The sequence below is a fragment of the Juglans regia genome, chromosome 7 (assembly GCF_001411555.2).
Source record: "Juglans regia cultivar Chandler chromosome 7, Walnut 2.0, whole genome shotgun sequence".
Taxonomy (NCBI): Eukaryota; Viridiplantae; Streptophyta; class Magnoliopsida; order Fagales; family Juglandaceae; genus Juglans; species Juglans regia.
Window position 1 is genome coordinate 3714620 of NC_049907.1, and position 245692 is coordinate 3960311.

Sequence of the window (245692 nt, forward strand, 5' to 3'; positions counted from 1 at the left end):
TGTAAATACTGAGTTCTCTGAAAAGGAAAAAAGTTTTTGTAAGAACTCACGCTACATATCAGACCAACTGGAGATAGAATTAGGCCTCAAAGAATTAAACAAAATCTTCGCTTTATCCTTTAAAGAGAAAGAAAATAAACGAAGTCTGATAAATTCATCAGTAGTGGCTTTATTAATAAAAGTTGTGCAAGCCAACTTAAAATCAGTCAGGTGCATCATCAGGTAAAATAATGCATGATGGTGTAGCGGTACGAATGAGCTACAAATAATCTCTAAGAGTGCGTGGTGCAGGTGCAACCATGGTTTGTTCAATTTTAATATCCTCTTCTGTAGAAAAAACAGAAGAACTATCTATTTCTGAGCTGTATATACTACTCTCAGTGATCGATGTAACTCTAAGCAACCTATTTGAATTGTCTCTCACCCATGACATTAAACATTAGTCCAAATAGCATAAGTACTGTTCAAGCGATTGAGTAGTAAGTGACAAGTGAAATGTCTAATCAGATATAAGATATTGAAAAAAATAAAAATAAAGAGTTTAAATTTACGTCAAGCAACTATTCCCCGGCAACGGCGCCAAAAGCTTGACTCACTAAAAAATAAGTAGCACAAAGGATGTCCCAAGTGCAGGAGGATGTCGCGTAATAATTACGAATAAATTCCTAGATCGTATCCTCAGGAAAAGTTACGTAAAATTAAATTCGTTTAAAATGGTAAAAATATTCACAAAAAGAAAATAAAAAATGGTGGCAATGAATGGAAGAATGCAACGGGAATGAAAATGGCATTAGTCATGGACTAGATTCATGTTTTTAGATTTTTTTGAGTGTCGAAATGAAATATAAGAGACTAACAAATTGAAATTAACAATCAATAAATCAACTAAGCTAAACAATCTCAATTAATAAAAAAGTTAATTAAAAATTATTTAATAAAATTGAGATTAAGTAAGTCCTAATTAACATAATATGCAATGGACCTAAAAGATTAACAAAATTAAACTAAGACCTAAGCTAGTTTAGAAAATAAATGCAATATGAGCTTAAAATTGAAAAGCTCCAAAATTAAAATTCTAGAGTTCATCATTGCATTTAAATCATAAATTCTTAAAATCAATCCATAACAATTGTAATGTATATTTAATGGAAACTTAAAGAAGCAAGAAATAACTAAAATCAAGGAAAATAAACAGCAAATAATACCTTTTGGGTCTCAAGAATTTCTATAGATAACTTTTTTTTACAAAGTGATAAAATAAGTACTTTTTAATAATGTTGTAATTTTTTAAAAATGTTTAAAGAGATTAAAAAAATATATGAAAGAAAAGAAAAAAAGTAAAAGTAAAATAGCCTTCTTGGTGGACAGTACCGTGACTCTAGCACTGGTGGTGATAAAAAAGTGGTGATATAAAAGTTTAAAAAAAATTTCTGGTCCTCTAAATGATGCTTGGTAAGATAATTTATTTGAAAATTTTGTTATGGATTTTGTAAATGTTGTAAGGCAATAAATAAATATTTAACTAATAAAGTAATTATTCAATGTAATCCAACTATTTGTTATTGATTTAGAAAAAAAATCTGGACAAAAACATTATTTTTATAATAGAAAAATGCTTGATAACTGATAAATTGGTTAATTCGCAAATAGACGTGTAAGGGGATTTTCCCCTCAAGGCTTAATTAAGTCCAGTCCAAAGCAGAAAGCCATTAACTCGGTCTACTAGGAGGCTCCTCTGTACATGACTTGTAGGACGAATGTTGCTGTAGAGGATGAAACTCGTCGATCTAAGGACCCCTCGGGGAATGTTTAGCTCTCGAGCACCTGCCCGCACAACATGCATGATATACGGGGAACCGTTGATCTACTAACAGAAAAGGTATGAACAAACCAGAGGGAAGACAGATTGGGAGGAGAAGGTTGGAGAACCACGCCACATTAATGGTTTTGTCACCCGGATGACACCCCACATTAATGACGTTGTTGTAGAACCACTCTCCATTTAAAGACTGACAAAATGAATAGTAACAGAGAACACGACTTCAGGAAAGCAAGCACGATCTGCTCCTCAGACTGGTAGTATAAATTGTTGATCCTAGGTACAAGAATACGCTCTTTGATCCTTAGATTCTCTTACTTATTTGCTACACTCCAAGAATATTTACTAACTTTGACATCGGAGGCTACCCGACCCCAGGACTACCCTCTCAAAGCTACAGTCTTTTCTACATTGTGTAGAGCCCATTTTTAAAAACATGAGTTGTTGGGGCTTGGCCAAAAAGTGTGTGAAACACGACGTTAATAGAGGCGTATATGAGATTGTAATAGATCTTGTGTATTATCCTCATGTCTGCGACAATCCGTTCCGAACAATTCAGGAGGAATATGAGAGACGTCATGGAAGCAACATTGAAAACCATGGAGGAGTGGGTGACAAAACTAACTGACGAAGTGGAGACACTCCGCAAAGAGAATACGAAACTCAAAAAACCCCAACGTGAGCAAGATGACGGGATGAGATCCAGCGACATTGAGCACATGGGATCCCAAAACACGAAAGCAGGACCTAACAAGAAAGAGGAGCACAAACACATGCAGGATGAATTCTGCAGCCTCAAAGGGAAGTACGAGGAAATAACACAGAAAGTGGGTACGTTGTCAACGGTGGACCATTTGCTCTCGAGCACGGGTCTACCCAATACTGAATAAGTGATGGTGATTTCTTTGCTACCGAAGTTTGGAATCACTGCTATGGAGATGTATGACGGAGGAAGAGACCCCGTCGAGTACCTGGAAACCTTCATGGCTCACATGAAGTTGCATGACATCCCCAGTGAAATAGCTTGCAGGGCGTTTCTGCTGACCTTGAAAGGGTCTGGACATGTATGGTTTGGGTCACTAGCACCTAAGTTGGTGGACAGCTTTGGCGAGCTAGCCAGGTTGTTCCTAACCCAGTTCATGTCTAGTTGGAGGAGGTGGCATCCGACTGCGTACCTCCTCACTATCAAACAAATAGAGGACGAAAGCCTGAAGTCCTACTTAGTCCTGTTAAGTAAAGAGCTCATGACTACCGATAACCAACACAAGAAGATAACCTTGACGGTGCACCTGTGAAGGGCTTGGCCACGCTCCCAGTTTATGATAGAGCTAGCCAGACAAATTCCCGCGACATTGATGGAATTCATGGACCAGACCGACAACTTCATCAACGCGGAAGACACTCTTCCTGTATTAACAGAGCCACGGAGGAAGGAAGTGGAGCGCATAGAGAGGAAGAAGAAGGCCCCAACCAAGGCCAAGTCCTATGAGAAATGGAAAAATGACTCCCAAGAGAATTAGCGTGAGGAAGTCCTGAAAAAAGGACCTGGACCAGGTTACGATTGACCCACGTTCACCATGCAGAATGAGGACAACCGAGGAGCAATGCGTCGCTACTGCACGTACCATCGGTCCACCTTACACAATATCAAAGACTGCTTTTTCCGGGAGGAATGAAGGAATAAGCAAAACAGCAGAAACGCCGCCGATCCTCGACCAGAAGACAGGAGCAAGAGAGAATGGGTCGAGGGAAAGGAGTTGGGACTTAGGTGACGGGCACAGATGGGCAAAAAACCTTCAATGACTGGCGATAAGGGAGCTACCTCCAAGTCACCCCCATTCGCCACCAAGGCAGCAGCTCCCCCTTGGGGAAATTCGAACCATGGCTGGAGGGTTCGTGGGCAGGGGCATCACTTCATCAAGTAGGAAAAGCACATGCCAGGTGAGCCTGATACTACGAGGTATACTCGGGTGAGTATCATCCCACCAAACAATGAAGGGGTGACCCTACTCTAATAATCTCGTTCACGGAGGCTGATGAAGAAAGAGTTATGTACCCCCACGACAATGCCCTAGTGATCACAATGCTCGTTGCCAACTTCACCACCTGCAGAATCCTTATTGATAATGGGTATTGAAGCATCCCGACTGTTGCCCACCTTCATGCCCTTAAAAGGCTTCTCCAGAAGCATTGTCCAGTTGGTGGAAACCATCACGCTATCCATCCTGGTGGGGAATAGCCCCTGCACAACCCCTGTTATGGTCGACTTTCTGGTGATGAAAACTTTATCGGCATACAACACCATCATTGGTAGGCCCTCCCTTAATAGCTTAAAAGCCGTCACGTCGACCTATCACCTCAAAATGAAGTTCCTAACTCCCTAGGGAGTGGGGGAAGTCCGAGGAGAGCAGGTATTGGCGAGGGAATGCTACATCTAGGAGTTGGAATAGAAAGATGAAAGGCCAGCTTTGGACGACACCAATAGAACATGATAGGCTGGGCACCGTCTACACCTCGCCCTGGCAATTTTGAGGGGGGAAGGGATGGTGCACGCTTTGGAGAGAGGGATGGATGACGACCTCCCCAGACCGGGATTCCATGTTCCTCAATTTTGTAGCATCTCTTCATCTAGCTTGTAAATTCATTTTTATTTAATAAAACACGACTTTTCAGGACAATGCAAAACATTTGCTCCACGCTTTCATATTACCAGTAAGGTGCCAACAATAAAAAGTGCGGTTAAAGAAATTCACGGCAACAAAATCATCAACAGATTACCTCCCCGCTGGACACCATAGGGAAATGTAGAGGTTGCCTTATCCCTCCCACGGCGGAGTGTGGGTCAGTTTTTGATGCCATGAAGATGAAAATTTACCTTCCTTGCAGATGTCAATAGACGGGTGCGGGTACAGTCACAAACTGCCCGAAATCACATTCCCACGGGACACTATAGGGAAAGGTCGGCTCAATGGTGGCCTTAACTTCCCATAGAGGAGAGCGGGATCGACCTCATGGCTCTCTCGAATAAATTATCCTGACCTTTGCAGCAACAAAGAGTGGGATCAACACCAACTTGACCCAACACATACCTTTCATGTGATATCAACGAGATGGAGCGGGACCAGTAACAGACTGCCTGAACAACTTACCTCCCTGCGTGACTCAACAAGGAAAGGTTGGCTTTATCCCTCCCGCAAATCGTAGAGTAGTCAGCCAATTGCTGTTCGAACTTAATTCCCCACGGGATACCATAGGGAAAATGTAGGCCTTAAGATTGCCTTATCCCTTCCGCGACAGAATGCAAGTTAGTCCTCAGCTACCCAAAATCATAAATTGTACATTCCTTGTAAGTGTCAACAGGAGGGAGTGGGTACAGTGACAAAATTGTTCGAATAACTTACCTCCCCGAGGGATACAATGGGAAACGTAGGCTTAAAAGGTTACCTTGTTCCCCCTGCGGAGGAGAGCAGATTTGCCCCTTGCGGCAACTCGAAAAACCTACCTTGACCTCCACTATGAGTGAAGAGTGGGTCTAGCACCAGTCTGGTCCAAAATGTTAAATTTTCCTATAATATCAACGAGTGGGAGCAAATCCAGTAACAGATTACCAGAACGACATACCTCCTTGCAGGACCCAACAGGAAAAGGCTGGCCTAAAGGCAACCTGATCCCTCCCGTAGAGGAGAGCAAGTCATTCCTTTGAGGTAGCCCAAAAAATTTACCCAAACTCCTATCACAACGAAAGAACGGACTGCTCCAATAGCAAACTGAAGAATTTACCTCATTAGGGGAACCAAAAGGTGCTGACTTATTTGAGGTAGCTTGACCTCTCCCTAATGGAGTGCAGGTTTTAGTCTTACGACTGTCCGAAGTAAAAAGAATCTACATAAAGGAAGCAAATTCCCGCAAAAGGCCGCACAAGCGTTAGCCAACAAGAAACAGACCGAGGTTATAAACTCTCTAAATACCAAGACAAAAGATGCAGACAAGAGCAATAACAACACACAACAAAAGGTAATATGCGGCGGGACAAAGTGAAATGAAAGAAAAAGGAAGAAAAAAGACTCGACGGGGTAAAAGAAATAGAAGCGAAAGGAAGACAGTTGAGGCCGACCCAAAAAAAGGGCCACCAACAGATGGGGTTGTCGGCCCAATTAAGTCAGGCTCGGAGTAAAAAACCATTAACTCGACCCACTAGGAGGCTCCTCTGTACATGACCTATAAGAGGGATAGTGCTGTAGAGGATGAGACTTTTCGGTCTAATGACCCCTCTGGGAGTATCTAGTCTTCGAGTGCCCGCCTGCACAATAGACATGATATACGAAGAACCGTTAATCTACCGACAAATAAGGCATGAACAGACTAGAGGGAAGACAGACTGGGAAGAGAATGTTGGAGAACCATGCCACATTAATGGTTCTGGCACCCGGACAACACGCCACATTAATGACATCGTCGCAGAACCATACCTCATTTAAAGATTCTGACAATAGGAACAGTAACGAGAGAACATGGACTTCAGGAAAGCAGGCACGATCTGCTCCTCAGACTGGTGGTATAAATAACTGATTCCAAGTATGAGAATACGCTCTTTGATTCCTAGACTCTCTTATTTATTTGCTACACTCTAAGAATATTTATTAATTTTGACATCGAAGGTTACCCGGCCCCAAGATCGCCCTTTCAAAGTCGTAGTCTTTTTTACGTTGTACAAAACCTATTTTAAAAAACTTGAGATGTTAGAACTTGATCTAAAGGTGTATAAAACATGACGTTAATAAGACGGAAATATGTTTTTTTAATAATTAAAAAATTGAGTATTAATTAATTTATATATAGTTTAAAATATTTAAAATATATATATAAAAAAAAATCAAATTATAGAATCGAGTTTTATCGGTACGGTCGCAGAATTGATTTGTTATTACTTTTTGATCATCTACGTGCTGCCGCTAGATATAAAGTAGGTAGAGCCCTAAAATTTTAGCTCTTGGAAACGTTTCTCCTCTGAATTTCGCAGACCAAATTTCTCAGCAAGCAAAAGCGAAGCAAGACAGCGAGAACACGTTGATAGATCGAGTGAGAGTAATTAGTAGAAGATGTCTGATTACGAAGTAAGATACAACGGGGAGGACGCTGACAATTATGGCGGTGGCTCCTCACCTCCTCAACCTCGCGGTGGTAGCAATGGCGGTCCTGACGATAACAGCGACTCCAAGTCTCAGGTATACTTACACTCTTGGTTCTACTGCTCAGTTATTGGGAAGGCATATGCATGCGACTGAGAGGATGCGTCGGCTGGGCATGGATATTGGGGGTTTTGGTTGAATCTTGTTTTTTCAAGGATATGGTTTGTGTGGATTTGAATTTTAGGGCTTGAAATGAAAGGGATCGGTTTATTTTGTTTTTAGGGTTTTTTTTGTTAATATGTTCCTAGGATTTTGAATTCATTTGAAGTTTTTTTGTTTGTTCAATATCTTAATTTATGCTATGGTATTGATAAGCTGTTAGTTCACTGCTTTGAGTTGTAACTAAGGCATTTCTGGGAAGATGCATCTGCGGTTTCTAGTTAAAATGAACCAAGCAACTTAGATTTTTTAGGGTTTTGAAATTACTTTACCCTTTTTCCTTGCATTCCGAGACTTTTAGGGTTGCCTTTTGGGTGTTGTAAGTGAAGGTAGGTAGGTTCATTTACCGAAAAAAAATGTAGATACATTATGGGGAATAAATATCCGCTATTATGATAAACATGTTCAAGATGTGATAAATTTGAGTTTTACTTATTAAAAAATAGGATGCGATAGATTGGTTTTTGATTAATTTTGGATTTTGCTACTTATTTGATTGTTGTAAAGATCTAATCTGAAATGTAGTATTTCATGGCTCTCGTTGAATTTAATAGTACAATTCTCTGTGGGTCATTTTCTTTATCAATTAGAACAAATAAGGTGTCATTTCATGGTCCGGTCGAAATATTCATCTTTGTTAGTTCCATTCAAAGTTTTGGGTTGTAGGTGATGGCTTGGGGAAATAGCTTTGTTTCTTGTTGATATATCTTTAATCTTATAAGATCTTATAGACTGGAGGATAGAATCCTGCCTGTTCTGTTTATTTATTTTTATTAGTTCTGGATGCAGTGCAGCATGCTTGGCTGCTTATCTAATTTTTCTTTTGGTTCTTCTTTCTGTACAGTGACAATTTGCTCCTTGATGTGTGGTATGATATACTTGTAATTAATTTGAATTTCATAAACTTAATTCGTGATCTTTGCATATTAATTAACTCAAAATATTGGGACTGTAATATTCCTTAGTTTCCCTAGTAATCTACTCTTTTTTGTTCCTCATTATCATTTGTTTGATTAAAATTTCTAATATAACTGAATCATTTGCAGCATGGTTCTCGTGATTATGAAAGAGAACCTTCTAAAAGTAGGGAGAGGGACAGAGAAAAGGGGCGCGATAAGGAGAGGGATAGGGATAGAGATCGGGAGAGAGACAGAGGCAGTGATAAGGAGAGAAGCAAGGAAAGAGACAGGAATAGGGAAAGGGACAGAGACAGGGACCGTCATCATAGAGATCGCCATGGGGATCGAGATCGCAGTGAGAGAAGGGAACGGGGCAGGGATAGAGATGATGATGATTACCATCGAAGTCGGGATCATGACAGGTAGTACATGAACCGATACATTTTGATTTATTTATCGTTTATTCCTTTATCAACTACCATTCATGTCGGGCATTTCGTTGAATTACTTGATATACTGAATCCCGATGAAATAATTGGGTGTTAGTAACTTAATACATGTATGTGCAGTATATTGCCTATTATCATGCATGTCTCCTTAGAAATACTGCTGAAGTTTCTTTTGATTCTTGAGATGATGATATTTTGCTTGATCGATGAACAGACGAAGGGATCAGGACAGAGATATAGAGGATAGGCGCAGGCGCAGGTCTCGATCTCGTTCAGGGGGTAGATCTGAGCAAAAATCGAGGTCACGTTCTCGCTCTCGCTCAAAGAGGTATTTATGCAAGATTAATTAGTATGTCTAGGACAAACCTGGCTTCCATGGAGACAAATTGCTGTGATTTTTTTGTGATTAAGACTTTGTTTGGATTGATTTTATTGTTGAACTATGCCGCAACAAGATTTTTTGTTTTGATATTTGCTGGCTGCAGTTTATGCCTGTAATTTCATGGTTATTTACCTTTTCAGGTCATTTAGAGATCTGTAATAATCATTTTAGTTTCATCTTTCTTTCACATAAGTTGTCAGATTTACTAAGTTTCCTGTAACTGATATCTTATGAATATTTTTTTTAATACCATGTGATCTTCTCGATATTTTATACAGACACATGCATTTTTATATGAAATATTTGTTATGATGAAAAACTAGGTAAGATGGAGATGCTGTATTTTCTTGTACAACACATGCATTTCTCGATATTTTACCGATGTTGTTTCCCTTTTTTATTCAGATGTCTGGTTTTTAAACAAATGTGTCACTTGTATATTTGTTCTGCTCTTGGTATACTAATAATATTTACGTGCAGCAAAAGGATTAGTGGTTTTGATATGGCTCCTCCTGCTTCTGCATTGTTGCCTGGTGCCACTGCCGCAGTTGCTGCAGCAGGTAAATGTACCCTCTTATTTATTTAAGAATGTTATCATTTTCTTAACTGCTTTTTTCCTTTTTTGGATATAGTGTGGAAAGTTCGTATCAAATTGCATGGTGCGATTTGGTAAGCTATATCTTTTGTTCTTTCATTTGCACATACAGCTTTCCAAGCTGTGGTCTCTGGATGACTGTACTTTTTTTTTTTGTTTACTTGGTGAAATAATTCTGGAATCGGAACTGAGAGATGTTTCTGGTTTTTTTTTGTTGTGTTTGGTGTTTGTTTGTTTTGTTTCTATGTCATGTCTTTTGTTGTAAGAAGGCAATGTTGGGCTAGTTGCCCCACTGAGCTGACAATGGGCGTGAGCCGACTTCTGTAGCTTTTATGTACAAGGAGGAAACAATGCACCGGTTTGATGGGTCTTGTTCGTCTTCAACCAGGAACTATTGCCTGTTTTGGTAGTCTTACGAATATTACCTCCATAACTTGTATATAATATATTCCTTTCATCTCATTTGATAAATCTTATTGAAGATGTTAGGATCTGCTTAATTTAATGTGCTTTCATGGAAAATCTATTGATAAGAGTTTAGCTACATTAAAGTAAACTAGGACTTATGCTACTGTTGTATTCTAAATAGTCAAATCTATGTGCAGGTCAGCTTCCTGGGACTAATCCAGCCATTCCTGGGTTGTTTCCAAACATATTTCCTTTAGCAACTGGTCAGGTATGATTTGTGTGTGCGTGCAAATGATTTCCATGAGAATGCTTTAATTGTCAATTATCATATGACTTATTGCGTGCAGCAGTTTGGAGCTCTTCCAGTTATGCCGGTTCAGGCAATGACCCAACAGGTTAGTTAATTTAGCACCTACAATAATTACAGTGTTTATAACTTTAAAATACACTAGTAGAGAGGGTTCTTGGTGCCTCAGTTACTGGCATTGTTGGCCATGATCTATTTAGTTTTTTTTTTTTTTTTTAATCATGTTAACATGTAATATGTAACTTAACAAAAAAAACATGTTATATGTAATATTTGTGGTTTCAGGCAACAAGGCATGCTCGACGGGTGTATGTGGGTGGCCTTCCTCCTACAGCAAATGAACAGGTTCATCCACCCTATTGACTTTGTTGTTACTATTATCTTCAATCTCCCTCCTCACCTAATTATCGTTTGAATAACTTGCTTTACCCAATGATCATAATTATCTCAAATGTTCTACTGCAGTCTGTTGCAACATATTTCAGTCATGTTATGGCTGCAATTGGAGGAAACACTGCTGGTCCAGGTATTCTGGTGCTTGAGTTCAATTTGTCTTCATAAGCTACCAGCCCTTTTAGTTGGATGGTTTCTCTACCAATTCTCTCTTTTTCATCTCTCTCTCTCTCTGGGCAGGAGATGCTGTTGTCAATGTTTACATAAACCATGAAAAGAAGTTTGCTTTCGTGGAGATGAGATCTGTCGAGGAGGCTAGTAATGCAATGGCTTTAGATGGGATTATTTTTGAGGTGTGTATTTTGAATTGATGGACATTTGCATGTCTACCCTTGACAAATTGGGTTAGTACATGACATGGGACTGACCTCTTTCATTCTTTCTACTTTTTCCAGGGTGCCCCTGTTAAGGTGAGGAGACCTAGTGATTACAACCCATCCCTTGCTGCAACACTTGGTCCAAGCCAGCCCAATCCTAATCTGAACCTGGCTGCTGTTGGGTTAACAGCGGGATCTGCAGGTGGGCTTGAGGGGCCTGACCGCATTTTTGTGGGGGGACTTCCCTATTACTTTACAGAGACCCAGATCAGGGAGTTGTTAGAGACTTTTGGGCCACTTCGGGGTTTTGATCTTGTGAAAGACAGAGAAACTGGAAATTCAAAAGGCTATGCCTTTTGTGTTTACCAAGATCTTTCAGTTACAGACATAGCTTGTGCAGCTCTGAATGGAATTAAAATGGGTGATAAAACTCTTACAGTTAGACGTGCTAACCAGGGTGCTAGCCAACCTAAACCCGAGCAAGAGAATGTATTATTGCACGCGCAGCAGCAGATTGCATTGCAGGTGAACCCTAAACTGATTTATTTTTTTGTGGATTTCTTGCTCTCGTCAAAGTATCTCTGCATTTATTTAGCGACTATTTTTGTATGTATGTTTGATATATGCCCTTTGTTTTGCAGAAGCTCATCTTACAACCTGGCTCGGTGGCCACAAAGGTTGTTTGTCTTACTCAGGTGGTTTCTCCTGATGAACTTAAAGATGATGATGATTATCAAGACATTTTGGAAGACATGAGAGAAGAGTGCGGAAAATTTGGTAAAAGCTTGATCTAACTAGTGATTAAGAGTCTTTACTTCCATGTTTTTGTCATTTCCCCTGCTAAGGTTCTTTCGTATGTATTAATCTTTTTCATGTTATATCTTTTTGTTTTACAGCCATTTTGTAGTCCCACATTCTGCTTTAAAGAATCAGGCCTAACATACACAGACAGAAGCCTCCATAACCTTATTTTATGTTTACCTAAGAATGTTTCTTTGTATATTCTTGATAAATCTTATGCAATTTGAGTTGTTGATGTGATTTGCAGGTGCACTGGTAAATCTTGTCATCCCCCGCCCAAAACCAAATGGCGAACCATCACCTGGAGTTGGAAAGGTTGTATGATTTTCCGATTTTTATTTATTTTCCTGCAATTTAATCTTTTGCTCTAACGTGAAATGGTAATTAGAGTATGAGAGTCCTAGTTGTCGAGTGTTCGTCCTTCTAGGCAAATACTTGTCCTTTCTCTTGATCTCCCACATTTTCCCAAATCATTGGTAAATTTGGTTTATAACTCGAGGAGACTTAAAAAGTCAAATGACCCTGTCATGTGAGGGATGAAGTAAATTACTTTTTTAAAGCAATATTTCATTAAAATTAAAATACAAGAGTGGTGAGGAATTTCAACAAAAATCCCATTTCCAGAAGATGTAGTGCAAAAAGACAATATTAACAGGTAATGAATCCGATTACCTATAAAAAAAGGGTAATGAATCCATTTAAGCAGACTTGTGTCCATGTTCCCTGATTTAGCTAAGGAGGGACTGTTAAAGAAGCGGTTTTATAATTCAATTGTGGACTCTTCGAATGTGGTTTTGGGCCACATCTGGGAGAGCAACACTACAGTCAGTTGTTGAGGGGTTGTCGAAGGAATCTCCACATTTTTTCACTGAATCGTCGGTTAGGGACACTACAGTCCATATGTGTGGTAATTAGAGGTCAAAATGCGCATTGGTGTATGAAACTCATTCATTTCCTAGGTGGCGTGCTTTCGTGTGAGTTTTGAAGTCGGCAATGGCAAGTATAATGGTGGGAAAATGCTAACTTGCCCTATGGTTTTGCCTTCTCATTTTGACTGCTCAATGTGTTTTATTTTATTTTTACTTAATGGTTAAGGAAATGATTACTAGCGAATTTGTGATTTTTTTTAAATGTTTAAATATGGTTAAAAAATGATTGAAAGAAAAAGAAAAAAAAAGGTACAATTTGCACTAGGGGCCACGCCCAGCGGTACACACTGGGCGGCCTAGTAGCAGGATCCACAATGGTGTGGTGCGTATGATGTTTTGGTGGTTTAAAGGCGGTAGATTGGACATTCTCCAACCTAGGTTAAAAAAATGTGTGGGAAGGATTGGCGAGGGAGAGGAGGGAGGAATCCTCCCTCCATTCCCCTTCAGGCGGAGGAAATGGGGGAGAGGTTGTTTGGGTAGTTCAGAAAAAAAAAGGCAGAGGGAAGAAACAAATTACTTGGTGAGAAAGGATAACAAACATTTAAAATGAAAATGGTGGGGGCATTGCAAGCAAAACTTCTTGTCAGTTCCTTTCATTTTTTCTTTTTGAACTCATTGCTGAAAACAAATTCTGTGTCTATATCAGGTCTTTCTAGAGTATGCAGACACTGATGGTTCGTCAAAAGCACGTTCTGGGTTGAATGGAAGAAAATTTGGTGGGAATCAAGTCATGGCAGTCTTTTATCCAGAGAACAAGTTTGCCCAGGGGGATTACGAAGGATAGTTATTCTCCAGTCTTCTATTACAGCCTCTGTGTTGATGGATGGAGATATTACAGCCTCGGGATAGGTATTCCCCCATGTTGCGTTGGAGTTGTAACAAATGTGAGATGCTATTGAATTAATTTAGATTGTCTTGTCCTTGCTGATTGGTACAAATAGCAAAATACAGTTTGGGGTGCGACTACTTGTAGTTGTTGGTGCTGTTTGTCTTCATTGGTGAGCTTGGCCCTTTTATTTTAGGGTAGAACATATTTACACTTCATATGATATGGTATTATTAGCTCTATTTGCACCTTTGAAGTTTTCAATATATATTTTTTTGTTTCATTTCTAATGGTATCTGCTTATTTCTTGTTCAAATTATTACTGGAAAGTAAATTTGAGTGTTCGGGGTGATGTATATCCCCCTTGTGATTAGGGGTTTTCCAATGATTTCATGTCATATAATGGTATGAATAGAAGACAACTGAAAGTCTTGCGATCTTAGTAGAATTATATTCAATCAAATGATCGAGATATTAGACGGGCGTTTAGGCTAATAAGATTTAGGTGCCGTTTGGATAGGGATATGAGATGAGATGATTTAGATAAAAGTTAAAAGTTGAATAAAATATTGTTAGAATATTATTTTTTAATATTATTAATGTTTTAAAATTTTAAAAAGTTGAATTATTTATTATATTTTATATGAAAATTTAAAAAAATTATAATGATGAGATAAGATGAAATTATTTTTGTATTCAGACGGTACATTTAATCAAGAATGAAGATCCTTTGGTTAAGGCATAACTTGAAGGTCTTAAATGGGAAAAGGTTGGGCATATAAAGCAAGTATGTCTTACAAATGTTATAGGATTTATTATAAAATTATATATATATTATAGGTTTTGTCTCCCTTTCAGTTGAGCCTTAAGTTTCGACAAAAATTTGGAGCGAAATTCTTTTCTCATAATTACATCTACTTTTACATGATTAATAAAAACCCCTTGCCATGGCCCATGGTCCAATGATCTAACAAAATTTGATGTGGTAAAAAAATATTTTTAGGATAGAGAATTTAGAGATGATGAATTGAATAAAAATATAAGAATTAAAAAATGATTTTTTAGAGAAAGTACAAGTTAAAAACTTAAAAGGAAAATTTTGCTAATTACATCACTATTCACTTTTATCTTATATGAGGAGGTGATATGCCCATTAACTTTTGAAGATAACTACTTTAACTACAAAAAGAATTATATAAAAGTAAATTTATAAAGTAATATAGTTTGATGTGGTATCATAAAATAGATATAATGGATCATATAAAATAATGTCAGTTTATGAGTTTATTTTTGTATAATCTCTTTATATTTATAGTATCTTTTATTTTTAAATATCATTTTTAATGAAATAAGAGATGATTCAAGAGTGATGGAAAGTAGATAATAAGTATGTAACATTATTCAACTTAAAATCTCATGATAATATATATATATATATATTTATATATATAAACAAGTAAAAATAAAGGAGGATAATGACCAATTGGGTGCTCTTCATGGCATTTAGATTGGCAACCAAGGTCTGCTGTAAGGTTTGGATACAAAAAATATTTTATCTTATTTCATCTCATCTTATTATTATAGTTTTTTTAAATTTTCACACAAAATATAATAAACAATTTAATTTTTTCAAATACTAAAATAATAATAATATTAAAAAATAATATTTTAATAATATTTTAATCAACTTTTATTTATCATCATCTCATCTCATCTTATCCCATTATCCAAACTCCACCTGAATCGGCTATCCATGTACAACATGAATTTGCTGCCTAATCGCACCACAACCATCGCTTTTTTTTAACTAGTTTTTATCTCTATATTTTTCTAAAAGGAAATTATAAACCCAATGAATTAAAAAAGAAATAACAATTGTAATCATGAGTATGTAAGTAATGCGTAATTATTTAAAAAATAAATAAATACGAGATTCACATAAAAAGAAATTTCTTTTTTAGTAATAGATTTTACTCTTTTTCAAAATTACTGTACGACCATTATGTGCTTCACGACTGTATTAACCATTACTCATTTAAAAGTGAAAACTCAAAAAATATAAATTGAAAGAGTAATGCTACATACAGTCGTGGAATGTGCAAATATCGTGCAGTCGCTTTGAAAAAGAGTAAAGTCTATAATTAAGAAATTAATTTTTTTTTTATATAGATTTTATATTTATTCATTTTTTTAAAGCGACTGCACGACGCTTACACACTCACAATTGCAAGTATCATTTATCAAAGAGAAGTGCTATACGGCATCCACTATAGTGGTGCACACAATGCACACACTACGTCGATGCCTCTCATCCAATTGTTTTTTTTTCTTCCTTTGGCTTCTCTCTCTCATCTCTCTCTCACCAACGTCTCTCTCATCTCTGCTCTCTCTCTCTCGTCTCTCTCTCTCTCTCATCTCTGCTCTCTCTCTCGTCTCGCTCTCTCTCATCTCCACTCTCTCTCTCATCTCTGCTCTCGGTCTCTTTCTTATCTCTGCTCTCGGTCTCTTTCTTATCTCTGCTCTCTCTCTCGTCTCGCTCTCTCTCTCATCTCTTGCTCGTTCTCTCTCTTATCTCTGCTCTCTCTCTCCTCTCTGCTCTCTCTCTCTCGTTTTTTCTCTCAAACATGTGGTGTATATTTTGACATCTAATATGTGTAAAATTGACTTCAATAAACAGTGACTTCTATATATAATATTTCTTTATCAAAAGATAATGCACGTGTTTCGCAAACTACTCATAAATCCGGAAAATACTTCCCACTGCTTGTGCTGTACAGCCTCCTCCTCTAAAACCCTAAAACACTAATCTTGGAAGCTACTAATCTATTACTTGAAGTTGAACCAGCAAAGCCCTCCACCTCTCTCGTCCCCTTCTTCCCCCAAAAACCCTAGAAAATGTCCTCTTCCATTCCTCTCCGTCATCTTCGCCACCTTAGCACCACCGCCAATTCCTCTTCAATGTCCATTTCCAGAGCAAAATCGAAACTTCGGACCGAGTATGACCCTGACAAAGCCCTGGAAATATACTCCTCCGTTTCGAAAAACTATTCCTCTCCCACCTCCTCCCGCTATGCTCAGGACCTCACCGTCCGCCGCCTCGCGAAGTCTCACCGCTTCTCCGACATAGAGTCCCTCATAGAGTCCCACAAGAAAGACCCCAAGATCAAGGAAGAGCCCTATTTGTCCACTTTGATTCGATCCTACGGCCGAGCTGGTATGTTCGACCACGCCTTGAGAACCTTCGATCAAATGGACGACTTGGGTACTCCGAGATCGGCGGTTTCCTTCAACGCCTTGCTATCTGCGTGCAATCATTCGAAGATGTTCAACAAGGTCCCCCAACTGTTCGAAGAAATTCCCAGGAAATACAATGTCTCACCGGATAAGGTTTCGTATGGGATTTTGGTCAAGTCATACTGCGAAGCTGGTTCGCCCGAGACGGCGGTTGGGATTTTCAAGGAGATGGAGGAGAAGGGGGTGGAGATAACAGCAGTGACGTTTACGACCATACTGGGCGCTTTATACAAGAATGGAAAGAGCGAGGAGGCCGAGAAATATTGGAATGAGATGGTTAAAAAAGGCTGTGAGATCGATGTTGCTGCATATAATGTGAGGATTATGTATGCGCACGGTGGTGAGCCGGAGAATGTGATGGCTTTGATCAATGAGATGAGTAATGCGGGGCTTAAGCCCGATGCAATAAGTTATAACTACTTGATGACTTGTTATCTTAAAAGTGGGATGATGGATGAGGCGAAGGCTGTTTATGAGGGGTTGGAGGGAAATGGGTGTAATCCAAATGCTGCAACTTTTAGGACCTTGATATATTATTTGTGTAGGAATGAGGATTATGAGAAGGGGTACAAGGTTTTTAAGGAGAGTGTGAAGGTGCATAAGATTCCCGATTTTGTCACGATGAGGAATTTGGTGGAAGGGTTGGTGAAGAAGAAGAAGATGAAGGCGGCGAAAGGATTGATCCGGACTATTAAGAAAAAGTTTCCCCCGAATGTTGTTAATGCATGGACAAAGGTTGAGAAAGAACTTGGTTTGTCTTCTGTGGATGCTGATTCTGTTGAGGATCAAGAGGCCGCAGCATAAGGATTTATGGCATGTTTTTTATGTTTTGGTCCTTCGAGCTGGATGTGTTTGTAGCTTGATCTGTAGCTGCAGAGGATTCAATTTTTATTGAATGTTGAGTTTGTGGGACAAGCGATGCAAATTTGATTTGGAGCTTGTTACGCTAAGCTGTTTTGAGCTGCCAAGAAGTGTTGAAGCTTCAATACAGTTAAAAATGTTTAGTGATCGTGTTTCTTCCCCGTAGTTTTAGCAAATAATTCGTAAAACCAAGTTCTTGTTTTCCTTCCTGCTGCTTATTTAAGTTCGGCTATTGTTTTTTTCATGGCAATGAGCTACTCAAGGCATTCTTTTAGATGGTGGCCATAACTTGCTCCTCCTTGCCTGTACCCTTTCTTGTTTTTTCTTGTTACTCTTGCGCATCCTGCTTTTGCATGTCAAAGGTAGGGCCTTTCAACGCAGTATTCTGTCTACAAATCTGGACAAGCTTGTTTCTGTAACAAGATTCCTCAATCATAGCTGGGAAAAGGATGCTAATGTTCATTCTGGTATTCTGTTTGGCATCTTACATTTCGAGCAATTGTACTTTGAATATTTTAGTTTAGAGGTTCTTTCACTCTCTTTTTTTTTTTAATTTTTAATTTTTAATTTAATTATATATATATATATATATATATATATATCCCAAATAGTACGTTCTGTGCTCAGACTGTGCACTTAAGCTTGGAAGACGGGAATTTTGTTGGTGGAGAGCTACTCTTGTGACTTGTGAGATAAATTCGTGGGATGCACGAACAGGTCGGGTAATGGACGGCATTACTAATTTCCCTCGTTGGAAGGCTTTGGAAATTCTTTGTTTTTGTCATTTTTTTGTGCAATTTTCATACTGCATTAATCCAGAAAAAGTAATTTTAAAAGGGATTTACATTAGTTACTATTCACTCTCACATTCTATATCTATAATTTTTTTATAGGATGTGCGAGTGTTTTTTACAAGGTAAAAAGGTATTTTTCATAAAGTGTAAATCTTGAGGGGTAGTTCAGCTGGTCCAATTTTGGGTTTGCTCCTTAATGGTTACTAGTTTGAGTCCCCTTAAGGCTACCGGAGGTTTACTTGGTCGTTAACTTCAGGGTCCTATAGGATTAGTTGAGGTGCACGCAAGCAGGCCCGAACACCCATGGTTATCAAAAAAAGAATGTGAGGTAATGAATAGTAACCGATTTGAAGAATTTTTCATTTAAAAAATATATGAATTAACTGAAAATCACGTCACGCTGTCAACAAACATTTGTAAGTTTGACACCAAAAGTACCTAATGCCCATCATTTTAGGCCTTTGGCCCATAAATGTGGACCGCTTCCACGTCGAAGTCGAAGTAAGATGTAGTACTTAATTTTTGTTTCGTTTCATTTAATGCATCTTGGGTTGACGTATGGGTGGACTGGCCCAGCCCAATATTTCTTCCTGAGCCAGAGTGACTCGTATAAGCCCGTCCATGGAGAAACCCCCGTTTTGTTGAATTATTTTTATGAGAGTCCGACGTGAATTTCCGTCCAAGTAACAGAGACACAGGGTTTTGAGAGACTGAGGAAGCGAAGCTAGCTAGATAGCTAGCAATGACGACTCGAATAGCACCTGGAGTAGGAGCCAATCTTCTCGGCCAACACTCTGCTGAGAGGAATCAGGACGCCACCGCTTACGTCGGCAATCTCGACCCTCAGGTCCTCTTTCCCCTTTTTCTTATTTCTCCTTTGTTTGATAGTTGATGTTTGTCCTTTGCTGCGAAAGAAGGAATTTGGAATAGTTTGGGTTTTTTTCCTCTACGTTTCTGATTTTAATGGAAGGGCTCCAATGCCTTTACTTTCGAGTTGATGATTCTTGAGCTTGATTGATTTCTTCCGCTTCAATGCATGCAGGTGAGCGAAGAGTTACTTTGGGAGTTGTTTGTTCAAGCAGGTCCTGTTGGTATGTCCCGGCCTTCCTTTGTTCACCCATTTATCTGTTCTATTTTCACTTCTTTTTTTTTTTTTTTTAAATGTTTGTTCGGTATAGGAACTCTTTTGGTCTGTAAATTGGGTAGATGCCTGTTCGTTTAATGTTCATAATTGTTTGTTTTAGTTTTTGATATATTTTTTTGCGCGTCCTAGTCTCCATACTATTGTTTTTGGTGAAGCTTATTTCTTTGTTTCTTATCGTTTGAGATATTTTTTTTCTTTCTGTTTTTTGGTTTAATATTCAGAAATATTTTGAACATTCTTCAGGCTTGAATGAAAGATAGTTAAGTTTAAGTCATTGCTTTTCCATGATGCATGAAAAAAAAGTAAGGTTTAAGAGGGGGTTTATTCACAGCATAAATATTTCGGGTTGATTACTTATGCAAAACAAGCCTTTGAAAAAATTATTTTTTGAACTCGCGTAGTTTTAATCTTCTTTTGGAACTAATGTAGTTGTGTACTTGGGTGGTGCCTTTGCACCTATTATTAAAGAATTATTACGTATCAAAAATATCTTCTTCTGGCAGTTTATTTCACCAAATGGAAAGAGAAGAAAGATTACAAATCTTCTTCAGATTCATTCTTATAAAAAGTTTCTGGAAATATTACTAATCCCATTCACAGACTTTATTGTCTTGGTAATTATGTTAATCTCACTGATCAGTAGTTTATCAGCGTTTCATTTATTTTTGTTAGTACGTATAAATTAAAATTATGTGTTAGTTCACTCCTTGAATCTGCTTGTATGACTGCCCATTTATAACGTTTTTCCTTTCTGTTTCAGTGAACGTGTATGTCCCCAAGGATAGAGTGACAAATCTGCATCAAGGATATGGATTCGTGGAGTTCCGGAGTGAAGAAGATGCTGATTATGTAAGTATTCCTCACATACTGCAGTCATGCTATCTATAAAACTTGCAAGTGCATACGAAGATCGTGTCGCTGAACTGCAATGTTTTTTCTTTTAGCTCCCCTTAGTAGTTCTTTACTTTTGATTAATGGTTTTGCTCCCCTTTGGTAACTTATGCAGGCAATCAAAGTGCTGAACATGATTAAACTTTATGGAAAGCCTATACGCGTAAATAAGGTATTCTTTTCTCAACTGTTGTTTGGCTACTGTTTTATGTTTTGCTGCATAAAAGTTCTGAATCATTGTTATGTTTGGAAAATTTCAGCATTCCCTTCTGTCTTGATGTCTATTTGCATCTGCTATACGTGATTCAATGAACTAATGTGGTGTTTACAATTTTTTTCCCTTGTTTTCTTCCCAGGCATCCCAAGATAAAAAAAGCTTGGACGTGGGTGCAAACCTTTTCATTGGGAACCTTGACCCTGTATGTCAACTTCTGTCAGAGTTATGCACTCTAGCACAAGCTAGACTACTGATTTTAACTTTTTCATGCTTAATATTCTTTTCAGGATGTCGATGAGAAGCTTCTATACGATACTTTCAGTGCATTTGGAGTCATTGTCACAAATCCTAAGGTTAAGTTTCTGGCTTTCCTTTTGTTTGCTGTCTGATGTTAAATAATCTTTTCCATTTTGTTTTAATTACCCTAAATTGTAGAAAATTCTATGCCAACTGCCTACTGTATCTAATTGAGCTGTTGGTTTTTCTATTATGAAGTTGAAATATGAAGTCATTAATGATCCTTCTACCCTTGGAGTTTGGAGTTTATATAACACCTTTTTGCATATGGCTACTATGAAAGATTTAGGGGAGATTTGGATAGTGAGTTGAGTTGAGATGAGATGAGATGAGATGAAAGTTGAATATTGTTATAATATAATTTTTTAGTATTATTTTTGTTTTGAGATTTGAAAAAGTTGAATTGTTTATTACATTTAGTTTGAAAGTTTGGGAAAGTTGTAATGATTAGATTAGATAAGATGAGTTAAGAGTGTTTTTGAATCCAAACAAGGTCTACTCATCTGTGGGAAGTGTGGGAAAACTCTTCTATTCTGGTTCATTATCACTACAATTCTGTAATCGGAAATGAGATATTCATTGTCACATCACGAAAAAAAAAAAAAAAAACTGAAGGGGAAACTTCACCCTTTGACAGCCATAGAAATAGGAGTTTGTTTTGCCATTTAATTGGCAAAGAACTGTTTAATATGGCCATCGCTAATAGTTAATCTGCCATCGTCGTATGCCTTTGCATGGAGGGTTTTGGGAAGACTGAAGCCCAAACTACACTTAAATTGTATGGTGAAGGCTACCTTGTCCCCAGCTTTCCATGTTATGGGTTAAGTGGCGTACCTTGTTCTGTTCCTGTTCAGATCACTGAAATGATCCACATTTCTGGGTGAGTTAGACAACCATCCTCGTGAGCTAGATTTAATGGTGCATCGGTTGTGGGAAATCTTAGAGCTACTTTATGAGAACTTTTGCGTGACCATCAACTATCTATGTTGGTTTTCTTATATGAGTTCATTTTTGTTCTAGGGGAACTGGATGTAAACTCTTTTCCTCACCATCTGTGTGGCACAAGTTGTGGGCTCAAACATTTGTGCCGAATGCATAAAAAATGTTTTCTAATGTATGTTTTCTACCTATTAAAATTTTGACGTTTCTGTTATTTTTTTATTTATGAATATGGCGTTTCTGTAATTTGGATTCTAATCCTTGGCACTTCTCTTCTCCAGATAATGAGAGACCCAGAATCAGGAAATTCACGTGGTTTTGGGTTTATTAGCTATGATTCTTTCGAGGCATCTGATGCTGCTATTGAGGTTTGTGCCCTTGGCCAATATTTTAGTGTCAATTTGCTTGAAAATTTTGAGTTTTTTTTTTTTTTTTTGGGGCGGGAGTAAAAAACGTGAGGTTTAATGATACAAGATTTGGGTGAATCATTACTTTGTAATTCAATCTTTGTGGCTTTTGTTTTGTATCTATATCTAAAAATTCTACTTCCACTTGGTCATAGCATGATGCCAAGTCTATTTATATCAAGGAGCCCATCTATTGCGTTGTAAAACTTATTATAGTAACTACTGTTATTTGTACATGAGACTTAAACGATCACGCTAGCATTCTGTTCTGATTATAATATAGTTGATTTGATATTGATCTTCGTATAAATTTTCAGGCAATGACTGGCCAATATCTTTGCAACCGTCAAATTACAGTGTCATATGCATATAAGAAGGATACTAAAGGGGAGCGTCATGGTACTCCAGCAGGTGAGTGCTTTTTTTAAGCCGCTGCTTTTAGTAGGAATTATGGATGCTATAACAGATGATTGCTTTGCTTATATAATGCTGTTATACTGCAGAGAGAGTTTTGGCTGCAAGCAATCCAACTGCCCAAAAGAGCAGGCCTCACACTTTATTTGCCAGTGGACCTCCAACACTTCTGAATGTTCCCCAGGCCAATGGAACTGTGCCTCCACGCCCTTTTGCAAATGGTTCTGTAGCTCCAAGCCCAATTCCTGCACTCCGTCCACCTCAAGGAGCAGCCTTCCATCCCATGCCGATGGGTGGACAGCCAGCTTGGCAGGGTCAACCGCAGCAATTGGGTCAACCAATCCCACCACCTGTCATGCCTCCACAACTTCAGCATTTCAGGCCCCCTCCCCCCAATATGCCACCGCCACTGGCAGCTCCAGGTCCTCCAAGGCCTCTGCCACCACCGATGGGGATGGGAGTCCAACCACCTATGTGGCGTCCACCACCGCCCCCACCCCTTCAGCAACAGCCTAGTCGGCCCCCTATGCCACAGGGATCAATGCCTCCACCTCCCCCTATGCATAATCCCAATAACCCCCCTCTGCCGCCATCTTCAAGTTGAGATCTTGAGAAATCATTCTGAGAGGTTGTGTTACCATATAATGTCCAGGAATCTAAGATGTTCTTTGTTTTTTGGTTGTTTTTACTTTCTAGGGTAATGCAGATTGCAATGTGTACCATATTGGTTAAGCAAACAAGTATCTAGGCCATATTTATTTTCTCAAAATACTTACAAAATTTTGATTTTCAACAAAAACTTTCAACATCAATCCATTCCAAACATCTTTAAATAATAATAATAATAAAAAAGTCTATTTCTAAAAAGAACTTTAATCCAAGTATTTGCCGAGTTTTTCGTATAAAAACTAAATTAACTTCCAACAAATTCCAAAACACATCTTACAAAAATCTTATTTAATCAGGTTTTCAAAGCAACCACAAATCCTAATTAAAATACAAATAAAAAAAAAAATCTGACTGGTGGAATATTCAGTTGCAAACTGCCTATTTTTTCATGATCGTCAGGTTCTGGCAGATCACCAAAATCTTTTCTTCAGCACGCTAACCTGCAGCTTTCTGAATATCCTTTCTGGTTGCTTTGGTAGGGATGGATGAGACCCATTCAAGGAGAGTTTTAGTTCAAAAACTTCCTTTCGTAGTAATCAATTCTAAATTATCCACAAGCAACTATTGTAAATAAAAACTTGCAAGACTTTTCTTCTATCGGTAAGAGGCTTAGGCATCATTTGGATAGTGAAAGTATTTCATCTAATCTTATCATTACTACTATTCCAAATTTTCATATAAAATATAATAAACAATTTAAAATTTTTAAATCCAAAAACAATAATAATATTAAAAAATAATATTCTAACAATATTTTATTCAACTTTCAATTTTCATTTAAATTCATCTCATCATCCAAACCACCAGAGCTAAATGAACACCAAATGTTTTATATTACAAATGCTAGATCCCACCATCTCACAATTAAAATTCAAATGGCTGGATCAGATTCTTAGATTCTTAGAGTGTCGTCATCCCAAACCAATAAAAAGAAGCAAGCAAAGGGTTATCCTCCTGACCAAATATCAGAAGTGGCTCGCCGTTCTGTGTATTGTAGAAATTATTCACTGATTGAGTCAGTGATTGTCTGTCAGTGATGGAAGTAGGGGATGGCAATGATTCCGCTGCAGAATTCAAACGAATACGATTATTTGAAAGCAATGTCTCGGTACATTTTAACTAAAGGAAGTTACTTTTTCATATAAAGATCTCAACAGTAGGTGGAAATATTAAAGCGAAAAGTCCCAGATGCTCTCAGCATTTAGGATCGGCATGTGCAATCCCTTTGCCAACTCAAGTAATGCTGACACCTGAAAGTTAAAAGAAGAAATTAGAACAAGATTCACTCGTACAAAATTGATGCCCACTTGTAAAATTAGCAGTGAAAATAGCAAGAGAACAGTAGAAAACAGAATCAAGTTTACAGAGAACATTTGTGGACACGCAGCTAATAGAGTTCAACGTATCTTGACAAGAGAATAAGTCAGAAGATAAACAACTTCATTGTTACTAGTCGATTATTTCATTACATCGACAAGAAATGGTCCGCATTGGAGCACAAAGAACTAAAGCAACTGGAAAAAATAATACAAGCTGACTTGCTGAGCAAGTTTCCATGACCAATAATGTATCCTTTCTGTGGACAAGGAAAATTCATATTCATTTCCATAAGGAGAAATTATCTTTTCTAGAAGTTGGAAGAAATCTCTGAGTCGAAAATATTAGCTCAAAGCTATCGAGGTCATTGCTACTAGATGGGGAACCTAAGGGTAAAAGGAAGACTTGATCTGACAACCCCTGTCACCCTCATGTATTTTAAACATATTTTCTGACATAATCTTGGCATCATAAAGAATGGATGCAGAAGTGGAAAGGGTGGAAAGGGTTTCCCCATACCTGATTCCAGATGCTCCAAATTGGAACCATGGTATGGGCCGGGTAAAGTGGATGGTTCCAGACATAAAATCACCAGAGTAAACCACGTAAGTCCTAAAAGACCAAACCAACACACCTTCCAGACATCAAGCGTAGTTATGTGGGGGCAGCTAGAAGAAGACTGGGTGAATATCATTTGGCACAATGCAATTGCGCTAAAGCTGGCCTAGGAACGAGAAGCTGAACAACTACCTTGGCTCAAGAGTGCTTAAAAAATCGATGGATTAATCCAAAATTTTCCAGACCATCAGTCTTGATGTTAAGGCCTCGTTTGGTTACACAGATGAGATGAGATGAGATGAGATGAAAGTTGAAAGTTGAATAAAATAGTTAAAATATAATTTTTTAATATAATTTTTATTTTGATATTTGAAAAAGTTGAATTGTTCATTATATTTTGTGTAGGAGTTTGAAAAAGTTATAATGATTAGATGAGATGAGATGATTTGTGTAACCAAACGAGGCCTAATTACTTCAAACTCTTGAAGCTAAGAACAGTAGGAAGATTAAACCTCAACCTATGGTAGTTCTCAGGATTCAGGATACAATATATAGCTTTAGGATACACAAATAATGAAAGTGCTCCTCAGAGACAAAAATGTGTGCTAAAAGGAAAAGCATCATACTGTTGAAACAAGACAGTGGGTGAGATTTTCTTAACATCAGTTGGTTTGGAAGTAATGTACTGCAAAAGCTGATTCCGAATTCAAGTAACCAATATAATGCTGTTAGGTGGACCGTGGACAAGAAATGAGCAAGACGTTGACTTAAACAATTTTTTTTTTATATGCATGGCATTTAAAACAAACAGCATATTAGACACTTGCGTAGACAACCCACACATTCTTGTTCCAGCAAAGCCTTCCCTCGGCCTTTGTTATCAGGTAACCCACACTTTCAATGTCATGCAACTCTTTACTCATCACTATCCAATATTATGCACCTCTAGAACATTATCAGTTCATCTCAAAATGGAATACGCTACTTTGTCACCATAGAAGCCCACATTTTTTACAATTGATATTAGGTTTCCAAATGAATTCACTGCATGTGCCACCAACAAACACACAATTTCCATATACAAATGCACACACAAATACAAAGAAAAAAAATGTGCGTTTCCATATAGAATATATACCTTTATAGATTATCACAAACCATTTTGGCCAGACAGATCAAGTACCAAATACAATAGAACATGTCCACAGAAGCATTGTACTAACAAAAATGTGCCACAAATTTAAGTCAGAAATGAAGACTACTAATGCTCGAACCTAAAAATACAAAAACAAAACAAAAAATGAAGAATATATGAAGTCCTTTTACCTTGAATCTTAAATTTTTGTTGTGCTTGGAATTTGAGGACCACTCCAATCCCAAAGTCTTGCTTGATGTCTTATACGATGCTCCGATCAAATTGCCATCAAGAAACCTCTGAGATGCTGCCAAGTCCAAAGATTTATTTCCAAAATCATAGCATGGCTCCAATGTCGTCCCTCCATGCGCATAGCTATATTTCAACTTGCAGTTCCCAGAATAAAATGCATAATTAGCCGACAGTGTGTTAGCTGAATCAAGCTCAAGTGTTCCATTCAGTAAAGTCCGGTTCTCGCTCATCAAGTGAGTGTAAGTCAAGTTCAACGGTCTCTCTAACATATTTAAATTCTTCGTGAACTGAAACCGAACATCCTGCACAGAATGAATCGCTATAGTGTATGTAGCAATTCCTATATCTCTATCCCTTTTTCCATGTCGGAACTCTAGGAAATGGAAAGGAACAGGAAAAATTGGACCGGATTTTCAAGAATTGTAAATTAGCATTGATCATCTAAATAAAATAACTTGACCACAAACTTCTACTTTTTTCTTCATTTTCTTTTCCACGGCTTTCGGATCAACAAAATGCCCTGTAGTCACTAATTTCCTTCGAAAAAGGAGGAAAAGTAGAAAACAAAAAGAATATAAGCCAAATAATTGTTTTAAAAGTACAAAAGTAGTTCAAAACAAGAGAAACACATACACACACATAAATATACACAATTACAATCTAACATTCAACGTATTGAAAATTACTTTCCTTCCCCACATTTTCTGTGCAACCAACAGAAAGTTGGTTGATTTACATTGGTTAAGCAAATGGTGTACCTTCTTTGGGACATCGTAGTCGATGGAAAAGGAACCGGGTTTCTCAACGGCGAAAGAGAGTATGCCAAACGTGGGCCAACAAGCGGAAGCATCGTCGGACACGGAAGCTCGGAGGTCGACTTCGCCGGCGCTCACGGCGAGAGTGCCGATAAACTCGCCGTTACCGGTGCTGTAATTTCGTCCCAAGGAAGCAGACTTGAGCATCATCTTCAAGTGCAACAAAAGCGGAGATGGGAAGCGCAAGATTTGTACGGAGAAGGGGTTTTGCAAGGGTTTCTAATGGTACCAGAGGGAAAGAGTTACGAGCCGCAGAGTGAAAGTAGTTAACAGATAAATTTGTATATATATTTTTACATTTTAGGGAATGATACGCAACGAAAGGGCCGGGCTTTTAAAAAAATTGGTTTTTCTATAAATTATATTTTAAAATAAAGATATTAAGACAATATTTTTATATATTATTTTTATAAAAATATTCTTTATTTAAATTATAATTATATAAATAATTACAAAAATGATTATATGTCTATTAATTTTTTCATATGGATCAGTTTATGTCTCTTTTTATCAAAGGGACTGTTCTGAACTTATTTATCCTAAAATTATATTTAATATTATCCTTACTTTCAATTATTCTATGAATTAAAAAAAAAAAAAAACACATATCAAAATAAAAGAGTAGTTCTTTTAACCAGCGGAATGGTGGAGGGAGAACCCTACCCAGATCAACTCTGCCCATAGTTCTGGTTCCGGAGCCACCTCTAGGCCGTAACTTGATCCGTATAAGTATATTTTATAGTTTGGGAAAAAGTCCTCTTGATCTATTGAGTGACAAGTACTTTATATCACTGTTCATATAGGTTTCGGCTTGAAATCAATTTTTAAAAATCCGTAACCTAGGTTTTGGGTTGCACTAGTGTTTTTTTTTTTTTTTTTAAATCAAAACCTATATGTTATGAATATTTTTACAAATGAAATGTCTTCTTCAATTATCTTCCCCGTCAATTATAAAAAGTCTGGATTAGCATTGTTCTCAAATTTGTGCTATTTTATATTCTTTTCCCAGTTTAATTTTTCATATTTTCAAAGTTAAAGGATAAAAATATTTGGCATCTTTAATTGATACAAAGAATTTAATCCTATAGGTTACATTCTCTAACTTGGAAGGATTGTATTTGGATGGTCTACCCAAGATAAAGCATGAATGGATTAAATACGCCAAAACAATTCAAATTTCAAAATTTAGAAGAAATATACGCCTCTATGAACAACACTAATCAGAGTCTGAAAAGTTTCTTTCCAACCTTAGTTATAAGTTGTCTTGAGCAATTGAAAATACTTGAGATTGATGATAGTGGGGTGGAAGAAATTGTTGCAGTTGAAGGAGGAGTAGGAGAAGCATAAGCAAGCTGCTTAGTGTTCCTTCGAGTAACTAATTTTGCATCTTAACAAATTATAAAGGAGTGCATGTTTCAAAATGACAGATATTGAAAGAGAGTGAATTGAAGGATGTGAGAAAGTTGTAAACCAAATAGGAAAAAAAAAAAAAAAGTTTCGAGTTTAAAACTTGGTATCCAGACTGGGTGTACACGAATTTCTATGCGGGTATCGGCCAAATTTATTCCCGGCTAGAACCCATAACGGGAACCCATTTATCCGTGTTCTGGACCAGGTCAGGAAAAAATCCTACCCGAATGAACATGGCAAGTCCTTTATGAGTTTCGAGTTGGAAATACAAGCAATGACTTGAACCTTTGATTTGGAGTCTGTTTGGCAACACGTACAACTATTGTCATATATTTTTAGATTATTTTATTACTATTTATAAATTATTTATTATTATTTATAAATTATTTTTTATTATTATTAAATTATTTTATTACTATTTATAGATTATCTGAGATATTATTAATATCAAAAGAGTGCCTAAACAATGATGGTTGTTTAGAGATGGCCATCGCGAGTCACATCCCATTGGTCCGATTTGAACCACCGTGGAAGTGTTTCATGACATAAGCCACCAAGTGTTAGTGAAAGATATTACAAACATAGACCAAAATCAAATCTCTAGCATTAAGGAATAATCCAATGGCCAAGGTACTGCTCCAAGCTTCCACAGTATCACTTAACGGACTGATGGATGATGATGACTGATGAATCAATGACACATGAGAATACGCATGAATGATGAAACAGGCAGCTAATTGGTCAGGGTATACTACAGTGCTACTCATTCATCCAGATAAGTAAGGATCCCAAACACCAATCTCATACACCTTACAAATTAGTAAAATACTTTAACCACAAAGGAATTATATAAAAGTAAACTCACAAATTGATATGGCTTGATATAATACGTTAGATTATAAAAATTTTTTTTATTATAAAATAGATCTAAAAGATTTTATAAAACTATATCAGTTTGTGAATTTACTTTATATAATTTCTTTGTATCTCTACAAATTAAGTACGTCGTTTTAGGGAAACAGATGCACACGCATATAATTTGAGTCAGTTTCATTAGAGCATCCACATTGATCTATGCATCTATATATGCAAAGTCATATTTACATAATATGAGCTTAAATTCCTCTACATTGACTTATGCATCTTCAAATATTTAGCTAGTTATGAACAGCACTTACGTAAATTTGGAGATCCACTATTCATTCCCCAAAATATATTTTATTCATTTTTTTTCTCTCTCCTCCCTCTCTCTCTCTCTCTCTCCAACCCCCCAACGAGATTATTTTCACCTCGATTTGCACTCCCCCCCAAACACTATTTCCTCTTCTCCATCCCTCTCTCGACTTGAACAATCTCGACAAAAGATCAAACCCGTGCACCTCTCTCTCACGACGGTTGTTGACAGAGCTTGTGACGACTCTGGACTCGTCACGGTTGCATTTTCAGATATGAAAGATTTCCTCTGTTTCTTCACAGTTTCGATGATGCATTCCTTCTCGGTTTCTTGGTTTTAGATTAGGGTTTCGAAGCTGTTGGTTTTAGATAAGAGTTTCTTGGTTTTGATGATTCTGGCTTTGCATTTCTCGTGATTTTCTGTTCTTGCTCGCTAGATTCTGATTTTCTATTCTTGCTCGCGTGCAACTGGTTTTGATGATGCATATGGTTTCGATTATTGCCCCAAAACTATGAGATTGAAAACAAATATGTAGTTGTCTGCCGGAAACGTTCATCTTGTTTTGGGTCTTCAGCTTTGTGTTTGACTGAAAACAAAAATAAGGGCTATAATGTTTGCCCATGCCACTGTCATCTTCATAAATCTGTGATCATTTCATCTTTCAATAAATTCTTTTCAAGTTCTTAGTGATTGAAGTTTTTTTTTTTACCTTTTGGTTAAACTTCGAGAAAACTAATTTTTCTTTTTACCTTAATATATATTTATACACAGTTACAAGAACTTGTGGAATAGTTTATTCAAATAGAACTTTCTGATGAATGATGACGCCTACAAAATCTTATAATTTTGCTTATTGATGAATGGAGATACTTCTTGTCCAAATGGCTTGGGATAAGTACTATAGAGGAGACAACTGCATGGCTAGTGAGAAATTTTAGATCTGCTTTTGTGGTGTAGTTAAAAATCCCAAGAAACAAATGCTTGATTTTCTGGCTGGTGCAAATAAAATTGTTGTTTTCATCTTTATTTTACATATGAACGAGGGCTGGTGCATTCCAATGGAGGAATTTCTATCGTAATGATCTTGGAGAAATTTGTATTGTATTAAGTTGACATTACAAACTGTTTTTGAGTATAGAATTATGAAGTTGATATTATTGCATGCTCTTCCGGTCCTCTAATTGCAAAGTCTATAAAAAAAATTAGGCAAAAAATTAATAATAATAAAATAATAATATTTTATTATTATTTTATCTTAAATATGCATATATAAATTAATGTAAAAATTTTACTTAAATGTCAAATTAAATATATAAAAAAAAAATAATTTTATATATACGTATGCATATACACTAATGCTAATATTCTTAGGTTCACGAGGGAATCTCTGATGGCGTGAGCACGGAATACCCGATGAAAACTTGAAAGCATACCACTGGGGGAGTACGATTTCATTCTCTTGGGCCGAGGGCTCCTTATGCTTTTTGTGGACTTTCGGCGTGCCCTTCACGAAACAACACGATTCGTAGCCAGAGGCATTATCCATGCGAAGGCTCGCCCGCCCCCCACCCTCTCTTCCCTTTTTACTGCATGCAGTGCTAGTCCGACGTCAGGCTTTGGAGTTTTGTTACTGCACGGGGACATTGAGCGACTGACAGATATATAACTCGGCAAACATGGAGCACGGGCCTTTGCCTGATGGCCTAGTTGAAGACACAGGAATCGACGTTTCGGGAGCAAGTGCCGGGCGGCGAGTGATGTTGGTAATTCACTGGAAATGTTGGCTCTCCGGTCCCCCTAGTGATCAAAATCACATCAAACATTGAATGATCAAAATCCTAGTAATTGTAAAATATTTTTATTAGAGCTCGGAGGAACTCATAACTGGGACATTAATATAGGATTCTTGTCTTCTAGCCATTTAGAGTAAATTGCGAGGTGTTTGGATTAACATATATATCTTCGAAAGGGCTAAAATGAAAAATAAAATAACCAAACAAATAACCCTTGTTGGACTATAAATAAATGCTTGTGCTCGAAACTATGGCCGAGATTTCTCTTGCATGTTGGCCTTTTTTTCAAAAGTATTACTCGCTTTTGATGGATGAATAACATTAGATACAGTCGTAGAATGTGCAAGCGTCGTGTAATATTTTTTTTTAAAAGAGTAAAGTTTATTTTTAAAAAATTAATTTTTTTCATGTAAATTCTATATTTACTTATTTTTTTTAAAATGATTACACGACTATTACACACTCTATCACTATAAATATTATTTCTCTATTGATTGACAACTTCTTTGCAAGAGAAAATGTCAAACTCATTATAATTTTTACTGCAAAAAACTTACGTGATTGGTGACATAATCATGATCAATACAACAAATATTGATTTGATTACTTTTTATTATGGACACATGCAACATAAAATATGTAGTAATTCTAATCAGATGATCATAGCATGTGTAAGAGTAGTCGGGATGAGAGGAACCATTGTAGCTTTGCAAATGATGATAATTTTCAACAAATTGGGAACATGTGGACCCAAGTTGGAGAAGTCCCATGTGCACCGGAATAATCAGTATGAAAATGGTGGGGATTATTAATTGCAAAGCAAATTCAACCACCATGCAGCTAGCATGCATGCATGCAGCTTTTTATCATAATTGGTCAATACCTGTGCTAGTTTGGTCAATGATGTAGGGGTCCGGTCCCCGACCGACCCCCAATCTACTACTCATGCTAGCTAGCTGCTGCTCATCCACGCATTACTCCGCAGGTGTACTTCCTTTGAAATGACCATGCTTCTCCGCCAAAAGCCCAAACCCGTCAATATTTCAGCTACCTGCTCCGACCACCACCTTCAGAACCTCTAGACCTGATCTTACTGGGTTTTTTTTTTTTTTTTTTTAAATTTTTATAAATGAATTCATTCTGTTTACTATAGGGATTCCATTGGGCAGGCTGCAAGTGATTGTGACGGATCCATTTTTCAGTGCATAAGAGAAAACCACATAGATCTTGTTTATAAATCTTCCTTGAGATATTTTGATTTGTAATGATCTTTTCATCAGTGCCCATTTTTGCAGAGAATATAGGCAGATCAGAGAGCAGTAACTGAAATTAAAAAAAAAAAAAAAAAAGATAAAAAAGAGATATTTTTGTTTTTCTAATATTTTTATTATATATATATATATATACGTACGTACAAACTCATGATTTTTTTTTATTTATTCAAAGAGCCCTAGAAACACGTCGACTAGTTGATCTTCTACAAAACAAAGCCTCCCAAATCTCCGAGAAAGCTTGGACGATAACTCCATGATGTTCCCTAGCGTTCAGAGACAAAAAGCAGTGCAAGAGCTGCTCCAAATCCTTATCATCAAACATCTGCTTCTCCAAGATCATCTCCATCATTGACCTCTTGAAGTCCTCGTATGGATCTTCCGACTTCTTCACCACCGCAAAGCTCTCTCTCACCTTCCCGTCCACCGTGCACGGTATAAGCCTCTGGAACATCGACAGCCTTGCCGGAGACTCGCTCTCCAGAGACGACGGGATCACCTTCCTTGCCTTTCCATCCTTCGAAACGCACCGTTTCACCTTCTTCACGTTTCTCTTCGGCTTCTTCTTTCTCCTCGTGGAGCTTAGTGGAATCTCGCGTATGGTTTCCAAGTGGGGGCTGAACTCAGACGAGGAATCAGTAGAGAAGCTTCTGGAAGAAGAAACTAAGGTCTCGGTCTCCTCGTCGTCCCTCTCGTCACGACCTTCACTGCTGAACAGTCCACTATCAGCTGAAGAGGTGCTGATGCGGAATTTCTGCGCCGTTTTCTTCTTTTTGACCCGTCGTTTCTTCTTTTCCACCGTGGGAGGAGCTGGCGGTGCCCGTGCCGGTGTCCGAGCGACAGACAAAACGTCCTCGTCGGAATCTCCGGAGACCGAGGAGTTGTAGATTTTACGGCGAGGGCTCTCGTCGTAGACCTTGGCGACCACGTGCCACTTCTCTTCTTTTTCCCACTGGAAATCTGGCGAATCGGTGCGGTCATCATCAGAAAGAGTGGGTCTAGATCTGAAACCACAGCCGACGGATATGAAAGCGGATGACACGTGGCGCTTAAGGAAAGAATGATGCGTTTTGGAGGGTTGGAGTACTGGGGCAGTGGCTGGGAAACGTAGGTTAACAAGTTTAGCATTGACCGGAGAAGGTCGAAAGAAGGGACGGACGGGATCAGCTGGGAGATTGGCGGGGTCTTTGGAACGGCAGGATTGGAAGGAGGGGATGACTCGGGAGATACGGAGCTTGAAGCGTTTAGCCATTTGTATGGAAGCGTCAAAGATTATGAATGAACTGTTTGTGTGAGAAAAGTGGGGGTTTATATAGGGAGGAGGAGCCTGGAGTAGAAGCTTATTCATGATCTCACTTTGTTTACACAAAAAAGAATGACATGAAAAAAGGGCTGCTTTTGACAGTGTTTGTTTGGAAAAATGCAATATCGATCGATATAGAGTAGCCTCTGCCTCAGGTTTGGCTACTCATCGTATATTAACCTGAAAAATAAGTACAATTCTATATATAACCATGAAATGTGTAAATGTTACGTAATTATTTAGATAAAAAAGTAGAGTTTATTATTAAAAAATTAATTTTTTTCATATAAATTGTATATTTTATTTACTTTTTTTAAAATACGTAATTACGTGACAGTTGTACAATTCACGATTATAAATATATTTTCTCTTTATATTTTTGTGACATTTTAATTAATAAAGCATTTAATTACCCTTATATCATCACTAATAAAATTAAATATTGTATTTTTAGATCTACATATAATATTCAATAATCGCTACATATTTAGATCTTTCAAACAAAGTACTTAAAATGTGTCTTAAATCATTTTAATTAGATTAATGATTTATACAATTAAATCTTATACGTAGAATTATAAGAAATGTCAATCCGATTGTATTTACAAGGTTGTTTCCCTTTCCCTTTCCACTTGCATATATATATATATATATATAGTACGTACAATTAGCTTTCCTAGATGATCTCTGATCTTGATCTTCACTTTAGTATTTTTATTTTTTGAAATCGTGATCTTTCTTCTTGAATTACTTTTGGAGGGAAGCTAGCTAGCTCGCTAAATATCAAAGAGCTACCTTCCAAGAGAGACCTTCTAAAAATTGAGCGATTATTCATGATAAGGGTTGTTCAGGGTGTATCGGCCATGCAGCCGTACCCTGACGGAGTGATTCTTATAAGGCTGATCAGTAGACTGCATAATATACTGAAAAATTGCTGAAGATGCTAAAGGTTCCAAAGATTGTGATTCTCTTTGTTTCGATGTTTTCAATAACTGAAAAAAAGAGCAACTATTTTTTTCCAACAAAGTAATAATTTTCTACTGTTTGTTCTTTGACATTTTGACAATTTTCTTTTTGTATTCGATTATCTGGACATTTTATTTTTTTTTATATTAATTTTTTTTACCACTATTCGAAATTATTTTGAATTTAAAATAGAAAGCAAATTAATTTGAAAAGGTATATATATATATCCCCAATCGTCGCTTTAACTAAATTTTTCTTTGGCCGGAAATTGTTGCTTTGATTAGGAGATCAATGGAACCAAATGATTTCACAATACCCAAAAAAGACTACAAGAATCTGCACTTTTTACTGTTCCACATAATCTATAACATTAATTTGTAAATTTAGTTGCTAATTTGCTATAGGATTCCCTCTATATATATCGTAGTTACAGTAGTAAGTAGGTAACTACTGTATAATTATTTAAAAAAAAAAGAATAAATATAAAATTTATTTAAAAAATAAATTAATTTTTTAATAATAAATTTTAATTTTTTTCAAAAAGACTATACGATACTTATCACTCCACGATAACATTACTTATATATATATATATAAATAATTTAAATATTTTGAACCATTGCAGACCAGCTACGACCACCCTTGAATAGTAATGTCCTAGGGTTCTATATATAACAGAGTAGTGGGTCGTCAAAAAAGAGAGTAACTTTTGTCCTCTCGATGTGAACAAGCACGTTGAATTGTAACTGATGATCTTCCAAATCAAGCGTGCAAGAAATGATCAAAGGAGAGCCTCTAACTTTTTTGTGGTATAAAGAACAGAAAAATCTTTAGGCAGGATTAACACTCCAAAAGAAAAGTCAGTACTACAAAGAAGCTCTCTTTCATGAACATGCAGGTGGGGATCCAAGGAAACAAAATCATCTTTTGCATGCAAGTGTCTCTACATCTTTTTTCCTCTTAGTTCCTCCATTTTCTTTTCCCTGTACGTCCTTTTGGAACGTGTTCTTTGGCAAAGTTAAGGCTAGCTAGCTAGCGCCTTTTACACTCAAAGTGTCTCCAACAACAAGCAATTAACCGTACGTGGTTCTCAATCTCTCTGCATGAAACATCATCGATCTCTAGCTAGCCTGCAAGCAGTGTCGGTATATGCAGTGCATTTTCTCAATTGAATGTTATTTCCCAGCTATGGCCTTCAACTGGGCCCTGCTTGTCAATAGCTGATTCTTTGCTTAATATTATATTATATATACATATACAGCATCCCCTGCGCTCCCCGAAAGGGTTGACGAAGGTTCAAACATCAAGAGAGATTTAAAAAATGTACGGGAAAAGAGCCTGGCTAGCTCATGTTCTTAATAAGACGTTGCTACGTACTGTTTCAATTGCTTTTAGGCACATGAAGTAATTGCAGCTACTATTTGCAAATTATGTAATTCTCATTATAATCTCAATGCAATGAAGTTGTCTGATATTTGTCAATTACCAGCCTGCTGTACTGCCAAAATGCATGGTAATCCCAATTTAAACTCATTAATGAAATCATTCACTCATGCATGTAATTATATATGAGAATGCATGCAGTCTAATAATTTCCCTCTGTGAACTCTATCCCTTGGACCCTCGCTAGACATTCCGACCCTTTACTAATCATTTATTCAGCCAAAAAAAAAAAACAAAAAATGCTCAATGAAAGAGTTATCCGGAAGTCATGCATGGAAAAATCTCTTATAATCTCACATATATAGCTCAGAAGTACTGTGAGTAAAGATGTTGTCATCATGTTAAGCTGGGAGTGCCATAGATTTTTCTTAGAAAAATAAAGTTTTAAATAATATTTATAATTATAAAGTATGTAAATAATCTTTATAAAAAATAAAAAAATATAAAAAAAATTAAATTTTTAATAATTCTCAAAACAATCGTGCCGGGCTCGACTTGATATCACTCATCCGTCACATATCACAACTTTTTCAGACGCTTCGAATAGAGGGTATATAATATCCTCAGTCCTGCTGGTACTGTGTATTACCTAGCTAGCTGCTAGGGAGCCAGCCCGAGTCAGTACTGCTTCAGCTCCGCCCATTCTGATGTAAGGAAGCGTCCATCAACATATATAGGAAAAGAAATAATAATCGATGATCGCCACATGTCCATTTCCTAAGTTAATGGACGTACGTGACACATGTTGGTATCTATAATATATCACAACATCAGAAACGTGTCTGGCCCTCCCATTTGTAATGACCTCTGCTCGGAACGAATTATTAATTATTAGAAGAAACCAAAGGAGGGGGAATGCTAAATATATAATAATATAAAGTTTCTCGCATGCAGGCATCCTACCAACTTCTAGTCTTAATTTATATACATTCTGTATTGCACGCGGACGACGACGTTGATGATCTTTAGAGAATTCTGTCAAAGTTTTGGGGCTGACTGCATGCATACATGAAATCTCCCTCCAATTATTGTTGTATTTCTAAATATATATTATTGAAAAACTAAATGGATTCAGGAATTATTGAAAAACAACCTCAGATTTTTAACTCAAAAGTCTCGTCACCTTGGATTCAAACTACTTTTATGCGACCATAATAATATTAGATTCGTTTGGATAGTGATATGAGATGAGATGAGATGAGATGAGATGATTGTAGATGAGTTGAATAAAATATTCTTAAAATATTATTTTTTAATATCATTATTATTTTAAAATTTGAAAAGTTGAATTTTTTATTATATTTTATATAAGAATTTAAAAAAATTGTAATAATGAGATGAGAATGTTTCTGTATGGCCTAAAATTTTTCACAAAAAACAAAATAATACTAATAGTAATCTATATCAAAATATCTTCTAAAAAAGGTCCGACGTCTAATTATAAGGAGTTTATAAAAGAAAAAATTTAATTGTAAGTGATTTTGTGTACTAATACGCGTATTCATTCAATATGATTAGTCAGAAAGTAAATTTTATTAAAAATAATATTAATTTAAATTTAAAATATAAAGATAACAACATTAATATACAGATTAATACGCAGATTGCTTGTACATCGTATGATTCAGCAACCTTTTTCTTTTTTCACCCACCATGCGCATGCAATTAGAACCTGAACGTCCGTCTCATTATAAATTAAATGGCCCAAGATTTGGTACAAGTCCAATTAAGCCGATAAAAATGGGTGGGTTTTTTTACGACCAAATTAAGATCTTGAATCCGTGATTCATTCTCTTTCAAGCAAAAATGCTTGAAAGAAGAGATTTCCTTTATTATTATATATGTTTATCACTCTATCTCGATCGATTAGTGGCCGATTGTTTGCACTAAGTGCATGAGTACTGTGGCAACGTCTCCAATTATATAATATACTAATTCATGTTTTTTTTTTTTTCAATATTTCTAATATATATTAAAGATAAATTATTTGTACAAGCTCCAATTGACAAAGGACCTTATGTAAAAAAAAAATAGATTTCACTATGAAAAAGTATAAAAAGAAAAATTTCTGTTTTAGTGAGATCATTTTTTTACAAAAGGGTACGAAAAGTTGTCTATTTGAGATTTGTACCATTACTCTATATTAAATGCCACATGATAGATATGCAGCTGTCTATTTATTGTTTTGAGTTATAATTTCTTTATCAAAATATGAACACAAAATTAACATAAACACATAAGCTGGGATCGAAGCACTCTATATATATTTTTTGTGCTGCTGATCAGTTTTGCTGAAATTCATGAGGTCCAAAGATATGGCTGGTCCTTGTATTTTTGGTCACAGTATGTTGCTGGCCGGCCTGTCCATTAATGGCATATTAGACGGAGGATTCGGATTACACAGGTCATATTGCTTGTTCTCTTCTTATCCAAAATAAAGAAATTATACGAGAAAAGTGACAAGTGGAAGGCCCATGAAAAATGACTTACAGTTAAAATCTCGACAATGTCGACGCATCGAAAACGCATCGTTAATTTACTTATATGGCCTAGCTTTTTCTTCGACTATATATAAATGTTAAATAGATAAAGGTTTAAAAGACTTTTGATTAAGATTGAATGTTCGAAAAAGATAGGAGATATCAAGTGATATAGATAGAAGATTCAAAAAGAAGATATCAAGTAGAAAGAATTTCGAACTATCAAGAAATTATCCATAATAGAAGCTAAACAGAAATTAGTTACTACAGAAAAGAGTTATCGCGACATCTCAGCAATCCGTCAGGAGACGTCTTCACGATAGATTCTATCCGTCAGTAGAATCCTACTGAAACTAGAACTCTTTCCAGATAGTTTATTTAAGAGATTCTACTGGTTAAGATTTTTAGAGATTCAGATCTTTATATTTTCTAGAGCACTTTCCAGTGCATATTTTAGTGAGAAAATTCTTTAGAGAATTTTTATATTGTTTCTCTCAGAGAGTGGTATTTGAGTGTGAGAAAATTCTCTTGAGATTTTTCTAGTGTTTTATCTCTCTTTTTTGAGTGCGTGCATATTCCATGTTGGAGAATTGATTGGTCGAGTTTCAGCCACTGGAGTTTCAGGAGAAAAACTAATGTTTGAAAATCGTCAGTGGTTCTGGCTGCTACTGCGGTAAAAGACAAATGGGTTATTTGTCTGGTTAAGTAAGAGTGTCAATTGACAAAGGTTTTGTAATTGGTTTTCGAATAATAAAATTGATTTTTCTGGGTTTAACTGCCCGTATGGTTTTACCTTTAAAGAGTTCTTTAAAGGGTTTCCATTCGATACCAATCTTGGTGTTACATACTTTGTTTATTTTATGTATTTAATTGTTTATCAAATTAATTGTATGCTTGACGACTAACTAATTTATTGAGTGAATTAGAAGATATTTTCGCTGCATTACAGGAGTACTTAGGTAATTTCAATATATATATATATATAATAAGATATGGTTAGTGACTGAAAGGGATCATACTCACATGGATAAAGAAGAAGCAGGTCGTGATAAAAGCACCCAGAGGTAAACGACATTAGTAGGATTTCGATGGAGGATGGAAGCAATATGTAATCACCACTTATTCTAAAAACTTAAACTGTAGATAAATTTTATTAATTATTTTATATCTTAATACTCTCTTTCATGTGTGGGTCAGATTCTCTCTCAATGAGTAGCTCAACAAGTAGAATATTTAATTAAGTAGGATAAAGTATAGAGTTAGAGTTTGAACTCAAGTTCTCTGCTCTGATACCATATAATCACTACTTATTTTAAAAATTTAAACCGATGAGAAGAGATAAATTTTATTATTTATTTTATATTTTAACAAGAGAGAATAAGAGAAGCTTCAACAAACATGCTTGTGCCTGTGATATAGTAGCCTCCATGATCTCCGTTATATTTGGTTACGGTATATTCCTTCTTTCCATCCATCTTCTCTCCTCACTGGTTAATTTCATATATATTTAAGACCGAAATGGTCATGCTAGCTGCTTGTTAATTTAGAGGATTACGGCACTCTTTTTGTCAAAAGAAATAATCGTACGTGGCTAACACACAAGCTAGAATACTCGTGTGGAGACATATATCATATAGGTCTTTGTTTTCTATGTATGAGCCATATAGTCAAATAGAGTAACCGTAGTTTAATTTTTATTTTGGTATATCATGCATGGATGAAGATACCGGTGTAATGAGTGGAGCCATGATATTCATTAGGGGTGCAGAATCGGGACGGAATTTTGGATCCGGTTCGGAGCTTGAAAATTTATCCGTTCGGATTCGATTACGGATTTAGTTTTTAATCTAGTTTTCCGTAATCTTTTTTCTTTTTTTTTTCTTTTTTTTTCTCTCTCTTAAAGACACTATTTTTTGTGCAAATTTGATAAGACAAGTTATTTAATCAGTACTTGTACATAAAATATTCAACAATAATATTTATTTTGTATTGTTATGTATTAGTTGAATTAATTGTAATGTATTATTATTTATTTTATTTTTTATAAATTTATGTTTTGCATTATTATGTAACAACAATATTATCTATTTTATATTTTTATTTATTTTGCTCTTTAATTTATTTCTTAATTAGTTGGAGTAGTACTGGGCCTAGGAGATATAATATCTGAATTGTTATAATAAGGTATAGGGGTGTGTAAAATTTCGAGAATTCCGACTCCGTCTGACTTCCGCTCCGTCGGAGTCGTCAGAATTCGGAGTCGGAATTCGGAGTAGCTCCGAATAACTATTCGGAGTCGGAGTTGGAGCTACAAGGAGCTCCGACTCCGACTCCGAATTTTTTTTTAAACCCAGTTGTAAAACGACGTCGTTTTACAGCTGGGTTTAAAAAAAAATTATTGAACGACACCGTTCCACTTAATATGGAACGGCGTCGTTTCATATGTAAATAACCTCAAAAACTCAGCCCCAAGTCCCCCGTCCCCCTTTCTTCTTCCTTCTTCAGTTCTTCTTCCTTCTCCCTTCTCTCTTGCGTCTCCCGTCCCAGTGACTGAACCAGTGAACTGTGAAGCCGTCCTCACGTCTTGTGTCTTTCTTGTCAGCGTGCCGTCGTTCGTCGTTGCTCCTCCGTGCCGCCGTTCCTCGTTGCTCCTCTGTTCAGCTTCCACCTACGGTGAGCCCTAAATTTATGAGCTCTAAATTTAATTCAAGCACGCCTCTTATGAATTGGAGCCAGCAGTTGTGATTCTTGTGAATTGGTTGTATTGAATATTCAATATAGTCCCAACACGGCGCTCAAAACCCTAAATTTTACATTGTATTGAAGACTTGCGCTCGAGCGAGGTGTCGAGCGCACGTTGTATTGAACATTGGCTCGAGCGATATGTCGAGCGGAAGTCGAGCGAACCTCTCTGGAAGAGTTCTGCTCGAGCACTACGTCGAGCACTCATCGAGCAAACCTCTCTGGATGGGTTCTGCTCGAGCGCCACGTCGAGCGCACGTCGAGCGAACCTCTCTGGATGGATTCTGCTTGAGCGCCACGTCAAGCGCACGAACCTCTCTGGATGGGTTCTGCTCGAGCGCACGTCGAGCGAACCTCTCTGGATGGATTCTGCTCGAGCGCCACGTCGAGCGCACGTCGGGCGAACCTCTTTGTATGAGTTCTGCTTGAGCGCCACTTCGAGCGCACGTCAAGCGAACCTTTCTGGATGGGTTCTGCTCGAGCGCCACGTCGAGCGCACGTTGAGCGAACCTCTCTGTATGGCTTCTGCTCGAGCGTACGTCGAGCGCACATCGAGCGAACCTCTCTAGATGGTTTCTGCTCGAGCGCATGTCGAGCGAACCTCTCTGGATGGGTTCCGCTGAGTCTAGCGCACGTCAACCGAACCTCGATGTAATAATACATCAATACGATAATATATTATGATACAATAATACATGTCCTATTGTATAATACAATAGCCTAGTTTATTTTTAAATTAATTTTTTGCTTCTAATTTAATTTTTTCAGTTTCATTGATTGTGATATGGATCCTAGACATAGTGGAGATGATCGTCCACAAGGGGATGTGGCGGATGCCAATGCTACAACTCCTACACCGGTGGGTACTTCCACCCCTAGAGCCACATCTAGGGCAGCTACATCTAGAGCAGCTACATCTTGTGCGAGTAGTCGACTCCCACTCCTAGTTGATATAGAGGATGAGAATATATTCAATGAAGAGGAGGAGATGCCCATTGAGCAAGATCAACCACCACGACCTTCTAAAAAGAGGTCGTGGACATGGGAGCATTTCACCAAAATTCCTGGTGAAATTGCGAACCCAGTAGCAAGATGTCATTACTGTGGATCACTTTGTGGATGCCATTCGAAGAAGCAAGGTACCAGTGTATTAATAGCACATCTAAATGGTTGCCAACGATATAAAATAGCGAAGGGATTGCAAGCCACTGATCAGGCCAACCTCAGTTACCAAACTTCTACAGCCACTGATGGTACACAGACTAAGAAATTAGTCATCCCTCAATACAGTGAGAAGATGTTGAGGGACATGCTTGCAGAGAAGATAATTACTGATGAGATGCCATTTACCACAGTCGAGAAAAGAGGCTTTCGAAAGTTTCTAAATTTTGTTGAGTCACGATTTCCCATTCCATCACGGTATACAGTGATGCGAGATTGTATGAAGAGGTATGCGAAGGACAAGGATGAGATAAGGAAGATGTTTATTACCACTGGCCAGAGAGTGTCTTTTACGACTGACACATGGACTTCCATACAGAACGTCTGCTACATGTGTATCACAGCACACTACATTGATAATAAGTGGATTTTGCATTAAAAAATTATTGGTTTTAAAGAAATTGTGGATCATAAAGGTGCATCCATTGGGGCAAAGATGGATGATTGTTTAAAGGACTGGGGAATTTGAAAAGTGCTGTGTATTACAGTTGACAATGCCAATGCCAGTACGAATGAAACAACAATTGATTGGTTTAAGTGGAACACGATGGTGAGAGATGATGTCATTCGGGCCCACGAGTTTATTCACGTTCGATGCTGTGCTCATATCATTAACCTCATAGTTGTTGAGGGATTAAAAGAGGTTCATGATTCCATAACCTGAGTCCGCAACATTGTACGATATGTGAGGGGTTCCCCTCAAAGGCTTGCCAAGTTTAAGGCAATAGCAGAAGATCTGAAGATTGAATGTTCTAGTATGCTATGCTTGGACGTTCTGACTCGATGGAATTCTACATACATGATGTTGGATGTGGCACAGAAGTACCAAAAAGCATTCGAGCGGATGGAGGTTGAGGATGGGGGCCTGAGGTATGTTTTGTTGGAGCCAGCAGGACAGGGGCTCGGTGCGCCGGACGCACATGATTGGACCAGTGTGAGTTATTTTGTTGAATTTTTAAAAACTTTTTATGAGATAACCATGCGGCTATTTAGATCCAAATATACGACTGCGAACTCATTTTTCAGCGAGTTTTCGGAGTTTCACTTCCAGTTGGAAGATAGTTGTACTGACTCTGCTGGATTGTTATCTGCTATGGCTACGAGGATGAAGATCAAATATGATAAATATTGGGGGAATATTGAGAAGATAAATAGATTGCTATTTGTGGCTGTGATCCTTGACCCCCGAGTTAAGTTGGCCGTTCTAGAATTTTGGGTAAATTCCATCCTCGGGGCAGTGAAGGCTGCAGAGTTTATTAGATTGCTAAAAAGTGATGTTGATGACTTATATCATCACTACAGTACTAGTGCTCAGCCTTCATCCGCAGTTGGTAGCTCCTCACATTCGAGGCCGACAGGATCGACAGTTTCCTCAGGTGATACTGACCCATCTGTAGGGGTTAGAGGCAATCGTATTATACGGCAGTATCATCAACTCATGTCAACAAGGAATATTATGCATTGTACATCTGAGGTTGAACGATATTTTATGGAAGCTGTCGAGGCACCTAGTGATGTATTTCAGTTATTAACTTGGTGGAAAGTTAATTCCACCAAGTATCCAGTCCTTTCCCTTGTGACCAGAGATGTGCTAGCCATTCCTGTCACTACAGTTGCCTCAGAGTCGGCATTTAGCACTGAAGGTCGCGTGTTGGATGCTTATCGGAGTTCATTGTCACCGTCAACCGTGGAGGCCCTCGTTTGCACACAAAATTGGATAAGTGAAACGCACATTGGACTAGATATCGTTGGCGTTGATGCCGAGAGCTATAGGCTTGAATCGGGTAAGTTTATATGCTTTTAAATAATGATTTAATTATTTTTAATGTTTCTAACTTCTACTTTTTATGATTTTATAGATCTAATTGTGAACCCTAACATAATTACCGATGATTGAGAGTCTGGAACGGACGCTACTTGAGAGTTGAGATGGAGTTGAGAGAACCTCCTTTCTTGGTAAGAATCAAATTATTCTTTTACCGTATTCAATTTTTTATTATCAATTTTTTTTCATCTATTGATTGCTACTTTCTATCTTCATTTCAGGCATGACCAATGGAACAAAAAGTATTTGAATGAAATCCGTGTTTAATTTTTATGTAGTTATATTTCAAGATTGAGTCATATTGTTATTACGTTATAAATGAGACTGTTATAACTTATGGTTACATCATACATGTTATTTACTTTTTAAACTATTTATATAGTTATATTTATGTAGTTATATCCCGAGCAAAGACGTGAGATAAGTACTCTTTATTCTATAATTTCTATTAGTACTTATCCATCCTCTCTCAAACGTTTATAATTTATTATCCAACTGAAATTAATCGAATTATACAAATTCGTACCATCATTCTTTTCTATAAAATTTTAAATTTGTGTAATTTTCAACTCATGAGTCATGAGCACTTTTAATGCTAAATTTCTGGCGGACATAAAACAAATTAAATATATAATCAAAATTCAGTAACAAAATCAGAACGAATATTTAAATTATTGAAAACTCTTGAATAAACCAAATATTTATAGATGGTTCACTTTTAAAAAAAATATATATGTTGCTCACTATCTGAAACGAAATTGAACAACAAAATTTAAATAATAATAAAAAAAGAACAGAAAACAACAATTAGAAATTTATTTATTTATTGAGTTCGGAAATTTAATTCGGAGTCGGAGCTCCGACCTCCGTTCGCAGTTCCAATAGGAGTTCGGAGCTCCGACCTCCGATTGGAATCGGACTCCGACTAAGTTCGGAGTCGGAGTCAGAGGGAAAATTCGGCTCCAACTTTTGTCGGAGTCGGAGGTCGGAAATGATAACTCCGACTCTGTCGGAGTCGGAGCCCACCCCTAATAAGGTACATACATAACATTAATTATTGAAATTTACTATTTATCATTCTCATATATTACACATCATGTTTTTTTTAAAACTAATTGAATTCTATTTATCATCTATTTTGTTAATTTTTTTAATTTTCGTTCTGAAAGGCAGAAAATTTTAGAACCAACTAGCTCTTTTCTCTATATATGTTTGTTCGTGGCTCTATAACTAGACTAAGAGGAATACTACAAAAAAACCTTACACCATATGCCTCGCTCTATGTAACCAATATGTGATTTGTCATTTTTATCATTTTATTTAAACCCACACATATTTAAGTATTAAGATAGAATGACAAATCACGTACTGTTGATTAAGTGAAGGTGTGTGATGTAAGGCTTTTATATAGAATTTCTCTTAGGGATTGTTTGGATGTTGAGATGGTTTTATCACATCTCATCTCAACATCCAAACATTATTTAAACATACATTTTTCAATTTCAAATTTTTCATTTAATCATTATCTAATTATTATAATTTTTTCAAACTTTCAAACAAAACACAAAAAATAATTCAACTTTTTTAAATCTTAAAATAAAAATTATATTATAAAAATATTTTAATTTTATAATAAATTTATTCAACTTTTTCTCTCTCATTTTTTAAAATCTCATAAAATATCATAACTTAAATAATTTCATTAATCTTCATAAATTTCTCATTTCATCTCATATCATTCCCTAAGCATTCCCTTAGACTAATCACCATCTCCATTTTTTAATCTTGTTGCAATTGCTCCCTTGTCCCCCGGCCATCTGCAAAGAATTGGTTTTTTTTTTTTTGTGAATTTCAATTCTTTATTTGGTGCTGAAAGAGATATCGATCGATGTACGGTATTTTGTTCGACTGGTCTCATGTGAATCAAAATCAAAACTTCGTATGTTCTGGGTGATTTTGATTTTGTTACATGTAACAAATTTCGGGTTGAAAGAACAATCTTACTTCGAGGAGGACCTCGTAATGAAAAAGAAGAAGATAGAAGGAACATTAGAATATTTTTGAACAGTTTGAATAGATTTTCAGAATACAAGTCGTTCAGTACATTTAGCCAACATAATGGGCTTGGACTAAAAATAACATCAAAATAATTAATAAAACAATAATCTGCAAACTAATTAACACTACAAGCCTAAATGCTGAAATGCAAGAATTATAAATAGGTGGTCCCACTGTAATGGCCATCACTAAAGTGTAACCGATCTGATTCAGTCTATTTTGTACATTTTTTAGAATCAAACTGGTATACACTAGTTTTGAAAATTTAAGAATCGATACCAGACCGATTCATTACCAAAATCGAAACTTTCGATTTTTCTAATTTTGAATCGGTCCAGTTTTTCCAGTCTTACAGATTAATCATGTTAGTGATAATGTGAAGTTTATATATACTAAACTATTAGTCTATTTATATTACAGTATAAGTATATTATTTTATAATAATTAACATATATTAGTATAGTATTAAATTTAATTATAGTCTATATAAGTTCTAGACTTTTTATATGAGTATATATGATCAAATGTGTAAAAATATATTTACAAAAACAATATATATATGTATATTATAATTTATTATGCTAAAAATGTATTTATCATTGATATATATCAAAGGTAAGTATATATTAGTAACTTAATATTAATATTTATGTTTAAAATTAAAATTTTATGTTATATTAATTTTATATTATAATATTAAAATTTATATGTTATATTAAAAACTATAAGATTAATTTTATGTTATATCACATGTTATATTAATTTTATGTTATAAGATTAATAGACTTAAATAATAAGATTAGAATTTTATGTTATATTAATTATAATAATATATATTTAAAGTACATTATTATTATATTGTAATTAATATTATAATAATAGAAAATTTTAATGATGAATTTGAGGACAAAAATGTACTTGCCCAAATAAGGGCAAAAACGTAATTGTGCAAATGGGAATAGTGTGAACTTAAAATAAAATCCACTGTTCATGAGGAAGTAATATTAGAATAATAGAAAATTTAATTGTATTTTTAATGATGAATTAGAGGACCAAAAAGGTAATTACGCAAATGAGGGCAAAAACATAATTATGTAATGTGAACTCAAAGAAAGTGTATTTGTGCAAATGAGGGCAAAATAGTAGTCGTTTGATGTGAACTCAAAGATTAGAGGACAAAGATGTAATTAGGTAAATGAGGACAAAAACATATAATTGTGGAAGCTTTTTTTTTTTTTGAAATTGTATCTCTGTATTCATTCATTGAACTATAAAATCATTACATGATTTTTCCTTACAAATAATACTCCTAATACAATTAGGAGTCTCTTCAATCCAAACTAAATCTGTATGTAAAGATAAAGCTTCTTGAGCTAGCACATGAGCTGCCGTATTTGCTTCCCTATAAACAAAATTAACACTCCAGTTCTCTATAGCATTTAACATCTTCTTGGCATCTTCAATTACACCCCCATAAGAGGAGTAGTCTTCATCCCCTTTGTTTACAGCATTCACTATTACTTGAGCATCACCCTCGAATAAAACTCTGTTGAAGTTGAGCTCTCTACACACTTCCATTGCTTTCCATAAAGCAAGACATTCGGCTGTTGCAGAGTCTGTCAAATAAATAATATGTTCTCTTGCAGCAACCAAGATTTCCCCTTCCTCATCTCTAATAACCACCCCTAGCCCCACCTTTCTATCTTTTCTCGACACTGCTGCATCCCAATTAGCTTTAACAAAGGACTCTCTTGGTCTGCTCCACGAAACAGCTCCTCTTTCTACTCTTGGAATTGGATTCTGCTTTGCATTCTGTTGAGCCAGTTGGAAAGCTCTCAATTCATCTCTAGTTGCTTTAATGACTTGGCTTGGACTTTTGAAAACTCCCTCAAAGATGAACTCATTTCTTCTTAACCATATGTTTCTCATAACCATAACAGTCTCCTCTAACACATCTTTGCTTACCTTCTCCACCAAACTGTCCCATAATTTTAATAAATCAGTTTCATACAAGCTCCACTTCTGTATGACAATGTTTGATTCGGACCAAACATCTGCTGCTGCTGGACAGTACCAAATTGCATGCATCACTGATTCATCATCATTTTTGCATATTGGGCAAGATGAGCTATCTGTTATTTTCCTCAAAGACAGATTCATTCTAGTTGCTAATAACTCCTTCATAGCTCTCCACATAAAAATTTTTACCTTCCCTGGAATATTCAATCCCCATACTTCCTGCCATCGAGCATCCCCTTCTCTGCCCCTTGAACTTTCACCCTTCAAAGCTTCTTTCTTGTTCATTTCCATCTGATATGCACTGCTAACAGAAAATTGTCCCTTTTTGGTACCTCCCTAAATTATTTTATCTTCAGAGTTTAGTCTACTAATAGGGATGCTACATATCTGTTCAACTTCTTCTTGAGTGAAAATTCTTTCAATCAGTTGTTTATTCCATTTTCCTTCAGAGATCAGCTCACTAACTTTTGCTTCCTCAGTTAAAATCGAGCAAGGAGATTGCACACAGTAAGATGAGGGTGTTTGAAGCCGTTTCTGCCCCCAAATCCTTATGCTACTCCCATCCCCAACTCTCCACCTTAAACCATCTTTTAACAGCTTCAAAGCCCCCCATACACTCCTCCATATGAATGAGGGTCTATAACCCAACTTAGCTTCAAACAAAGAGACTGTGCTAAAATATTTTTCCTTGAAAATCTTGGCTGCCATACTCTTTGGATTCTGTAAAAACCTCCATCCTTGTTTTGCCAACAAAGCCACATTGAAGCTCTCGAGATCTCTGAAACCCAAGCCTCCCCTCCCTTTTGATTTTCCAAGTTTTTCCCAGCTGCACCAGTGAATATTTTTGCTACTAGACTGGTTGCCCCACCAGAAATTTGCCATAAGAGATTTAATTCCTTACACAGATTTTTTGGAAGTTTAAACACACTCATGGTATATGTTGGAATTGCTTGTAATACTGCCTTGATCAAGATCTCCTTTCCTGCTGAGGACAGAAAAGAGTTCTTCCAATTGCTGATCTTCTTCCACACCCTTTCTTTGATACCTCTAAATGTATTGTACTTGGATTTCCCTACAACAGGAGGCAAACCCAAGTATTTTTCATAGCTACCTTTCATAACTGAGCCTCCTTGCTCCAAAATCTTCCTTTTTTCTTCATTCCTTGAGTTAGAGCTGAAAAAGATTGCTGTTTTCTCCTTGTTCAAGAACTGCCCTGATGCTTTTTCATATTTCAGTAGTAATTCTTGGATTTTAATCCACTCTCCTGCTACAGCTCTTCCAAACAAAATGCAATCATCAGCAAAAAGTAAATGGTTAATTTGAGTTCCACCTCTTGCAATTGTGACTCCTCTTGTGTGACCCCTAGAATCAGAATGATTAAGCAGTGCACTAAGCCCCTCAGCACAAAGAATGAATAGATATGGTGACAAAGGGTCACCTTGTCTCAAACCTCTCAAAGGAAGGAACCTTGATCCAGGGCTACCATTGATTAACACAGAATAGCTCACAGTTGTTACACATTTCATAATAAGTTCAATCCATTTCCTGCAAAAACCCATTTTCCCCATAACAGCCTCTAAATAACACCATTCGATCCTATCATAAGCCTTAGACATATCTAATTTGATAGCCATATTCCCTACTTTGCCTTTTTTCCTAGCTTTCATTGAATGAAGCACCTCATAAGCCACCATTATATTATCTGTAATCAACCTTCCAGGTATAAAGGCACTTTGGTTGGGTGAAATAAGAGCATTCAGAAATATTTTCAACCTATTTGCCAAGACTTTTGACATGATCTTGTAGGCAACATTACAAAGGCTTATAGGCCTAAACTCACTAGCCACTCTTGGTTCTTTAACCTTAGGGATAAGAGCAAGATAAGTGTAATTCAAAGAAGGATTCAGATCATTACCATTAAGCCATGATAAAACAGCTTTGCACACTTCATCACCTACTACATGCCAATGCTTTTGATAAAAGCATGGTCCAAATCCATCTGGGCCTGGTGATTTTAATGGAGCCATTTTTTTAAGAGCTACCTCGACCTCTCCTCTAGTGAAGATTCTGGTTAAACAAATGTTCATATCATCTGTCACACAAGGTACCACCTCCCTTAAGCTGTCTTCAATATCTGCAGAGCTCGGGTTTGTTGAGGTGAACAGGTTCTGAAAATAGTTATTAAAAACCATTTCAATCTTCTCAGGTTTGGTCTGCCTCATGTTATAATCATCATAAATCTGCAAAATCATATTCTTTTTCCTCCTTTGGTTTGCACAACAGTGGAAAAACTTAGTATTTCAATCCCCATGAATGTACCAATCCAACTTGGCCCTTTGCCTCCACTTTAAGTCCTCCATCTCAAGACAGGTCCCTATCTCCTCTTGTATTTTCTTTATCTCCATCATATTGTGACTCCCTTCATCTTCTTGTAATTTTTTAAGCCTTTCTGTTTTTTCCTTTATAAGTCTCCCCTTATCTAGAGTAATCTTCCTGCTCCAGCTTTGAAAGGCTTCTCTACTGTCTTCCAGTAGCAACTGCAGATCCTTTTCTGTGTCCCTACCCATTGTTTTCACTTGCCAAGCTCTTTTTATAACTTCTTCACAATCTTCCTCCAAAGACCATTTGGCCTCATATCTGAACAACCTCTTCCTCTTCCTTTCACTTGAAAATTTCTGGTTCACATAAAGTAAGATAGGTCTATGGTCAGAGCACCTAGCTGCCAGAACTTCTACCCACCCTTCCTTAAACATCCTTTTCCACCTTATATTAGCTACTGCTCTATCAAGCCTCTCTTTTGTGAAAGTCTCATCCCCATGCTTATTACTCCAAGTATATTTATCACCCTTCCACCCTAAATCAAACAAACCTCCCATCTCCAATGCTTCTCTAAACCTACCCATTTGTTTCTCTAATCTTGGATTGCCCCATTTTTTTTCATCATGTGTTAATATTTCATTGAAATCCCCTACCACACACCAACCTACCTCCTCTAATGGTCTCAATGATACCAACAACTGCCAAGCTTCTGCCCTTAGTCTAGTTTCAGGCTGCCCATAAAAACTTGTCAGCAACCACCTCTCATTATTATCTTCATTTTTAATCCAAGCATTAATGTGTCTATTGGAATAGTTCAGAATTTCCACTCTCGTCTACTGGTCCCAAAGTAACATTAATCCCCCTTTCCTACCCTCAGGTTCCACCACAAAATAGCCCTCACTCCTCACTCTTCTTTTTATACTATCACATTTGCCACTCCTTGGCTTTGTTTCCATGAGGAATATCACGTTTGGCCTCTTTTCCTTTACCAGTTGGCAAAGGTCTTGAACTGTCCGAGGGTTGCCAAGCCCTCGGCAGTTCCAACTGAGAGTTTTCATAATGATTGGTGGGGCTGTCCACCAGCCTCCACCAAAAGTTGTGACTCTTCAAGCACCTCACAACTGGTACTTTTTTGCCTCTTCCTCCCCCTTACCTCCTCCTTCCCTTCAACAGTTGGACTAAATAATCTCTTTGAAAGGCTGGAGACACTATGAGAAATAGTTTTGTCACCTTGTTCTCTTGCTCTTCTCTTCCAAGCTCCTATAGTTTTTCCTCTCCCCCTCATCTCCCTTATGCTATTATCAACTTCTTCTCTCAGAGAACTCCTTTCTTCCCTCCCTTCCTCACTTAATGTTTCCTGACTCTCTATAGTAATATCCTTCACACCCTTAAAAGTTGGTGAACTACCCAAATTACTCTCTTCCCTATCACTTCCCTTAGTCTCTTGACCTATCTCTCCCCCTTGCTCAAACCCTGAGTCAGTCTCTACCCCTCCCTTACCAACAGTCTGCTCTTGTGGAACCTCATTCACCTTCATTATAGCAGCTGATTCCCCTCTCTCTATGCTAACTCCATTTCTAGTTGGACTCCATCTACTCTCTCCTTGTTTATGGAACTTAGCTCTCACTCCAGCCCTCATCCAAGCACCAAACTGTATTTCCTCCCCATCCTTTCCCCTGCAACTTACCTCATCGTGGATAATGCACCCACATCTGAAGCAGAAATGAGGAAGTTTCTCGTATTTAACAGGTATCCAGAGAACCTGCCCTTTTATAGTAATAGTTCTTCCCCTAGCTAATGGTTTTTTTAAATCTAACTCTGTTAGGATTCTAAGAAAAGACCCCCATCCACTTCCATCAACCAGAGTCTCCACTTCTAGCACTCTACCAATAGTCTCCCCCATCACCTCTCCTCTATCCTTATTCATACATGCTAAAGGTAAGTTGTGTAACTGAATCCACATCCTTTCTCTACTAAAATCCATCTTCTGTGGAGGGATTGATCCATTCAGCTGCATTATCACAAACATCTGGTTATCAAATAACCATGGCCTTCCTTGAAGAATACGTTGTTTGTCAGCTTGGTTGGCAAAAGTCATAACAAACATATTTGTTCCAACCTCCCAGAACTGAGCTTTTCTACTAATTCTCCATACTTTTGCCATTGTATTTTCTATCACCATCCTACTAATGCTTCTCTCCACCCACACTTTCCCTACCAGACTACAATCTTCCTTGTTCTTCAATTCCTCTGGTATCTCATCGTCTAGATCGATGCATTTGGATTCCTCCTCCGTTAGTTTCATACTTTCCCACCTCTTCTCCAGCTCATTCATGTTTTCCTCTGCCTTCACCACCTTGCTTGCCACTCTCACTTATCAGAAAACAGAGAAGAACCAGCGTCTCCTCCTCTGACCACCCCTTCCCTGCCACCTTCAGTGCTCCCACTCAGCCGTAACGAAACCGTTGTGCACGTCCCTTGCCTCTCTGCCACCTCCAATTCTGTTAGAATATTTTGTGGACCCCACTTCACCTCACTCCCATTCTCGAGAGAGAAAAAGAGCGAGAGAAGACTAACCCCTAAAGAACTTATATAATTGTGGAAGCTGAACTCAAAGAAACAGGACAAAAATGTAATTTTGCAATTGAGGGCAAAAATAGTAATTGCCCAATGTGAAATCAAAGAAAATCCACTATTCAACGTTCATAAAGTATTTTTTATTTCTAATCTCTACACACCATATTTTTTAAAATTTTAATTTTTTTTAAATTATTTTTTAAATTAATTCAATTCTTCTATTCATTATTTATATATTAAATATTTGATAAAAGAAATAAATAATAAAAATTAAAAAAATGTTATGTATAGAGATTGTGTGAATAATAAAAAATTGTGTAGATTTTTTCAATATTTTTAAAGCAACGTGAATCCCACTTGGGCTAGAATTTGGGACAGAGTAATGTAAAGGACAAGTCTAAAATATATAAATTTTATAAAATTTTTGTTAAAAAGTAAATTTTATTAAAAAATAGAGTTTTTCATTTTTTTTTATTAAAAACCCCTATAAATTTGAAGTTTGTATATATCATTATTTTTAAAATATAAAGAATTTTTTATTTTATTTTATTTCTTTTTACCAGGATGACTTTAATCAACGGTTTGGTGTGTACACTTTAATTTAGTCCTTTCTTAGAAAAACATTCAAATGAGACGTGCTGATAATCTTTTGCAAGGAAAAATAGTCCATTTTTAGTGACTTTTTCCTTACAAAATAAGTCCAATCTCTACATCACTGCATTAATTAGTGTATGCTAGTGGTCGACCCTAGAATCTTTGACAAAACAGCTGGTCACATTCAATTTTATTGGTAACTATGTATATATAAATATTTATATGCCGACATGCGTGACACGGTATCAAACCACTTGCGGATATGGGGCCCATCAGCAATTAAAGAAATGTAGGTACTTTTCAAGTACACGCGTCGTTTTGTCTTTTAGTAAACATGTGATTAATGCATGATGTAATTAGAGTCTTATAATTAGAATATTATAAAGACTGAACTTTTTATTTTAAAAAAATATGGAATATTATACATTACGTACTCTATTCTTATATCATTTATAATGACTCAATGGAAGGTACTTTAAAATACATGATTTATATTTTGAAAGAATTAATTAATTATATAATTGGAATCATATTAAAATATTTTAAAAAATAAAAATTTCTTATTTTTAAATAATATGAAATCTCATATATCATCTATTCTTATATATTCATTATCATAATGAGATACACATTAATTAGATGTTGTTTATTAATTTATCGATTCTCTCGATACTTATAATACAAATCATTTTCCTAGCTAAGCTATATATATCCGTAGAGAAATGATATTTACAGTCGTGAGTGTGCAAGCGCCGTGCAGTCATTTTAAAAAAAGTGAATAAATATGAGACCTACATGAAAAGAAATTAATTTTTTATGAATGGAGCCCACTCTTTTTCAAAGCAACTGCATGACGTTTGCGCATTCTATAACTGTATATAGCATTACTTATATCCGTATTCAAACCGTATTATTGACTAATAAAAAATCTACATAACTTCTTACTATTCACACAACCTCCACACACCACACTTTTTTTAATTTTTATTATTATTTTTTATCAAATATTTAATATATAAATAATGAATAGAAAAATTGAATTAGTTTAAAAAGTATAAATTTTAAAAAAAAATTTTAAAAAATATTAAAAATTTTAAAAATTTTAAAAAAATATAATGTGTAAAAGATGAAAAGTTGCGTAACATTCCTTGTTGGCTAATAATGCTAATTAACGTCTAAGATAGAGGATAAATACGAAAGCCTTGCACGTGCTGAGTTGTCAGAATGAAAAGTACTTTCCATTTTTTTAATTAAAAATTATCTATGTTACCCAACTTTTATCGAATGTGCATGTTGCATGGTCATGACTTCATACTTACGTGGCTGGTTTTAAATCAAAATCATATCCATTAATTGGTGTTAAACTAATGAAAAATTCTATTTGTAGTCTTCAAGTGGAGACTGTATGTGCAGACACATTATTAAATGAGAGAAAACATCATTTTAAAAAGGATAATTTTATAATTTTAAAAAATTTTAAAGTTAAAATAGCCTAGACTTGCATTACAGTCTCTAAATAGAGACTGTACCTAGCATTGCTCTAAACTAATCCCCCCAACTTAACTTGTCAAGTACGTACCCGGCCACATGGAATAGACAAAAATGAGAATATCCTCATATATAGAATAAACACAAATGAGAAATATATCCTCATAGAAATTCTCATTTATTTAATTAATTACTAAGTTAGCATTAAAAATGATCAATCATTGTGCATGGATATATAATATCACATCCAAACGAATTAAAAACTATTTTTTATTTCAAGGAATTTGAAAATGTATCTGACTAGAAAATTATTATTCAATTAGATCAGAACGTGATCTGCCGACTGCTAGCTTGATCCTTCTGTACGTCCCTTGCGTTGAACTTATTCAAAGTGAGTAGTAGTAGTAGCAGTAGTAGAACCACTGCAAGTTGTTGGATAAGCTTAGACCAACAACTTGTAGATTGCATATATATATGAAAGCTGCGTGGATGCATGCTTTTTGTAAACCTAGTCAACATATATATAAAAAACTATTTTGAGCCAATCGATCTTACGTAGCTAGTCAGGCAAGAGTAGATAAGATTGAATCATTGAACGGTACAACTCGTTGCATGATGTACCAGCAGGGATATTGGCTAACTCACAAAAATAGAATATGAACACAAGTCAATTATCCATAATTCGGGCACAAGACAGCTACGGGCAATGAGAGCCATAGAAAAATAACCCAAATCAACCTGTACATTTTCCAACTTCAAATCTTATATATTATTATATATAGTGATCATGATCTGTTAATTGCTTTCCATTCAAATTCAAAGACTTTGTAGGAAAGGCGCATACGTCTCAGCCCTTTCACTACTCTGTCTCTCACCCTCTCTCCCCGTTTATCCCTGTTGCCTAGTATCTCTCCGATTACGGCCAATTTCAACCATGGGGGGAGAGATGATGGAGGGAGGCCAGCTGGTGGATGACCGGGCGCCGTTGAACAAATATGCCCTTGGCTGCACTTTAGTTATCTCCATGATCACCATCATATTTGGCTATGGTGAGTACTTCTCTCTCTCTCTCTCTCTCTGATCATGGGAATCCCTCTGTGATGGCCGAACCATAATTATATTTATATCTTTTCTTAATTAAGAGATCTAATCGATTTTCATCGTCAACTTCATACAAAAGTTACAACTTGATCATGCAACATTTACGAAGTTTTTCTATTCGATTCTTGTTCATCCAAGATCTTAATTATTTATTAGATTTTTTATATATAATTAATATATAATAAGTTCTTGTCCTTCTCCAGACACTGGTGTTATGAGTGGCGCCATGATATTCATCGAAGATGATCTCGAGATCAATGACATTCAAGTATCAGTCCTCGCCGGAATCCTTAACCTATGCGCCTTGGTGGGTTCCCTTATTGCAGGGAGAGTTTCAGATTACATTGGTCGTCGTTACACAATTGTTTTGGCCTCCATTATTTTCTTGATCGGCTCAGTTCTAATGGGATATGGCCCGAGCTATGGAGTACTACTCTCCGGAAGGTGTATCGCCGGTATTGGCGTGGGCTTTGCCCTCATGATTGCACCAGTTTACACTGCGGAGATTTCCCCTCCATCGTCCCGAGGCTTTCTGACATCGCTACCGGACATTGCCATCAGCTTTGGCATCTTAGTTGGCTATGTTTCAAATTACCTCTTCTCTAAATTGACTTTGAAACTTGGATGGAGGATGATGCTTGGAGTTGCAGCAATCCCTTCTCTTGCCTTGGCTTTCGGCATCTTATACATGCCAGAGTCACCAAGGTGGCTTGCCATGCAAGGTCGTCTTGGAGAAGCCAAGAGCATGCTGCTGAAAATATCCAGCAGTAAAGAAGATGCAGAAAGAAGGTTCCGAGACATAAAACTGGCCGTTGGGGTCGATGAAAACTGCACAGACAATGTTGTCCAGGTTTCCAAATCTTCTAAGGGCCACGGGGCTTGGAAAGAACTGCTTTTAAGGCCTACCCCTTCTGTCCGCAAGATCTTATTCGTAGCAATCGGACTTCATTTCTTCGATCATGCAACAGGCATTGAGGCAGTTGTGTTATACAGTCCAAGAATCTTCAAGGCAGCTGGAGTCGTTGACAAGAGAAAGCTCTTGCTTGCCACAGTTGGGGTAGGAGTAACAAAGACTTTGTTCATATTTATAGCCACGTTTCTGCTGGACAGAGTTGGGAGAAGGGTACTCTTGCTGATAGGCACAACGGGCATGGTTGCAGCCCTAACAACGTTAGGGTTTGCTCTCACCATGGTTGAGCACTCTGAAGAGAAACTGATGTGGGCGCTGATCCTAAGCATTTGTGCAGTCTATACATTTGTGGCATTCTTTTCAATGGGTATGGGACCGATTGCATGGGTCTATCTCTCTGAGATATTCCCTCTGAGAGTGAGGGCGCTTGGAGTTGGAATTGGCGTGGCTGTGAATCGGGTCATGAACGCCACAGTTTCAATGAGTTTCATTTCAATCTACAAAGCCATAACAATCGGTGGAGCTTTCTTTATGTTTGCTGGTCTTGGTTTGTGTTCTTTGGCGTTCATCTATTTCTGTATGCCAGAGACCAAAGGGAAGTCTTTGGAAGAGGTTGAGGAATTGTTTGGGAAAAAGGAGAGAGATTTAGGTATAGAAACTACTAGAAGCAACGTCCAGCACCCATAGAAATTGTACCCAGCCATTTAATATTGGAGAATATCATCATCGGGCCGGCAGCTTTGTGATCGAGACCTGGTCAACGACACCGTACTTTTGCATGTGCACAACCCTTGGGCAACATGTACATATATATACACGTGTTTGGTTCCATCTACGTTGATCAGTATATTGATCGAAGTTTGAAGCTCATGTTATTTGTGTTCCACAGTAGTACTCTTTTTTGGAAGGAGGGTACTACTTTTCTTCAATATATATTACATTCTTCCTCTTCAAAAACCCATCAATTTAGATGAAAAAGCCAACAAATAGACAGCCACAAATTAAATATAATAAGTGCGCGATAACTTTAAATTACTCGTGTAAATTAAATGATCATCTGACTATATATATATATATATATATATATATATCCTCTCGTGATTGTGCTAGAGGTTATAAATATTATAATAGATTTCATTTATTGTGACAAACGAAACTATCACAAAAAATATGAAAACCGTCATAGAAACTTTTTGGTGACGGCTTTAAACCGTCTCACAACCGTTATCAAAAAGGCATCACAGAAAGTATTTTGTGACAGTTTACTTTACGATCGCCACTAAAAGTTTTTTTTTTTTTTTTTTTTTATCACGGTTGGAAGTCTGCCGTGAGATACAACGTTCGAATATGAAGAAATTTTGTGACAGTCAAATTCCGTCATAGAAAGTACGTTCGAACGTATCAAATAACGTTCGAAAGTTTATCTGACTGATTAACATCCGAACGTTAAATATCTAACATTTGATCTTTTTCATTCGAACTTTTGAGTTTTACGTTCGAACGTACATACGTTCAAATGTTTGTGATGTGACATTTGAATTTTGCATTCACATGTTATTGTGCAATTGCTCAAACGTCAAACAAAGATTAAACGTTTGGATGGTAAATAAATACATTCGAACGTATTCTTTTAATCATTCAAACATTAAGAAATATTTGTTCGATCGTAATAGAATAAGTTTGAAAGTTTGTAGAGTATATACGTTCGAATGTGTATATTGCGCAACCATGTTCGAACGTTCTTTGTTTACATTCAAACATACTAATTAGAATTAATAATTTCATAAAATTAAAAATCATACAAATTGTATTATATTACACCACAAATAGTATCATCTCATGAAAATATTTTAGAGAGTTGCAAAATTAGACGTCAAAATTTTTGAATAATGATTAGGTTTATTTCTTCTTCTTTCCTCGCCCACCACGATCCTACTGTAGTGAGATAACACGTTCCATCTAAACCAGTATCTCCCTCTGTACTTGTTCTTGAACTTCAATGCGTAATCTTTCCTCCTGGTCTCTTTGTCGCTCCTGCAACCACTTCTCTAAATCGGACTATTGCGATAAGAGAGCCTCTAACTCCTGCTGTCTCAACTTCAGCTACACAATTTCTTGGCGTGTGACATCCAAATTCTTGGTAAGATTATTAATTTTTGAAGTCGAGGCCGTGGAGGATGAACCAACATGCGTGAAAGAATGTCTCAAACCTCTTACCAAACCAAACTTGGTCCCGAGGACCTGCGTAAATATGATCATGTCACTAGGAGAAGATTTCTTAGAGGCTGACTGCATCTCAATCATTTTTTTCTATAATTAGGAAGAAAATCGCACAATAAGTAACATATTAAAACAAATAGTAAGAAAACATAATATTCATTCACATGTTGGCATAAATTATTCACACAAAATGACCTCACTTACATAATTATCTTTGGCGGCAGGATCAGTCTACTCGTTGTGCACATCGGTGTGAGTAGTAGTATAGACATGAACGAGGGAGAAATTATCAGGATCATTGCACTTCTAACATAGCCACAGTAGTAATTTTAAAAAATTATGTTAGTACTTAAATAAATAATATGATAAAAATGACTAAATTTTAATAAGTAATTACCATTTTATCGTCAAGGCGTTAGAATGATCTTTAATCGGCACCATGGTAGATTGTCAAAGACGTTTTATTTTGTGCATTGAAAGAAGTTAAGTGCTATAGGAGAAATTAACAATGTTAAATATAATCTATGAAACCAATATAGATGTAAATAAGTTATAGGAAAAAATCTAGAATACCTGATAATCTGGGCTTGCCAAAATATCACAACATTTTCTCCAATCTAGGAGTACTACCCGCATCTCCAATCTGGACCCATTCCCGCACCCTACCCCACACCATGCTAGGAGAGGATTTTCAACTCCGCCCCGGGAAGTGAGGGCGAGGCCCCCCACCCTGGTACTGGGGGGTGGGGTTGAAACTGCACACCGCCTCGCCCCCCGCTCAATCCAATGATCCATTTGGTTAATAAATTATTTTTGGGTCTAAGACTTTTTTTATACCCAAATTATAATATAATTTAAATTTATACATTCAAACAGAATTTAAACTCATTAGAGTTGTATTTTTTATTACCTTGGTCTCTTAGGTCAACATTTATATATGAGGTCAAAGCAGTACAATAGTTATACTTAAACAATGTGAGACTTATTGTATTGATTTGACCTCCTATATAAATGTTGGACTAGGAGTCCAAGGCAATCCATTAACTTGAATTCAACTTCAAATTTTTAACAAATTATATATATATATCTATATACAATATATTTATATAAATATTAAAAATATAATTTTTATATTAAATAAATGACGGGTGCGGAGCGGGGGCCGGGGCAGGACCTCGCTAGGGTCAGCTAGCCCCCCGCCCCTGCTAGGGGTATTCCATGTGGGGAGGGGCGGGGTGGACGGGGGCAGGTTAGTGAAGGGCGGGCCCCCATTGCCCACACCTACAGTCCAATCGTCTAACTTTATGTTTTGAAAGAGTGACTGAGCAACTTCTTCCAACATCTTAAATTTCTTGAAGTGATCATAGCATCGTCTCTTGTGACGTCGAAATAATGTAGGCATCAACTCATTCACAGTTCGTACTTCCTCGCTACTACCAAAATTTAGGTTGAATTCATCATATAAAGTGAATCGCATAAAAAATATTAAATTAAAACATCTCTAAAAAGACTAGGGTATATAAATTCACTAGTACACAACTCCGAATGTTATCTTTAACTTTATTTGGAACATCTCACCATGGTCGTACATAAAATGGCACATAAGTTTGGACTAGTGTTCCGACATTCTTCTTCTTCTCCTCCTTATTTTGATTATTATGATTCGTCAAAATCTTCAATTGAATAATCCATTATTACGGATGGGTCGAAATGTACGGGTGGGATGTCATCTCTACATAAGGGGATTAGTTTGAATACACCAAAGTCAACAAATAAATTGATATCCTGTTCATCTTCCTGATAGACCTCTATAATCGGAGTGTCATCTTCATCTCCACTATAATCGTGATCCACTACCAATTATGCATAATAAATATTCCAAGGAACAAACTTCTGTACAACTCGACAAGTTATCTCTCAACTAGTTTCATCGTCCCCTTTCATTGGATCAATCAAGTAATAGACTTGGGCCGCTTTACAAGCCAATACGAATGGATCATCTTTGTACAATTAATTTACATGCAGTATTGACGCTCGTAAAATGACTATCTCTATGTATCAATACCCGACCACCACCTAGATCCCACCAATCACATTTAAATACATATGTCACATTCTCATTTAGGTATTTCGGTCCGATAATGTCACGTATGACACCATAGTAGTCAATATCCTCTGTTCCATGACTTCTCACGATCATCACATCACAATTTTGCGTTTTTCGATTACTTTCATGGTCCATAGTTTGGAAACTATAACCTCGAACTGTGCATGCAGTATATCGAAATGCTCTGTTTGAAATTTAAATGCATACGATTAAGAAGAAACTGATTCTGGATCATGAGCATGTTGTTCCAAAATCTAACAAGTGAAATAGTAACAAAATTTATAGAAAGTTACTATAAATTAAAATTGTTTAAAAATATTCTACTATACATGACATTTAAATGCATACGCATTGTTCAAACCATCCTGAAAATTCTTCTTTGTGCCTCGCCTCTATATTCTCTACGCATTTTTTCCTAAGTTTGTCCATGTGCTTACTATATACAAGTAAAAAGAATAGAATATTTGAACACCTTCGATATAATATTTCTTTAATAAAATATATATTAATTAGAATTATTCTAATTATGGATTGGCATACTTGAGAGAGTCATCAATCTCACGACAATTATTCAACACGTACCACCGAGTTTTTTCTAACTCTCCACCGATTAAGTCGTATCCCATTTATGCACCCAAGGGCCGTATATTTTGGAAAAACACAGATAGTTAATAAGGGCGAGGGGCAGCAAAATCAGCATTCTGCTCTTCATGATTAAAGCGTGTCTTAATCCCACAGAAATATAAAGAGCAAAATGTCAACCATTCATCGTGTATAAAAGCCTCTGCTATTGATTTATTAGCTCAAGCTTTATTCTCAATAGTGAGCTTTAGTCTATCCAAAAATCTCTCAATTGGGTACATTCAACAAAACTGCACCGGTTCACCTAACAGTGCATCTCAAGGTAAATTCATTACTAAATGAACCATTACATCAAAAAATGATGGTGAAAAGATTGATCGAATTTACATAGTATTATTGCAATGTTGTCTTCCACCTTCCGCAACCACATCTCGATTTGCTACTCGAGAGCACAAATCCTTGAAAATCATGCATAGTTTAGTTATGGCAACACGTACATTAGAAATTAGCTTCGCACGAATTCCTACCGATAACAATTTTTGTAAAACTACGTGGCAATCAGGCCTTTTCAATCCATTTATTTTACATTCATCAAGGCTTACCCATCTATCGAGATTTGAAGCATAACCGTCTGGCAACTTCACAGCTTACAACTATTTACAAAAGTCCTTCATTTCATCCCTTATCATCAACGTAAAACATGCATGCGGCATAACCACCATATTGCCTTCCACCCGCAAATGAAAATTATGTTTAATTCTTATTCTCTCAAGATCTTTCCTCGTCTTAATTATGTCATTCGTCTTTTTATTAATGCTCATCAATGTTTTCAGTATATTATCACAAATATTCTTCTCTTTATGCATTGCATCCAAACTATGTCGCAATATGCATGACCACCAATATGGCAAATAAAAAAAAATACTTCAGTTTGATTTCGTTGCGCCTCGTTTTCTCTTATTCTTTCCCCAACCTTTGCCAAAATTGTTCACTCTAAGTTCCATTAATTATTCCACTATCTCATCCCTAGACAACTCTTTTGGTGCAATTTTGTCCTCCACTCTCTCATCAAATTTAGCACATTGCTTTCGTCATTCATGATTTGCCAACAAATACCGTCGATGGCCCATGAAACACATCTCCTACGAATATTTTAGCCACTCAGTTGTAGTTTTCTTATTATACGTGGAACATGCCAATTTCCTTTTAGTACTCCAACTTGAAAGATTTTCATATGCTGAAAAATCATTTATCATCCATAATACTGCAACATACATCTGAAAAGATGTCAACGTGTATTCATCAAAAGTTCAGATGCCATTTTTTCATATATCTTTCAACTCTTCAATTAGCGATTGCATGAATACGTCAAAATCATTTCTAGGTGATTTTGGACTGAGGATAAGCAAAATTAACAGAAAGTTTGGCGCCTTACACTTCCATGGTAGAAGATTATATGGAATCAATATTACAGGCCACATGCTGTAACTTGTATTCATATTACAAAATAGATTGAATCAATCCGTTGTTAATCTTAGATGCACATTACAAGTTTTGTTGTCAAAATCTGGGTATTTATTATCAAAACATTGCCACTTATCTACGTCAGTTGGGTGCCTCCATATATTTGTCATACTTAACTCGTTTCTCATCATGCAACCTCATATCTTGAGTTGTTTTGTTACACATATATAACCTTTGTAATCTTGGTTTGAGCGGAAAATAACGCAAAATTCTCACCGAAATATTTTTCTTACCCTTCCACCTCAACTCTCCACATATGGGACAAGCCTGTTTTTCCTCATTCTCCTTCCAAAACAACACACAATTATTCCTACATGCATGTATCAACTTGTACTCAAACCCAAACTCTTTTCTCAACTATTTTGCTTCATAAAAATTCTTCGGCAATACAGAACGTTCAATGAGCACTTCATTAAATAAGTCTAATACCATATTGATTGCTTTTGTCGACATCTCACATAATGATTTAATGTGCAGTAGCCACACAATAAACGACATTTTGTTGTGTTTTGTATAGCCATGATAAAACTCATGCTTTGTATCTTCTCACATTCTAGAGAAATTTCCTTTATTTTATTAGTTATTGTTTTAATTTCCTAGCATTTTAAGATTACCATTAATTACATTGATATAGTTATTTATCAATGGAAGATGTTGATTTAAAATAGATATGTAAGTTGTGATTTATATTATGAATTAGTTATTTGTTTTAATCTTAATATATTATTAATTATTTATTTGTTTTAATCTTAGTATATATTATTAATTACTTATTTTTTTTCATCTTAGTATATATTATTCATTATTTTTTTTGTTTTAATCTTAGTATATATTATTAATTAGTTATTTGTTTTAATCTTAGTATAGATTATTAACTAGTTATTTTTTGAATCTTAGTATAGATTATTAATTAGTTATTTGTTTTAATCTTAGTAAAGATTATTAATTAGTTATTTGTTTTAATCTTAGTATATATTATTAATTAGTTATTTGTTTTAATCTTAGTATAGATTATTAATTAGTTATTTTTTTAATCTTAATATACATTATTAATTACTTATTTGTTTTTATCTTAGTATATATTATTAATTACTTATTTTTTTTAATCTTATTATATATTATTAATTAGATTTATTCAAAATCTCTTTATTCAAAAAATTGATTTATGTAATTTAATTATTCCTATAATTTCCTATAAAAAATAAATCACCACATAAACACAATATAATCCCACAAACCACAATATAATCTCAAAAATCACAATATAATCACAAAAATCACACATATGCCACTCACAATATAATCTCACAATTTACGATATAATATAATAAATCACAACAATTATATTAATGCAAACATAGCAAGATGATACATAATATATATCTCCTATGATTGAATATATATATATATATATATTTGTATGTATGTGTGTGTTGAAACCACTCAATGCCTAGCCATAAAAACCCAGACATTAAAAAATAAAACTTAGTAATCTCGCTAGCTTATTTCATATATATATATATATAATTTGTTTTGTGATGATTTTCTAGAGCCAGAATTTATTAGAAATAGAGATTTTTTTTTTTTTTTTTTTATCTTTTTTCCCTTTTACATGACGGTGAATGACAATTTAGGGCAATTATCAATGTAAACTCTAACATTCAAAATTGTGGCCATGTGTGGAACTCTCACTCACAATCACTCTTTCTTACATGTGTTTCTCACAAGTGCGCACACACACACACACTCACAAGCACAGAATGAGGAATAAACAACATTCCTCATTTCTTAAACGCGCCCCAGATTTGTCTGGGGTGTTATAATTTTTTTTCAAAATTTTTAACCTATTGCAGCGACTTTTATTGCTAAAATTTACCTAGGGCCCTTTTGTAGTGACTTTTTAAATGCAAAGTCGTCGCATCAAAGTGTTGTAACGTTTGAACGTTAATAGTTCGTAAAATTTTACAATCTCGCTGAGTGTCCTGCCAAGTCTGTTTACATATTGTAACGTTGGAACGTAATACTATTAACATTCGAACGTAGATAAAATTAGGTCCCCATATATGTCATATAATTGACACGGAAAAGGTTCTACCAATTTAAAAAAACACGTTCGAAACAAACTATTCCACGTTTGAATGTACCAAACTAACATTCAAATGTAACACTGTTGACATGCAAATGTAGTTAAAACTAGGTCCCTGTATATGTCATAGAATTAACGCGGGAAAGTTCCTGCCAATTTTTTAAAAAACGTTCAAACTTAATTATTCCACGTTCGAACGTACCAAAATAACATTTGAACATAATAGTATTGACATGCAAATGTAGATAAAATTAAGTACCTGTACATGACATAGAATTAATGCAGGAAATGTCTTGCCAATTTTTTCAAAAAGTTTGAACTTAACTATTCCACGTTCGAACATACCAAACTAACACTCGAACATAACAATGTTGACATGCAAACGTAGTTGAAATTAGGTCCCCGTATATGCCATAGAATTAAATAATATTCATGCCCATTTTTTCAAAAACGTTCGAACTTAATTATTCCACATTCGAACGTACCAAAATAAAGTTTTAACGTAACAATGTTAATATACGAATGTAAATGAAATTAAATTCCCATATATGCCATGGAATTAACATGGGAAAGGTCCAACCAATTTTTTCAAAAATGTTCGAACTTAATTATTTTACATTCGAACATATCAAACTAACATTCGAACGTGTATTTAATGTTCGAACGTCGTTTATATATTATAGTTATGCAGTACTATATGTAACATAATTATATAGCATAGTAATGTATATAGTATATATTACATGGTTATATAGTATATATAATACAATTATATAGTATAGTAATGTATATATTATAGTAATAGAATTAACATGGAAAATGTCCCCCCGATTTTTTAAAAAACGTTCGAACTTAATTATTTCACGTTCATACGTGTATTTAATGTTCGAGCGTAGTTTATATATTATAGTTATATAGTATATGTAACATAATTATATAGTATACTAGTAGTAATGAAACGTCCAAGGGACGTTTGCCCAGTGGAGAGAAAAAAAAAACATAACTGCATTATAAAAAAATTATATTTTCTTAACTATATATAGATAGTTAAGAAATATAAATAATATAACTGCATAATAAAAAAAAAGTATATTTTCTTACAAATCTTTGAATCATATAGTAAAAAAAAGTTATAACCTAATTGCAAAAAAAAAAAAAAAAAAATCCTAATTGCAAAAAAAAAAAAAAAAATTTGAAATGTTAAAGAAAAAAGAATAGTAAATTACAAAGAAAGAAAACAAATAATATATGCAACAACCATAATAATATATATGCAAAAGAAGTTTGATATAAGTTTACAAAATATAGTTTGATTTAAATTTTAAAGAGGAAGTAAAGTTCATATTACAACCATATTAATTAGCATTTCTTTTTCTTTTGCAGAATTAATTGATAAGATATTAAAATTCTTATAGCGTTGTTGGTTCATCTGGTCTATATTTGCACGAAGTTCGATTATCCATTCTTTTTCTGAGATTTCTTTAGCCATACTTTCCAAGAATGACAAATGCACTTGTAAAAAAATAAAAAAATTTACTATAAAAATTATGTTTTGATTTATAATTATATTATTTCAATTGAAAGAGTTAAAAAAAATGTAATATTATGTTACCTTGCTAGTATGATTCATAAAATGAATTGCTAAACAACCCATTGAATGAATGAAGGAAGCCACACTATACTAAAAAAAAACACTGCAGCATAAGAAAGGAAAAAACAGAACAACTGCAAATGAGACAACAACAAAACATGTTTACAAGAAGAAAGACAACAAAAAATCATATAATAAAAGACAACAAAAAATCATAGAATAAAAAAAACCAACACTACAACAAAAAATATACAAACGAAAAAAAAACTAGATCATGTAACCAATATAATAATAATGAGCAACAAAATGCAAAAAACGTTCTCGTGTCTCAGACATGATGCTCTCATCAGAGCTGACTGCAACAAGTGAGGTGTATCAAAACACTCACTTAAACCAGCCTTAAAAAAAATAGATATGCAGCATCAAAACACCCACTTAAGCTTGTTAAAAAAAAAAAATCAGATCTCTGATCATGTATCACCACCTATAAAAAAAAAAAAAAATCTGTTTTAAAGCTTGAAACAAAATCAAGTGAAATTATCTTTCACGGCATAGCAAAGGAAAAAAACCCATATATTTTCTCCACAAAAAAATAAATAATATTCGTTAAATGGAAAAAAACCACAACCTTTAAACGCAAAAACAAAAAAACAAAAAAATCATATATTTCATCATAAATTTCCCAAAACAATTAAGTCCACAAACATGGCACAGCTGAACAAAAATTCATATATTTCTTTTCGCAAAAACGAAACACATCATCAACCACGGGATGAAAATAAAAAAAAAATACAAAAATGGCCTTTAAAGCAACATAAAAAATGCCGTCCAAAAATCAAATCTAATCAAGTCTTCAAATACGCCACAAAAGATTCTGTTAAGAACCATCATCAACTAATGAAAACCCTCATAATCTAAATTCTATTTTTTGAGAAGAAGCAAAATAATAAACGTTATTTTTTATTTTATCCCACAAAATGAATCAAAGTTAAAAAGAAATTACTTCAAAGAACTAAACCAATCAAGTGCATAAATTCAAGTAGAAACAAAAACCAACGTGATAACATAAAAAAAAAAAAAAAGTGTAAACAACTGAATAAAAAAATAAATGAAACAAAACCTAAAAATGAAGAAGTTAAAAAATGCATGAAACAAAAAAACCAAACACGTAAAATCACAACATGCAAACCCATAACATATACAACCCAAATTCCTTCAAAGAACCAAACAATCAAGCGCATATATTCAAAGAGAAAAAAAAAGTGTGAACAGCTGAATAAAAAAATAAATGAAGTAGAACCCAAAAATGAAGAAGTTAAAAAATGCATGAAAGGAAAAACTAAGCACACAAACTCACAAGATGCAAACCCACAAATAACATAAAATTCGAAAAAACAGAATAAAAAAAATCCCATTAAAAATAGACTCCACAGCAAAAAAAAAGGTCAGAAAAAAATTATTTATTCATAAAATTAAAAATATTAGTAATAACTACGAAATGAAATAGTTGAGAAAGGGAAACCTTAAAGTAAAACTCCAATGTGAATGCTATTGTTAGAAACCTTCTACAAAAAACAAACAAAAAGTTAATGTTGCATAATGAATATATTCACAATTAAAAATAATAAAATAATGCAAAAAAATTACAAAATACAAGTATATAACAATTTATGCAATTACATATTCATACACATTGAGCAAGTTCAGAAATACCAACCTGAAATCAACAAACAAATAAAATGAAAACATATAAGAAATCTTTGCAAATGCTCAAATTAGTTGCAGCTAAATCGAATATTATGGTAAACACAATTATAAAACACAATAATATAATAAATGAGTACAAAATCATATATTGAACAAACAAATATTAAATATTTATGCTCAATGAATACAACCAATGAATATTGAACAAACATATATTGAATAATCAAAGCCCAAATTCAAAAATTTAAGAGATACTAACCTGAAATGGAAAACCCAAACCACTTAGTCATCACAACATGACACGAAAAAAAATAACAATTTACAAGTTTTATCTTCTATACTAAAGCAAAAATAAACAAAATTTATTATAAAATGCTTTTATTTTACGTTTGTTCAATATATATATTACATATCAAATCTTGAAACATACAAAAAAATATACAAAAAAAAAAAAAAAAACCCACATCATGTAACTAATATAATAATAATGAGCAATAAAATACAAAAAAAAAATCTCGTTTCTCAGACGTAACCCTTTTATCAGAGCTGATTGTAACAAGTGAGGTGCATCAATCACTCACTTAAACCGGCTTTAAAAAACAAAATAGATCTGCAGCATCAACACACCCACTTAAACTCGCCAAAAAAAAAAAAAATTTAGATTCCTGATCTTGCATCACCACATCAACACCTTAGAAAAAAAATCAGTTTTAAAATTTGAAACAAAACCAAGTGGAATCATCTTTCGCGGCATAGCAAAGGAAAAGAACCCATATATTTCTTCCACAAACGAATAAATACTATCCGTTAAGTGGCAAAAAATCATAACCTTTAAATGCAAAAACAAAAAATCATATATTTCATCAAAACGTCTCCAAAAAAATTAAGTCCACAAACATGGCACGGCTGAACAAAAATCCATATACTTCTTTTCACAAAAACGAAGCGCATCATCGACCACGGGATGAGAGCAAAAAAAAAATGCAGGCCTTAAAACCACAAAGAAAAACAAAACATACAAAATATTAAAACCAGATTTAATGTCATGAACAAAGAGACTGAACAAGAAAAAGCTAAAAACCACAAAAAAAGAAGAAGAAGAAAGAAACAATGTATCTGCAAATCTAAAGAGAGAATGCGAAGAAACCCATGTAAAAAATCTATTTTTTCACAAAAAAATACAAAAAACTAAGAACGACATCTATGCAAATCTGAAGAGAAAAAGCCAACAACCCCACGAAAACGACGTCTGTGCAAATACAAAAAACCCACAACATGTACAACATATCTGCAAATCCAAAGAGAGAATGAGAAAAAAACTCATGTAAACAATCTATTTTTTTACAAAAAATACAAGAAGCCGAGAACATCAAAAAATCCAGAACATACAAATCCAGAACATAAAAATGAACACTTAACAAACCCACGAAATAATATATTTTTTCACAAAAAATACTAAAAACCCACAACATGCAAATTTGAAGAGAAAAGTTTATTTTTTTGGAAAAAATACCAAACACCCACAGCATGCACCAACCCATGTAAAATCTCCAAACGAACAGCACAAAAAAAAACCCAACAAACCCATGTAAAATCCTCAAACTAACGGCACCCAAAAAAAATACAAGAAGCCAAGAACATAAAAGAACCGAGAACATACAAATCCAGAACATAAAAACGAGCACTCAACAACATAAAAAATAAATTGAACAAATCTATGAAAAAATATATTTTTTTACAAAAAATACAAAAAATCCACAACATGCAAATATGAAGATAAAACTTTATTTTTTTGCAAAAAATACCAAAAACCCACAGCATGTACAAACCCATGTAAAATCTGAAGAAACCCATGTAAAATCTCCAAATGAACAGCACCCCAAAAAAACCCAACAAACCCATGTAAAATCTCCAAACTAACGGTACCACAAAAAACAAACCTAAAGAAATACCCAGAGAACACAAAACACTAATAGAAGAGAGAAGGCGAAGAGAAAAGATGCAGAGAAGATGACACAAATGCAGAGAGAGAGAGAGAAGATGCAAAGATGCAGAGAGAGAGAGAGAAGGCGTCGCTTTCGGAGATAAAAGCCAGATAGAGAAGATGCAAAGACAATAAAAAGAATCTCAGGAAGGAAAAAAATTAAGAGAGCAAAACACCCTCAAAGGCCAAAACATTCTCACTTAAACGGACACAAAAGACTAAAACAAAAGGACAAAAAGGATAAAATACACAAAAAACAAACTACAACACGGAAGACGATAAAAAGTATTGTTCATGCTATCTCCACATATTATATATAGTATAGATATTAATCTATATAGTTACTATAGTAAGTTATATTATACTATATTACTATATATACAAACTCCATATAGTATTTCTCTAGTCGATCTATATTTGAGAAAATATACTATATATAATATTTACATATAAATATACTATATATAAAAAAATTTATTCCTTTTTCGTTCGAACGTTTACAACATACATTCGTACGGTGCAGGAAATAATGTAACATTCAAACATATTAGTTGTAACGTTTGCACGTTACTTTTATATATGTTGTGTGTCCGAACGTTGAATGGCATTTTCACCCACATCCAAAATTTGAACCGTCTCACTCAGCCTTTGAATCCGTCAATCGTCGTCAAAAGGTTAGTGTCCATCTCTCTCCCTTTTATTGTATTTTTTTAACATTTATAGGGGTTTTGGTATGAACTGAAACACATTTGGGGTCAGATTTGTAACTTGATTTTTCGGCCACTATGAGTGGCCAATGGTCAAATAGCCACCATAGATAGTCTAAACATAGTGTATACTTTATTTCTACGGTGACCATTACAAGATTAACATCCTATTTAAGGAAATAAAAAATAGTTGAGTCGACTCAGCCATTTTCAGGTTTAAATGTTTGAATGTCCCACTAGCAACATTCGAACAATCATCTGTACTCCAAATGTATGTTAATCTACGTTTGAATGTACTGTAACATTCGAACCTTTATACACTAAAATGTTCAAATGTAACATTTTCTTGACCGTTAGAATCCTAACGTTCGAACGTAACATTTCTATAGTTTGAACGTTTATGTTTACGTTTGAATTGTATACATCAAATGTTCCAATGTTAGGTCTCGTGGGACTTTTTAGTCCTAACGTTTGAATGTATACCTGCATAAGTTCATGCTATCTCCACATATTATATATAGTATAGATATTAATCTATATAGTTACTATAGTAAGTTATATTATACTATATTACTATATATACAAACTCCATATAGTATTTCTCTAGTCGATCTATATTTGAGAAAATATACTATATATAATATTTACATATAAATATACTATATATAAAAAAATTTATTCCTTTTTCGTTCGAACGTTTACAACATACATTCGTACGGTGCAGGAAATAATGTAACATTCAAACATATTAGTTGTAACGTTTGCACGTTACTTTTATATATGTTGTGTGTCCGAACGTTGAATGGCATTTTCACCTACATCCAAAATTTGAACCGTCTCACTCAGCCTTTGAATCCGTCAATCGTCGTCAAAAGGTTAGTGTCCATCTCTCTCCCTTTTATTGTATTTTTTTAACATTTATAGGGGTTTTGGTATGAACTGAAACACATTTGGGGTCAGATTTGTAACTTGATTTTTCGGCCACTATGAATGGCCAATGGTCAAATAGCCACCATAGATAGTCTAAACATAGTGTATACTTTATTTCTACGGTGACCATTACAAGATTAACATCCTATTTAAGGAAATAAAAAATGGTTGAGTCGACTCAGCCATTTTCAGGTTTAAATGTTTGAATGTCCCACTAGCAACATTCGAACAATCATCTGTACTCCAAATGTATGTTAATCTACGTTTGAATGTACTGTAACATTCGAACCTTTATACACTAAAATGTTCAAATGTAACATTTTCTTGACCGTTAGAATCCTAACGTTCGAACGTAACATTTCTATAGTTTGAACGTTTATGTTTACGTTTGAATTGTATACATCAAATGTTCCAATGTTAGGTCTCGTGGGACTTTTTAGTCCTAACGTTTGAATGTATACCTGCATAAGTTCGAACGTTATTACCTACATGTTTAGAATGTTATCATTTTATGTTTGAACGTATTTCAGAACAAATTTAATTTTAGGCACTTGAAATAGATATTATCATGCCACGCGATCATATTGGGAGGTAAAAGAGAAACTTAGCCAATCAAATCCCTCTATAAATTTTGCCCACACGACACCTACAAACAAGGGGAACCTCAGGCAAAGTCACACCAAACCTCACCCATCTCTTTCCCATATTCCACTCCTAACCCCTCTTTTTTCTGATCCCTCAAGTAGAGGCTAGCTTTTGAGAGAGAGAGAAAGACGTGATTTGTTCAAGTCTTTTTTGTTTACTCTCTAGCTAATTTCTCTCTATGTGAGAGCACTTGTTCATGAGGAGGCTTTGCCCGAATATAGATCGAGAAGATGGCCTTGAGACTGTTCTTGAGGTCCCAATACCCGAAGAAATGTTCACAAGCATGGGGACTAACCTGGGGTTACGGTGTCAGAACATGCTGACGTGGATGAAAGCTCAAACCTCGGACAAATGGTCGTCGCCGGTCATTGCCGGACGTTTTAACGAGCTACGTTTCCTGCTTTACCTTGTCGGCTCCCCACTTATCCCCCTTCAGGTCCAACTCGGCCACTCAATCCACCGCCCTGTCAAAGATTGTTCCATTGTACGTAAGACTTAGTTTATATCTTAATTTATTTATTGGGTTTTCTTATTTTTCTTGCCACATGCATGATATATGTAGTACTATCACTTTCATGTCTTGTTGGTTACTAGTCGATGATTTGCATGGACAACATTCTTAATTATAGCTAAATGATCATCTGCATCTCTCTCTCATCTCTCTCTCTCATCTCAGGAAGCTTCAACGGCCAAATATATTGTGCAACAGTATACAGCAGCAACCGGAGGCCAATTGGCATTAAACTCAGTCCACAGCATGTGTGTGACTGGGCAAGTGAAGTTTAAAACATCGAATTTTCACCGTGGAAACGAGAGGATAGAGTTGAAAAAGTGCACCGAAGAGGCTGGTGGATTTGTGCTTTGGCAAAAGAATCCGGACTTGTGGTGCTTGGAACTTCTTGTTTCGGGCTGCAAAGTGAGTTGCGGAAGCAATGGAAAGATTTCATGGCGCCACTCCTCCAATCAACAAACACCCATTTCTAAAGGTCCTCCCAGACCCTTGCGCCGTTTTCTACAGGTATTATATAATTAATAACTACGTACCTCAAATTTCAATTAACTTCGCCGCTACAAAAATATTTAACCCTTGTTCATTTCTTCGACAATCCATTGCCCATTTGCATATATAAATGGAAACGAGTAAAAAATGGATCATGCTAGTCGGTCGCCCAGCTCTTACCGTTGGACGTGATCGCTAGTTCATTTTTTATTTTTATTTTTAAAATACACAAATTTATTAATAATAACAACTTTGTTAAATATTTAAAAATAAATAAAATGCACTATCAGTCAAATCTAGAGGCAAACTAGCATTTTTCTAAAAGAATTAAGACAGTGGTGATTAATTAATTGAGAATTAGTGAAATGTCATAACAAACAATTATTTTGTATATTTTATTTGTTTATATTTTATTTCCAATATATTTTCTATCCATGTTTTACCCCTTAATAAGAAATTCTAATTTAATCCCCAGCTAGAGATCAGTATGTGGTATGTACGTAGTTCTCTCTAATATATCTGGCCGGCCATAATTGTCATTTATCCGGAAAAAAAAAAAAAAACATTAATAACATTCATGTATATATATGTTTTACAATATTCTTTAAAAGGGACACATGATGACTTGATCTTTAGCACCATTTCTGGTGAACATCTGTTTTTGTTTTTTGGTGTACACATTATCTATATAATTGGGCAGGGTCTTGACCCGAGGGCCACAGCCAACCTATTCATCGATGCAATGTGCATCGGAGAGAGGCTGATAAACGATGAGGACTGCTTCATTCTGAAGCTAGAGACGAGCCCCGCCATCCGTGAGGCTCAAAGTGGCCCAAACTACGATGTCATCCACCACACCATATGGGGTTACTTCAGCCAACGCTCGGGGCTCTTGATTCAGTTTGAGGACTCGAGGTTGCTGCGGATGAAAACCCAAGTAGGGGATGAGGATGTGTTCTGGGAGACGAGCACAGAGTCAGTGATGGAGGATTACAAGTACGTTGATGGTGTAAACATTGCTCACAGCGGCAAGACCAGCGTCACAATTTTTAGATATGGAGAGCAATCAGCTAACCACAAGAGGGAGCTCGAAGAGAGATGGAAGATTGAAGATGTGGATTTCAATTTGTGGGGTTTGACAATGGAAAGCTTTTTGCCTCCTGCAGACCTAGAATAAATTAAGAAATCAAATAGTTGAGAGATCACTACCCTTGTTAGATAAAGTTGGATTTCTTAAATATATATATATATATATGGAGTGTAATTAAGGAGTATTAAGGAGAAGTGAAATGATTTGCACAGTTTAGAATATGTAAGTCTCGCACATTTCATTTTTTAAAAAAATAATAAATTTATGATTTACATGAAAAAATTCATTTTTTAATAATATATTTCATATTTTTTTAAATAAGTGTGCGATATATATATATATATATCTTAAAACTACATCTAATATTTTAAGGAAAATACAAATAAGCATAAATACTAGCCAATTGAAAAGATGCTTTGAGATTTTCTTTTCCAAAGAATTGAAAGAAATGCGAATTGTTTTAGTACTTTGGAGCAATGATAAATTAACATACGATTGCGAGTAGTACTTTTAACGAGTAATTAACGAAAATACAAGAAAATATTTAATTTCGAGTGAATAAAATTAAAATTTAGGCTTTGTTTGAATTAAAAAATTATCTCAATTCATCTCATCTAATCACTATAATTTTCTTAAATTTTTAAACAAAATATGATAAATAATTTTTAACTTTTTCAAATCCTAAAATAAAAATTATATTATAACAATATTTTATTTAACTTTTAACTCTTATTTCATCTTATCTCTATTTAACTCACCATCCAAACCTCCTTCTAATTTTAATTTATGAAATCGTGAAAATCTAAGAATTAACCTAATTGATTTGAAAAAAATTATTTTATCATCAAGTCGATGTATAGATTACATTATCTACGACGTAAATATCTTATAATAATAATGTTCTTTTAAAAAATTATATTTATACGTTGGTATAGATAATATACATATAAAACTGCTTACATAATCTAATTTGATTTAAAAAAAATTTAAATTTTTTATTTTTATAAATTAAACTTTACAATTTAAAAGACCGTATACTCTATACACTATTTGAAAATAAAATAACAATTAATTTATCGTAAAGGGAGTGTTAAAGGGTTGTCGGTGGCGTCGGTGACATGGTATGGGGAATACGCATGCTTAACTACCAACTAGTGTTTAAAAAAATATATAGTAACATATATAATATGTCCGTCCTGTCCTACCATAGCAAGAAGTCAAATGTGTTTAATTATTTGTCACCCTGTAGCGTGACAGCCGCGTCTCCACGTTGTGGCAGGATAGTCGATGTGTTTCTTCCTAAGCCTGACAAAAGGAAAAATATTGAAATAAAAATATATTTATTAAATTTGAAGTTTTTTATTTTGAAACATGGCTTACCATAATAGAAATAGAAATTGGTCAACCTTCGAATCTTAATACGGTATATTTAAATAACGGATCATCTTGAGTTATTTTTTAATGAGAAATGATCTTATAGTCGTGAATGTGTAGGCATCATACAATCATTTTAAAAAAAATAAATAAATATGAGATCTACATTATAAGAAATTAATTTTTAAATTATAGACTCTATTCTTTTTCAAAATAAACAATGCTTACGCATTTTACGATTATATGTAGCATTACTCTTCTTTAATAATATGACATGACTTATTTTAACGTGTTTTATATAAATTGGTTAAACTAGTTGTCCACATAATTCATTAGATACAATTAATATAATTTTACATAAAATTTAAATTTTATATTTATTAATAGTCACAATATATTCAAAAAAATTATAAGACTAAACTACTAATAAAAAATATCAATACTTTTTAGATTTTAATCTATAATAAAACTAATATCACAAATTCAAAAATAATAAATATGAGCATAGGTCCATAATTACAATCCCAACAATAAAAATAAAAATATAGTAAGAAATACTAATATTATAATCTAACAATAATAAAATTATAATTTTAAAATAAAATTTAACCAGATTATTGCAAGTTGATTTCAGGTTAAACAATTTGATTTATTTATTAATTGTGTTTTAATTAGTCAATCCGTTTTAATCTAAATTCATTTATATCAAATTCAAATCTATTAATTTTGTATCGTGTTCATATTAGATTTACAAATTATACCACACATTATTGTCCCTAATATTTTATATCCTTATGCAGCACATAAGTGTCATTAATAACGATTAGATAAATAATTGTTATATATTTTCTTATTTCTACAAAGAGAACTCATCCGTATAAATTAGAAGTAACGACCTTACCACTTTATTGATTATTATCAAAGGAGTACATATCAGTTAAACTAGCTACTTGTCTAACAAATAACAAGTTTTAACTGTAAATTATAGTTTTGATTAAAGCTAATTGTTTACATTTTTAGGATACGTTTGGATTATCAACTCATCTCAATTTATCATTATAATTTTTTTAAATTTTAATATAAAATATAATAATAATTTAATTTTTAAAAATTTTTAAATAATAATAATATTAAAAAATAATATTTTAATAATATTTTATCATCTCAATTTAATTCAACTTAATTTAACATAAAAAAAAAAAAAAAACAACCTTAATGTACATATTTTTTAATGGAAGTGAGATATGGTGGTACAAACGTAATAGAATAATCCTTAACGCGTAGCCCGATCTTGATAAAACGACAGATCCCTTCGTTTCTTTTCCAGAAACGGCAAAATCAATCTGTTTCTCCGTCTCAAATCAAATTATTTTCTCCTGCAAAACCCGAGAGTAAAGTCGGCATCGGACTTTCATCAGAAATAACCAACTCAAATTATCCAAATCGAACCCCAAAAAATAAAAAACTGCACTTTTCATTCTTTTGATCGAAATGAAGGAAGACGATGCCCTTCCAACAACGACAGCTAATGCGAAGAAAGAAAGCTCCGATTCGAGTCTCTTTGGTAAAGGCCGCTACAAGTTTTGGGCCTTGGCCGCCATTTTGTTGCTCGCATTTTGGTCCATGCTAACCGGCACCGTCACTCTCCGTTGGTCCGCCGGTAACCTCAACCGCCTCTCCGACGATCTCGACAACCCCATTCGCGATGATCTAGACGTCCTCGTAAGCTTTTCCCTCTCTCTCTCTCTCTCTCTCTCTCGCTTTGCATTTCTTCTGTCTTGTCGTTGGATCTTGGGTTGGGGTTTCATCTATTTGCTTGCGGTGCAGGAAATGGAGGAGAGGGAGAAGGTGGTGAAGCACATGTGGGACGTGTACACCAATAGCCGTCGGATCAAATTACCGAGGTTCTGGGAGGAGGCCTTCGAGGCTGCCTACGAGGATTTAACAAGTGACGCCCCTGGTGTCCGGGAGGCCGCCATTACTGAGATCGCCAAGATGTCAGTGCGCTCCATTGATTTCGATCCTCCCCCTGTCCAATCAACGGTTCGTAATCTTCTCCGTCTTTCTCTTATCTCGAGAGCTTCATTTTCCAATTGCAGATGATATTACAATTCAACATTGGGCGTGGTTCAAATCTGATGTTATTTCTTTTTAAGTTGTCATCTACTACTGTTATTGTTTCTCTGTTGCCATGCTTATTGTTCGTTCTCATTCAATAGTCAAATCGCTTGGTCAACTCCTCCATAAACTAAGAGGTAGAGAATAGAATGCCAATTTATACATTCCATCACAAGCATAGCTCTTGCCCGCAAAAATTTCATTTTTTGTAATTACATATTGATCAGATTCCATAGTTTGTTTAAAGCCAGTCTTGTTGAGTAAAAAATTTGATATCAAATTCTTCCTTATAGTCAATGTATAGAGCACATATTTGAGTGTCAGTATATGTTAGAGGTGAATTTCAGCTTGGCTTCACCAATTTCAAAAACTTTGGTTTTGCTTGAATCACCAAACATAATAGTTTTCTCTTCTTCAAGGAAGTATAGTTTTTGAAGGTCATGGATGTCGAGGAATGCTAGTGTTTCCGGCAAAGGACAGGGGTGGAAAAATCTGTCCATGGATATGAAGCATATGCTGTCTTGTTTCCCTAAAGGTCCGGCAGTGGGTCAGGATGGGGGGAAGGGGAAAGAGGTGGGTGGGCAAGTCAGGTCCTATGTTGAGGCTGGTGGTCGTGGTAGAGTAGGCAGTAGGGTGGTGGTGCATGGCAGTACATGTCAGAAGATGGTTTCTCAAATTGAAGAAAATGACAAAGAGAAAGGGGGTGCAAGGGGTGCCCTCTGGCAGGGATGGCTGATAGAACCCCCTTACCTGAAGTAGTTGGAGTTGGTTTGTCAAGTCCCTGTGCAGTTGGAAGGGAGGAACAAATGGCCCTTTTAGACATAAAATAGGAATTGAAAGGTGTGAAGGGTGAACTTGGTAATTTGAAGAAGGCCATTGATAGGGGTGCTCATCCGGGTTCCAACCCGGGAACCCGAGTATACCCGGACCGGGACCCGGGTTTCAAACCCAGGCCGAAACCCGGGGTTATACCTTTTTTTTTTTTTTTTTTTTAACACTAAAGGTTCATATTTAATGTTTTTTACTAAAGGTTCATACTAAAAGTATACCCGGATAACTCTTTTTCAAGTAAAAACCTATATTTTATTAATGTTATTTCAAGAAAAATCCGTTTGAAAGCACAATTCTTTTTATGCAAAAGCCTATATTTATTTAAAAAATTTCAAACCATAATTATTTTTTATATAAAAGCCTTTATTTTATTAAAAACAATTCTAAGAAGTCTAATTGGAAAGCATAATATTTGTGTTCTAAATACTAAATGCATAAATTCATCGATGCATGCATCACAATGCAATCTACTACATATTACATTATTTGTTATTTATACATTACATTACAAAATACAAAATTACAATATATGAATTACAAAACCAGTAGGATGTCTATCAATGATTTAATCTCCATACCAAATAACAAACTTCTAGTAATGGGACTGAAAGAGATCCTGCAAAAACAAAAAGTTTTGAACAAGGATTATATATATATTTTTTTGATAAGTAAACAAGGATTATATATACAAGGATTAAGAAAAATTCCACTTACTAAATTAAAGAGTGAGATGAGAACAAAATCAGCTTTGCTCGATGCTTCTATACAAAGATAAAAACTGTGAGTTAATGACAACATACCCTTAAAATGAAAGCTTAATTATGAGAAATCATTGGAAATTTCTTTATTGAAAGCAACAAAACCTGACTGAAGAGCTAATAGTAAAATCTAGGCATTACCTAATTTACCAAATCAGTGAAAAGATCAATCCAAGTCATGTTCATCATGTGATCCAGAATCTCACAAAATAGAATGAAAATGACAAATCTGAAAATGTGGCTACAAATATATTTATTTCTTGTTGTGCTACCACTATGACTTTTAAAACATATATATTTATATATATATATTACTCCATGCTTAAGAAATTGTTAATAAACTTTATATATTAAAACCAAAAGTCAAAGAAATATGTAGATAATCAAAGTTGAGGGGAAGCACATGAAGTGGTAGGAGATCCAGACTTGATCAGTACTCAGTACCATTGAATTACAAGCATAAAGGTCCAACTTTGGCCAACTACAACATGTATGTTCAACTATTACCTAGAATCCAATTTTGTGGATAAAGCATTGCCGAATACGAGACTATTCTTCACTTGGAGCAGCAAGCATTGTTGATTGCCAAGACATTGGAAAGTCAGCATATGGGCACCAAGAAAAGCCATGAAAAGAGTGGAATTCTCATTAGAGGCTGTAATAAGAGAACACCCACTTAAAAAATAGTTAGAGAAATTAATAAACAAGAACCTAAAACAGAGTTTAGATCCACCACAATAGATCAGGTTTGATCATTATATAATTAAGTAAGTTGTCATCATGAGAGCCACCTTGAATAGAAATTTTTTATATCTCTATTTTGGAGGTTTACCATTATCTTGAATTCTCATGTTAGACCTTATGAAGCCCATTGAAAAACAAACAAGTTTAGAAACTTTCAAACAACCATACCCAATGGTCATCTTTATTCCAAACTATATATGTTTTACACTGGACAGAAGCCATACTTCTGAAACATACTCAACATATTTCTGAAGCCAACCCACCTCTCAATGGCCTTAAAACTTCTTGGATTCGATACCCACGGCTCTAGCATTTTGCAGCTGAACAAATCTAAACAGATTTGTTATTTATTTTTCCTTTTATGTACATGGCAACAAACCCAATCTTCAAGTGCGTAGAAAAATGTTTATTTATTTTTCCTTTGTTCAACTAAACAAATCTAACCCATAAAAATACTCCTCAAACATTCTCATAAAAACAAACCCAAAATCAATAAACAGAGAACAAAACATACAGAGAGCAGAAAATATACCCATGGATGAAGACGACAGCATGAGGATCTAACCCATAAAAATACTCCTCAAACATTCAAACATTCTCATCAAAACAAACTCAAAATCAACAAACAGAGAACAAAAACGTAAACCCTTAAAAACTTTAAACCATGTTTAACAAAAGAGAGCAGATCTAGAAAAATAACGGCATATACTCTATACCCACATAAGATTTGTCCAAAGGCATTGCTCATAGATCGAGAGACACAGAGAGAGAGAGACTTACTGAAGTGAGAGAGAGAGAAGAGATACTTACCGAAGTGAGAGAGAGAGAAGAGAGACTTACCGAAGTGAGAGAGAGAGAGTGACAGCGGCAAAACTTGAAGGAGAAGGCTAGGGTTTCATGGCTTGTGGGGGATCGAGAGAGGAGGCAGAGAGTCGAGAGATAACATTCAGCCAAAATTATCACACGGGCTGGGTGGGGGCTTAGATTTAGGCTTAGTTATTTATTTATTTTTATTAAAACCGGGTACAGGGGTTAAAATCTGGTACCCGAGTGTAGTACCGTAACTGGCCCGGGTTGGGCCAGTTAGGAGTGATGCGGGTTCTGGCCCGGATACAATCCGGGCTGGAACCCGTAACCGGATCCCGATAATCCGGGTTCCAGACCAGGCCGGATAAAAATCTGGCCTAGATGAACAGTCTTAGCCATTGAAGCTCTGGTAGGAAATGTGGACCTGGGTCTGGGAGTGGGCTTGGGTCAGCAGGGGTCTGGGTTAAGGCTGAAAGCCAAGATGGGCCTAGGCAAGACACGCCAGGCCCAACCCAAGATGAGGTGGCGTCTCAAAAGGTTTTGGCCTTCTCCTGTGAAGGGCTCAGCAGGCATTGGGCCGTGTGGGCTGCTGGCCCATCAACGACAACAGCCTCTGGGCTGTGTGGGTTGCGTGAGAGGGACCAAGCCGTCGCCGGCCAAGGTTCCTCATCAACGGCAATAGTCCACCATCGACGGCTCAGCGTTGTCATCTTTAGGGACTGTTTCTGACAATATCTGCAACAGAAACCTAGTGCCGGAAGTGTGCTTGCTTACAAAGAAGGGTGCGCATTTGACTGGTACATCATCAGGAGGACCTTCGAAGGGTGCGACGGGGGTTGCCTCCAGCCATCACGACTGTGATAACGACGTCGCCGATGTCTTTGGAAGCTACGATCCCGCAGGAGGCTATAGAGGAGAGGATGGGTGAGCTATTGGGTGGGTCGAATCACTGTGAAGAGTCACAGAACTTGCCGGCGGTGACTTCTGGGCCATCCCTGTTGTCTTCAACTACCCAGATACTGCGTATGATGCCGAAACCATCTTTAGATGTCGTGAAACTCATTTTGGAGGACCATCACAATGCGGGAAGGCTGGGTAACTCATAGGACAATGCATTGAAAGGGGTTTTGGTAGTTTGTGAGTCTACAAGTGGAGTGGAGATGATGATCGAAGAAGGGGAGGATGCAGTGAGGGGCAGGTGCCATGTTGAGGGGATAAAACCCACTCCATTGAACTCTTTTCATCTGAGGGTCTCAGATTGGATAATCCAGAAAGCCATGGAGATCAAACATTTTGTTGGGATTACATGTGTGGATTTTGAAGATGAATTTTTGGTGTTACTCACAGTTGTTGAAGTTGCAACTTCACAAACTAAAGCTGGTCCCTCACAGGCTTTAGACAAAAAAAGAGAGAGAACTCAAGAGGCTTACGTGGGATATGAAAGATGAAGGAGGGGAGCAAAGTTCTTGTTGGGGGCGTGGGAAGGGAAGGGCAACAATGGTTTTGTTATGAAGCCAAAAATTATTTCTTGGAACGTAAGGGGGCTGAACGAGCAGGCCAAACAACTCCAAGTCAAAAACTTACTCCGGCAATGGCAGGATGATATCATTTGCTTGCAAGAGACCAAGCTAAAACTAATTACAAGGCAAATAATTCGTAGTTTATAGAGAGGGCATCATGTTGGGTGGTTGTATCTACCTTCTAAAGGTGCATCGAGTGGTGTTCTTATCATGTTCGATAAAAGAGTGGTGGACAGAGTAAAGGAATGTGTTGGTGAATTCACTGTGGTGTGCTCCTTTGTAAATGTAGAAGATGGGTTCCGATGGGCATTTGCAGGTGTCTACGGTCCTAATATTAACTCAGAAAAAAGCTTATTGTGGGAATAATTGGTCGGAATCCTTAGTTGGTGGGAATTACCAAGTTGTAGAGGGGGAGACTTCAATGTATCTCGCTTCCCAAATGAACGGTCAGGTACATCCCACATTACTCCCGCAATGAGAGAATTCTTTGATTTCATTTTAGAACAGGAGTTCATGGATATTCCACTAACGGGAGGCTCATATACTTGGCCCAACACTCAAGAACTTCATTCTTGGTTGAGAATCGATAGATTTTTGTTAACTTCAGAATGAGAATTACACTTTCCTGATGTAATTCAAAGATGATTACCTAGAGTTTGTTCTGACCACCTATCCTTTTGGATTGTGGAGGCATCCAAGGAGGCAGAAGGTATTTCAAATTCGAAAATATGTGGCTTAAATCTGACAATCTTGTAGACAGGGTCAGGCAATGGTGGTCTTTGTACGAGTTCCAAGGATCTCCAAGCTACATTCTGGCGAGAAAACTAAAAGCGCTGAAATATGACTTGAAGTTATGGAATGAACAAGTGTTTGTCAATATTCTATTACAGCGACGTTCCCTTATGGAGGAGTTACAGGGCCTGGAGGGTGAGGAGGAGGCAAGAATTCTTAATGAAGCCGAAAAAGCTCGCAAGAGACAGGTAGTTACAGATCTTGAACGAGTATTACTAATGGAAGAGACCTCTTGGAGATAGAAGTCTAGGGCTTTATAGCTTAAGGAGGGAGATAGGTGCACAAAGTTCTTTCACAGGGTAGCTAATTCGCTTCAGAGGAACAACGCTATAGGTACTTAATGAGTGATGGTGCAATTCTTTTGGATCAGCCAAGTATTGAGGAGCACATGGTACAATATTATGAACATCTCCTATCCGAACAACAATCTTGGAGACCGTTAATAGATGGGTTGACTTTCTCAGCTTTAGATCAACAATGTGCTAGGTGGTTGGAGAGGCCCTTTGAAGAAGAGGAAGTATGCAAAGTTGTATGTGGCATGGCTAGTGATAAGGCCCCTGGCCCTAATGGAGCAAATCCCGGACATATCCAATCTTTGAGGGCCCTACTTCTTTGTTTCGAAGCCGCTTCGAGTTTGAAAGTTAATCTCTCAAAGTTTGAGATGGTACCAGTGGGGAATGTTCCTGAAGTTGCAGCTCTAGCCTCTCTCTTGGGATGTAAGGTATCTTCTTTACCTCTTTAGTATCTTGGATGATCATTGGGTGCCTCCTTCAAATCAAAGCAGATTTGGAATCCTGTGATTGAAAAGATGGAGCGTAGGCTGGCATTTTGGAAAAGGTTGTATTTATCGAAAGGTGGTAGGCTTACATTGATTAAAGTACTCTCTCTAACTTACCCACCTATTTTTTGTCTTTGTTCCCACTCCCAGCAAAGATTGCCAATCGTATTGAGAAGTTACAACGTGATTTCTTGTGGAGTGGTTTGGGGGCCAATTCAAGTTCCATTTGGTCAATTGGAACAAGGTATGCATTCCAGCCTCTGGGGGTGGATTGGGTATTCATAACTTGACGAAATTCAATCAAGCTTTATTGGGTAAATGGTTGTGGTTGTACCAACAAGAATGGGGGGCTCTGTGGAAGTTTGTCATTGATGCACAGGTTGGGGAAGCATGGGGTGGTTGGTGCTCGAATAAGGTATGTGATTCACATGCAGTAGGGTTGTGGAAAAACATTAGGAAGGGTTGGGAGACTTTCAGGAGACATACACATATTGTTGTAGGCGATGGCTCTCTCATTAGATTTTGGCATGATAAATGGTGTGGTGAATGTTGTCTCAAAGACACATTCCCGCTATATTTGAGTTAGCACGAGTAAAGGATGCAGCGATAGCGGACCTTTTTGTTTTTTCTAATGGCTCCCCTCAATGGAATGTAGACTTCACTAGGGCGGCCCAAGATTGGGAGTTGGAGGTTATTTCAGATTTCTATGCAGCTTTGTTTGTTTGGACAACAGCTTTGGACAAAATTCTCGCCACAAATAATCTAAGGAGACGTCGATTAATGGTATTGAACTGGTGTTATGTGTAAGAAAGATGGCGAATCTGTTGATCATTTGTTTCTACATTGCGAAGTGGCCAGGACCCTGTGGGCTGATTTTTTTATAGGACTTGGTTTATCATGGGTCATGCTTGGTAGATTGGTGGACTTTCTAGCAAGCTGGAGAGGCCTTCGAGGAAATACACAAGTTGTAGCAATATGAAAAATGGTCTCTATATGTATGTGTTGGTGTATTTGGCGGGAGTGAAATGATAGAAGCTTGGAAAACCAAGAGAGAACAATGGAGGAGTTGAAAGTTTTTTTTTTTTAAACATTGTTTTCTTGGGTGGGGGCTATTGTTTGTAATGGACTCAATGTCCATGACTTTCTTCTTTTAGTTGTAAATTATAGATAGGTATTTCTCATGTATATTTCCTGTATACATGGGCTTTGCCTATTATTATGAATAAAACTTATTGATCACTTGTCAAAAAAAAAAAAAAAAAGGTTTTTGAACCAATCTTTATCATAGTAGACATGTCTATTGGCACCAGAATCAGCACCGCCCTTCAACAAATTGAACCATGTTAATGTTTGTAATCATTACTCCAAACAGCACGTCAGTTACATTAACTTGATTTTTTTTTTGCTTTTGAAACTTGCAAATCTGAACAAAGTGCCCACTTTTGCCACAAACAAAACAAGCTTGATTTTGTGAAGGGGATCCTTGGTTCTAATTCTTTTGGCTTGGAAAGCCCTTTTTGTGAGGTCTACTAAATTTTTTGATTTTTTTTTTCTTCACAACTTCAATTGACTATTTCTTGGATTTTGACATTTGGGCAAGCCACCATTTTCTCAAGGAATAATTCTATTTGAATGACTTTACATCACACACCATCCACATGATATAATTTGATTTGGAAGATTAATTTTAAAATTTGAATACTACAAATGAAATTATGCGATGTGGATGGTGTGTGGTGTAAAAGTCTTCAAATAACATTACTCTCTCTTTTCTAAAATTAAATATACCTTTGTCGCGGAATTCTCATTGCCATTTTGAATCATCAAAGCATATTGGCCTCTAGCTTCCTCCTCTACGCGAATACATGTGATTAAGGTTTCTAAGGATGTCTCATTTTGTTTGTGGCGCATCGACTTTTGAAAATCCCTCCACGAAGGTGGTAACTTGTAAATAATGCCACAAACAATTATATTTTCTCCAATCTTGATGCCTTCAAATCTAACCTCTACTACAATCATTTGAAAATATTGTGCTTGCTCTGCAGCGGGCTTTCCATCTACCATCTTATATTGAAATAAACGACTTGCTGCATATTTCTTTGCTCCGGCTTCTTCCGTAGAGGATATATGATATGCAGCAAGTCGCTTCTTTTGATATCAAATGGTAGATGGAACATCCGTTGTAGAGCAAGAACGGATTTGAAGGCGTCAGGATTGGAGAAACTCTAATTGTTTGTGGCATTATTGACAAGCTACCACCTTCGTGGAGGGATTTTCAAAAGTCGATGCGCCACAAACGAGAGGAGACATCCTTGGAGACCTTAATCACACGTATTCGCATAGAGGAGCAAGCTAGAGGCCAATGTGCTTTGATGATTAAAAATAGCAATGAGAATTTCACGACAAAGGTAAATTTAATTTCTGAAAATGGTGACTTGCTCAATGGCCAAAATCCGATAAATAGTCAGTTGAAGCGGCAAAGAAAATTTTCAAACAATTTAGTAGACCTCACAAAAAGGGTTTTCCAAACCAAAAGAATAAGAACCAAGGAATCCTTTCTCAAAATCAAACTTGTTTTGTTTGTGGCAAAAGTGGGCACTTTGCTCGGATTTGTAAGTTTGGAAGTGAGGAAATAATCTTCAAGTTAACGTAACCGAGCAGCTGTTTGTAACAATGATTACAAACATTAACATGGCTCAATTTGTTGAAGGGCGTGGGCAGATTCTGGTGCCAAGAGGAATGTTTGCTATGATAAAGATTGGTTAAAAAATTATACTCCATTTGAAGAAGAGAACTATTATGCTTGTTGATTTAAGTAAAACCAAGTTTCTTGAGAGTAGTAAAGTTGAGCTGAAATTCATCTATGAATGTATACTGGCGCTCAAAGATGTGCTATATACACTGTCTATGAGAAAAAAAAATTGATGTCATATTTTTTGCTCAAGAAGGCTGGCTTCAAACAAACTATGGAATCTAACCAAATATGTAATTGCAAAAAAGGGAATTTTTGTGGGCAAGGGCAATGCTTGTGATGGAGTGTTTAAATTGAATGTTGAGAATAAAGTATCGAATGTTTATGTTTATATGCTTTCTTCATTAAATTCTTGACGTGCATGTTTATGTCATATTTATAGTAAATATGTTGCAATCATGAGTAGTTTAGGATGAATTCCCAAACTGATAAAAGATTTTCAGAATTGTGACATTTGTAGTCAAGAAAAAATTACAAACGGGCCTCTTAAAAGTGTCGAAAAGAATACCGAATTGTTAGATTTAGTTCACACCAATCTTTGTGAATTTGAAGAAATTTTAACTCGTGGAGGAAATGTATATCTTATCACTTTTATTGATGGTTCTTCACGATATACTTATGTTTATTTATTAAAAAAAAGAAAAAGTGGAGGCTTGTGATGTGGACCTGATAGGACTTGGTCACTCCATTGTATTTTATATAGTTTAAAGAAAAAGCTAAAGCCAAGGAATTAAGTGGACCAAGTTAGCTACCTCTTTTGGTAAATCCATTCTGTTAGAGGGACAACACACCTTGTGTTTTGACAGTTCAGAGTCTTCCAAAGTGATGAGCACATTGTAGGACTATAAAGTTCTATCTGGGGTAATATAGGTTGGGGATTGTGGCAGACTGGTATTTTCTTGGGTTGATCTGCATCTCTCTGCACTTACCCTTGGGAGTGCAAAGATCAAGTTTAGCCATTGAGGTGGAGATAGATACATCCCTATGGCGTTATATTTTTCGCTGCTCGGCATATTCCCTGATGCTCTTGTTTGTTTGTCTCTACCTTTCATTTTTCATTACATATTTTTAGGGTATAAAGTTTTCTTCTTTCCCGATAAGCAATAGAAATCTATTTACAGAATTAGAAAATCTAGAATGCAGGAAGTGTACAAGAAATTCCCCTGAAGAGTTAAAATCCACAGATGGTAATGGAGAATGAATGGCAAAGCAAACTACCAGCTTTGTTAAAGCTCCTTGTAGCCCGCTGATCTCGAACACTACGATTTGAAACCGAAAATGTAGGATTAGCCCCCATGGAGTGCTATATATCATAGTTTATCATGATCCTCTATGACTATCTTGGGTAGTTTGTATTTATTTGATTTCAGTACATTTTTGGGGCTGTTGTCTGCATTTGTGTGCCACGTATCTGGAACTCTTGTGATTACAGATGTGCTCTGATGACTGTCTCCAGATCTATTCTCAGATATTGATTATTGACCTTGATAAATGCCAGCTATCTGTGCAAATTTGGTTAGGAGTCATAACTGTATTTAACGGCCATGCAAATCCATGGTACAGAACTCTGTAGAGATTTTTCTACTCTTTCTTATGTCCTTTAAAATATGAGAGTTTATGCAAGGAATTTTGTTGAAATGACATCATTGATGAGGGGTCAAATTCTCATTTTTTTAGCGACAAGTTAGGTTCCTATGTAAATTCTATGCATCTAACGTTTATCCGATTGTTTGAAATAATGTTCCCTGCCCTTTTTGTTTCTTGTGGTTTACGCATTGGAGCCTGATACATATAGATATATTAACAGAAGTTTCTTGGTCCTGTGTTTTCCCCTTTCTACATTGCCAGACTTCACGAGAATTGAGAAAGAGTCTAAAGCAAGCAGAGAAGGGCAGGGAAGTAGTGACCTCGACAGGTGGTCATGGATGAAGTTAAGAATGTGGAGGATTCAAGGATTCAAATCTTCATTACTCTGCACTCAAAATTGCTCATATGCTGCCGAAAGTTTGGTAAAGGTAGTGATGGGCCAAATCATACTCGGTTCTTAGGTGGTTTCATAATGGTTTGATTGGTTTTTTATAACAGGGAGAAATTACCTATTTAATTAGGTTATTGTTCTTCCAGATTTTTGCTGTCACAATCTTTCCATGTGTGTGGTGAACCGAAGCAACCTATCGAGTAGATAAATCAAGTTGACGAATTTTTTTGATTAGATTTATTTATATAAATCAAAGAGAGAGAGTTTCTGGAACTTTTTGTTGAATAGAAGAAGGTCCTTAAGAGTGGACAAGCATGTAGTTTAGCATTTGATGTATTGACTGCATATAATTTCACTTGTCACTGAGAGCTTCAAAAGAATATTTTCCACTTCTGTATCAGCGCAGTTCATTGCCAAAATGATAAATGTTTCATGTTTTTAGTGATGTGTTTGGTTCAGTAGGTGTTGTTTTCTGCTATTTGATGAAATGGAAGGGAAATTATTTGTCTGATTTGTTATCTCGATTGCGCGGTTATAGCTATAATAGCTACTAACCATAGCCTTTTGGCCGTTTTGGAAAATGATAAGACATACAACTCTTTTTACAACGAGATAACCGCGTTAACAATCGTTAGTTACATCGAAAATGCACATACTGGGTTAACACCTTTGGTTGTTTTCTGAAATGCACTGTTGTTCTCTACAAGGAAAATGTTTTGAATGATCATATCAATTTACGTGTTATATTTTATTTTTTATTTAAAATGTTAACTTATGGAGCTACTTAAAATATCACAGCAATCAATTTGATTAAGGATTATAAAATAAAAATAAGAGTAGCATTATTTGTTGTTGAAGCCTTAATTAGAATGAAAAATTCTATTCATAAACTTCACAAATCACATACCATTTTTTTTGTTATTTTTTTTAATTTTTTTCTCTTATCAAATGTATTGTATATAGATGATGAGTAGATGAATTCAATTGTTTTAAGAAAAATAAAATTTAAAAAAGAAAAAAGTTATGATGTATAGTATACGAGGTTTATGAATAGCAAAGTTGAATTAAAATTCATGCTTGTTTGAAAATATGTAATTCACGGTTTTTGTTTTCTGTTTTTGTTTTTACTTTATTTTGGAATCCCGTAACTTCCCAGTTCACTTAAATAGGCGTGTTTCATTTTCTCAAGAATTTTTTAATTTTTTTTTAAAATTCAAAATCAAATCAAGTATTTTTAAATCTAAAAAAAAAAAAATTAACTTTTTATCCAATAATTATTCAATCATTATTGAAAATTTTAACAAAATTCGAAATAATTGTATCTCTTAAAAAATCATATTCAAACTTTTAAACTCTATAATATACTTTTATAGATTCTAATGTAAAATATATTTCAAAGAAAAGTATTCAACATTTTCTTTTTCCCTTCACAAAATTTCATAAATAATTTAAAAAACTTCACAAAAATTATGAAACCAAACATTCGCTTATAACCTCTTTCGGAATATTGCTTTTAGTTTTTTTTTCTTTTTGGGGGCTATTATGAAATTTTGTTGATGACTCCCGAGAAGCGAAGTTGCAACTATTCTTTTGCCAATTCAGCTACTTGATTTGACACTTTATTGTCAAAATCACTGTTCTCCCACTCGGCCAAAAAGCAGCGCATGATCCTTTGGGAGAGAGAGAGGGCTGTGATTGAGTAGCTTATCATTGCTTCTCAAAGCTGTGAAGAGCCGGCCATACACATTACACACACACCAAACACGTTGAATTGATTCTTTTTTGACGAATGACTAGAGATCGCACTATCTCGTACAAAGTTCCATACGTTTGTCCCTTTTTATTGAAACCCACTTTGAAAATATCACAAATTCGATTGTTTTCACATTACAATTTAGGCAAATGAATCATATTGTCTTCTTTGAGTATCACTTTTCTCGTCTCCTTTGGCCGTCCTGATCACCATGCCCACTTCAGCTCAGCTCTACCTTTTGAACTCTCATCTCTGTACTTGGCATATCAATATCAAAAAGCAGTTATTTATATCTTAGAACACAAATTACTGCTTATTATATACTGTTCACATGTATTTTTTCATATCATTGACATTACTGCATGCAACATCAAATGCCACTTCTTCTTCTTTCTTTTTCTTTCCCTTTATACAGGATGACAATTAGAAATGAAGGAAGCTATTCAAACTGGACACACTCTGAATTCCTTAGCCAAAAAAAAAAAAAACTTTGTAATGATAAAAACTTGCATGTCTATCAAATGACATCCTCCGCCATCTCACTTTTATGTGCTCAACTTTGAAGTTCCAGTTGAACCTTTATGCGAGGGGTAAAATATCTAGACTCAATATCAGACCTAGCCTACTAGGCCACCACCAGAGGACAAAGAGAGAAGCAATGAGGCAAGAGAGAAAGGGGTGTCAGAAGGCAAGAAGAGGGTGTCAGGAGAAAGTGAGAAAGGAAGAGATGCTCAGATACGTAAAATGGACCATGTCTCATCACTACAAGGGGGCACACAGAAAGAGATATCAAATAAAGGGGGACGTCCAGATTACTTCACAAGGGGCTTCTCCTTCGACTTCTCCTTCAACCTCTATAGAGAAAGCTCCAGAGAGAACATCTTCTTCAGCATCCTGCTCCCATTGTACAGTGAGAAATGAAAGACTATGAGAGACTGTAAACAAACATATTATAGTAGATTTTTCCTCTCCAAACGCCCATGGATGTAAGCGACATGTGGAACTACGTAAATTTGTGTGTCTCTTTCTCTCTATTTTCTCTGCACTTATTTTCCACTCACCGTCATGGATGTACACACTGACACCATACAGCCGCACCAGACCACTGTCAAGAGCTCCAAATAACACTTATCGAGGCCTGAATTGTCATAACGGGCCAATAATGACTCTTTCTCCCCTTCCGACTTATTGTGCAATTTTTCATGCATTAACTGTGGCGCTGTCTGTGGGATATGATTTACTCTCTACGCCGGAGGTGAGAGAATGATGATTTTCCGACACGCTGAATAATTACAAGACAAGCAGACAACATTCTCCCAGATAAGTGTCCTTCATTTTTCAGCTTTTATATTTATGAAAAATACTGTTGCAAAAAAAAAATTGCTTTTTCTCACCTAGGTAGGAACCAAAGCTCCTCGCCACTGCACTCTGTACACTTCAGATGCACTGTGAAAAAATGGAGTACATTGAGAGCACTATTCACATAAGAGGCACTCTACCCATGCACATATACTTCCCGAGTCGTTAGCACAATGCATTGCGCACACCACGATACTGTACACCTAAGTGCACAGTACCATGCACAGGGGGAATGCACAGTACCATGCATTTACCGGCCATGCATGGCACGATGCAACACAATGGGTGCACGTCCCGTGCACCTGAAACCCACCTCGGGCATATGCCGTGGGCCAGCCGGATTGTCATAACGGGCCGGTCGTGAGCCTCCCCCCCCGCGGCCCCATGCGACCATTCGGCGGCCACCACTTAGGTTGTCAGAGTTTTCTGTTTCCAATCGACCACCTCCCATGCAAGCCGAGTGTGGCATTGTGCCTTGCTTGCCTTGGCACAAAACATAGGGCGCACGGGGAACAACCGCAAGTCTAGTGAACTTGCCGACGACCACCACGTGGTCCACTGACAGTTTTTGTCTCGGACCGACTCATCTCCGCCGCCTGGGACTGAGCACGGTGCACCTAACGAGTGCACGACAACGTGCACTCGAGAGGTGGCTCATTCTGGGCTGTGAGCTTGTTGAACTAGACTTGCCAGTGCGTGGCCAGCCGGCAATTTCTGTCCTTGTCACGATGGTCCATGTCGACGGGTGACATGCACACTGTGCGCTACAGGAGGCAACGGGCGCACGATGCCTTACGCACGACAGCCCCCCTTCCCACGGCACCCACGAGCTAGCGGGATCACCACCTAGAATGCCAAGCCCGCTGACAATTTCTATTATCGACAGGACACTCCACGGGCACCCCAGCTTAACCCAAGTGGTTGTTCGGCAGCCCAGTGGTAGGCGTCCCTCCTTAGCCCAAGACCTTCCTCAGCCACCCAACCACTTCCTATGCACGGGTTTTCCTCTGCTCGGGACTCATCTGCACGGATTCTCACCTGTTCGGGACAGGATATAGAGTTGCATGTGTTCTCACCTGCTCGGGACTGGATATGGTGTTGCACGAGTTCTCGCCTGTTCAAGACAGTACCCAAGGTGCACGAGACTCACTTGCTTGGGGCAATTCCTAGATGTACGGGACACATTTGATTAAGTGCAATACCTCGACTACAAGGGACTCATCAGGCCACACATTGCGCAGTCACCCACATGGCCAAGACTTGTAGTGCGAGAAAGTTATACGGCATTGCAAGGGTTGTAAAAAGAAAAAGAAGAAGAAAGGAGCAAGAGAGAAACAATCAGCCGCGAGCATTTTCAGTCGAGTAAAAATTGACTACAGCAACTAAAACTCTCCAGTTTGTCTCTCTCAAAATTTATGTGAATTTATTTCTACTGACAAAATTGCTTCCTGTGGTGTGGAACACTGGCCACGTAGCCCAGCCAGGGCACTACCCTGACATCCCAATATAACTCCGTCGGGACAAATTGTTTGGCACTAATGTGCATGCAAGCACGATCACCTCACTTGGTGGGTAACTTCCCGACCCCTAACAACCAGTATTTAAGTGTGCACCACGCATGAGCCATGCACGGTACACGTAATGGAGAATAAAGAAAAACCTTGCCCCCATCGCATGCTGTATAAATTGCATGGCATCGCAAACACCCAAATCTTCTTCATCATCGAAACATGACAACCCGTAGGCCTCATCGGCTCATCTCCAACCTTCGTCGCACTCCTATAGAGTAATTCAGGTTTGCCACCTCACATTGTGACTAAGCCATTTACGCTAACCGAGTTGACTTTTTTTTTTAGCAAAGACAAGCACCTCCGTTAGCAAAGTCGAGTCCCTAGACTTGCCACGACACAATGGTCGAACACAAGTCTCTAGACTTGTCGACCCTCACGCCAGCAAAGCCGAATTCCTAAACTCGCCAAGATGCATTGGTCGAGCTAAAAGCCCCAGAGCTCACTTACACGACCAGTTGGAAACAAGTTCTTAGACTTGCCGACCTTCGTGCCATCAAGCCAACAAAGTTTAGGTTGGGAACTAGTACCAGAACTTGCCCAGAAGGCCAATCAAACACAAGTCCCTAGACTTGTAGAACTTCGGCTGATATGAGTCCCTAGACTGGCGCTGAGTGTCACACTTGAGCCATAATCGCTGTCAGTGAGTTACCTCTAGGAACAAGCCTTTAGAGTTAACGGGCCTCTGAGCTCCACAACCGTCTTGTGCGGGTTGCCTTTGGGAACGAGCCGATGGGCTTGACAACCGCCTAAAATGGACCCAGAGGGTCGACGGGCCCTCTGACCGCTTTGCGTGGGTTATTTCATACACACTCCAACATCAACAAAATTGAAAACGAAAACATTAGGCGAACATACACTTTCCAACACAAAAGGCATACATACAAATGCACCGTCGGACTATGCACATTACGCGATCGAGCACACCTCCCGCCACAGTCAAGCTCCACGCTTGCATCTTACGTGGTCGAGTACATCTATCGCCACGTCCAAGCTTCACGCTCTTATCTTACTCGATCAAGTACATCTCACTCCATAATCGAGCTACACGCTCACACTTTACATGGGATGTGTCCATCTCTAGCTTATCTTGCTAAGTCATGCCACACACTCGCACCCCATGAGTATAGTTCATCTCCTGCCATAGACGAACTATATGCTCTTGCTCTACGCAGACAAATCCATCTCTCGCTCATCTCACTAATGACGAGTTTCAAGCTCGCACTTCAAGTGGTCGAGCCCATCTCCCGCCTAATCCTGTGCTAAAAAATATTTACTACTTAATGCGAGAGGAAATAATGAATAGGGACCAGCTCTCAAAATTTATTTCTCTACAAACTGGGGTGGATCAATTAGACTGCATATTTTACCTCTGAAGATTCTCAAGGACTTATTTTTGAAGCAAATTTTCCTAAAAAATCGTGGGCAACTATGATGAGGTAAAATATCTAGGCCCAAGACCATGCCCAGCCTGACCACCACTAGGGGACAAGAGAGGAAGCAGGGAGGCAGGGGAGAATGGGGGTGTCAGAATGTAAGAAGATGGTGTTAGGAAGTAAATGTGTTAGGAAGTAAAGGGACAGTGTCAGGAGAAAGTGAGAAATGGAGAGATGCTCAGACATGCAAAGCGGACCATGCCTCACCACTGTAGGGGCACGCGGAAAGAGATACAAGATAAAAGGGGACGTCCAAATGACTTCACAAGGGGCTTCTTCTTCAACTTCTCCTTCAACCTCTGAAGAAAGAGCTCTATAGAGAACATATTCTCCAGCAAATAGATCTACTGCTTCCATTGTACAGTGAGAAATGAAAAGTTATGAGAAATTATAAACAAGTATATTATAGTGAATCATCCCTCCTTAAACGCCTGTAGACGTAGGTAACATGCCAAACCACATAAATTTGTATGTCATTTTCTCTCTATTTTTTCTGTACTTGTTTTTCATTCATCGTCATAGATGTACGCTCTAACATTGTACAACAGCAGCAGACCACTGCCGAAAGCTCCAAACAACACCGATCGAGCTCATATCGTCATAGCAGACAGAGAATGACTCTTTCCCTCGTTATGATCTATTGTGCAATTTTTCATTCATTAACTCTTCAATTCAACCAGATAATCAAATTTTCATCCCCAATTTAAAAATCAGCCACAATAAAACGTAGAATCATGATTCAAATCAAGACCTATACATATAAAATCATCACTTTTTTCTCAAAATTTAATTTGATAAAAAAATATAAATTTTATTACTTATATTTATCTTTACCATATTAACTTGAGAAGAGCGCCTTAAGTATTTATTGCATGTGGTATTCACACTAATAAATCTATTCCTTAAACTTAACAATGACGCATTTAACAAGAAACAAAGCAAGACCTAGAGATGACTTGGTTGGTAGGGCTAAAATTACTTCCTTAACCCCTTTTTCCCTTTAATTACTCTCCCAAAAATTAACTTGAGCATTGAAAGATATCTCCCCAATAACATATGAGAAATTTTATTTTACAGTTTTTAAATGAAAATTGCGTATGCAGATTTGTTGATGTGTTTCGTTAAATAGAAACAAATATTATTTTAAGAAATATATTATTTTAATTTTAAAATTTTTTTAAAGACAACTGTTTAAATTTACATAAACAGTCCCCATTCTGGGACTAGAGAACTTATTTGGGGTGGCTTCTTCTCTTGTTTTGTAGAGCTCATAATGTTCGTTATTGTCCAAGACCTTTTATCTTGGTTTCTATTATAGTTTAGATATAAGAAATAAAATCTATTTAAAAAAAATCTATTTACAAATTTATTTATTGGCACATAAAATACATAAGGTTGCGACACATTAATTATTATAAAAACTTATATTTTATTACAATGAATAATATCAATATGTTTGCATCCAACTTTAATATAATATTTTTTAATTATTAAATGCTTTCTAAATAAAAATACATGATTTATTAAAAAAAAATTAAAAATACGTGATATATATCGTGGAGAACGTCTTATCAATTAGGTGACGAACAAAATCGGAGAAATGAAGTATAAATCGACCAATCCGTCCTAAAGATGTGCGAGACTGCTATCAGCATCCTGATTGCATTGTTCAAATGAGAAGATCGGTTCAAATTTATATAATTGATATAAAAAATATCTTATATTAAATTAAATAAATTTAAAATAATTTAAATTTTTATTATAATTATTGATTAAAAATAAAGAATTATAATTGATTCATTAAATATTAAAATATTAATTTTATATTCTAAATAAATATTAAAATATTAATTTTTTATTCTAAACAAAAATATTATTTAATTTGTAATTAAGAAATTTAGATAGAAATTTAGATAAATTTAATCCAATATATTTTGTTATAAGCATTAAATGGTTTTTGAAAATATAATTTTTTTAATATTAATTTAATTAGAATATAATTATTATTAAAATTTAATTAATATAATTATAAAATGTGATAAAAATAAATTAAATAAAAAATTATTAAATTAATAATATTTTATTATTATATAGAAAGTTAATTAATAATTAAGATTGAATTTAAATGAAATAGTAAAAATGTGACGTAGACTTATTAGGATTGGTAAATGTAAGCCAATGAGATGCTCTAATACGCCCGTTCCCATGGCACATACGTAATTTAGCCAAACACCAGAGCCTTTTCTCTAACCGTCCCGATATTTAAATTTTAAATTAAACCCCAGGAGACGTGTTAGACTTTCTCTCTGTCTCCATCTTTGTCTCCTCTCATCTACCTGCGTCCTTCTGAAGAACAAACACACTTACTCCCAATCCTCACCGTCCCTTATCCCACGTCATCGATGCGTGCCTTTTCAATCCAACGGTGCATCCAGGCCCCAACAATTTAAAACACATTTCTAACTGACAGACAAGGTAGCCTCGGCCCCCCCAAGCCCCAGGCCCAAAGCTACGCACCCAGAGACTAGAGAGCCCCTTCCGTTCCTCTTGAGGTTTATCCCGACTCGCCCATTTTAACCAATAGCGAGGAGAGAGAGAAAGTATAAGAGAGAGAAAGCGAGAGAGAGAGAGGGAGAGAGTCTGAGAGAGGTCTGTTTTTGCATTTCCAGCTTGCAGAAGGGAGCGACCGTACATCTGGAAAAATTAGGGTTTTAAAGCGGAGCAAACGAATAGGCATAGCTATTGGGTTTCGTATCGACTACTTTCAAGCCCACGGTTTGTATTAGCGCTACAGCTAAGGTTAGAGTTAGAGTTGGGTTTGTTATCAGAAAAACTTCGATTTCGGTTTCTTCTATGCGTGGACAAACCTGTGGATTTGCGCTAAATTTTCACTCTCGATGCTCTGAAACGATTCGTTTTGGAGGTTTTGTGAAACTGGGTGTATGAGATATAGGGTTTCGTATTTGATGGACGAGATCTGGGAGCGGGCCGTGGAGACAGCGCTAGACGGCCAAACCGACCACGCCTCGGCTCGGACCCTGACTCTAGACGGCGCCGTTAAGTGTGTCCAAGGTCGGCTGCCCCCTCCGAGTCTCCTCGAGAGGTTCCTGAACCTCCAGCACCTCTCTATTGCTAACATCGGCGTCTCTTCCCTCGAGCAGTTCCCTCGCCTCCAAAACCTCCAGAAGCTCATCCTTTCCGATAATCGGATCGCCGGAGGTCTTGAATTCCTCGTTGAAGCTGGCCTCGACTCGCTCAGAGACCTCGACCTCTCCAACAACCGGATTCAGTACATCGAGGATCTCGCCCCACTTGCACAGTTGAAGCTGGTCTCGCTGGATCTCTATGAGTGCCCCGTTACGCGACTCAAGGATTATCGATCTAGGGTTTTTGGATTGATAAAATCGTTGAAGTATTTAGATAAGATGGATGCGGAGGAGAATGAGCGGCCCGAGTCTGATGACGAGGAGGAAGACGAAGAGGACGATGACGATGACCCGGGGAGTGGCGAAATCGACGGTGAGGATCGTCCCTTTGGAATGAATAATGGGCATAGTGAGGGGACCGAAGGGGTTGTAGATGTGGACGAGGATGACGAGAGCGATGCCGATGAGGAGGAGACCGAGACTGCTAGGAGAGTTAACAGGCCGGATCATCAGGCTAATGGGTTTCGTGTTGAGCGTGTTGAGGGCGAGGGTGGTGATGAGGATGAAGAGGAGGGCGATGATGACGATGACAATGAATCAGTGGAGGAAATCGATGAAGATGAGGGTGATGATGATGATGTAGTTGAGGTGCACGAGATTGAGGACAGTGATGATGAGGAAGATGGAGTTGAATATGAGGACGAGGATGAGGACGAGGAGGATGACGAGGATGAAGAAGAGGAGGTTGACAATGACGAGGGGGATTTTGCAGAGCTTGAGAGTACGGGGCGGTTGACGAGCACGGAAGGGGAGATTGATGGACACGAACAGGGCGAGGATGATGCCGACGAAGATGATAATGGTGAGACTGGGGAGGAAGAGCAGGGTGTTGAAGAAGACGTAGAGTTTGAAGACGAAGAAGAGGGTGAGGAGGAGGTGAGATTCCTTTTTATTTACTAACCCCTAGCTTTAAATTATGGCCTTTTTTCTCCTTTTAACAGCTGGGTCTATTTCGCTAGTTTATGCCTTTTACTTCTCTCTGCTGTTATATTTTTATAGTTTGGAATCTGGATTAGAACCCTGTTGCTTTTTTAGATTACTGATTGTATACAAAAGCAAAACCATTTCAACTGTTCACAGGTGTGAGTCGTACCTTCATGTCTTCATGCAATCTTCTGCTTCTGCCAGAGGAATTATTTTTCTGCATTCATTTACTCTCATTTGTTGCTTTATATGTCAAAGTACTTTAGGAGATAATTGCCACTTGCATGTCTTATGTAGTTACAGTCTAAACTTATTGGTAGCATACTCATTGTTGAACTGAGTGGTAGATGTACCCGAATGTGGATTTCGATGTAAGCACAAAAGGGTGTTAGGCATACGCTGTCTTGCATTCTTCTTCAGCAGACTCGGCTGAACTAAATTTTTGTAATCGGTAATCTCCTTAAAACGAGTAGTCTCAGGACAAACTGGTCTTGGTTCCAAACACTTATTCAACATTTTTTCTATGTTCTTATATGTAATTCGAAGAGTAGATAATTTATGAGATCCTGTTACCCCTAGGGGTTGGCTCAAGTGGTAAAGGCCTTGATCTTGTTGGTATGCTCCCCTCCGGGTCTAAGATTTAAATTCTCGTGGGTGCAAACAATTTCTAGGGGCCATCAGACTAGGGGAACTTCCCCTTAAATTATCCTAGGTGCACTTGCAGGAAACAGCTTGCCGAGTGCTTGTACACCCCTGGGATTAGTCGAGATTTTGTTCTCGGACACTTAGTGCCAATAAAAAAAGTTTATGGGATCCTGCCGGTTCACTACATTTGCTATTTTGAGCAAGATTCACTGCAACTTGCTTCTTTACCATGACAAGACTTTATAGTTTTTAAAGTTTTCCCTAAACTGCCCTTAAATCTACCCGTTGTATTTTTTATCATGGATTATTTAAGTTCCAATCGTCTTCCTTCATCTTTCTCCCTTGGTTTTCCAGGCCTTTTATGTTTCATTATATATTTGATTGAACATGGTCTGTTCCATATTTGAGGTTTTTAACCGTCCAATGTTATGTATTTTGTTTTGGTAGGATTTGGTGGTTCAAAAACTTATGAATTGTATATAGCTCATTCAGAGTACATTGCTGTAAAGACAATATTGCCAATATAAAACCATATAGAATTCATGGTCGAGTTAGGTTACCAATTGTCTAGATGATGGGGCTGCCTTTGTGCACCATATAGAATTCATGGTTACATAGTTGCTGACGAAATTGATGTACTTGTTGGTGTTGTGCTTTTTCAGATGTGGAGTTTTTAAAAAACAAATCCCGATATCGGAATATATTGTTCATTTAGTGTATTAATTGATTTTGCGTGATATATACTTGTCTGGATATTGGTTTTACTTTTGGTGCACTTGGTTTTCTCCATCTGGCATCCTTAATTATTTGTATTTATAGAAAAAACTGTGTATATTTTGGTTCCATGTTTTGGTTAAAGAGGATGAGTTTTCCTTTTCATTTACAGCCTTTTTGAATTATTTTGATTTTTAGTTTCTTGTTTTGAAGTCTGTTATGCTTTTTGGTGATAGCCTTTTATTTTGTTAATTTGAGTGTCGCACTATTTCTAAGAATATTTCGAATTTTCTGTTATGGATATAAGTTCACACAATCTTTGCTTCAGACATGAATACTACTGATGATTGTATCAAATGCTCTGTTGTTTCATGAACTTTCCTTGGTTGTTGAGATATTTCCCTGGATTTTTGTTACAATCCTATAACAATGTTACAGATTTAGAGTTATGATGATTTACCCCTTTTTTCATTTCTTTTTTAATCTATCAACTGAGATAATTTTGCTTGAATGACAGGAAGAAGACTATGGCGCCGGCTATGTAGTTCAACCAGTGGGGCAGACTGAAGAAGGTGATGCTGGAGGTAGTGTCATGGAACCAGGAAATGAAGTTGATGATGCTGAAGAGAAGGAAGAAGTTGAAGATGACAACGACGATGATGACGACGTTCGGGTGCTGCCGCCCTCCTCTTCTTCTCAACTTAAGAGGAAAAGGAATGGAATTGCAGACAAGGATGACAATGGTGAGAACGATGAAGAGGAAGATGATGTTGTCGATTGCAGCAAGTCAACAAAGAAGCATCGTTAGCACTCACTTTCAAATCTCCTTTTTTAATGTCATGTTAAATTGTCTTTGAAACAAAAGGAAAGAGGTGAACCTCACATTAGATTTAAGATTGGTTGGACAATTAGGGGAATGGGAAAATGTACGTTGGGGTGGTGGCACATCTTTAGTTCAAAAAGCCGTTAGTCTTTGTCCCCGCTGATATAGCCGTTACTCTGTTTTTCAAATGGCAGTTATTAAGGAGACTAGTAGGAGGTGACCGGAAGGGGAAGAAAAAAAAAAGGACATTGGAATTTGTTTTTTCTTTAGTTTGTGACTTTGTCCAAGCAGTTTTTGAAAAAAAAAAAAAAAAAGAAGAGAAGGGGGGGTTTTGTAAAACGCTTGTAGATATAGTTTATCATCCTTTTCTATGTTTTATTCCAGTCAAGTGGGCTTTAAGCGTTATGACGTGTTCATCATTTTTCTATCCCTTTATTTCATTTTTGACCGTTCGTTTAAAATTTAATGTCTTTAGGTTTGTTTTTTATATTTGTTGTCGCAGGGAAGTAGCCCAAGTGACAATAAGATGTTTTTTTATTCGGAAATTTCTGATACTTGATCGTGCGACATGCGTCCTGTAAACTCTGATCCAATGGTTTAGAGCCAACTTTTCTATCGATAATATATAACCTTTATTGAAGCGAGGGGGAGTCACTAAAGCCGAGCTCAAGCTCCAGCTTAACTTTGATGCGGCTTTACCCTTTTCTTATCAAGCCGATGCAAGCTTATTCGTGTATAGATAGGCTAGCACACACTGTTTCGTGTCGTAAACGTGTGAGGACCTTGCGCGGCTTACGACTCAAAAGAGGTATTTCCAACTTCCGGCTGCCAGCTTCACATGAGCTGAAAAACTTTGATTGTCAATACCCGATTGGAATTATAATCCGGTTTCAAATTATCCATTTTTTGTAATGATGTTCATACAACTTTTTCTAACTCTTTAAATTAACTAATTAATATCAGTTCATATATAATGGATTTTTTTTTATTAAAGTTTTATTGCATAATTACAATTGCTAAGAAATTTGTAAAAAGGTTGTAAAAAATTTAAGATTCACGTTAAAAAAAAAAAAAAAAACTTTGGGATTTTTTATGGGGTGGTGTTACCCTAATGGTCGGTTATAAAATAAAATTTAAATTTCATGATTTTCAATATATTAATTATTGACATGTATAGAAGTAAGTTTTTTTTTTTTTTTTAAGTATATTTAACATTTTTTCATTTTATTTTATTGCATCTTTAAGCGCCGATTTTTCACTTGATTTAAAAATTTTGAAATTTTATTATTTTCAACTTTGTTTATGTTCACTCGTGTGACAAACATCCATGTCACTTGATCACTTGGGGCATAATGTTACCTTACACCACGCAAGTGGATAAGGTGCCACGTCTAGTAGCACAATATCTTTTCTTTATGATATGCTAACGAGTTGAAAAGAAACAACAGTGTCATCTCTCTCTTTCCTTTTTTTTTTTTTTCCTCCAAGCTGGAAGACATCTTGTAGTACTCGCCCAAAATTGCGTCATATACATGGAAGCCTCAAGTATGTTGCTATTGTCACCGGCATCAACTTCCCGATCATCACCACGATGTATCTCTTTCAACTCAAGACAATAAAAGTGCAAGATTGTAAGCACCACTCAAACTCTTGGACTTGGCAAAGGAGTTCGGCGATGGCGGCAACGGAGTTGTCCAGAAAGCAGCCATAGCCGGTAGGTGGGTCGCGGCACCAGTTATAGGCTGGTCTCTCTACATTCACAAGACAACAGAACGGGGCCGGGGAGCTTCTTGTTGTGGGAAACGTGGGTTGGAACTTGGTCCTTGTAATGGTCCTTCTAGGTTGTTGAGGTTCTTTTTACTTAGAAAAATTTTATTCATTATTTTTATACACTACACATTATATATTTTTTTTATTAAATATATCGTATATAAATGATGAGTTAACAAATTTAATAAGTTTAAAAATAATAAAACTCAAAAATTAATTTTAAAATTTTTTTTAAAAAATATGGTGTATGGTGTATGAGGATGATGAGTAGTAAAATTCAATTTCCCTTGACATGATCATAGTCTAGGCTTTATTTTGGTGGAATTTTCTGTCTCGTTCCAAGTAGTTGTTGTTGCTGTCATTGCAATCCATCAAGATAATTTGATTGCAAATTATACATCAAGTATCATTGCGGCAATTATAATTCGCTATGACTAAAAAAAGTTTATTGTATTTCTGAATTTTAAATTTGTATGGATCGATGACTAAAAACAAGTAACTTGGACGTGGCTGAGCCACTTGAGTTTGCCTCTAGTTGGGCCCCCATCAATTATTTACTTGGGCTGTGGTCTCAACATTGGTATTTTTTCCAATATTGGGCTCTTTGGGCCACTTTCGAGACCCGGATAAATTGACAGTACATGTGGTCTATCATGGTTTTATAACACGAAAAATGCTTAATGTGGATATTATAGTTTTAAATACAAAACATATTTCTGGAATATTGAGTTACATTTACTTTACATTGAAACTCATTAAAATTGAGATGAGACGAGATGAATTGAGTTGAGTTAAAATTAAAATTTAAATAAAATATTATTAGAATATTATCTTTTAATACTATTATTTTTTTAAAATTTTAAAAAAATTGAATTGTTTATTATATTTTATTTAAAAACTTGAGAAAATTATGATGATTAGATGAAATAAGTTGAGATAATTTTGGTATCCAAACATGGCCAAATGAACTTATAAATTGATGTGAATTTATATGAGACGTTAGATCTATTTTACAATAAAAATAACTATATAATTTAAAGTACTACATCAAATTACTTTAATTTGTGAGTGTACTTTTATAAAAATCCTTTATAATTACAACATTTCTTTATTGAAAAACATATTCTATGTGCATTGTACGGTATATGTATGCAAATCTCATTTGATAAAAAGAGTCCATACTTCAACTAAACATATTTCAACTCGAATTTAATGAAAATTCAAATATATATATTTTTAGAAAAATATCATTTGTAGTCAATTTTTTATCATATTAATTAAGATTAAAATTACAATAAAAATATTAAATTAAATTTCGTAAATTTCAATTAATTATACTCATTGAAAACTGTACTAATTCATCTGGGTTCTAAACAAAGTGTCTTGTATTAATTTACTTAAAAACGTTTTCCTCACGAATTGTTATCCTGAGCTAGACGAGGATGGTGCTACCCATGACTAGCGTATTAGAATCCGGCACCCAAACAGTCTCCCAACTGCAACCAAGTCAAGCTGCGGTCATCTGCCATTATTTCCTTTTGGCCTTTCCATGGTTAAGAGAGGAGCCCGTACTAAGTAAATCTCTCTTTCTCTGGGAGGCAGTCTCGATCAAAAGCTCTCGACGACTCAAATTTGAGGTAAATCGCTCACTCCCTATGTAGTTTAGAATACCATCTTAAATTTTTGTTGTCCATTTCATCTTTTAGATCAAAGTCGGGTTTTTTCTCTTCTTCACTCTCCTTCGCGAGTGAGAGAGATTTTTTAATTCTTCGCTCTGATCGTGTAAAAGTGATCTTTTTATACGCCTGGTCGCTACCACGGACGTTTTGGTTGCCGGAGAACACGAAGGATAAGTTAACAAAAACTTTTGGAATTACAATCTTAAGTGAAGAAAACTAAAATTAGACTGTGGAAAGAGGTTGAATTGGAATCCTGCTCGGTGATTTCTTTTTTAGTTGTGTTTTTGGGTAATTTAAAGTTTGATAAGATATATGTGCAATAAGCTATATCTATGGCGATTATATATATGGTTTCCACCCCTTATAGCCTTATAGGCGTAGCTTGCTTTCGACTTGGGTTTTATTTTGGGAGCTCTTATATCTCTTATTAAAGGGTAGCAATCGGAGTGTGGTTATTTCTTAACTCGTAAATCTTTTTATTGCAACTGTTTAATGGGAAATGATGTTTCTATTCTCTGGACGATTGCTTACACACCACCCTCTTTCAGAGTGGTTTGCTTCCACACCACTACTCCTTAGTGCAATCTCTTTTCCAATAGAAAAATTCTTAGGAAATTGATAGTTTTGTAGGTTTTTTTTTTTTTTTTTTTAAACTTTTTGGTGTGAATCAATATCGCGGTTCTTACTGGCTCAAAATGTGCATAGTCATTCGGTGACATTATTTGGATGAATAGGGGAGGTTATTAACATACTGATAAATAAATAAGAACAGAATCCAACAATTTGTAATTCTGAATGTTAAGAAATCACAAATTATATAGAATTTTGTACCTGAAGAGGTCTCAATTTGGGTAATTTAGTATGCATCATGTGTTTCACTACTTGGGAATAAAGATGACTGATTTTGTTTTCTAAGAAAGGCAAATGCAGAATGATTTGTTCAATTCTTGAATATGACTGTTACTTATAAAGAAAAAGATCTTGAATATGACTGGCATTAAGGAGTTCTTCCATGGAAGAAAAAATATTTTATAGAGAATTTCTTGAGTGTGGCTCATCCACGCCATTACAAAGTCGTCAGTTTGGAAATTGTACCAAGAAGGGTGACAAGATCAAGCGAATAAAGATTAACGCATAAAGTTTTTTTATTTACCATTTTTTTCTCAAAATGCATGCTGTTACAAAGCCCTACCTAAAGCCACCTATGGTTTACCTGTTACATAGCATACTATGTTATGAACCCACTAGGTAGAACTCACCCTTGAAAACTAGCTTACAAGGGAAGGGTGCTTAGGGGCTTATAAACCATCAACCAATCCCATACTTAGTCAATGTGGGATCGTAACAACTACCACGCTCCGCAACCGACGTCCACGGCGGTCCCGCGCTCACACGGGCTGGCTATGCGCTAGGTCTTTTCCTAGCTCCGGGCGAACACTGTCATGCTGGCATCACCCCCCGTGCCGCACGATTGCAACCGTCGCAACATGGCCTTAGATGTGGGGTGGCTCTGATACTATTTGTTATGAACCTACTAGGTAGAACTCACCCTTGAAAACTAGCTTACAAGGGAAGGGTGTCTAGGGACTTATAAACCATCAACCAATCCCATACTTAGTTGATGTGGGATCGTAACATACTAGTATTACTGGAAGGAGGTAAAAATTGATGCAATTGAGAATGTGTATTGACTTAGCTGTTACATATTTTTGATTTTTGTTTTACCTTTTATGTCTCCTATCTCCATTTCTTTTCTTTCCTATATATATGTACTCTCAATTCTGCTTACACAGATGTTGTTGCCGTGTTAGTTGTTACATTTCAAAGAACGAAAAAAGAAATTATTCAGAAATTTAATGGATCAAGGAAGGAGACCAAATGCGGTTGTTGCGAATGATAACAGCAAGATATACATGGACCTCAAGAGCATAATAAAGGAGCACACCCTCCCTTTTCTTCCTGCCAAATCCCTTTTCAGGTTCAAGGGGGTTTGCAGGGACTGGAAGCTCCAGATCTCAACTCCTTTCTTTGCCCACAATCAATCAAATAGTTTCCACAGTGTCTCAGGCTTCTTTTGCCAGTCTTGTTCAAACCCACCTACATTTATCTCCCTTGACCCAAATTCATATGGTGTTCCAGACCCATCTTTGCAATTTTTGCCTGAACCAGTTGACATCAGGAGTTCTTCCAATGGCCTACTGTGTTGCCAGGGTCGCACTGGCGACAATGCCTATTACATCTGCAATCCTGCCACCAAGCAGTGGAAGAAACTCCCTAAACCCAATGCTGATCATGGGTCTAACCCTGCCATTGTACTCATATTTGAACCATCTTTACTCAACTTTGTTGCTGAGTACAAGCTCATTTGTGCTTTTTCATCTGCGGATTTTGACAATGCATTGGAATTCGAGATTTATTCCTCTGCAGAAAATTGTTGGAGAATTTCTGGTGAGATATACTTTGGTGCTACAAAGATCAAGCCCAACTCTGGCGTCCATGTGAACGGAATTATTTACTGGCTTTCGAAAACTGGTGGGATTGTTGTCTTTGATCTCACCATGGAGCGGTCGCAACGCCTTTATGGTCACAAGAATGGCTTTTATAGTCATAATCATGGCTGCTTGGGAGTTATGAACGAGAAGCTTGCTTCAGTAATCAGTTCTTATAATCAGACACTAACTGTGAGTGTGCTGTCCAATTCCTACACAAACACAATGGCTATGAACAGCAAAGTCAAGGCTTGGGATACAAAACTCAGTGTCAATGTCGGTGAAAGTCCCGAGTACCAGGGACCTGTGCTCTATGCTTGTGAGGATGTAATAGTGATTCAGAGTGACAGAGGACTTTATTCATTTGACATGAAGACTCGAGAATTCGGACGCTTAACGAGTGAAGCTGATCATGATATCAGAGTGGTTGGATATATGAATAGCCTTGTTGAAATCTAGTTGGGTTTTTTTCTGTTCCACCTTTTCTTAATTTACAAGTGCTTGGACTCTCTTTCTATGTCTTTTGCTTTCTAGCCAAGAGATGACACGCTGGACAGTCATGTTAGGTGGCATGATTAGGAACATAGTCACGTGGTAGTCAGTGCAATAATTTAGAGATTCTGTGTTTGTATGTTGGCGTGTATTGTACAGTGAGGTATGCACATTTTATTTACTGAAAAAAAAATCTGAGTTTCAGGGAAATTCAATCACTTCAACTCGGAAAGGAAAAGCCAATGAATAGTGTTATTGATATAATTATTTTGTAACTCATTATAATCGGTCAATTAGTTTGAGTCCTTTACCTATGTTCAGAAAAAGATGGAAAAATAACCTAGGCCTCGAATGTTATGCAATTGTAATTTAGATGAGATATTTTGTTGAAAGTTAAATAAAATATTGTTATAATATAATTTTTTAATATAATTTTTATTTTGAGATTTGAAAAAGTTGAATTGTTTATTATATTTTATTTTGTAGTTTAGAAAAATTGTAATGATTATATGAGATAAGGTGAGATAGTTTGATTTTTTGTAACTAAACTAGTCCCTACTTTCTTAAGAGAAGAGAGTGTAAAGGCCTATTTGAAACAGTTCAGTCTAATTTTAAACTGAGTTTGACGTCCAAACACATAACTTCCAAATCATTAAAATATCACTTAACTCGAAATTTCTTTATACGTGAGATTTATAACATTTTTTAACTTAACATCTCTTTAAACATGAAACTAACAAATTTTTTTAAATTTTCATAAATATATTTAAATTTATTTTAACATCTAAACTCATTTTAGATGAGTCTCACAAAACTTATTTCATCATCTCAACTCATTATTATTTATAAAAAATTCATCTTAACTCAATTCCACGTCCAAACGGCTAAGTCAATTTATGCCTCAAGGAATTTATTTTCTGTTCACTAATTATTATATTATCCTTTAACCAATACTTTTAAAGCCCCACCTAAACATGTAAATTGACGAAATTATACTGTCAAAAAAGTATTTTCATCCCAAAGAAACGCAAAGCAGCCTTTGAGTAATTAAGTTGGATTCTAAAGAAGGTGTTCTAAAGTTTTCCTCAATAATTCCTACGGTGATCAAGGCAAAAATGTTGAAAAAAAAAAGTAGTGTAATTTCACAAAAAGAATTTATAAACTTACATTATTTTATATGATATATTGTATTTACTTTAAAATAAAATTAACTGTATCAGATCAAAGTGTATAATTTAATGTTGCAAAACTTTTTTTTGGCAAGAACATTCCTCCTTAGAAAAATAATAAATGAATTCCTATCCTAAGTTGGACTAGGATAGCGCTACGCTTGACTATAATGCTTATCCTGGCGTCCAAGCAGTCTTCTTAAGTGTAACCAAGTCAAGTCCAAGAGAGGACCCCATAGTACTCAAACCTCTCTCTCTCTCTCACTCTCTCTCAACCAAAAGCTCCGAACGATCCAAATTGAGGTATAATCGCTTACTCATTACGCAATTTAGAATCTCGTTTTCAAATTCTTGCAATAGTATTTTGTCCATTATCATCAAGTTAATCACGATTAGCACGCTTCTGTAACCTGTTGTTTCGTTTATATCAAAGTTGCGTTCTTGCTCTTGTTCACTCTCCTTCATAGGAAATATTGGAATTATCTGCTTTATCTATGTTTAAACTATTCGATCCTATAAAAGTGATATGTTTACGTGTGTCGTCGCTACCTGCGCTTGTTTGGTTGCCGGAGAATGCGATGGAGAAGATAACAAGAATTTCTATTCTTATCTGTTTCTTTTGAATTGCAAATATAGATTTGGAAAACTTAAATTAGACTGTGCTAACCGGTTTCATTGCTACTCTGCTCAGTGAATCTTTTTCTTTTTTCATTTTTGTGCAATTTTTAGTTTGCCCGTTACGCGTGTGCGCGCGCGCATTTCTCTTATAGGCTAGCTTGCTTTCTAGTTGGGTTTATTAGCACCTGGATGTTTATTAACTAGTAAGTTTGTTGCTTGCAATTGTTTGACGGAAAATGATATTTCTGTTCCTGGTTTCTTCCACACCACTCCTTAGTGAATTCTTTCTATTAGTATAAGGAAAACAAGATGCAATTAGAATGATAATTGGTCTGGTGGTATGATTCTTGCTCTGGGTGCAAAGGCCCCGGCTTCTTTTAATGCCTGCCCTAAATAATGACTTCCGTCAACATGCATCCTAATAGTCAAAGGGTGGGCTCGGGATGATCTGTAGACTTAGACATCTTGGATTCAATTCCGCACTAGGAGTCTCCCTAAATTACATGATGCATGATTCTAGCGAGTGAGGTTGTGTAACCGGGATTTACTCCCAAGAAGTGGATCTGAAGGGTTTTTTCTTGGTGAGTCTCCGTGTCAAAATATGTCCAATTTTAATGAGAACCAAAGACTAACTCAAGAAGGCTAGGTTTAGGATAGAATAGAAAAATTCTTAGCAATTTTATAGTTTCTTGTAATTTTATACTTTTGGTATGAATCAATCATTGTGATTCGTAGCAACCCATGACATTGCTTGGACAAATATCGGGGACGAGACATTTTGCATACTGATAACTAAACGCGAGCATAATCTGTCTTATTTGTAATTTGAGTATTAAGAAATTGATAATTATATATAATTTCTTTTATCTGAAGAATTTAATACGTATAACTTAGTTTATAGGCCAATGCCTTTCAATACTTGGTTAAGAAGATTATTGGATTAGTAAGTACATTGTTTTATTTAAAACTGGTTTTGAATATTGCATGCTGTTAGGTTGCTGTTAAATAGAATACTAGCATTGCTGAAAGGAGGTAGAAATTGATGTAATTAAGAGTTTGTGTATTGGCTTAACTAACTTAGGAGACATTAAAGTTAAGCATTTGGAAACAAATGAAAAAACTAAAACCAAATCTGTATAGTGAGACTTGATTTTTATGTTTACTTTTATATCTACTCTCTAACAAAGATATTGACGTGTTGCTACAGTTCGATAACTGTGAAAGAAACTTAATCAGAAGTATAATGGATCGAGGAAGGGGACTGAATAAGATCACTGCAAACAAAAACAGCAAGATATATATGGACCTCGAAGACATAATGAGGGAGCACACCCTTCCCTTTCTTCCTGCTAAATCACTTTTCAGGTTCAAAGGGGTTTGCAGGGACTGGAAGCTCCAGATCTCAACTCCTTTCTTTGCCCACAATCAGTCAAATAGTTTCCACAATTGCTCAGGCTTCTTTTGCCAATCTTTTTCAAATCCGCCTTCATTTATTTCCCTTGACCAGAATTCATATGGTGTTCCAGACCCTTCTTTATTGTTTTTGCCTGAACCGGTTTACATCAGGAGTTCTTGCAATGGCCTCCTGTGCTGCCAGGGTCGCACTCATGACAAAGCCTACTACATCTGCAATCCTGTCACCAAGCAGTGGAAGAAACTCCCAAAACCCAATGCTGATCATGGGTCTAACCCTGCCCTTGTACTCATATTTGAACCTTCTATACTCAACTTTGTTGCTGAGTACAAGCTCATTTGTGCCTTTTCATCTGCTGATTTTGAAGGTGCTTATGAATTCGAGATTTATAACTCTACAGAAGGATCTTGGAGAATTTTTGGTGAGATATACTTTGGTGCTGAAGAGCATAAGCCTAAATCTGGCGTCCATGTGAATGGAATTATTTACTGGCTTTTCGACAGTGGTGGGATTGTTCTTTTTGATCTCACCATGCAGCGGTCACAACGCTTTCATCATGGTGATATTAATGGTTGCTTGGGTGTAATGAACGGGAAGCTTAGTTTGGTTACTGTTTGTAACGAGACTCTAACTGTGAGTGTGTTGTCCAATACCTACACAAACACAATGGCGATGAACAGCAGAGTTAAGGCTTGGGATACAAAACTTAGTGTCAATATCAATAACAGATTGGAGCTAAGTGGTTTTGGTCCCGCATACGATCGGAGACCTGTGCTCTATGCCAGTGGGGATTTGATTGTAATTCGAGGTGAGAGAGGACTTTATTCATTTAACACGAAGACTCAAGAATTTGGAGGGTTAAGGGGAAAAGCTGATCATGATGATCGTTATGTAGTATTCATTGGTTATGTGAATAGTCTTGTTGATATCTAGTAGGGCTCTCTTCTTATACGTGCCTACCTCATTTACAATGCTTTCTAGCCATGCGATACACAATGGGCAATTATATCAGGTGGTACTGATTCGGAACTTACTCAATGAAATGAACTAGGGTTTTTGTTACTGATAGACATCTTGCTTTCCCTTTTTCTGCACAAAATGCAAAATGCAGTTGATTTTGGGTTTAGATTCTGATATGAAATGTATGAAATATATAGTTCAATAAAATTGTTTACGATTGGAAATTAGCTAGATAGGAAGTGGATGAAAGATATCTGGCTTTTGATTTGCTATCTCAGTTAAAATATGTAAACCTGCTAGAACATCCACACACCTTTGACCAAGTGAGAAAGTTGGGCTACATTCATATAGCAACATTAATTAGCAGCTTGCAGGTAGTATTACATCTTCAACTGCATAATCATATATAATTGCCTATATATATATATATGCTGAATCCTTAATCACAGGATTTCCTACTAATTTTCACTTTTGTACTTTTGTTACCGGCCTTTCTTTTTCGACTAGTCTTTCATTTAATTTCTATGATCCTGATCTCCTCCGATGCACTGTCTGATCTGCAATTAATGTCGATTCCCGTCAATAAAACATGTTAACAAAGCTCATATATATTGAATTTACTACTTTTTAGATAGTACTGATTACTTGCTTCCTTTCAATAACCATCGTACGTCTTTCTCAGGACTATAAAGAACACTGCCCTTTCTTATTCTTATCTTTTAATTTGGTTTTGCTAAAATTGATATATGTAATCCAATTTCTACGGGAGTTTTGTTTTGTTTTTTTTTAATTATTGTTATTTATTAATTTTTTAATTAATGGTGGATCATCCACCGTGGATGGGGCATACTGAAACATTTTATAATTTAGTTGTAAGCAGCAAAACAATTAAACAAGAAGCCTTATAAAGAGACAAGTACTCCTCATCCGAACAGGAAACAATTAATAATTAGTTGGAATCAAGCGTTTTCTTGTAAATGGGGACCGGAATGTTGCAAATTCCGGCTGCAATAGCGCCGTAACAGGCCGACGGACTCTTACTTTGCACGCACTACATAGCTAGAAGCCTCCAAAAATGTTGAATTCTACCTTCAGATCAACAGATCACTCCCAGGAAGCAATCATTCTGGTCCTTGTTTCCAAGCATTTGCATTCCTGATCTTCTTTCTGAGGCTGTTTTAGTTGCAAGGGTGAGGACAAGCGTGCAATGTGGAGAGGGTTTATCTTTTGAGTTAATATTAGTTAATTGATAGAAAATCATAGGTCGACATGATAAGATTAATGTGAACTAATTAGCAAAACTGCAGCCAGGAATGGAAAAAAGGCATAACCAACTCAAACTAAGTTATTAGGGGTGGCAAAATAAAATTAAAAAAACAAAGATCAGTAATCTTAGAATTTAGAGAGAGAGAGAGAGAGATCCTCCATTCCTCCTTTGTAGGAGGACATTGAGAAGGACATGAGGATCTCCTTTCTATTATGGAAATTCCAACATGCAACAGATTTTCTCTTTCTTTGAGTTTGAGAACCTTCGTCCTATCTGCGATCAGGTACCCTTCAAGAAAAGAATATACGTTCTTTTCTTAAGATCCTCTATAATTCTCCATTGTTAATGTAATAGAAAACAGTATGATCATGGAAAGGCTAAAATCTTAGTAATTTATCATGGTACGCCCCATATTTAAGAAAAGAAACACTAGTACTGTACGTACGTACATATATTCATTTGATCAGTTTGAGGTTTATTTCCTACCTTTTCATAGAATTTAGTTTGTTTTGATTGGTGTTTTTTGGATTATTCAGGGGGCCTCCCATCTCAGCTAGAGCCGAGCAGTTGCAGCTCCGGAAAGGTGTAGTAACTGGGTTGATTTCCTGCATAAACTTTTGACGTAAATCTTTGTCTGAAGTTCATGACCTAATAATGCCTTCCACTTCTGCAACTGCTCCGTCGTCGAAATCTCCACCTTCACCGGCCTCTCCACCGCCGTCGAACGCGTCGTCAAATTCCACACCGCCTCCATCATCATCACCATCACCACCCACACAATCGTCGCCTGAAGAATCCCCCCAGGCACCACCTCCATCAAAAGGTTCATCTTCACCACCTCCGCCATCTTCCTCTGATAGTACCTCTCCTCCGCCGCCCCCTGCAAAAAACGGTTCAGGTTCCCCACCAACCAATGTCGTACCTCCACCACCCCCACCCCAATCCCATTCTTCATCAGGCGGATCACATCCGCCACCTCCACCCAAAGTCTCATCGTCTACGCCTTCGTCTGGTTCTAATAACTCCTTATCCAGTTCATCAATATCTACCAATCTACCTGTAATACTAGGAGTTACAATTGCACTAGGCTTGTTTCTACTTGTCGTGATTATTGTCTGTGCCTGCTCAAGGAAGAAGAAGAGAAAGAATTATGATCATAATATGCAAATGCATTATTACTATGGAGATCCTTCACAAAAAGGTACCAAACCCATAACCTTGTTTTTTGCTTCCAACACATGAACTTGTCATAGTCGTTGAATATGGAATATATTTTAGCAAGCCTAATTTTCCTCATCAAACATGGAATTGTTTGCTTGGTACTTTTTTTGCATTTGCTTTGGGCGTGAGTAACTATATTTTCTAATTAAGTTGCATTCTTATGAGAAATATGAACTTGGTACAATTTGCATACAACCCAGTACTGACTTCTCATACGTCTATGCATGCTAATTAAGCAATAAGCGCAGATCGAACTGCTTCGTCATGTTGTGGTCATTACCATATTCCTATAGTCTATATTATTTTACTGTGCAGGCCGTAATAGTACTCATGAATACTACAACAATTCAACTCAACCCAACTGGCACAGTAGTCCCCAAGGGGGCCATGTTGTCAGGCTGCCGACACCAACAGGCATAGCGGGATCAACTGCAGGGGCCTGGCCAGCTGCGACCCCTCCACCCCCGCACATGATGATGTCAGGTAGCGGCGACATGAGCACGAATTTCTCAGGCCCATACAAACCCCCCTTGCCACCTCCCTCACCAAATATTTCTCTTGGATTCAACAAGAGCACCTTCAGTTATGAGGAGCTAGCGGCTGCTACCGATGGTTTTTCGCAGGCCAATTTGTTGGGTCAGGGAGGATTTGGTTATGTGCACAAGGGTGTAATGCCTAATGGACAGGAAGTTGCGGTGAAGAGTTTGAAGTCGGGAAGCGGGCAAGGAGAAAGAGAGTTCCAGGCTGAGGTTGAGATCATTAGTCGCGTTCACCATCGACATCTTGTGTCACTTGTTGGATATTGTATTGCCGGTGGGCAGAGGATGTTGGTTTACGAATTTGTTCCAAATAATACCTTGGAATATCACCTTCATGGTAATTAGTCTCTTTAGAATGCAAATTAATTGGTCAAATTTATTTATTTTCGTCAGCTTAAAGTTTCTGGTGTAACTGGTATTTTAGAACAAAACTTAAAATAAATTGATGTAATTTAATTATTGTAATAAGTCATATCTACTTGATTGTATTTTCCCAAAAGAACATACATTTTATGATAATTTAACTAAGATCCGTTTGAATAGTAAGATGAGATGAGATGAGATGGTTTTAGATAAAAATTAAAAGTTAAATAAAATATTGTTAGAATATTATTTTTAATATTATTATTATTTTTTATATTTAAAAATTTTGAATTATTTATTATATTTTGTGTGAAAATTTAGAAAAATTATAATGATAAAATGAAAAGAGATGAAACAATTTATGCATACAAGCGGAGCTAGGGTCTTAAGATTGAATCTTATCTCCTTTTTTTTTATTAATAAAATTTATGGAATAAATGATAATTTACGAAGTTTTACGCTTTTATATTAGTCCTTACGAAGTTACTATTTATTTCTTATTTGAAAAAGTAATCATTTTAACTATTTAAGTATTTGGTTGTGGCAGCTTCGTCATATTTTTGCTAAGAAAGTATATGTTTTATTGGTTGCAGGAAAGAATCTCCCGACCATGGATTGGCCAACTAGGCTTCGCATTGCAGTAGGATCTGCAAAAGGACTCGCATACCTTCATGAAGATTGTAAGAAATTCACTCTCTCTCTCTCTCTCTCCCTCTCTCTCTCTCTCTGATAGTTGTCTCATTTGTCGTTGAAATCATGTGAATATGCAGGCCATCCTCGGATCATTCATCGTGATATCAAAGCAGCTAACATTCTCCTTGATTACAACTTTGAAGCCATGGTATTGTCCTTCGTCCAGTTCTGCTACACATAAACATGTCTACTTGATAAAATGTGTAGAGTGACAGAATTTCCCATCACTTTATCTGCTATGATGCTTATGCTGCTGAAGCCTCACTCATTTCCCAATGTTCATTGTTCAGGTGGCTGATTTCGGACTGGCTAAGCTGTCTTCTGACAATTACACTCATGTATCTACTCGTGTCATGGGAACATTCGGGTATGTTGCATCTCTGATTATCTTTGATTAAAGGTATGCCATGAAGCATATTCAAGATGACCATTGCCATTTTTTTTTCATGTTAAAACGATCAAGGTCTGTACTCGTCAATAGGTAACAAATTATATATGATGAAAGAGTTTTGCTTATGAAAGATGTGAAAAGATGTTGTTAATTGTTAATAATTGCCTAAAAACTATACAAGAAATTAGAAGAAGCCAACTTGCAGGCTTAGGAATGATCACCTTTCTCAAGAATAAACCTGAAGTTAATGTGCATACTTTTACAACACCGTTGTGTTTTGATATCTTAAACTAGATTGGATTAGGGTAGTCAGCAAAGAAGGGGAGAAAGTATCAATAGTAAGATGTGTTTGGCGAGGAGGAAATTAATTGAGAGAGGGATGGTAGAAAGATAGTCTAAATCACAATTTTTCTTAGATATCTCCATCTGCAATGCAGAGTAAAATTTGGAAGTGAATTTACCAATAAGGAAAACTTCTTGATGTGCCTTTAATGCAGGTATTTGGCTCCAGAGTATGCAGCGAGTGGCAAGTTGACTGAGAAATCAGATGTTTTTTCATATGGTGTCATGCTCTTGGAATTAATAACAGGGCGGCGACCTGTGGATCCTTCAAGTGCAATGGATGATAGCTTAGTGGATTGGGTATGTACTTCCTCTACTTGTCAAGTTTTGAGTATTTGCAGTTTAGAATGTATTGCTAGTTAAAAGAAAACACATCTTTATTCCCCTCTTTGTACTGTAACCTCAAAGATTTTCTGCAAATTTGTGACAAATTGCAGGCTCGGCCACTTATGTCTCTTGCTTTGGAAGATGGAGAATATGATGAGCTGGTTGATCCATTCTTGGAGAAGAATTACAACCTCAACGAGATGGCACGTATGGTAGCCTGTGCTTCTGCCAGCATTCGTCATTCTGCTAGAAAGCGCCCGAGAATGAGCCAGGTATGAATATCTAAATTTTGTTAGAATATAATTGAACGAATTAAATTAAGTTTTTGTAGACAATAACCGATTTTAACATGGTATCAAAGTCACTTTCAAGTTCATATCCTGAACTTGAATCTCTGTAATGAATGGTTCATTAATGCGAACAATAAACACTCCTTTAACTCAATGGTAATATCTTCATGGAAAATAGATTGCACGTGCGTTGGAGGGTGATGCATCATTGCTAGATGACTTGAAAAATGAGGGAGTGAAGCCTGGCCACAGCTCCGTTTACAGCTCAGCCGGGAGCTCAGACTTAGATACCAATACATTTAATGCTGACATGAAGAAGTTCAGAAAGACGGCACAGGCTAGCCCTGAATTTGCAAGCGGAGAGTATGGCACATCCAGTACTGAGTCCCGCGAGATGGGCATTGAAGAGAACCAAAAGTGATGAAAGTATTAACTTCTGAGTTCTGCCAGTAATCCAGTTGTTTCCAAGTAAATTTGGGGTTTCTTGAGGTGACTCTAAAATATCTGTACTTCCATTCATCCTTAATGAACTGATTTATTTCCTTTCCGAACTTGGATATGTACCATTGCATTTATACGCATATACTAAGCAATTGAGGCAGATCTAGCTTACATATACATAGAGAGATACATCTCTCTCTCTCTCTCTCTCTCTCTCTCTCTCATACACACACAGAGAAGAGGATGAAACTCCAATTTTATTAACTAACTCTCTTTTGGCAAATAAGTATCTTTTACAAGGGAAGTCCCAAGCCAAGCTTGGAAAAACTACAACCTGTAAACTATACCAATTACATTTGTACAAAGAAAACAACTTATTAAAGTACCATGTAAAGAAGGAACATAGCCGAGAGCTATGTCAAATACAAGGTAGACTAGCTTTGTCCATTGTAAAAATTACCTGTGTTTAGGTAGCTGAGAAAGAGGGTGGCAGCAAAATGTGTTACCAACAATACCATAACTAGCAAAATTGTCGGCCAAAGCTACCTTTTCTGTATATACATGAACTATGTTGAATGAAAAGGATGCATAATTTTTACATGATGTCATGCCAAAAACTCAAAATATCTTTAAGGAGGCTCAGAGGTGCATTCTTAAACCAATTTATTATGAATAAATAGTCTGATTCAATAACCAGATCGCACAAGTTTTAGTGCTAACAATTCAACAAATGTGTTTGTGCCACTTCCCAAGAAGCAAGAGTAGGATTTGAGCCCCTTCCCCTCCCCCTCCCCCAACAAGTTTTAGGACTAGTTAAATTTCAGTGAAATCTAAAATATAGCTAAATTTTGTATAAATAACCTGCATTGGACTAACTAAAAACGTTTAGCTTCAACTTTGAACTACAGTAACTCTACAAGAAATTCCAAAGTTGGAGAGTCAATTCACTCATCAAACTCATATTTTATTCACAAATAATCGACAAGAGTCTTTTTCCTTCTTATTCACAAATTTTATTCATAAGTTGAAATTATTGACAATGGACAAATTTTAATTAATATATGGAGTGTATTTGTAAAATATAAAAAAATTATTTTAAAAAAATATTATTAAAATATATAATATTATATTATTATTTTAACTTTGAAATTGATAGTCCAATGTGAACTAATTTCTTCAATGACTTTGACTTTTGGTAAAACTTTAACTTTTAGCTAAATTTTGAACTTGACAATGACTAGACCATTAGCCATTGCCAATCTTCTAATCCCAAGTTACTTTTGAAGGACCCGTCAATGTTGAACTTGAGCTTCGCCATGGTAGGCTGGAGCCACTTAAGCAAAGAAAAACTCTCTCACAAGCAAGATTTATTGGTAAAAATAATAATGTACGTTATATTGAAGACTGGTGTATAGGTGGATGTTCTCCCCCATGAAAATTCAATAGGCATGGGGGATTTTGTGTAAGGGACGTTACATACAAGTTTTTGGTCGTTGCCCATTAATGCACAAATCCTTTATGAGTCCCAAATGCTATTTTATAGATCTAGCAACTTATAATATCTGTGAAATTAAGTTGTTTAGATCTGCTAAATAAGATTAATTCAAGTTGCTTCAAGCAAAGCAAAATTCCTATAAGTTCATATTTTTGCTCCTCTTATCGCCCACGTCAAATTGTTGTGATTCCACCTCTATGTCTTAAGAGGTTACTGGAGTCTCTTAAAATAATTTCACACTTCAAAATCAAGAGTTTAAGATAGTTGCTCTAGGAGAGCTTTTATTTTGTACGTTCACTTTTTTCACACTCTTCTAATTAGTGTACGTAAAACTTTTATTTATAAAGTTTTCTAATGGGGTGATTAATTAACTTTTCTGCAGTTAAGTGCTAGTGGTGGTAGTTACTTAACTCTTTGTGGTAGAGAGTTAACTAATTGCTCATAACTTCTCCATCCATGTAGACACTATGGGTCATGGGGTACCCACTACTAACACATCCCACTTGTTCACAATGGGTGTCGTGTCCATTAACAATCTTCTTCTGATCTCTCAATCAATTATCTCTCATACAGAAAATGAAGTGTGCAACCTAACGAGGAGACAAATGGTAGGAATACTATATTTTGTCAAAATTCACGAATCTAATATTACAAAGTGGATTAAAGATGAAGGGTCTAATCCATTTGATTAAATTTATTGGACTATGATTTATTCATATATAACCAATATACACTAATTTTTAATTTTAAAAATGTGCACTTGTAACAATAAACAAACCTCTCTGTTTTGGACGTGTTTCACCGACAACCGATCTCGACTATTAACCTATGACAAGAAAAGATGTGGCCTAGTATGCCTCATGCATCTCTGATGCCTGAGTTAGAGATCTATATGTATTGTTTTGCAATGAGGAATCAGAAAAGTTACCTAGAACTGCTAACACAGGTCCTTTATATAGAGATGGAGTATTGTTGATAAGGATAGTTCAATCCCTTCCTCAGATTCCGGGGTCTTGATTATCAAATTCCCGAGATTTGCTTTAAAAAGGAAATGATTAACATATCGAGTGCCAATATTGCAAATATTTCACTATTCCCCATAGGTGGACAAAAGCTCCGACTATTCCAACTCCATCTGAGTTTCGATGTAGTCGATGTTTTCGGAAGTCGGAGTCGGAGCTAAGGTAGAGGGAACTCCATCCGCCATTCTTTCTTATAAGCCTTACATCATATATTTTGTTTTTAATTATTTGTTAATTGAATGATTTAGGGTTCAGAAATTGTTGAAGTTGCTTGGGAAATTTGTTGTTCTTGTGGTTTTTGTTGTTGATTTATTGTTTGAATGGAGGATTTATATTTTGAGTGGTGCTACTCTATCGTCTCTATGCGCTCACTCTGTGTGCCGCCTAGTGCAAATTGTACTTTTTTTTATTTCAAATATTTAAAAATATATATATATATATATCAATACATTAATAGTCATTTCCTTAATTATTAAAAAAGAAAATTTAAAAAAAATTAAATATATAAACGGTTAAAATGATGGGGCAAAATTAGGAGGTATACTATCATTATTCTTCTATTTTTAAGGTTTTAGTCATGAGATTTGTGAGATTTTGTTTGGAAAAAATTGAATGGTGCCCTTCAAACAAGGTCCGCTTGATGTTCGCTCGAGTGTGGCTCGAGCGAACATCACACAGATTGTTCACTCGAGTGTGGCTAGAGCGAACATTCAGTTTTTGTGTTTTATTTTTTTTAAAACCACAAACACGACTAGACACATATGTTTTTCATTTTCAATATGTTTTCAATGTGTAGATAATTTTCATAATATGTTAAATGATTGTTTGTTTCACATTGATGCTACACCATCTCACGACGATTCTCTACAAGAGGATGACGTACAGCCGTTGGAGTCACCAACATGTACTTCGGGCCGTAGACCCCCATTTAGAACAACTACCTTCTATGCAAGTAATCAAGTCATAATATATCTAAAAGATGTTGATATACTTAATAAGGAGGAAGAATTGATGAATGTTGAGGCCGATCCACCAGCACGACCTAGTAAAACAAGGTCGTAGACATGTGAACATTTTATTAAAGTTCTCGGTGATCGTGAGAACTTGCATGCTTGATGCTACTATTGTGAGAAATTATATTGTTGTCATTCAAAGAAACAAGGCACGCCATTATTAATAGCACATCTTACGAGCTGCCAGTGGTAAAAGATACACAAAGGGTTGGTGGCAATTGATCATACGAAACTAAGTTACAAGACTTCTACGGCCACTGATGGCACAAATATTAAGAAACTTTCAATTCCTCAATACAGTGATAAGATATTGATGGATGTTCTTGTTGAGATGATCATTACTAATGAGATGCCTTTTACAACGAATGACAAGGCAAGCTGCTGCAAATTTGTGCACACTTTAAAGCCGCGATTTCCCATATCTTCATGGTATACGGTGATGCATGATTGTTTGAAAATGTATGCCGAGGAGAAGGCAGTGATTAAGGAAATGTTTGTTGCCACTAACTAGAGAGTGTCATTTACAATTGATACATGGACCTTCATACATAATGTGGGCTACATGTGTATCATAGCCCACTTTATTGACAGTGAGTTGACATTGCAGAAGCGAATTATTGATTTCAAAGAAATTGTTGATCACAAGAGTTCATCCATTGGTAAGGATATTGATGAATGTATAAAGGATTGGGGATCAAAAAAGTGTTTTGTATCACGGTTGATAATGTTAGTGCAAATGACACTACCATTGTTTGATTCAAGCGGAATATGATGATAAATGATGATCTCATTCGTGAGCACCAATTTATTCATGTTCGATATTGTGCTCATATCATCAACCTCAGTTTTTGAGGGGTTAAACTAGGTTGATGATTTCATTACTAAAGCTCCAAACCTTGTGAGATATGTGAGAGCTTCCCTCAATGGCTCTACCAGTTTAAGATAATAGTCGAACAGTTTGAGATTTCATCTTCCAACATGTTGCAATTGGACGTTCTGACTCGATGGAACTCTACATATATGATGTTGAATGTAGTGCAGAAGTATCAACCATCGTTCGAGCGGATGGGGGCATGATGTATGCTTTGTTGGAGTCCATTGGGGAAAAGGGGGCTCAGTGCATTAGACGCAATTGATTGGGGCTTTTTGACCACTTGCAACAGAGTTGTACTGGTAGTGTGAGTTTGTTGAATGCTATGATTATGAGGATGAAATTCAAATATAATAAAAATTGGAGAGATGTTTAGAAGATAAATAGATTATTATTTGTGGCTGCAATCCTTTACCCACGATAGAAGTTGGCGATTCCATAATTTTGAATTAAGGACGACCTTGGTGATGAGAACGCTGATCAATTTATTAGAAAGGTTAAATGTGATATTCATGTTTTATATAGCCATTACAACAGCAGTGGTCAGTCTTCAACCGAAGATGATAGCTTCTCATGCTTGACCGACTCGACATCTTCCTTAGATAACACAGATGCACAGAGTTCAAATTTATATCGGCTACAATGATATCATCAAAACTATGCATTGTAAGTTTGAGCTTGAGCGTTACTTTATAGAAGATGTCGAGACACCTAGTAAAACACTCCAGATATTAACTTGGTGGAAAATGAATTATGATAGGTTTCTAGTCTTTTCCCAAATAGTCAAGGATGTATTAGTAATTCATATCACTACGATTGTCTCTGAGTCGGTATTTAGTACCGAAGGTCGTGTCTTGGATGCTTATCAGAGTTCATTGTTTTCAACCACCGTCGAGACCCTTGTTTGCATACAAAACTAGTTAAGTTCAATGCTCATTGGAGTAAATACCGTTGATGCCGAGAGCTATAGGCTTGAATCGGATAACTTTATGGTTTTAAATGATTATTTACATAATTTTAATGTTTTCATTATTTAATTTATAATTTATATGATTTTGTAAATCTAGCTGTAAACCCCAAACTAATTGTGGATGACTGAGACAGACGCATCTTGGAATGGAGAACCCCCCTGGCCCCTTTATTGGTGAGAAACTCAATACCATGATTACCATCATGCAAAATCCATCAGAGTTAAAAGTAGATGTGAGTTCATAATGTGTCTTATTTTATGTCATATATCACTTAACTATAGTTTAGAAGTCTATAGTTAAATGACTAAAAAATATATAATGCATCTGATCAGTAAAACTTCATGCAGGAAATCATTATCGAGTATTGAGTTGACGAGTCATCGACTCAAATGCATGAATTGTCAGGACTGATGCGGGGGATTGTGGTTATTTGAATAAAATGTATGACATTTTTTATATTTTGGCATTGTGAGTTTAAATTTATTGCGAATTAGTAGTTTTAAATTTAAATTTCTCATTTGCACACATTAAATCACATATTTTTATATTGTACATGATTTAGTCATTGTATCTAAATTTTAACTTTCTAACTTATTTTTACAGTATTTTAGATTTTTTAATTATTTTTTTACATTATTTTTTCTTTTTATTTTTAAAAAAATATTTTTAAACATGAATGGACTAATAATTAGGCCTTGGATATTGGGCTGTGGGCCCATATCCAATCTAAGCAAGGCAAGTCCACATCCACTCCGATTGGAGCTATGAGTTCCAACTCCAAATTCCAATTGGAGTCGAAAATAATTTTTACCTTTGACCCCAGTCAGAGTCAAAGGTCGAAGGTGGGCATTCCGTCTCTGTTAGAGTTGGAGCCCACTACTGTTATTCCCTTAGGAGTAGATATCTTTGAAAGGCGACATTACCATATTAATCTTGTTGAGGGTGCGATCTCACGGTGGCGTACGCCCACGGACATTTTAACTTGTTGAGCCTTACTCCGTATAGTTGACCCGTCTGGTGGAGATAAAATATTCTCTCCAACCTTTCACTAAAAAATAAATGGAAGGCGACGCGGTAAAGATGTTGTTTCCTTTACAGAAAGTCCATAATAATAAATTTTAAAAAGAAATATTCTACTCATAGTCCGGTCCAGCTTCTCATACTCCACACGAACTTCCACCTGGCAAACCGGTTCAAAACATCATCCGGTTTAATGGTCCAATGTGAAATCGCATTCCAGGTCTATTTTCTTCCTGTAAAACCCTCCCCCCCGAGACGACTTCTCTCGCGTCTCCCTCCCTGAAACTCAACTTCTTCCGCTCTCAAGGCAATGCGACAGAGCTCCCCGAAACGAATTTCCCTCTCTCGCTACGTTGGAAACTCATTTCCCTCTCTTGAAATCCCCGAAACTCTTCCCCTCCGCGACACTCCCGCTCTCGCCTCTCCCTCCTTGAAAACTTCTTCGAATCAATTTCTTCCTCCCTTGACTACCACTACCACAAAGGGAGAACAGAGGAGATCGACTCCCAAAGCCGCGACGACGGATTCAGCGTGACCCCCAGAGAAATCACATATCTCGACCCCAAGATAAGCTCCCTGCCACTGTTGGGTAATTGTTTCAAATGTCGTGTAAATTTATTTCTGTGTTTGTATCTCATTGTTATGGTGATTGTAATGTAATCTGGGCTGTGAAAATATGGAGTGATATGGATTGATAATGCCACTAGGAGAAATGAATAGCAAGTGTTTGTTAAAACGACTCAAAGAAAATATTGGCTTGGAATATTGAAGCTCTTTCAGCTGAAGTAATTTGTAAAAATAGTGAGTAGATGGGAAGGGATATGAAGTTGATAGATTGTAAAAACAACTGAAATAATTGGCTTTTAATGCAATTTTGGTTGATCAACTCTGTTACACTTGTTTGGGCCTTGGGAAAATTCTCTATCAGGCTCGACTTGGACCCCATGTAGAAAATTTTCTGGATGGATAAACAATTATAGAACTTTGATGTCGTGGGGGTTTTATGAGATTTTTTTTTTATATATTTGAGAGAGCTATTATATAAATTACGGTGGAAGGAGGTACAGTGAGGATTTGGAGTCCACTCTGATCCATAGTTATTACCTTACTATTATTTATCTATATGGATTAAAGTTTTACTGGAGTAAGTAATTACATTTATGTTCATCAAGCCATGTTAGTTACTGATTGGTGGGATTGATCCTTCTGATTATATGCATACAAATGATCCAAATTTTTTGTTATTTTTATGGCATGTTTTTGTTTCTAAAATTCATATTGCATTCTTCTCATGTTGATATAAAATATTTGTCTGGTGTTCCTAATGGTTTGAGCCAGTTTTTTATATGGTGAGAGCATTAGCTTTTATTATGATTCGCTTACCTCTACCATCATGATGTTTGGCTAGCCAATTTCTTGGTTGAGTTAGTTCTGTGCTTTGATTTTTTTAGATTAGTAACAACTGAATGATGATCAAGTTCAGGTGTATATTTTGATTGGAGTATGAGTATCCCAACGAAACCAAGAAATTGGCTGTACTGTAATGCATGACTGTGTGATGAAACAATTGCATGAAGTGTCTGTGTGTAAGTGTATCATGCACATGCGAGTTGTATACACCACTAGCCAGAAATTTTACCGACAATAGTACCCCACCTACTGCACATTCCTTCATTCTAAATATCTAATAATGGCCGATTTATGGGTATATATATATGTATGTATACATATATATATATATATATGTGTGTGTGTGTGTGTGTATATATATTTACATACCTCATACCTCATACCTCATCCGTTTGTTGCAATTATAAGCTAATTGGTTTATTTTTGGATGATTTGGTAGATAATATTAGAAGTTTTAAATGACTCCATTTTAAGGCAATGACATAAACTGTTATTATTAGGAATTTGTAGTACCAAAGACAATGACATAGGATGTTATTATTGTGTTTGCCTTCAGTACTACAAATTCCAATAATGATAGACCATTATTTGATAATATACTCAGGATACTTCAGACATAAATAAAGTGAAATAACCACAAGTTGCATGCATGCGTGAGCTGCAGTTTGGTAAATAGACTATGTGGTAAATAGAGTTTGGATTCTTGAATTCCTATCTATATTGCACCCAAGGTATCCGTTTACCAATAACACAGCAACCTATGTTTATCTATTTTCCAATGACAATGTTTATCTATTTTTCAGCAAATGACAAGTTCAAGTACCAATACCGGTTCAAGTTCGTGGACTTCAAGAGGAAAAGAGAAACCAAGTTTGGACAAGCCACTTTGCTACTGTGGCATTCCATCGAAACTTCGTATATCTGGGAAGGGTAATAGTTTTGGCAGAAGATTTTACAACTGCCCAAACTATAAGATCAATAAACAATGTGAATATTTTGAATGGATTGATCATGAAAGTCAACAAAATCCATGCTGCAAGATGACGTTAGAGTTAGCTCAACGAAGGAATGAGAGATTATTTCATGAACATGTAACGATCGAAACTGCCAAATATAAAGCGATGGAGAAGAAGTATAACAGTACCTTAAAAATGTTGTTGACATCGTGGTTGTTGTTTATTGCGATTTTTGCTGTAATCGCTATGTATCCCAAAAACATTTATGTATGTCGGGCAGTGCTTCAACTCATGTAAGCTGTTTTAGTTTTGGGCAACTGATTGTAATGAACATGTGATGTAATTAGTCGTGTTTAGTAAATGTAATGAACATGTGATGTAATGAGTAGGCTTTTGTCAATGTTTTAGAATGTTATGGACATGTTTTGACACAGGAGCCTTTTCACTCTCTCTCTCTCTCTCTTGCTAGTGCAGAATGCATCAACAAATTAATATCACTGCAGGCAAGAATATGCCATAGACTTAATTAAGAAGAATCCTGTACAAATTAATGCTACAAGGAGGGATTGTATATACATGCAGCAACCTGTACATCTACCAACCTTATTATTTTTTTTTTTTAAACAAAATAACTAGTTATTTTATGTACCAAAAGGTGGCATATACGAGAAAGACCCATACACAATAATGATCCACAAATACAACCACAATTCAAGTAGAATGTGCACTACATACTTCAAGATTTCTATGATTTATATAATAATGATTTTTATACAAGTATTGCATTCGACTACAAATACATTCTTTACAACCATAACCACCAACAAAAAGGCTCCAGATTTTCACAAAATCTTTCTAATAACCCATCAACTTGGGTTATATAATAACCACCCACAAAAAATACTTCCACAAAAAATACTTCCCGAAACCCATGAACAATGTTTCACAAATTCTCATCATTGCCCGATGGTGCTTGTTGTGTGACAGTACTATATTGGGTTCCAACAACAACATCTTCAACGTTAGCACCAACTTGGGGGGCTGGGACCTCACCAACTCCAACTTGTTCGTCATCAAATATTTTCCTGCAAGTCTAATTTCTAAAATGCCAGAAAATACACATCCATTAGAAAGGAAAAAAAACAATAGTCCAAAATATATAATTAATAGAAACAAAAAAACCAGGTACCTGTTTCTTCTTTCTCTTGATTGTAGCCTTCTCTACAGGTGGAACCTTTCTCTTCGTTGGAGGTCTTCCTTTCCCTCGAACAACGTTAGGGCTTAATATTTTCTTACCCTTATCCACGACGTCGCTCTCATTGACCTTGGTTGAACCAGACTCAAGTGGTAATCCTTTAAAATTATGCTCAAACTCATCCAATATCCGCATGAATGCATTGACATGGTTGTCACTTGGAGATACACGCGTCGCTAATTTCATACATCTTTTAACCACAAGTTCATACCTTCGAACATCCGCATTATGCCTCTCATCTGAAACAGTGCACACGTGCAAATCATCGTAGCTACTTTTGACAAGTGTATATCTTCTCTTTAAGTCTTTCCTCCACTGATCCAAGATGTACTTCTCTGGCAACACATGAATCTTTTTCATTTGACAAACTTTAAACACATGCCTACAAATAATGCCTCTCATCTGAAACAGTGCACACGTGCATTTCATATCACATTCATCATCGTTATAGTAAACTATGTAATAGACGGTCTTAACATGGTCACCCGTGAAAATTTCATCCAACACATCAAAAGTGGAAATACAACCCTGTTTGCTAACAGGTATGCAATTACAATAAATCATCCCCCACACCTCCCCTTGGATTTCTTTAAATTTTGCATTTGTATACACCGCTTTGAACTGCTTCTCAAAGTGGAATGGAGTCACACATGGGATGGTTTGGTTGCACGAATTGAAATCAGCTGTCGTCTCTACTTCCACCTTCTTCCTTAGAGCATTGTCAAATTGATCCACAAATTCCTTTAACGTTGTACCAGAATGAACATATCCATCGAAAAATGCATTCATGCTTTCAGACCGTTGTGTAGTGCTCATGCCAGCCCAAAATACATCCTTCAAGTAAACTGGAACCCAAAATGATCTCTCAGTATACAACCCCTCCAGCCACGTGTTATCACCAAGGTCATATTTCTGAATAAGTTCCCCCCATTTGGCATCAAATTCTTCACAGGTATGCGAATCATATAGGGCAGTCTGAATGTCAGTCTTCAACCCTGCATTGAATTGGGAGTGTGATCCCAATTTCTCAGGTAGTTTCCGCATGATATGCCATAGACAATATCTATGGCGAGTTTCTGGGAATACCATCGCAATGGCACTCTTCATTGCCCGATCTTGGTCTGTTATGATTGCTTTTGGAGCCTGACCATTCATACATTCCAACTATGCTCGGAACAACCACACAAAAGTACTTGTATCCTCACTTGAAATCAATCCAGCCCCTAACAGTATGGACTGTCCGTGATGGTTTACCCCAACAAAAGGAGCAAAAGGCATACCGTATCTATTTGTTAGATACGTCGTATCGAAGATGATTACATCTCCGAAACACTCGTAAGCGGCTCGACTACGTGCATCAGCCCAGAACACATTTTTGAGTCGCAACTCATCATCCACATCAATCACAGAAATAAATCCATCATTCATCTTCATCATCCTCTTAAAGTAATCACTAAGTGCTTCGCCATCTCCTTTACCCAGCCTCAAGTGTCTGGTTTTGTCAATATAATTCCGACAATCTTTCTCTTGAAATTCAAGATTCTCGAACCCGCCCGCATCAACAACAAGTGCTCCAAAATTTTTGTTCATTCGAATACTTGCCCTGTCATTTAGATCGAGCATTCTTTTACTGTATTCATCTAAACACTTGTGACTTCTAAAAAATCTAGACTTCTGTGGGCTGAGAGTACTATGATTGTGAGTATTCTCAGGAGTGGTCAAAACCCATACACCCTTTTTATCCAAGTGAGTGTTTAACTTCGCCTTACAGTCTGTTTTAATTGTTGGTCGCGGCTTCAAAATATTACTGTGACTCGGATGGTACTTGCCTCCACGTGCACACCCAATTGTCACATACTTCGGTTTCCCAGACGCATCTCTTTTCGTCCTCTGCGTGATAACACCAAAACCTTGTTGCTTGGCATATCGCTTATAATATGCAAGAAGCTCTTTATCAGTGGCGAACTCCATACCAGGTTTTGGATCCTCAATTCGTTCATCATCATCAGATATTTCATTAGTTTCCTCGGCCTCTGCCACTTTATTTACGTCGGACGAAGTTTCTGAAAATGAAAATGTATATCATATAACTAGTTATATTATAACATTGTAGGGGTGAGTTCGGTCCTGTCCGGTCTGGTCTTGGGCCATTTTGTGGACCGGACCGGACCTATTCGGTCCAAGAATTGTCCACCCTAGACCGGACCGAGTCACATATAGGATCGGTCCGGTCCGGTCCATTTCGGTCCGGTCCGGTCTAGGGTCGGTCCAGTCGGTCTGGACCGGCCTAAAATGGGCCTTTCAGTCCATCTAAATCTGATTTTTTTTTTGCCCAATTTCAAATTTTTTCGGCCCACTTTAAATTTTGTATATTTTTTTTAGCTAAAACTACTAAAAAAAGCTTGATCTTGAAAAATACAATGATAAAAAAAAAACTATTCTATATAAAAAACTAAAAAAATCCAAAAAAGAAAAAAAAATCCAAAAGTTATTACAAATTACAAATTACAATCTAAAACTTAACAACTTAAGTACTTAACATATAATTTTGTAGCTTTGGCATGCATGCGTGTAAATTGCAGCAACCTTTGATGATCACAGATTGACAACGTTGAAAATTTGAAATATACATCAATCTCATGCATTCGCTCTTTTGCTTTCCTGGCTCGGCACCTGCATGTGGTCACTGGTCACCAACTATATATCATGGACTCATCATAGCTATTTACTTGTTATATGTGGATTCTAAAGTACTCCAAGTTGTTCACATGACTTTTGACGGTCGATTATCAATAGGAATTTAGGAAAACATTTAAATATCTTAATAATGAAATTTATTTCATTTCAGAATAATATATAACCAATCAGTCGAGCTTTTCATAAACAAAGTTTGAAAAAAAAAATCAATTATTAAACTAAAATGTTGCTCTGTACTTCATGTCAAGTTCGAACTCGGTCGAGTACTAGCTAGCTAGCTAGTAGTACTGCTCCTCATATTTGAATATAAATTAAACAGCAAATTTTGAACTAGCTACTTAATTAATTTTGATACTCAATTCAACTTATAAATAACGCGGATTATATATATATATATATATATATATGGTCCTACCTTCATCTATTAATATAAAATAATATAGTTATAACAATTATATTATAAGCATATAAGTAATAATACTAATAATTTACAAGATCAGCTTCAGTACAGATATATCTTATTTGTTGACTCCTTGATGAGTAGATAACATATATAGACCACCTTGTAATATCCCTAGCTAGAAGTTGAGGGGAAAAATATATAGGAAAATGATAGGGATCCCCCAGCGGGGGTCGGATCCCGCTCATTGTTCCGCTCACGTTTTTTTTATTTTTTTTAGTTTTTTTTATTTAATGATTAAGAAAATATTGTTTAATAATACTGTAGATTTTTTTCTTTTTTAAAAATATATAAAAGTATTAAAAAAAATTATGTGAAAAAAAAATAGAAGCTGAACAATGAGCAGGATCCCTAGCATTACCCAAATATATATAATAATCGTGTTAAAATTCAAATTAATTGCACGACTCACTAATTGGAAAATCTTCCTATAATGTGGTGCTCATTAGAAAGCACAAACTAAATATCATGGAATTACCATAAATATTTATATTTCAACTCTGATATATCTATATACTATCTAATTTTCAAAGAATAAAACCTTGCTCTTAAGAGTCCATGTCATCAATTATCCAAATATAATATAATTAAATAAAAAGCATTCTACAAACCACATGAAGATCAGGAAATAATTTAAGAGCATATCTTACCTGACATCTTTAATCAACATTGGGTGTAGAAGTAGGGCCAATAGACATTGAATTTGACACCTCCACAGAATCAGCAATGTTCAAATCCCCAACAAGTTCTATCCATAAAAATTTTAAACAAAACAAGTGAAATAAAGTTACATAACAATAATAACATAGAAGATAAAACAAAATAAATCACAAAAGATATCAAAGGTAATTTTATTACATACCCACATCCAGCTGCTTCTCAAATTCCTCCACTTCATCCATTAAAGTCCTAAGACTTATTGGACTAGAAGAAGAACGAAGCCAGTTTTGTGCACATATGAGACCCTCAACACTCATTGGATTTAAACTACTTCGAAAAGGGTCAAGTACACGACCCGCAGTGCTAAATGTAGATTCAGAGGTCACAGTAGATACCGGTATTGCAAGTACATCGCGTGCAATCTTTGAAAGTACGCGATATCTAGCTGAATTCCCCTTCCACCAAATTAGAAGGTCAAAACTATCATCTTCATCCTCACATTTTTCAGCTAGATATCTATCAACCTCTGACTTACTTTCCAAATTGTCTTCAGATTGCAACTGTTGCTTAAATTCGGCCATCAAATTTGCCTTTCTACTCTCCGCCTTGTCAGCTGAAGGAGCTACATCTTCATTTTGGAAACTTGTGCGCTGAGGAGAATGCCCTTCTTCATTTTCCTTGTATGCCTCATACATACGGATAAATGCATTTTTCACCTTCCAACTGAAATCAATTTTTTTTGTATGATCATGTGCATACATTTTTCCCAACCCAAAGTCAAGATATCGCATCTTGTAACGAGGATCAAGAAGAACACCAACATATAGCAACATATTCTGATTTTCCAAGTTCTCCCAATACTTGTCAAACTTTCTCTTTATATTTATGGCCATTAATCCCACCACGGGGTTTCATTCTTCACATTCCATGTTAATGGCATCTTTAATAATAACCAACTCCGGAAAAAAAATATTACAAGTTACATATTCACCCCCAGAGAATTTTAAAGTTGCATCATGGAATAATTGAAGAAACCTCACAAATAATTGAACCTTCGCCCAATCGGATGCATTGGGAGGCCCTAACTTCTTTGACTTTCTCGTATTCACCACATGGTCCACATTTTCATCAACGACATCGTCATCATCGTCATCTCCAATACTACTAAGGAAGCACGGATCTTCCTCCTCCAACCGATCAAAAGCCCTTTTAAATTTTGAAGCCCTCTCCAACATAAGATAGGTGGAATTCCACCTAGTCGGTACATCCAGGCAAACTAGGCCCTTAGATTGAATATCTTCCAACTCCACACATTTCTTAAATGTACTCCACCTTTGAGGGGAGGATTTAACATACTTCACAACGCCTCTCACCTTCGCAATAGACTCATCATACTCTTTTAACCCCTCACGAACAATTAAGTTCAAAATGTGGGCACAACATCGAACATGCAAGAATTCATGTTCCAAGATCGTTTCTCTCCTATACTTTGTTTTTTTTTCAAATAAGAAACAGCCCCATTATTAGAACTTGCATTATCAAGTGTGAGTGCAAGTATTTTTGGTCGCCCCCAATCATGCAAGCACATCTCTATGCCCTTACCAAGGGTATCGCCCTTGTGATTTTGAACCAAACAAAAGGAAAGAATCTTCTTGTGTAACTTCCAGTCATCATCAATAAAATGTGCTGTGAGACACATATAGTTTAGGTTTTGCACGGATGTCCATGTATCCGTAGTGAGGGAAACTCGCTGCCCTCGAAGAGCATTTTTCAACTTTTGTTTTTCCTTCAAAAACAAATTAAAACAATCCTCGGCAACCGTCATACGAGATGGAATCCCTACCCACTTAGGGCAAACCACAAGCATAAACTTCCTAAAACCCTCCCCTTCAGCATGCCTAAAGGGCAACTCATCAAGAATAATCATCTCTGCTAAGGCTTGTCGGCAAGCCTCAACACTAAATGCAATAGACACAAGTCCCCCACTTCCACTACCACTTCCACTTCCTCCCTCCACCTTCCAACCTAGAGTGGTCTGGGATTTATCCGTCTTCTTAAATGGACATTTCCTACATTGATGCTCAATGTGATACTTCATGTTTTTCGTACCATTGGTCTTCGTATCACATGCATACGAAGCACCACAATAATTACATGCAGCCCTAGGTTTACTTGGATCACATTTTGATATTTTTGTAAAGTGATCCCAAACAAAAGACTTAACTCTACCTCTTTGTGACCCACCAACTGATTGATCACTTACATTGGATGGTGGTGGGTGTGGGCATGGGGGTGGGCATGGGGGTGGATGTATGTTTGGTGTTGACTCTTGCACATCATTTGTAGAAGACTCCATCTATAAAAAGGACAAAATGACAAAATACTTAGAAAACAAATATTAATAGTTAAGGAGGTTCAATAAACAATGGACAGTTTCAAGTTTCAACCAATAAAATAAAATAAACTTAAACATATATTCAATTGAGTTATAACACCCAATATAAAACTTAAACCCAATATTTTATTGTATTTTACTTTCAACTTATTTTTATGATTTAACATTATCCATCAATAATTTATTTTATCACCTCGGTATATAAGATGAGAATATGATGAAATTACAATGCATGGATAGCCTAACGAGTAATGTTTTTTTTTTAGAAGAAATGTTTTATTTGAGAATTGATAGACTAAATTCCATTAATATTTAAATTGTAAATGAAGTAATATTATAAAGTTTTAGTTAATATAGCCCTTCAAAAAGGCTTGTGATTCTAGTTAATACAGCTAATCAAGCTCTATGGGAGAAAAAGGTTGAGCAATTTAAACATGAATATGTTCAAAGAATGTGGATAACAAAAAATTTAAACATGGAAATGTTCAAAGATTTTTTTGGTTGACAGCTCCATGGAACAAAAATTATCTAGCAGGACAAGTGATTTTTTTTTTTTCAGCATGTACGCACTAAATTGATGTCCTGCAGGAAATATTAACATTTTTTCTACAGCAACTACAATTCTATTTAGCATTAAATTGATGTCCTGCAGGCGAAAACAATATTAGCATTTTTTTTTCAGCATGTAGCCAATATGTAACGAATGTACCGTGTAGAGTAGAGCATCAAGTTATCAACTACAATTCTATTTCTAGTTTCTACCAAGTAACCAAGCAAATGTTTCCTAGAGGCTAGAGCAAAACAAAACCATTTTTATCACAAATTTCACAAGGAAATTAATTAGTCCCAGCAGAGATAGAGAGAGAGAGAGAGAGAGAGAGAGAGAGTACCAACTAGTAGGGGCCTGCTGCAGTGCCGAGATAGAGGGTGGATCGCGGTGCTGCGGGAGGGCCCTTACCGTTGGCGGGACGGCGGGGCTGCGGGAGTAAGCTTAGGGTTTGCGGGAGCTGGGCTGCGGGATGCGAGTTGGGGAAAAAGAAATGGACGGGGTTTCTGGGGGAAGAAGAACGTAAGGCTAGAGTTATACTCCCTGAAACGGCGCCGTTTGGGTCCAAATTGGACCGAAACGGCGCCGTTTCAGGGAAGTTAAGTTGAAAAAAAATAACTGGGTTGCGCGAAACGACGCCGTTTCGCGCAACCCAGTTATTGTTTTCGCCTGCAGTGACTAAAACGGCACCGCTTGGGTGCCATTTTGATCAATTTGTGATTCTTTTATCTTTTTAGCACAAAAATTAATTAGAAAAATTATTTAAATTAGTAAAATTAAAATTAAATAAACTACTTAATGTGGATTATTTAATTAACTCTTTAAAAAATAATTAATAATAATTATATTTATGATGTTAAAAGTTAATTGCTATATTATTCTAATAATAATAATAATAAATTCTTTCATCTATTAAACTTTTAAGTTTTTACATTTTGTATATGTAAATTTGTAATGTGATTAACAAATCATTGTATTTTGTATATCATTATATGATGAATAAATCATTGTATTAGGCTATTAGCCTATTAGGTATATATAGTTATAACTTATAACTTATAGTGATATTAATAATATACTATTATACAAATATTATGCTATAATACTATAACTTTTATAATATGCTATTAAATTATTAATACTATTATACTATAACTCTTATATGAGTAAAGTTATTATAACTTATAATAGTTATATAGTTGGTAACTTGGTACTTACTACTTAGTATAATATATTATATAATACTTATATTATACTAAATAACTATTGACTATACCAATACTAAATTACTAATAGTAATAGTAATATATATTATAAATTATAATGATATAGTGATACTAATACTATATATTATATAATAATACATTAATACTATAGACTTATAGTAATTAGTTATTATGAATCATGAATCCATGATTACTTGATTAGTATAAGTTATAACTATATAATATTATTAGTATTAGACTATTAGTAAATAGTAATATACTAATATTAGTTATAGTGATTTAGTAATTAGTACAAGTTATAACTATATTATAATATTTATATTATAATGATATAGTGATACTAATACTAGATATTATATAATAAATAATAATACATTAATACTATAGGCTTATAGTGATACATTAATACTATAGGCTTATAGTGATTAGTTATTATGAATCATGAATCTATGATTAGTATAAGTTATAACTATATTATAATATTAGTATAACTATAACTATAGTCTTAGACTCTTACTCTATATTAGACTATTAGTATTTTTTTTTTATATACCATATTAGAGTATAGAAGACTAGAAGTAAAGTCTAGACTCTAGACTATTAGTATAAATATCAATATTACTATTAGTATAAAATTATAAATATTAGTATTAGTATAAAATTATAAATATTAGTATTAGTATAAAATTATGAATATTAGTATTAGACTATTAGTTAATAATTATTTAATGGTGAGTTAGTGATAGGTTAAATGAGAATTATATAATTAATATATATATATATATTTTTTCAATTTTAATTCGGTCCGGTCCGGTCCGAAAAACCCATAGACCGTGGACCGGACAGAATTAATTCGGTCCTATAAAATTCGGACCGAGACCGACCGGTACCATTCTCGGTCCGGTCCGGTCCGGACCGAATTGGTCGGTCCGGTTGGTTTTTCCGGTCCGGACCGACCGAATATCACCCCTATAACATTGTATGTTTACTAATTGGGTTAAGAGTCTAATACCGTTTGTCAGGTGACAACTCTTATCAGTCGTGTGTGATGTACCTCCAAAATTCTTTTCACTTTCAGCACCCAATGACAATGGCTCGGTTGATGATTCACTTGCTAGTTGGAGAGTCTTTTTAGATCTTGTAGACTCTTCCAGATTACTCGATGGTGGCATCGATGGATGCTGTAATGATGCATGGTGTTCAAATAAATTCAATACATATATTAAAAAAAAAATCAATAAACCTAAAAACCTAAAAACCTAAAAACGATTAAAAAGAGTATACTTGATAGGTATGTTGAACTCGTGTGGACTCCTCCGGATTACTCGACGGAGGGTAGGGCATCATTGGTCCAAAAGATGGCATCAATGAAAGCTGTAGTTAGGCATGGTGTTAGAACATCCGAAATGCATATAAGGAAAAAAAAAAACTTAAAAACGTTTAAAAATAAGTTACCTGACTACCCCAAGTGCATGTATATGGATTTGGATATGTATTTTGAGGCAACATAAATGATAGGTAGTACGGGTTTCTTGAACCATAATATTCCTATAATACACAAATAAAAAATATGTTTAACTATGTATAAACAAAAAATATATTAAACTAAATGATAATATCGGATGCAACAACATTTCCAAATGATCAATATGTTTCATATCTGAGTTGGTAAAATCGATGTAGAAGGCGTAGATGGCGTAGGTACTGTTTTATCTTTCTCTTTATCCATCCCGCTATTTCAACTGAGTTTTTAGGATAAAGTTACTAAACAAAAAAACATAAATCATTCCACAATTGAGTACGCTAAAAAGTATAGTGGTTAAACATAAATCTTCAACTTAAATCTAGAATTTAAATACTTTTATGAATCTTGATAGATTCTACTTTAGTGAATCAATAGACAATCATCATGTAAATTTCCCATTAAAAAAAAAGCAAGTATAAAGGAATCATAGTTTTGAATAATATTTTTTTCTTGTTCATAAATGTAGCTGGAGCAACAACAAAAAAATGATTACTTGTACATTTAAATTACAAACAACATACATTTGAAAACTAATGCTCAAAAAATAATTGGATTTTAATGCAATTTTCTCATACTTCATCAACTTTGTTACATCAAAAATAAAAATAAAAACATCCTGCAATGACACTCATGTGCAATTCCCACTCTTACACAAGGCATATAAAACACAAAATTAACCTACACTAACACCCACCCCAAGTTTCAAGTTCACAAACAGATTGAGAAATGAAACCTAACAAGAGAAATGAAACCTAACAAATATACTGTGATTTTCGGGCAATAGTAGAAAAAAAATAACAAAAGCAAAGAAAAATCCAAACTTTATCTACTGTGATTTTCGGTGCTCTGTTTTCTTTGAGTTGACACGGGTAGACCATCAAATGAGAGCCCCACGCAGAATGGAACAAGCAACTGATCTGTTGGGCAAGCTGAATGTCTGTGTGAGTTAAAATAAAAACATTAAAAACTAGATTTCATAAGAAAGACGAAAATGGCTCAAACATTATAAAACAGGGAAAAAAAAAAAAGAAAAAAATCAAAACCAGATTTTACGTTGAATGTGGAGCTGCAGACTCGTCGATGCAAGCTGAAGTTGGCGGTGGGTCTGTCGTGCTACGTTCTCGTCGGCAGTTTCAGACGGTGTCGAAGATGAAATGGTCACTATCGGAGGAAGAACAGGCTAGGCGCTGCTGGCGGGAGGGAGAACAGAGGAAGAGGAAGAACGTGGGCGTGCGGGGGTGGGGAGGGAAAATAGATTCGAAACTGGGTATAATTTTTGGTTTAACTAAACGCAACGTTTAACAAAAAAAAAAAAAAATGCCAGATCACATTTCGTGTGCCGTATGAGGGAAACGGGTAGTTGTATAGAACGACTCATAATGGTCTGCGTATAATTGTTTTTTTGTTATGTTTTAAATTTAGAGTAATTTTATAAAATGATATTATTTTTATAAGTTATATTATAAAAATACATCTTATTTAAAATAAAATTGTGTAAATAATTGTAAAAAAAGTTGTATGTGTATCATTTTCTTTAATAAAAATGAACTTAACACAATGATATGATTTGATGTAATATGATGCGGTAGATTTACCTTACAATAATAAGTGATTTATAGTCCAACGTATCACATTAAAATATATTAATTTATAAATTTCTTTTTATAAAATCTTTATATAAAACAAACATTTCTTTATACTTTTCATATAACTTTTATTCTAACGAATTGATAAATAATACCGTAGACGTAGATGAAAATTCGATAATATCACGGTCCGTAGTCTAACTCAAAAGAAAATATCTATTTGTAAGTACGTTTCTTGAAACATCCAACACACCCAATACATCAATAAAGTGTGTACCTCAATAATAAAAAAGTTACTAATGTTTTAGGTTTTTCTATATTTATAATAATAAAATTATATTCTCTACCTAAAAATATTTATAAAATATAATTTAATTTTAAAAATAAATTTTAAATTTTATAAATTAAATATTATCATTTAAATGTAAATCATATACTCTATCTCGATAATAGAATACATTTTTATAATAAATACTACAACAAGTGTTTTAACTATCGCGACACACTAAACAAGTAAAAAAACTTTACCGCATGAATAATGGTGAGTTTGAATGTTGAAGTGAGTTGAGTTGAGTTGAATTTAGATAATAAAATATTATTAGAATATTATTTTTTAATATTATTATTATCTTAAGATTTAAAAAAATTGAATTATTTATTATATTTTATATTAAAATTTTAAAAAAATTATAATAATAAATTAAGATGAGTTGAAAATAGTTTATGTTACAAACGCACCTTAAATGAAAACGTTGTAACGGCAGAAGGCAGACAAATCCTCTATCTACTATTCGGATGAGCGCGTACGTGCAATTCAGTCCTCTGTATATATATCAATGTTTTTAATTTCGTACCGTACCGGCCGGTACGGCCGAAATTTTTCGTTTCGGCCGTCCAGCCGGTACAGGTACTAGATATATACCGTACCGGCCAAAATACCGGCCGTAACGGCCGGTACCGGCCGTTTCGGCCTAAATTTTGGCCTGTACCGGTCTATATTTCTGTCGGTACCGGCCGATATTTCGGCCTGTGTTTTTTTTTTTTTTTTTCATTTTTTCAAATTATAAGTTTATTTTTTGACTCCCAATTTTGATTAGACTATTTATAATTTATATGTATGTATGTATTTATATATAATTTATTCATATATAAACTATTATTTTAGAATATAATTGTTATATATATTTATATATATAATTTATTCATATATCGACTATCTCGAAACGGTAAACGAAATAGTACCGGTACCGAAATATTTCGTTCCAATGTCTTGACCAGTACGCCATCCGGTATGGTATTCAAAACATTGATATATATACCCCCTTTAATACTTGCTCTCTTCGCTGCCGCTCTCGGAGGCGACTTCGCAATTGCGACCCGGTTCGCACAAATCGGATCACAACACTCCACTTCCATTCTTGCCGTATCTCGCGTCTGGTAACCAACCTTCGATTCTCTTATAAACCCTAAGTTCAGCTCCGATCGCTTCGCCATGGGAGACTACAGCGATGCCTTCATGCGCAACCAACAAAACGCCGCCGTTCAGGCCCGCCCCAAAGTCCAGAATCGCGCTAATGTCCAACAGCTCAAACTGGTTCAATTCCTTCTACAGACTCCCTATTTTTTGTGAAGTTCTAGGGTTTTTGATGTTTGGTTCGTATGTATTTTTTCCGCAATCTCTTTGTAAACCTAGGTAAATAGCTTGATCTATATTTTGATGATACGGATTATTACTTAGCTGGGTTTTGTTAATCCTAGTTACCTGCTGTGTATTTGGTTCGAATGGCTGTTTATACATCTCATTTTTTACTAGATTTTTATTGGAACAATCTCATCATAACAATTGCTACTTTTCAGCTTGGGCTTTTGAAACATCGCGGTGCAGTTATATTGTCCAATTGATCATTGACTTTGTCTTGTGATGCAGATTGGGCAGAGTCATCCCACTGGTCTAACAGCCAACTTGTTGAAACTCTTTGAGCCTCGACCACCTTTGGAGTTTAAACCACCTCCAGAGAAAAGGAAATGCCCACCATTATCAGGTTTAATTTACCTTCTAGAGCTTGTTTGATCTTTTCAATTGGACGTTAATTTGTGAATCGCAATATGATAATCTTTCTTCGTATGATTATGAAGGGATGGCACAATTTGTGAGTAGGTTTGCAGAGCCTGGAGAACCTGAATATTCTCCACCAATCCAAGAGGCTGAAACTCCTGTAAGATGTTACAGTCCTGCTGGGGTTAATCTATGATGTTCCAGTGCTTTAATATACATATTTGCATCTGTTGCCACAATTTGCTGAATGCAGTGCCAGACAACTAATGTTGTTCATTTAAGGCTTTTGTATATGGGCATGTTATCTCTTCCTAATCATGGTTCCATTTTGTATGGGGGAACCAACTCAGGGAGAATGCATAACATTTGTTATTCAAGTGATTAACACAATGGTCTTCAATTTTATGTTATGATTGTCTTCTATCCATGGTAGTGATACTAACAAAGAGCCCTGTCCATTAAAGTACAAAATTAGCGATACAACTCAACTGCACTGGCCCTAAACCTGAGCCCTGTCCATTTTTTTTTTTCTTATCCTTCCTCTGCAGAGTATATTGGAAATATATTTTCATGGACATATTATATGGCAAAGCATGTCTGTGGAGATTCTTCTGGTGCTTATTTGATTTTCTATTGTTCATTTCATTGCTGCATGTTTGCCTGCTTGTTAGTAAAACAATATCCAACGGATGAGCCACAAGCTAACAATTTCCACCCTCACCCTCAGTCTAAGAGGAAAAGCTTGTCTAAGCAACTAGAGCATAAATTAGGAAATGCTTAAATCCAAGAGGATAAGCTTGTATAACCCTGGTTTTTTTATATATTTTGTGTATCCAGGCACAAAGAAGGGCTAGAGTTCACAAGTTGAGGCTAGAAATGGGTGCAGAAAAGGCTGTTGAGGAGTTACAGAAATGTGAAGACACTCAACTTGTTTAAGTTCAAGAGTTCGATGGCTTCATTATATTTGTTTACGGGCACCAGGTTTTCAAGTTCACCCTTATATTTTTTCTTACATATACTTTTACGCAGATAATCCACAAGAAGACTCAAATATTTCTGGAGATCCCTACAAGACATTGTTCGTGGCTAGACTCGTGAGTAATCTATTTATTTTTGGATTTTCCATCCTGTAGCCAGCATTTGTTTTGTGGATCACTTGTCATATTGTCTGCTTGCAGAGTTATGAGACAACAGAGAGCAGAATCAAAAGGGAGTTTGAGTCTTATGGGCCAATCAAGCGGGTAGGTATTTTGAGTATCTCAAGGATGTTCGGTAAGAGGTTCAGTTTTGTGGTATCTTTATCCCCTTTGTTTATTTTATTAGAAATTTGAATAGGTAGTGGAAAAATTGGCAATTTTAATTTTTCTGCTATTAAATAACATTCTTCAAATATTATCATCTGTTTTTAAAGAAAAATTGAACGTTATGGGCTCTATATTTTATGAGAATGTTAATATAAACTCCAGTTAATTAAAGGTTTTGAAAATCAACTTTAAGCCAACTAGGTGTAATAATTGATCACAGTCGTAAAGTTTTCAATTCTGTCATTAAGTGAAATTGTAGTGGAATTCGGTTGTCTTTATTTAAAGTAAGAAAGAGAGAACCAGTGTTGGTAAAAGCATGCTCAAGTGCAAAGCGCCAAGGCCAACTTGCTTTGCTTATCAAAGTCAAAGTGCATTTACAAAAGCATGCTTTTTGGGTCTTTTTTAGTTAGTTTAAGCTTAAAATGCATTAATTTGGATGAAGTAATTTAGGAAGATGATGAGAATTACAAATAGGGGGGAAAATTTTTCGGTCCGAACCAGAAAAACCGACCGGACCAGACCGAATTCACCCCTACTCGATCTCGGTCCATGTTGTTTCCAAAATTTGGTTTTCAGTCCCATCCCGGGGTGTATTGTTTTGGACCCGACCAAACCAAAACCAACCGAATCACTTACGTATAAATTTTTAAATATCTTTTTTATATATAATATATTATTTATATAGTAGTTGTATAAGTTAATTATGTAATTTTCTCTAATCTATCACTATTGACCATATAAAATGTAAAATAATATATGCTATTAATTAACTAATATATCATACGAACTACGAAGTAATCATATGATAAATACATGTTATTATATGTAGGTACATACTCTACTAAAGTACTAAGTTAGTAACTCTTAACATCATAAATATAATTATAATTAATTATTTTTTTAATTAGTTAGTTACACAATCCATATTAAAGAGCTCATTTAGTTTTGATTTCACTAATTTAATTAATTTTTTGTATTAATTTATCTACCAAAAAAAGAAAAGAGGAAAAAATGTTCCTAGCTCATATGGATCGAATTGGACCGATCAAACCGATAGCTAACTGTCTGGTCCAGAAAAAGGATGGACCGAAATTTTTGGTCCGTGACCCCTGACCAGACTTACATCCCCCTAGTCTTACAAATCTTTTAATGACAATGACAATGATCATTTACTTTAGGACTGCATTTATTGCGTATGTTAAAATGGAAGTCAATACCTACCAATAGTGTGCTTTTTGGCCATTGCATTTGGGTATATTTTGATTCAACCATGTACTTTGTTTTGATTATGGCTATCAAACGTCATGTTGGTGTATATTTGTGAAGCACAAAATAATTATGTAAAATACTATATTTAAATTATGTAATTAATTGATCACCTGATTGTCATGTTGCATAATAGTCTAACAAATTGAGTTAATAGGCTAAATATATTATTATCTTTATTTTTTAAACCTTTTTTTATTGTATTTTATGAATATTTTTTATTATACATTATTTTTTTTAAAAACCGTGCTATACTTCAATTAGGCACGCACTTAGGGCTGTTTTGGATTCAGAGATGAGATGAGATGGTTTTAGATGAAAGATGAAAATTAAAAAAAATATTATTAGAATATTATTTTTTAATATTATTATTGTTTTGAGATTTGAAAAAGTTGAATTGTTTATTATATTTTGTGTGGGAATTTGAGAAAGTTGTAATGATGATATGAGATGAGATGAAACACGTTTTGAATCCAAACGGGGCCTTATACTTTGCACCTAGCCTCAAGGCGTTATTTGTGTTTAAGTGCCTAGGGCCTTAACCAACACCGAGGAGAATAATTAAACATAATTTAATTTAATATGTCAACCTTGGATCGTCTGTGCGAGTTGGTAGTAAGAGTGCTGATATCACTGCCAATTTTCTGGTAATGGCTTACAAATATGTTTCAATAATCCTTTCATCTCTCTTGGTATGGTTGGGTTTAGAGATCGTTTTGGGCATTGGATGTTTCTAGGAAATACTTTAGTTTCAATATATCGAAAAATATCCTTGGTAAGGAGGTGATTGATGCATTCACTGAATGTATTTCTTGATTCCATACTTCTCCACCTACCCGATCCCAAACATGGTGGTTCATCCTGCCCAGCAAATCTGAAAATTAAGTTGATCAGAGCAGTGATGTATTGTGCTTTTTAGCCTATGTTTTCAAGCATCAAAAGAAGACTGACAACATCTGTTCTTTTTCCTGCACTGGGTAAAACGTGTTGGGAGTATTAGCATCTTTCTCCTTTGTTTTAATTTTTAGTACGTGCATTTCCTGTTGCTAAGAGGTTTATTTTTGGCTTTAAAGGCTGTCAAAAACATATCCGCAGTTGAGAAGATTTCCTGGTATTTCTTATACTATTTTTAGCTTTCTAGTTATTTCAAAATAAAAATCCCTGGTAAGGGGAGGGTAGTCTGTTCAACAACTGTTAAGTTGGCCACAAATACATCAGTTTTCTGCAACTCTAGCTGGTGGTGATTCATCTCGCAATGGGAGGCTCTATGATTTGAAGGTGAGCACGGCTAATGAGGCATAGAGCCTGTCTGCCGTGCCATAGGATTTACTTTTTTAACTGATTTTAGTGTTATCCCTTGGGAATAAAAAGCATAGGATCATGTCTTATGACTTCCTGTTCAAGATCTGAATCTTTTTCAAGTAATTAGTGTTTATTTGTTTATTTTCTTTTGTGTTTTTTAGGTTCGAGTGATTGCTGACAAAGAGACAAATAAGCCTAGAGGCTATGCTTTCATTGAGTATGTGCATACACGGGATATGAAAGGTATGCTTCATTTAAGCTGTTTTTCTATGTGATATGCTTCAAGTACGGTCCTCTTAACTCTTTTATACATTATACAGCTGCATATAAGCAAGCTGATGGGAGGAAGATTGATGGCAGAAGGGTGCTGGTGGATGTTGAGCGTGGTAGAACTGTCCCAAATTGGCGTCCTCGGCGACTTGGTGGTGGGCTAGGAACTACCAGAGTTGGAGGGGAAGACGTTAACCAGAGATATTCGGGGAGGTAAAATACCTAATTGCAATATTTGCATGCAATTTCATTTCTGCTGAACAGATTAACGCTCCATTAGAGTTTGGTAGATGACTGAAATTTGAACTTTTTGTGACACCCCTGTACATCTTCACAAGTGTGCGGAGAGAAATGTTCACTTTGGATTAAAGAATTAGTTAAAGCAAAGATATTGAATGGGTTCATAGTATCTTTGATTATGGATTTTGTAAATGCACTTTGATACATTGAGTTGGTCTGTTTGGTTACATTATTCCATCGAGATCTTTTATTGAAGGCTTTTTGATTTTCTGGATTTATGAAAACTGTGCATATTTTATTGCTCAGGGAGCAATTGCAGTCAGGAGGACCATCTCACTCTGAGGAGCCAAGAGCACGAGAAGATCGGCATGCAGACAGGTAAAGACTGTCCCAGCGTTAGCTGGTAACGTATGTCCAACAAAAAAAAAAATTGTTTACATGTTGGGTGCAATCCATCTAGACGTTTCATGTTAAGTTGCCAATAAAATAAAATTAAAAAAAAAAAAAAAATCATGTTTAAGCAGTATTTTTAACTTGCTATTTTAACATGCATCACTAGAACATCACTCCTGGGCGTTGCTCTTGTATATGACCCGTGTACTTGGGCTTTGCCCATTCTTATGATTAATAAAATTTTATTTACAGATAAAAAAAGATGTGCTTGAATGATGGTCTAGTAAAGATCTTATATAATCTTCATGAAGTAATTTATATAACCCCTAGGGTTGGCTCAAGTGGTAAAGGCCTTGGGCTTGGGGGTATGCTTCCCCCAAGGTCTAAGGTTCAAATTTCCTTGAGTGCAAACAATTTATAGGGCCAATTGGATTGGGGGATTTTCCCCTTGAATTACCCTATATGCACTTGCGGGAAACTTCTTGCCGTGTGCTCCCCTGAGATTAGTTGGGATGTTGTTCTTGGACACCCGGTGCCAATAAAAATAAAAAAAAAAGTAATTTATATTTTGTGTAATGTAACAATCATATTGTTGTTAATGTTATGGCATATCCTATGTGAGCTTTTTGGTTTTGTGCATGACAACTGTTGTCTCATAGTCTCGTCGGTGTATTTGATTTTATTTGATTGTTAATTTAATGATTTTAGGGAAAGGGAGAAATCCCGTGAAAGGGGCAGAGAGAGGGAACGGGAGAAATCTCGTGAACAATCCCATGACAGGCATAGGGATCGTGATCAGAGAGAGGATAGGCACCACAAAGATCGCAACAGGGACAAGGAAAGAGAAAGAGACCGGGGTCGTGATCGCGATCGCGATCGAACACGTGATCGCGATAGAGACCGAGGTCGGGATCGTGGTCGTGACTATGAACGTGATCGTCACAGAGATCGTGATCGTGCTCGAGAAAGGGAGAGTGAGAGAGACTTAGAAGTTGAAGACTATGACCGTGGCCGCTCCCGTGATAGGGATATTTATGATCGAGTTGAATCAAAACATGAGAGGGACCGACATAGTGAAAGGGTGCGGGACTATGATCATACTGAACCTGAGGATGATCATGGATGGTATGAACAGCCTGAGCAAGGGCGTAATAAACAGTATGGTCACATGGATATCCAGGATGATGATGATGATGATCGTTATGATCAATATCCTGATCGTGGTCATGATCAGTATGATCGGATGGGGGAGGGTGATTACCATTATGAGCGTGCAACATCTGAGTCCCGTGAAAGGGGGAGAACTCGAGATTTGGAGCGTGAAAATCGACACTCAGAAAGGTCACTTTCTCAGGAGCACGAATACTGAGACTGCCAGCACCTCTCAGCTTGTGATTTTGCTGGTAAGGATTGAAGATCGTTATATACTATCTTTTTATCTGAGTGTTGGATGGAACTGGCCCGAGTTTATTCCTCATTAGCTTTCTGGTCAAGGAATCATTTATTAAAATCTCATATATGGATTTCGGATACTCTTTTTCTTTGACTAAACTCTGTTTATAAGTTTTATGACAGCTGCTTGAGGTTCAGTTCTTTCTTGTGTTTGTTGATATTTGTTTTGTTGATATTTGTTTTTGTTATTTGATAGTAATATATATTGGTGCAAAGGCAATATATATAATATTAGCTGTGTAGCTTGTGTGTCATCACCGGAACTATGATAATTTTTTTTTTTTTACTGAGAAATTATATTTGTAGGATTATAGAGTGCACAAGCGTTGCACACTCACTTTTTGTTAAAAAAAAGTAGAGTTTACTGTTTGGCATGTAACTACACATGCAAATAAAGTTTTTCTTGAATGATGTGTTGGGGTTTCCATGTAGAAGATTGAAGTGCACTTGATGTGCAATCTGCACTTGCCAAAAACCCATAGAAAAATAACGAACAACTTTTCAAAGAAAACATGCAAGTATCAGACACCGGTGGGACCCAAATCATCCGGTTGCTCTGAAACTAGAGTGCAAGTCCTCAACTTCCATAACGTCATGAGTCATAATCTTTTGAAGAATCAAGTTGGGAATTCTGTCACCTGTTTTACTTCAAAATTAATGTTCATATGCCGATAAAAACTTTGATCTATAGGAGCTAGAGTGGAATAGAGATATATACATAAAATAAAATTTCATAACATTCGGAAGAAGTTTATGGAACAAAATTAAATATTCAATAAATACTATGAAGTCCACTTCATATGTTTATCTTTCACTCAGTCTAATCCGGATTTGTTGCAGTCTATTTCTTTTTTTAGAGATAAGGTGAAAACATGCAGTGTGGGCTGTACATTGGGCTGAGGTGATCCGAGCCCAATCATAATCATAATTCTAACTTTCAAACACTAGTCTTTAAGCCCAATACAAAGATCTTTGCTTGGAGTCTAATTTCAGTTAAGAAAAGATATTTGTAATCATGAATTATGCAACCGTCACGTAATTGCTTAGAGAAAAATAAATAAAATAAAGAATTCACATGAAAAAAATTAATTTTTTAATAATGAATCTCACTGTTTTTCAAATTGATTACGTTTACATGTAGAATTACTCATTACAGTTGGTTATGATTTAGAGGAATTCTACTCATCAATAACTATTTACTTGCACACCTTACATCTATAGATTTTTCATAGGGTAGAGTGTTTTTCATAAGGTGTGAGATAATAAATATTAGCTGATGAGAATAATTTTTCAATTATTTATTCAGCAAGTTCTATTACTCATAAGTCGTAGACTTGGTATTTACCAGATTAGAACAGTCATAAAAAAGAAGAGAAATACAAAATTTAACTATTTTTTCTGTTAATTAATATGACACAGTTTTACAACAATAATATATTTAGCACGTCAATAGACACACCGTTACAACTAGAAAGAAATGTAGTTAGGATGAGACAGGCATCGAATCTACGAGGCCACATGGATGTGGGGTCAGGAGTGTGACTGACTGTGGGAGTGAATGTAATGTGCAAAGATTTTGTTGGGGAGTGGAAACGGAAAGTACTCATCAAGAAGTGGCTAATAGCCAACTCATCGAAGCAGCCATGAAGCTTCACGGCTTATGCTTAAGCATTGCAGTCATTTTAACCGGAGACGTTGGCGCCGATCCCAGCTACCTAGGCTCGTACTTCATTGTCTTCAATGCTGTTTAATTTGTGCTGCTTCTGAGAAATTTCCCGGAAACCTCATTGGCTACTTGTGTGTGTGCATGTGTGTTTTTTAAGATTGATCATCATCATACGTTACCTGGTTACTTTGCCTTGTTCAGAATAACAAGCAACATCTTAAATGTTTTATGCAAGCTTTGTTCTTTCATTTCAAGAGATCTTGATATGACGGGGAAAGGTAATTACTTCTATCACATGATGTATGTTCATCATACTAAGTCATGTTGTCTTTGTTAATAGGACATTGTTGAATGAAATAGATTGGACTTCAAAATCCTTTCGAAATCTAGATAAGTTAATTGCACTCCTGATTTCTAATGTAAGTCACAGATAAGATGATAAGATGAGTTGAAATTAAAATTAAAAGTTGAATAAAATATTGTTAGAATATATTTTTAATATTATTTTTATTTTAAAATTTAAAAAAGTTGAATTGTGTGAAAATTTTAAAAAATTATAATGATTAGATGAGATGAATTGAGAGGAATTATGAAAACAAACGAGACCTTAGTGACTATGAGTAAGAGCACATACTGGTTCTGATCCATTAATCATCATCTCATGATCTCATCTGGCGCGAAGCAATAATTTTATTTTAATATAATGTTAAATTATCATTTATGATCATAAACTTAAATCAGTAGAGCATTAGGAACAAATACCGAAACTCAAAATGGTAGGATGAAATATTTTAATAACATGATAATCAATCATGTATAAAGTTCATCCTAGCACGTTAGTTAGGGGAAAATACACGAAGAAGGTCAAAAGGTAGGCGTGCTGGGAGGAATCGTTTTCAAAGTTATTTAAATATTAGCAGCGGTTCATTAGCTTAGGGGCCCTATAAATTTTTGGAAACAACTGATCCCAATTCATTATCGATTGTAGCTGTGGCCAAAAATGGGGAAATAGCTATGAAGCTTCCATTTTAGTGGATGATGATGATGATGCTTCATTGATACTACCATGCACCCTTTTTTTACACTCCACACATTGAGCCGCGCTCAATGCATTATGGGTTTGGGATTAATAAGTAATCATTTACTTTGGTTAGGTAAAAAGGACAAAATCAAGATCAAGATCAACTTCACCAATTTATGCCCTCTCTAGTTTAACCTTTAAAAAAATATATTTTGAAGCAGTATTTTTTAAAAGAAAAATAATTTGTATAGTTATAAGATATGCAAATTACGCGAACTCTTAAAAAAAAAATTACATGAAACAACTTATATTTTAATGATAGGTTTTATTTTTTTTCAAATGGAATGCGTAATGCTTGCTCTCTTTAAGACTGTACTTAACATTTCAAAAATTTTTGAAATTAAGAGATAAATAGTTGTAGAATATACTCTAATAAATAATTAGTATTGAGATAAACATTATTTACAGGCAATATTAAGCATTGTGAGATTCATATTGTATTATTTATCATAATTATATAAAATGTTTAATCAGTCTAGATTTCTCTTAATAGATGTCCCAATAATGGGAATGCTATTATTATAGTTATGATTTGGATCGAGAATTCCAATCACTAATCCTCTCTCAACCCTTTTTGATTAAAACAAAAAGGAACAAGCCCTTTTAAAAATCCTTGATAGCATTGAACATGTCGGATGGGCAATGTTGCTCGTGTTTTTAGATTAATCAAAGTTTTGTGATTTTAATAATTTGTAAATAAATATTGTAATAAAAATGAAAAAAACTAAAGCATTTTCTTCTCCCACAAACTCGGAAGAATGCGGTGAAAAGATGACAAATCTGGTAAATTATTTCTGAATTCTACATGTCCTTCGAATCTACCCTCATGGTTTGAATTCAGAGATAAGTTAACATGGATTGAGATTATTTATGAATAGTAAAAAAAATTAAATTATTTATTATATTTTATGTAAAAATTTAGAAAAATTATTTTAAGATTTAAGAAAGTTAAATTATTTATTATATTTTATTAAAAAATTTAATAAAATTATAATGATGAGATGAAATAAATTAAAATGAATTTTAAATGCAAACGAAGAAGCATTGAAAGGAGATAAAAACAGTTACAAAATAAAAATTAAACTCTCAAAATAAGTCGGAACGCTGTTCTAGACATGATGCCAATAAAAATAGCTACAAAATAAGAACTAATAACAAGACATAATAGTAGTACGAATTCAGAGAACAATCATTTTATTAATCAGCACAACACTGCCCAAATAAATAAAAAAGGACTGAAAAAAAAGTCTGATGGGTCAAAAGGCTTTTTCACATATTTTTATATTCAAATAATAATAAGAAAAAAGGTCCAAATCAGTAGGGGGATGGAAGAAATATAAATGTAGACAATAGGCGGGTACCGAAGAGCACCCCTCAGTTCTTGATTTCTTCGAGTTTCCCCCAAACCCAGTAGAGTGACTGTGCTCTCTCGCAGAAACAAATAAGAAGAGAGACCATTTTAGGCTAAGGAAAAACATACAGCCAGAGTAGTTGTCAGAAACAATACATACATATATATATATATATAAATATATACTATCTTTCTTCTTTCCTCGTTTGCTGGAGTCGCATACTACTGTCTGTCGACATGGCTCGGACTCAGCTGAATCAGAGAGCTTTGGCAATGTCAACTGCGGCGGTTGCGTGGTTTCTGTTCGGGTGCCTAGTAATGATGAGCAACTTCAGTTGCGCAGAGAGAGTCTTGAAAGATAAAGTGCCGGAAATTTTTGTCCCCGAGAAACAAGACAGACCTGGATTTCTGCTTAGAATGGTTCATTTCTTCTGGCAGGGTGGGAAATCTTCTTATGAGCATGTTTGGCCGGTGAGTCTTCAACTGGCATTCCTCTGGGTCTAACTTTCTGTCACAACATCGATGTGCTGCTCTGTTTCATGCTCTGTACTGCTTAAATGCTGATTTCTTCTTCTTCATTTATCTTTCATTTCAGTAATCTTCATGATTTTGATAGATAGTTTACTGGCTGGGCAGGAAATGGAGTTCGGATGGAAAATTGTAGTAGGAACAATAGTTGGATTCTTTGGCGCAGCATTGGGCAGCGTTGGAGGGGTTGGAGGTGGTGGAATTTTCGTCCCAATGCTCACTTTGATCATTGGTTTCGACCCCAAATCTTCCACTGCCATCTCTAAGTGTTAGTACTGCTTCAATTCTCTTTATTTCCACTCTAACATATTGTTTTCAGTGATCTCTTTTAGAGTAAACTAAAGAACGACTTGCAGACATGCATGCATTTTGCATTCCTACATCATCCTCACATACTGAGTTACATATGCAAGAAAATAATGAGCATGCATGCATACATATTCTATTACATAAGATACTTAGATAAATGCATGCATCAAAAGCTAAGTTTAGTTTACTTGACCTTCTACCCTGCCAAACAGGACGCCCTTGTACATATTAGCTATCAGGCCATCTCTTAAGATATGTGGTAAATTAGAACCAGTTTCGGTTATGCCTGCCTTGAATTCAATTATTTAATTTCAAAATGTTGCATCGAACCAACTTATAGTTCTGACAACTGATACATATTGGTATATTAATCAAGTGATACTGCATCATTCTTAATTTGTATCCCTAGTTAGAGATTTAGAAGATTGGGGAGGGACAAAGTGTAAGGTGGTCATGCTGATATGTGCACTCCACAAGTATGCTAATGCCATGTCCATTGGGGAAGAAGATTAAAAAAAAGAGAGATTCATATCATATTCTCATTTAAACTTAGTTTGAAAACATATACTTTATATATGATTTTAGAATGCGTGAATTGTATTTTCTTAATTTTGAAATACCCTATTCAAAATTGTTCACGAATCATCTGATTGAATCAGTGGTTATCCAATTCCATATATGATTTCGATTTTTAGAATCTTTTGCAAGACTAAGGTGCAAAATAGATTAAGATGTGGTATAATTTCATAAGTTCATTCGAATGTTTCCATCCAATCCAAATTGCAAGGAGGCCTAGTATAGTAGTATAGCATTGCTTTTAGAAAAGTCAAGGAGGTATAGCATAATTAGACGTAATCACCTAAAGCGTAATTGTAATGAACCCATAAATCAAAACGTATTTGATTTTGCTGTCAATATTAACAGCTGAAATTTCATGGGCGCAGGTATGATTATGGGTGCCGCGGGATCAACAGTATACTACAATCTGAGACTTAGACACCCAACATTGGACATGCCCCTTATAGATTATGATCTGGCATTGCTCTTCCAGCCTATGCTAATGCTAGGAATTAGCATTGGTGTTGCCTTCAACGTCATGTTTGCTGACTGGATGGTCACTGTTCTACTTATCATCCTTTTTATTGGTAGGATCAATGCTCAAACAATCTGATATCCACCTTTGTTTCTCCTTTGCACTTTTGCCCTTTCATTTTGCACAAAATGCTTTTGAGATCAGAATCATACATCCAATTTTTCATTTTTTGGGTAAGAGCAATGGAGGTATGAATCATTTTTCAAGTTAAAATAATCACACTAATGCAATTACACTAAAATTATTGGTGTCAGGTACATCAACAAAAGCTTTATTCAAAGGTGTAGATACATGGAGGAAAGAGACAATGATGAAGAAGGTGAGGTTTTTCAGTAACAAGGCATTATTAAGCTTGAAACGGATTTCCATATTGTCGACTTACTAATGATGTGGTGCACATGCTGCTTGACTTTCAGGAAGCAGCTAAGCAGTTGGAATCAGAGACAAAACCTGCTGGTGAGTACCCGTGGTCGTCTCCAAGCACATTTTTCCTTTAAAAAATCTGTACTTCTGATATATATCATAATTAAGCTTTGGAAACAAAAAGGACATTGAGATGCAACTATCAGGGAAAACATTGATGATAATACAATCTAATCCGCTAAAAACTAATGAAAGTTGAACATATAGCCTTTCTTCAGTTATAATTTTTACCATTGCTTTCTGCTTTTGAGCATATATCAATCTGGAGAAAAAAATCAATCTCCTCATATCTAAGCTTGCCATATGACCTTTGAAAGGGCAAAAAGCTTGCTAATAGATAGAATCTATATCAAATTCATTAGAAATTGCAAATATGATTGAGGAATCTAATCATCTAATTCATTATTTTCCAGCCACTTGCTCGGGCATCTGACCAAAGTTATTTGGGCAAAGGGATCTATAAAGAAGTTTCAATATATGAAAATGCAAAACAAAAGCTCTTCAATTTTAAAAATCTGAGGTGCAAGTTTTAATGGGAGTGAAGAATTAGTTTCTCCAACCTTTCTGTTTACCTGCCTACTTATAAGATGCATAGGATATTATCTTAAAAAAGGATGAACACTATGATAACAGCTGCACATTACAATGCTGGCATGACAGCCAGAGTCAAACTGACTCACATCACCGTCACACTCACAATGTGATCAGAATTCTGGTCTCACTAGTTATCAGGGAATTGGACTACGCTACACATATAAATAGGCATTCTGTTACACATAATACAGTTCGCTACTCTCTAAATCTCACAAAACAGAAAAATAACAGTGAGAAACATGCTGATATACCCAAGCTGATTTGTTTGCCCACTGTCTACACATGCTCACATAATACTTGTCATGTAAGAATATATTAACCCTGCCATACAAGCTGGTTTGTTTGCCCACTGTATACACTTTTGTGAATTCCTAGAGTGAATATTGGCCCAGCAAATTTCTTGGCAGTGTTGCCACTAGAAGTGATGAGACTGGAAAACTGTGACAGTTCCAACAAAAAATAATAATAATAAACCCTCCTGGAAATAACAAAGCATTAGCATGAAAGGAAATCAAAGCATCAACGGAGAGAAATTTCCCCTGAATAATTATTAGTTGAGTAGCTTGTGCTGAACTCCTGAACTGCAGATGGCTCTGGAGAAGAATACAAAGCACTACCAAGTGGTCCTGCTAATAACCAAGAAGAGGAGGTGAGTGCAAGAATGTCTGATGCAGGAATCTTCTTCCCAGTTTTCTTGATTACTTGTTACTCTTGTTGTTATTGCTGTCAGACTAACTATCACCATATCATCCAGGTTCCCCTAGTACGCAACATATATTGGAAAGAAGTATCAATGCTTGTTTATGTCTGGGTGGCTTTTCTTATTGTTCAGATTGTTAAGGTAAGTTATTGGGCTCTGAAGTTTCATACAAGAAAGTACCCTTTCCAAGTGTTTTATATCTCTTTGCATTTATAGTCAATTAAGTTCACTGTTACAAATTATTTTTTTCATTGTCCTAATTTAATGTATTTAGAGGTAGAGGTCCTTGGCTTCGTAGTACAAGTAGTCTTGCTACTTCATCTGCCAGTTCAGTTGTTTGACTGTCACTACTCTACTCACCCTGAAGTTGCCTTATGTTGCTATATGATCTGTATGCAGACATATACAGAGACCTGCTCCATCAAGTACTGGGTTCTGAACTCCTTGCAGGTAAATTTAGTAACTAAAATAGTCATATTTATTCAAGATACTTCACAGCAAATTAAGATAAACAACGGTAAAAGTAAGATGATTATATTTTTCTAGCTTACATAAGCATCAAATACAACAATGAAACTAATGAAAAGATTAGATAATCCTAGGAAAAAAATTATCTTGTAAAATTACGGACCCTAAATTACTCTTTACATGGATAGAAGAAGCAGTGCCATGTACTCCCTAGAAAGGAAGGACAAAGCAAACTGCTCCACTACTGTAGTGAGCAGATTCTTTTCTGATGGTAGTTTGAGAATCATGAACACGACATGGAAAAAGCATGCTATAATTATATAAATATCACATCTTCCCAGGATAAATCTGCTCAACATAATAGTTTCTCTCTCTATAGGTACCAATTGCTGTATCAGTCACACTTTTTGAAGCCATATGCTTATACAAAGGAACCAGGGTGATTGCATCTAAGGGAAAGGAAATCACAAACTGGAAGTTGCATATGATTTTTCTATACTGTAGCTGTGGTATAATAGCTGGTATGGTCGGTGGACTGCTTGGGTTAGGAGGTGGTTTTATCTTGGGACCCCTTTTTCTTGAACTTGGAATTCCTCCTCAGGTATCTTCAATATTTTTTTATGCATCTACTACTCCTAATCCTCTTAAAGAAAAAATGCTGTGTGATCGTTAAGCATGGTCAGATGGTTAATTATTGGGTAGAGTGGAATTATGGCAGATCTTAGGTATAAAACTCGCCTAGCATAGATACATAAAGGGGGGGTTATGAAACTTGAAAGCAATTTTTACAACTAGGACAATAGCAATGAAGAGAGTTCTTGAGGTGTTACAAATGTTGTCGAAGCCAAATCCAGCTAGAAGTGTGAGACTTCAGCCTTGCTACCTATAATGGTATGGCCCGATAAGAATGTCAAGAATGCAAGGTGGTGCATGAGATCCCACATTAAGGAGTCTGGCCCACACATGATGACAGATTATACATAGACTAGTCCTTAAAAGAGTAAAAGCTAATATGTAGCTTGTACTTCCTTGGGCTTTCTACAAAAACTGAAACCAGCTTATAAGTTTGCACGTTTTGCAGGTAGCAAGCGCCACATCAACCTTTGCAATGGTATTCTCATCCTCCATGTCAGTTGTACAATATTACCTTCTCAACCGTTTCCCAGTTCCATACGGTAAGTAAAATCAGAATTGATTTTTACTAGTAGAAATGGTTTTGTGCACAGAAGGGAAACTAATACTAACTATAGTTATTGCCAATTTAGCAACAGATCTCTTTTCTACTTCAGCTCAACCTCATATTCAGCTTACTCTTTGCTGCAGCCTCATATTTTGTTTTAGTTGCAACAATTGCTGCCTTTGCTGGTCAGCATGTAGTGAGGAAGATAATTGCACTTCTTGGCAGGGCATCAATAATCATCTTCATACTAGCTCTGACAATATTTGTGAGCGCAATCAGCTTAGGTACATGGCTCTCTAGCTTTCCATGACATAAATGAAAGTGTTATAAAACAAGACACAAAGTTTTCCTCCAACCCATCTATAAATATGACAAGTATCTATTAAACATGTGACAACACGTGCTTTTTTCAAAAAATTCCCTTGTGTCCCTTCATTAAAAAAGTATATGCTTCTCACACAATCAAGAGACACGAGCCAATTTTTTAAATGGGTTGGAGAAAACTGTCCTAAAACAACATATATAGGAAGACATTCCAGCTTCTTGTTCCTATTTTATGTTCATACCAAGGTGCTAGCTTTTTCTGCTGCATATTACAGGTGGGGTGGGCATTGCAAATATGGTTGAGAAGATGGCAAATCAAGAATATATGGGCTTTGAAAATCTCTGTCACCATGCTTAACTATGTTGTGCGGCGATATTGCTACCTCTCTACTTCGGCTCTACATGGTCACCTATTTTCCCATTTGGTTTCAAGCAAAAGATCACGGATTGTCTATGCTACTAGATGTTCAATTCATTATATCAGTCTCTCGTGAAACTTCACCACAGTGCCTTTCTATTTTAGCTTATTGAAATTTGTTTTACTGAAAACATTTCCATGATCCAAGAATTCTGTAAGCTCATTACTGAGCACAAATAACACAAAATTTCAAGCTTTAACATCATCCATCCATCCCTATGCTCCTTTTAGATTAGATGGATCTCTTCATTGGATGTCAAATCACAAGTCTATAATTTTGAGAATAAAATAAAAGGTTTTGTTTCAGATCCTTGTATACTTGGCGAATGCTTTAAATTTTCCCAGCAAGAATTTCAGACTGCTAGAGTACAATTTCTTTCATATTTGAAGCCTTGCTCTACAACTACAATTGTGGCTCCTACGTTGAGGAAAAGTTAAAAAAAAAAAAAAAAAAGTGGTGAGGCTGGTGGAGATTGAAAATAAATATGAACTTTTAACTTCTCTAAATAAGAGGGAGAAAAAATTCAAAAAAATTAATAAGACAGGAAATAGTCTCGAATAGAGAAAAAAATTGAGTTTTGCTACTCATCATTCCACACATCACACAATACATTTATTTTTATTTTTTCTGGTTTTATTACTCCTAAATTAATTGAGTTCTTCTACTCATCATCCACATACCACATATTTAGTAAGGAAAAAAAATAAATATAAAAAAAATCACATGCGGTTTGGAGATGATGAGTAGAAATTTTCCACTAAAAATAGAGAAGGAAGAAGGGGCAAGAAGTTTGCATAGAATGAAAAAGAAAGTAGAAGCTTCTTCCTCTCTTAGGTGAGCTACTCCAAGTTGGTGCTTTCGTTTTGGTGATTTGGGGTGAGAAAAAGAGGTATGATATTGTTAAATTACAATCTAAATAGTTAAATTTTTATTTTAATTAATTTAAATTTTTGTGATAAATGTTATTTAACAAACGAGTTATTTTATTTTCAAGTCGATGTATAAAATAAATCATAACATCACTTAAATTGTAAGACTTAATTTGTAAGATTCAAATTTTAAAATTTATCTTTTAAATCAAATTACGTCATATAATCACTTTACAATGAGTATTATACATGCCAACTTGAGAATAAGATTTTTCATAACAGAATTATGGATAAAACTGCAGTATTGATTCAAGAGGAACAAGTACAAATGTCTTGAACACTTGCAATTTGTAGGCTCAAATAGGGGTGACACCCGCGTGGGCGGGGGCAGGGTCGACCCTGCCCTGTACTTCGCCCCCGCGCCCCACCCTCGAGTTGCGAGGGTAGGGTCCCTCGCCCCTGTGCCGGGGGTTGGAACCTTCATTTGCCCCGCCCCTGCCCACTTCAATAATGTATATGGCCCATTAGGCTAAAAAATTATTTTTGAGCTCAAAAGTGATAAAAACAATTTTTTTTACCAAAATTATAAATTTTAACTTATAAATATGATCATAATTTAAAAATTAATAACATAGTTTTTAAATTTGCTAGTGCATATTTTATGCAAGTTGTAGGACCTGTTTGAGATTGCGATAGGAGTATTAAAAAATGATTAAATAATCTTAAAAGTTCTTTAATGAAAAAATTAAGTTATTTGAGTGTTACATATTAAAGTATTTTTAATTTGTTTTCAAATAAACGTAACATATTTGAAAGTATTTTAAACATATAGTTACCAAACAATAAATAACTTTTTAATAGTATAACTTATTACTTAAGTTATAAGCTATAAGTCCTAAAGTTATAAGTTATATTTCTCACAAAAATTTCAAACATGCACGTACTGTAGTAGGTGTGTTCTTTATATAGGAGGTCAATGTAATACATGTGTCTCACTTAAGTAATGTGGAACTTTTGTATTGCCTAGCAAGGCAATTGCCCAACAATACAAGAGTCTCACATTGCTTAAGTGAGACACTTGTACTGCCTTAGTCTCTTATATAAAAACCACACATACTACACTACAATTTACATAAAGTATTTAAGTAAAAACTATACATAATACATATTACTTATTTATATAAAGTAAAACTGCTAACATATATTTATAAATATGTATATATATAATCTAACAAATAAATATGTATATATATATGGGGTGGGGGGCGGGGCGGGTTAAATGCAGGTCAGAGTTGGGAGGGCTAGATGTAGGGCAGGTGGCCCCGCCACCTACATTTGGCGGATGAGGGTTTGCCTCACCAATGCAGGGGCGGGACGGGACGGACAGGTGCAAGATAATGGGGTGCGGGTCCCCACTACCCACTCCTAGGCTTGAACATGGAATGAATTGCACCCAATTTTTTATCCCAAAGTTTTAACCATAAGTACCCAATGGTTCAATGTCAACTCGTGCAAATAAATATCTTCATTTACACCCTTCCTTTCTATCAGAATTTGGTCCATAAGGGAAATTTATGTTGCTCAAAAGTGGACTCAAAAGTGGATTTTAATACTTTTTTGCTTTATGAGTCGTGCTAGATCCATTGACGGTGTAGTCTGACAAATTCTCTCGCGAAGGTTATTTGACTTTTTTATTTTTTTTAATTTTTTTATAAATTTTCTTAGACTCTTAAATAATTTTAAAAAAATTTACAATATTATTAAAGAATAATTCCTTAAACATTAAGTAAAAAAACAAAAACAATCTATCGAGACCCACTGTTGAGACAATCCCTTGGTGGGTTTAGGCATCATTTAGTTACATAGATAAGATGAGATAATATAAGATAAAAATTAAAAGTTGAATAAAATATTATTAAAATATAATTTTTTTAATATAATTTTGTTTGAAATTTAAAAAAATTGAATTATTTATTATATTTTATGTGAAAGTTTTAAAAAGTTGAAATAATTATATGAGATGAGATAATTTATTTTGTGTAACCGTTATGTTATGTTTGGTTACGCAGTAGAGATGAGATGATATGAGATGTTTTGTTAAAAGTTGAATAAAATATTGTTATAATATAATTTTTTAATAATATTTTTAGTTTAAAATTTAAAAAAATTGAATTATTTATTATATTTTATATAAAAATTTTAAAAAATTATAATGATAAAATGAAAAATTTTGTATATTCAGACCGAATTTTAATGTTCTTAAATTAGCAAAATATTTATTTATTTCATCATATAAAAAAAAATCATGTTATTCAAAAGTGGACTGAAAGTGGACAGAACAGAATGGGCCGACAGAACTAAAAAAGCATGCGTCCCTTCTTCTGGGTGGAGTGGGGGAAAGAAAGTTGGAAACCCCATCACATTCGCCGCAATAGGAGTAATATAATAGGCCCAATTAAAAAAAAGTAAAAAAATAAAAAAAATAAAAACGTCGTCGGACAAAATGACCTTCCGATAAGATGGAAATTGGAAAGCAGCGGCGATGAAATAGGGTTTTCTTTGTAATTTTGCTGAAGTTCCAGGGGCAAAAACTAAAACCTCGTTTTCCCGCTCAAGACAGAGCTACCCACAAATAAATAAATAAAATTTCTTTCTCGTTTAATTATGTCTGGCAGCTGCCACTGACTGTTACTCTCCAAAGTCCAAACGCCTTCCATTTTGGTTTTCTCGGTTCCGGTACCTTCAGTGTGCACCATTCCTCTCCGACTTGCTCTCCGGAACTCCATGTACGTACGGTTCGTATTTGCATATTTCATGCTTTTGATGCCTGGTTATCGCATTTCTGGCAAAGGAAGCTATTAAAAACTGAGCGTTTTTATTTTTTGCCTTATGGAAATCGTTGTGAACAGTACTTGTTTTGAATCGAAACCCTAGGGTTAATGATTTGGAGAATATATGTCGTTCTATGGTATTTGTGGTCTCTTTGGTTTCATTTCGTTTTCTGGTTTGTTCATTCTTTTACCGGATGTTAGTCAGTTAGTGTTGGGAATGGACACGAAGAACGAAATGAATGACGAAGGCTCTGCAGAGTCGCCGACTTCGGTGCTTGAAGACGAGGTTTGCTTCCCTTTTCCGTTAATGTCATTTCTTTCTTTTTATTTTTCAGTCTGTTTGGTTCATGTTAGTATGTAGGAATGTGGAGAAAAGGAAAGTAAAATTGTAAATAACCTTTCAAAATTATATGTTTGAGCATTTTCTGTGGTTATGTGTAGTTTATTTAGAACCAAATGGAGGCGAGCGACTGTTATTTTTATATTGTTCTATTCTACTATGATGTAGCAATTTGATGCATTTGTTGGTAGGGTTCGTGTGCCTGACCTTGGCTTCAGAGTTTGTGGTTTTCATAATAGTGCTTGGTCTAACTTTTACTCTGATGGTCTTTTTGAGTTTTAAGAAGCTATGACAGCTTTTATATGCACACTTAATGCCTATGTGTAAGTCTTGAAGTGTGAATGCATGTCTATATATATTTGTATCTATGCATGCATGTAATTTATGTTAACATCTTTTATTTTTATATCATTCATATTATTGCATATTTAGAATGAAGGATATCTGCAGCGAAGCTATTCTTTGTATAAGATATCTAGTTTAATGAAAATGAAGGATATCTGCAAGGTGAAAATGGAAGTCAAGTCAGAGGAAGAAATGTGTCCACATGAAGGAAATGGAGATTCCTCTTTGATATTGAGAGCAATGGCTGAGGAGGAAGAAAAGCTATTGGAAGCTCGGGTTAAGAAAGAAGATGAAGAGCAAAGAAAGGAGCCAGAGGAGGAACCCCAGTTGAATGACAGTCACTTTACCAAATTGGATGAGCTTCTAAGTCAAACCCAGATGTACTCCGAGTTTTTGCTGGAAAAAATGGATGATATTACAACTGTATATTCTCATACACCTTTCTCAGATGAATTTGTGTAGTGGGAAACTTCTTTTTATTGCTGATTGTATTATTGATTTTCTTTGCAAGAATGGAATGGAGCAAGAGAATGCAATTGTTGAAAAAAAGAGAGGCCGTGGATCAAAAAGAAAAGCTGCTGCACAATACAATAATGTGAGCATTTCTGCAATTCTTTTGTTATGTTGAGACAGCAAGTTCATTGTATTCACTCTATATGGATTTCCTACAACATGAAACTGAGTTTGTTGTGTTTTGCAATTGTAAATTGTGAAATTTGATTCTATCTCTCTGTACAATCAAACTTTATCTCCGTACAACCAAAACTCCGATGATGGTTTGTGGGTTTTAACAACAAGACTTTTGACCTGAGTGTTTAGTTTTAAGGTGAGGTTGGTTGCCGAGCCAGTACCTGGGAGATAAGGTTGGTTGCTCCAATGGCATGAGCCTAGACAAAGGCAAGGCTAAGGTTGGGTTGGGTTCTAAATTGACAACCCAAGCCACATGGAGGATAAGAGATGGCGAAGTGGCTTCAAAGCCTTCCGGCCAGGTATCGACAAGTTCACCAGCTGCTGATGATCCTCTTAGTGACTCGCTGGAGTTGGTCCTGACCGATCCCCGACGGATCAAACCATCTCCCGGGTCTTCCTCAAGCCCAAGAGAGGTTTCTCCTCTGGATGACCCAAGCCCCATAAGTTCCATGCTGTCAAGTTCACATTGGGTAGAATCTCAGTTGGGTTGGGTTCTCCAAAAAGTGGACAAAATACGAGAATGCATAGGGATTTCATGTGAGGGCTTTGAAGATCAATTTAAAGCCCTCCTCATTGCTATTGAATCGGGCCAGCCTCTTTTGGCTAGATCTTATACCAAAAAAGAAAGGGAGTTAAGGAGACTAGCCTGCTCTATTAATTATGATGTTCGGGAAGATAGTGCAAGTAGAGGAAGGAGGAAGGTTAGGGAAAATATCAGTGATCAATGAAACCAAAGATTTTATCGTGGAATGTAAGGGGGCTGAATGATCCATGCATACGCCTCCATGTTAAAAATCTATTAAGGAATTGGAAGGCTGATATCATTTGTCTTCAAGAGACCAAGCTGAAGCTCTTAGATAGAAGTATTGTTAGAAGCTTGTGGGGATGTCTTCATATGGGTTGGCCTATTTTGCCTCTAAAGGTGCATCGGGAGGCATTCTTATGCTGTGGGATATGAGAGTCGTCAATCTGGTCTGGAATATTTGGTGACTTGTTCTTTTAAAAATGTGGATGATGGCTACAAGTGGTCTTTCACTGGTGTATATGGTCCTAATGTAGACAACAATAGAAGGTTCCTTTGGGAGGAGATTGTTGGTATGTGTAGTTGGTGGGATTTTAATATAACTCGTTTTTCGAGTGAGAGGTTGGGGGATTCTTGTATTAGTTCGGCTATGGCATAATTTTTTGATCTTATCTTTGAATTGGACTTAGTCGATTAACCTTTGGCAAGGGGGAATTTTACATGGTTCAACAATAGGGTCTGGTCAAGATTGCATAGATTCATTGTATCTTCGTCTTGGGAGGTCCATTTTTCTGATTTATGTCAAAAGAGACTTCCAATGCTATGTTCTGACCATTTCCTCATTTTGCTAGATTGTAGGGGCCTCCATGAGAGATAGATATTTTAAATTTGAAAACATGTAGTTGAAAGCTGATGGTTTTGTTGAGAAGGTGAGAGTGTGGTGGTTCTTTTATTAAATGCCATGGTATGCCTAGCTTTGTGTTGGCTGGAAAGCTTAAAGCTTTGAAAAAAGATCTGAAATTGTGGAATGAGGTAGAATTTAGGAAGATTCTTTTTTAGGAACTTTCATGCTTTGATGAAAAGGAGATTGTCGGGGCTCTCATGAATGAGGAGAAGGCGAGGAAGATGTTGTGGCTAGTATGGAAAAACTTACTCTCATGGAAGAATTCCATGGTGACAAAAATCTCGGGCCCTTTAGCTGAAGGAAGGATAAGTGTACCAGTTTTTTTTCATAGTGGCCAACTCATAGAGGATTTAACGCTATTGAGGTGCTGAACTCAAAAGGAAAGATTCTTTTGGACATATCTAAAATTAAGAATCACATAGTGATGTTTTTTGATAATCTACTCACACGATCAATCGTGTGTTGATTGGTTAGAGAGGATGTTTGAAGAGGAAGGGGTGTTTAAGGTGCAGAAAGAAATGGACAGCGATAAAGCGCTAGTATCAGATGGATTTTTAGTGGTTTTTTTCCAGGTTTGTTGGGATATTATCAAGGAGGATCTTGTGAAGGTTTTTGTTGCATTTTCACTCACGTATGAAATTTGAGAAAAGTCTTAACTTAACCTTCATGGAACTTATTCCGAAGAAGGCCGAGTCTGTGGAGGTGAAAGAATTTCGTCCTATAAGGCTTGTGAGTGGAATGTATAAGATTATATCAAAGGTTCTAGTCAATCATATGAGCACGGTCATGGAAAAGATTGTTTTGAAAACACAATGCATTCGTTAAGGGGAGATAGGTTTTGGATTCGGTCCTTATTACTAATAAATGTTTGGATAGTAGAATTAAAGCCTGCATTCCAAGTATCCTTTGCAAACTAGATATGGATAAAGCTTTTGATCATGTTAATTGGGACTTCTTGGTCTATATTCTTTGCAGATTTGGTTTTGGTGATAGGTGGTGTAATTGGTTGAAGTATCGTATCACTACCACTAGATTCTCGGTGTTGGTTAATGGCACTCCCGAGGGTTTCTTTAACAGCTCTCGTGGATTGAGACAAGGACATCTTTTATCTCTTTTTCTCTGTCTTAGTTATGGATGTATTGAGCAAAATGTTGGAGCTTGCGGCAAATGGGTCTTTTTTGTCTAGATTTTCAGCGGGTGGTACTTCATTAGGGAGCATCAATGTATCACATCTACCCTTCGCTGACAACACCTTAGTTCTTTGTGAGCCAGACCCTAATCGAATTCATTCATTGAGAGCTCTCTTACTCTGTTTTGAAGTTGTTTCCAGTCTCAAGGTGAACTTGTCTAAATCTAAACTGGTATCGGTTGGCTTGGTAGATCATATCAAAGACTTGGCTAAAATCTTAGGTTGTAACGTTTCTTGTTTGCCTTTGAAGTACCTTCATCTTTCCTTGGGGGCCCCTCATAAATCCAAGGTAATATGGGATGGTGTTATCGAAAAAAATTGAGAATAGTTTGGCTGGTTGGAAAATGATGTATCTATCTAAGGGGGAACAATCACCCTTATCAAGAGTATGTCATCTAACCTCCTTACGTACTATCTTTCATTATTCCCGATTTTAGCTAGTGCGGCTAATAAGATGGAAAGAATCTTCCGTGCTTTCTTGTGAGGCGAATTGAGGGATGTGAAAAAGTTCTATTTGATTAACTGGGACAAGATTTGTACCTCCTATCTTGTGGAGGTTTGGGGATGAGAAAATTGAACATTTTCAATAAGGCCTTACTTGGAGAATGGTTGTAGCGGTACCATCAAGAAAGTGATGCTTTATGGAGGACCGTGGTTGATGCTAAGTTTGGAAGCATTTGGGGAGGTTGGATTTCTAATGAAGTGTGTGGATTGTATGGTGTTAGCGTATAGAAATTTATTAGGAAGGGCTAGGAGGAATTCATTCGTAATTTCATATTTGTGGCGGGGCATGGAACAAGGGTCAGATTCTAGGTTGATGTTTGGTGCGGTGATGTTGCTCTCAAGGATGTTTTTTCCTTCTTTTCAGAATTGCATTGCATAAGGAAGCCTCTGTTGCTGATTATATGGACTCTTCGAATGGCCTGCTGTAGTGGAATGTGCCATTTATCAAAGTAGTTCAAGATTGGGAAGTGGGAGTTATTTCTGACTTCTACAACACCTTGTATGGGAGCGTGGTGTGGAGGACAAACTGTTGTAGATACATCTCGGGAACAAGAATTTCTCAATTCGATCTTTATACAATGTTTTGTCTATCTATTCTTTTACTGTTTTCCCTTGGAAGAGCATTTGGAAGGGCAAAGGGCCACTAAAAGTTGCTTTCTTTTGGTTGGTTGGCCTTTCATGGGAAACTTCTGACCATAGGCAAGCTGAGGAAGCGTCGTTTTCTCAAAATGGATTCGTGCTTTATGTGCAAAAGGAATGGTGAATTAACAGACCATCTACTGGTGAAGGTTCTATGGGATGAAATCTTTGTGAGGCTGAACATTGCTTGGGCGATGCCAAAGAGGGTGGTAAATCTTTTGACTTGTTGGTGCGGAATACAAGGAAATCGTCAAGTAGCAGATGTTTGGAAGATGCCCCTATGTCTTATGTGGTGTATTTGGAATGAGAGGAATGAAAGATGTTTTGAAAATAGAGAACGCTCCTTGGGGGGGATTAGAGACTTATTTGAGGACATTCAATAAAGTCCAATTGGGGAAATGGTTATGGAGGCACCACTTGGAGGGGGATTTGCTTTGGAAGTTACTGACCTTAGACATGGAAGTGCTTGGGGGGTTGGTGTTCGAATGTAGGGGGGGAGTTATGGCGTTGGCTTATGAAAATTTGTTAGGAAGGGTTGACTGAGTTTTGAAACTCATCTGTTTAGTGGCCAGTGAGGGTTCTAGAATTAGGCTTTGGAATGACGTTTGGTGTGGCGATCACACTCTCGATAGGGCTTTTCCAGCTCTCTTTCGCATTGTAGTTAACATGGATGCTTCAATGGCGGATTTGGTTGCATTTTCTCATGGTTCTCACTAGTGGAACGTCTTATTTAATAGTGATATTCATGATTGGGAAATGCATATTGTTTCAGAAGTTACAGTGAGGTCGTATTACAAAACATTGGTATCACAAGGAAATGTTACCTTCCCGTGGAAGAGTATTTGGAGGTCTCGCATGCCTTTTCAAAGTAGCTTTTTTCGTATGGACTGCTTCTTTTGGGAATATTTTGACCACGGACAATTTGAGGAAGAGGGGGCTCATTGTGATGGATTTGTGTTATTTGTACAAAAATCATGGAGAATCAGTGGATCACTTATTATTGTATTGTGAGGTGACGAGTGTTGTGGGATGAGATCTTTAGAAGAGTTGGTGTGGCATGGGTAATGCCTTTGAGGGTGGTGGACTTGCTTGTTGGAAGGAGATTCAAGGCTATCCAGAAGTGGCGGCAGTGTGGAAGATGATTCCATTGTGCATTATGTGGTGTATTTGGTTGGAAAGGAATGCGCGGTGCTTTGGAGATAGAGAGTATATAATTAGGGTTGTCAATATGTGACACGACCCGTGAACCCAACACGAACATGATACGAATTTAGCGGGCTTGAGTTTGATGTTAACAGGTTTTGATCAAAACGGGTTGACTCGTTAAGACACGATTTATAGATGGGTCAATAACGGGTTAATCCGTTTAGATTTTATTTCAGAATTATAATTTTATTATTATTGAGTTGTAGTATTAGTATTTCTAAGTACGTTTATGTTTTTATTATTGAGATTGTAATTCTGGACCTATGTTCATATTTGTTATTATAGGATTTGTAATATTGATTTTATTGTATGTTTAGATTTGAAAAATATTGATATTTTTTGTTAGTAGGTAGTCTTTTTTTTTTTTTGTTAAATATTGTGGCTACTAATAAATATAGATTTTAACTATTATGTGAAATTATACTAATCAGGCCAAATAGGTTATACGTGTTAGTTCAACCCATTTATATTAAACGGGTTTAAATGAGTTGTGTCGTGTTGATTTATTTTTAATTAATTATTAAACGGGTCAAAACAAGTGACACAACACGACCCATTATTTAAATAAGTTGAGTTAGAGTTTGAAAGTCTGACACATTTAGGATCGGGTTCGCGTTAACCTATATAGTTGAATGTTCATGATTTGACACGACATGAACATAGCCTAAAAACACGAATTGCCACCCTTATGTACAATGGCGGAACTTCAGAACTTTTTTACACACTTTACTGTTTTGGTTCTCAGCCATTGTGCTTAGTGGAAACAATGTTCATGATTTTCTGCTTTTAATTTCTGGATCCTAGAGTGTATTTAAGTGTTCTCTTCTATACTTCCTGTGTACATGGGCTTTGCCTATTTCATTCTTATCAATAAAATTTACATCTTATCTATCAAAAAGAAAAGTTGTGAAATTTGAGATTTAGCATTTGTGAAATTTTAGAAAGCTGACGGACAAGAGAATTTGATCGCTCAATATTTTCATTTTTTCAACTACATATTGGCATTAAAAAGAGAAATTGCAGATCTAAGTGAGTAAAGGGAGTGACAAGCCTTGTCACAAAGATTTTAGACAGAACAAGGAAGGCAATATAGATTGTACCAAGTAGAATATGAGTTGTTTGAGAAATTGAGCTGGCCAAAACAATATTTCAGGAAGCTTCACTTGGTACATTGAAGGAAGTATATACTTGCTTAGCCAAATATGCTCAAATAGATCACAGCTATATATTCTGCAGAACCCTTGTCTTATCATCTTTATTTATTTATTTTTGCTTTTCTCTTTGCTGTGCTGCCTTTACCTTGACCGAATTAGTAATTCAGTTTACGAGGAGATTGTTGGTTGTCTGGATGCCATCATCTTCCAGCATAAAGTGTACTATTTTTTTCATAGGAAGCTTATTTGCTGGCTCTTATATATCTCTGCAAATTAAATACATTCTTCCAACATTTGGTTGACTTCTTTTTGCAATTAACTCTTTTTTCAACTCAGTCCCTTTGAATCAGGATTTTTTTTAAGTCTGCTCTCATTGTTTTTCTGGCCATATTAATGAGCTTACTTATTCATTTATCTGATACCGTGTTTACGTTGTCTTGATTTTCTACAAATAAATTCTATTAGAAGAAGGCCAAGAGGGCTGTTGCAGCCATGCTTACAAGATCTCATGAAGCCAAGAAAGCTGAAGATGTGAACCTCACTGAGGAAGAAAGAGTTGAGAAAGAACAGCAAGAACTTGTGCCCTTGTTAACTGGCGGAAAATTGAAGCCGTATCAGATCAAGGGAGTGAAGTGGTTGATATCATTATGGCAAAATGGGCTGAACGGGATCCTTGCAGATCAAATGGGGCTTGGAAAGACAATTCAAACCATTGGCTTTCTTGCACATTTAAAAGGAAAGGGATTGGATGGGCCGTATTTAGTAATTGCTCCTCTTTCTACTCTCTCAAATTGGGTGAATGAGATTGCAAGGTAAATATTCATCTTTTGTTTTTGGTGGGCCAGTCCAAATCAAGTCTTTCTCAATTTGTATTTTCTGATTTTTGTTGTTGTTCCGTTCCTTTGTTTTTTAATTTCTTCAAAAAGGTTTGTGCCCTCAATGAATGCTGTTATCTACCATGGCGACAAGAACCAAAGGGATGAGATACGAAGGAAGCACATGACTAAAGCAATTGGCCACGAATTTCCTATAATCGTGACTTCGTATGAGGTGGCCATGAACGATGCAAGAAGATGTTTGAGGCATTATAATTGGAAATATGTTGTAATTGATGAGGTGAATGATCCAACTGATTTTTCCTTGAATGTACTTTTGCATTCAATGACATGTTGAAGTAGGAATTGTCAGGATGAAGATGTGCATTGCTGTTATCTTGACCATATATTTCTTCTTGTAGGGGCACAGGTTAAAAAATGCAAAATGCAAACTTCTGAAGGAATTAAAATACTTACCTGTAGAAAATAAGCTTCTGTTAACTGGGACACCTCTACAGAATAATCTGGCAGAGCTTTGGTCATTGTTAAACTTCCTTTTGCCTGATATTTTCTCGTCTCATAATGAGTTTGAGTCATGGTAAGTATGCTTTGCCCATCTCTTATTTTTTCCTCATTTTATGGGACCATGTCCTTGTATTGCCCAAAGTTGAACTATGTTTTCCTGTACAGTAAACACTGCCACATACTACTTTGTTTCTAATTGCTGATATTTACTGAAAAAGAACAAAAATTCATACCCATATGGTCACCCTAATTATTATTTAAATCCTACAAATAATTGAGTAAGTTTTTAGTATTCATTTTGTAAGATGTGGTTTTAATACCTGCTCTAAATAGAAGTTGGTCATTCATCCTTGATTATGCAGTTTATAAAATTTCAAAATCATGATTCAACTGTCTCCTTTTATAAACACAGCTGCTTTAATGATATTTACTACATGCCTTAATAGTTTAGTTCAGGCAGTTTCTTCTATACTCGTTTTCCTTAGGACCTGGGTGACTTGACCTGGATTGCCTTATGTTCTGATGATGATATCTACTGGATTTGATATTTAGCTTTGAGGCGTTTATTTTCAGGTTTGATCTGTCAGGAAAGTGTAACAGTGAAGCAATGAGGGAGGAAGTGGAAGAGAAGAGAAGGGCTCAAGTATTCATCGTTTCTATTATTTTGTTCATTTACATCTTTAGAACGTGTTACAATGTATATATAATACTTGATGGCTTTTCATCGCCTGCAGGTTGTAGCAAAACTACATGCTATATTGCGCCCCTTCCTTCTTAGAAGAATGAAGGCTGATGTTGAGCAGCTGCTTCCTCGGAAAAAAGAAATAATATTGTATGCTACCATGACTAACCATCAGAAGGATTTCCAAGATCATCTAATTAACAGGACCTTGGAGAACCATTTAATTGAGAAGGCAAACTCTGGTACAGTTCAGTTTTGCTTGTGAAAAAACTTATTTAATTGTGTCATTGCAAAATGAAAGACGAGACTCATTCCATGTGCAATTTCTTTTTCTGGCTTTCCTACAATTCTCACGTGTGTACATACGGCATGATGCTTTTTTCATCCGGTACTTTTTAAGTAAAATCACAGAAAAATAAGAGTTTCGTCTTTCATTGATGATGGGCATACTGGGCATTGCATTGGGTAGTACATAAGGCTGTTGCTACCAATATCATGTGCCAGATCTGCTGAAATATACCTCAGCAAAGAAAAAATAGCTGAACAATGATCCTTCCTTTGGTATTGACTGTTGAATTTGATCACAGATTGGGAAGATTAAAAAAAAAAAAAGTGATCATGTGCTGTGTACTTTATATATTTTTGCTGTAAGTGATATCATAGTAGAGTCCTTTGCATAGGGTATCTACTCTGATGTAGCATCCGGTGTTAATTTCTCCCATATATATAAAAAAAAGCACCGGATAATGATTTTCGATCCTAGGTTCAGATTAGAGGATGGGGGAGGGGGACTGGCTTCTGCTAGTTAATTTTTTGGGGTCCCATGGGCTGTTCTCTGAATATGGTTTAGCCTAAGTTGGTATCATGTTGTATCACATTGGTTGTGTTATTAGCTATATCTGAATTTTGGGTGATCACAAATTATATCAACTTTGATTTGTTCTTGGTACGCTGGTTATCTATCTGCTGGAAGACTTAAATTTGTTAATTACCATTTTAATGTTTATATGTTTTCAGTTGATTATTTTATTGTTCATTCATAATTTGCAGGACGTGGTATGAAAGGGAAACTTAATAATCTGATGGTCCAGCTTCGGAAGAACTGCAACCATCCAGATCTCTTAGAGTCTGCCTTTGATGGCTCATGTCTCTTTTTCGCAACACACTCTGTATATTTGTATCAAATGGGTGCCATATAATTCACCTAACTCTTTAATTTTTTCCTCATCTTTTGTTTACAGATTTCTACCCACCCGTTGAAGAGATAATTGGCCAGTGTGGTAAATTTCGCTTGCTGGACCGGCTATTGGAACGGTTGTTAGCCCACAAACATAAAGTATGTTTAGAATTTCCTAGTTCATGTACTCCCGCATTTGTCATTGAGTTGCCTTTCATCTGCCCATTTCATTTTCCATCAGGTATTGATCTTCAGCCAGTGGACAAAAGTTTTGGACATCATAGATTACTACTTTAGTGAAAAGGGATTTGAAGTTTGTAGAATCGATGGCAGTGTGAAGCTAGATGAAAGGAAAAGACAGGTTTCTGCTTCTCCTAAGTTTCATAGGAATTCGTAGCCATTTATTTTGTGTTTTCTTGGGTTTTGGTAGTTGTCATTTTATATTTTGATCTGTTTATATTACCGTTCCGGTAAAAAAAATTATTTTGATTTGTTTATATAAACACCCAAATCATGTATGACTGCATAACCTAAATATTTAATTTGCACTGTCGCAAATCTAATCATGAATGGGATGTTGGTGATGTCCAGAGTTTAGTAGCCTTTCTGCAATGCTTAATTCCTGATGTGCAGTTTCATTACAGGCTTTGTTCTTCATAAAAAAATCCTGGTTGTTTTGGTGAATGCCAGTCTAGCATCTTGTTACACCAAGGTTACATAGTTATACTACGTTATGTCTTCGTCTTTATTGCCTTTTTTTTCTCTTTTGCGCCTCTTATGATATCTAAGCACCTAAGGTAGCACATACTTGTTCACTGGTAAAAGATATGTTCTTTCGCTCAACCCCCTGACCTTTCAGGCTGAGCAGATTTTTTATTCTTCGGTTGGAAAGTCATGCTTGGGTCAGAAAATAGTCTTTGGAGCAACATTTCTCATTGCTGCCAATGCTGGCCACGTGTGTTAGACTGGTGTTGCTCCTCCTTTAGATCTGGCCACGACTCCCTTCCCTCTTCTGGTCATCATCCCTATGGTGGTCATCGATTGTTTGTCGCCCCTATAGGTAGGATTGCCATGTGTGGTCTTGTAGCTATGGTCACTATCCTCAGTACTGCACTTGAGATTGATGCAGGAAGTGAAGAACATTGATGGTTTGACACACAAAATGGTGTCATTGTGTATGTGTGTGTATATAATGTTGGTCTGTAAGACGGAAGTTGTAACTCACACCTTCTGACCACTGACCTGACATTAGTTGGAAGGAAAAAAAAAGCTTTTGACACCCGAGTTGACACTTGTTGGAATGCCCCACATTGCCTTGGGGGGACTTCTTGCAGTTAATAGTGATTCAAGGGCTCCAATTGTAATTTTGTAACATTGACCAGTCCTTTTAGAATATAAGGTGACATAGGGTTTGGACTTTTCTTGGGTCATTACATCATACAATTACTATGTGAAAGTGAAGATGGTCTATTTTCCCATTCTATGGGGCTGCACCCAACTCATTTATTATCGTGTTAGAAACTTTTTTTCTTGGTTCACCATGTAAATAGAGTGAATGGTAATCAACTCTAGCTTACTGGCAAATCATCCATGTTGCAAACAGATCTCGGATTTCAATGATTTGAACAGCGATTACAGAATATTCCTCCTAAGCACCAGGGCTGGCGGACTGGGGATCAACCTCACTGCAGCTGACACATGTATACTATATGACAGTGATTGGGTATAGTCTAGATACGATCATTTATTACCTTCTTTTTGTTTCCTTATAACGTGTTCAGCAACCATATTATTGGCAAAGGTTAAAAGGTTTTTGTTATATATTTGCATCCCAGAACCCTCAAATGGATTTGCAGGCCATGGATAGATGCCATAGGATTGGTCAAACCAAGCCTGTTCATGTTTACAGGCTGGCAACAGCTCAATCTGTAGAGGTAACTCAGATGGTCATGATTTCTGTTGTCATGGTATGTAACTAAATGCCTCCCCTTGGTACCTGCAAAAATTTGACCGAGTCTTTGTCAACAGGGTCGTGTCTTGAAAAGGGCTTTTAGCAAATTGAAGCTTGAGCATGTGGTGATTGGGAAAGGGCAGTTTCACCAAGAAAGGAAGCCTAGCTCTACTGATATCTTTGAGGTTTACCATATCCTCCTAAATTGTTCCATATATGTTATTTACGACATGTTTGTATCATGTATGCCAATTTAACTGCAAAACCGAGTCATTCTCTTCAAAAATAGAAGTGACATACTGGGGCCGGGGGCTCTGGAGGACTAGTCTTAGATTGAAGTGTGAGCAGGGGGACTGTGAGAATTAGGATTTTGATGCTCTATTTACTGATAAATAAATAAGAATATAAAGTGAAAAATGAGTTTGATGTTTTTCAGTTTAATTGAATTTTCAGCAGGAGGATCTGCTGGCATTGCTCCGAGAGGAAGAAACGGCTGAAGACAAGATGATACAAACAGATATTAGCGATGAAGATTTGGAGAGGGTCTTAGACCGCAGTGATCTGGTTGTTGATGCATCGAACAATGACGAAAAGTCCAATGGTGGTGGTGTTTTTCCCCTCAAAGGTCCTGGATGGGAGGTGGTGATACCAACTGCAACTGGTGGCATGCTCTCTACCCTTAACAGTTGAGGACCTTGTTTTTGTGGGGCATGGAACTTGGGCTGAGCGGTCCTTGTAAATTTTTGGGGTAGTGATATTGTAAACAATAGCAGGGAGCCATTTTTGCCAGTTTGGTGGTAAATGGATGATGTTCCATGCCCAAGACAGGAGTGAGATGAAATTTTTCTTTAGATGCGATGGATTGCAGACATTGACATATTTAATTGAGAACTATTTTCCTGTGTACTGTGTGTACCTATTCTCTGATGGCTGGCTCTTGTAAAAGATGGGCGATAGCTCGACATAAGTGTATCTTAAAAGGTGACATTCCGTTGCCGGGAATCGAACCCGGGTCTCCTGGGTGAAAGCCAGATATCCTAACCGCTGGACGACAACGGATTTGTTGATGAGAATGAGGTACTAAGTAATTTCGTTTACTGTTTTCGGCCCAAGTTTTGTAAAATTGGATGGGCTGAATGCCAGCCCATTACCAATTTAAGGCCCTACCTTTTTAACCAAACTTCTCAGTCTGTAAAGTTGGATAGCTCTCAAGATTGGCTGTTGTGGTTCAAGTTGAAAACAAACGGTTTGAATACAACGGACTCAAAGGGAGCATATGTATTGTTTTGTGAGGTATTCTTCAAGAACTTTCTCCGCATTTTGGTATGTCTCTTCTACGCTAGTTAACGAGAATCCCGACTGTTGTCTAATTTTATACAACGTCTCAAGTTCCAACTATCTCATAGAAATCTTATTGTCATAGGGAATGTTATTGTTACGAAGAAAAATATAAAAAAAAAAATTATGAAGAAAATTGAAATATTTGGTTTACAAAAAAACCATGTAAAATTACACTTGAAAGCTTTTATGGTTTTTTTTTTTTTTTTGAGCAAAAAAGCTTTTATGGTTTGTTGTGGTATAACATATATATTTTATATTTTATGTGAATTAAGTTATTTGTAAAATATTTTTAACAAACTATTAATGTATTCTGTGTATATAAGAAATTGATAACCTTACAACTATTTCACAATTCTACATAAAATGGAGGATAATTTTTTAATATTAAAATTTATTTTTAATGGAGTGGATGATTTCATTAATTGTTTAAAAATTAGTTGTAGATTGTAAAAGATTTGTAGATGTAAGATTACTCTTATTATAATTTAATTAATAGTTCTACATGTATTTATAGTTTTACTTACAAGACTCATTTTGTTAGTTTTATTTTGAAATTCAAATTTTAAATTTTAAATTTCATGATTTTCAGCATATCAATAACTGATACGTAGATAAATAAGTTTTTTGTAAGTTTTTTTAAGTACATTTAGCATTTTTCTAATTTAATATCTTGAAGCTAGTTTGTAAATGAAAAATTCTACTCATTATCCTTGTATCACACATCACACATAATTTTTAATTTTTTTCTTATAAAATGTGTGGTGTATAGATGATAAGTATAATAATTCAATTAGTTTATAAAGAATAAAATTAAAAATAAATAAATAAAAATAATGTGTGATGTGTGTGTGGATGAGTAGTAGGGGTGAAAATCGACGCCGACTAATGTCTGAAAAATTGGGGGAGCAACTGATCGTAACTGGTCCATGAGGAGGAGGAAATCAATCGAGTAGGTTCTTTGGCAGTTCTCGGTCGGCGCCGGTTCCCCTAGCAATGAGATTCTACTGGGAGAGAGAGAGAGAGAGAGTTGTAGAGGAGATCGGGAACTGGAAGAAGGCTGGGGAAGAAGAAGATCCCGTATCAAAACGACGTCGTTCCACTTAAGTTTAAGTGAAATGACGTCGTTTTAGACATTTTTTTTTTCTGACGTTCTTAATAAGACGACGCTGTTTAGTTTAGTTTTTATTATTTGTTATATACTTATAAGTATAAAACGACGTCATTTTGATTGGTATATATTAAAAAAAGAGAAGTTTTATTATATTGGTGGGTTTAGTGGCCCGGTCCAACTTCAAACCGGGACCGAACCGCTGAACGTCGGTTTCTTTAAACTTCCACCGCACGCCGGCCGGTTCTCCATCGGTTCCAACCGATTCCTAACGCGGCCGGTCAGTTCATATCTGTGGCAATCAATTGCGTCGGTTTCTGTACAGCCCTAATGAGTAGGAAAGCTCTTTGTAAGTTAACGGTCGACATCAAATCTTTTAATGGTTGTCGATTTTCATAGCTCAACGCGACACAGGACGCCATGGCATTGAAATGCAGGCGCTGCAACAGTCGAACGAATTTTGCTGTGTGCTCAGTTTCTTGACTCGTCGCCCGAACTCGTCGTTCGATCTAGGAACAAGTGTATTTATACTCAAAACCGCAATTTCCTTCCTGTACATGTGTTTGGTTTGACAACAACTCTCAGACGCCCAGGCCCGGTCCCATCATAGTTGTCCCGCTTCTGAATGTCTTCTCCCCCGAAAACCCATATCGCTTCCTGGTACCCCCATTTTACCCCATTACTGAGAAGAAAATTTTTAGATATAAACTTTACATCTTGCACACTCACTTAAAAACATCTAATTTTACTTTTCTATTCACATAATAGAAATTATTCCAGACATATTTATAAGTAAAATAAAATAAAAAGATAAAATGACATGTTTTTAAATAGGTGTACATGATGTAAGGCTTATGGATAACACCGCTATTATTTAAAAGAACAAAATTTTATTTGAAGTTTCTGAAAAATGTATTATAATACATATGTTTTATCATTTTTCTTATAATTTAGCGACGAGCTAGCAGTTTAAACTTGGTCTTCGTTTGACGCTCATTTTCTTATTTGAATTCATTATTTTTCTATTCGGAGCTGTTATTTCTGCTTTCAGCGAAGAAATCTCTCTCTCTCTCTCTCGCGTCTAGTTGTTCGCTTGTATTTGAATTTGGTTATGCCCGTGAGTGAATTGATATCTTTTATTAATTCTAAACAACTTATTTCGTACATGACATCGTAGTATACGCAAATCAAATCTTGACATTTCGTACAATGCTTTGGTTATCGTTAAGTTGAATGCGCTTGATAGCCAGGTTTCATTTTTGGATTGAGAAATTATTGCTCTTAACAGAAATTGATTTGTGTTTTGGCTTTGTTACATAGACGCTCTCAAACGGTGGATTTTGATTTTGTTGCATGCTGGAGTGGATTTTGACACTTCCTTGGCTTTTATTGTTATCTTAACCATCATCTACTTGGCATTTCTTATTGGAAAATAGCGATTAAAAAAATCATTATAGGAAAATCATACACTTGAAAAAAATATTATTGGAAAATCATACTAGATATTGGTCTCTTGCATTTATCGTTTCCATTTGATCTTCTTGTTGTACACATAAGCAAATATATTTTGTTCCACTTTGCTTCCGTGAGTTGATGGAAACTTGAGAAAAGAAAACTGTTGTGGTAATTTTGAAAGCACTGAGGTCTTGACTTATACTGATTATGAGCAGTTTCTTAAAAAAAATACTTGGGGGGGTTGTCATGTGTGGATTCAGCTTAAATTTGGGACTGAAGGCATTCTTTTTATGTAGAAAGTTTAGGGTTGGTTATGACCTGGTAGGGAGAATTTAAGGAGATGGAATTAAGGATTTTACATGTGAATTCAATTAATCTCACATGCAATTGTTCCGGACAGCAGATAATTCATATTTTAAAGAAAGTTTTAAAGAAGAGGGTAAGAAAAAGAATTTTCCCACATTAGTTGTGGTTGCCTGTACTTGCTAAATTGGAATGTCAAATGATTCCCTCATGAAACTATGAAATTGGGTTTTGCAAAGCCAAGCAGCTTTGAAGTGAAATTTATTGAGACTAGTTTAGGCAAGAAAAGGGCCTTAAAATATGAGCAATCATTGCAGTGGAAATAATTAATGGATACAATTGTATTGCGTCCCTCTGTTGCAGGGAGTTTGTACTTGTACCAACATTTTGGCTTTCGTTGACATTTAAAGTCGGACTCTTTGGGTACGAACACTGGGGTTCCTTGAGCCGGAGAGTCTGATATTCTGTCTTCTGTTATCACTGTTGACACTTTTTTGCTTTGCTGGAAGAATTAGTAAGGTTGCAAAGGCTGTTGACCAATGCATTCATAAATTTCATATAGTAAGCTATGATTTCAACTCACCATAATATTAAGTTTATTACTAATAACTTGCACAACCGTCATCTCTGTGCCACATACCCTGGGAAGATCCCTTGATAATGCCTTTGGGTGATAGTGAGAAGGCATTAATACTTGATACAGAGTTGCATCTGCTTGATCAGGTGTACAACTTTGGATGGTTAAGACAGTTCTGAAAGCATCAGACCCAATGTGGTTTCAGCTAGTTTGACAAGTGGAGGGGTGTAGTAGGCTCAAAGGGAAATGGGGAGCCCCTCAGTTTTTCTTTGCTTGTGGGTCATTGAGTCATTTTCTAACAAATCAGGTCTTTCTCCAATTCATCTGGTGTGAGATATACTTCCCTCGGATTCATCTTTTGCTCAATTCTTCTGTCTAGTATGGAATGAAATTTAATATCACAATGGAACCTTAGTTGATTATCTAGATTAGTGATTCCCATATGATCAGTATATAAAAAGCATTTAATATTTTCATATCCCTATTACCATTCAATGTAAAAGGTTCTGTGAACTTCATGCAGGGTTAATGTTGCATTGGAAATCTTTTGGAGTTCAGTGTTTAGCATGCTTGTCCTGTCATCCTATCTGTCCCTTACTTGAGCCACTTTTGGATTCCTTTTGTACGTTACCCGCATCAGTATCTTTCTTCCTGTACGCCTAAGAATTTCTATGGAGGCACTGGCCAGGAAGGAGAGAAGACTGATGTTACCAATGTCCATGTCAATCTATGGCAGTGAAATTGTCAGTCATTTGGCTTTCACAAGAACGAATTAGGTGCTTGGATACTAATATTGGTGAAAATGAGTGCTACCTGCCTCTTTCCGAGATTAAATGAGTGCTACGAAGGCATGAGAATTTGCCAAACACCATTTCTTCACATGTAAACACCATATATTTTTAGACTTCCAATTAATTTTTTCCTCATGGGCTTGTGCATTCCATTGGGTTTAAGAAAATTTTTTACTTAAAGCATTTTGCAGTTTAAGTCATAGCAGATTTTTCTGTTCAGGTTTGAGACAAAGTAGGTTGTACCAACTTACAAATTAATAGTTGACACTTAGCATATATGGTGAATAAAATAAAAGAGATAAGAATCCAGTAATAAGTGGGTCCTAATGTCCTGCAATATGGGCAGAACTGATCATCATGTCATTTGGTTTTTCTATTTCTTTTTTTTATCATGTGTGATGTATTTCTTCATTTTTGTAAGTAATATAAATTAATTAAAAGTGCATAGGGGCACAATCCAAGTACAAAGTATAAGTACACCCATGACCCAACTAGCAAGATTTTTTTTTTTTTTTTTTAAGCATACTAAACTGAATTCCTAATGCTGCAATAACGAGAGATGATTCTTACACTGATTTGGAGGGGTGTTGCCTAAGGAACTAACAAATATCAAATAATTAATCAAGGTGCCTTATATTTAACATGGTTGATTTTTGGCATTACAATTACCAGTCATTGGTCTCTCCTCTATTTTGCTGATTGGAAAAAAAGATTAGACTGCTCTCTTATGTGGTGTTTTTAAAAGAATCATATACCAGCCAATTCAGCAAGACCAAAAACTTGCATGCTCTGTTTGGTTTCATTATTCTTGGTTTAGTAGTGTTGTCGTGGTCCCCCATGGGACGATTTTGTTCTGTTTCTCTTAAGCATAGTTCAAGCATCATTTATCATGAGCAAGGGAAGGAGAAAAGTAAGAGAATGGAATGAAAAACTGATTGATTGTGATTGGTGGCAAACAAGTTGCATGATTGCTCTAAATTAATGAGTATGTGGCCCTAGAACAAATGCTGCACAGACTTGCTTCTCTTTCTTTGTTGTTAGAATTCAAATTGCATGGATTTATTAGTTTAGCTTTGCACTTGGATAATGGCTTTATCTTTCCAAACGAATATGCGGTCCAGCTTTCTTTTTTCTTGGATAACTGAGATCAGACCCTTTTTTTTTTCACTGGATGATTGAGTTTGGTCTCAAGAAAAGGGAGACCTGTGTCAATGACCTTTGCTTCACAAGCATAATTTACAGCCTATTGTACTTTGTCTAGGTTACCTTCCCACTGTTCATAAACCTTTCTCTCTCTCTCTCTCTCTATCTCTCTCTCTGGCAGTTGGGATGCTAGGAAATACAGTTACTGTTAAAGAAATAGATGCATTGGTACATGCTTATAAAGCATTATGATAAGGATTCATTTGCTGTTTGCTATGCACACAAAATGACGCATGGCAATGTGCATTTGAGTGCAGAAAAAGCTGGAGGTAGTGGCAAAAGAAAGAAAGAAAGCAACTTTATGAAACATTTGATGTCCACGTGAAGCCCAGTTCGAAGAATACAATTTGATGTTGCTCCATCAATACTTGTTTTTATAGGAAATGTAGTGGGACAGACAGTTTTATCTATGGTGGGAACCGTGTCAGTAGGAATTGGGAGTGTTTTTGTAGCTAAAGATTGGCATGCTACAACCGAAAGCGTTTTTGTACTGGTAAAGTGTCATCCCACATATTATCACCAATGAGAATGGTTCTTGTACCGGCCCTCTTAATTTTTCTTTCCTTCTCAAAGTCATTTTTTCTTTTCTCTTCTCCCAAACAAAACTTCATGCTTGTTTCTTTCTGTGTCTGGCAGAGTATAATTTAAAAGATCTAAACTCCATTTTACAAAAAAATGGTTTTGGACGCCTCTAAGGTTAATTTGATAGGATTTCATGATACTATTAATTTCAAAGAAGACATGAATCATCTTGGGATAAGTGGTAATTTCACATGGTATCAGAGCAGAGGTCTTGAGTTCGAACTCTGACTCTACACTCTATCATATTTAATTAAATATTTCACTTGTTAGGCCACCTATTGAGAGAGAGTCTAGCCCACACGCGAGGGGAGTGTTAAGATATAAAATAAATAATAAAATCTACCTATTCCCTTCAGCTTAATCTTTTGGGATAAGTGGTGATTTCACATAGTTTAATAAGAGTTTTTCTATTCTCAAGAAGGTGTATAGAGCACAATATTTACATTATTTGAATAGTAAGATTTGATTTATATAAGCATTTTATTAGATATGCTTTAATCTCTACACATAAGTTTGAGAATATAAATTTTCTCGGTAAGAAAAGGAAGGTGATTTTTGTAGGTGTCGGAATGGAACATCTTAAATATAATATAATAACACCCAGACTGCTTTAACCATCATTCATGTATTGGAGGGCACCTTTCTTTTTTTTGTTTGTGTCGAGTCTTGGATTGTGATTACGTGATAAATTATATACTAACAAAGTATTAAGGACACCTAGGTCTGTAGTTGTCGTTGATATAAGACAAGGCAGGCAATACTCTGTTTCTTAATTCGTACAAAAGGCCAAAATTCTCGGCCAATCAATACTCTCTCCACTAAGTCCAATTGATTAAGATTTTAATCATTCTTGGACTAAGCCTAACTTTAGAGAATAAATAGAATCTCTCTATTTTGAAATGAAGATGATCAATAATTTAGTATAAAATATAGGATATACCGGTAATTATGCTATAAAAAATATTAGATTGTTCGCTCATATTTTATGTTAGAAAAATTCTATTATCAAGCCGGTGTGTAGAGCATACTTAGTAAACTCTTTATGTGACATAATTTGATTTGGAAGAAATTTTTAGATTTGAATTTTATCATTTAAATTATGTGGATTGTGTGCTCTACACACCGATTTAAGAATATAATAACTCTTTACACTATAGTAGCCTCCAGCTTGAATGAAAGTCGGAATCCACGACTCCAAATCCTGATCAAGAAGAATTCGAAATGAAAATTAAAATAAGTCAGAATTAGAAATTTTTGTGCGAACACCCTATTTTGCACTAATGTTGCCATGTCCTATTAATATATTTCGAAAAAAACATTTGATTAGTTAGAAATACTGCATGCAAAGAAAGGTCATGAGTATTCATGAGTACTGAATAATCCATTTGAAGTACTAATCTGAAGAAGAAGAAGAAGAAAGAACCCCAAATTAAAAGCCTGAAGAAAGATCATAATTGGTACAAGTGGCCTACAATCCTCACACAATCCTAAGGCTCTTTGTTCTGTGACACCATGTTGCCTTGATGATGTATTGCAACAGCTTGTAAGAGAAGGCTTCATGCACTACTCAGAAAGTGCTTTTTTTTTTTTTTTTTTAAATAAACCTCATTATTTGGATGAATCTCATGGCGGGAATGGGAATCAATTGGTGCAACTAATGCTATTTTTTGTTCTATCTTCTGGATATTAAATAGGGTTATACCTTTTAATGGGTTTGGTTCTTTTACATTATTACTAAAACACTAACGAAACCATCATTATCCTTTATCTAATCGTATCAAGAACATAATTTAAAAAAAAAAATCATGACCTATATATGGTATATCTTGATTAGAATTAGAACTGCGCAAAAATTCCAAACCAACTAAGAATAATTTTTTGTGCTTTCTCTAATTTACTCGAGAAAATGAGAGGTTTGATTGATTCTTTGTTTGGATTTAAAAAGTATTACAACTTATCTTATCTCATCTAATCATTATAACTTTTACAAACTTTCTAACAAAATACAATAAACATGAATTCAACTTTTTTAAATCGTAAAACAAATATAATATTCTAATAATATTTCATTCAATTTTCATCTCATCTCAATTCACTATCCAAACCTCCAATAAGAAAGAACCATCGAACTATTATGATTTCTCTGTTAGGACTTAGTTTCTAGTTATAATATCATGATGAATCCAATTCTCATTTAGTGCTAACCTGAAAAGGCTAGAAATAAAAAGTAATTGATGCTGCTTCATTGCCTTTTCTATGAGGAATTGGATTGGAGCCAGAGAGATCAGAATCATACTGTTTGTCCTTTATTATATGAAATGCTTCGAAGATTCAAATTATAAACTTATACTTATAAAATGGGTAAATGATGAAAAGATCAAAAGTTACAGAATTATACCACTGTAGAGATATGGCATCAGAGGGTTTTTGAAAATGAAACCATTTTAAAAGATTGTAAGTTGCTTTTATTTGCAGAACCATGAACTTTCTCATTCTGCATATATAATATACACACGTCAGGAATGGAAAATGGGAAGAGAATTGCAAACGTTTTCAGTATTAATGTTGCGAGTCTTGTGACCAATAATGGTACGATCAAAGATTCCAAATGCAACTCAAGAGAACAAAACAACATCAATTACTGCGCATGGAAATCGCCATTATAAAAACACACAAAATGCCATCAAGAAGATTGTGATCAGCTTGCAAAAAAAAAAAGAAAAAAAAGAAGATTGTGATCAGTTATTTTATTTACAAAACCGTGAACTTTCTGCATATGTTGTGTCAAATATGAAAAATAGGAAGATCAGAAATGCAAACGTTAGCATCAATTAATTATTTCATGGAACTCGCCTAATTAAAGAAAATTATGCCTAGGATGTTAAATATTTTAACATGAAATATTAATATTTAGATTTTCGATGATCCATAATATTAAATAATAATAGTTATAAAATGTATATCTCTCAATTAAAATTTGATGAAGAATTTGACCTGATTATGAGAGAATGATCACTCTAATAACTTTACCTTCGAGTGTCTCTAAAGGTACAATTTTATTATATGTGAGAACTCTTAAAGTGTTTAAATAGACTTTGAGAGGTCTTTATGTCTCACTATATCTCATTCATTAAGTGGTATAATTTAAATTAATATAAAGATATGAATGCATGGGACATTGAGTTTTAAACTCTTATATCGGATTCAACCCATCAGTATCTAGATAATTGACATATATCCCAACTATTAGTGCATGGTCGACACAACAGATCATCAAAGTCTCGTAACCATTTGTTTCGAAGCCTTGGCATCACCTTACGTTCTTTTCTCATTCATTAAAATCTGAAAACCGGGACAAGATTTTAGTCACAATCTTGCTTGTGTAAGCAAAACAGAAAACCATCCATTTCTGAAGACCTAATTTTAATTCACCCGTCGATGTTTATGCACTGATTGACCCCTCGAAACAGCATATATATATATATATATATATATATATATATACACACATATATGTGTTGTGTCCCATGATAATATTAAAAGGGCATGAGAAGACAAGAATTATTATTCAGAGAAACACCATCATTTACGTCCAAACATTGCGTTATTCGAAAAAGAGCACAGTAAGACGTAGTCAAAGATTGAGACTCGACAGCAAGAGCCCCAGAATGCTGCCTGCCTGCTATCATTTGGCTGACAAATGGGAGAGGAAGAGGGAGAGGGGGGGGTGAGAATTCTTGGAGCAGCGTGCGGCCACGTTTTCAGCCAAACTCTCGCGCGTGAGCAATGATTGAGGTCCCCCTTGGTTTGAACGATCATAATTTCATGGATCTTTCCTTTCTTCCAACTTTTTCTTTCTTGTGCAGTGTTTTACAAGCTTCAAATCTTTTTATCCTTCTAAAAGCAATCAGATCTCTCTCTTCTTCCATTTTCTTTCAATAAATGTCATGTCCCCAAAAACAAAAGAAAATTAAAACAACATGAGAGAGAGTATTCTTATTCTTTGATTATATTTAGATATTGAAGTGAGTTGAGTTAAATTGAGTTGAGATGATAAAATATTATTAGAATATTATTTTTTAATATTATTATTATTTTAAAATTTAAAAAAATTAAATTATTTATTATATTTTATATTAAGATTTGAAAAAATTATAATGACGAGTTAAAATGAATTGAGAAATGTTTAGAGTTTCAGCCGTGCATTGCACTGTTAATCATAAGAGCATTCACATTTGCTTCTTCAAATAACTTTTTATCTCTAAATTTAGCTAACTTTATCAATAGTTGGCCCACATTGAATTAACCAAACACTTTTCATCCTAAATATTAGCTACAGTAAATTTATCTTTTTCTTCAAATATGAAAAGTACTATTTCATCTTCAAATTAATTGTTTATTAATATTCGTCTCTCTCTCCAGTGTTTCCTTTCTCTCTCTTCTTCTCTCTTCCTCTCCCGCGTCTCCTTTCTCTGTTTTCTTCATCTATTTTTTTTTCTCTTCTTTTCTTCTTCCCTCTCCCGCATCTCTTCGTTCTTTCTCTTTTTCTAGTTTTTTTTTTTTTCTCTTCTTCTCTATTTTTCTTCTTCCTTATATGATTGTTAGACATTATAGGAGGTTATGAAAATAGAATTAATTAAAAAATAAAAATTAATTATAAAAATAAAAAATAATAATATTTTATTATTATAAAGAATATGATAATTAATTTAATGTAAATTTTAAATTTTAAGTGATTAATTAAAAGTAAAAAAGTTATATATTCTGAGTAAAATAATCAATTCAATGCCGATCTCTAAAGTGCAAAAGAGAAAAGATAAAATGAAATGAACAAAAGCTGGAAGACGAGAGGCGAAAATGTAGACATATATAATGATGGGGTCAACCCGGCATGCATGAAGATGAATCGCTCAGTTCGTCCTTTCGAGTCTTTTCGGCTCGATTATCGACGTCTGACACCATTACTCAGTCAGCATCCCATATTTTGTCCGTACGTGGTCTGTCGTCATGGCATGCGTACTCGTCGTTTCCTTTCCTGCAAAACGAATAAAATATGGGTGGGTCTACGCCCTCCGCGGGAACTCCCGCTGAGCTCCCGCTGATGCATTTTTTTTTATTTTATAAATATTTAAAAATAAATAAATTTATAATATTATTAAAAAAAAATTTATTTAATCACGAAATAAAAAAAAAAGTTAAAAAATAAAAAGAAAAAACTAGCAATAGCTCCCAGTCTCCAACGAAAAGCATAGCATTTCCATAAAATATATGTATGTCGATCGTCCAATCGTACTAACTCTGATTTAATTTATAAATTGCTGTTACATGCTTACATTACTTTCCTTTCCTTTCCAACGTATGTTTTTGTCTTTCCTCTTTCTTCCTCTCGTCTCATGATCTCTCTGTTTTCTACAAGAGTGGCTGGCTTCTTATGGTTTGCTTTACACGCACGTTTAGCTCATATCCTTTCACATGTGATACAATATATTCAGGCAGGATAGCAAGCTATAGATCAAAGTAGAACATTACAGTCAATGCACACCCATTACCAAGCTATCCAATTTTTTTTAGCTATCCAATGCAATTGTGTTTATTTATAGATAAAAAAAAGTCTTAAGTAGTACACGAGACATGATTAACATCACTAGCCTGATTACACAAGAAATACATAATTAGTAAGTGCACTTGGGATTATTTACAACTGACATGATAAGAAATCCACTAAGGTGTAATCGGTCTAGTCCAGTTTGATTTGAGGGGCTCAAGGATCGAGAATTTCGGTCCATCATTTTTGCGAGACCGAACTATTAGCTAGCAGTTTGGTTGGTCCATTTAGTCCATAAACATTTTGTCTTATTTTTTTTTTCATAGAAAAATTAATAAAAAAAATTAATTAAATTAGTAAAATTAAAAATAAGTTATATCTTTAACATTTTATATATGATTAATAAATATTAAATAATTTCATTGTATATATAGTCAATAGTGATTATATATACAATGAGAGAGAGTAAGAAATGAGAGAGAGAGACTGAAATGAGAGAGAGACGGTATAAGAGAGATCTGATGAGAGAGAGAGGAAGAGAGAAAAGGGAACTGTGGAAGGTCCGGTGCAAAACGAACGAACGAAAAAAAAAAATTTAAAGGAGCAAAAACAGCCACGTAGTGTGTGCAATGTGTGCACAACTACAGTGGCAGCTGTGTAGCAATACTCTATATTCCTCCATAAAAAGCATTCATGTATGTCTTGGCTGGTAAAGATCTAATAGAATGATTAAATAGTGAGTCTTCCTTTTTTAGAGGGGCTTAAAATGATCTTGTTTACGTTTCAAACTATCATACTGTTAGACTTAAATAAAATTCTCTAATGCGGAATAACACTTTAGAAATGAGAATTAAAGGGTTTAATGCCAAGAAATATTACCTCCAGCCATTGATGCAATTCACTGTAAAAGTTTCGGTTTTCACTGTGTTTGGCTCTTCCAAACTCTTCTCTACTCTATTTAGATGGTGTATTACCGAAGGGAATTGAGTGAGTGAGTTTGGGGACCAAACACATGTATTTATAGTCGAAATCTCCATCAAATTTCGGGTTTACGTGTCCCACGTGATCCTATTTTCATGGGATCAGTTTTTCAATTGATGGAGAAGTGTTTGACCACTTAAAGGACTCTTAAGATGATAGACTCCCACTCACAAACGTCTTCATGAGTAAGAATCGGTCAACATTCTCCCACTTGGTCAACACTCCTGATCTTAAACCCATCAATAATCTTCATTTAAGTAATAAATACATAAATCATGGCGATAGGTCCTCTAATGACGAGTATTACCTTCCATGTATTACTATGTATTCATTCTTTACAATTTATGTGGGAACAATTTCTTAATGAATAAACCCTATGTTTATTCTTGGTCCAATACAGATAAATTTTCTCAAAAATAAATTAAGGTGCACATTAATATGAGAAAAGAACATCAAAATGATTAAGAATTTCATTAAAAATAACATTATTCATACAATGAAAAACTACATAATGGAACCAAGTCACATATTCACTATATGATCCTTGAATTTCAACGGTGGCATGCCCTTAGTCAAAGGATCAGCGATCATTAGTTCAGTGCTTACGTGCTCAATGACCACTTTATTTTCTTTAACACGTTCCCTTATGGCTAAATATTTAATGTCGATGTGTTTACTCCGACTCCCACTTTTGTTATTCTTAGCCATAAAAATAGCAGCTGAATTGTCGCAATACATTCTCAATGGCCTAGAGATTGAATCCATAATTCTAAGCCCAGAAATGAAACTCTTAAGCCATACACCATGTGAAGTAGCCTCAAAACAAGAGACGAACTCGGCTTCCATAGTAGAAGTGGCAGTCAAAGTCTGCTTGGCACTCCTCCATGATATAGCTCCACCGGCCATCAAAAATATGTATCATGAGGTTGATTTGCGTGAATCAACACAGCCAGCAAAGTCAGAATCTGAGTAGCCAATTACTTCCAGATTGTCCGTTTGTCTATACATAAGCATGTATTCTTTGGTCCCTTGAAGGTACTTCATTACTTTCTTTGCAGCTCTCCAGTGGTCTAAACCTGGATTACTCTGATATCGTCCTAACATTCCCACAGCAAATGCAATGTCAGGTCTTGTACAGACCTGAGCATACATTAGGCTTCCGACAGCAGAAGCATATGGAATGTTCTTCATTTGTTCTCTTTCAAGGTCATTCTTTGAGCATTGATTCAAATTGAACCTATCACCCTTCACAATGGGAGCTACACTTGGTGAACAATCCTTCATCCGATATCTTTCCAAAAATTTATTAATATAGGTTTCCTGAGACAGACCCAAGATGCCTCGAAATCTGTCTCTATGGATCTTAATGCCAATGACATAAGATGTCTCACCCATATCCTTCATATCAAAATTTTTAGAGAGGAATTGTTTCACTTCATGCAGCAAGCCCTTATCATTGGTTGCTAGCAAAATGTCATCCACATATAAAACAAGAAAACATATTTTACTCCCACTGACCTTCTGGTATATACATTGATCCATAACGTTTTCTACAAAACCGAATGAAGAAATTACATTATGGAATTTCAAATACCATTAGCGAGATGCTTGTTTTAAACCGTATATGGATTTCTTGAGCTTGCAAACCAATTGCTCACCATCACTAGAGGGGAATCCTTCAGGCTCTTTCATGTAAACCTCCTCCTCTAGATCTCCATTGAGAAATGCTGTTTTCACATCAATTTGTTGTAATTCAAAGTCAAAATGGGCTACTAATGCCAAAATAACACGCAATGAATCTTTCTTAGATACGGGAGAGAAAGTCTCCGTGTAATCGATTCCATCTTTCTAAGTGAATCCCTTAGCAACAAGTCTTGCCTTGTATCTCTCAATATTGCCTAATGAGTCTCTTTTGGTTTTAAAGACCCATTTACATCCAATGGCTTTTACACCATTAGGCAACTCAACAAGATCCCAGACTTCGTTACTCTTCATGGAATTCAACTCTTCCTTCATGGCATTGTACCATAATTCTGATTCTTTGCAACTCATGGCTTGTGAAAATAACTCGGGATCATTTTCGGCTCCAATGTTATAGTCAGATTCTTGCAGATACACAACATAATCACTAGGAATTACTGATTTTCTTGCTCTAACAGATCTTCTTAATGTTGCACCATCATCTTCCTGAGAAGTAGTATGTGGTTCAACTGGTTGTTCAAAAGTTGTTGGCAACTCTTGAACTACCTGATCTACTAGAGTGTCGTCAGCAACTTGTGGAACATCAATGATTGGTAGTTCAACACCAGTTGGTACTTGAGGGGTGTTGTAAACAATAACCAATCTATCACTTGAAATGGAAGGTTGAGATTCTGAATGATCATTCTCAGGAACTATGTTCCTGGTTTGATCGCTCCCACTGATCAAGTCATTCTCAAGAAACTTTGCATTTCTTGATTCCACAATCCTAGTACTGTGAGATGGACAATAAAATCTATAACCTTTAGACCTTTCAGCATATCCAATGAAATACCCACATGGTCCTTGGGTTTAGTTTCTTCTCTTGTGGATTATAAATTCTCACCTCAGACAGGCATCCCCAAACGCACATATGTCGCAAACTCGGTTTCCAACCTTTCCATAATTCAAATGGCGTTTTAGAAACAGCCTTGGTTGGAACTCGGTTTAATATATACACAGCCGTCTTAAGTGTTTCAGCCCACAATGATTTAGGAAGATTGGAGCTGCTAAGCATACTCCGCACCATGTCCAATAATGTTCGGTTTCTTCTTTCTGCTACACCATTCTGGTCCGGTGAACCAGGCATGGTGTATTGGGCAACAATCCCATGCTCTTGAAGAAATTTTGCAAATGGCCCAGGTGCTTGTCCATTCTCAGTGTATCTACCATAATATTCTCCACCTCTATCTGATCTCACGATCTTAATTTGTTTACCGCATTGTTTCTCTACTTCTGCCTTAAAGATTTTAAAGGCATCTAATGCTTCGTTCTTGTTATGAAGCATGTAGAGATACATATATCGTGAGTAATCATCTATAAAAGAGATGAAGTATTTCTGACCATATGAGTCCATGTCTGGACTACATATATCAGTATGTATGATCTCTAATATGTCTGAACTCCTATTGGCACCTTTCTTTGACTTATTGGTCTGCTTTCCCTTTATGCAGTCCACACAAGTCTCAAAATCAGTAAAATCCAGAGTATTAAGTACCCCTTCATTTACTAATCTTTTAATCCTATCTATGGAGATATGGCCTAATCTCCGGTGCCATAATTTAGAGGAATCCTCATTAATAACACATCTTTTAGTGCCAGTGTGAACATGCATTGAATCATAAGTGGTATTGTTTTGTAAATTAATGCAGTAAAGACCATCAGACAAAGTACCATTCCCAACACAATCAGATTTATAAAATAAACTGAATGATGAATTTGAAAAATTAAAGGAATATTCAAAAGGTACTAGTCTTGAAACTGAAATCAAGTTTCTAGAAAAACTTGGAACATAAAAGGTCTTCTCCAACTTTAAAACAAAACCACTAGATAAAATTAAATAGCAAGTTCCAACAGCTTCCACATGCGAGCCCATCTTGTTTCCTGATAAGATGCTTCGCTCACTTCCCACTGGCTTCCTTAGGTTTTGCAAACCCTGCAAGGAATTCGAAATGTGGATTGTTGATCCAGAATCAATCCACCATGTGTTAATATTGACATTAACCATATTAGATTCATAACAAACAAGTGAGGTCGAATTACCTTTGGCTGCAAGCCATTTCTGGAATTTGACGCATTCCTTCTTCATGTGCCCCTTATTTTTACAGAAGAAACACTTGGAATCTTTCTTAATACCACCTTGGGGAGGTATTTTGCCTTTTCCCTTCAGTTTGGCTTGATATTTGCCCTTTCCATGCGTTGCTAGCATTGCACTTTCACCCTGTTCCATCATCAGTCTCCCTTCCTCTTGAACACACATGGTCATAAGTTCATTAATTGACCATTTATCCTTATGTGTGTTGTAAGAGATTTTGAAGGGTCCATATTGATGCGGGAGTGTGTTCAGGATGTAGTGCACTAGGAAGGACTCCGACATTTCAACCTCGAGTTTCTTCAATTGAGCCATATTGTCCCTCATTTGCATGATGTGCTCACGCACACCTTTCACACTGGTGAGTCTTAGGGATGTGAACTTCATAGTTAGGGTGCTTGCTAGAGCCTTGTCTGAAGTGACAAATTGTTCATCAATGGCTTTTAGCAAGTCTCGGACCTTTTCATGCTGATCGACAGAACCACGAATACCAGCTGATATTCTAGTCTTAATGAACATCATGCTTAGGCGATTAGATCGCTCCCATCGCTCATAAAGTGCGATGTCTGCTGCATTACTGGTATCAGTTACAGCTGGTGATTCGTCTTTCCTAATAGCATAATCTATGTCCATCCACCCTAAATGAAGAAGAATTCTCTCCTTCCAGACCTTATAGTTATCTCCCTTAAATTCAGGGATATCATAACGAATATCAGAGAAATTTGTAGGTTGTGAAACTGCATATAGATTACATGTTTATGTTAAAATTGAGGCCTAAATAAATATTCATGTTTTACCAATGTAAATCATGCCTAAAAATTGAATCTAATGACATAAAATTGCCTGTGGGCTAAATTTTTAATACCAGTAGATCCAATTAATCTTTATGATAGAATTTTATCAATATTATTACTTAATTTATAATTCTAAAGGGTATATTATGAATTTCATGTGTATTCTATCTTAGACTTTTATGATAAAACTATCAAATTATTTACTTCATTCATAATTCCTGTGGGTAATTTATGAATAACTTGATATTTTATCCTAATTAATAATAAATATAATAAAAATTCCTGTGGGATAAAATTTATTATATTTATGTATAATTAATTACAATTAATGTCTAATATTCCTTATGTGATCCTAATCAATCATTATAATTTTACTTAATTAAAGATGCTGTGGCTATTCTCTAATTAACATAAAACTATATGGATCACTAGACATTTAAATTGCATAAGACTAGCTTAATATTATGAATTACATAATTTTAACTAATACTCACATGTTATAACTATGCACAAAAGATTCATAATATATAAGCATAAATATTGCACAATCTAGATTATAATATTATGCATAACATTTTAATCTCATGCTCTAAACTATATACTCATCAAAAATTGCATGTAAAAAGTAAAAAAATTAATCAATTCATGCAAACTAAATATGAGCATAATAAACAAATATTCTCATTGCATATAATTAAAAATAAAAAATTATAAGCACAATGGTCCTTAGACCCAAAAACCCACTATTCAAGCCATTTAAAAAGGGAATTTTTTTTTTTTTTTCTGCACCAAGTAAACGACATGTCGTTTTTTCCAGAAGGAAAAAATGACATGTCATTTTTGCCCAATTTCTTAAAACACAGACAGCCTCTAAACGACATGTCGTTTTACAGAAACTCAAAACGACATGTCGTTTATCATCAGGCTTGATAAACGACTACCGAATAAAACGACATGTCGTTTTCATCAATTGAAAAACGACGTGTCGTTTTTGTCATTACACTTGAACGGGCTCCGAAGTAAAACGATATGTCGTTTTCATTAAATTGAAAACGACGTGTCGTTTAGTAGTATACGGGAATAGAGAACCTAATGCTAAACGACATGTCGTTTTCATCAAAGTTGAAAACGACCTGTCGTTTAGCAGAACCGAATGAAACATAAGCTGCTGAAAATGACATGTCGTTTTCAACAAGCCTGAAAACGACATGTCGTTCGCGTCGTCTTCTACCTCCAGACGCAGCGCGATTTTTGCGTTTTACAGTGTTTTTTCACGTCAAAAAACATGTTTTTAATCACAGAAAGCTTAGAAAAAATATTTCATTATGATTTCTAAACTTCTTTCAAATAAAAAACGTCCAAAAATCAAAACCCAAAAAAAATTTTCAATTCACGGCCAAAAACAGAGGAACTCGGGTTTTTTATTTTAAACATCAAGACAGAGGATTTTAATGCTCTGATACCAACTGTTAGACTTAAATAAAATTCTCTAATGCGGAATAACACTTTAGAAATGAAAATTAAAGGGTTTAATGCTAAGAAATATTACCTCCAGCCATTGATGCAATTCACTGTAAAAGTTTCGGTTTTCACTGTGTTTGGCTCTTCCAAACTCTTCTCTACTCTATTTAGATGGTGTATTACCGAAGGGAATTGAGTGAGTGAGTTTGGGGATCAAACACATGTATTTATAGCCGAAATCTCCATCAAATTTCGGGTTTACGTGTCCCACGTGATCCTATTTTCATGGGATCAGTTTTTCAATTGATGGAGAAGTGTTTGACCACTTAAAGGACTCTTAAGATGATAGACTCCCACTCACAAACGTCTTCATGAGTAAGAATCGGTCAACAACTATTACAAAGAACTCGGTAATTGCATCAATTTCTCAGTCTTGTGCTGGTTTAGAAAAATCATCATTTCATCGAGAGATATCAGTAAAGAGTTGATCTAAAAGGTTAGCTATTGAAGCTTTCTTTGCACATACCATCTCAAACCTGTTGGGAATGTGTCTTTGACGCTATGATTTCCACACCATATATCATGTCGAATTTTGATTTGAGAATCATCAACCACGTGTCATTTTGTGAGACTTGTTACACTATTTAACATTATCATATTAATTATCTAATACCATCAATCATGTAATTAGATCAGTTAAATGAGTGATATTCTTTAGGGTACCATTTTTTTTTTATCATTCGAGTTACGTATAAATTAGGTCTTTTAATTTTGTCAGATCTAGAGATACCACGAATCCTCCATTCTGGATTCCAATGTCGTGGCCATCTGCCAAGTCATCGAAACCACTACAAAATAATATTTTTTTTCATTTAAACAAGTCAAAACTAGATTCAATATCACAATATATAGATAATACTAAGATGTTTTTTCACATTAAAAGACTAGATTAATTCCAGTAATTCATATACTGATAATCGAGAGATGTTAAGCTGAGTTGAGATAAATTAAATTTTTTATTAATATTAATGAGTTGAGATGGTAAAATAAGTTGTGTAGAGGCTACTTAAGATAAGTTTTGGTGTGTTTAGATGTTAAGATGAATTTAAATACATTTATGAAAAGTTGAAAAAAGTTGTGAGTATCGTGTGTAAAGATATGTTGAGTTTAAAAAAATTGTGGATCATACGTATAAAGACGTCTTGAATTGAGTGATGTTTAATAATTTGTGAGTTATGTGTTTAGATATTGAATTAGAAAAGATAATATTTGTAACCGTGAATTGTGCAACTGTTTCGTAATTATTTAAAAAAAAAAATGAATAAAAAATGAGACTCATATTAAAAAAATTATTTTTTAATAATAAATTTTATTATTTTTTAAAATAATTATATGATATTTATGTACTTCATAATTATAAAAAAAATTATTTTTAAATTTAAATTCAATTTAAATAAATTGAGAGGAGTCGAAATTTCAAACGACTCGTGAGTAAGTTAATAACCATAATTGGCCTCGTTTGCTTTTAGGAAATATCTCATCTCATCTCATCTCATCTAATAATTATAATTTTTCTAACTTTCAATATAAAATAAAATAAATAATTTAATTTTTTCAAATCTCAAAATAAAAATAATATTAAAAAAATATTCTAATAATATTTTATTTAAATTTTTTAATTTTAATTTCATCTCATTTATAAAAATAAATTAACCTAAAAGACATCTATAAATGATTTAAATATTTTTATAGAAGACGCGTGCTGGCCAAACGCAAATAATCATGAGATGTCACAGAAAGAACAGTATTGTGTTACGCAAAGAAGGATCACCAACAGTGCTAGTTTATAGTTAAGCAAACTCAAACACACTGGGGAGCGGTGTCGTAATGAATTGAAGTTTTTAACTGAAACAGTGTCGAATGTTGCTCCAACAGGGAGACAAAGGTCATTGCATGTGTTACCGTGGACTGTGGTAAAAAATCCTCAACGCTTTTGTCTCATTAAAAGATCTTTTACTTGCCTTAATCAAATTTGGGCTGGAGAGGACGGTTTGGTTCCCAGGCCTACTGACACATTTAAAAATATACAGTTGGTGCGCATTTAATTTTCTTACTCTGCACTACGTCTTTTCAACCACACGTGTTAGTCTTGCCACGTGGAAGATACCCATGGAATGGTTGCAATGATTATCATGTGTGGCCACCCGCACGAGTGCTTAGGTATGGCCTCCTCTCCTCGGTTTGTTTGTTTATTTATTTTTATTAATAAGTACGAGTATCAAATAAAATAAATTTTGTGTATAACTTTTATAAACAAATAATTTTCTAATAATTTTTTTTTAGATTTTTTAAAATAGAATTTACTTTTATATAAAAAATTTATACAAATTTTATCTATTTGAAACTTCAAAAAGTACTATTTAAATTTTTAAAAAATTTACTTCTTCACATGTCAGTTGTTAATATATTAAAAATTATAATTTAAAATTCAAAATTTGATTTTAAAAATAAAAAATAAAATGAATCTTATAAATAAAAAATATAAATATATGTAACACTATTCTTAAGATTTTATTTCAATTATTTAATCGAGACAGATAATTGGACCACGTGGATATCATGGGAGCCCCTCGTTTCTCAAAGAAGGCAAGATCCACGCACTGTAACGGCTTGGATCCACCGGGTATGCTCTTCGATCGGTGTGGGAGACATGTGCCTTTTTTTGTTTTTTTTTATTGATAGGGGGTGACATGTGGATTTGGTTATGGTTGGAAACGATAAAGTTCGGTGGATGAAAAAATGAGAACACACGTGAAAGGCATTAATGTCCGCACGTGGTTTCTTGGTAAAAGCAACCAGGCTTTTCTTTTTTTTTTCCTCTCTCTTGGCCAAAAAGCACCCTATTCCGGTTGGATTGATGACAATAATAAATGTTAATAAACTATTAAATCCAAAAGTTTCGTTGACATTTAGGTTCAAAATCTTTTAAAATATAGGGATTTATAGACATTAATAGGTAAATAAAATAAGCATATAATATTTATGGAAAGGATGTAATTTGAGTTTCAAAAATATTTTACATAATACAATACATCATAAATTTTAGGGCTAACAGTTCAAATCATATAAGATAAAATATTTTGTTAAAAGTTAAATAAAATATTATTATAATATAATTTTTTAATATAATTTTTATTTTAATATTTAAAAAAATTAAATTATTTATTATATTTTATATAAAAGTTTGAAAAAATTATAATAATTATATGAAATGAGATGAGATAAAATAATTTGATTTTATGTAACCAAACTAACCCTTAGAAATCACTTATTCTCTAAACAAAAGAATAACAAATATCATCCATCAAGGAATAATGTATATTTTTAGTCATTAGGACATTTGTTTGGATAATGAGTTGATCTCAACTCATCTTATCTCATTATTACAATTTTTTCAAATTTTTAAATAAAATATAATAAACAATTCAATCTTTTTAAATTTAAAAAATTATTAAAAAACTATATTTTAATAATATTTTATTCAACTTTTAATTTTCATTTCATCTCAACTCAACTCACTATCCAAACTTCCTCAGTATTTAAAATGTCCACTTTTTTTGAGAATATTAATTATAAGTAATGCTAGGTATAACTCTCAAATAAACAAGTCTCATATAAGTCTTTTATAAAAAAGTAGGTCATACTAATAAAAAAATTCTTCTCATCAGTTACTATTCACATCTCACACTCTACGAAAAACACTTCATATCTTATGAAAGACACATTCACATCCTATGAAAAAAAACTATAGGTGTGAGATGTGAAAGTGAATAGTGACTAATGCATAGAATTCATCCACACTAAGAAATAATAGTTATTTTTACAATTTTTTTAGGTGGAGTCTACTTTTTTACAAAGATTTGTATATGACTTATCTATTTAAAGTTAATACAAATCATTTCTCTATAATTTATGAAAACTTCATATGCATGTTTTTTAAAAATAAACGTTAATTTAAAAAAATATGTTACATCCACGAAATAATTGATTTAGCACTTCCCTTTAGAAAGGGGTTCGTCATTTATGGGGAAAAAGGACAATTCTTGGCATGATCACCATTATTCAATCAAAGAAAAACTAAAACATCTTTGGGGAAGGCTAAACAAGAACTTCGAGTTCTATGCCAAAACATATATATATATATATATATATGTATATAGTTTAATCTATATATATTAGTAAGGAGATACAGCAAGAGATAATCCAGACCAAGACAGAAATTACCAACCTGAGAGGCATAATAAAAAAAAAAAAAAATCGAAAAAAAAAAATGGTTTTGTGGTACGAGTTTTCAAATTATTGCAATGATAAATTCCTTAATTTCTCAATTAATAGTTGGGTCTATCTGTTAAGTTTTTTTGGGACGATCATTTGACAGATATTACACCAATATATTATGGAGAATAAATTTAAAAAGCTCTCTCTCTCTCTCTCCCAAAGTGCATCCTAGATTTGTTGATGATTAGTACAGCTCAAAGGAGAATGTTGATCAATCATGGAGGTGATTTGTTGCAATTAGTCATAATCATCAATCAATAAAATGAAAGCTACATTCAAATCTCCAAGTAGTATTGACTAATGTATGTGGTCGTTTAACGTAATATAAGGAACAGTAGTAAGTGTGTTATCAATAATGTCGCTCTCTCTCTCTCTCTCTCTCTCTCTCTCTCTCTCTCTCTCATGCGTGTGTGTGATCTATCTATCTATAGCGACTCGATCCGATGCATTTTTTTTCTCGTTTAACTTGGAATTAGTCCTCGACAGCGACTACAACAATGAGCAAGCATGGCTAATCGCTAACTAGCTATATGAAGTACTTATCTTGCCCCTTACTTGGCTTTAAAACAAACACGTATGGTTTGAGAAAGGATAGCGCTACAATGCCATTCAAGTAATTTGCTCACTTGGTGTGCCTTTAGTGTAAATTATATATATTTTTTTACTTTTTCTTTTAAATATTTTTTAAATATCTTTAAAAAATAAAAATAAAATATCAATATACTGATAGTCACTTCCTTAATCATTAAGTTAAAAATAATTAAAACATAAAATAAAATATATGAACGGTCAAATTGAGAAGATAAACTCAGACGTCATAATATTATTTTCCTTTCGAAAAAAGTCGGTCAGTACTTAATTTCTAACTTGTTCTGTGAGGGAAGTATGCAGCTGCATGTTTCAATAGTGTTAGGTTGTGTTTGGATGTTGAAGTGAGTTGAGTTGAGATGATAAAATATTGTTAAAATATTATTTTTTAATATTATTATTATTTTAAAATTTAAAAAAGTTAAATTGTTTATTATATTTTGTATTGGAATTTAAAAAAATTGTAATGATGAGTTGAGATAAGTTTAGCAACCAAACTCACTCTTAGTCTCCAGCAAATTAGTAAGAGTTATGTTATACCGAGACCTCATACACCGCACACCTCTAAGTGGCTGCCAGCATGTATTTTTATTTTTAAGTTAAGAGCTATTCTGGGCATCAGTCCATATCCACAGCACACCAGTGTTGTGGTTTTTTTTTTTTTTTTTTTTTTCCACCCAATAAACTTAGTGTGCAGCGGATGTTATGTACAGTAGAGTAGAGTGCGATTTATATTTTCTCTTAAGTTAAACACTCCTGCAACGTAAAATCCAACAAAATCCCAAATCTCCTTCGATACGATGAGAGTCCGACGACAAGCCAGGGAGACTACTCTCTCTCTCTCATGCGTGTGTGTGTGATCTATCTATCTATAGCGACTCGATCAGATGCATTTTCTTTGTCGTTTAACTTGGAATTAGTCCTCGACGGCGATTTACAAGAATGAGCAAGCATGGCCAATCGCTAACTAGCTATATGAAGTACTTATCTTATCCCTTACTTGGCTTTAAAGCAAACACGTATGGTTTCAGAAAGGGTATCGCTACTATTAATATATTATTATAAATGAAAGTGTTTCTGTTTTTCAAAAAAAAAAAAAAAAGAAAAAGAAAAGAAAGGGTATCGCTACTATGCCATTCAAGTAATTTGCTCACTTGGTGTGCCTCTAGTATAAATTATATATATATTTTTAACTTTTTGTTTTAAATATTTTTTAAACATTTTTTAAAAATAAAAATAAAATATCAATATACTAATAGTCATTTTTTTAATCATTAAATAAAAAAAATTTTAAAAATAAAACAAAATACATGAATGATCAAATTGAAGAGATTCATCCAAAAAAAAATAAGTCTGTTTTGAAATTCTGAGAACGATACAAACTGATTTATCCAAAAAATTGAAATTTTTAATTTTTTCGATTTCGATCTGGTTCGGTTTGATTTATAGGTGTAAGTCGGTTTTGGATTTTTTTGTTACGTAAGTTGGTTTTTCTGACTCAAAAGGAATTTTTTTTACCCGAAATATAATAGTGCACAAAACATTATTTAAAAAAATACCATGCATATAACTAATTAACCAAATAAACAAAATCTAAAAAAAAATATACTAAAACAATTGTAAATGCAACCACCGAAATAAAAGGTTCCACTCCAAAGTATATAAAAAAAGTTATAGGATAACTGATTACCAACTATTTAGCTGAAGAAAAATTACAATTACATATTTTATATATATAAGGTACTCTTATACTTATACCATACCATATGTGTAAGTATCTAACTTAATATATAAGGACAAATAATAAAATATTAATAACTTAATATTAATATTCATATTTAAGAGTAATTTCATATCAAAGAAGCATAGACATTAAGATTAAAATTTTACATTATATTAATTTATAATATATATAACATAAAAACTAAAAAAATTATAATATATATAACGAAAAAGATTAAATACATATTTCAATTCGATTTGATCAAATTAAATCTAAACAAAAAAATATTTAATCGTTTCGATTTTTAAAAATTGAAGCCGATCAAATCAGACCGAACCGATCTGATTCAGTCCGGTCATTTTTTTTCTTACACCCCATGTGGCTCCATTAAAGGCTTGTTCATTTTGAAAAGGAAGCCCGACAAACTCCAACAAATATCTAATAATGGTTGTTAAAAGGCAATGAAAAATATTCAAGAATTTGAGCCAATAAATTTATCTAGTCGAATAATTCTTTTTATCAACTATTATTCATATTATATAATTTATACTTTATGAAAAAAAATATATCAAATGTGAGATATAGAAATAAATAATAAATGATGTATAACAAAACTCTAACCTAGCTTCATATTTTCTTGACACTATTACTAAGAAAGAAATCGTCATAAAATTTTAACTGCAACATTGGCCTCAACATCAACATGATATTTCAGTCTAGACTCTAGATAGAGGTGGAGATTCTTAGAGCATCCTTATTGACTTGACCAAAGTTCAATGATAATTAAACTTTAGCCAATATGTGTCAAAAATCACATTGAATTGGATATCTCTATAAAATTTTAAACTTCTGCTACAATGATTTTTTAAATTTGTAGGTGAACAGTAGATTAGCCAAATATTAAAATATTCTTTTTTTTTTATATAGAAAGATCATATCATTCATTCATCAGAAATCAAAGTGATTACAGACAATTATCAAGCCAAACGGCTTGAGAAATACAGTCCGGAATACAATTCCACCAAATAGCCATACTATCAACTTGAAATGCAAACCTAGCCAACTTATGGGCTACCATATTACCCTCCCTATAAATATGAGAAAACATACAGGTTGTAAAGCATGGTACCAGCTTCTTAATCTCATAATATAACACACCTAATAAAGAATTAGACATGCTATCATCATTAAGGGCTTCAATACATAATAAACTGTCACTCTCCACCACTAACTGAGAAACACCCATAGAGACACACTGTTGCAAGCCTCTAAATATGGCCAGAAGCTCAGCGCCCTCGGACCCTTCCATTAAACATTCAGCTCTACTCATAGCCATAAGAATACCACCCATTTCATCCCTCAAAACAGCACCTACACCTGCCTTGTCCCGTTCTGAAAAAACAGCAGCATCCACATTTAATTTAAGCCAACCCGTGGGAGGTAATTTCCATTTGTAATGCTTCAAAGCTTGGACTCTTGATTGGCCTTGAACTTGATCAGAGCTTTTCAGCAAAACCAGTGCACTTTCAGCCACCTTAGCAGGACTTAACAACTCCTGAGCATGTACCCACTTATTTCTTCTAAACCAGAATCCCCAAGCCAAAGCAAATAAAATAGGCAGCTTCTCATGCATTTTCCTCTCACACATTTGAAGAGCCAATTCAAATAAAGTAAGTTGCTTATCCAGAAAAAAATCAGGGAGGTAAAGACGCCACACACCTTGGAGAGCTGCACAGTTCACCACGGCATGGGTTGTATCTTCCTTCTCCACAAAACAGAATCTACACAAATCATCTGAGAGGACATGTTTCTTCACCAAGTTCACTGCAGTAGGAAGCCCATCCCTACACGCCCGCCAACCAAAAATCTTTATTTTATGCGGCACTCTCATTTTCCACAAGTGTTTCCAGAATTTTTGATTAGCATGCATATTAGAAGATTCAGCATACTGCATTCCCATATGTGAATAAATGAACCTATAACAGCTTCTCACACTGAATAATCCATTTCTTTCAAGTTCCCAAACTCTCCTATCTTCAACCTCATCTGAGTATAGAGGAATTTTAAGAATTTCTGATACTAAATTTGGATTGAAGAGGGCCCTAAGCTTTTGCACATCCCACATATTTGCATTCTCAACAAACAAAGAATTCACCACAGCAGAATTTATACTCTCATTTCCAGCACGTCCTTCAACTGACAGTGGGAGATGTCCAGGAATCCATTTATCATGCCATATATTAACCAATCTCCCATTTCCGATACGCCACCGACAGCCAGCTTCTACCCATTTTCGAGCCTCCCAAATACCCCTCCAAGTATAGGAGGGACATCTACCAAGACTTGCATTCATGAAGCTAGTGTGAGGGAAATATTTAGCCTTTAATAATCTGTGTAATAAAGACCCTACGTCTTGAGATAATCTCCATCCTTGTTTAGCTAGTAACGCAAGATTAAAACTTCTCAAGTCTTTAAAACCCAATCCTCCATTAGACTTTTGCTGACACAATTTAGACCAACTCAACTAATGAATTTTCCTCTCAGCTCCTTTTTGACCCCACCAAAACTTTGACATCAACCCTTCTAACTCCAAACAAAAGCTGGAAGGGAGGAGGAAACAGCTCATTGTAAAGGTAGGTATAGATAAGGCAACAGCTTTTAAAAGAATCTCCTTCCCCCCTTGTGACAACAGCTTCTCCTTCCAAGCTTGACGCTTTTGCCATACCCTTTGTTTTATAGACTGAAAAGCACTTTTCTTTGATCTCCCTAAGATTGGAGGAAGACCCAGATATTTTTCATATTGTTGGATTTCACAATTACTCCACAGGTTTTTAATCTCAATTTGAGTGACTTCACTTACATTTCCACTAAAAACAATAGCTGTCTTTTCTTTATTAATACGTTGGCCTGAAACTTTTTCATAATGTTCCAACAAAGATTGTACCCTCCTATTTTCAGCCACCTCCGCCCGACAAAAGACTACACTATCATCCGCAAAAAGTAAGTGGTTAATGAGAGGAGCACCACGACAAATTTTGACTCCAGATATTTCATTTCTCAACCCTGCCCTTCTTAATAAAGAGATCAGCCCTTCAGTGCAAATGAGAAATAAATATGGGGATAATGGATCCCCTTGTCTTAATCCCCGAGTAGGAATTATATTGCCTCTCGCTTTCCCATTAATTAAAACAGAAAAGGAGACAGATTTAATGCAAAACATGATCAGCTCAACAAAACTCGGATGAAACCCCATCACTTCCATTACGGACTTAATAAAAACTCACTCTACCCTATCATAGGCCTTGCTCATGTCTAGCTTCAAGGACATAAATCCCTTCTTTCCTTTCTTTTTGTGCTTCAGAAAATTGACCAGCTCATAAGCAATTAAAACATTATCAGAAATAAGACGCCCCGGGACAAAAGCGCTTTGACTCTCACTTATAATACAAGGCAGTACAGCTTTGAGACGATTAGAAAGAGTCTTTGCAATAAGTTTGTAAAGCACGTTACACAAACTAATTGGCCTAAAATCACCCATTTTAACCACACATTTCTTCTTGGGAATCAAGACAAGATGAGTATGGTTTAGAGAAGTAGGGAAAGAACCTGAGTTGAGTGCGTGAAGAACTGCTGCAGTGATATTGCCTCCAACCACATTCCAATATTTTTGGAAAAAAATTGGAGGCATCCCATCCGGACCCGGGGACTTTGTTGGGCTCATTTGATTCAAAGCTGTCTTAACTTCTTCTGCTGTGAACTCCCTCATCAAGTCTGAATTCATTTCGGCTGAAACTCTCCCTGACAGAGAAGCTAAGAACCCCAAAGAATCAGCATCCGTAGCTGGGGATGAACTAGTGAATAAGTCTTTAAAAAAATCAATAATAACCCTATCCCTCTGAACACCCTCTTGCCACACACCAAATTCATCTTGGATCTTAAGAATCTGGTTCTTTCTCTTCCGTTGAGAAGCCTTCATATGGAAATACTTCGTATTACAATCACCCTCCTTAAGCCACAAAGCCTTTGACCTTTGTCTCCACATGATTTCCTTTCTCTCTAACCAAATCTGTACTTGACTCCTTGTGGGAGAAGTGATAAGTTAATTATAATGATAAGTTAATTATAATAATAATTATTATTAATATTTAATGTTAATTTAATATTTAATAAATGTAATAAATATTAATTTAATTTAATTAGAATATAATTATTATTAATATTAAATTGGTAGAATTATAAAATATGATATAGATAAATTAAATAAAAAAATTATTAAATTAATAATATTTTATTATTATATAAAGAGTAAATAATTAATTTAATATAGAGATTAAATTTAAATAAAATAAATAAATATAAAAAAATATAATATTAATTAAAATTTAAAATAAATTTAATCAAGTCAATGACAATACGCATGAAAACGAAATACAAAATGTAATTGGTTTACCAGATTAATTTTACAGATAACGAGGCAGTGAGCCCTGGAGGTGAAGTAGTACTGGGGGCAGGGCCTAAGACGACAAGTAGTAGGTGTAGTATTACTCTTAGGTCAAAGGGCTAGAGCGAGGACTGTAGAATAGACTCTGAAGTTGTACCAGTACTGGATCTATGTCTTTCGGCCGATTGAATTTGAATCCACCACTCTCTAGATTATTGTATAGGTATCTATTACGAGAGTACATGCACGGCAATGGTGGCAAGCTTTTATGAGAACAGCAGTGCTACGTCTCTCGAGAGATAAAACTTCAAAGTCCACCGAATAAGTAAAAAATATTTTTTTATTTCATATATTTTTTAATTATCATAAGAATAATAATAAAAAAGTCATTATAACGGTGTATGTTTTATATTTACTATATAATTACTTCTAATTAATTATTTTCAACATTTATTTAAAAAGATATATAGTTTAAATGATTTTATACATTATGTGTATAAAATAGATATTCTCAATAATAATTTTTATCAATATTTATTCTGTCCAAAATGTACACATCAACTCATTACAACAATCCTAATTTTCTAGAAGGGTGATGCTACAGTCCCGCTGGGGGCTCTCGGGAGTGTAGTATTATTTTATATGTATTTTGTTTAAGTAATTTCTTATATAGATCTTTTAATATTTTAAAAAATTTTAAAAAAATAAAATAAATTTAAAATATCATTAAAAAAATACTTTCTTAATCAGAAAGTAAAAAAAATATATTAAAAAAATACTTTCTTAATTATGAAGTAAAATAAAAAATTATAAAAAATATTTTACAATTTTTTATTTTACTTCATAATTAAGAAAATATTTTTTAATAATATTATGATTTTTTTAAAAAAAATATTTAAAATGATCATGCTATAGCTCCCGTAGGGGACTCCCGTTGGGCTTAACATGTCCTTTTCTACGTGTATTTTTTTAATTTATTTTTTTATAGAGATTTTTTTTACACTTTAAATATTTTTAAAAAATAAAATAAATTTAAAATATCATTAAAAAACATTTCCTTAATCAGAAAGTAAAAAAAAATTATTAAAAAATACTTCTTAATCACGAAGTAGAATAAATATTATTTTTTATTCTACTTCGTGATTAAGAAAGTATTTTTTAATAATATTGTAATTTTTATTTTATTTTTTTAAAATATTTAAAATTATTAAAAATATCTATATAAAAAAAAACACATATAAAAAAATATTAGAGTCCAGCGGGAGCTCCCAGCTGGGCATCTAGCATTTTCCTTTCTGGAAATTGTACAAGTACTTCATTTTCATGTTCTATGCCAATCGTTCGCTTTGGACATTTATGTTGCAGTTTAGATGTCGAATTGAGTTGAAATGATAAAATATAGATAAATTATTATTTTTAATATTATTATTATTTTAAAATTTAAAAAAGTTAAATTATTTATTATATTTTGTATAAGAATTTGAAAAAATTATAATGATGAGTTGAAATACGTTTGATCATCAACTCATCTTAATTTATTTCAACTCATTATTATAATTTTTTTAAATTTTAACATAAAATATAATAAATAATTTAATTTTTTTAAATTCTAAAATAATAATAATATTAAAAAATAATATTTTAATAATATTTTATCATCTCAACTCAATTCAATTCAATTTAATTCGTAAGTTTTTGCCATCTTCAAATCTCAAAATTTAATAAAATATTTTAATTCAAATTATTTTATAATTATTTATAAATATTATAATATATTCTAAGTGTAATTTTAAGTAAAAATCTCACTCCAGGGCCGAAATCATTATCTAGTACTTACCCTCATTTTATGAGATAGAGAGTCTTTTTTGTTTGCCAGAGCAATAATAATCAAAAGAAATAAAAAAACAGTAGGGCATAGCTCCATTACTTCTCCTACTCCTACATGAGCATCTGCTTGCTTTTTGCATGCCACGTTATATCAAACTGTAGGATTAGTTTACCAAAAAGTTAGATGGAAAGTATGTATGGCCATGGAAAAGTCACGCATGAATTATGAGCAAAACAAAATTTTGGAACGTAAAAAAATGTTATTTTATTTGTACAGATTAGCATTTTCCATGTGTAAAGCCAATTTTCATGCTATACTTTCCGCTTATTTCGCTTGAAAACAGAAGAGAAGCTTATAAAAGCAGCCTATTGGCTTCAATGCATTCACTTAAAACTGGTTTCATCGAAACCAAACTGCTTAAAAGTGATTTTTAAATCCTCCTGAAAATGGAAGTACTTCTTTTTCAGCAGACGTAGAACTGCAAAAAGAAGCAGCAGATGATATCTTCTGATTCAAACTGCTTACAACAAGCTAAGCAAATCCCACGCAAAGCACACACAATCACAAATTAAGAGGGAGATAGATCAGTCATGAAGTCAATCTCCATGCCCGACTCAGAGCTAATTCTCTGTTCTCTTCCCTCCATCTTAGCTCTACTTCTGATCTTTATCCTCGTCAAAAGAAAGCGAAGCAGACTCAATCTCCCACCAGGAAACATGGGCTGGCCTTTTCTTGGTGAAACTATCGGCTATCTTAAGCCTTACTCTGCTACTTCAATTGGAGAATTCATGGAGAAACACGTATCAAGGTAAAACCACACTCTACACCCACAAAAAAAAGAAGACCCTAAAACCGAAACTTTATGTTCTACTCATACAGTTACAGCTGTAGTACTTACATGCACTCTTACTCATTCTTCAGATATGGCAAAATTTACAAGTCTAATTTGTTTGGAGAGCCAACAATCGTCTCGGCAGATGCTGGGCTTAATAGATTCATTCTACAGAATGAAGGAAGATTATTTGAATGCAGCTATCCTAGAAGCATAGGTGGAATTCTTGGAAAATGGTCTATGTTGGTATTAGTTGGAGACATGCACAGAGACATGAGGAGTATTTCCCTCAACTTCTTAAGCCATGCCAGGCTTAGGACTCATCTTTTGAGAGAGGTGGAGAAGCATACCGTGCTTGTACTAAGCACCTGGAAGGAGAATTCTATATTTTCAGCTCAAGATGAAGCCAAAAAGGTAAAATAAACTTGAAAGATAACTCGTAATATACATTAAGACATATTTATTGAGCCAGCCTAGCTTAGTAATAAGAATTGCAGTTTACCTTCAATCTGATGGCAAAGCATATCATGAGCATGGATCCCGGGATGCCCGAGACCGAGCAGCTGAAGAAAGAATATATTACTTTCATGAAGGGAGTGGTGTCGGCTCCTCTGAATTTTCCTGGAACTGCATATAGAAAGGCCTTGCAGGTAAGTATTTTTATCCCACTGGACGATGATTCTGTTCTGAACATAAAACATGGATTCTTTGTTTCATCTTGTTTGATGCTCTGCTTCACAGTCTCGAGCGACCATCCTCAAGTTTATTGAGCGAAAAATGGAAGATAGAATACGGAAAACGAAGGAGGAAAGCGAAGATATGGAGGAAGATGATCTTCTTGGATGGGTCTTGCAGCATTCCAATCTTTCAACCGAGCAAATTCTTGACTTGATCTTAAGCTTGCTCTTCGCCGGCCATGAAACTTCATCAGTAGCCATAGCTTTAGCTATATACTTCCTGCCAGGTTGTCCCAGTGCTATTCAACAACTCAGAGTAAGAAACTCCTCGGAATCCTTTTCTTTTTCAAGTCTTTTAGTATCTTTTATGTTGATCGATCGGATTTTTTCACCCACTTGCCGTTTTAATTCAGGAAGAACACCTTCAAATTGCCAGAGCCAAGAAGCAAGCAGGAGAAATGGAATTGAGTTGGGATGACTACAAGAAAATGGATTTCACCCAATGTGTAAGCTAGCGAGTGTTTTAAAAATCGTTTTGTCGTACAATTATGGATCAAACTTGAAATGAGATTATTCCACAAAGCAAATTATTTAAAGTTCTTTATTTTCTGATCATGTGAAGGTTATTAGTGAGACCCTCCGGCTTGGTAATGTGGTAAGGTTTCTCCACAGGAAGGCACTAAAAGATGTTCGGTATAGAGGTATGAGAAATCACTTAAAAATAAATAAATGAGTGTAATTTCGCTGGAAGGTTGCCAGAAACTAACCCACTTTTTTAATTTTAATTTTTATTTTTTTGCATTGTTTATCTTTCTGATTGAAAGGGTATGACATTCCACGTGGATGGAAAGTGCTACCGGTGATTGCAGCCGTGCATTTGGATCCTTTGCTTTTTGACCAGCCTCAACAGTTCAATCCCTGGAGATGGCAGGTGAGTTATGAGAGAGCCAGCTTTGACAGCATGCCTTCCATAATGAATGCTATCTTCTTCTTCTTCCTCTTCTTCCCTTTTCCTTATTAATATTATTCTATTTAGAATAAACTAGAGGGAGTTAGGAAAAGGAAAAAGAGAAAAGGGAAAAGGTTCTGACTAAATTAGCAGAGGTCCCCATGCACTCTCACTGGTTATGGTTGTGGCTCTCACTGGCAAGCAATTGGATAATAGGTCGTGTGCTCCCAATGATTGTTTGGGAATGGTGGATGCATGGTATCAAAATTCATTTGAATTCTCTCTCTTTTTTTTTTTTTTTTTATCTTGTTTTTAGTACATATATATATATATATGTTGATTGCTTAATTGATAATCTTAACCAAATCCAAGATTGCTCCTAAACTGTTCATATAGAAGTCATTGTCTCTGATAAAAAGTTGGGTTAGATACTATCCCCATTTAGAGACGGTTCAAGCAAGTTATGTTTAAAAATATTTTAAAATTATAATAATATTTTTTAAAAATTATGTCTTTTTACTACCATAACTATATACGCAGTCCTCCGTCCAGGACTATAAATAAAATTTATCTTAAAAATAATCATTTAATTTGAGGGTAAAAAATATAGTTATTTTGTCTAATTAATTAGTATCTATTTACGTGGGAGTGAAGTTAGAAATATCACATAGCTAGTGGGACTAGATGCATGGAATAAATAGACTGGATTAAAAAGGATCATTGTTAGAAGCATATCAACTTTGTCCATAAATTTTATTTCAGATCTTTGGGGGACCAAAGGCCCCTTACCCTCTACAGCTACGTCCTTATCTCAAATACCAGAATTAGGCACAACAAAGTTTTTATAATTGACATATGATAATAATATTATTTCGATCGTTTCATATATCAAATTCCTGAGAAGAAGATAATGTGATAGCTGAGCATGTAAACTAATTTTTTTTTTAACCTAAAATCATAAGAAATTAAAATAAAAGGAGAAATTTTATTTTATATTTATTGTAATTTTTTTAATTTTATCGAAGTCTTTGACATCTATCTTCAATTGGGGTACGGCATAAATATTTTAAAAAACATGCTGGGGATCTCTCGGATTTCCTTCGAGATGAACTGTCATGATCAGTGTAGCAATGTTACACAAGGTACGGCCGAGAACCCCACAAGTTTTGGCCATCTCTCTCTCTCTCTCTCTCTTGTTCTTCCCCTGCGTGCGTGTGGGCAGGGCCTCTGGGGTTTGAGATGATTAAAGCCCATGTGGATGGTGGGGACTCTAACATGCACGTGCATGAGTACCTTTCTGGGGTGGACCGTGGGTCATTAACAAAACTGGTCCTCACCAAATTCCCGAGAGAGAGAGAGAGAGAGAGAGATCAGGATCCCACTACTTCAATTGCAGGGGAAAATGAAAGAGAAAACAAACTAATTACTTCCTACGAATAGACAAAGATACTTGTGCGACAAGGTACTGTTGTTATTCGTAGAATGTCCCATTTACTAGTATCATGAATATTATTGGCACGTACATCCATATTTTCTTCAATTTGTATCTACCATATGTATATCGATCAGTATCGCATCTTGTTTTTTACTTCCGACTTGTGACAGTAAGTTTGGCTTCTATAAATTCTATCACTTGTATTTATCCAACTTGAAACCTATCGTCATGAATCAGTCTCACCATCTGCGAGTGTGGATAGTTGTGAAAGTGTACGTTTTGTTTGCGAGCTATTTCAAACATCATGGAATTATTTCACTATTATTTATTATTTTATTATTTATTATTTATTATTATTCATTACTATTTAATATTCTATTATTATTAATTCAGTACTATTAACATAATATCTCAAAATACCTTACTACCCAAACGCAACTAATAGTCCATATATGTCCTTAAAATTGATCATTTGTTACGAGTACATGCATGGAATAAAAAATGAGTACGAGTATTCTAAACCTAATGCTCGAAGTTTTTAACTTGAAGTCTTGTTAAACATATATATCAACAGACCTACGGAGTTCTTTGATGCCTCTGTTTCTCTCTCTCACTCACAACATGATCTTTAATCTTTGTTAGAGATGTTAGACCTATATATAATACGAATATTCTAGACAAAAAACTGAGATATTTTGTTGTTTTTTTCGATCGGCCTCCTTGTAATGGTGGTGATGATTGGAGCAGAACAAAGGAATGGTTGGGTCTTCATCTAGTAGCCCGAGCATGACAGCAAGCAATAACAACTTCATGCCATTTGGTGGAGGACCAAGACTCTGCGCCGGCTCAGAGTTCGCCAAGCTTGAAATGGCTGTCTTCATCCACCATCTAGTCCTCAACTACCACTGGGAGTTAGCCGATACGGATCAAGCTTATGCCTTCCCCTTTGTCGATTTCCCGAAAGGCCTACCAATCAGGGTGCAGCATCACAGCTTCATATAGTTTTTCCAAGAGTACAACAAACAGCTCATAGATGCATGTAAACTTTATGAAAAGAATCCTCAGCCTCAGCCTGATCAGCCTCTCGTCTGGACACAAAACAAAACAAATTGCTCGTTTGTTGGTGATCAAGATCATATTCTTTGGATTTTCCAACGGCTTAGTATAAGATCTCTTTTGGCTTTATCAATAGATCATAGCTCACATGAGCAAAGGGAAGACAAAGAACTGATGATGAAGTACAAAATTAAAGATGCTAGGACCACGTCGCCAAATTGTAAATTTTATTTTCCTGTATAGTCCCTGATCTATCATTTTGGGACTTGGGAGAAATTATTAATATATATATATATATATGTATATTCATTTATATACATGAAGTAGTACGTAGAATTACGCGATTACGCGACGTTTATGCACTTCATAGTTATGGTTGTATGTAAAATTACTCTTTCAATAATGCATGGTAATTTACTTATCTATCATCCAAATATCATTTGTGTCTTTTTGTGATTCATTCAGAGTGAAGAGAGTAGAGTGCATTCTATAAAATCTACAAAAGAAGATATGGCATAGTGATAAGTCTATTCACTACGGAGAAGAAAAGAAAAAAACCATTCATGTTGTCTAACTACCAAGAAATAATGAGCATAGTTAGTGTGCTGTAACTATCTAGGAAAAGTTTGGATACTTTCTCCGAGTCTCGCCAAAGCAAAATGGAAGGAAACCCAGAGGAAAATAAAGGTTAGTTTGTCTTTTCAGGTGGCCATGTCCCAATTCTCTTCTTCCCCCAGCTCGAGAGAAAGTTCAAAGCATTTTGGGCCCTTTCCTGGTTATCGGTACCCTATGTTTGGTTGCTTTTGGGACCCTTTTCCATCTGCTGCTCACCTTCTTCTCCGACTCTACTTTTCATACTCACGTAGCTCTTTTTGTTTTTTGACAAAAAAAAAAAAGAGCAGAAAAGAAAAGCATCTGCAACTTGATTGATCAAGATGAGATTTCCTGCATGGTCTCATGTTCATCTCAATCGATATAAATTCTAGCTTACCGACCGTACTGATTAATCAACCAAGCATTAAATCAATAGGGGACAATTGGGAAAACAGTAGTAGTGGATCGGAACAGCAAGAAGACCAAGAGGAAGGTCTAATTAATTGGAATTCATTATTGTAATGGGTCCGTGAAGGAAGAAGGCAGGCAAGAGGAATTGAATAAGGTGCTGCAGGCAAGGGGCCTCTATTTTGTCTATTGACAACAGGAATGTCGGCCACCCTCAGACCCCTTTTATTTATACATGAATTAGATTGCAGTTTTGAACCTTAATTTTTTCATGCCTCTTTCAATTCCAATCCTCATCACCAGCCCCATGTCTCCTACCACCAAACTATTTTCCCTTTCAAAGACTTCCTATTATGATCTACAATTAATTTCAGTGTTTGGATATGGGGATTATTTTATGCTTTTAATTCTTGACATAATCAGCATTTTCATTTGCATTGTGTGCATGTTGATCATATTTACAACTTCTGTAACTAATCATAAAATAGTTATTTTATTCTCAAGCCTTTACACCACACACTCATGATCACATGACATAATTTAATTTGAAATAAATTTTTAAAATTTAAATTTTGAATTATGCTATGTAAACAGTGTTTAGTATAGAAGTTTTAGAATATCAGTATTCATCATAGAATATAATAATAACGAGGCCATCGACTTGAATATCTATAACTATATAAGTTTCGAGATAATAATGTTTCCCTTTTAAGCCATATATATCATTCAATCATGTATACATTAAATGCTCATGAATTGGATTATAATTTTAAGTCATATCGATAGATAATTTAGAATTTTAAGAATCTAGAACATTGTTTTCTTTCCCACGCTTTGTCTTTTTTTTTTTTTTTTTTTTTCCCTTCTTTTATATATATTTATATCTAATTTTTTACGCGTTAGTAGTCTACAAATTAATGCTACATTTAGAAAATTCCACAATCAAATCATCATGCACGACTAAGTCACGATCAGCTATATATGATAATTTGGAAAGCTCGATTGTGAGAAACTTAATTATTAAAGAACTAAGTCCTCGGCTAAATTAGGAAGTGTTATCTTCTTCTTCCTGTGGTGATGGTAGCCTCCTTGTTAGGTTTTCTTTCGCTTTCACTGTTCTTGATTTGTCATGCTCCTGGCTCCTCTGTGATTTATGAGTTTCTGTTATTGTCATGCTATCATGGATATTGGTCTCCCTCCTCCTTTGTGGTATGGAAAGCTGCACGTTGTACGTACGTACGTAGACAATGATCTACAAACTAACGTTACGATGCATGATTATCATCATGTTCTACAATTAATTACATTTTGTGCCCATATGTTAAGGCTAGGAATTAAGTAGTGTTTGGATGTGAGGATTAGATCATGCTAATGCTATTCGAGACATAATCATTGTTTCATTTGCTTATGTTTATCATATTTACGACAAAAGAAATCCAAGCTCATTAATATTAATGCTGAATACAGAAAAGATCAAGTGCATGCATCTTGTAGTAATGCTTATTTTGTACGTGAGAAAATTATATATCCCTATATATTTATAAGACCATCGTCCCAACAATACAATAAATATGATTATTTATAACGAATTATTTGTGACGAAAATGACTATTTGTGACGAGAGTGGACTTATTTTTTGCAAGAAATAGTCATTTTGATAGAAAATAACTAGCAACAAATAAACAATTTTATTGTAGTGCAAAATTAATAATTTTTTTAGAAGAAGAAAGTATCCAAATTTTATTTAATGGACCCTCAAGTTTGGCTAAAGAATATACAATTTTTAATGGTATCTCACTTTTTTGTAGAAGATCATAACAGTACCATATATCCTGAAAATAATGATAATTTGAAAAGGTCGATCTAGAAAAATTCAAACAAGTGATCCTCAGCTAAAGGAAGTAGCGTTTTCTCCTTAAATTGTTAGGTTTTATTTCGCTTTCGATGTTCTTTTGTCATGCTCGTAGCTCCTCAATGATTCATGAGTTTCTGTTATTGTTGCTATCATGCATGGATAGATGGTCTCCCTCCTCCTATGTGGTATGGGAAGCTGCACGTCGTAGATATAAATCATGTGGGATCTCAAAGAACACCGTTAGAGAGCTATGGACCAAAAAGGATCATGGACGGACAATATAGTTCCCTTTCATTTTCCCTTACTGGTGGTTATCCACAAGCTAAGAAGAGAGGTGGAAGCCATATCTCTTTTCTGAGGTGGGGGTCCCTTTGCATTTCCCAAATAATGAGCATAGATTTGTACTTTTTTTTTTTTTGTGTGTACATATGTTCTTGATATTCAAAAAGAAATGTATCATATACGTACTCTTGGGAGATAAATTTGGTAGGGATTTATAATCACGATAGAGAAATGATATTTATAATTCTAAGGCATGTAAGTTCCGCATACTTCTTTTTTAAAAAAACCTTTATTTTAAAGGGAGTACTGCACAGAGCTTGCATACCTTAATTAAAACTGTATCTAGCATTACTCATTTCAATAAAATTGATTATTTGTAGTCATGATAATCTTTTTATCAAATGGTTTCAAAACATACTCCAACGTCTAGTCACTCTATAAATCCTATATCAATCTCTCAATAGGAAGAAAAAAATCAAATAAAAAAGGAAATTCATATTTATACTAATGGAACTTTAGATTTTCGAATGAGCTTGAAAGAAATTAATGATATATTTTTTAAGGGTAATGATACCCTTACGATCTCCTACCACATCCTACATGTCATTATTTTGTTTTCTTCTCTACGCTTCTCGCTTCTCTCTACTAGAGGTCGTCAAAAGCTTTAGGAGGTGATATGGTTTGCCTATTGCGTGTTAGTCTGCTATACCTCCCTGTGTAAGAACGCATTTTCATTTTGAAATTCAAATCTTAGACCCTAGACTCAGGTATTCATACACCACCTAGTCCTGTCCATGTTCAGTCTGCTATACTCGCCTCCCAGAGTATTCAAATCGAATACTCAATAAGCAACACATCATACAATAAACATACTAAATATAAAGTTTCTTGAAAAATGTGCATATTCACAAATACATATGTAATTAACATAAACATGAACATGGACTTATATTTCACTTATCATAGGCCGCTACCCACTGTTGACCCCCGTGAGTTAAGGTTAGCGAATCTTAATAGATTCCGATTCCGCCTGTGGCCGCGGATTGTGGAATCCATACATAAAGAAGACATACTGGGTGCACTACCAGCATGCACGACCTGACAATGCAATATGCCCATAACATAGGTACCGTCTTCATATCATAACATAGGCCGTTACATATTTTATCAAAATCATACTTGCATTCTTGTCATTTCATAGATTTCAAAAGAAATCACATACATATTTGTCATATCATATCATAGATTTCAAATGAAAATACATTCTTTCATAAATATCAGAGTGGCGCAGCGAAAGCATGGTGGGCCCATAACCCACAGGTCCCAGGATCGAAACCTAGCTCTGATACCATTTGTAACGCCCCAATAGAAGGCCCAAACCACATGGCCTATACTCCAAAAAGACTAGTCAATGATACAATTAGAGCTCCATTGGAACCTTATAAAGAGCAAGAACTTCTCCTTCTCAAGCAATGTGAGATCCCATACACCACATACCCTTATCCATATCATATGGGGTATCACAGAAACTCTCACGTGTCGTCGAAGTGAGAACAAACATCTCCAGGCGTCGTCGAAGGGTGAAGTCAAAGGCACCAGGTAGGTCGAACGAACTCCTCCACTCTCAGCGTGGGAACAACGGCGCCGTTGAAGGTGAGATAAACATCATACCTATTCCTGAAGCCATGGCGTCGCTACCTGGCTGAGCCTCCTCTCCCCATTGAGTCGTGCCTCTTGCAGTGTGGCCACCGTACAACGGCGCCTTCGAAGGTAAGGGTACTTCTCTCTCTCTCTCTCTCTCTCTCTCTCTCTCTCTCTCTCTCTCTCGGGCTTGGATGATTTAGGTGAAATCACACCAGGGTTTGCTGCTGCCACTGCCACGCACATCCGACTGACCCTTTTGAGCTGCTAGGTAACCCCACAAAAATCATTCCCTCACTCTGTGATTTTCTTTTCTATGATGATTAGTTGGATTGTTGTACACTGTGCTTTATCAACAAAGTTTTTGAAAACATCACTTGGTAAGTTTAGGGAAATCCATTATTGTTCATGATAGAAGGAAATGAATGTTGGTGTTGTAACTCCTAACTCGAGAACCCATATATATACCACAATCTGCAATTTGGGTGTTTTATTTTTTGATTATTAATATTTTGGAAAACAAATCATGCAATGTGTAAAAGATGATTAAAAGTCAGTCCAATGTGTATTTTCTTTTAAAACACATTCACTTTGATGTTCATTTGTTAGTCAACATCGAGAATTATAATCACAAACCCTTAATTTTTTTTTCCACTAGCAATTATGAAAAGGCATGAACAAGTTTTGCTTACAACTTTTCCAATCTCCATTTTTGCTAAACGTGCATAATTAATTTTTTTTTTCTTAAATTTAGCTTCAGCCATTGTCCATCCTTTTTTCATAAGCATTTTTGTATTTTAAAGGAGCTGCATGCAGCTTGAATGAATTTGAGTCAAGTGTTTTAGAGAAGCTGCATTTTTTGTATTTCAAAGAAGCTACATGCAGCTTGTATTGTCATAACCTTGAATGAATGAGTCAAGTAAGAGGTTTGGCCTACATATACATGATGATTGAATGAACAAAAAAGATTTGCTCAATCATCTTAATTATGATGTCATAGTACCTAGTAAGCTTAGGGAAACTCATTTTTTGTTAAAACTGCATAATTTATAGTTTTAAGCACACTTGGAGAGCGCAGTGCACCGGAGAGTTGTACGCTGCGTTCGAGAAGGATGAATCGCTCCTAAAAAGGAATCTCCTTATTCTCTCCCAATTGGTTGGACCGTAGGTGCAATGATTTACTTCACAGGCAAGGTCTCTAGTTCAAGTCCAGGATGGCCCAGCTGGGCCAAGTAAAAGAATAGAAAAAGCATCCGACTCCTTCATGCATACTCCATTGGGCTCAGGGGGATATAGCTCAGTTGGTAGAGCTTTGCTCTTACAATTGGATCATTGCAATTACATGTTAGATGTCTAATTGTCCAAATGATAATGATAGTATCTTGTACCTGAACGGTAGCTCACTTTTTTTAGTAATGGAAAAGATGATCAAAACATGCTATTGAAAGACTCTAATAAGACAAAGATGAGCCTTCAAGAACGTAGGGGAGGTAGGATGGGCAGTTGGTTAGATTTAGTATAGATTGTACATGGATAGTAGTTGGAGTCAGCGACTCTCCTAGGGATCCCTCATCTGGGATCCCAAGGGAAGATGATCAACTTGGCCCTTGCGAACAACTTGATGCACTACCTCTTTTCAACCTTTTGATTAAAATGCAGCAAAAGGAATGAGCTTTGACCATTGTCCACCCTTTATGGAGATGTGTGTATCATGAGGCTGTCACACTAGAGCTGTAAATCTCCCCATGAGGTATACCATTATTTCGCATGATCAAGGTCAGCCATAGAGTGAAACCTTAATAAACCTCCGGAACCATAATTGTTATAACCAAATAAATGTTATGGACCATATTAATAATTAAAATATATGAAAAGCGACATGTAACTATAGAATGCAAATTTTTGGTGGGATTATCTCAAGCTTTTCAAAGAAGTGAGAAAAATATGATGGTTTGGATATTGACAGACAATTAAGAACCAAGTATCTCACAAGTTACATGTACTTCAGAAACTTTCTCATTGTCTCCCCCCGTATAACAACCACTAATTATGATTCATCAGAAATTTTTATGCTTTATTTATTTTCCTTTAACACCCCCTCCCCCCAAAAAAAAAAGTACATAACTACAAAAAAAAAAAAATCAAAATATATGAAAAGCGACATATAACTATAGAAAGAGAAACACCATTAAAACTTTGGAAAGATAACAAAGTACATAGCTACAAAACTAGCTCCAACTCTTTTTGGAGTTTTTTTACACCACTGCACTACTCTTATAATTTAGTCTATTCTTCATTTTAGTTTAATTTGGCTTGTGCATTCTTTTTTGTGTGACCCCTTTGTTAGTGTAAAATGTTCACAAATTCTGTGTTAAACTTAGTTTCTAGATCAACATCTGACGATCCAATATGCAATATGTCGGTGTGGTGTGAAAGCAAGCCTAAAGACTTGTTGTAACGGTGAAAATTATGGCAAACAATTTTTTACTCGTAAAAATTGACAAGTAAGATGCCATATTTTAACCATGTCGTTGTGGTTGGAAAGCAAGTCTGACCCACATGGTTGCTATTTTGTTAGGCAGTATGGCCAGTCATATAAGTTTTTCACTTGGGTAGATCTTGAAATTCCTAAATATGGTAGAGCTATAATAAAACATTTCCAAACAATAAACAAGCAATTGGTGGCAAATATTGCTTAGCAAGATTTATCAGTTGACATAACAACATATAAGTGTAGGTCAATGGAAATAGAACCACTACCCAACATCAAGTATAAATTCAAAACGAAATACAGAAAATCAAGATTCTCATGCGTGATATAGGGCCGCATTTATAGTGTTGTTGATGTTTTTCTTATTTGTATTAATATGACTGCTATTTTAATTTAAGTAGTCAGAACCATTTGGGATATTTTGTTGGTTTTTTGTCGAGCATATTATATATGATGTTGGAGTCTGAATACTGATGGTTATTTTACCTGGTTATCCAATTTCTTTACTGATGGTTATATGGTCTTGTTATCTAGGAACATGCATTTTTTTCTTTCATTATTGATGGCTATATGCCTTTGTTATCTAATTTCCTTTACATGCTTAGTTTTAATGCTTATTGTGTTGTATGTCAGGGTCTTACAGGGAGTAGTGACATGTCTAGAAGTAGTGATGTTGAACGATGTGACCAGCCTATACTGGTAGCTCCAGTTGCAGAACCTTTATCCGTATAGTATATTTGCATTCTAAGTGACATCTATAGTCAACTGCATCAAAATATAAGTACATCTCTAAGTCGATAGACCAGTTGATATTTGTAGTGACTTGTTGTTGTTGTTATATAGATTCATGTATTGACATGTCTTGAATGTGGTTAGACCAGTTGACATCCTTTCAGTTATTAAAGACTTGTATTTTTAAGAGGTTTATATAAAAAGATTGCAATATAAACATCAGTAAATTTCAAAGACCGCTTGACTTACTAAACATGCCATTTTGATATATAAGAACTATATATATGTACGATGTTGCTCACAAAAACCATTAAGACTATATAAAAACTATGAAGAGATTTCAATTACCGCCTACTTTGGATATTTTACTAGACATTAGACGATTAATTTTTGCTCAATTGTAAAGTTAACATCTCAAGATACAAAAAGTTTAGAAAACCACTTGGTACAAGTAAATAACATTATGAACAAATATGAATGTTGGTCTTCCCTAATTGCTTTTTTACAAAGTGAATGACAAATTGACAACTCCCTAGCATTTGAGCCACCTGTCCCTCTCATTTGTGCATATATCAAAGAACCGTCAAAATCTCATGATATTTACTAGCAAGAAATGCTCTTCCAAAGCTAGTAACAGTACAATATAACTCATAAGGTATAACTCAACCTTTCACAGTATGTGGTTACTTTAATTTGGTAGCACAAAGTAAAACCCAACCTTTCACAGCACAAGCAACAAAATATTGTTCCAACAGCAACATGAATATGAGCACAAAAATATGACCAAAATGAGCACAAAAATCAGTTGTTGAAAATGAACACAAGACAGAGCACAAAAACTGTCTTCCAGGCTGAGCACAAAACTGCCATAGCACAAACAGTACCACCAACCTTTACAACAAAATCAGCCAAATGAATATAAATAACATAAGCTTTCACGTAGACATCAACAAACTCAGCAATACAATAAACTTTAAGGACTGCTCATCTTAATTAAGCTATCAAACATCTTAATATATATACCTTACATCTTAAACAATGCCAATAGGCTGGCTACTTTAACTTAACAGCTTCCTTGCAAAATAGCGCTAAGAAGGGATTTAAAATCCCAAACTTGCATTATATTGTTATACCAATGATTATACTATTTTGAGTAAAATACAATTTCAGCATAAGTGTTAATCTAATATACATGCAGTTATCGACGTCTACATCTTAATATGTAGGAATAGCACAAGAGTTATGCTTGTCCAAGAGTTGGAAAGACGGTTGTACATATCAAGGGAAGAAAAGATACCCACAATTAATATCCTCAAAGAATCGTATCTTATAAACAATACAAATGAATACTACCACAGTTGATTGAGTAGTAGAAGCTATATGAAAATCACGCTCAGGCAAGCTAGGTGAGCCAACATTTGCGACAACAGTTCTATCTAGGAGTGACCTATTCTTCTGTTTAAAATTTTAAGATGTATAGTTAATGCCAATAGGTTACAAAATATGATTATAAACACAAAATACAAAAACTACTAGACTTACCTGAGCCCTTTGAATCTTTCTTTCTTTCAACTGATTCATTGCCTTCTCAGTAGATGATTGTTTCCTCTTATAAATTGGCATACCTTTACTGCAAGCAACAACAAGACTTTAATTTATTAGACCCATTTGTCACCTCTAATAACTCAATAGAACGGTTATCACACATTATATGCACCTCAACCCACTCTAGCTTCAACTTACCCAATTGAGTTATTAACTTTACGCAACATTTATTTGACATTCCTACAATTAAAAAATGTTCAATTTATGCATTCAATGTATGTTTGGACTACAACTCAAATCAAAGCGTGTAATCTCGTTTCAAGTCTTTTCCCCACCTATAAAAAATGTATTTTGAAGGCAACTTTTCATTTTCATGGACTGTCAACATACTGATGACATGCCTGCACAAAATGTCTTCAAAAGAAAACAACTGACATGTGCAGCTTGCTTCAGACTCTTCATTATTAAAGTTAACAACATAATATGCAGTTTTTCCAAATACATCCATAACTTGGACCTAATGAGCCACATGATATGTAAAAATCTCTCATTCACTCCGAACTATCGATGCACAACAATAAATCAACCCTTTTAACTCTTTTTTAATTTCTTTAAGTTTAGCATTTGTATAAACTGTTTGGAACTATCTCTTAATGTAACGCCCCGACCCCAAGGGTCCAGAGAATTAACTCACATAACCTGAATATCAACTCCAACAATACCAATATATTTCCAAAACTAAGAATATATCCTTCCAAATCTTCAAAACAATGTAAACACTTCAATTAATAAACCATACATACTCACATATCAAATCCTCAATATCACAACCCAAATAAAATATCAATTTTTCTTCATGTCTCAAATAATAAACTAAAATAAACTAAAAATTGACATAAGTCCCATAAACTGTCTAAATCTATTGAAATCAACAATAAACAAATAATATCCAACAGTTGTACTAATATTGCGAGATATCCAAACTATTCACAACTAATCTTGCCCACAGACTCTAATATTGATCCACAGCTGAACCATCAATGTCATCTGAAAATATTATGAAGAGTAAGAGGTGAGTTATCAACAACTCAGTAAGCAGAGAGCATATACTAGCGTGTAAACATGAGCATTTATAATGTTGAAATGTTAAACAAAATATTTTCTTTCAGAATGTAGAAACAACCTATTTTACTTTCTAAGTGCTTAAACCAAAACTTGGTGCAAAACATCATAGCGAAATTTCTAGAAAGACAAACTTATACCCCAAAAAGAAAATCCATTAGCATATCCAAACTGAAACATTATAATCATATCACCTCTTAGCATCACATTGGGAAAAATACCATGTTTAACCCCCGTGGTAGGGTTATAAACCACTATTATACCCGTGGCTGGGCCGTATACCATGTTTCACCTCCATTGTAGGGTTATAAACCACTATTATACCCGCGGCTGGGCCGTATTCCATATTTCACCCCCGTGGCTGGGCCTTAACAGAAATGGATTATACCCGTGGCTGGGCCGTATACCATGTTTCACCCCCATTGTAGGGTTATAAACCACTATTATACCCGCGGCTGGGCCGTATTCCATGTTTCACCCCCGTGGCTGGGCCTTAACAGAAATGGAACAGAATATCATCGAAATCAGATCACATTCAGATACAGAATCAGAACTTCATGTCAAGATTTTCAAATGACACATCACATCAAAACAAAATACTGAATAGTTTCAGATCATTTCACATGTTTAAAATAAATAGAATCCAAAACATCTTCATTTATTCATAGCAAAAACTTTTAGATTTTCATATTCGCTCTTGTTGCATAGTTCAGAAACATAATGCACAAAAATTAGCTCATGTCTACACTAGTCATGACAGAAAATAATTTCTCTTATATAGAATTTATGCATATGCAGAATAAACATCTAAGGTCGTTTTTAGATTTCTTTTCAAAAACAAATATGCTTATTTTCAAAGTCAACCTTATTTTATTTCTTTTATGCAAACCTAGTATATGAACCCCGCTTACCTTACTTTCGTGTACAAAAATATGCCTTGGATATGTCCCCTAACCGTATCACAACCTAAAACAATAAATGTATACCACATGATTAATAATTCAAACAGGTATACCACTAAACTCAATTTTTAAATCTTAAATCAGCCACATGTTTGTCTAAAAATTCTCCACAAGGTAAATCCAGACAAGCTACTTCAAGCCGTCAATATTTTCACTCTAGCACCACTAAGTAATTTCCACCCACAGCCACTTAACCCAACTAGACCATCCTAAAAGTAACCCAAAAATTTACACTAAACAGTCTCAATTGTTAGCCCAAAACAGTCTCACAAAAACGTCCAAATAATCATACTCCTCAATTTCAAAACTTCCAACATAAGCAACCGCACCCCAACAGATGAAACACTTAAACACCATAAATTACATAGGTAATAAATTGTCAAAAGCTTACTGCGGTAGTGCAATTCCAACCAACGTTACAACCATATCAACAACACTTTACAATAATTCACAATCCAACCATAACATCCAAAGCTACTAACAGTTTCGGAAATAACTTACCTAAAATAGTTACCAAAATTCGAACCACTTCGAAAGGGTGTAACCCATTGAAGTTTGCGCCCAAAGTTCACAGAGATCTCTAGTGAAAGAGATAGTGGTCTGCGTAAAGAAGAGTGAAGGGTCAGAGTGTGTGCACGACAAACCAAAATAGAGTGGGTGTGTGCGTGAAAAACAACCAAAGAAAAAAAATATAATGAAAGAGGGTCTGTGTGTGTGCAATTACAGAGGATAGGACAAAAATTTAGAAGTGAGATCAATGGGAGGGATGATTACCGAAAAGAAAAATTTCAGAGAGGGAACTCGATAATGGCACAAGATTTCGAGACCCACGAAGTTGCTGCACTGTGCCAAAAACCCAAAGAAAACTCATGAAAATGCCTGTGAAGCAAAGGGAAAACAGAGAGAGAGAGGGAAAAAGAAAGAGATGGCTCACCGTTGCAGAAATAGCCAACGACGACGAGGCTTTGAGGACCCATGGAGAGGAGGTAGCGCCAGCCAATGATTAGACCAAGAAAATATGTGTAAAGGAAGCGTTGAGTAGTTCAAAAGTGGTGAAGAAAAATTTCCGTGAGAGAAATTGAAATTAACCGTAGAAAACGTGGGAAGAGGAACACGGAATGGAGAAGTTTTCGGGAAAACAAAGTAGCTGGGAAGGAAAGAAGACATCGGGGGGGGAAAAAAAAGGATGGAAGAAGGAGACTCACCAAAACGACGCCATTTGAGTCTCCCTTCAAGTGCTGACAAGTCGTGGGCCGGGTTTCGTGAAATCGGGTTGGGCTTCAACGGAAATTGGGCTTAGAGCCCAAGTGTTACACTTAATGTCCTAAAAAGTTATGCATGGAATTTGTGTGTGGAATGAACTAAAGTTAGCTTCAATTTCATTCATTGCGCCTAAATGCATGATCATATTGATCTACAAACTGCTTTAATGTTTTCTTTGAATTTACATAATTATCAAAGATTGCCTTCCTACCCTCACTTCTCTGAGTAGTTGACATTCATGCTCAAAAGTCATTTTTTACCTACGCTGGCACCCATAAATGACGCTTAGAATGCAACCATTCAAGCCATGAATGGTCACACAGATTAAAACTGTCAAGAAGTTGCAACCAAAACTTGTCGAATTTATCACAACAAAATGTGTCATAAACACACATGTTTGAACACACCAAGATCAGTGGTTGAATTATCCATAATATGCCATAAGAAGATAACTCAACATTCAATAAATAATCAAGGAAAACAAATACCTATGCAGTTGACTTTTGATGTCATCGTATTGAGTGTACACACTAAATTTCTACGGAACTTTTCTCATTATATGCCACAAGAAAAATCGGTGTCGAGATTTCATAAACACCTTTGTAATTGCATTTTGTATAGCTTTATTTTGGTCTATTATTATGGCTTGTGGTGTGCGGTCATTCATGCACTTAAGCCATGACTCAAATAACCATAAGAACGTGTCTGTAACCTCCCCAGAAATCAAGTCACATCCAATCAAAATCAATTAACCATGATGATTAATTCCCACAAAAGGAGTAAATGAGATTTTGTATGCATTGGTCAAGTACGTCATGTCGAAAATTTTAACATCACCAAACGATTCACATGCATCTCTACTACGGGCATTCGCCCAAAACATATTTCACAATCTGGTTTCATCATCAACATCTATGACATAATAAAAACTATTATTTTGCGCTTGTATACGAGTAAAGTAGTTTTTTAATGCTTCGGCACCTCCTAACACAAGCCAAAGTAATCTGACCTCACGTATGTAATTAAGTTCTCTCTCTCTCTCTCAAAATGTGAGATTCTCATACCCTCCTACCTCAGCGCGTAAGAATTGTTGTTCTTGCTTAATTAAATGTAGGCCATATCATTGTATTCTAGTCTTCTCTTGCTTGGCTCATCCAACCTCTTATGACATTTAATGTAGCTTGATTTTCCAGGATATAGAGCAATGAGTGTGCTCAAGAACAACATGGGTCAAGCGAAACTCTCATTTAGAACCTAATATGATATTAATCTTTACCTTGCATTCATTATGTTCTATCTGTCTCGGTTTAAGAATATTTGACAATGTGCTCACAATCACAGACGTGACTTGACGGATACAACAAAGGGTGAAATACCTTATTTTCCCATTGGTTCCAATTTTAGAATTTCGCTTTGTCACTCCAACTTGCTTTGCATACCTCATATAGTACACCCTTACTTCCTCAGAAAATGACATTTCCTCCTTTGGCTCTTCAACAACATCCTCAGCTCTAACATTTAGTTTCATCCCTACATAGACATAACATAGCAAACAAAGACAAAAGAAAATAATAATAAAAATAAAATAATAATAACCTTGCAAAGAAAAAAAATCAATGAAGCATGTCAAAAAAATCAATAATGCATCAAATATGGCATACATAAGCCAAAATACACATCACACATGCAATTCATTTTCGTATATATCATCATTGAACTTCATAAAAGCCAAATTGAATTTGTAAATTTATTATTTACATTAATTTTGTTTAACTTTAATTATGGATAAAAAAGAAAACATTAATTTATGCTTACAATTGGGTTGACAATTAGATTTGTCAACCTAATAATTAGTCTAATAATTAGATTCAGAATTAGACACAATCCATGTAAATCTTACTAAGTTGATACACACATCCAATGCAGCTGATGTTATATATGATTTCAAAAATGCCAGATTTTCAAGAACACACCATGATCAAAGCCACGTCAAATCACATCCAACAAGCATTTAAAATTTCAAAATATTTATAAAAAAAAATCATTCTATGGCAGCATCTCAAGATTTGTAGAATGTCAAATAGTTCAAACTTTATGATAATGATTTGGTAAAAGAGCGTTTTTATCTTGAAAACTATTTCAAATATAATGTATATATTGCATTGATTATCAAATTTTACTTTTTGAACTAAAACTACTAAAAGAAGTTATGCAAATAAACGAAGGGAAAAATGGTTGCCCCGCCTCTATCCTAGCATGATACCAAATGATCAAACGCAAACAAAAATGATAATTTCAATAACAAATTTACTGGTGGCAAATACACCAAAAAGTTTAGTGTGAAAAATATTCAAGTGATTTCTCCATACTGCAAGTCGATATGGAAGGGCAACAGAGGTGAGACAGAAGTTATCCTCACGACAAGAGGCACGTCGCAGAGGTGGGCTCAACATCATCTTGGCTTGAGGGGTGGGCTAGACGTCGTCTGGGCTCGACGTCTTATTGACTTGAGGGGTGGGTTAGACATCACCTAGGCTCGACGGTGGCAACCCACAAAAAACGAACGTCATTCAAAGGTGGCAACCCACAAAAAACGACCATCATTCAAAGGTGGCAACCCACAGAAAACGAACGTGACACAATAGAGAGAGAGAGAGAGAGAGAGAGAGAGAGAGAGGCTCATGTTTGTTTTGGGTGCGAGGTTGAAAATTTCACTTCAGACAATCTGACAAGATTAGTCTGGGAGCAGACAAAAGTCAGAAGTGTCCGATAGTAGAGAAGCGCAAAGAAGAAAAAAATAATAATGACACGTAGGATGCATAGTAAAGAAGTCGTTTAAGGTTGCAAGGTATTATTAATCTTTGAGTTATTATGTTGTATTGGTCACTAAAAACCTTTGGTCTATATAGACCCAATGAAAAATTAGAATCAATAATTATAAACTCAGTTTAAATATTTTAACTTTGTTAATAATGATGCATTTGCAGCATGAGTGATGGAATAACTACCTCGAGCATATGCAGGAAAGCAGAATAACAGAAAGTAGAGAACGTGAAGAGTGAAGTAGTGGAATTCCTCATGCATTCATCTGTCATGTACAGTTGCTATTTATAGCACAGAAAATCAATAACAGAATGGTAAAAAAGTAATTGTATTTTACAGCTCATTAAATAAGAATTAAATCATCATGCCACGTTTAGTCTGGTGGCCTTCCAAGTGTTTGTGAATTGTCATCCTTTAATTCCAATATGCCCCCGCAAGATGGAGAGTAAACATTAATGACTCCCATCTTGAGCAATAATCTTTGAAAGGCTGGCAAGTGCAGTGGTTTAGTAAGCAAATCCGCTAACTGAGCAGAGGAGAACACGTGAGCAGTCTTGACTTGTCCTGCTAAGATTTTGTCACGAACTAGATGGCAATCTAGTTCAATATGCTTGGTGCGTTCGTGAAACACCGGATTCGCAGCGATGTGCATAGCAGCAATATTATCACAGTACAGGGTAGCGGGTGCTTCAATGATAATTTGCAAGTCTGTAAGTAGATAACGAACCCAAGTGAGCTCGCAAGCTACAGCTGCCATAGCTCTGTATTCCGACTCAGCCGATGACCTTGAGATTGTGTTCTGTTTTTTTGACTTCCAAGAAACGAGAGATTTTCCAATGAACACGCAAAACCCGGTAGTGGATCGACGAGTGTCGGGGCATGTTGCCCAGTTGGCGTCGGAGTAAGCAACAAGTTCAGTGTTGGAATTTGCTGGAAGGAAAATTCCTTGTCCCGGAGTTCCTTTAACATATTTAAGGACTTTAAGAACCGCATCATAATGTGGTGCTCTCGGGTTGTCCATGAACTGGCTTAACAAGTTGACACTATAGTTTAAATCAGGCCGTGTGTTGGTTAAGTAGAGTAACTTACCAACTAATTTTCTGTAAAGAGCCGGATCATGAAACAATTCTCCTTCATCCCGTTTGAGCTTGATGTTGGGTTCCATTGGTAAAGAAGATGGTTTAGCCGCCAAGAGTCCAGTTTCAGCAAGGATATCGAGCGCATATTTGCGCTGGCAGAGTTGGATCCCAGCTTGTGTGCGTCCTACTTCCATGCCAAGGAAGTATCGTAGCTTGCCCAGATTTTTTATGCGAAATTTGGTCTTCAAGAATTCCTTAACGTCATTGCTTGAATTGGTGTCCGAACTCATGAGAATAATGTCATCGACATATACGAGTAGTGCAATGAATGAGGTGGCCGTGCTTTTGGTAAAAAGGCTATAATCAGCCTTGGATTGCATAAAACCAAATTCAGCAAGTGAAGAAACCAGTTTGGCATTCCATTGACGGGAAGCTTGTCGCAAGCCATATAAGCTCTTTTGCAGGCAGCAAACTTGAGTGGTCTTGGATGCAAAATGGCCAGGTGGTGGCCTCATATAGAGTTCTTCAGCAAGCTCGCCATACAAGAAGGCGTTATTTACATCAAGCTGTTGTAATTCCCATCCTTTAATTGCAGCAACTGCCAAGAGACAACAGATTGAAGCTATTTTAGCAACGGGTGAGAATGTATCGTGAAAATCAATACCTTCACGTTGGGTAAAACCCTTTGCAACTAATCGTGCTTTGGCTCTTTCAACAATTCCATCAGCATTGAATTTCAGCTTATAAATCCATTTGCAATCAATCGGTCTCTTGCCTGGTGGAAGATCAACAATGGTCCAAGTCTCATTAAGCTCAAGAGCAGCAAGTTCCTGATCCATTGCCTCACGCCAAATTGGATATTTAATGGCTTGTGCGTATGATGTTGGTTCAGAATTTAAGAGAGAGTTTCTAGCTTCAGATTTTGTTTTAAGTAGATATAACCAAGTACATTTTGTGAATTGGTCAACAACGGTAAGAAAATATTTGGCACCATCATATGACTGAGTTTGGTTGGGTCCCCAAATGTCTACTGAAATGACTTCAAAAGCTTGTGAGGCGTGAGATGCCACGGTTGGGAAAGGCAATCTGTGTTGCTTGGCAAGGGGGCAAATGTCACAATGAATTTTGGATTGATCAAAATGTTTGAAACCAGAATCAATATCATTTAATATATGCTGAACCATGGAACTATGTCCAAGGCGAAAATGCCACAATTTAAATTGATCAAACTTGGTAGTAGTAGTGTGATTAACGGAAATTGAAGGAAATAAGGTATGAAAATGCTGTTGCAGTGTGTTTGATTTGGGTCTGGATAGTTGCAAGTGATATAAGCCATCACGTACCACTCCCACTCCAATCGTCATCCATGATGAAAGGTCCTGGATATAGCAAGAATTGGAAAAAAATAAGAGACAGCAATTAGAATGATGTGTTAAGGAATTTGCAGATATGAGATTAAAAGAGAATTCAGGCACACATAACACACAGTGAAGAATCAGATGAGGTGATAAGTGCACATCACCAACGTGTGTAGCAACCGTGGTAGAGCCATTGGGAAGTTTGATCATGCGAGAAACTGAACTGATATTGTGAGTGAAGAATTTTGGGCTACAGATCATATGATCTGTAGCACCTGTGTCTATAATCCAGGATGTGTGTGATTTTGTGTTGAAGGTTGAAATACCAGAAACAGGAGGAGAGCTGGCTCGGGCGTTGTTTGCAGCAGGTGGAATATCGTCACCATGGGAAGGATTGATTAGCTGAGGATTTAAATTTGTTGTTGTTGTTTTTGTGACCAGGAGGAAAGCCATTCAATCGGTAGCATTTATCTTTGACATGTCCAGGTATATGGCAATGTGAGCACACTGGGAGGTGAGGGTTTGCTTTGAAGCAACGCTCCAGGGAGTGGCCCGGTATGTTGCAATGGGAGCAGAAAAGTCGTTCTCTACGGTTTGAGGTGGAGTTGCGATGATCTGGTCCCTTGGCAATCATAGCTAAAGGCGAAGGTACGGAATGCAACTGGCGACGTCGTTCTTCTTGTTGAACGAGGGAGAGGACCCGATTGAGTGCAGGAAGAGGATCATGCAATAAAATCTGCGCACGAACAGAGTCGTAAGAATCGTCAAGGCCAACAAGAAATTGCATTACCTTGTTGCGATGAGTATAGTCCAGCATCGTTTTGATAGCTCCACAAGTGCACGCGGGCAAAGGTTCATAGATCTCGAGTTCATCCCAGAACACTTTGAGTTTATTATAATATTGGCTTACGGAATCAGTGTCCTGTGTTGAAGATGAAATGGATTTTGTGATTTGGAAAATCCGAGGAGCATTTTGGATGGAAAATCTTTCTCGAAGATCATTCCAAACATTCTCGGCAGTGTCTGCATGCGCAATGCTTGATCGATGTTCTGAGCTAACTGAATGTTGGATCCAGGCTATGAGCATGTCATTGCAGCGTTCCCATGGTGCGATGAGAGGATCAGAAGTGTTTGTTGGTTTGGTAAGTGAACCATCAATAAATCCAAGTTTATTTTTGATGTTGAGGGCCCTGCGCATTGTTCTTGCCTAGGTTACGTAATTTTCTGTGGTGAGCAAATCAGGGACTAAGGGAGATGAGGCTCCTTCTCCAGGTTGAATATAGTAAGGGCTAGCGGGATGGTGAGGGTTGTTTTCATTTTTGGAGTGTTTGGAGGATTCTGTGTTTTCTGTCATTGCTCTGATACCATGTTAATAATGATGCATTTGCAGCATGAGTGATGGAATAACTACCTCGAGCATATGCAGGAAAGCAGAATAACAGAAAGTAGAGAACGTGAAGAGTGAAGTAGTGGAATTCCTTATGCATTCATTTGTCATGTACAGTTGCTATTTATAGCACAGAAAATCAATAACAGAATGGTAAAAAAGTAATTGTATTTTACAGCTCATTAAATAAGAATTAAATCATCATGCCACGTTTAGTCTGGTGGCCTTCCAAGTGTTTGTGAATTGTCATCCTTTAATTCCAATAAACTTAGTGGCTCGTACTGTTATTTATTATGAGTCATTTTTCTTGAAAATATTTGTGGGTTTTATTTAAATGATTTCCAATTTCCTACTTTATTAAGAGAGCCATTCGATTAACAGCAATTGCCTTGAGTTGCAGAGAACATAAGATCCATCTTGTTGCTTCGAAGTATGTGCTAGATCTCATGAGCCCTATTCGACGTTTTTTTTTGCCTAGGTAAGCCCAATCAAGATTGCGTTCTATTTAAGCAAATTCCCAAATTCCAAAGCAAATTCCTTAGGTAAAACGTATATTAAATCGTTATATATAAATAAAGCTTTTAGAAAATGTCAATATTTGTACATGTTTTTTAGTCACAAAAAATTTTTATAAAAATAAATTTATAAATTAACATAATTTAATGTGATGCATTAGATTGTAAATTTATTTTTATTATAAAGTAGATATAACGTATCATATGAAATCACATCAATTTATAAGTTTATTTTTATGAAATCTCTTTGTGACTGTAGTATTTCTCTTTTCCAAAATATGATTATGGGCATTGATCTTCCCTCTCTTCATACTCTTTAATTTTTATGCTAGTTTACTATAAACATTACAAAATTCTTTTCTTGAGTGAATAAAGACCAAGATTCTTTTTATAATATGTCGGAATATCTTTAGAAATCGAGAGTCTGTAATTTTCTGACTTTAGCTTTTTCTAAACTCAATACTTGTGAGTTCATTGTTTACAAAATCTTTGAAAATACCGAAAATACGTGAATTGGGAAAGCTAAAGAATTATTAATTAAAATTACTAGTTTTAATTGCACATTTTTCTTCATTAATAGCTTTTATGTTTATACTTTTATGCCCGTTTGGATAGTGTGATGATATGAGATGGTTTTAGATGAAAGTTGAAAATTAAATAAAATATTGTTAGAATATTATTTTTAGTTTGAGATTTGAAAAAATTGAATTATTTATTATATTTTGAGTGAAAAATTAAAAAATTTGTAATGATAAAATAATGCGATGAAACCATTTTTGTATACAAACAATACCTTAATTTGAATCTTTGATGATATAATAGGGAATGGATGGCAAGGCTTCGTATGAGTAAAATCTCACGCTTTTGAAATTATGTATGTGTATAAGAGCGTGTATGTTTTGTTGTTCAAAACACAAAATAAGTTCTTTCGATTCTTCCCTTACATAATATGACCATCATATATAGCCCTCCTCTTCTTCTTCTTTTTGTTACATTATGTTTTTAATGATCAAAGATTAAATGGAAAAATATTATTAACTTATAGAATTCAAAACTTTCACACGTATCTAAACAATAATATTAAGTTTAAGAGAAGCACTTTGGGCCGGTGTCTCCTGCAAAGGCTTATTATCGGAGACAAATAGAAACATGTCACGTAAGGGATTATGAAGACACCGGCCTTCTCAGCGCCGCAGAGGATCCTTTGTGCATACCCCCACCCCCCCTCTCTCTCTCTCCCCTTCCGTCTCCTTCACGAAATCTCCAACCCGAAATCACATCTCTCTCCTTCCCTCTCTCTCCGACAGGACCTCAATATCTGGGTAGTTCACATTGAGGATCCAAGCGGATACTGCAAAGGCTACAACAAACTGAGATTTTTTCCAACTTCTCAGCTTATTTGATGCCTAAAGACAGCAACATCCGAGCCTTTCATTTTTCTATTTAATTAAATTTTGGATCCCCATCACTGATATATGCATCTTTGACTATAGATGCATTCAAATCCCATAAAAAAAAAATGAGAGAAAAAGAAACTCAAAAAAAGAAGAAGAAAAAGAAAAGACCCGTTATAATTTTTTTTCCAGTAAAATCGATGCTTAGTGGATAATTTGCAAGTGAAGCAATAAAAATTGGGCTATCTACCCCTGCTCATTGAAGCAATAAAAGGTCAAGGTCAAGGCCAAAAAAATACTAAAAAACAAATTTATAAAGGTGACAAGCCAAAAGGACAGTACTTGACAGAAGATGCAAGAGTGTTTGTATATTCCTTCAACAATGGAAGAAGAAGAGGAAAAGAAAAGCAAGTCAAAATTCGAGATCAACATCTTCTGTGTTATTCTCCAGCCACAAGCAGTCAATCACGGACGTAAACGTGATGTCGAGCTAAATATTTCAACTTAGTAGGAGTAGACTATTTTACTTTTAGATTTTGGTTAGGATTTTAGTGAAGGAGAGAGAGAGAGAGAGAGAGAGAGAGAGAGAGAGAGAGAGAGAGAGAGAGAGAGAGAGAGAGAGAGAGAGGGTGGGGGTATGAACAAATAATCCCCTACAGCACAGAGAGGTCATTGTCTTCATAAATCCTGTACGTGGCATGTCCCCATTGGTCTCCGATAATAAGCTTTTATAGGAGACACCGATTATAATTTATTCTCTAAGTTTAAACCATCAGCAGCAGTGATTAATTCAAATCACCTATTAACTAGAATGAATAAAGAGAGCCACTCCTAAGTTTCAAATAATCTAGAATTTTTACTCAAACTCTTAGGATTTAAGTTTCGAGAGAAAGACACATAATATGGACCTGAAAGCATTTATAATTATCACAATGAATTTCTTGAACAATATTAAATGTTAAATAAATATGAGAACAATATTAAATGTTAAATAAATATGAGAAATGATATTTGTAGTCGTGAGTGTGCAAGGGCCGCACAATCACTTTAAAAAAAGTGAATAAATATGAGATCCACATGAACATAAATTAATTTTTTAATAATAGATCTCACTTTTTTTCAAAACGACTGCATGGTACTTACACATTCTACGACTATATGTAACATTACTCAATAAATATTGTATGACACATTTAACGCGTCTATCTCTTTCTCTCTCACCTTATCCTTTTGAACTTTGTGGAATCCAAATCTCCCTACTGTTAAAATGTGGTGTAAAACTTAGTTTTGTACTTTTACACCCTTTAATCACAAATTGCTAACTAAAGACTACAAGTTTTTTTAAACAATATACCACAACATTTTTCTAAAATATATAAAATTTTAAAGAAAATGAAAAATTTAGAATTACCCTAAGGGTTGTCTATGATAATAGAACACCGCAATCGGAAAGGATCTTGCTACCTTGGCTCCGCGGTGCCCCCAAACACTCCATTTGGGGTGTATCCCGTCACCCCAAATTCGAGTAGTTGGATCACCCCTTCAAGGTAGACAACCACCAAATTATAGTTTTGTGAATTTAATTTTGTGTGAATCTGTTTTTAATATCCTTAAATAGAATGTTGTATTAAAGGGCATAAGTGTAAACAACATAATCTACACTTAATCTTTATTCTAGATAAATCTGCATGCCTATACTTAAAAGCATCTATAAGTATACTGTTCATCTCAACAGTAATGAACAGTAAATTAGTTTTTTTTTTCGCATATATTATTACTATTTATCAATAATATGATGAACAATAATGAACCGTAAAGAGTTTTTTTTTTTTTTTATCCGTGTAAATGCCAATGTGCGACGTAATACCGCAATCGTGCATAGGAAATGAGAGAGAGGAAGAAAGAAAAAGTGGAAAAAAATGTTGATTTTTGAGTTTTAAATGAACAATAAAGAAGCTGTTTTTTTTTTCTTCACATGTTTTTTTCGCATATCTTATTACTATTTATTATTCATACACTAAAAATCAACTTTAATTTATAAAATACTAATTTTTTATCATTAAATAAATGATGAAATTTTATTATACATTTTTAAGAGAAAAAAACTATCTAATTAATTTAAATTTTTCATATAATTTAAATTTCATAATAAACGATGAACATAAATAAATAATAATTTTATTCTTATACATTAGACTATTTTAATATTCGAAATTACACTTTATTTTTTTCTTCAATTTGACAGATGTGGCAAACGTACTTTTTTTTATCAATTAGAAAATTTTACACCATACAGAATTTTACACAAATACCACTAATTTCAAAATAACCAAGTTTGATCAAATGGTAAAAATTTAAATACTGATTTAAATTAATTTAAAAAAGATAATTAACATATAAATATCATATCATAAATAAATTATCAAATTTAATTTATAAAATACTAATATTTCATCATTAAATAAATAATCAAATTTTGTTAAATATTTTTAAAAAAGTATAACTATATAAATAATTAGAGTTTTAACATAATTTAAATATGATAATATTCTTAATTAACTAAAAAGAACTGCTACAATTAACGAAAAAGTAGTCCGAAAATATGTCTTGAATGTATATTTCATTTTTTTATTTTTATTTTCTTTATTTTCATATATTTTTTTAATCATCATAAATATTTTTTTTAAAAAAAAAAAAGCAAACGTCCCTTGGACGTTGCCAACTGCTAGTTAATAAACAAGTCACTAAGAAAATCTTTTCCATACCATATCATTAACTATGAAAAACTTTTATAAACTGCATTTTTATCCTACTTTTATTCTATTATGATAAGGTGATATTACCTATTAATTTTTGAAAAATGTCATATTTTATAAGAAAAAAAAAATCTATTTATCATTCCTACACCTGCTTTTATTTTTTGTTTTTTATTTTGTTTTTCTTAACTGGTGTAAAAATCATTTTATAAGATTTGATGAAAATATGATATGAACGTAATTTATAAGATTACTCGCTGTGTGTGTGATGGGATAACAGTGTCAAATCTTTATCATTTTCCCCTAACTGCTCCGTATAAGTCCAGTCCAGTAGCCACCAAATGAACCCTGTTGTGGACTAAAACTGATGAACCTTTTGGACGTGTAAACATGGGCTTTGGAGCAAAGTGATTGCGAGAGCCTCACATAGTCCAAAATAAGAACCATTTATTTATTTCTAACTTGGGATGAAGGGAGGAGTACTTATTATGGAGTTAGATCATGGATAAGAGCATTCTAAATATTTAGTAAAAATGTAGGTAAAAGTTCATTTTTTCTATTTTTTGAAGGGAAATTGTCATAATTTATTCATCAAGAAACTTACATTCATGACTGGATAGATTATGAGATGTCTCTATATCAAACATGACATCATAAACCAAAATAATGTATTTGAAGCTCCACTAGTACACTATTTCATTTTGTGACTAGTCTGGTCTTCACTATTGCTGATAGTCTCTACAAACAAACATCCAAGAGACAACACTTTCTGTCTAAACAGAGATTCAATCTCACCTTTCATAGAAGGAGAAGACTTACCCTCTACAGACAAAAGTCCGAGAGACAAACTTTTTTTTATTTTAATTAACAATAAGTAAACCAAAAAAGAAAGCAGTAAGATTGTTATATTTTCAGCCTCTCACAAACAAATACTCAAACAAAAACAAGATTAACGTGTGGTTGTAATATGCAATTTAATATTGAATATTAGCCAACCAAATCCAAGAAAATATATGATTAACGTGATTGGTTTAGTTTTCTTATTTAAATTAAATAGAAAATCCGAAATCACAGTATATACTCATGCAAGATCAAAATAAAAACAAGAATAATAAAATAAATGCAAAATCAACACAAGAAATTACGTGGTTCGACCCTAATGGTCTACATCCACGGTAGGAACAGTCTAGAAGTCTTTATTATTGAAAAATGCATCAAAGAACTTGAGTTTTCAATCACTTACAACCATAGATCACCACACAAAATATGGATTGGCTTTCTCGTATTAACCTCTAACGAAACTATACCATAAAATACACTTGATCATCTCCTCAAAATCCAATTTGATCTTGATAAATCTATGGTTTGAAAAAACCCCTTCGTTTCTCTCCAGGTGCTTGTGGCGTCGAATGAAAGGTAAAGTTATTTCTTTTCTTCTGCTTCATCCCACGTCCAGTAGGCAATAGTCTTTTATATAAACTAAAATATTACAAGTTTGCCATCACTCAATATTACAACTTTACCATCACTCAAATATTACAACTTTGCCATTAATCTATTTACAACAAAAATGCCATTAATGAAAAATACAAACTTAAAAGCTTGACATATCTTCAACAAATCTCCACCTTGACAAATCTTTTATCCTTGTAAAGTGATCTTCTTCTTCCACTAGACTGTTCCTGCAAAGTAATCCGAGTTCTAATAGCTTCTCATATTAATCAAATTTAGGCAATGCCTAAACTTGGTAGCTGGTAGGGATTTTGTCATCATATCAAAAAGGTTTTCCTCAGTTGGAACATTTTCTACTTTAACCTCTCCAGAAGCTATTACATCTCTCACAAAATGAAGTCAAATGTCTATATGTTTAGACCTTTCGTGGTATACTGAATTCTTGGCAAGATTTATAGTACTTTGGTTATCACAGTGAACTGTGATAATCCCTTTAAATATGCATAACTCATGTAAAAAACCCTTTAACCACATAGCCTCCTTTATTGCTTCTGTCATAGCAATATATTCAGTTTCAGTTGTTGATAAAGCAACTACAGATTGTAAATTAGCTTTCCAACTAATAGCCCATCCAAATGCTGTAAATACATACCCAGTCAAAGACTTTCTGGTATCCAAATTAGCAGCATAATCAGAATCCACAAATCCCTTTAACTCACTCCCCTGTTGCACATCCCCTCCAAACCTTAAACCTAGACACTGAGTTCCAATTAAATACTGTAATACCCACTTCATAGCATGCCAATGTGGCTTCCCAGGGTTACTCATAAACCTACTTACCATGCTAACAGCATAAGTTAAGTCAGGTCTATAGCACACCATAGCATACATGATGCTTCCCGCCATTCTTGCATAGGGTATATCTTGCATAAATCTAATGTCTTCCTCGGTTTTAGGGGTTTGATTTATGGACAATTTTGAATGTTGTCCTATTGGTGTGCTAAAAGATTTTAAATTAGACATGCCAAACCTATTGAGGATCTTGGTGATATAGTTTTTCTGAGATAGATAGAGAAGTCTTATTTTCCTATCTCTAACTATTTCCATACATAATATCATCTTAGCTGGCCCAAGTTCCTTAATTTCAAATTATGTTTTCAGTATACACTTGACTTCCTCAATTAGATCGGCATCCCTACATGCTATAAGCATGTCATCTACATACAAGAGTAAGTAGATAATGTGGTCCCCAGAATGCCTAAAGTACACACAGCTATCATAATGACTCCTTTTAAACCCATTGTCCACATATGAGAGTCAAATCTTTTGTATCATTGCCTGGGGGACTGTTTAAGTCCATACAATGATTTTTTAAGTAAACAAACATGATCAATGTTGGACTCATTTACATAACCCTCATGGGGTTGCATGTAAATAGTCTCATCTAGTTCACCGTGCAAGAAAGCTGTTTTTACATCTAATTGCTCCAAATGTAAATCCTCATAAGCAGTATAGGATAGAATTAATCTTATTGAACTGTGTTTAACAGTAGGTGAAAAAATATCATTAAAATCTATCACTTCCCTTTGAGTGAATCCCTTTACTACCAGGCTAGCCTTATAACTAGGTCCCTCAACTCCTGGTATGCCCTCTTTCCTTTTGTAGATCCATTTAGACCCTACTAGCTTAGCCTTTTCAGGCTTGACAACCATTTCCCAAGTATAATTCTTTTTCAAAGAATCCATTTTCTCATTCATGATCTGTATCCATTTATGAGACTCAATAATTTCATGGCTTCCTTGTAGGATCTAGGATCCATTTCTATAACTTCATATGTTACAGTCAAAGCATAAACAATCATCTCAGCTTGACCATACCTCTTTGGGAGTTTTATAACCCTCATTTTTCTATCCCTGACCAAGTTGTATGAACTAACTCCACCTTGGTCCTCATCACCTAAAGTGGAAGTTTGAGTTTCAACATCCTGGTCTTCTAATTTTCTCAAATTATTGTCAGGTTGCTCCACCTCAAGATCTATCTTCTCAGGGTTAGTATCCTGAGTGGGTTCAAGTCTTTTAGTTTTAACTCGAGCCATTTCATATTCATTAAAGATCACATCTCTACTAATGATACACTTTTGTATCCCTGACTCATCTATCCATAACTTGTACCATTTTACTCCCTCAGGGTACTCTACAAAGATACACTTCATAGCTCTTGGTTCCAGTTTGTCAATTCGGGTGTGAGCATACGTAACACACCCAAATACCCTCAAGTAGTCATAGTTAAAAGGTTTTCTAGTCCACATTTCTTAAGGAGTCTTAAACCCTATGGCTGAAGAATGACTCCTATTAATTAAATGGACTGCAATTGTGGCAGCTTTAGCCCAAAAAGATTTAGGAAGTTCTGAGTTTGACAGGAAGCATCTAACCCTCTCCAATATGGTCTTATTCATCCTCTCGGCTAGACCATTCTATTGAGGGGTTCCCTTACTGTTTTATGCTTAGCCATACCCTCCTTCTTACAAAACTGATTGAATTCACTTGAGAGATACTTAAGCCCATTATCAGTTCTTAATTTCTTAACCTTCCGTCCTACTTGAGTTTCTACCAATTTCTTCCATTCCTTGAACTTTTCAAAAGTGTCACTCTTATTTTTAAGAATGTACAACCACACTTTTCTGGAATAGTCATCAATTATAGAGAGGAAATAACTTCTCCCTCCATGTGAGTTGATCCTAGTTGGACCCCAAAGGTCCGAGTGTACATAGTCCAAGATTTGTTTTGTAGTGTGAGTGGCTGCTTTAAAGCTTACCCTTTTTGCTTTCCCAAGGATGCAATTCTCACAAAAAGGTAAATTTTCCAGCTTTTTCTCACCTAGCAACCCTTGTTTATGTAGTTCTAAAAGTCTCTTGTGACTCACGTGACCTAACATTTTGTGCCATAGAACAAACCTATCCTCACCCTTCTCAAGAATAGAAGAAACCTTACTTATAACAGTTTTCCAATGAGGGTATACAAGCCATTTTAAATGACTCATTTCATCACAATAAGTGAACCTTTAGCAACCCTCAAATATCTAGATTCAGATCTAAAGGTATACTCGGATTGGTCTAACATACCTAGTGAGATTAGGTTCCTTTTTAATTCAGGTATGTATCTAACCTCAGTTAAGAGTCTTTCAATACCATCATGGAGCCTTAGTCTCACCGATCCTATACCCTGGATTTTACAAGACTTATTGTTGCCTAGCATCACAAACCCCCCATCTAAACTAGTAAAAGTTTCAAACCATATTTTATTAGAACACATGTGAAAAGAACATCCTGAATCAAGGACCCATTCTTTTCCTGAATCAATCTCGGACACGTTTAGAACCTCAGCACTCTCATACCCATCACTCACAACAGAGGCATCCCCCTCCTCCTTAGACCCATTTCCTGTGTAAGGTCTCTTATTGGGGCAATCTCTTTTGAAATGCCCCTCTTTGTGACATAGTTTTAATTGCTTCCCTTTATACTTAGACCTACTCTCACATTATTTTTACTATTATTTCCCTTTTGACCTCTTTTTTCAGCTCTCACTCTCACAGTCAAGCCCTTTCCAGCTTCAAATTTTATTTCAGAAATGGCTTGTAATTCCCTGGAGTGTAGTACAGCTTGAACCTCATCTAAGGTCAGTGTTTCCCTCGCATACATCATGGTCTCTTTCAAACTAGTATAAGAATTATCCAGAGAACTCAACAATAAAATTGATTGATCTTCATCGTCAATTTTAATATTAATATTAGCCAAATCTAAAATAATTTTATTGAAAACATCGAGATGGTCAGAAATCGATATTCCTGCGGACATCTTGAATGTGTAGAGTTTTGTTTTCTTGTACAGTCGGTTGGCCAGAGATTTTGTTATGTAGAGGCTCTCTAATTTCAGCTAGATTCCAACAGCGGTGTCTTCGTTGGCTACCTCCCTCAAAACTTTGTCTCCGAGAGAAAGAATGAGTGTGCTATGAGCCTTCCTCAAGATTTCTCTCTTATCATTCTCTTCAACAGATTTCATTTTCTTTTCTCCAAGAAGAGCTTCTTGAAGACCCTGTTGAGTGAGAAGGGCTTTCATTTTGATCCTCCACAGCCCAAAGTCATTTTTTCTATCAAACTTTTCAATATTGAACCTTGCAGTCCCCATCAAACCAAAACTCTTGATACCACTTGTTATATTTTCAGCCTCTCACAAACAAATACTCAAACAAAAACAAGATTAACGAGTGGTTGTAATATGCAATTTAATATTGAATATCAGACAACCAAATCCAAGAAAATATATGATTAACGTATCGGTTTAGTTTTCTTATTTAAATTAAATAGAAAACCTGAAATCACAGTATATACTCATGCAAGATCAAAATAAAAACAAGAATAATAAAAAAAATACAAAATCAACACAAGAAATTACGTGGTTCGACCCTAATGGTCTATATCTACGACAGGAACAATCTAGAAGTCTTTATTATTGAAGAATGCATCAAAGAACTTGAGTTTTCAATCATTTACAACCATAGATCACCGCACAAAATATGGATTGGCTTCCTCGTATTAACCTCTAACGAAACCATACCATAAAATACACTTGATCATCTCCTCAAACTCCAATTTAATCTTGATAAATCTAGGGTTTGAAAAAACCCCTTCGTTTCTCTCCAGGTGCGTGTGGCGTCGAATGAAAGGTAAAGTTATTTCTTTTCTTCTGCTTCGTCCCACGTCCAGTAGGCAATAGCCTTTTATATAAACTCAAATATTACAAGTTTGCCATCACTCAATATTACAACTTTGCCATTAATCTATTTACAAAAAAAATGCCATTAATGAAAAATACAAACTTAAAAACTTGACACATCTTTAACAAATCTCCACCTTGACAAGTCTTTTATCCTTGCAAAGTGATATTTTTCTTCCTCTAGACTATTCCTGCAAAGTAATCCGAGCTCTAATAGTTCTCCATATTAATAAAATTTAGGCAATGCCTAAACTTGGTAGCTGGTAGGAATTTTGTCATCATATCAGAAGGGTTTTCCTCAGTTGGAACCTTTTCTACTTTAACCTCTCCAGAAGCTATTACATTTCTCACAAAATAAAATTGAATGTCTATATGTTTAGACCTTTCGTGGTAGACTGAATTCTTGGCAAGATGTATAGTGCTTTGGTTATCACAGTGATAACCCCTTTAAATAGGACCACGCGCGATGATTTTCGCAAAATTGTCACTTTCCTCCAAACGATTTGTAGGCAGGGAGTCTTCTTGGACTGCGCATGTCTCTCAGAAGTTGTCGGAAAGCTATAAATCTGTCTTTTTCAGTCTTAAAAATAAAACTAACCAAAAAGAACTATCTTGATAGTCAAGGTGGGGGTGTATGGAGGAATGAGGGAAATGAGAGGGAGAATGAGCTCCTCCTCCTCCGGTAAAAATTAGATCTAGAACCCTTATTTTTTAAGAGAGAGATGGAGAGAGAATAAAGGTGTAACTTGGTGATCAACTTAATTTGCAGTGATTTGGGTGTAGTTTCGTAGAGTTCATGTTTTTCTATTGGTTAATGATATATCTATAACTATTTTACAATCTACTAATATAAGTAAGCCACTTCATTAAAAACATCTTCAATTTTACATAATTATACTCTACTTAAAATTTAAATAGAATTGTAAAAAAATTATAGGATAATGATAGATTTACTCCCTCCTACCATCTATTTATTACTTCATTTTTAAAAAAAAAATTTATTATTATTTTTACTTAGTGGTTGAGGAAGTGACTATTAGTGAAGTTGTATATTTTTTTTAATTTTTTCTTAATGATTAAAGATGTTAAAAAAATACTTAAAATAAAATAATATAAAAATCAAAGTTTCAAATATACTATGGAATAGTTAATGGGTGGTAGGAGGTAGTAAGCCTATCATTATTCTCAATTACAGTTTACACCATATCTACACTTGAAAAAAAAATGAAAAATGATTAAGTTATAACTCTTTTACAACTTTATATCAAATAAAGGGCAGTCTTGTAAAATTAAAATCTATTTTTAATGAAATGAAGTGATTATATCGGTTAATTGAAAAATGAGCAGTAAAAGAACTGTAAATATATCAACAATTCTATTTTCCTTAAAAAATCTCATTTATTTTGTTTTTAAAAGAATATGCCGCTATATACGGAGGCGTAGGATTTTTATATCCCAAATTTTGTTTGCCAAACCATTGTGAATATCAAAATGGAGAATGTTATATACTACATTGTATCGTGTTTATATGATATTGTTTATAAGTCTTAAGTTTAATATATATATATATATATATATATATATAATTATGAGTTGTGAAAATGATGCGCACTCTTTTTAAAAAAGAGTATGGTCTGTTATTAAAAAATTAATTTTTTTATATGGATCTCATATTTACTTATTTTTTTTCAGAAGAAAAATTTTATTTGCAGTTCTCCACTTGGGGATTGCTTGTGCCCATTGATGTGTTTCATTAAATGGAAAAAATCACTATTTTTTAGGGATATTATTGTGATTTTAAAAT

General features: G+C 35.3%; 20 protein-coding genes and 1 non-coding gene across 38 annotated transcripts; 14 read left to right on the forward strand and 7 right to left on the reverse strand.

Moving 5' to 3' along the window:
- The first annotated feature begins 6728 nt into the window (after window positions 1–6728).
- On the forward strand, window positions 6729–13797 carry LOC108995344 (splicing factor U2af large subunit A). 9 transcript variants are annotated; one of them, XM_018970894.2, is made up of 13 exons: window positions 6729–7044; window positions 8214–8488; window positions 8730–8843; window positions 9378–9457; window positions 10098–10168; window positions 10248–10295; window positions 10493–10552; window positions 10673–10733; window positions 10841–10953; window positions 11056–11502; window positions 11619–11754; window positions 12026–12093; window positions 13354–13797. In XM_018970894.2, the coding sequence occupies exons 1-13, from the start codon at window positions 6919–6921 to the stop codon at window positions 13489–13491; spliced, it is 1737 nt and encodes a 578-aa protein (XP_018826439.1). In that variant the 5' UTR covers window positions 6729–6918; the 3' UTR covers window positions 13492–13797. The 9 variants fall into 9 exon arrangements, 8 of the variants coding, with proteins under 8 accessions (XP_018826439.1, XP_018826440.1, XP_018826441.1 ...); XR_001996844.2 differs by having other exon boundaries at window positions 6772–7044; window positions 11874–12093; window positions 13354–13406; XM_018970895.2 differs by having other exon boundaries at window positions 6774–7044; window positions 10251–10295.
- Window positions 13798–16270: 2473 nt separating this feature from the next.
- LOC108995377 (pentatricopeptide repeat-containing protein At4g36680, mitochondrial) lies at window positions 16271–18223 on the forward strand. Its single transcript, XM_018970951.2, has one exon. It carries the CDS (start codon window positions 16429–16431, stop codon window positions 17629–17631), a length of 1203 nt encoding a protein of 400 aa, XP_018826496.1. The 5' UTR covers window positions 16271–16428; the 3' UTR covers window positions 17632–18223.
- An 899-nt stretch (window positions 18224–19122) lies between these two features.
- Window positions 19123–23554, forward strand: LOC108995376 (splicing factor 3B subunit 4-like). Its single transcript, XM_018970950.2, has 9 exons — window positions 19123–19329; window positions 19525–19573; window positions 20387–20475; window positions 20633–20689; window positions 20874–20936; window positions 21022–21087; window positions 22252–22338; window positions 22695–22788; window positions 22881–23554. The coding sequence occupies exons 1-9, from the start codon at window positions 19225–19227 to the stop codon at window positions 23393–23395; spliced, it is 1125 nt and encodes a 374-aa protein (XP_018826495.1). The 5' UTR covers window positions 19123–19224; the 3' UTR covers window positions 23396–23554.
- Window positions 23555–24225: 671 nt separating this feature from the next.
- LOC108995268 (outer envelope pore protein 24B, chloroplastic-like) lies at window positions 24226–27804 on the reverse strand. 3 transcript variants are annotated; one of them, XM_018970803.2, is made up of 4 exons: window positions 27481–27804; window positions 26662–27024; window positions 24594–24710; window positions 24226–24524 (listed from the first exon to the last, which is right to left on the reverse strand). In XM_018970803.2, exons 1-3 carry the CDS (start codon window positions 27685–27687, stop codon window positions 24630–24632), a joined length of 651 nt encoding a protein of 216 aa, XP_018826348.1. In that variant the 5' UTR covers window positions 27688–27804; the 3' UTR covers window positions 24226–24524; window positions 24594–24629. The 3 variants fall into 3 exon arrangements, with proteins under 3 accessions (XP_018826348.1, XP_035547603.1, XP_018826347.1); XM_035691710.1 differs by having other exon boundaries at window positions 24524–24710; window positions 26662–26856; XM_018970802.2 differs by having other exon boundaries at window positions 24524–24710.
- Window positions 27805–33322: 5518 nt separating this feature from the next.
- On the reverse strand, window positions 33323–34583 carry LOC108995350 (transcription repressor OFP7). The gene has a single exon (XM_018970908.2). The coding sequence runs from the start codon at window positions 34531–34533 to the stop codon at window positions 33355–33357; it is 1179 nt and encodes a 392-aa protein (XP_018826453.1). The 5' UTR covers window positions 34534–34583; the 3' UTR covers window positions 33323–33354.
- A 16959-nt stretch (window positions 34584–51542) lies between these two features.
- LOC108995291 lies at window positions 51543–52145 on the reverse strand. The gene has a single exon (XM_018970825.1). It carries the CDS (start codon window positions 52143–52145, stop codon window positions 51543–51545), a length of 603 nt encoding a protein of 200 aa, XP_018826370.1.
- A 470-nt stretch (window positions 52146–52615) lies between these two features.
- LOC108995292 lies at window positions 52616–53896 on the reverse strand. Its single transcript, XM_018970826.1, has one exon. It carries the CDS (start codon window positions 53894–53896, stop codon window positions 52616–52618), a length of 1281 nt encoding a protein of 426 aa, XP_018826371.1.
- Window positions 53897–57010: 3114 nt separating this feature from the next.
- LOC108995349 (probable polyol transporter 6) lies at window positions 57011–59188 on the forward strand. The gene is made up of 2 exons (XM_018970907.2): window positions 57011–57269; window positions 57525–59188. Exons 1-2 carry the CDS (start codon window positions 57155–57157, stop codon window positions 58916–58918), a joined length of 1509 nt encoding a protein of 502 aa, XP_018826452.1. The 5' UTR covers window positions 57011–57154; the 3' UTR covers window positions 58919–59188.
- A 15133-nt stretch (window positions 59189–74321) lies between these two features.
- Window positions 74322–76686, forward strand: LOC108995351. Its single transcript, XM_018970909.2, has 3 exons — window positions 74322–74798; window positions 74991–75332; window positions 76015–76686. The coding sequence occupies exons 1-3, from the start codon at window positions 74511–74513 to the stop codon at window positions 76489–76491; spliced, it is 1107 nt and encodes a 368-aa protein (XP_018826454.1). The 5' UTR covers window positions 74322–74510; the 3' UTR covers window positions 76492–76686.
- A 2374-nt stretch (window positions 76687–79060) lies between these two features.
- On the forward strand, window positions 79061–91297 carry LOC108995352. 2 transcript variants are annotated; one of them, XR_004801971.1, is made up of 4 exons: window positions 79099–79500; window positions 79606–79821; window positions 90727–90893; window positions 91003–91256. XR_004801971.1 is itself a non-coding variant. In XM_018970910.2 (3 exons), the coding sequence occupies exons 1-3, from the start codon at window positions 79270–79272 to the stop codon at window positions 90805–90807; spliced, it is 528 nt and encodes a 175-aa protein (XP_018826455.1). In that variant the 5' UTR covers window positions 79061–79269; the 3' UTR covers window positions 90808–91297. The 2 variants fall into 2 exon arrangements, 1 of the variants encoding a protein (XP_018826455.1); XM_018970910.2 differs by having other exon boundaries at window positions 79061–79500; window positions 90727–91297.
- An 8152-nt stretch (window positions 91298–99449) lies between these two features.
- Window positions 99450–103702, forward strand: LOC108995340 (acidic leucine-rich nuclear phosphoprotein 32-related protein-like). Its single transcript, XM_018970890.2, has 2 exons — window positions 99450–101054; window positions 102979–103702. The coding sequence occupies exons 1-2, from the start codon at window positions 99915–99917 to the stop codon at window positions 103267–103269; spliced, it is 1431 nt and encodes a 476-aa protein (XP_018826435.1). The 5' UTR covers window positions 99450–99914; the 3' UTR covers window positions 103270–103702.
- Window positions 103703–106491: 2789 nt separating this feature from the next.
- On the forward strand, window positions 106492–109938 carry LOC108995335 (F-box protein At5g07610-like). Of its 2 annotated transcripts, none has more exons than XM_018970884.2 (2): window positions 106492–106691; window positions 108545–109938. In XM_018970884.2, exons 1-2 carry the CDS (start codon window positions 106497–106499, stop codon window positions 109679–109681), a joined length of 1332 nt encoding a protein of 443 aa, XP_018826429.1. In that variant the 5' UTR covers window positions 106492–106496; the 3' UTR covers window positions 109682–109938. The 2 variants fall into 2 exon arrangements, with proteins under 2 accessions (XP_018826429.1, XP_018826430.1); XM_018970885.2 differs by having other exon boundaries at window positions 106607–106691; window positions 108527–109938.
- A 1182-nt stretch (window positions 109939–111120) lies between these two features.
- LOC108995336 (F-box protein At5g07610-like) lies at window positions 111121–114041 on the forward strand. The gene is made up of 2 exons (XM_018970886.2): window positions 111121–111186; window positions 112709–114041. The coding sequence occupies exon 2, from the start codon at window positions 112745–112747 to the stop codon at window positions 113846–113848; it is 1104 nt and encodes a 367-aa protein (XP_018826431.1). The 5' UTR covers window positions 111121–111186; window positions 112709–112744; the 3' UTR covers window positions 113849–114041.
- Window positions 114042–115254: 1213 nt separating this feature from the next.
- On the forward strand, window positions 115255–119923 carry LOC108995334 (proline-rich receptor-like protein kinase PERK4). The gene is made up of 9 exons (XM_018970883.2): window positions 115255–115425; window positions 115679–116343; window positions 116679–117239; window positions 117859–117945; window positions 118036–118106; window positions 118249–118325; window positions 118847–118991; window positions 119129–119290; window positions 119487–119923. Exons 2-9 carry the CDS (start codon window positions 115797–115799, stop codon window positions 119727–119729), a joined length of 1893 nt encoding a protein of 630 aa, XP_018826428.1. The 5' UTR covers window positions 115255–115425; window positions 115679–115796; the 3' UTR covers window positions 119730–119923.
- Window positions 119924–129450: 9527 nt separating this feature from the next.
- Window positions 129451–134814, reverse strand: LOC118349062 (protein FAR1-RELATED SEQUENCE 4-like). The gene is made up of 5 exons (XM_035692579.1): window positions 134632–134814; window positions 134115–134256; window positions 131017–131825; window positions 129697–130905; window positions 129451–129600 (listed from the first exon to the last, which is right to left on the reverse strand). Exons 1-5 carry the CDS (start codon window positions 134812–134814, stop codon window positions 129451–129453), a joined length of 2493 nt encoding a protein of 830 aa, XP_035548472.1.
- A 7370-nt stretch (window positions 134815–142184) lies between these two features.
- LOC108995341 (U1 small nuclear ribonucleoprotein 70 kDa-like) lies at window positions 142185–149284 on the forward strand. The gene is made up of 10 exons (XM_018970891.2): window positions 142185–142452; window positions 142786–142900; window positions 142995–143074; window positions 143752–143827; window positions 143944–144008; window positions 144093–144155; window positions 146948–147029; window positions 147107–147269; window positions 147603–147674; window positions 148398–149284. Exons 1-10 carry the CDS (start codon window positions 142351–142353, stop codon window positions 149056–149058), a joined length of 1479 nt encoding a protein of 492 aa, XP_018826436.1. The 5' UTR covers window positions 142185–142350; the 3' UTR covers window positions 149059–149284.
- Window positions 149285–153254: 3970 nt separating this feature from the next.
- LOC108995378 (sulfite exporter TauE/SafE family protein 3-like) lies at window positions 153255–159476 on the forward strand. The gene is made up of 12 exons (XM_018970952.2): window positions 153255–153710; window positions 153876–154035; window positions 155021–155221; window positions 155424–155488; window positions 155586–155625; window positions 156774–156835; window positions 156941–157027; window positions 157286–157336; window positions 157734–157955; window positions 158436–158529; window positions 158678–158818; window positions 159134–159476. Exons 1-12 carry the CDS (start codon window positions 153477–153479, stop codon window positions 159214–159216), a joined length of 1440 nt encoding a protein of 479 aa, XP_018826497.1. The 5' UTR covers window positions 153255–153476; the 3' UTR covers window positions 159217–159476.
- Window positions 159477–162810: 3334 nt separating this feature from the next.
- LOC108995256 (ATP-dependent DNA helicase DDM1) lies at window positions 162811–176527 on the forward strand. Of its 6 annotated transcripts, none has more exons than XM_018970784.2 (16): window positions 162811–162932; window positions 163179–163263; window positions 163813–164085; window positions 164174–164257; window positions 170937–171283; window positions 171398–171587; window positions 171709–171884; window positions 172385–172454; window positions 172546–172735; window positions 173544–173639; window positions 173735–173829; window positions 173912–174031; window positions 175274–175393; window positions 175506–175604; window positions 175699–175806; window positions 176075–176527. In XM_018970784.2, the coding sequence occupies exons 2-16, from the start codon at window positions 163195–163197 to the stop codon at window positions 176309–176311; spliced, it is 2274 nt and encodes a 757-aa protein (XP_018826329.1). In that variant the 5' UTR covers window positions 162811–162932; window positions 163179–163194; the 3' UTR covers window positions 176312–176527. The 6 variants fall into 6 exon arrangements, with proteins under 6 accessions (XP_018826329.1, XP_035547411.1, XP_018826327.1 ...); XM_035691518.1 differs by having other exon boundaries at window positions 162813–162932; window positions 163825–164085; XM_018970782.2 differs by having other exon boundaries at window positions 162828–162941.
- Window positions 176528–176608: 81 nt separating this feature from the next.
- On the reverse strand, window positions 176609–176680 carry TRNAE-UUC. The gene has a single exon. It is a non-coding gene; the product is annotated as a tRNA-Glu (tRNA).
- A 32212-nt stretch (window positions 176681–208892) lies between these two features.
- Window positions 208893–213863, forward strand: LOC108995250 (cytochrome P450 90B1-like). The gene is made up of 8 exons (XM_018970775.2): window positions 208893–209317; window positions 209431–209755; window positions 209839–209991; window positions 210083–210334; window positions 210432–210524; window positions 210641–210719; window positions 210843–210949; window positions 213150–213863. Exons 1-8 carry the CDS (start codon window positions 209100–209102, stop codon window positions 213402–213404), a joined length of 1482 nt encoding a protein of 493 aa, XP_018826320.1. The 5' UTR covers window positions 208893–209099; the 3' UTR covers window positions 213405–213863.
- An 18129-nt stretch (window positions 213864–231992) lies between these two features.
- Window positions 231993–232811, reverse strand: LOC108995293. Its single transcript, XM_018970827.1, has one exon. It carries the CDS (start codon window positions 232809–232811, stop codon window positions 231993–231995), a length of 819 nt encoding a protein of 272 aa, XP_018826372.1.
- Between the last annotated feature and the right edge of the window lie 12881 nt (window positions 232812–245692).

Excerpts from the sequence above, each read along its gene's own strand:
- LOC108995344 (XM_018970894.2), top strand. The coding sequence starts at position 6,919 with ATGTCTGATTACGAAGTAAGATACAACGGGGAGGACGCTGACAATTAT. Across the intron at positions 10,734-10,840 it reads AGGAAACACTGCTGGTCCAG|GAGATGCTGTTGTCAATGTT; the intron begins GTATTCTGGTGC and ends CTCTCTGGGCAG. Across the intron at positions 12,094-13,353 it reads CATCACCTGGAGTTGGAAAG|GTCTTTCTAGAGTATGCAGA; the intron begins GTTGTATGATTT and ends TGTCTATATCAG.
- LOC108995377 (XM_018970951.2), top strand. The coding sequence starts at position 16,429 with ATGTCCTCTTCCATTCCTCTCCGTCATCTTCGCCACCTTAGCACCACC.
- LOC108995376 (XM_018970950.2), top strand. The coding sequence starts at position 19,225 with ATGACGACTCGAATAGCACCTGGAGTAGGAGCCAATCTTCTCGGCCAA. Across the intron at positions 19,330-19,524 it reads TCGGCAATCTCGACCCTCAG|GTGAGCGAAGAGTTACTTTG; the intron begins GTCCTCTTTCCC and ends CAATGCATGCAG. Across the intron at positions 20,937-21,021 it reads TCATTGGGAACCTTGACCCT|GATGTCGATGAGAAGCTTCT; the intron begins GTATGTCAACTT and ends TATTCTTTTCAG.
- LOC108995268 (XM_018970803.2), bottom strand. The coding sequence starts at position 27,687 with ATGATGCTCAAGTCTGCTTCCTTGGGACGAAATTACAGCACCGGTAAC. Across the intron at positions 27,025-27,480 it reads ACTACGATGTCCCAAAGAAG|GATGTTCGGTTTCAGTTCAC; the intron begins GTACACCATTTG and ends CATTCTGTGCAG. Across the intron at positions 24,711-26,661 it reads ACAAAAATTTAAGATTCAAG|GTGTCAGCATTACTTGAGTT; the intron begins GTAAAAGGACTT and ends TTTAACTTTCAG.
- LOC108995350 (XM_018970908.2), bottom strand. The coding sequence starts at position 34,533 with ATGAATAAGCTTCTACTCCAGGCTCCTCCTCCCTATATAAACCCCCAC.
- LOC108995291 (XM_018970825.1), bottom strand. The coding sequence starts at position 52,145 with ATGGGTAGGTTTAGAGAAGCATTGGAGATGGGAGGTTTGTTTGATTTA.
- LOC108995292 (XM_018970826.1), bottom strand. The coding sequence starts at position 53,896 with ATGAATGAGCTGGAGAAGAGGTGGGAAAGTATGAAACTAACGGAGGAG.
- LOC108995349 (XM_018970907.2), top strand. The coding sequence starts at position 57,155 with ATGGGGGGAGAGATGATGGAGGGAGGCCAGCTGGTGGATGACCGGGCG. Across the intron at positions 57,270-57,524 it reads CACCATCATATTTGGCTATG|ACACTGGTGTTATGAGTGGC; the intron begins GTGAGTACTTCT and ends GTCCTTCTCCAG.
- LOC108995351 (XM_018970909.2), top strand. The coding sequence starts at position 74,511 with ATGAGGAGGCTTTGCCCGAATATAGATCGAGAAGATGGCCTTGAGACT. Across the intron at positions 74,799-74,990 it reads CTGTCAAAGATTGTTCCATT|GAAGCTTCAACGGCCAAATA; the intron begins GTACGTAAGACT and ends CTCTCATCTCAG. Across the intron at positions 75,333-76,014 it reads CCTTGCGCCGTTTTCTACAG|GGTCTTGACCCGAGGGCCAC; the intron begins GTATTATATAAT and ends ATAATTGGGCAG.
- LOC108995352 (XM_018970910.2), top strand. The coding sequence starts at position 79,270 with ATGAAGGAAGACGATGCCCTTCCAACAACGACAGCTAATGCGAAGAAA. Across the intron at positions 79,501-79,605 it reads GCGATGATCTAGACGTCCTC|GAAATGGAGGAGAGGGAGAA; the intron begins GTAAGCTTTTCC and ends CTTGCGGTGCAG. Across the intron at positions 79,822-90,726 it reads CTCCCCCTGTCCAATCAACG|ACTTCACGAGAATTGAGAAA; the intron begins GTTCGTAATCTT and ends CTACATTGCCAG.
- LOC108995340 (XM_018970890.2), top strand. The coding sequence starts at position 99,915 with ATGAGATATAGGGTTTCGTATTTGATGGACGAGATCTGGGAGCGGGCC. Across the intron at positions 101,055-102,978 it reads AAGAAGAGGGTGAGGAGGAG|GAAGAAGACTATGGCGCCGG; the intron begins GTGAGATTCCTT and ends CTTGAATGACAG.
- LOC108995335 (XM_018970884.2), top strand. The coding sequence starts at position 106,497 with ATGGTGCTACCCATGACTAGCGTATTAGAATCCGGCACCCAAACAGTC. Across the intron at positions 106,692-108,544 it reads CTCGACGACTCAAATTTGAG|TTGTTACATTTCAAAGAACG; the intron begins GTAAATCGCTCA and ends TTGCCGTGTTAG.
- LOC108995336 (XM_018970886.2), top strand. The coding sequence starts at position 112,745 with ATGGATCGAGGAAGGGGACTGAATAAGATCACTGCAAACAAAAACAGC.
- LOC108995334 (XM_018970883.2), top strand. The coding sequence starts at position 115,797 with ATGCCTTCCACTTCTGCAACTGCTCCGTCGTCGAAATCTCCACCTTCA. Across the intron at positions 118,326-118,846 it reads CGTGTCATGGGAACATTCGG|GTATTTGGCTCCAGAGTATG; the intron begins GTATGTTGCATC and ends CCTTTAATGCAG. Across the intron at positions 118,992-119,128 it reads ATGATAGCTTAGTGGATTGG|GCTCGGCCACTTATGTCTCT; the intron begins GTATGTACTTCC and ends GACAAATTGCAG.
- LOC118349062 (XM_035692579.1), bottom strand. The coding sequence starts at position 134,814 with ATGTTGGAGAGGGCTTCAAAATTTAAAAGGGCTTTTGATCGGTTGGAG. Across the intron at positions 134,257-134,631 it reads ATGCATCCGATTGGGCGAAG|GAAAATGAAGAAGGGCATTC; the intron begins GTTCAATTATTT and ends GAGGCATACAAG. Across the intron at positions 131,826-134,114 it reads ATCTGAAGACAATTTGGAAA|AAACTTCGTCCGACGTAAAT; the intron begins GTAAGTCAGAGG and ends TTTCATTTTCAG.
- LOC108995341 (XM_018970891.2), top strand. The coding sequence starts at position 142,351 with ATGGGAGACTACAGCGATGCCTTCATGCGCAACCAACAAAACGCCGCC. Across the intron at positions 144,009-144,092 it reads CATTGTTCGTGGCTAGACTC|AGTTATGAGACAACAGAGAG; the intron begins GTGAGTAATCTA and ends GTCTGCTTGCAG. Across the intron at positions 147,675-148,397 it reads GAAGATCGGCATGCAGACAG|GGAAAGGGAGAAATCCCGTG; the intron begins GTAAAGACTGTC and ends TAATGATTTTAG.
- LOC108995378 (XM_018970952.2), top strand. The coding sequence starts at position 153,477 with ATGGCTCGGACTCAGCTGAATCAGAGAGCTTTGGCAATGTCAACTGCG. Across the intron at positions 158,530-158,677 it reads CCGTTTCCCAGTTCCATACG|CCTCATATTTTGTTTTAGTT; the intron begins GTAAGTAAAATC and ends TCTTTGCTGCAG. Across the intron at positions 158,819-159,133 it reads TGTGAGCGCAATCAGCTTAG|GTGGGGTGGGCATTGCAAAT; the intron begins GTACATGGCTCT and ends TGCATATTACAG.
- LOC108995256 (XM_018970782.2), top strand. Across the intron at positions 164,258-170,936 it reads CTGCTGCACAATACAATAAT|AAGAAGGCCAAGAGGGCTGT; the intron begins GTGAGCATTTCT and ends AAATTCTATTAG. Across the intron at positions 175,807-176,074 it reads GCTCTACTGATATCTTTGAG|CAGGAGGATCTGCTGGCATT; the intron begins GTTTACCATATC and ends TTGAATTTTCAG.
- LOC108995250 (XM_018970775.2), top strand. The coding sequence starts at position 209,100 with ATGAAGTCAATCTCCATGCCCGACTCAGAGCTAATTCTCTGTTCTCTT. Across the intron at positions 210,720-210,842 it reads AAAAGATGTTCGGTATAGAG|GGTATGACATTCCACGTGGA; the intron begins GTATGAGAAATC and ends TCTGATTGAAAG. Across the intron at positions 210,950-213,149 it reads TCAATCCCTGGAGATGGCAG|AACAAAGGAATGGTTGGGTC; the intron begins GTGAGTTATGAG and ends TGATTGGAGCAG.
- LOC108995293 (XM_018970827.1), bottom strand. The coding sequence starts at position 232,811 with ATGCGCAGGGCCCTCAACATCAAAAATAAACTTGGATTTATTGATGGT.